At 40.0% G+C, this 245,789-nt stretch overlaps 11 protein-coding genes across 38 annotated transcripts; 2 read left to right on the top strand and 9 right to left on the bottom strand.

Moving 5' to 3' along the window:
• Positions 1-8,723: 8,723 nt before the first annotated feature.
• LOC122875293 (diacylglycerol O-acyltransferase 1-like) lies at positions 8,724-22,587 on the bottom strand. The gene is made up of 18 exons (XM_044194263.1): positions 22,425-22,587; positions 20,389-20,583; positions 18,867-18,954; positions 18,672-18,712; positions 18,163-18,248; positions 17,445-17,497; positions 17,114-17,219; positions 16,882-16,986; positions 16,727-16,786; positions 16,525-16,628; positions 15,397-15,435; positions 13,538-13,579; positions 13,392-13,436; positions 13,118-13,227; positions 12,970-13,035; positions 12,759-12,846; positions 11,267-11,329; positions 8,724-10,215 (listed from the first exon to the last, which is right to left on the bottom strand). The coding sequence occupies exons 2-18, from the start codon at positions 20,529-20,531 to the stop codon at positions 10,003-10,005; spliced, it is 1,452 nt and encodes a 483-aa protein (XP_044050198.1). The 5' UTR covers positions 20,532-20,583; positions 22,425-22,587; the 3' UTR covers positions 8,724-10,002.
• Positions 22,588-23,551: 964 nt separating this feature from the next.
• Positions 23,552-27,005, bottom strand: polr2c (RNA polymerase II subunit C). The gene is made up of 9 exons (XM_044192191.1): positions 26,802-27,005; positions 26,375-26,424; positions 26,089-26,157; positions 25,920-25,972; positions 25,128-25,256; positions 24,994-25,045; positions 24,657-24,825; positions 24,474-24,548; positions 23,552-24,189 (listed from the first exon to the last, which is right to left on the bottom strand). Exons 1-9 carry the CDS (start codon positions 26,885-26,887, stop codon positions 24,045-24,047), a joined length of 828 nt encoding a protein of 275 aa, XP_044048126.1. The 5' UTR covers positions 26,888-27,005; the 3' UTR covers positions 23,552-24,044.
• Positions 27,006-27,219: 214 nt separating this feature from the next.
• Positions 27,220-34,213, bottom strand: coq9 (coenzyme Q9 homolog (S. cerevisiae)). The gene is made up of 9 exons (XM_044192182.1): positions 34,058-34,213; positions 32,323-32,557; positions 31,467-31,602; positions 30,956-31,098; positions 30,635-30,719; positions 30,398-30,502; positions 28,511-28,666; positions 28,032-28,085; positions 27,220-27,699 (listed from the first exon to the last, which is right to left on the bottom strand). Exons 1-9 carry the CDS (start codon positions 34,113-34,115, stop codon positions 27,664-27,666), a joined length of 1,008 nt encoding a protein of 335 aa, XP_044048117.1. The 5' UTR covers positions 34,116-34,213; the 3' UTR covers positions 27,220-27,663.
• A 145-nt stretch (positions 34,214-34,358) lies between these two features.
• On the top strand, positions 34,359-38,289 carry ciapin1 (cytokine induced apoptosis inhibitor 1). 7 transcript variants are annotated; one of them, XM_044192187.1, is made up of 9 exons: positions 34,359-34,494; positions 35,279-35,441; positions 35,717-35,860; positions 36,169-36,248; positions 36,500-36,668; positions 36,946-37,016; positions 37,260-37,381; positions 37,551-37,632; positions 37,746-38,289. In XM_044192187.1, the coding sequence occupies exons 2-9, from the start codon at positions 35,285-35,287 to the stop codon at positions 37,854-37,856; spliced, it is 936 nt and encodes a 311-aa protein (XP_044048122.1). In that variant the 5' UTR covers positions 34,359-34,494; positions 35,279-35,284; the 3' UTR covers positions 37,857-38,289. The 7 variants fall into 7 exon arrangements, with proteins under 7 accessions (XP_044048122.1, XP_044048121.1, XP_044048123.1 ...); XM_044192186.1 differs by having other exon boundaries at positions 34,455-34,585; XM_044192188.1 differs by having other exon boundaries at positions 34,474-34,585; positions 35,283-35,441.
• Positions 38,290-38,533: 244 nt separating this feature from the next.
• prmt7 (protein arginine methyltransferase 7) lies at positions 38,534-49,672 on the bottom strand. 2 transcript variants are annotated; one of them, XR_006377599.1, is made up of 18 exons: positions 49,416-49,672; positions 48,304-48,340; positions 47,727-47,876; positions 46,889-46,997; positions 46,537-46,649; positions 46,100-46,329; positions 45,816-45,996; positions 45,609-45,736; positions 44,718-44,856; positions 44,550-44,633; positions 44,396-44,443; positions 44,148-44,237; positions 43,030-43,191; positions 42,665-42,739; positions 42,222-42,382; positions 41,086-41,944; positions 40,355-40,451; positions 39,461-39,490 (listed from the first exon to the last, which is right to left on the bottom strand). XR_006377599.1 is itself a non-coding variant. In XM_044192181.1 (17 exons), the coding sequence occupies exons 1-17, from the start codon at positions 49,508-49,510 to the stop codon at positions 39,332-39,334; spliced, it is 2,058 nt and encodes a 685-aa protein (XP_044048116.1). In that variant the 5' UTR covers positions 49,511-49,672; the 3' UTR covers positions 38,534-39,331. The 2 variants fall into 2 exon arrangements, 1 of the variants encoding a protein (XP_044048116.1); XM_044192181.1 differs by lacking the exon at positions 41,086-41,944 and having other exon boundaries at positions 38,534-39,490.
• A 146-nt stretch (positions 49,673-49,818) lies between these two features.
• exoc3l1 (exocyst complex component 3-like 1) lies at positions 49,819-64,775 on the bottom strand. The gene is made up of 15 exons (XM_044192180.1): positions 64,493-64,775; positions 61,281-61,456; positions 60,889-61,108; positions 59,778-59,981; positions 58,289-58,488; positions 57,955-58,173; positions 57,184-57,254; positions 56,273-56,390; positions 55,750-55,875; positions 55,007-55,107; positions 54,768-54,884; positions 53,488-53,758; positions 52,320-52,475; positions 51,944-52,077; positions 49,819-51,694 (listed from the first exon to the last, which is right to left on the bottom strand). Exons 1-15 carry the CDS (start codon positions 64,533-64,535, stop codon positions 51,508-51,510), a joined length of 2,343 nt encoding a protein of 780 aa, XP_044048115.1. The 5' UTR covers positions 64,536-64,775; the 3' UTR covers positions 49,819-51,507.
• Positions 64,776-68,245: 3,470 nt separating this feature from the next.
• Positions 68,246-85,754, bottom strand: si:dkey-30c15.10 (uncharacterized protein LOC559353 homolog). Of its 12 annotated transcripts, none has more exons than XM_044193771.1 (25): positions 85,597-85,754; positions 84,720-84,819; positions 84,406-84,573; positions 83,891-83,974; positions 82,595-82,779; positions 82,143-82,235; positions 81,720-81,812; positions 80,833-80,920; positions 78,625-79,908; positions 77,745-78,082; positions 77,510-77,604; positions 76,775-76,904; positions 76,341-76,476; positions 75,833-76,021; positions 75,544-75,670; positions 75,178-75,226; positions 73,032-73,085; positions 72,918-72,950; positions 72,797-72,818; positions 72,541-72,650; positions 71,911-71,964; positions 71,061-71,147; positions 70,598-70,705; positions 70,365-70,510; positions 68,246-69,693 (listed from the first exon to the last, which is right to left on the bottom strand). In XM_044193771.1, exons 2-25 carry the CDS (start codon positions 84,811-84,813, stop codon positions 69,528-69,530), a joined length of 3,933 nt encoding a protein of 1,310 aa, XP_044049706.1. In that variant the 5' UTR covers positions 84,814-84,819; positions 85,597-85,754; the 3' UTR covers positions 68,246-69,527. The 12 variants fall into 12 exon arrangements, with proteins under 12 accessions (XP_044049706.1, XP_044049714.1, XP_044049709.1 ...); XM_044193779.1 differs by having other exon boundaries at positions 79,660-79,908; XM_044193774.1 differs by having other exon boundaries at positions 80,833-80,917.
• A 3,660-nt stretch (positions 85,755-89,414) lies between these two features.
• LOC122874983 (C-C motif chemokine 4-like) lies at positions 89,415-90,335 on the top strand. The gene is made up of 3 exons (XM_044193623.1): positions 89,415-89,695; positions 89,788-89,914; positions 90,118-90,335. The coding sequence occupies exons 1-3, from the start codon at positions 89,632-89,634 to the stop codon at positions 90,224-90,226; spliced, it is 300 nt and encodes a 99-aa protein (XP_044049558.1). The 5' UTR covers positions 89,415-89,631; the 3' UTR covers positions 90,227-90,335.
• A 293-nt stretch (positions 90,336-90,628) lies between these two features.
• LOC122874839 (septin-7-like) lies at positions 90,629-144,349 on the bottom strand. Of its 7 annotated transcripts, none has more exons than XM_044193261.1 (14): positions 144,048-144,349; positions 137,522-137,618; positions 119,317-119,423; positions 114,229-114,329; positions 113,968-114,102; positions 109,083-109,200; positions 108,509-108,601; positions 107,598-107,694; positions 103,490-103,501; positions 96,043-96,094; positions 95,611-95,736; positions 95,214-95,352; positions 94,148-94,293; positions 90,629-93,283 (listed from the first exon to the last, which is right to left on the bottom strand). In XM_044193261.1, exons 1-14 carry the CDS (start codon positions 144,084-144,086, stop codon positions 93,244-93,246), a joined length of 1,302 nt encoding a protein of 433 aa, XP_044049196.1. In that variant the 5' UTR covers positions 144,087-144,349; the 3' UTR covers positions 90,629-93,243. The 7 variants fall into 7 exon arrangements, with proteins under 7 accessions (XP_044049196.1, XP_044049194.1, XP_044049195.1 ...); XM_044193259.1 differs by having other exon boundaries at positions 137,522-137,621; positions 144,048-144,348; XM_044193260.1 differs by having other exon boundaries at positions 95,214-95,349; positions 137,522-137,621; positions 144,048-144,344.
• A 2,163-nt stretch (positions 144,350-146,512) lies between these two features.
• LOC122875308 (monocyte chemotactic protein 1B-like) lies at positions 146,513-148,579 on the bottom strand. The gene is made up of 3 exons (XM_044194277.1): positions 148,357-148,579; positions 147,423-147,540; positions 146,513-147,327 (listed from the first exon to the last, which is right to left on the bottom strand). Exons 1-3 carry the CDS (start codon positions 148,421-148,423, stop codon positions 147,213-147,215), a joined length of 300 nt encoding a protein of 99 aa, XP_044050212.1. The 5' UTR covers positions 148,424-148,579; the 3' UTR covers positions 146,513-147,212.
• Positions 148,580-152,919: 4,340 nt separating this feature from the next.
• smpd3 (sphingomyelin phosphodiesterase 3) lies at positions 152,920-229,714 on the bottom strand. Of its 4 annotated transcripts, none has more exons than XM_044193851.1 (11): positions 229,460-229,714; positions 229,221-229,340; positions 194,343-195,050; positions 192,982-193,233; positions 191,883-192,840; positions 177,869-177,944; positions 169,810-169,971; positions 167,256-167,345; positions 165,060-165,123; positions 164,008-164,176; positions 152,920-159,545 (listed from the first exon to the last, which is right to left on the bottom strand). In XM_044193851.1, the coding sequence occupies exons 3-11, from the start codon at positions 194,642-194,644 to the stop codon at positions 159,444-159,446; spliced, it is 2,175 nt and encodes a 724-aa protein (XP_044049786.1). In that variant the 5' UTR covers positions 194,645-195,050; positions 229,221-229,340; positions 229,460-229,714; the 3' UTR covers positions 152,920-159,443. The 4 variants fall into 4 exon arrangements, with proteins under 4 accessions (XP_044049786.1, XP_044049787.1, XP_044049784.1 ...); XM_044193852.1 differs by having other exon boundaries at positions 229,221-229,285; XM_044193849.1 differs by lacking the exon at positions 229,221-229,340 and adding an exon at positions 225,736-225,812.
• Positions 229,715-245,789: the final 16,075 nt, after the last annotated feature.

Raw genomic sequence — 245,789 nt, 5'->3', positions numbered from 1 at the left:
ACAGACAGGTGCAGTAAACATGGAGTTAAACAACAGATTTTCATAACCAAAATTTAAGTTAATAAAGACTAATTATGGATGACTGTTGTCCCTGCTCAGCCTGCTGTAGGCCTAATTTAGTGTAGGCTATCGTTAGTCCATTGGTGTATTCCCCCATCCTCCATAGAACAAATTAATCCAAACAGGTTAATGAACTTTGTACATATCATGGTCCCTTTTTAAAACTTCATACTCCTCTCCTTCATGGTGGCAATCCTGCCAACCACTTTGTCTTTGTCAACACACAGCATTTTAGTGCCTAGGTAGATTAAAAAAACACCAACGGCAAACGGGAGCGGATCACTAAGCTTTCTGATTATTAGGCCGTAACTAACCAGACAGGTTGACAGGTCTGTCAGGTTGAAAGACACATTAATCTTACGAAACTGGTGCTTAACCAGACAGTTAGCTGCAACACTACAACCAGTTGCCTCCTTCAACCCTGCCTGTGTACCCATAGGACAGAACTGCGTCACTTGCTGTTGAGGCACGACACCACAACAGAATTTTCTAGGAAATAGTACCCGCATAAGTTACATACCCCCTTCATGCAGATACAATGAAAATGCCACCTCCCTTTGCACTACCTGTCCCAGTAGACAGGCATACTTTAATCTACTGAGAAACTCGACGTTGAAGTCTAATAATTCTCAATCTAGCCTCTTCTATACTTCTACACCTACAAAGACAGTACTGACAGCCAAGACCTTTCCCCACCCTCTGACTGGATACTCCCCTTTCCTGACAATAGTGTGGGAGAAAATGCATTTTTAAGGACTGCGCACACATTATGTACTATGTAACTGTAATTTTTCTCCATTTCTCAGTGTTGCTCTGTTGAGCCTTTGCTGTGTCTCAGTGACCCTGCATTCCACGTGTGTGTGTGTGTGTGTGTGTGTGTGTGGGTGTGTCTTATATCCCGGTGGGGACTTGTGTCACCTTGGGGGCAAAAATTGAGGTCCCTACGGGTAGAGACTACTTTTTGAGGGTTAAGACTTGGTTTTAGGGTACAAGTTACAATTAGGTTGAGGTTAGGGTTATGGTAAGAGTTAAGGTTAGGCATTTAGTTGTGATGGTAAGGGGCTAGTTAAAGCATTATGTCAATGACTGTCCCCCATGGAGATAGTGAAACAAACGTGTGTCACCCCAAAACTGTAAAAACTTATTTCCTTCTTGGAGACTATTGTGTATTTGTATGCTGCACTTTGCTAGACTAACTCTGACAAAAGAGAGCTTCAAGTGACAACTTGAGAATAGAGTCTTTAATGTATTCATCAAGGAGATAGAGAGAGAAGTGGGATGCTCTAAGGGATGTTATTTCTGATTTAGACTGAGCTAGAAGTGAAGCAGTCTCCCCTAACGTACCACCTGTGTCGCGCTGTATAATTCTTCTGAACCTGAAGCATCTTTTACCACTTCTTTCATTTCTTCTTTTTACCGGTAAGCCCCTGAAAACACAAAGATATTATTTTTTAAGCTAATTTTGAAGTAAAAATCAGAATACAACAAGCTATTGAAAGTAGAGTCCAACATTTTAGGGAAATATGCTTGTTTGCCATCAAATCCAGAGAAGTGATGAGACTGTCCTCCCTAGAAAAAATAGCATTGTTTGTTCAAATGCCTAAAACGTCCTTTCGTTTACCTGACAAGGACCTCTAGCAGCTGTGCAAATAACTGTTGTCTGTCATCCAAAACTCCCCTGGTTTTTGTTTATAGTAAGGACATTGCTCAAAACTGACTATACTACGAAGAGAGCACTTTGAGTGCAGTCTTGTCAGTCTTTTTTTTTTTTAAACTCTATCTCTAATAAACAAATTACAATATGTAAATAAGACAGATCTGGAGTGCCATACTATATTTATTTATTCTTTTTTTTAACTTTTTTGCAGAGTTAGATGAGAAGATTGATATCATTTTTGTACGTTAAGTACAGAGCTAGAGCCGCAAGGTGATTAGCTTAGCATAAAGACTGGAAGCAGGTAGAAACAGCTAACCTGGCTCTGTCTAAGGTTAAAAAAGTACACCTACCAGCAAAAATCACTAACCCTTTGTATCATGCTAAGCATTTGCGAGCCAAACTGTTTCCCCTGCTTCCAGTTTTTATGCTAAGCTAGGCTAATCGCCTCCTGGCTCTAGCTCCAAACTTAACACACAGCTATGACAGTGGTATCGATCTTATGATCTAACTCAAGAAAGTGAATAAGCGTATATACCAAACTCTTGAAATTTTTCTGTGCGTTAGGCAGTCTTTGTGCTTATTTATTAGTATATCTGTACCCAATGCAGAGATTTAACCAAAATCTATCTTCTTATCTTACTCGAGACGTCAAACAAAAAATATTTCCTTAAAATGTTGGACTATTTAATTTAATCCAAAGCAAAAAAGTCAGTAGAGACAGTTTACCTGAAGCTGGGTGTCCTCTTTGGTCAGACATTTGATCACCTCCTCCAGTGCACTGATCTATCTGTCTCTCTTTTTCTCGTTGGAGCCACATCTTCTCCAGCTTGTTCTTTCTCTCCATCTCTTGCACTCTTCTCTGCCATCTCTCCTCCTTTTTCAGTCAGATCCTTCCTGATGTTCTGCTCAGCAGCATTACATTTACTTTTGCCTTTCTTCTGACTGGTTCTGGCTCAACAGGATCATGGTCCTTCTGTGGTCCCCTGTGACGCCATCACTTTGTCAATCAAGCTGGAAACTAAGCTTCTCTTTTCCTTCATCTCCTCCTCGAACTGACTCACTTTCATATGCCACATTTCTAAGGATCCCCTTAGTTTTGTGGCAGCATTCTCCTCTCTGACCCTGATCACATCTCTCCAGTGATCTTCCATGGCAGAAAGCCTTGCAGCATTCTCCTCTCTGAATGCAAAGACTTTCTTCAAGAGGTGATTTCTCTCTCCACTTGTCGTCTGCCTTCCAAGAGCTCTGTCTTGGATTCTCTCACCACCTCCTCCATGTTGTGGCTGTGTGACTGAGCAACCAACAGCTTGATCCTAAAACTACTTATTTCTTCCAGCTGTTGTCTGCTGAGGTCTTGCCAGATTTTTTTTTCTCCTCTTGGAAGTTCTCCTCCATCTTCTTTATCCTGGCCTCCATCTCATGAGGTTTTGAGTGTACAACAGTAGTTCCCAAAATGGGTGCTGCGGCACCCCGAGGTGTCTTGAGGTTTGGCCAATGGTGCCGCAAGATTTATTTATTCACTGTACATATTTATAACGTTTCATCACACAAAACAGACACATTCAGGAGACATTTACATTAACAACATTTTTTAAGTTTTCAAATGTATCAGTTTATCAGCCCTCAACACAGTCTGAGGCGATCAAGGAATTTAAATCTGTTAATTGTCCCACAACTGTTACACCTTGAGACCAAACATCACTCTTTAGCCAGCAAAGATATTGAATGAAAAATGAAGTTAGTGCATACTGTAATGTGTGGTTTTTGTCCCTGAAAACCTAAAATGTAGGTTTTCAGTTTTACTTTTGAACAGAACAAAAGAAATGCATTTAACCAACAACCATACCTAACTTTTACTCGTTATTTAGTTTAAGTTCAATATTTATCTGCAAATCTGCATGGCAACATACACTAAAACTGCTAACTCTTTTCACATCAAGCTGAAAAGGGTACACATGTAAGCTCTATGTGTTGTCTGTGTGTGGGTGCCATGGGGAAAAAAAACACTAAAGGGGTGCCCTGGTTTAAAAAAAAACAAAAAACAAAAAAGTGTGGGAACCACTGGTCTAAAAAGATTGTTTGGCTGTGTAGAGCACATTAATACTAATGTTCTCTCAATAACAAGCACTGCTTGTTTAAAGTATTTCATGTTTCCCCTCTTTGTGTGAAATATTTGTCCCAAGAAGCAACTTGAGCTCATAGTTTTGCATTTTGTCCAAAGATGAAAAGCTTCTAGGTTTATATTAGATGTTGGAGATCCCACTTGTGTTGAAGTTGTATTCTTATGATATCAGAGGTGTCAAGGAAAATTAAGGTTTTTCAACAATGTTAATCTTCAGCTGTGGATTGATATAAACATATTGCTGAAATTTGGACCCTCAGAGAGCACACATGAATAGCAAATTCTTTCACAGTTTAATTATATAGATTTGTTTGGAAAGTCATCTCCTTTTATTAAAAGTTATTACTTAGTACTTGTTGGAGCTTTAAATAAATATTCTGTGCTGAATAAAGAGTCCAAAAAGTTCAAATTCTAAATTCTTACCTCTTGTATTCTTCGGTTGCTGCTTTCAATGTCTGAACGAATATATCGTACATCTGATATGTTGCTGATTTCTTTCTTGTGCAGAGAAACATGTGTCTCAGTTCATGTTGTGTTTGAGAGTGTGGTGGATTTGGTGAAACTCTGCTTCATGCTTCTGTACTTTTACTTGAGTAAACTTTTCAAAACAGTATTTTTACAGAGTGGTATTCTACTTTTAGTTAATACACAGGTTTACACAACAAGGTGCTGTAAAACCTGATCCGATCCGTTGCTCTGTGGGGAAAAGCTGTGGTGTAACTGTCCAGTTTTATTATTATACACCAATGAAAATATACTTGTGAATATTATATTCCATTTCTGCCAATAACTCCTCCTAAATGTTACACACTGGTAATGGATCTAAATACTTCTCCACCACTGATAGCTCACACAGTATCATCACTCGAAGTGCAGAAAAGGACATTACAATCAAAGTGAAACCACAGTGAGAACACATAACTTGTTACCTTGCCTCGGATACAATAACTGAGCTGATGCTTTGGCACTGCTGCTGGTCTGCTGTCATGGCACGGACCATTTGACCACAACATCCAGAATCATGCATTCATAGCCAATTACATACAGTATTATTTATGCTGTATTATTAGCTTATAAGAGATATTATAGTTGGGAGCAATGGTACCTGTATTACAGTATGTGAACTATAATGAATCTGACAAATGAAAGGAAGAAAGGAAGCCCCTGGCTTGTGTACAGTTATTTATTTTGTGGAATTGGAGCTTTAAAATGCAATGCACACAGTCACAGTTGTGAGGGATCACATCATTGCAGTTATAAGTTATGTTCATGTAGCCAGCTGGTTGAAAAAAAAAATAAATACGAGAGAGAGAATTGCAGACTTGCAGTTTAAAAAAAATACAAATAAGTAAAAACTATAAACACTGGAACGTGTGTGTGTGTGTGTGTAGGTCATTCACTGTCCCTCAGATTGTGGCATGTTGATTTATATTGGGCAGCAAAATATATCAATTTTGAGAGGTCATTAAATTCTTTGAAATCTGAGATAAGAGTTGAACTTATTTCATCGAATGTTGAACATTGTAGGAGGAAGTGCATCTCTGTCTCAGCCTCACCTGTCCAACAGCGACCACATATTCTGTTTTCTTTTGGTTGCCAGGATTTTTTGTGTTTTCCTCTTCCGACTGCCAGTTTGTGGTCACTGAGCCTGTACTTGGTTAGGATTTGTCTCTGCTTTCTGTCTCTGACAGCAGAGAGATATTCTGCCAGTTCATCATCTCTCCTTAGGGCCAGATAACTTTCTGATCTACTTTGGCTTTTAGTTTCTTCTTTCCAATGTTCCAGAAAGGTTTCTTTACATTGCATTATAATTTGATTTACTCTGATTGGTGTTTGGAAAGCAGTGTTGTTGTGAGACTGGTCAGAGTGTGTGTGTGTGTGGGGGCGGCTCAGCTCTTGGGTTTGGAGGGCTTTGGAATGGAGGTGTCTCGGGGTCTGGAGTTACGGTGATTAAAACATGTGAGCGCTCTCTTTTGAATGTTAATCATCAGTGGGTATCGGCCTAGTTCTGCTCTACATGCATTTGTTGGTGTTTTCTGTGTACGTGTAAAATGTAGCTGCAGAATTCTGCATGTAACGATTCTGTTGGATGTTTGTGTTCAATGAAATGATTATTTATGGTAAACTGGTATTTGTTCTCCTGACATCTGGGGCGTTTTGAAAAATCATTGCATTGGTTTTCTTCATGTTTACTGCCAGGGCCCAGTTCTTGCCTTGTTCCGGAGGAGACATTAGAACAAGGTCATCAGAGATTTCACCTCTGTATCTCGGAAGGAGAGGCCAGGAGCAGCACACTGATCCAGCTGTACAGCAAGTTCATTTATATATACATTAAATAAAGTCGGGCTTAAGTTGCAGCCCTGACGAACACCTCTTCTCTGGGATTCAGTTTGTTTGTCTCCAATTTTAACTGCATACCTATTTTCCAAATACACTGGTTAAATCAATCATACATTTTACCACCTATACCACAATGTAAAAGTCTGTAATAGAGCCCTTCATGCCAAATCGAGTTGAAAGCTTTCTTGAAATCAATAAAACAAGTCATCTTACCATTTTTTTTGTTTGGTGTATATGTTTGATAATTAAAGTGTGAAGGGTGTATACATGGTTGGTGGTGTGTTGATTTTTACTCAAGATGGAGTGTTCTTCAAGGAAATCTAGTATTATTTTATTTAGAATACTACAGAATAGTTTACCTAGACAACTGCTGACACAGATGCCACTGGCATTACCAGGGTCTGATTTGTCCCAACTCTTATGAATGGGGGGGGAATGAGCCATTTGCACCAGATGTCAGGAAAACAGCCTGACTATAGTACGATATTGAACAATTTCAACACTGCACCCCGCATCTCTGGGGTGCTGCATTAGAGCATTTCATGCTCATGCTTCATTTTAATGCTGTCCAGACCACAAGCTCTCCTTGGCCGGAGAGACTCTGTCTGTGTGGTCAATTCTTCCCACGTAATCGGGTCTTTAATTGTTTGGAGTTTTTCTTTTATAATACATTGATCTGGATTAATTAGATTTATTGGTATGTCTTGGTACAGATTTTTGCTCTCCAGATGTCACCATTTTGGATGGGCAGTGCTTGTGGTTGCTTTGTGTTGGAGTTGTTCCACATATCCCAGAATTGATTTTGACTAATGGCGTTCTCAATATCTTCAAGTTTCATGTGAGTATAAGTTTGTTTTTTGTTCCTAATTGTACATTTATGTTTGTTTAAAATTTCATTGTACCTAATGCGTAAGCCTGGGTTGTTTGGTTGCGATGTTTTTCATTTGCTATTTTTCTGTCTTGTCTTTTCTGATGGTCTTGTATTCTTGAGCAAACCATTTGTCAGCGTAACATATGTCTGTTCATTAGTCAGCCAATAACTAGTAGAGTATAGAATAGACTAGATCTTTACATGGCAACTTAAAAACAGCAGAAAATCTGTTTCTGCTGACCTCCTTTGCTAACTTCTCACTTTGCTGCGTGAAGTAAAAGCAGACTCCAGGGTGTGTCAGACAGTACACTGTGACACCACTGCTGGGTGTGGTTACAGGTACAACAGAGCACCCTTCTGACCACACACAGTGCTGGGTGATCAGTTTTTACTGATCACCCAGCATGCAGTGTTAGAGTTGCAACAGATTTGAAAACTTTAAACCAGAGACGGCAGCAACACATAGCTTTTCAACCTTGGTTTACAAACAACAGTTAAAATGGAGAATAAAATAGGAAGAATAGAAAACTAACAACAATACATACTCAATAAATAAGACACATAATGTACAATGCACCTTTTTTGTCATTATCATTGTTGCCACAATCACCTCAGAGAAATAACTGAAAACCTGGCGTCAGCCTCCTGTCACATTCACAACAGGTGACGGGCAAAATTACCATTAGTCATTGTTTAAACTTTGCCAGTAACTTTGTCTCAATTAACACTGAGGCCCCAGGCTTCCAGCAGCTCTGTTCACATTCAGACAATGACACGTATTCCTTCCTGGAAACTGCCCAACACAACTAGCTGCAACCACTGAGAAGCTCTGCTAGAGAAGCTCGGTACTTTGCTGAAGAGTACAACTGGGAGTTTATATGTTAGTTTTGTAATCTTGTAACTTTTAGTATGGACTAGAAACATTTCCTCTGGAGAGGTAATCTGCTTCTAGTTTCCAGCATCCTTCGTCAAGCTTTTGTTGAAGTTTTCAAACCTAGGAGTGGTGTCCCTGAGCACAGCCAGAGAGTCATGGGTCGATACGACACAAACACCTCAATGCAACTGCACATCAAACTGAGCCAGTTACTTGTACATTCTAAGGCCAAAATTGACATCAAGGAGAAAGTGTCATCATTTATGGGATCTATGATCTGTCCTCCAGTAAAATAGTAAAAGTTCTGTGTCTCTGTAAATGATAATGTTTCTTTAGCAGCCCCATTAATGTGTGTCATGTAGGCATTAGTTCTTGGTGTATATGCTCCTCCACATATAGGCCACATAAGGTACTGTTTTAACAATATCTCTTACCACTGATGTGCCAACAATATGCAGTTTTCTCTCTTTTGGTGAGATAAAATAATGAATGTCTTAACATTTTTATCAACTTAAAGCTGCATTAATTTAATTTTTTTGGCCACTTGGGGGCAGCATAACAAGCTGAGAATACAACATTGGCGCCACCCAATGAATGTAAACCAATGTTCTTGGAAAGATCTAGCTCTTTAAATGCTAAATGCTCTACTATGTTGTCCTTTGTCTGCCATTTGGTACTGGAAAAGTAGCGTGTACAGTCGGTTTATCAGAGCTTTTTCACTGAAAACAGCTGCCTGGAGAACTGTCTGCTGGAAACAAGGTTGATGAGAGTGGCGTGGGCTGGAAAACCAAAACAACTATAGACATTGCATTTTTATAGACACTGAAATTCGTTGCAGAGCTGAAAGGGAACTGTGGTCTTTCGATACATTGCTTATATATAAAAATCGATTACAGCAGTTTTAAATTTACCATATAATGAGGTGAGTAAGTTTAATGTATGTTTTCCATGTGACATAGTCCGTGGCAGATACTGTCGGTGACGTCTGCTTAAGGAGACCTCAGTACATACCTTCTACTCCAGCATAGTTTGTTTGTAGGGCTCTATGCAAATTATAATTATGCTGTCATGTACATGCATAAGCACTATACTTGATGAGTGCTTGAAAGCAACAGGCTACATACATACATACATAAATACATACCCTACCCTTGTACGGCCATGGCCATACAAAGACAATTTGGGCTCCTTGTGTTTCGCTGCTCCAGTGACAAGAAGAGCATTGACAGACTATGCACCATGTACTGATCATCACTTTTACCATTATAGACATTGAGACGAGACAAATCACTTTGTTAAAGGTCTAATGTGTTCTGTAACTAAGAGTTAACTAAAGATGTAAAATCAAGTGATCTTCTGAGCACAATAATAGTACACATCTTTTAGTGGTAGGCCTCTATAATTTATTATATGCTATAAAATAAAAATACAGCAGAGGAATTATGAGAACAAGCCAAAGCATTTCTAACTGTCGTTAAGGCCTACACAAACTTTACTTGGCTGGTAGACGTGCTTTAAATCATTCCACATTTGGACTCATTGAACCACGAGGTACAATCATTCCCTGTATTTCCTGATTAGACCACGTCCATGAAACTTACGGTAAACTTAGATGAACTAGGGCTCCTTAACCACATGTTGACACAGCAGTGTGTGAGCAGCAACCTTATCTTCTGTGCTGCTGACTCACATCATTATAACAGGAATGATCTTGACCTTTACTGACTAACACAGTGGCTCAGATTGCTGCAGTCTCGCCATGTTGCAATTCATTTTTTGGTTACATTCAACAAGCTTCAGAAGTACAAAATTAGACAAAAAAATTCTAAATCAGTTGTTTACTGCATAAATATTTGTAAGATGTGGAAGTATTGTAGCATAATTTGCTAGTATGGAATAGGTCCATTAATTAATCTACACAACATATATAAATATTACTGAACTGGGTAGAGCTCATGGATTGTAACTCCATCAAAATGTATCCTTTGCCTTCACTGAGCTTTGGATCACAGCCATATCCTCTTGGTTTACTTGTAAATACAGTACAATATGATAGAATTTCTCTCACTTCTCCTTGATCACTGAGGCTGCAGGAAAACTGCACTGGGAAGACGGTGGTCTGATGTCAGTGGTGAGGATGATGACTGATGATGATGGTGATGGAAGCTGATGTAGTGGTCATGAAAGTAAGTGACCACAGCCAGAAGAGGGCCCAGCAGCAGGCATAGCCACACTAAGCCGTTACCATAGTTTCCCTGGAAATAGTTTCCGAGGAATACTGCAACCAGAAGCTAGAAGGAGAAGACACAGTGTTAGCTAAAGAAATACACCAAGATTTATAGAAGCTGTAAGCGACATTCACTGCCACTAAATGTCGCACTAGAGCACCAGCATCTCAGACCAAAACAAATGGGCGCTACAGCGCACCAGACACCACTGAGAAAAACAGTAATTTTACCTCGCAGATCATCGTAAAACACACTTCATTCAAACTGGACAGAAACAAAATAAAACTCACCAAAACTGTCTTTGTTAGTGTTTCCACTGTTCCCAACAATCACCAATATTCTGGCTCTAAGCCTCAACTGGTAGCCGCAAAACGGGCAGCAATGGCTGCTGTGGCCAAATGCGCCTGTCAAAGTATGTCCACTAATAGTGCTTGTTTTTGCCACTGACAGGCTCAGATTGTTATTCTAAGTGTCTGACAACATTATGGAAATATAGAGATAGACCTTTTTGTTAAACAGTAAGATCCTTTTTGTTTAACCAGAAACAGCCGTTTTATCGCGCTCGCCCTGCCACCAGACTCTATTGGAAAAAAACAATAATTTTATCTCACAGACAGTCATTAAACACACTTAATTCAAACTCTACAGAAACAAAATAAAACTCACCAAAACCATCTTTGTTAGTCTTTCCACTGTTCCAACAATCACCAACTCTGGTTTGGTCAAAATAAAACCTTAATTCACCGAGTTAGATGAGGAAAAAACAGCTCTCCTCACAGACAAACAGTTTCACACGACGGACTCACATGCACTATACTCCACTATATCTTTATATGACAAATAGTTGTTTGCTGCAATATTAATGTTCAGAATCTCGTTTACAGAACCTTTAATAAAACATAGGTTCTGCTCTGTCGAATCTAAAGTACAGTACATGTTAAGTGTGGAGGGCCAGAAAAGACACAAGATGATTTATTTTTTCATGCAACAAAGTTTGTTTGTCATGATCGTGAAATAATTATATCTCAAAGTTTAAAAAGACACTGCAAACTTTTCCCACCATTAAACTCATCCAGGTAAATAATCACCAGCTGCACTGGTGTGACATGCTCACCTCAAATACCATCATGAGTAAGATCCACAGACGACAGCTATGCAGGGGCAGAGCAATCATATACTGTGTAGAAGAGAAAACAAAAACATCACAGTAGATTATTATTTCATTGTTTGTTTGGGCCAATAGCCCTCTAATCTCCATACAGTAAGATTCATGTTCTGCAAAAATGATTTCCTCAGACTGTCAGCCCCTGATCCTCTGGTTCACTGCTGTTATCTGTTTTTAATGCTGCTTTGTATAAGTGCAAACTAAAAATTTTATAAAAATTATTCCATGGTCTGACATAATGCAAATGATGCAATTGTACTGTTAAATATTTATGGTTATTGACACTGATTTGTCTATGGAAAGTCTGTAATTTGAATTGGTATAATGAGATCTTTTGACCACATTCTACAACCATGAGCATGTATCATTAGTTGTATATATTTTTAGCAGGCGTGGATTTCGGGATGGCGATGTCGGTCTGTCAGTCAGGCAGTACACTTCAATCCAGACTGCAATGTTTCAACAACAATTCGATGGATTGCCATGAAAGCTTGTACAGGCATTCATGGCCCCCAGAGAATGAATACTACTGACTTTAGTGATCCCCTGACTTTTCATCTAGCGCCACCAGCAGGTCAAAGGATTCAACTATCCACGGAAATATCTCCACATCTACACGATGGATTGGCACCAAATTTTGTAGACATTCATGGTTCCCAGACAAAAAATCATAATGACTTTGATAATACTCTGACTTTTCCTCTATCACCAACCATTTAGGGTATTGAGTGAAAAGTCTTGACAACTATTCGATGGATTAACATGAAATTTGGTTCATTCATATCCCCCTCAGGAGGAATTGTAATAACTTTGATGATCCCTTATCTAGCACCATAAGTGAACGTCATAGTTCCCTCAAAATGATGACATTCTCATCAGCCTTACTGTGTTCAGTGCTAATTAACTCTGATATGACATCAATGTGGCATAAGTACAGCTGCACGGAGCCCCTTTCATGAATGTTGACCAACATCAACACAAAATATTGGCTATCAAGATTATACTCAAAATACAGGAATTTGTATTCAGCTTAAAAACACAATGCATTAGTCTTGTTAGTCTTGTTATAATTTATGTTAGAATTTAACATATGTCTGAACACACTGTGGTGTAAGAGGATTTTTCTCGATAAACTTCAGCCATGTCAGTATATAATTAAGATACAGTATATATTGAGATTTATTGACTTTGTTGTAGCAGGAGAAAGTTTCTTACTTGCCACTATAGGTCCAAGATTACCATTGTCCCTTGTTGTTCAAACCTATTTCATAATCTACTTAGTGTAGGTAATAGTAGAGTTTTTGTTTTTGTGAAAATGAACAACTTTGCTTCTTGCTAGTTTGATAGAGGTACTGGTGTTCATCTTAAAAACCCAATTCATTCCCAATTTCCAATGTCTTATGTCCTCTGCTACCAAGCTTCATGCAGTATCAGACTGTACCTCACAAAGAGCAGCTGACATCAGGAAGACCATTAACTCTGCTCGTGATGGGGGCACATTCTTTTCCACCAGCCGTGTGTATACATGTCTTCATACGAGTGAAGACACGGAGCAAAGACATAAGAGATGAAAGCAAAAGTTAGGGGAAATGATTTGGTTTTCATGTCATCTGAGTGACACTTAAAGTTTTAGCTCTGTTATACTAAAATACCTGTGACACCATTTCTGAAAGGGAATATTCCAATTCTTCCAGAAAGTGATCAGAGTTGTAGCGTTCCTGTAAATGAAAGATGAACCGCCATGAGCCAGTGCTGAATGTGCAACAACACAATGTGCAGAAATTGTTTTGTAAAACTGACCACCAGTCGCCATAAAAATGACGATCACCAAAGCGCAGCAGTTCTGCACAGAAATTCAGGTAGGAGTGACTCAAGAAGAAGAAGAGGAGCCAGAGGAAATGGGTTGGTGCCTGACAAGAAAATATATAGCAATACCAATATGTCATTTAACAGCAGTCTCTACTATCTCTATTACTGTAATGAATGACAGTGTACAGACTTTTATCTCTAATTATCATGCCCAAACATACGAGGAGTATAGACATATCGAAAGTAATAAATAAAAATCACTCACCACCAGTCCCACCAGATGCTCCACTCTCATAGTGATGTCCATACTCTATGTATAAGAATAAACAAAAAAAAAAAGGTCATTCACACAGGTGTGGAAGCTGTGTTTGTTCTAATATTCACAATTATGCGGGATAATGTTTCACTCACAGAGAAGGAGTTTTCTGATCTCTGGAAGATGGGCTCAATCCACTGAGAGGAAAAGGAAAAAGAAAAGACTCAGTCACAGGGCAGTAATAGCATTCAGTGTAAATTTACATAGTTAACATATTCAGAAACAAGACTAAGACTGAGGCTTTCCTTTGGCACAGCGGTGCTTTGAGCTAAATACTAATGTCAGCATGCTAACATGCTCACACTGACAATGTTAACATGCTGATGTTGAGAAGGTAAAATGTTTACCATGTTCACCATCTTAGTTTAGTTTGTTAGCATGCTAACATTGCTAATCAGCACAATAACACAAAATACAGCTGAGGCTAATGGGAATGTCATTAGTTCTGCAGGTATCTGATCATGAACCAAAGTATTGGACAAATTGAAATTTTGATCTGATGTTGGCGCTAGATGAAAAGTCAAAGTCATTACGATACATCCTCTGGAAAACATGGATGTCTGTAACAAATTTTGTGCCAATTCATCCAGTAGATGTTGAGATATTTCACAGGATAAGTGAAAACTTTGACCTACTGGTGGCGCTAGAGGAAAAGTATGGGGACCACCAAAGTCAGCTCCATCTATGGGACACCTTGAAAATGTATACAAATTGTATGGCATCCATCCACAACAATAGTTGTCAAGATATTTCACTAAAAGCCAAAAATGTCAACTTGTTGGTGGCGCTACAGAAGAAGTCAGAGGATCACCAAATTCAGTAGGATTCATCCTCTGGGGACCATGAATGTCTGGTCAAAGTTACATGACAATCCATTTGATAGTTGCTGAGATAATCCAGTCCAACCGACTGACCGACTGACAGACCGACAGTGCCATCCCTACAGCCATGTCGCTAGCATGGCTAAAAATACTGACTCATAAAATGATTAGAAACAGCATTTCAGGGAACCAAGTCAAGGGAGAAAAAAAATTACAACACTATACTATCATACTGATATACAGTACTGTGGCAATATATACTATTACAGTTTGCACAATGATAAAAGACTTTTTTAGAAAAAGCACATATTGTTCCAAAATATGAATAAACAATTCTGATATTTTGATTTTGGCAACTGGTCAATAGCCATGCAGCTCATTATTCCTTAATATAGCGTAGTACAGTGTAACAAATTACACTATAGCGGAGCTAAGTCTACTTCCTCCTTTACATTAGCTTCTCTTCCACTAGCCTCTGTAACACAATGTACCAGTATTTTCTCATAGCGGGTTTCTTTCATCATTCTGTTTGAAAATCCTAAACATGATACCGCAGTTTTTCTGTCCATATTCTAAGCAAACTGAGTACAGTCTCTGCTACTGTACGGGACAGAAAACATTGACTACATCCTCATGTTAAAAATAAAAACATACTGTAATGTTTACTTTGTTAGCATTCAACAACTACAAGGCCCATGACAATGGGATTAAACACGTGATGTGAAGGTTTTCACATAAAAAATAGCTACATAGAAAAGGAACAAAGTTTTTCTACCTGTCTATCAAGGTTTACATCAGCTTGACCTTTATGCGTACGTTTTGATAGTTCATTTTTGTCAAAAAACTTGAACATTGCAGCTGATTAAACAGGACAATTTCAGGGGGCTGTCTAACAACACAAATTACTTATTTATGAGTTATAAATATCAGAAGTAGGTGAGCACGACCCCCAATCTACATAAAAGTGGGGAGGAAGTTAGTTTCATGGTATTATATGCTGCGTACTGCAACATTTCAGACACATCTTGTACTACACCATAACATATCACACATACATGACATCCTACGTCATGATACACAGTACACAGTAACGTACTGTACAATATAGGAAGTACTTTAACCAGCTGCTGTACCTGCTGCACAATTCCAACCATGATCTGGATAACGATGACCTAAAGATAGAAAATGACACAATTAACAAGCCGCAGTGTTTCCATCCATAAGACCTACAGTATATCTGGACAGGCCCGTTATAAGTAGATCCACTGCATCAATCGAAGATCATGTTGAAACTGCCAAAATAAATAGAACTTGTTAATTGTACATATGAACTATGGATGATTTATGCATACAGACATTAATATGGAAATACCAAGTAACTGCAGTTCATTTGGTCAAAGTGACAAAACAATTTTCTACCTGTGTAACAGCAATCATCCCCAACATTTTATACCAACATAAGGTGGTAAGTTACATTATTTTGGCAGTATAAACCATTTGTGAATTATGGAAGACTTAAAATGCCTAAATAAAAGCAAACCAATAAAGAAAAAAATGAAATACAACACACATTGTTATATGTATTTCCTTTTCATTTATGCATGTACTATCATAACTATGAATGAAAACCTATGTTAACAGGATTGATGACTGCATGAATTGATTTCCATTGTGACATGAAATTTCCATGCCACATTAAAATCATATCACAACACAGAAAACAGAGTGAAGAGGTGTATTGCATTTCAGTGTTATCCAGCAGAGAGCAGAGAGCAGCATTGATCCGACAACACTAAATACACTGTCATTAGTTTTTATGAGGAGGTGTTTTACAAGGGAGCTTCTTTTTTTAGATGTCCACGCCAAAATGAAAAACAATCAACTGTCCAATCACAACTTAGGGGCGGAACCCCAAGCTTAATAATTGTAGTTTTAACAAGTTTTTTCCATTTAATTATGACACAGTAAATGCATACATAAAAAGGAAATACAACAACATTGTGTATTGTATTTCACTTTATTTCTTTCTTTGATTTGTTTTATTTAGGCATTTTAAGTCTTCCACAATGAATACCCTCTTAGGCCAAAGGATAACTATTTTTGACTGCTTATTATTATTATACTAGCCACACTGCTGTAATATGGGATTTTTTTAGATTTTGGAAGGAGACGAGGTCCAAAAGAAGGTCCTTACGTGTCTCACTTTGCTGGAGCTAATAGTAGCTAACCATGAGTGATAATGGTGCCACTGTTCAGCTCACCATTTCCAGCAGCCTGTGCAGTAGCTTATTGATCCGGACCTTAGGAGTACAAGGGAAGTCTCTCTGGTAGCACAGAGTGGGGGCAAACAGGAAATAATACAGATCTGAGAAATCAAAGACAGAGTCACAGAGGACAACAGTTATCATAATAAGTTAATGTAAAGAGATTAAGTATCATCTTATGAATGACAAGCAGTTTCACCTTGGAAAGTTAGATGCTCATTGTGGGCTTTTTGCGCAACAGAGACATTCTTGTCTGTCTCTGAAAACACACAGATATAAAAAGCAGTAGTTGTTGGATTGGTTTATGTTTTTGTTGAAATGAAATCAGTGCAACTTCTGGTGTTGGAAAAATACCTGCATCAGTTAAATGAGCTTGTCTGTACCAGCGATTAGTTTCCTGGTATGAATAAAGCTTCATCCCCAGAGCAGTGTAGAACCAGAGAGAGAAGAATGCTCCACCTGGTGGACAAAAAACAAACAAAACAGAAACATCCCAGCAATGATGCAACATAATTTAGAGCATGATGAGCTAAACATTACAAATTGTATGTACAGTTAATATGATGCATATGTTTATAGTTGTTACCTGTTGATATTGTAGGCTCCCGTACAATGACTGCAGCAGGAAATAGCAGGAGCAACCCCAGATTTGTGAGATGTAAACGATGAGCGCTGGTGGGGGACAGCATATCCTGACAGAAATAAATGGAACAGAAGTGTTGACCTTTCAAAGACCTTCAGTTGACAAATCGCTTGATAGGATACTAGTACGACTGATATGTCTTCAGATGGCTTTTTAAAACGGTTCAAAAATAAAACCTGATATGGTGTGAATTTAAATTGTGGCATGGGGTTGATGCATTTTCTAAGTCAGAACAGCCTTGATCAAAATTAAAGAGAAAATGCACCAGTCTCACCTTTTCCTGAGACCTTTCAAGGAGCAAAGCTGAGATGGCAAACATGTTGGCAGCTAGAGGAAATACAAATATTTTGTTAATTCACAACAGCAGGCTAAGTGTGTTGTGTTTACTATTTGCTGCTGCAGCAACAATCCAATCCCACCCCAGAGCTCACATCAAAGTCTGTTTGCAGGTCTTGGACAGTAGCTACTACTCAAAGTGTTCAAAAAAGTTGCATAAAGCCTCTTGTGGCACCAGAGGGAGCTGCACGAAATCTGACAAACTGCCTTAAGTGATGTCACTTGAGTCAGCATCAGTTGGAGCTGAAGACTACAACTTTGAAAATGAAAAGTTAGAAAGTGTCCCAGACCTCTGTAGCCCGCCCCTCATCTCTGTCTGAGGCTAAAGGCTCGAGGCTACATTAGCCACTACTAGCATAACACACCTGAATCCCTGACCGAAATTTTTGGAGGCTGAGTTGCATTGTGGGTAATGTCGGCGCCAAGTTTTGACAAGGAAGAAGAATGTGTGGAATAAAGGAGATGACATCTCTGGCTCTGCTGCATCAATTGTGAGCGTTTTTTTTACCTGTCTATCGCGAGTCAGACAATGTTACAGGAGTGCAACGTTAAATAGGCGGAGTACTCTTTTAACTAAAGGCTGATCTAATGTAATTTTCTTTTTACCTATGGCTGTTGGTATTTTTGCCACAGTTCTATCTAAAAGAGTTTCTCACCCAGTATGAGGTTGACAGATGGCCAATTGCAGTTGTCCTCGATGAGATGCTCCAACACTTTTTTGACATCTATCAAAAAGCCATGTCTGTTAAGAGGAGGAAAACAAAGGACAAAAGTCTAATACAAATTATGTATATGGAACATTTTTAATTATATGGTTTGACCAAAACAAAAAAACCCCAAAGTCTTAACCCAAGGTCCACGTACTAGCTTTTTTCTGAGCTTATGACCGCACCAATTTAATTACAATTAAACTTGACAAATAAATCAAACATCTCCTCGCTGTTTTTAGTCATAATTACCAAAGGACCATTTAGTCCCCAACCCCATTAGAAGCTAATATTAAACTGTAATACTCTAATTTACACAAATCATGTGTGCGCACTTGTTAAATGAGGATGTGAAAATGTATCAAAAATCAAAATTCAATATCAGTAGAAAATGTACAATAGATAAGGGTTTTGCCTTTAGAATGTGTATATGCATGGGTGCATCTCTTTATACTCACTGTATGAAATTCTCCAAAAACAAGTGAGCATGAGTCAGGATCTGAAAGTCAGAATGACACACATACAGACAGGAAAACACCAGTCAGTTATTAAGTCATAAGTCAGAGGTTTAACCCCCTTAAATTTAAAGCACATGTTTGGTAACTAATAAATATCTATCTATACAATCAACAGGATGAAATGGGAAAAATGACCAGGAGAATGATGATCCAGTTGAGGATGCCTCTGTATCCGGTGAAGCTGCTGTTGGAGCTCAGCAAAGAGTCTTGGACACGATGACAACTGGACAAAGAGACTCGTTTTAGTCATCATCATGTGTGAGGCTTATCTTTCCCCAGTCTTTAAGTAATTGTCACCTTGCTAGTTCTGGTGTGACTGCACCTTCAATCACCTTTGACCACACATTCCCCCCTGTAGATAGATGCTACCTGCAGCAGATACTATACATGTTATCAGTGTAGATGTCTATACTGGTGTTACCAGCATGTTCTCATACTTAAGAGTTACAAAAAACCTTCATCCCTCCCTCTCCTCTTATTATCTCTGAAGTGTGATCTTGATCGCCTCGCGGATTCTTCTCTGAGAGAATAACAGCCTTGCACATTCACTGGAGTTCCCCGAGCAATACAAGGACAAATATAATCTGCACACAATGTAACAATGCTGTGGTCATGAGTTTCAGACAGAAGTGGAGCATTTTAGTGTTACTCAACTTCAGTGAGTCCTTATGTCTTATAGCATTTTTATCGTTAAGATGGTGTCAAAAACAAGCAAAACAGACAGAAGCCATATCTGAAGTAGGATACATGCAAAACTTTCCACTAAGCTGATAGCTTGGCGATTTACAGTACGTCTAATAATTCGTCAAAGTAGTTACGCTAAAATCACTATCAAGTATGGACAGGAAGAACTCTACACATTTAAGGGCGCTAGAAAAACTGCTGTAATGGATCTCAAGAGCTCTGCAGAGCTAATGTGCTAATGTACTAAAACGCAAAACTAAAACTGAACAACTCAAGATTTAGCAATCCAGCGGTCATATCAGCCTAACTCAGAGTCTGAGGCTGCAACTAAGGAGAATTTAATACTCTGGATTCACTAAATTTGCCCAAATGATGACGATCTTGCAGTGATGGAATGTAACTAAGTGTTTTTACTCAGGTGCTGTACGTAAGTACAAATGTGAGGTACCTGCACTTGAGGACTTTATACTTCGAATCCACTACACTTCACTACATTTTATATTACTCCATTTATTTGACAAGTTACTTTACAAATGAAGTTTTTACATACACAACATATAGTGAATTTATAAAATGATGCATTGTCATAGATTTAACTTCCCAACAGTATATAAAATGCTTAAAATTGGCTTTACCTCGACCAACTACATTATTAAAATGCTGCTTTCACAATAATGCATCAGTAATAATCCAAAAATATAATATACATATAGCAGTATCGCACTCACAGAGGCCATTTTTCAGCATTGATTACTTTGGATTTTATACTTTGAGTACATTTAGCATAATTACATAATTGTTTACCTACGTAACATTTTTAATGCAGGACTTTTACTTTTAATGGAGTATTTGACAATGTTGTATTGCTACTTTTACGTAAGTAAAAGATGTGAATACTTCCTCCTCTATCGAAGTCTTGTATCTGCCAGTTGACAGCTATGAAGAAGCGATGGAGGCAGCAGAGAAAGCTTACTCGAGCAGAGATGCATAGGGATGTTCTTGTTCACTGGGTGGATCAGTGGCAGAAACGGGAACGCTGTCATAGAGGCTTGCACTGTCTTCTTCAGCCGAGGAAGAGGAGCAGACAGAGGAGAACCTCTTCCTCATCACAGCCATCTCTGCGTCTCAGGGCTTGTCCACAGGGGTAAACTTGGGAAGTTGAATTCACCTTGAGGAAAAACAGGAATGAGCTTATCGTATACTTTGCTCTGAAACATCAAATCCTTATCACTGTCTTACCAGATCATGAAGATGAAATATTAAGATGCCCTTTATTTGAGAGAAAACAAAAATCACAACATTTGAATTGAAAGGGTTTTTTTTCCTCCACCCCTAGTGCCATGGCAGGATATAGTAAACCTCAGAGTGTGGTAAGATAATTATTTAAATGTAACAAAAAACGAAAAATGGTCAGAATAAAAATTCGAACAATATTTATAATTAATATGGTCTATCCCTTATGCTTTTCTAGGCAACGGGCATACGTTTTAATGTATATAACCATGTAAGCTACAAATGCATTTTGTGAGAGGGAAAAACATAAACAAAATGCTATCTCAACTAAATATTTCATTATTCAGCTTGTGATTAACCCGAGTAACCTGGATTTGTGCTTTATATGTCTACAGTAGGCTACAGAGTTGGGGCTTATATTTGTTAACATTTCTTGTCATTTTTCATTTTGTATGTGTTGTGAAACCATTATCATTCTTGAAACAGTGACCTATGGTGTGAACTGGACTGAGAGCAGAGCAGTAAATCAATGACATACCAGCTGCATCTTCATAAACCCAGATACTGTATGTCAGTTATTTACGGAGCCCTCTAAAGGTCACAGCCTTTAAAGGTCAGTAAAAAAATTTTGAGGACTACTTTTTATGTGTTGCGTTCCCTCGCAATACTTTTCTTCTTCCATTCCTTTACAGCCATATGTCTATTTCCGCTCAGTTGCTCCCAGCACAACGCAACAGTATGTCAGGTCACTGAACTTTACTTTGAACTGGGCATTAAGTAGGCTGATATAGTACTACTGCTCAATAGGCATGCATGTTATGTAACTAGTAAGAAAACTTAAACAAATTCTTAGATCATTTCTTAGATCTGCAGGATGCTGTCGGTTTCATCCGTGAACAGTTACTGGACTCTGGACTGGACTCTGGACTGGACCCCAGAGGGGTTTCACTGAGGAAAGGAGACGTCTCCAGAGGCGGAATTACAGATGTGCAGTTGAATCTACCTCATAAAGCTAATGTGCTGTAGTATGAGTCATAAAAAGCAACAAACAAGAAGGTGGCTGAAAAGCTGCAAACAGCATTGAACCACCTGCAGAGACACATCAGGAATGCAGACCAGCGCAGGTTGGAAAGTTCTCTGTCCTCTGTTCTTTGCACAAAACTAATTAAAGTAACTGGTTCAAAGGTTTTGGTAGAAGGCCTGTTGCTGTAAGTGTGGAGCTATAATTGATGTTCTTATACATACAGCTCCTAACCAGAAGTTTGATAATGTTCTATGTAATAACTTCTTTGCAATGGACATCATATAAAGTGAGGTGTCCATAAACAATGCTAAATGCATTAACTTCCTCCACACTGCCTTCCATTCCGAACAGACACATGGCTCAGGAGTGGAAGAAGAAAAGTATTGCGAGTTAATGCAAAAGTAGTCCTCAAAATGTTTTTCGCCATGACCTTTAGGAGGCTCCGTAGTTATTCCTGCGACCTTCTTCCCACAAATACACCAAGGTGGGCGGTATCTTGTAACATGCCAATTATAATTATATATATATATATATATACTGTAACATTATAATTACAAAAGTTGGGGTTTTTCTTGCTGCTTGGTAGAATACATGTATGCCGAATTAAATAACTGCTCCTAGCTAATTCAGGACCCATATTGTGTGATTTTAATATTTCATGTTACATTTGTTGCTAACAGATGAAACTTTAAATTGCCAGAAACCTGAATGCAGCTCGGCGTGACCTTCTCTAACGACAGAAAACGGCTTACCTTGTCATCCCCCCGCAAAAACTCAGCATCCTCTCTGGCATGTCGCAACACCCACAGCTCATTAGCCTGCTGTCCGGATGTGTGTGTCTGCACAGGGATATTTTTACCTCTGATTCCATCTGGGAGTGTGAGATGGCCGGTGTCGCACTTGAAGCCCACTGGAATAAATATATCGCCTCTTCTCATAACATTCAAAATAAAAGCCTCCTCGAGGAAAATTCTCGTGCAAAACCAGAATAAATGCGTCAAAGTTCACCACCATTTTATTTTTATTGTATCATGTTTTTCATCCATTTGCGTAAATGCACTTTTTAATGTTGATCATATTTTGGTGTTGTATATTATAGCAAATGCAAGTAAATAATGGGTTTATATTTATTTCATCATGTCATTTTAGTGAAATGATGTTAAAGCAATAGACTACTTGACAAAGCCATTACAGCAGAAGAATACCACACAACCCAAAAATGTTTATATTGGCTCTATAGCCTAAATGTATCGAATTAGGATCTTGAATGGATTTCTTAATAAGAGTGTGAAGATCAAGTAAAAACTTCTGGTTCATTGTCTAATAATTTATCATAAAGGCAAAACGACAAGATCATGTCAGTCATTTACTGGGCCCCACCTCTCCCAGGTAAAATACATAATGATGCAGTGGTTGTTTTTATAAGTTTAGGACATCTGAGCAGACAACAGTTTCAATCCAACAACTAAAAGCTCATTTGAATCCACAGCTGTGGGTTGATGTAAGCTTTTACTTTGAAGCTGCATTGCCTTCCTTCTGTAATACCCTGGCTGTCTCTGTCTGACTTGACAAAACCCACACTGGCTATGAAGATGCAAATTCCCACTTCACCAACCCAGAAACCTGGCACTGCACAGCTACAATTAGAAAGAAGACTTCTGACTAATAAACAAATGTCTTTTTCTCTTTTGCAAATCATTTAAAACATTATACTTATTGTTTCTCATGTCTTAATTTTTTTGGCCTTGAAAGGGAGTTTTTATGACTTATGCATTTTCCTATTTTCCAGGCGTTTGAGCATTTGTGGTTATAAAAACAGAAAACTAAAACTGAATTGAAAGTAATCTTAAACCCACTGAGAAATTACAAGATTACCAAGTTCCTCAAAACAGATTTATTTAAAAAGTAACATTTAACAAAATAATAATGTAATAGTTTAACAAAACAAAATTTGTATCATTCTGAAACAAACTCCCTCTCAGACACGGACCCTGCACTGGATGCTTTAGCACACACAGCTTACAATCACTGCTGGTGATCAAGAATACATGTCCAGATAAATGAAAATCATTTTCACATCATTTATAATTTTCACCATGGAGGTCTCATAATAATGAGCGTTGATTTCTAATAATAGTTTTTACAACTCTCAGGCCAAAAGAGTTCTCTTATTGCTTCAAACTGCCCACAGCTCAAGAATCACTGATTGGCCTTTGATAACAGACACATACAGATCCAAGGTCAGTATCGAGGGAGGATACACCTAATTCCATAAACAATATTTGAACGTGTGCCATGAACAGTGATCCGAAATCGGAACTCTGGTCATGACAGAGTGTAGATGCTGGTCCTGCTCTGCGAGGGCGTGGCCCTCAGTTGATGGTGAGCACGTCGCTCTGGATCTCGTGGCTCAGCTGAGTCTGCAGGTCACTCAGCTTCTTCTTGAGGACAGCCAGCGCTGACATGACAATAGTCTCTGGTCGCAGAGAGCCGCATGACTCCACGTTGTAAAAGAACCTGTGCAGGGAAATGTCACAGATGAGCTGCTGGACTACGGACACTTGCATTCTGCTTTATTTTTAGGCATTTATAAACTAATATTTTATTTGGTATCATTATACCGTTGCACCATATTCAACCACCTGACTATGCTTCCCATGCAGTTTATTATAATGGAGTAGTGACTATAATTTACAGGCTTACTGGTCATTTCAGTTCATAGAAACATGTCCCATTGGCTAACATTATAATAACAAAATGTACCCTCATCAACTCCAGTCTGAGGGAGATTCTCTCCTCACCTTTCTGGCTTTCCATTGGGGTCATAGGGAGCCTGAACCTCATCCTCCTCAATCTCTGAGTATTCACTCTTTGGCCTGGGAACCAGAGCGATACAGTACGTCAATTCATCTTTCAGTCATTTTTCAATATTATACATTTAACATTCATCCGTTATGATGAGCCATATTGAAATGAAAACATACCACTCCTCAGGTCGCGGGTAGACTGTGTGCCTCAGTGCGTTGTCTGGGTCGTACTCAAAGGAAACCCCCGCCGTTGGGTTCCACTTGGCGTGCTCCTTACCAAAGCCTTTCTTGGCGTATGCCCTGAGCCGCAGTTCCTGACCTTTACGAAGCTTCACCAGTAAAATGTCTGCGTTGTGTTAGTAAATGAGGAAGTGGAGAGAGTAAGGAAAAAGGTAAATGTTTCAAATGTAGGATAAAAATGATGGAAAAACAGACACCTGACAATAATATGGTTAAGGAAATGACAAGGAACTTAACAGCCAGTGTTTACCCGTCTAGAAAGCTTTAAGCTTACCATCCTGTTCAACATAGTCGTTGGGATCATTGTCTCGACTCCTGGACGTCACCTGGAAAACGAAACACTGTCAGCTTTTTCTTCTGCTTCCACTCCCCTCTAATGACTTCAATAAAAACGGAGAAAAGACTCACCGGGATGACTCTGGGGTTGTTGGACAAAAGGTCACGTGAGGTGACATGACGCGTCTGGTCCTCAGTACATCGAACATCCAGCGTCAACTCAACAGAACACTCTGGACAAAAATCATCACAGGTGCAGTCCTGCAGGAGGATCAGATGCAGGCAGACAGAGAGAAAATGATGTCTGTCCTCCAGTAAACAGTTACAACCGGGAACAAGTTCTGCCGGGACATTGGTATAATATCCCATTATTACACGCCATATTTTATATAAAACTAGTGTTCAGAGATAAGGTAAAAAAATAAAATTAAAATCTTGAGGATGCTGTTCCCATATCCCACACAGAGCACTCAAGCTGACGTCTATCACACTGGACTGCATGAGGATGGAGGGTGTTATCCAATGTAGTAGTTACTTTTTAGTGTTTAGACAAAACTGTCAAGATTTACGGTATTGGGAAGATACCATGAAACGATAACAATGATATGATAAATGATAGTACTAAATTTAAGGATTCAACTTAAGGAGAAGGCAAAACAGGAAACATTCACAAGAGAAAATCAGACAAACATAGCGTAAAAGTGTAAAAAAGTGGGGAAGATAAAAGCCAGTGAATATAAAAACACAGTAAGAATGTATTTAATTGACCTATTGGCAAAATCCCAATCATTCTGTAGTCTTGAGTTTAGCGTATAGAACAATCTAACTTGTGTTTCAGTACCAGCAGTGGTTCAGTATTAATGGTGTTGCATTTAAGGGTCACTGGGCTACCTCACCGATGACTGAAACGAAAGTATACTTAACCCTAGAATACTGCATTTTGTCCACGATGTCGTCACTTGTGAGAGGTATGAGACCTAACAACACAGGAAACATCAATGTTGTTACAGCAGCCTTTACAAGTATCCTCTCTGGTCATACTGAAACAATAATATTACATTACAAGCTTATCATAAAACACTGTGATACATACCAACTCTGTGTGCAACGAACTCATCATGCAGTACTGATGAATTGGCATCGATCTGGATCCAGTCAATCGCTGCAAATAAAGTAATGCAAGTTCAAGTTAGTCATTTACAGTTTTTGTGACGCATTACTGTGTAAGTGCTACGGAGATTACATTTTCCAATGTTGCTGATAAGACAGACCTTTATTTATCCCGAGGGAAATTGTTGTGCAGCAGTTGCAGTACAGAGTAGGAGTAAGTAAGAATGCAAATATAAACAAAATCTATGACTAACAAAAAGTTACTATACCTATAGTGGCAACCTCTGACATGAAGACACGGCGGATAGAGTTTGCAACCCTGAAAAGGAGACAGACGGGTGTTTTTAAGAGGTAAACGGTTATAACAAGCAACATAAATTACGCTCTACTAACCATTAATGTCGCTGACTGGGAAACTTAGATCACTGCTAAATAACAAAACGACTCTTTGTTCACCTCTTACGTTACCTAGATTTATCTTCAGTATACACACAAACACACACACACATTTAGGTTACGGAGATGCCCAGCTACAGAGAGCATTATTATTTCAGTGCGTGGTACCTTGGTACAGTTATTTGACGTGTAAGTTCTCTAATAACATCAGTTTTGGTGCTCAGAAGAAAAATGGCTGCTCTCTGTCTCACACACTGTCTCTCTCTCTCTCTCTGAATGTACAATTAAGTCAAAACTCACGCCAAATCAGTGTTTTCAATGACAAATTTGACATTTTCGTCTGTCAGCTCAGTGATCTTCACCGTCGGTTGGTTAGCATACGGCATTACTGGAGTTAAATAAGCCTAAAATTAAGGTTGTAAAATCGTCCACAGTCCACACACTCTACTACTTCGACTTGAAGACCTCCACGGAATTATTTACCACCCGCTGATTGGTCAGGAGATGGAAGTCCGCTTAATGATTGGTCTCATTGAGGCACGGGGCGGGTCTTCATTTAATATCCGGGTCATGGATGCGTGGGAATTCTTTTTCAAAATAAAAGTGATCATCGTTTTTTTTTTCTTAAGATACAGAATGTAATCGTTTTATATTTCATTGATTCTCATGGCACAAGTTTTTGTTTGTAAAGAAAATTTGACAATCCCAGTAAAAATGCTGCAGTTTACGCTTTATTGCCACACTATCTTTTTCAATACCAAGTCAAACATTTTGACTTGAGTTTGCTTGACTTCAGCCTTTATAGTTGATGACTGATTCCATTTTAATCAGATAATGAAAACACAAACAAAAATTTTAAATACATAATAATAACTACTTTACTAAAGTCTTGATTCAACAACAAAATTACAGATCTCTGTGAACTTTTATACAAAGGGAAAACTGATCTGAGCAGGAGAGTGAAGACAAAGTCACTGGTCCTGCAGATAAACAGATTCTTATGGCCTGTGACAAATAATAGCTTTCTCTTGCTGAATAAAAGCCACAATCCAATACTTTCAGACTCATACAGATAATCAGGGGTAAGATCTAAAAGAAAATTTATCTTCAGGTCATGACAAGCCAGACGGTCAGGATCAGTGTGAGTGAGAGATGTTTTACATCATCGCCTCTGGTTCATTCCTGTTAGGTTCTTCAGCTGGAAAACACAAGACAGACATCAGCCACATTTCTATCAATACATTTCAATGTCTTACATATTTTTTAAGCAATCCAAATTTTGTAAAATGCAGAGCTCCTGCAGCTTTACCTCGTTAAAACGCATTGAATGTATATATCACAAAAAATCTTCACGCAGAAATTCAGTTCATAAATCATGACTGATATCCGTGCAGTCACGAGGAAAGGTTTCAAATTAAGAGCATAGACTACTGGACTGTGTGTATAGGGTATAATATGATTGCTAATATAGGTGCAGAGGGTTTGAAAAGAAGAGTGCATCCAAATGATGAACAAGAGGCAAAGACTTACAGTAAAAGCTGCTCCCATGAGCCCCTGCACCACTGCTTCACCAGTCGACTGCACCTACAGAACAAAGTGGAACACACAACTTACAACATGTGATTGAGGAATAAGGTCAAATGTCATCGAAATACAGGTTAACATCTGAATCTATGTTTCACTGCCCACATTCTGAACTCTTTGTACTGAACCTGGGTTTTATGGATCAAAGCATCTTCATCTTTCAGTTTGACGTTTTCCTTTGCATTTGGCCCCATATTCAGGCCAATCCAGGTTGTGCAGTGGGAGGAGAATGACAGTTTCTAAGGACACTCAATCTGAGGTCAGTTATGTAATTATTCCACTGATAGGTAAAGTTAGGAAACATAGGAGAGGTGGGTATCCCTACATAAGTATCAAAAGGAGTCTTAAAACAACTCCTCAATGACCACACATCATGTGTTCACCCCTTTGTTAAACTCTTTAATGCTATATGCGGTGCACTCTACCTGTTTGGCGGTGGTGGCCATGTTGACTACATCCTGAATCCGGTTGTCGAGGAAGTTCCAGGTGTCCTGGAAGTCTGGAGAGGAATCCTGGACCATGACCAGCTCTGTGGTGTTATAGATGCCCGTCAGCGCTGCCCGTTTGGTGTACCAGTTCATCTACAAAAGGGATGGTACGGAAAGTTCATAAAATACATTTTTGACAGAGCAAAGGCAATGTAATTTTAAACTCAATGTGCCTTAGATTAAAACACGTTACATGTACAGAATCCAATAAATAAAAATACAAGAACGTGCAACAGCAACAAAAGATAAGAGAAGAAATATAGACACAGAGGAGAATTCAATTTCAACCCAAAAAACATACGTACACCTTCATCTGAGAAAGAATTTCAACCTGTTCAAGGAGGCACATCATTTTAAATCTGCAACAATTAGTCGATTAATTGATCGATTGAAAATTAATCTGTAACTTTTTTGATTATCAATTAATCTTTTAATAAAATTTTCAAGCACAAACACCAAAAATTCTCTGGTGTAAGTTTCTCAAATGTGAGGATTTGCAGCTTTTCTTTGTTTTATATCATAGTAAATTGAAAATCTTTGAATTTTTAACTGTTGGTCAACAACACAAGACATTTGAAGATGTCACCTGTCAATTTATGAACCAAACGATGAATCGATTAATTAAGTTACTAATCTGCAGATTAATCGATAAGGAAAATAAATTGTTGCAGCGCTACATCATTCAGAAGCACAGGGCTGAATGAGAAGACAGGGCAGCTGTGTAAATGGAAAAAGCAAAGCGTGGGCACTCAAAAGTAGCTGTAGCAAATGATGTTGCAAAGTTTTTGTTAAGGTACTGTGTCCACAGATTTTCCTTGTCTGCTACATATAAAGTTCAAAAACGTCTTTGATTTGACTAACAAACTACAGATATGTCAGATTCAGGAGACGTGCTCTCTCACAGTTGACCAGGTGCCATCTAACGAACCAACATCATTTCATTTTGAATATTGGCAGTCTAAAATAAAAACATGCTGCAGCACTGAGGCCACTTTGCTACCACATTTTTATTTTGGAGCGCTGCTTTATGAATTGATAAAACTGCAGCTGTGACAACACTTGCAGATGGTTACAGTTATTATCCATCCTACTGTAATTCATGCCAATATATTACCTTCCAAATGCACAACCTGGAGTTAGTAATGTTGTTCAATAGCTCTTAGTTTTATTTTGCATTGTTCATGAATCTGCACCATTTCGGCAATGTATATTAACAGGAAGTGTGTGTTAAGGTGTGCAACAGAATAGAAATAGAAAATCACTTTTTCCTTATTAAAATATGGTGGATAACAGGATTATTATTTTTCAAAATACAAGCAATTAAAATATGGCAATCATTTAGACTAAAGCCAGTGTCACACAAACCACTTCTAACGTTACTATTAGGCTGTAAAGGCAGCAGGAACAGATCTATGATGAGGTGTCCCAATATAAGATAATAATCGATGAAGCTGAGGTGAAGAACACTTAGTCCATTATTTCCCAATATTAAGACATTTCAGAATGCATTATCATGCTTAAACCATGGCACCTTACTAAAGGGAAAACAGGAGAACTGAAACTCATCAGTGATGATTCAACTTTTGATTGGAGCTATAAGATGTACAGATATACATTATTAAAAGTGGCACCTGCCAGCTAATCAATAACAAGTCATTTCTATGGCCATGGCATAAACAGGGACATAGTCAGGTGTTGGTGGGGGGGAGTAACCTGGGAGGTGGCAGGCCTGATATTGTGGGGGTGGTGATGAAAGGGGGACAGGAAGGTATGAGCAGCAGCAGAAGAAGAAGAAGGGGATCGAGGGTGATAACATCCACTCACGTCTGTGGATCGGTCTCCGGCGTAGTACCAGATGTCGTCCACCAGGGTGGAGAGGTGCTTCAGGCTGTCTGGGATGTTGTGAGGAAGGAGCAGGATGCTCATCGCCTGAGGACACACACACAAAGTCAAGTCCTGATCTCTGTCAGTAATGAGAGTAAACAAATGAGAGAAGACACAGAGGTCGACTGTTGCTTCTGCTCATCTCTGCTGTGACTCATCATCATGCACACACCATACCTGTGGCCATGATTCAATGTAGGGGATGTGCATCCTCAGTCTGGTCTCTACAGCATCTCTTAGAAAGTCAGCAGTCTTCTTTGGTCTGCAACACAGTTGTCAAAGCTGAAATCTGCAGTTTTCCCTTTGGGGCTCTAACTGTAACAGAGTTTTTACAGCTTATAAAAAGAGCAGACTGTAAATGACCAACTTCAGGTATTCATGAGTAAAAAACAGAATGCCTTTTTTGTGAAATGCCTGAGATTAGGCTGTAAAAAGTTAAGTGAATTTGCATTTTAAGTGTAGAATCATTAGACTGCAGGTGTGTGTGTATATACATACTCTGCCTGGCCCAGCTGGACCTGGTTGTGTTGTTCAGCCAGGATCTCTGTCAGCTGTGAGTTGCACTGGGCGATGAAATGTAGGACCAAGTCTCCAGCTCCGTTATGGAACATACCAGTGGAAGCAGAGGACAGGCCAAGTGTCTGGTACCAACACAACAACACACAGGCAACATTAGCCGAATAATAATCATCAGAGACGAACTCTAATCTCATTTCACAACTTAGTTTCCGTATAATTTATTTTCTATTCTTAGTTGGGTTATAGTTAAATACTTCTGGGTATTTTTATGTCTTTATCAGAGACTGGACAGTGGAGAGCTGACATGATATGAGAGATGGGGAACAACATGCAACAAAGGTCTCGGTGTAAGTGGAAGAAATAGTCTTGCTTTAAAAAGGTGCTAAAAGTGCGATAAAACCTTATATAACAATACCAATTTTGTGCTCTGACTGTTAGTTGTGTTTGTGCTAAAGCTACTTCACTTTTCCTTTTAACAGCAGCAGCTCACCTCAGCAGCGACCGCTATGGCTTCCATCGACCAGCCGTGCTGCGGGACAAACTCCAGAGCAGCGGTCAGGATTCGAGCTTGAAGCTGCTCCTCTGTTTCGTATTCCTCACCCTGCTCTCCGCCCTGGTCCTGGTAACTTTCCACAGACACATAAAAAGGGATGCTTCAGCATGAATGAACATGACATGAGTTGAGGTCAAGAATAGCTCTCTTGCATCAGGGGGGGTAACCGTTTGAACTTCAGTACTCAGAAGTCCTGTAAGGTGAGGTCAGTAAGCAAGGCAGTGACATCTGCAAAACCCGTGCCCTCTCGCAAACTGAAGATGTGTTACTTCACCCACATCATCCCTTGTTCAGTGAGCTTCAGGCTCTTTCATCAGTCTGACGTCTTCGGGTCCCCAGTTGCAAAAGTCACAAGGATTTCCTTTATCCCTTCAGCCAGTGCATTACATAACAAACACACGCAAGTTGCAGCACTGGGGAAAGGTGCGCACACACTTTTGCCAACATGAGTCTGGTGGATGAGATTCTTTTTGTTTTATATATTTCTGCGCTGCTGCGTCTTTGCACTCATACTAACAGGTCTGGTCAGCGCTGTGTAGCATTGTGTACTGTTTTCTGTGGGTGTCTGCCATGTGCGCATGAGGTCTCTGACTGCCCGCTGATTGTTTTTTTACTATGTTACTGCGTTATTGTGTATGTTAAATTATTTTGCGCACTGCAAAGCAATTTCCCTTTGGAATAATTAACTTAATCAATCAATCAGAACTGTACACCACAATCATATGTTTACCAACACATAGATCTTCAATTACACTGCCAACTCTTATATCTAAGGATGTTTGTGCTGACTGACCTGGTGTTTGGCCTGAAAGCCTCCTCAGCTGCTGGGTGACATGTTGAGTCCTCCTGGGAAGCTGCTGCTGTGTGCTGTTCGGCAGAGTGAACCGTGTGGTGCTCATGGTAGGTTGTGGATGAGGAGGAGGGGGGTTTGTCAGATTTGGATTCATCCTGAAGCCTCAGTGCTGCACGGTGGAAGCCTCTTCTCAGGCTGCTGCACTGGGGGGTTGTTGCTGTTGGTACAGCCACCACTGTAGGGAGAAATATTTTCATTAGCTTCTACATGAATTGGATTTAGACTCATTTCTGGCCACTTCAGAACAGTCCAATGCTTAGACTTGAATTACTAGGAGCTTTCAGGTCATTGTCCTGCTCAAAGACCCATGATCTCCTACAAGGACACAAAAATGTTCTAAATGTGCTCCACATTTCATGACGCCATTTCAAGGGAGTCTAGCCGGCACCAGAGGCAACACTGAGCGTGCTTGACTGTGTTTCCCGCTTTGTTTGTCTTTCTGTAAACGGAAATTATGTGTTTTACCAAAAAGTTCTAATTTAGTACATTCTTGTAGTACATGATTTTAGCTTGTTCAGCTGTCACAAAACTCATTTGGGCTTTTTTAGGTCTCACTCATAGCAGTGGTGTCCTTCCTGGACCACTTTTGCAGGGTGGGGAACTGATGCAAGTTTAAACTGGTGCCCCTTGTGCAAATGTGTCTGACTGTTGCTTCAGGCTCTTTCCCCTCCACTTATTTCCACTTCACCGTAATCTTTCATCAGCTTTTCTCTTGCAGCCACGTGCCTCAAGTTCTTGAAAACGTTGTGTAGAGTAGACATTTTTTGATTCTTTGCTGCAACCTTTTGTGTGCATTTCTTCTCTTTTTTTCCTCTTTGTGTTCAGCGTGGTACACAACAGTGACGTAAAACAGCAGATTGAGATTCAGCCCTTCTTCATTTAAAATGGTTGAATGATTTTTATATTGCCGACACAAGAACGAACATCCACACACTAAACCTGCACACTACGTTTTTGGTCATAGACCATCTTCAGGCATACAAGACAAAATGTCTGCCTTGCATATACAGTATAATATAATTAAATTAATATAATTATATAGAGTGTGCAGAAGTTATTTTTTGTACCACTTGATAAAATTTGTCCCTAGAGGACCTAGCATGGCGTTTCAGTCAGGTGAGCGGTGGACCCTTAAATCCTCTGAATAATGCAGACACCTGCAAGTACAAACTACAGAGGAATCACCTGCCTGATTTCCAGGTATTTCTTACAACTTCTAAAAAGGTGCCAATAATATTGTCCTGCGTATTGTATGATTTATGCCGTTTAGTTTTGTTCCACTGCAAACCAAATTAATATGTAAATACCAAAGTGCTTTTAAGTTGACCAAGCTATATATACTTTGACAGCTTGTATAACCAGAGAGAAGACGCCCCCCAGTTGCAGGAACTTGTTTACCATGAAATGCATGTTTAACTATTGAGGTCTAACAAATCTAAACACCTGTCAAATCACAATTATTAATTAATTGGGCAACATTAGGTTGCTCAATTCTGTCCTTTATGATCACCGTATGTAACAAGTGACTTTGGCACGGATAGCTAACGTCAACACTGGCTCGTATTCACTTCATGCAACAAATAACCGAAAGAATGGACATTACAGGAATAGTTTCCCAGGCTGTTCATTAATAACCCTAACCCAACGACAACACAGAAAGTTAGTCATGTCTTACCGCCGCCCAGCCCCCGAAGTGCCCTTCCAGCCCGAAAACCTCTCAGCAGCGCCGCCATGTTCAGCTGCACTGAGAGGTTTTTTTTTTAGACACAGCTGCGTCACTTTAGCGCGACTCAGATGTGAAATACAAACTAATCAAGCTAGCAAGAACAAAACCGGAAAACAAGAATGCTTCAATCTAAAACGCATGAAAATTACTTTTTCATACGAGTAAATGGAAACAAACAACAATAGAAATTGTGGTATGCGATTTTTTTTGTGTCTGAATTACTTCATTTTATTCCTAAAATATATAGCCTACGACATTTTCACCTGATACTTTGAATGGCCAAAACGTTAGACCAGAACACATTCACAGGGATTTTATTTTGAAAATTCAAACCGGAAACGTTATTTCTTACTTTGTGTACCTTGACAGTGAAACTTCCATATCTGGTGAGTAGATAACTGAGTTCATTCGATTGAATTGTTTTTTTCAGTAATTTCAGTAACCACCCAAAGTTTTTGAAAACAATCATACAAAAACGTGAGTATATTTAGTTTTTTTGGGTAGCCGTGTACCGGACTCTCCCAGTGTTAACAACGTGCTTATGAACTTGATAAGCACCGGCGTCTTCTGCGTCACGCTGTTTGCTTTATGTAAAGCTAACCTATGCTTTTCACCTGTGTCAACAGACAAGCTAATCCGCTAACTAGTAGATAGCCGCGTTAAACCCTTTTGTATTTTAAGACTAAAGCTGAAACAAACAACCACATTTCTTGACTATGTATTAACGTTATAGAGAAGTGACTTTGGGCTAATAACACTAGAGAGAAGCTTCCAGACCATCCCACCGTTTTCACATGCTAATACCAGTATTTTGTTAAAAATGTTGTAACACTATTAGTTATTACAGTGGGCTAGCAACGAACGGCTAGCTGTGCTGTTCTTATGATAACAACACAATAATCTCAAGGTCACCTAATTTTTTTCATGGGACCGACTGACTTCTGGTTTTATGGTATGTTTTTGGGTCGTGGCTAAAACGGGCTGTCGTAATCCATGTATTTATTAAACATGATGGTCGTCACGTTACTGTGATATCAATTTGGCCATTCCTGTTGGTCTGGTTGGATCATCTCCAGTAACAGACACGTGTCCTCACTTTCAGATGATCCACAAACAGGCAGAGAAGCATAACAAGTATAACAACTTCAAGAAATCTGTACTTTTCTCCAGGAAGTCATGGCAGACCTTGGCATCAAGGCAGGACACAATGTGCTGTTGGTTTGGACTCAGCCCTCAGCACCAGCAGCCCTGAAACAGTATGCAGAGGAACTGGGTGCCATTGTTGGTGCCGATGGCAAAGTCTCAATGGAGAACATGGACAGACTATTGCTGTGTGAGTGGCTCTTCACCTGATTTTAAGATACACTAGGCAAGATGTTTTTTAATGTAAAAACACTTACTTTATTAGCCTGAATCACAAAGTATGCAACTGAGAAGAGTGTTTTATCACCATGATTGTACAGAAGATGCTGTGATTTATCCTGTTATCAGAAATACAATTCTGGCAGAAGTGAGCGAATGGGTTCAGCACAGAGTGTGACATCTTTTATACACAGGAGGGCATGAATCGAAAGTCAGGAGTAAAATTGTCCTCTCCTCTCCTCTCAGCCTCCCATTCAGCGTCCACCTTTGACTGGGTGCTCTCTTGCCTTCTGGCTGACAGCTCCTCCATCCACAGTTCAGAGACTCTAGCAGAAATGGCCAGAGTGCTCAAACCTGGTGGGAAGCTGGTTCTGGATGAAGCAGTTACAGGTGAGAGAGAAAAGTGTTGTTCTAAATTCTTTTACATAGATGTTTAAAGACCGAAAAGGATATGATATGCACCTTTTTATGTTGGAATTTGAAGTCATAAGAGGAAAGAGCATTTTTGAACCTCACGTCTTCCAAGATGGAGTCACCTCATGTCACTAAAATGGTACACAGCATTATGTTTAACACTGATATAATCCCCTCAAATAATGAAATTGAATTGCTCATCCATAAATCTTTAATATAATTTATTTCATGTGTGTAGGATACGATTGTGTTAGTTTGTTTGACTTGTTTTTTTCTGTGTTCAGGAGCTGAGGCGCAGAGTGTGAGGACTGCTGAGAAGCTGATGTCAGCTCTGAAGTTGTCGGGCTTCATGTCAGTGACAGAGGTGAGTGGGTGGGTTCACACACAGAGCGTAAAACCTAAAAAAAAAAAAAAAAAGCACTACAATCTGCACTATTATACATGCATTAGAGGGAAGTGTTACACTTACCAAACCACAATGTACAGGCTAGAATATGTTTAAAACGTAATCCCGTGGTCCACCACATAAAATAAATCTTATATCCGAAAGGGTAAACATCTGCACCAGTTAAATCCTTTTTGACCTGTTGACTCTTTTGCTTCCTCTCCATCCAGCTCAGTCAAGCAGAACTGAGTCCCGAGGCGTTGAGCTCCCTCAGGACGGCAACTGGTTACCAAGGAAACACTCTGTCTAGAGTCCGCATATCTGCCTCCAAACCCAACTATGAGGTGGGATCATCCAGCCAGATTAAACTGTCATTCGGGAAAAAGACGCCCAAACCGGGTAGGTTTATAAGCCCAGTTTTCTTGTTTTTCTAAACGTATTTTTGTCCACATCGGTTAAATTCAAGGAGATCATTCTGTGTCTGTTGGGAGGTTTGTTCCTTCCTTCCTTGATGGCTTTTCCATCAGTTTAGGTTGTAGAGATAGTATGGAGAGAGTTGAGATTGTACTTTGCAGTCCAACATACCTAAAAATAGCAGCTCCAGTTAAACTTTGTGCAGCTGCTTGTGGAGATGAAAGTTGATGTGAAGCTAATATTTGCAAACGTCTGGTTTCAGCAGAGAAACCTGCTCTGGATCCCAACACTGTCAAAATGTGGACGCTGTCAGCCAATGACATGGATGATGTGGTGAGTTATGAATTTTGTATCTTTGTGTCCTATTGTAAAGACTCATTAAATACAGTTTGGCCAGCTCACTAAGGAGGGACACATTTTCCCTTGACCGCAGCGTACCACCTCACATGTTGTAGTCAAATGTTCTGTTAAGTCATGCTGATATATTTCTTTAGGAAATTCAGACTGTCATGCACACGTCTTTTTGTACACTGCTTCCTGAGTCTCTCTTGTCCCTTCTGTTCCCTTTCTCTCTAGGACCTGATAGACTCTGATGCTCTGCTGGATGAAGATGACTTGAAGAAGCCTGACCCAGTTTCTCTTAAAGCACCCAGCTGTGGAGAGGGAGCCGGCAAGAAGAAGAAAGCCTGCAAGAACTGGTGAGGTCACCACACAAATGTTTGTAAACCTGTAATATACCCACATTGTGGGTAGCTATAACAAGAGCTGGGCTTTCAAAAATGTTGTACAAAATGTTATTGTACATTTATCTGTGCTTTGAAAAGCATTTAAACATTACATTATACAATATGTTGTATGTTTGTGTAGCACATGTGGTCTTGCTGAGGAGTTGGAGCAGGAGAGTAAAGGAACGCAGAAGAATAACCTACCAAAATCTTCATGTGGAAGTGTAAGTATATTTTGGTTGTTACATATTCTCACATTTCCTCTCCTATCATACTAACCTGTTAACCTGTGTGAAGAAATAATCATTTCAATGATTTTCGTTTCCATCTGTGGCAGTGTTACCTTGGTGATGCGTTCCGATGTGCCAGCTGCCCGTACATGGGGATGCCAGCGTTCAAACCAGGGGAGAAGATTGTGCTGGACAACGACACACTGACAGACGCTTGAAACACTCGATTTCACACATCCTACAGCTCATGCTTCAAAACGTTACATTCCTTTCTTTTCCATCCATCCTGAGACACGATTCCCTCTGCAAAAACACTGAGTTTAAAGCTGCTTTTTCAGTGGACGTCATTGCAGATGTGATGAGGATTTCTGCCCGTTTGTCTGCTCAGTGAGATGGCTTCTGTTTGATGTGTTCAGTTCTTGAAATTACAACACACATCATTTTGTTTGATGTCCTTATGTACCAACAAAAGCAAGTCAGTTTCTTAATTTGAGTTTGGCAATGCAGCTTTGACAATGTGCAAGAGTGACAAAAATTCAATGGGAAAAAAATGCATGCAGTCATTAGTTTTACTCCTATTGTTAATTATGCAAACTGTGGTTTGAATTACCTGGAAGGTTTCTAGGAAATACATAAAAGCACTGAAATACATTTGTTCTTGTTCCTTCTTTTTGAAGTTCTATTTACATTACACTATAATAATTATAGTAATAATTAATTTTATTTATGACCAGTCAGTTACAGTATAAAGGAAAACCTACATCATGTTCACCAGTACATTTAAAGTATACAAACTGTCCAAGCTTATTAATGTATATAAAGGCAAACAGTTTAGCAAAAAGACGTGTTGTTGCCTTTTTGTGTTTCAATTTAATTCGATAAACTAAAGCCAGACTTATGTTTAGAGGCATTTATTTCACTGAATGTGGGTAATAGTCATCTGATGGTACATTCTCATATATATCGGCACATTACTCCATAACAGTTAAGATAATGGCACCGCAAACGACAATGGGCAGTTCTCAGAGAACACAGTATCGATCATTATAATTTATTTATTATTAATAGATTTGAAAAGCTCAGCAGTGATGTTGCGGTCCAGCTCGTCTCTGCTGTCTGTTCTTCAAAAAGAAGTAAACTTCCTTCATTAAAACTTGACAATGACACCAAACACTAGACAACCAATATAAAACTTTATAAAACATTTCTTGAACAACACATTTGGCTTTGCTAGACGAGTGACCTGTTAATTCACCCAAAATGTTGGCTGTCTCTGGCACGGTTGCTGTAACGACCCTAATAGGTTACTTTAGTATACTTGCGCATACTGTTGTGCATCCCTAATTGCACTGAACTGACTGAATATCCATCAGCCAGTTAGTGACATCCAGCTCTGATGTGATGGATTTGATGGGAAGCCGTTAAAATGAATTATTATAATTGTTAAGCTTACCATCGGTAACATTCTGAGATGTGGTGGACAGTCTACAAAATACTGAATTCTGGTTCAGTTTTGGGGATGATAATGGTCACATTACAATTTTTCAGATATTGAGTTATGGCTGCTTCAGTCAGAACAATAAAACCATATTGGCTGAGCCACAGATGTTAAATATGCACCCAGAATGCAAACAGTAGTGTGAGGTAAAAAGCACAGTATTAAGAATGCTCTTCAGTCAGTGATTGCTCCACATCACTGAGACTCGACGCGGAAGTCCATCTTAATGTTTCCTAAACTGGGTTCAAAGGTGAAGCTGTAAGACACTGCGGCTCTGCCATCATCTGCGCTCTCCCACGGTGACCTGAGGAAATACACTCCCTGTTTCCTGTGTCGACTCCACTCACACTCACCCTGTAAGGAAGGCACAGCAAATCTGTCAGAAAGTCGAACACCAACAATTCTACTGTGCATGTCCCTAAACTTAATGCTACCAACTGATGATTGCTCTTCATTTGACAAACACGGAGTGACTTGACAGTTACAGGCACAGACATGGGAAATTCAGCCAGTTGGACTATTTTGAAGCCCTCATGTCATTCTTTGTAGGTTCTGGTTCCTGAGCTTTTTCGCTTGGTTGTGATTTCAATTTTTGAATATATCACTGTTACACTTGGCTTCAAGTACATTCCTCTTGGTGATATTAGATTATCTGCCATCCATCTATCTCTATTATCTATCTTATCTACCATTTACAAAGACTACATGGACAACTATTGTCAAAGGTACTGACTCCAACTTCCAATGGGGTAGCTCAGTGAGCAGATAATGAACTACAGTGACAACCAATGACAACAAGTGCAAAGCAGAGCTTAGCTGGCACAGACTTCTGCACCATAACAAAATGTGAGAACAGTCAAAGTGAATGCTTTCTGAACGCACAGTATTCTGAAAATACACATAGCAATTAGTCGACTAATCGATTAGTCAATCGACAAAATTAATCAGCAACTACTTTGATAATCAGTGAATCATTTGAGTCTGGATGTTTTTGGGTTTTGGACTGCTGGTTGGACAAAGTGAGCAACAGACAACATGACTAATCGAGAAAATAGCTGTCAGATTATTTTATAGTGAAACGAATTGTTAGTTGCAGCCGTAATTGATTAGTAGAGTGAGATAAGTGCAACAGACAACAAGAAACAGCAAGTAAGAAAAGCTCAGGGTACAAAGATGATCAATATGTTAAGGAGAGGCTATAGGTGAAGGTGGTGATACCTGCTCACTGACTGGTCCAATCAGACCTGCGCTGACAGTGATGTCATCGGTTAGGTGATATTCCATCCACAACGCAACACCATGGCAACGACCAATCCTAAAACAGACATTTCAACAGACTGTTAACACCTCTGCAATAAGAATGTGTTGTCTACAATATGTGAAGGAAGAGTTCAGTACAAAAGCTCCTTATACACTGTGTCTATCTGTGGAACACTAAATGAGGTAGCTTGCTGCCGTTCAGACTTATAAAGGTCTAGCTGTTCAGATTCCTGAAACAAATTCTAAAATGTGTGAACAGATGTCACAGATTCAACCCAGTGCCACAGACTATAACAGCTACTGCTTCCTTTAGACTCCATAATACTGAATGAGGTCAATATGGACACAGAGTGCAGTCATTTGGCTACAAGCTAATCAGACCAGGCTACATTATTTATTTAGAAAATTCTGGTTTGGGTTCTTATCAATCAATCAAACAAGTTTGTTTGTAATCATGTAATCATCATTGTAATCATTTAAGGTACAATCACAGTGAAATGTAATCCCACCCGTTCCTTCAATATTGGCATTAAAAAGAGTTTCAATAGAATAGGAATAGTAATACATATATGTGTATGATTTGGGGGGGGGGGTTGCAGTCTTAGGCAGTGACCTCATTTAGGATCCTAGTGGCCTGAGAGCAGAAGCTCTTCCTTAGCCTCTCAGTGTTGGCCTGGTGTATCTGGTACCTTCTTCCCAACCTCAGCAGGGAGATGAGGCAGTTATCCGGGTGGTTGGGATCCTTAATGATTCTCCTAGCCTTATTCTTGCAGCGCCTGGTGTAAATATCCTTTAGGCAGGGTAGGGCACCACCTATTGTATGTTCAGCCGAACGTACCACTCTGGTGCTGTTTCCGCACCAGACAGTAACGTTCCCCTTCAGGATGCTCTCGATGTTGCAGGAGTAGAAATTCCTCAGTATTTGAGGGGATACCCAGAATTTCCTCAGGCGTCTGAGGTGAAACAGTCTCTGCCTTGCCTTTCTCACCGCAGAGTCAGTGTGCCGCGCCCAGGTCAGGCTGTCGGTGATGTGCACACCAAGGTACTAGAAGCTGTCCGCCCTCTCCACCGAGGACCCGCTGATGTAAAGGGGCGCGTAGTTCCTCCCTTGCTTCTTACCACAGTCCACTATCAGCTCCTTAGTCTTGCTGTCTGCTTGTAATCTGTCACTGTTCTTAGACCTTGCCACATGATCCTGGGATTGCCCTCCTGGAATTGTAGTTCCACTTTCTTCCCGTAATCCCTTTTTGCCTCCTTTAGTGCTCTTCTTACATTGTAAGCTGCTGCTTTATTATTGTCCATGTTTCCAGCCTGCAGCCCTAAGTTGTGGGATGTAATGTGTGTGTTTATGGCATCCCAGATGGTTCTGGTAATTCATGGTTTCTGGTTGTGGAATGATTTAACTGTGGTTTTGGGTCCAGTTGATTCTGTGGTGTTACAAATTAAATCCACCACCGACTCAGTGAATCCATTGATGTCATCAGGGACGTCGACGGTGGTGTCCTGGAACGTGCTCTGATTGGCCAGACCATTTCCTGACTTGCGTCACTGGGGGCATGCATTTGTTTACATACTTTGACATCAGCAAACCCAGCAAGTGTTTATGAGACAGGACAGATGATACTATATATGAATAATCATTTTGGGGTAAACAGTGTTAAATGATCACTTTACCCCAAAATGAATATTTAGTCACTATAAACTCACAATCTACGCTCTAGTCTTTTTTTTTTTATTTGTAAGTACTGTTTACCTTGGAATAAAACTGTTTTTATAATTTGGTATATTTTTCTTGATCTCATACTGAAAGAAGAACACTCAGTACCTTATAAAAGGCAGTGAGCCCTGACTGCTGATTGGCTGTTTAGGGACACACTGTGTGAAGTCAAAGGTCATGACGGCTGTGGACTGGGTCAGAGCACGGCACGGGTACTCCCAGAGAGGGTGGGGCTCCGCCTCATGGGACTCGTGGAAATCCAGAGATCGCTGAAGGTACAGATGTGGCGAGTTATTTTTTAAAAGAATTAGTTTTCAAAAAGTACATAATTTCAGAAAAACAGGAGAAAGTCAAAACAGACTTAAACTTGAACTCTAATACACAAGCAAAAACAAAATGAATGTAGCTGTCATGCATTTTCTTTTACAGATTGATTCTGTTTTCTGATTAAGACATTTCTTCTCCATAATGAAAATATCACACAGTAAGCTGGAGATTACACTGGATGTAAAAACTGACCACAATGAAAAATTAATACATAACAATTTTACCTGGACCATTTCATCCATGGGTGTGACATCAAAGCCCTCACATGTTCCAGACGGTGCTCTTATCCTCCACAAATCCTAACAAACATGGAAAAGACTAAATTAATTAAAACTGTTTACTTGTGTTTCTTTGACTAATATTTAAATTTGTTTGATGATCTGAAACATTTAAGTGTGACAAACATGCAAAAAAATAAGAAATCAGGAAACACTTTTTCACACCACTGTATATATCAGACCTACACAAAACAGAAATTACATCTTTTTGAAATACCACAAAAAACAATAATGGACGTCCCTTTATGCTTTCTTTTTCATTGTTACAACTAATTAAAAAACATGTATGAAAACATTCCCATCGGTCTCACCTGGAACTCTACAGCCACCATGTGAAGTGTGGCAGAGCAGGGCAGGATGGTGGCGTTGGGCCGGAGAAGGCCTGCCAGGGCGGTCCGACAGTACCAGAAGAACAGGGAATGCCAGGGTAAGAGGCTGGTGCTGAAGTACGGTTCACCCATCAGGACTGAAATCTGTAGGGGAGATGCTTTACACTCACTCCACTGAGATACACATCTCTGACCTTTTGTTAGATGACCAAATTGCACAAAATGCATTTGAGTGGTATTTTTGGCTTCAAATGTTATCAGATGTGTTAAATTCCAACAAATATACAGCTGGGTAACTGGAAAGCAAAGAGTTAAAGCAGTATTAACTGACTGGCCACTTGGGGGCAGTAGAACAAGCTGTAAACACAACATTGACATATTATCACTTTATAAAGTTGATATGGTGGACATGCTAGCAAACATGCTAGCTATTTACACATCCAGCAGACAAGGATGATGAATGTAAATTCAATATTCACTTTCCTTTTAGCTGTTTTTGGTCTCCACTAACCTGAGAAAATATTTGCTAAATGCTCACCTGTTTTCACCAGCTAGTCGCTAACTTTACCTATCTGCGGTTTGGTGCTGGGCAGGAAATATGCCCTGGGTTTATCAAAGCTTTTTCCACTGAACACAGCTGCCTGCTGCTGCTGGAAATGAGTTGATAAGAGCTGTGAGACTTAACCAAAACAGTAAAGTTGCGGGCCTTAAAAACAAAATAATGAGCTAAAAGAGAGCTTAGGGGAACGCCAGAGTTGGTGATGATTCTTAGTGGGTTCATCACTACAAGCGACAACTTTTTTCTCTACTTTCATTTGTATTTTATGGATTTTAACATAAACTTTTTAACAATGTTTTTTTTTTAATCAATTACTGATGTAAGTGTTTCAAATTTGCCTTCCACTTTTTCATTGATTGTTACAGCCTGTGGCTTTAGTATGAAGATGTGTTTTCACACTGTGAATTATAAAATATTGATTAGTGCAGCTCTAAGCCACTATATGTAGGCCATGGAATTTCCAACTTTGCCACCCAGTAATTGTAATATAAACAAAGACACTGTGGAAGACAACAATGCTAAAGGCTTGTTCCAAAGGTACCTGTTCACCTCCTAGATCATTACTGGTCAGCTGCTCAGGCCTGATCTCCAGCAGCTCAACACCTCCTTTCATCGAGTTGGCTTCCAACACCTGCAGAGAAAAATGCGTAGCATCAGCATTTCTTAAACAGCCTTTTTATTATATTGAGTTTTGTGTTTTTGTGTTGATATACCTAAAAGTGTAAAAATATCAAGGATCATCTGTCAGTTCTCAAAGATGAGGTAGTACATTAAATAGTTCTCATTTACCTGCTCAATAACCCTTTTAGACATTCTGGAGTTTTCCAAACTTCGGACCTAAGCAGAGGCCAAGAGAATAAAAATTCAAGTCAATAACAGAGTCCAAGTATGGTATTTGGGTTGTAAAGGTACAGTATGTGCCCACATGGTCAAAGCAGATTACCTTCTTGGCTCCAAGCATGTGAGCAAACACAGGAAGCAGACTTCCATCACTGATGCTAAGACACACACTGTCCTCCCTCAGGACCTGGAGTTAACACAGCAGGTAATCAGAGAACCATCAGATCCATTCATTCACTGACACTTCTGACTGTGGTTGGCCATCACTTACGCTGCGCAGCGCGCTGACGTAGCTCTCTGTACGCCGTCTGTCGTTGAGTTCACCGAAACGCGGGCGATTCCAAACCAGGTGCGCCTGGCAGGTACAACACGGCCGAGAGGGAAGAGCCTCAGTCTGAGAGTCCTGTTGGCTGAGGACATCCACATACAGACCATTTAGACCTCGTGCCGCTGAAATTAGCCTTTGACACCTGAACTACCAAAAAAGACCTGACTGTATTTGTAGTATTATGGTTAATGGTTTTTCAGCTCCAAAATATTTGTACTCAGATTACTGTACCCTATGTTTGAATGAGTTTTTTTTTATGTGTTAACCCTATTCTAAGTAAGATTTCCTTTTGCTCCTCAGGTAGGACTTCCATACAATCTGATTCCTAATGATTTTAGTGACCCCCTGACTTTTTGTCCAGTGACATCACTCCACCGACCAACACTTTGGCCCACGACAGAACATCCTGAAAAATACTGGCTAGATTTCCATGAATAAATATTCATTGTCCCCAGAGGAAAATATCAGTGAGTTTTGAACTTAAACAAAAAATGTGTGCTTTTCGAACGATCAAAGAGTCATATATTCTTGCTGTGACTTGGCAGAGAGACGTGGCAGACTACATGTCGAACCAGACAGCACCGACATCTGTCATCATTTTAGAATTTTGTTTTACACAATGGCTATTGTCTGGCTCAAAGAAATAAAAACAACCGATAGCTACAATTCCATGACTGTTTCCTCGTTCAGTAACACTTGGAGAGCTTGTCACAGTGGGTTTGCAAAACAAGTGTTGCTGTTTGTGAACTATTCAGTCCTGCCCGAGACACAGATTCAAAGAGTATTTCTAAAGTAAAGCAGGAAATATACAGTATGTTGTCTCTGAGCTGTTACCTGTGAGACTGCAGGCTGTACCACAGACTGTAGTCATCATGGCAGACAGTCAGACTCAGCTCCTCTCCTTTTGTCACCCTGCTCTCCGCAGGCAGGAAGTACACACTCTGCATCCAGTGGTCCCGCCACTGAAACACACCACAGCGATCAGCAGGGGCTGATGGGTGCCTGACTCAGAACATCATGACATCGTGTCCTGTAACTCACCGGAGCTGTCTTCGGCTGTGGGTATGTCCAGCTGGGAGCCATGGTGCAAACAATGCTTCTACTGGGATCCATGTCAAGGTCCCACCAGGACAGGACGACCTGGGCCCGACCACCAGACTGAGCCACAAACTGGGAAGAGTGGGACTGGAACGCGCTGCTTACTGGCTTACTGAAATCCACACTGAGAGGGAAGGACGGAGTGCAGAGGGACGGAAAGCAAGATGTGAAAAACAGTTGTTGAGAGAAAACAATCTAGAAGAAGAACATGTTTCTCACTTTCATACCTGAACATGGTACAGAGAGGACCCAGCGGGGTGAAGCTGTGAGGAGGCACCTGGCTCAGCTGGATGTCACACACTGAATGAGCTCCAGCACAGCGGCACACAGCGGATGGCGGGACCAGATGGGCCCCTTCCACCTGCACCGGCTGCAGCTGAGCCCAGTTCCACAGCAGCTCCGACTCCACCAGCTGGGCATAGACGGTGGCCCGGTGAGGGACCGCCTCGCAACCCTCCTGCAGGGTGGAGGGACACGAGGAGACAGATCAGACCTCCAACTGGGATTATACATTTTACCAACGCTGTCTGCACTTTATTTTAGCCAGACTGAATTTATCTTTTCTAGTATAAAACACATTTGAGAAAGTTCATGACCAGTGTAAAACCTACAGATTAATGTCACACACACACACACACACACACACACACACACACACACACACCTGGACCAGATTTTGGTGAGCATGTTCATAGCTGGGCAGGGCTCCTTCACCAATCAGCTCTGTATCAAACAGTTCTGTGATCAGAACATTGGCCTTTGTTTGCATATCTCCATCTGTATAAAATACAAACAGTATGTTCAAACACAACACATTTGTCATCAACACAGACATACTAACAAACATTGTGCTCTCGTCTGCAGACCTCTCTCAGCACACAAGTTCACAGAGAATCACATTTTTAATTGTAGAAAATCACAGATGCATGCAGCTTCCACCAGTGACAGAAACAACATATTCACCTTATTCATATAGTGCAGCTGTGTGTGTGTGTGTGTATGTGTTTCTCTCTGACCTGGCCCCACAGTGACATCAGTGGAGTGTCTGTTAATAATCTTGATCTTTTCAGAGAAGCCATTCTTCTCCACAATGCACTGTGCTGCCACAGCCATGGGCTTAAAAACCTGCAGACACAAAGGGAACAGAGACGTCACCTGGAGCCGCATCATTTCTGGGATTTAAGACTGACAGGTGTTTAGAGGAAGTTAGTGACAAGACAGAGAACTGTATAGTGAAAGGGAAAATAAAGTCTGTTAGTGCTGAAGCGATTAGTTGATTAATTGGCCACAAGTAGATCGACAATATCGATATGATGATTGAATCAACAACAATGTTGATAATTAACCATTTAAGTAATTTGTCAAGCAAAAATGCAGCCCTATTGTCCAATCATGGCACAGTCAAAAAACAAGCAAATTTAGCATGCATGCCAAAATTTCTAAGAGCTTCATTTTGTAATTTTTCCAGTGTGAACATACCTGTCATGGTGTTTTTCAGTAAATTATGGCGTAATATAAATTAAAGAGTAACTTAACACCGCCTGAAAATCTACATTTTGCTGACCTCCAGGTTTAACTTCTCACCTTGCTACAGTGGTGCACAGATGTACCATGACATCACTGTTGGGTGTACCCGAAAACTCAAACTTTCAACCAGGAAGGGCAGTAAAACATGGCGTTTCAGCCTGCTGTTAAGTTACTCGTTACAGAACTTTTACTTTCACAACTAAACTGTAGTATCTACTATCTTTTTGTAGATACCACATAGTGAAAATATGGGGGAAAGTGGGTGGGACCTATTCCCCTTGGTAATGTACAGTCCTCATCCAGTACATACAGGAGGAGCTTCTCTACCTCTACAGCATAGCAGAAGTCAGCTCCCGCAGTGACAGCCATCATGGACAGCAGGCCTGTTCCTGTCCCGATGTCCAGGACGATAACCTTCTCACCACGAGCCTTTACTCTGGCTACAGCTGCCCGGATGCCCTGGTAATACTTCTCATTCTGGAGGCAGAAAGTACATCAGATGCATCAATGCTGAAGAAGAGCGAGAATTTCCTAGAAAATATATTAATGAATGGAGTATAAACTGTATATACACTCGCCAGTTTCACAATGTGTTTTTTATGTATTCATTATTATCAGAGGTTTTGTTTTCACCGAGAAAGATTCTGCTTTAACGCCTTAAGCCAAAGGAAACTACATAATTTTTAAGCATGTGTAGATTTTTGATACCCTGTGAAAAAGCACACACACACACAATAAACAACAATTATATACAGAGGGCGTCCAATCGTGCAACTTTAATATTTCATCAGTAAAATACTTTTACTTTGAACTAACTACGTCACCACAGAAAACTCTGCTCCATTACAAACATCAGACTGTTGTGAATTAATTCTTTCAGCAGAGGTTGATGTCATGTTCTCACCCTGTCATGATCATGTAGCATATCCGCATAACAGGACCTGAAATATAAACAGATGACACAGTCATATATGTCCATTCTGAATCAAAACAGCAAGCGGCTTTAAAGCTCACAAGAGCTATGGAAAAAAAATAGCTGAATGGCTATTTCACTCATGTCTGTCTTTAAATGTGTCCAAGACTGTTGCTATGTTTTTCTCTATTAAAAAGGTCAACACTCCTAATCCTGAGATCTTAGTGAAAAGAGAAAAGGTAGAAGTTGTTACCCATTTGACGTATTTAGGCTTGTTTATCGATTCTAACTTAATTTTTTTTTTTAAAACATACCAAGTATATCTCAGGGAAAATCAAACATAGTTTAATACGTTTCAATGTATTCGTAATTATCTGTTATTGTGGCACCTCCTGGTCACAGGCCTTTAAAACAACTTTAAACTGTTTAAACGAGCTCTTAAAGCACTGAACAAAAAAACGAACTCATACCACTATTGCAGTATTATCTGAAAAATACCACATATTGAGCTTTGAATTTTTTTGTTTATGACCAATGTTTGTTTACTTTATAAGATACTGCATGGTTTAGCGCCCCCACCCCTTAAACAATTCATTCTAACTGCTAATGGTGAAATAAGACAAACGAGATCATCAACGAGGGGAGACTGTTATATAAAACATTGCTGACAAAATTTGCTCAAACTGCTTTTTCAATTACAGCAACAACACAGTGAAACGCTACAAATATTAGAAAATGTATTAGTTTGATTCAGTTTAACACTAATGTTAAAAAATGGTTGAAAGACAGACAGCCATGTTACCATTGAGGTCTGCTAATGCCTCTCTGAATGTATAGGCACTGGCCTGTCCTACAGGTGTATTTATTAGTGTTATGTGCAATTATCGTTTTAATATTGTTATATGTCTATTGTACACACGCCCAGGGACAAAAGATGGAAATTAGCATTGTGCTATATCTACACGTTTTAAATTTTGTTGTCAAGTGATTTTGTCGTGTTTTCAGAGGGCTGATAATGAATTTCAGTATTACAAATTTTTACCGACGACAAGAAAACATTAAATTATGTGCAGCTTGTGCTGTGATGCTAAACTCGGTGCTACCTGGCTATCTCCTGGTGGTAGTCGTACTCCTCACTCTCTTCCACCCAGTCTAAAGCTCCAGTGGTCGGGTTGGCTCTTCCACAGAAGGTCTTCATCTCTGCCAAAAGTGTTACAACACTCCGCTAAGACGTACGGCTAAATGAAAGCTGTTTTTTTACCAGAATATTCTACACAAATTCAAAAGTGAATTTGATTACAGAAGCAGCGTTGCCCCAACGGAAGCGGCCATCTTTCCCAGTGACATCACAAAGTCTTTGGGTCACGTGACTATCGTCGTTAATCTTTTGGATTATTTGCCTTTATTCAAGAGAAATAGTGACTAGCACCTCATTAACTTTTTTTTAATTATAATATCAACAGTATAAAATGTCATAAAATAATAATAATAATAAAAGATGAAACATTACATTATAAAGCATTTATTTACGCATTCACTTGAGAGTTTACGATGTGCTTTAGAGGTTGGCATTGAAGCAACAAGGGAAATATTCTCTGAAATAACAGGAAACTCCATTCAAGAGGAAATAGCAGAAAAATAATACATAAATACAATAAATACATTAAAAAAACAGATTAAAAACACTCAATATCAACAACAATATGAGATCAAATTGGACAAAATAACAAATACATGAAAACAAGTTAATGAAAATGTGACTTTAAAGGTGATTTAAAAGTAATGAATTAGCAGCCTAAAATCCTCAGGTAGGATGGTTCACAGTCCAGGAGCCCTCACTGAAAAACCATGTTTAGTCATAAGTCCAGGCTGTAATGTGACGGTGCTTTAACTCTCTTTATATTCTAAAAGTCATATACTGCATGTTGTAACTAATATATCTCCTTTCATCTGTTACATACTGCAGAACAACCATTCAGATGCTTCACGGACTGCATCTGCACTACAAGTACAGTCCATTTACCATCTTTTTAGTTTCCCATGTTGTGACCATTGTTTGACTTTTAATTGAATATACCAGTATTTTATTTGAAACCACTGACTCCTAGGCTCAGCATGAACATTGCATCATATGCACAAATTGATTTGCCAATTTAAAATCCAATAGTTTGTTTCTTCAGCAGGAACTATCAGACTTTGCAGCTGAATACATTCAGAAATAAGATAAATGAGTAGACCTTGCACATCTCACAGCTCTTCTATGGCTGCCATGTAGTGTTTTTCAATTATTTGTCAGCATTCAGAAAGGTTTCACAAGTTTCTGATTAATTATCTCCAATAGGTGATATTGTGTTATGTGACGGATGCACTTAACGTGTCTGTTCACCCAAGTCACAAAACCCCCCAAAACCTTTCAGTAGTAATATGTAGCCATGCGAATAGTTTTGTTTTTGTGTGTTAAGGTTTTGAGATATCTGCCTCTAAAATGTCTGCTGCCATCCAAACACAATGAAGGTGAAAGGAATTTTGCGTTGTGTTCGAAGTATTTGTCCAATAGAAAGTACTGTCAATGAAATCTGTTAACAGTGAACAGCTAATTGACCCTTTAAAGCTGCATCATCCGTTTGATCGCAGTTGGATCATATACACAAATTGATAGTTTGCTGACGTGTTGTTGTTTAAAGCTGCTTACTTGCTAGCTTCAATGTCCAAGTCCGGTTAAATCTGTAGCATAAGTCGCTGAGACACATGACAACAAGTTGAAATTAGAAAATGTTGTTTTACTGTTAATATTTTGAACACATTAAAGCAGTCCCTGTAACCAATTTAGCCACAGTGGCTCATAGATTCAGAATTTTAACAGTAAATAAGTTTCAACTGAAGTTAGACCCGGAGCAGCAAGTCACCAGCTCAAATCCCTGGTAAATTGTAGGTGAAAGAAATGAAAATGTGTCACTCTCCCCTCACTCAACTTGTAAAGGAGCCCTTGAGCCCTGAATCTTCATCCCACTTTGGTGGGCAACATAAAAAAGACTGTGATGCAGCCATCCATCAGCAGGAACAGACTCACCAGCATTTTGGTGTTTGGTCCTGCATGTTTTAGTGTAACGACAAGCTAAGAGCACCCGGCTTGATGATCTTTCTTAGAACCAGATCCACCCCGATTTTAATGTGAAAATCTGAGTTCAGTCCCTGTCATGCACACTTGGCAGTGGGCAGACAGAAGGCCATGGTGGAGGGAGGCAGCAGGATGTCAGTGAAGATGGGCCGGTATCCTGCAGGCAAAGGGGGGGCACTCTGCTCCAGCAAGTCAAGTACAGCCCCCCTGATGTCCCTGGAGACATCACCACGGATGTCCAGCAGTACAGACACATGCTCTTCACTGAGGGAACAGAAAAACATGGAGGTACAATCCCTGGCCTGGTCATAAAAAGCCTGTATGATCATTTTATCAACAAAATATTCATGTTTATATATATATATATATATATATATATATATATATATATATATATATATATATATATATATATATATATATATATATATATATATATACACTGTATATGGTAATTTAACAACTACACTACTATTAGCAGGTAGGGCTAAACAGCAGGTGAGGTCAGATTACCTGATGTCGGGGTATTTGGCTGCGAGTCCAGAGACTTCCAGAGTCAGCATGCCGGGGTCTTTCAGTCCAATGAAGTCAGCCAGGACGGGTAGTAAGGCCAAAGGATTCACTTCAGGTACTGACCCTTCAGCTTCCTACAGACAGGTACACACATAAGTTTGACTTTGAGCATAAGTAGCATAAAAATCACAGATTACACATTAGTGTATACTAATGTGTAATTTAGTAAAGCAGTTAGGTTCAGGGCCTCTTACAGACAACCGCTGTAGTACAGATTACTTCTACAAAATCTGTAGAACACCATGATATTGCAAAGTGTTAAAGTGCATCAATGAACTTTTCAAAATCACGACAGCAAGAGTCAGTTCCTGCTCACCGGGCCGTGGAAGATTTCTCTAAACTGCTGGTCGTCCTGGACCATCTGCTGGGCGAGCTGCTTCCTCTCCTCGGTGCTGCGACACACCAGCCTCTTCTGCATCAGAGCCCGGACGTACTCCACCACCATCAGCCACTGGGCCTCCTCCTGCAGACGCTGTAAACACAAAAATTAGATTCAGCAGGCATGTTGACCACACATGCAAGGTTCAGAGCAATGAAAGGACATGCATTCCATAAGCAGAGTGTAGCAGCTCCAGTGTAGATGTTTGGCTACAAAACATTATGCTGCACAAACTGGTTTCGAGAGATACGACTCAGGGTGCTACTGTATGTGACAGTGTGTTTAGTGGTCTTACAAATTCCAGTGGAGTTTTGACTGATATTTGGGTGAGTAGGTAAAGACTCTGTTTTAATTTGTGGGTGAGGCAGTTGATAAACCAGTAAGGTTTCATTGATAAGAGTTTCAGTGGAGCGACTGAGTCTTCATGATAACTTTCCAGAATTAACCAGAATTCCCCCAGTTTAATATACAACTCTAAATATACAACCTAATAGATTGATGAAATTGTGAACTGTGCCAAAAAATAAACATTAAACAATGATCAGGGTCACTTTCATCTGAAATTACAAATTTACTGTGGATTTGACTTAAACTCAGAAGCATGGAAATCAGATTCCACAAAAGCATTAATATTATACTTCTGTCAGGCAGAATTGTGTTGTCCCTTGCTTTAAAGGTTTTCTGGGGGGGAAAAAACACCTAATTCTTTTTAGCAATGAAAATAGTCAAATGTAAAGATATTGAATATTTACACAAAATATTGATTACTGCTGAAAATTCAAAAACTATTGGTTTGCCTTCCAAAATGATTTCAGCTGACACTGGGCCATAAGCAAATATGGGCATTTCCACAAATTCCTGGTTTGATAAATATTCATATACTTGCTGTTACAGCCATTTTGATGCTGGACTGTAGCAGGCATATTTGTTTCTTTGAGGTATCAAGAAAAAAATAATTTGTCTAAAAAATATAATTTGGACATTTACATCCCCACTGGGTTTTATCAATCAATAAATTCTTCAGAGCAGCTCTACCTCTGAGAAATGTCTGTATAACCAAACTACCATCTTCACAGTGGAGACAGAAACAGAGCAAAGCTGTGACCTGTCGGCAGGGTGGCCGAACACGGCCGTACAGCTCCAGGTGACGCTCCAGGACGGGGCAGAGTTTAGGGATGGGGTCTCCCTGGACCAGCCGGGGTCGGGTCAGCAGGCCTGGGAGGAAAGGCTGAAGGTCCAGTAGGAGCTGATCCATCACTAGGCGACACGCCCGTCTCACCGCCCGGTCCAGAGCTGCCAGAGGATTGGGAGGAGTCCGAGAGAACTGCCCCGCCGACCGGGACGACTGCTGCTGCTGCAGGCTCTCTGTGGACTTTCTGCATAAAACACAAGGACACAGTGGATTTTATTATATCGTTGTTGTTTTTTTAAATTTTCATTTCATTTATCTTTTATTTAGCTAATTCTTGTAATTGGTTGTGATGGGAGGACCACTAGATAGACAGCACCAGCTTGATGAGGCATGTGATCAAGGTACTGGAGGTTGGAGGTACTTAACTGTAAACCAATAACGTGTATGCACATTTGCACATTTCTGTTTAACAGAGAACAAACTGATTAGATGGTAACTTCATTATAGGGAGGAGAGTACAGGGAGGTAACAAGCTGCTCCCAGTCTTTCAGCAGTTCTCGCCATAGAAGTTGAGCAGTGCTGCATGTTCTTGGAGGTATAAAGGATACATATTGGTTATGTCTCGAGTAGCATTAAGAGAAGTACATAATGTATGCCCCTGCAGTAAACTCCCCTGCTCTCAGGTTGCAACTTAGAGCTGTTTTAAGCATTGCTTCAATATCAAAAGCACTATTAGTGGACATACAATGACGGTGCGCTATTGCCCGGAAGGATTATATTGCAGCCCGTTTCGCGGCTGCAGCTCTTGCTCAATACTGGACCAATTTTTTAAAAATTGTTGTACCCATTAGTCACAAAAAGACCATTCATTTGTGAGAGGCACAGTATGATTATAGATTGTAGAGTGTGGGATGGTAATTTGCCAAAATGAAAAAAGAATATCAGGTGTCTGTGATAAGTCCCTGTTGATGAAAAGCCTTTGAAAAGCACAGGCAAGAAACTGATCCTCTCTTTTTTTAGTTTTTCCGTTGTTTACAGTATGAAGAGGCTCTTTTTGAGCATGGAAATACAGTTGCCACAAACATTTCCACAACACTTGTGATGCTTGCCAACATGATATTAACTATGCTGAGTCCCCAAAGTGTCCAAAATAAGTATTTTGGACACATATATCACATACAAATTATTATTTGTGTAATAAAGCTTTGAAGCCTTTTCAGTGGCCATTCCCCACCATTCTGCCATTATCTTACTTGAGGATGATGCAGTTATTGATGGAGGCCAGCAGATAGTGGAGGTAGAACTTGTTTTTTTTGTTGCTCGGATCCCTGCGATGCTCCTTCCCAAATTCCACCAGAGCTTCTCGAAACCTGTGATGTGAAGGAAAGGAGATGAATGAAAAGATGGAAAGTGAAGACTTGCCCAAGCCTGTTTGATATACTGAAAATAAAATGGCTGATAGGCTGGCTGCGCAACTTGCATGAACACACACCTGTTTAGGAGGTTCTCCATCTCATACAGTCCCATCTGTATAGTCTGATCTCGTAGGGATTCTCCGATCATCAGAGCCACCCGGGCATTCTCCTCCAACATCTACCACAGTCCCACAAAGAAACAAAACAAGTCCACACAAAATACAAGGTATAATATGACATCACTACTGACAAAATCCACACCAGCACTGCACCAAAGTTTAGGTGTAAGGCAGATACTACGGTACTGTGATGCTGAAAGGTGATTAAAGTGCTTTAAGTGAGTTTAAAAGAAGAAGCGGGGAGACAGTTTTTTGCTAATTAAATTTAAATGACAATAAGCACATAATGTCATTACAAACAGTGTCTCCAGGGAGCGGAGACATCTTGGCCGCTTGTGTACGCTTGCTCTTTTGGTCACTACCCACAGCTGGTGACCAGAGACAACTCCAAAGCACACACTGGAGGTCATGTTCTGATAAAGCCAATAGGACATTATCATCAGCAAACAGCAGAGATGCCACGCAACATCACCAAACTGGACACTCCTTGTCTGGGCCTTGAGACATTGTGTACAAAGGAGGAGAAAAGCTGTGTTCTTGGTGTTCCTACTGGTTGTCAAAAGAGGTTGATGAGGTTCAGGTTTATCAAAGGCACTTTAAAAGACTTGAAATGTATGTTGGTGGCACCTTTCTGCCTGCAGATTCCCTTTGTGTGTACGTATATGGTTGTATTTTTTTGCGTGTTTGTATGGCATGTTTACCTGTGTGATGATAGTGGGCAGGCTGGTTCGGTAGAAACCTTCATGGTCTGTATCTGGCTCCTGGTCTCTCTGCCAGTCTTGCAGCTCCACCTGTAGAGCTTTGTGCATCCACTCTGATACACTCTTCTATAGCAGCATGGACACACACATTGAATGTACTCAGTATAACAACACAGGTACCAGCAGTACTGTAGTACTACAGTTTCAATTTCAATATTCCCAACTCTTCCAGGTATGAATTGAAATTATGTTTATATGTAGTCCACATGTCCCTTTGCAAAAAAGAGAATAGATATTCATTAACAAAATGCTGGAATATGTGATATGACTGATGTCTAACACAAAATGCGTAGTCCTATATGCATCCAGACGGCATAATGTCTTTTTTAATTCAGCTTCCAAACCTACGTGCTAAACTATGCAGGGACTCTCATTTCAAAGGCCTCTCTTCATGAGGATACAGGTCACAATTTGTGTATCTTTTGAAAAACAAAGAAAACAACTACTTTTGTTGTCAACTCACCCGAACGCTCTGCACATATTTGTTCTGCAGCTGCTCCAGTCCCTCGGTGGAGATGAGAGGTCCTAGTTCTTCTTTTTTTATCTCAGTCACCAGCTCTGGATGACCCATCATGTCTGGGCTGCCAAATCAAGACTGTCAGACTTGGAGCTTTTGATGACTAACAATGTCCAACAGGTTCATTGGCATCCAAAACGAGCTCTAAAGTTTTACTATGTGAAAGTTTAATAAAAAATCATAAGAATACCACATTAATAAACATTTTACTCGGACAGCACAAGGTGATGTCTTTATGACTCTTTATAGCCAAACACTGGCTTGGATATGTTTGACCTATGACCAGTTCAACCAAAGGATGATGTTCCCTTCTCATAGATCGTTTCATTTAAAGAGCTTTTAGAGGCCTGAAGAAGTAAAAATGTCCAGTATTTCACAAGAACAAAGCAAAGATTTGAAAGAAGTAAACAAATAATACATTTTGTGCTACAGAAATAATTTTCTTCCTATCTTTTTAATCATCTTGTGACACCTTGGGGGTCCCGACACCTACTGTAGGTTGGGAACCACTGATTTAGACTAACAATGACAAAACTCTTGCCTAGTGTAGCAATTCCACAACAGATGGTAGCTGTGATAGATGACATTATTTGAATTAGTTTTTTTTCAGCGTTTCCTCTTCATTAGATGGTAATTAAAGGAAAGTAACAGCCCAGCTGTTACTTTGCTTAGATGTGTTCAATGACCTCCATCATCCCTCAAGTTACCGCAAATCAAAACTTACATTATCCTTAATGTAAATATAGCTACACATTACACAAACCGCACCACGAACCACACATACACACACACACACACACACACACACAGAAAGACAAATAATGAAATACAGAATCTGTGCAGGTCATAGACCTCACCTGTTGTAGATGTGTAGCACCCAGTTGAGCACAGCAAAGATTTCACCACTCTCCAGGTCCCAGCTGCTAACCTAGGCCACAAGTATCACTTACATGTGCATAGTGAGGTTGTCACCAGTTTGAAAATAGTTTATTAAAATTATGATCTTATAACTCCACCAACTACAGTTGATGATTGCTATAGAGAAAATAACTATGAATTAAAAATATAATTAACTTAGTACAGTACATTAAAAAGACCATATTTAAGTCTTATGGCTCTTACTATATTACAGTGGTTTTCAGACTTTTTCTATCATGGCCACCCCCAGAAGCCGAAAAAAGTTCATGCCCCCCCACCACACATAAACAGATTGAATTCTTATCAATCATTAACAATATTGGGGGAGCAACAAATAAAAAAGGAGCCCAGTTGAATTCGATTAAAATAACAGAAATGTTTCAGGTCAGCATGATAGCATCAGCAAACTGTTGTTTTTTTATTTCCCTACATAAATCATGTTCATTCGACTTAGTTCCACTCCATATTTTTCCCCTGGTCATCCACACACGCCCAGCAGTGGCTCTATGCCCCTCCAGGGGGGACTACCCCCAGACTGAGAACCACTGCTATATTATTTGTAAACCATGATCATGCATAGCAGAAAATGATGAGAGAAACAATCGTCCCTGTAATTGTTTAGAGATATTTGTACATATGTCTACATAGTGAGAAGTTGTACAAAAGCTAAACATGGTGCAGCATTGCTTTATGTCTCTCACATCACTGACCTGTGCCAGGTGAGCATGTAAACAGCAGTGGCTGGCCCTCAGGTAAGCTCCTGTTAGTCGGTAGTGTGGCGGGACACAGTGCTCCAGCAGGTGGCGTACGGTGGCCAGGTCAGCCATAATACCATGCTGAAGTGCAGAGAGGTGCCCTGCTAGACCCGGCCCACGCGTGTGCAGGTAAGAAACGCTGCGAAACCGTGCAGAAACCGCCTCCTCTAGTACCTGAAAGGAAGTTATTGTGAGAAAGGACAGACTGTAACATACAATCAGAAATGTAAAAAAAAAGGAGAAACTTGGTAAAAGGTGAAGTGTTATGATTGTACCAGCTGGTGCTGACCTGGAAGAAGCAGGCTCTCCAGCAGCGAGGTCGTCCTGGGGGCAGGGGCCTGGCGTTGCCCCTGTTCCCCCCTCTCTCCTCCAGTAAAGCTCGGTCCAGGGCTTCCTCCCTCTCCACTATCCTCACCGCTGATACAAATGGTGTGGGGTTTTGTCGGGCCAGAGCCAGAGCACTGCTCACCACCGCCCACAGCTCCTTACCTGCAGTGACAGGGTGGATGTTGAAAATGGAGACATTAAGTTTCAACCACAGACTGTGTGCTTTCATCAGAAACATTGCAGCCTGGCACTGATCATTTTTATTAATGCTCCTGATACCCAATATCACTCTCTTACTGCTCTTATCTAGGCTGCACATCAAATATGGTCTAATGTTTTTTTGTCATTCAGAATTTTCTCTAAAGCTACATTAAAGTTTTCATTAGACAGGCACTGATATAAACAGTAAATTTGATCTTGAATAAAAAACATTTCAGGCCCACTTCTGTTGCTTTCCCATATTCCACCATGACAATTTTAAAGCTGCACTAACCAATATTTTTATATGAACCATGGATCAAATGTATACTGTGATATGTGTCGCTTGTAGTTACAAACCCACAGAGAATTATCACCAAAATGCATTTCCCCTCAACTCTGCAGACCTTTTTTTTTTGCCTCTTTCAGCTCATTGTTTTGGTTTTCCTGCTCGCTGCAGCTGCAAATGAGGTTAGCTTTTTAAACAAAAAAGATTTTTTTTTAGCAAAATAAACCAATAATGATAAACCAACTGTACACTACCTGCCCAGAACCAATCAGCAGACAGACAAAAGTAAGCAACTGCTGTAGCTGGTAGAGATATTAGAGATATTTTCCTCAGGAGTTGGTAAGTGACCTGAAACATGACTCTACATGAACACTAATGTTACTATGTGTCTGCTGGATGTGTAAACATAACTTTTTTTGCCAAAACAACTTAATAAGGTGAAAATATGTCAGTGTTGTTGTGTTCTGAACTTGTTACGCTGCCCCCATGTGGAAAGAAGAAATATCAACTGAAGTTAGTAGAACTATCCATATCTTAGCACAGGATTAGTCTGAATACTTTTTTCGATACCTTACCTAAGAAATTAAAGTATTTCTCTTTTGTACATTTAACCAAATTAGACAAACTTGTCAAATACATTTAATGTTGTCTTAATACAACTGTACATGAACTTGGCCGTAGTAAATTACAGTCTAAAATGAGCAGAATTCTAATTTAAATAAGGGAATGTCTAAACCAAAGAGTAAGAAAACAAAACTGATCAAACATTGAGTGCCAGGCTTTAGTACTTGATAGTTTTCAACATCATCACCATCATCTGCTTTGTAAATTATCTTACACCGTTATGGATACATAGGTTGCCATATATGGTATGTTTGCTTTTGAATGAGTAGGATTAATTAAACTGATATTACTGTGTAAACTGTAAGGCTGTCTATCCCCCGTGTCTATAAGATCTCCTTACCCAGGGCGTCCACCAGCTGCCTGACACCAGAGAAATATTTGGTCACCAGCTCCTGGTCTTCTGTGCTGAGCACACTTCCAGCCACTCCATGGAGCTGCCAGAGGATGTCGTCCTGCCAGCGCTCCAGATCCATCAGCCGGGCGTGGGCCTCCAGGAGCCGCCGGGACTCCACCAGACGCTCAGTCTCCAAAACCATGCTACGCACTACAAAGGTCAAGGAAGGGGTGGGGGGACGACGACTTTAATTCCTCAACAATTTATGCAATAACCTCTCGCTGCCACTTGGTTGCTGTTAAAGACTGAAGTTGCATATTTTAGTTTCCAGAAAAAAAATGTTGTATAATATGTATATATACCATAAAATAGATGCGGAAGCAGAAACGTTTCTGAGGAGATGAAAATCCCTGTAATATTCTATATTGGCACCACCAGTTATACACAGGACCAGGATGGGTGGGTAAAGGAAATCAAGAAGAAGAGCAGACTCTGTTTCAACTGTATAGTAGATGTAAGTACATTTAAAGAACCAAAATGGGCTGTTAGCCACCTTCCTCACATTATTATCATCAAGAGTAGCAATATTTTCTGATCAAAGTCGTTCTAATGTAATGTAAACATTCAGATGCTTGTTAGTAGGGAGACCAAAATGTCCTTTGCTTGTAGCAGGATGCTGGATATTGTTCAATATTAAAGACATTTACAGAGGGTGGACAAAAAACAGGAACATATGGCAATTTAAGATATACAATAGTATAACTTGATGCAACAAATTGACAGACTATGTATTTTATCTACCCCATGTACATTATGGATCATAGAAAGATCTATTGTATGTTACAATCATTTACTCATGGTAGAATTAAGGCAAATGCAATTATGTTAAAATGGAAGGCGAACTACACCCTTTAGCTCCTGATCATGGCAGGACATCGCCTACACTATTATAAAGAAGAATGAATTATAGTCCCAAAAAAGGAAACAGTTTATTTTCCCCAAAAGAACTTTTTGTCATCTGTGTACAACAAATGAAAAAATGAAAACTCATTTCTGTAAATTAAAAAGGAAACTGAATTCATTATGAATGAATGATTTCAGGCCTGTAGCACCTCACCAGAGTAAAGTCGTGGCAGGTTGCTAACGGCAGCGAGGAGCTGACAGTGGCTGACTGACACTTCTCTCAGCCTCTCCAGAGACTTCACCCCCTCTGTGTTTCGGTCGGACTCCAGTCCTGCTTTCTTCAAAGCATGTGACACCTCCTTCAGCTCGGCCCTGGCCTCCCGGAGCTGCTCCAGACCCCAGCCTACCCCCTCCAGGTACGACTGGACCATAGACTGGAAGGAAAGCAGCAGTAACATTCAGCAGCACAGTGGTTACGATTTGATGCACATTGATGACAAATAGCAACAATTCCTTCTTAAGTGTACAGCTGCACCATTTACGAGACCTGAGAAACTGAGGTCATATTGCATCATATTGTGCTTAGATGTGTACATGTTTTGTCACCTTGAGTCTGGTGTGTATGGAGGCGGTCCTCTGACTCTCTCGCTTCCTGTACTGGCTCAGGCGCTCCAGATGCTCAGGTCGACAGAAAACACCTGACGCCCACTTCAGGGCAGCACCGCGGGCCAAAGACTCGGCCCTCTCCACCTCTGGCCATACCTCAGCCTCTGGCACCGTGTCTGACAGAAAAATAGACAGAACACGAGGGAGGAATAAAGTTTTGAAGCAATCCAGAGGGGTAATTGATGATAAAGAACTTTACTGTTTGAAAATATTGAAAACATGTAATTGCACCACCCGGGGGTTTTCAAACGTTTTTATGTTACAGACACTGCAAAGAGGTAGACGTTTTGTCTAGAGATAGCCTGAACTAATAAGACACATTGTATATTTAATTTCACAAGACTTTCTTGGAGATAGAATTCCTCTGAAGACATAACTGCAGTTTGTGAGTAGTGTAATTTCTCTTTCTTAGTTGTATTTTGACCATAGTTCCTTCCTTAATACTGAGGTCTAGTACATATTTAAAAAAGCACACAGAAAAGTACTGCAGCAGCATCACATAGTACCTGGTGAATCAGTTAGAGTCTAAACATTAAGAACCAGAGACCACATTCATACTTGAGTAAATTGAACAGTCTGATCATACCTAGCATAACAAACATACACACACAACATATGCAACAAAGTGGGCTCAGTTCTTATTGGCTATTAAGGGTTTCTGCCTGAGAATCGACTAGTGATCCCTTCACACTGTGATACACAAGCCACTCTTGGTTTCCTGCAGTGCTTTATAGCGGAGGTGGTTTACACCAGTTGAAACAAAGCTCACCTAGCTAATGTCGTAAAAAATGCATACACTTTTATTAAATAAAACATGAACCATCGGTGGAAAAGACCAGAGGGGATATTTCTGACTGCAAATGCCATATATTTATTGGGTGTGACTATAGGTTAGGGCGCCATCTATTAACTAAATTGATCATGAGACGAGATACTTCAGGATCTGGGTGGCTTACCACCTCAGCTAAACAATTTTCTGAAACTGGTAACCAGAGGAAGAGGAAATTGACGACTTGCAACTGGGGCACATTCTTCCCTTTGACAGAAAAACTAGAAGTGGCCCGATTATCTTTAGGTAGGTAGGTTTAACTTACTCATCACTGTCATTATTTCTGTCTCCACAGCATCTCTGCCTCATGTCAATAGCGATTATATATTGCATTATTTAATGTTTTTTTTAAAAATCTGTTTCCCCACTTACCAGCTCGAGAAAAGTACACCCTGATTTTTGTTATAGCTCCCAATATTGTCCCCTCTCTGCTCTCTCCCAACCTTCACTGTTGAGCTACCAACCATATCACCCATAAAGAAGGACAATTTTGAGCATGCTAAGCAGCAGCAGTATTGATGTTTAGGGAATGGGATATGTTGTACAATCTGAGTCAAACATTTCTCTGCACCCTAATGGAGAGGCTCTTTTTATAGCAGAGAGAAGTGAGGCTCTGTTGTCAGTCGAACAGTCAGGTGAGCAGGATACCATTTCTCATCTGTTAGTCAGCTAGACAGGCAGCCATCAGAGTCGCATGACAATGCTTCCATTTGAATTACACATCCTAATTGGTCTTAATTGAATAATGTACTTGTTAGTGACTCAGCAGAGAGTAATGCTAGCAGTGAGCAGCCTTTCTGTGACTTTAGGGTTGAAAGCTTAGTTGACGTTGTTAAAATAACAATATTCTAACATCATAGAGTAGGCATGTATAACTGAAAGTTCAGGTTTTGTCACTGAGAGGTCCTGGTAAGTATAGTCATTCACAACTCTCTGTGTGTGTGAGAGTGTGTGCGTGTGTGTGTGTGTAGATGTTTGAGCTTCTCAATTACACAAACAGGGCTGTCTCTGTCTCAGAGGAGGTCATGGGACACTCTGCTATCTCCTACCAAGACTAAATCTGAGCGCTGAAACATCATCATCGGCAACTCTGCAAAACAATAAACCAGAGAGCTCACATTTAGGAAAGTGATGAGTGTCAGGGAAGCTGGTGCTGCAACAGCACAGTCAAAAACACAACCGTACAGAGGACAATACAGCCGTTACTCACTGATCACTGCACTATAATACTGCTTTAATGGCGGGTTGGTATGGAAACTAGCACACTCTCTGGTCATGATGGCACTTGGTGGAGAATTCCAGCCGGTCTGATGGCAACACAACAAACAGACCTACTCCTGATAGGCCTATGCAAAAAATGCTGTGCAGTTATTTTTTTAATGCAGATATTCAGTGTCTTTAAAGGGACATCGATTTTAATGTAAATATACTAGTCACAGGGAACACAAAAGATGCTATTGAGCTGCATTATGGAAAGTGTAGGTTTCATGTCTGACCCATACTAGGGACTAAAAGTCAGGATATCTCAACCTCTGCTGCACCAATTTTGACCATTCCATTCCCAAAGCCCCGACCTTTATGGAAGTCCAATACTAAAATGCAAGACTGTCTCTTTAAATTAGGCTATTTTCATTCCAAAATAAATAAATAAAATAACACGCACTCACTGTTTTCTTCTTTCTTGTCAATTTGAAATAGCTGACATTCAAATTTCATTCTTGACCTTGGAACCAGCATTTGAGAAAATCTCAACACAAGGTTCATTTAGCAGCTGTCCTCAACGTGTACATAAAAATGGAAATGCTACAATTCCATAACAACTCGGCAATCACCATCTGCTGATGAAGATCATGTGATATGATTAAAAGCTCCACAACAACTCCTAAATGGACCTTGTGGTGGAACTGTTTTATCGACTAATTGCATTTGGACCATCAGAGGACACTAAACTTTATACTGTATTCAAACAGACTGATGAACTTAGTAGTATTAGTAGCTCTTAAAAGCAAAATGTATCTTTTTTTCACAGCTACTGTCATCAGGGAGGAACCTTCATCACACTAAGGGTGGTTGACATTGACTGGCAGATGTTCAATATGTAATCAGAGGCAAGTGATGGCCCACAAATCACGTAGTCACACTAATTTTGAAGAGTTCACTCATTTATCTCATAGTTAAGCAACACTGTAGCCATGCACAGCGTTGTTTTGCCTCTAGCTATTGAGAGACTTTAGAAAGAGTGGGTGTTGGCCTTTCAGCAATGCTGTCAACAAAGGCAAACAGAGTGTGTCTGTGCATGTGTGTTCAGTATGTGTCCCGTTACCTTCTGGTTTGTCACCACCATTCTTCTGATCCCCTGCTGACATTGAAGTTCAGTTTTCAGCAGCCCGTCCACCCGACGAGTCTCCTTTTCCCCTGAGTGCCGGCACTGAGGGTGCCCAGGGTGCAACGCTGGCAGAGGAAGGTGAAGAAAGACAGAGATGAGACAGAGAAGAAGGAGCAGAGAAGGTGGAGGAGTGAGGGCACATATCCATTCTACTGACAGCTTTCCTCTTGTCCCTCACACACACACACACACTCTCTCTCTCCCAGACACATCCTCTGCTGAGAGGCCGGCAGGAAAGGGAGGGAGCTGGGGGGGAGGAGGAGAGGGAAGAGAATAATGCTGTAGGGTGGAGGGGGAGAGAGGGGCAGGGATAGGGAGGGTACAGAGAGATGTGCTGCATTCAGGGGCATGTTGAGAAGATGGTAAATACTATTGGAGAATCATTTTTACCTCAGCTTTCTGATTCCAAACCTTTCAGCCACACTCTCTTCATCAGGTGAAAAAAAATATAATGGATGAAATCTTAACAGCTACTGAGCTTACAGATCTATCTCCAAGACAACTGAGCAAAATCCACCCAATCATGAAGACCATGTGATGCGGTTGAAAGCCCTGGAAAAGGATAGTAAGTGGACCTTGAGTTGGGATTGTCTTGTCAAACTTCTGTTTCCAAGAAAAATAATAAGATTTCACGCTTATCTACATAGGTACATGTTGATTTTTAACATTCTTATTCGCTTTTATAGTTGGATGAGAAGACTGATACCACTCTCATGTCTGTACATTAAATATGAAGTTACTGCCAGCAGCCGGTTAGCTTAGCTTAGCACAGACTGAAAGCACTACTGCTCACTAATGAATGTGTGTATATATGTAATATATATGTTATATCTCATTTATTTAATTCGTACAAAAAACAAAGTGTAAAAACAACATGTTTAACATGTCCTCGTGTGTCTACAGTGAACTTGAGTCATGGCATCTTGAGAGTCTCAAAATAACTCAAACACATAAGCACTAAATTAAAATTGTTTTCATGTTCAAATAATTGATTTTTTTTGTCCCACAGGACTTTAAAAGCAGCAAGAGATGACGAGGGAAGGGGACCAGTAAAACAATCCAGATGGTGGCAGAAGGGGTGCGCGGGGTGGGGGGGTGGGTAAGTGGACCTGGTGTTCCACAAAACCTCTTGGGATTCTGAGAGTCTCCTTGACAAAACCAATTAAACACACAGTTACAGGAAGAAACAATGTATAATGCATAAGTCATTAGCCTACTACCCACCGTAAAAGAAGGGAACACAAAGGAGCCAAGAACTAATGGAGTCCATGTCTATTATTCTTCTATTGGAAGGCACTTTACAGGTGTCAGTAGATGATTTAAGCCGGACATCAGTCACGATTCTCATAACTTCATTAATGAGTCATTAGCCTTGTTTCAACACCAGGTAGGTAAACATTGTGTCTCTATTGTTTATGCTGAACAAAATGTGTTGAATTTTTCCACTGAAACAAAAACACTGTGTCATTGACCCTCTCTGATCCTCTGCAGCTGTTTGACCAGCACCAGCTACTACCACTGAGGGAAGTTTGTTTATTTGCAGCCCAGTCAAGTCCTCTGACCCAGCCGCCCTATTTACGCCTCCAAGCTTCCCGGACATCTTCAAAACACAGCAAGGAGTATGCCAAGTGGGCCTGTGGCTGGAGCCAGCACAAACATGCTAGCTGAAGGGAACATGGGACCGTCATCTTTCAATGCTGCACTTCAAATTTCCTCATGCAATTTTAAACTTTGTGTGTGGGTGCTCTGAGTTATCTTTGAATAACAAATTCACTCTGAACAAAAGGACAAAACTGTGAAAGAAGTGACTTTGAGAAAGCGACTAATATGGGTTGTTCAATGTTAGGGATTGTACGGAAATTATTTTGGTGGGGAGGGAACCTTATTTTTCACTTTAAAAAAAAAAAAAAGCAACACCCTCCCACAGTGGGTATTTAGAGCTTTTTCGCAGAAAATAGCTACATGCTGCTGCTGCTGGAAACGCCATGACAGCAGAGAGAGTGAAGTTGTAGGCCGTAAAACCAAAACAATGAGCTGAAAGACACTAAAACACTCCATAGAGCAGAGGGAAAGTGTAGACTTGGGTGATAATTCTGTGTTTGTCACTACGAGCATTTCACATTACAGTCATAATTAAAATAAAATATTGATCATAGCTGCTTTAAACATAAAGTGAAACACAAGCTATAATACATCTCATATAGAAAGGCTGAAATAAAATATGAATCTGGGATAAGAATATTTAAATTTCAGAATTCTTTTCTGCAAAAACAAAAATTACAATACAATTCCCCTTTTCTGACTACTGATAATTTTTATACAGTGCCTTATCATCTTCATTATGCATTATGTATCTTCAGGATGCAAAAATACTTGGTTGAATAAAGTTGGGTGGAATCAGACCAAAATGTCCATATTGGTATTGTATTGGTCTAATCCTGATTCTGTCAAGGCAGTTGCCTCTTTGTTAGTCACGCTAACAAGCCCACCCTTCTCAGTATCATCTCGTGTCTTTGCCACACAGGAACAATTTCCTCCAGAACCATCTAAGGAATAGAGCCAAGGCTGACACACCAGGATGTTGTGCAGAATGTATTCCTGTCAGGGTGGGACCACATTGCTAAGGACAACAAGGCCGCTGACCTGCTGTTCTTTAGTCACTCTGACAGCGAGGCTCACTGCAGTCGAGTTTCTCCCCATCTGTAATTCTGGCTGCTCAGTCACTCCCTCTGCTGTAGATCTAACAACAATCTGATTTGCACTCACAGCCCGTCCTGCAGGATGAAATCAAAGTTAAAGATGAAGTCTTGCGTCCAGATAAATTACATTAATGTTGTAACTTTTGTACTTTCAAACATGTTGCATTGGACTTGATCCAAAGCAAAATATCTCACCAACTACTGGTCACATGGACATGAAATTTACTGTGGATGTTCCTGGTACCCAGACAATGATGACATGCTGACCTTTCCTCTAGCGCCACCATAAGACCATCATTATCAATCATACATAAGAAAATCTAATCACCGAGAAACATATTTTGGCAATTAGTAAAATGTTCACATTTTTATGAGTTTTACATGGACAGATCTATAAATCAGTTGGGGAAAATATGTTTTCAAGCTTCCATTTGCATTAATCTTATGTGAACGGATCTTAATTACTGCCCCAAAATATGTCAAAGCTGTGGAAGGTGACAAACCCATAGAAATTCATTGTACTGACCACCACCCAGAATATAAGAATGTGGAAACAGCCAGTGTTATGTGTCCTGAAAGCAGAATCAAGTGCTCCCTCCCCTTGTTGTCATCACCTTGAGCTCCATAACACCCAGCAGCGCCTCCACCCATAGGAGCTATGGGACGAACAGGAAGTCTAATTCTAGACCACTTCCTGTATGACATTCCTGACCTGAGCTGCCTTCCTGCCAGACTCTCTCAGGCTCCATATGTATAGCAGATCTATGTTTCTACCAGTCAATGTAAAAGTATATACACAGGAGAAGAGTGTGGTGAAAAATAAAAAGGGACAGGAAGTATTTAAACCCATTAAATCTACTTGTCTGGGACATCTGTTTGAAATAAAACCGTGCACTGACTTTAACATGTTTTCTATTGGAAAGAAAATGGAAATATCAAAGTGATATTATATAATGTCGTTAGAATTAGTCAAGTCTATTGATTTAAACAGTTTTTGTATCAATTTCAATCCATTTATTTTATTGGTACCTTCAATTAAGTGCATAGAATGAGAGTTGACATGAATAACATAAAGTGACAGACAGATAGGTGGAAATACATGAAAAAGAACAGGACATCAGACAGAACAGACTACATTCATTGTAGCAGCATCACTACAGTCCCTTCTTACCTCATCAGAGCTCTCATCTACTGTATTTCACATATAATATGGGTTTAAATATGTAAATATATGGGTTTATGTATGTGCAGTAACACAAATCATGTACTTAGGAATGAGGAATGATAATGTCAGGCCACTGGGAAGTAGGTAAAACCCCAAGATGCCAGTGACACGTACTGACAAGAGGGATAGATACAGATTTCGACTGGTTATTTCTTTAGTTAAAAAAAAAAGAAAAAGAAAAAAAAAAGGCACCAAGTGTTGTTCAATCACAGTTCAGAGAAATAACAGCCAAATATCTGTTGGTTCAGTGGAACAAAAGCCTGCACTAACTTCCACCTAGAATGGATCAATTGTGCCATTATCAAAAACTAAGAAAAGCTCCCATTCCAACACAGCTTGCATTCCTTCTATATTTTAATATTTCGTAGGGTTTCCTGCCACTTCAAATACATTCTCAACCTAGATTAGTTTAGTAGAGTTTACAATTTCGTTCTTCAATATTTATTAGTGTATCTATACAAAATTGTTTATCATTCCAGTTTAAATGATACAAAAATACAGTATGAATCTAAATGTGTAAATTATTTTCAAAAATATATAAGCTACAAGAGAAGTTTCACCTTAGCTACTGAAAGTGACCAAATATTATTGCCAACAATGGCTAAAGCAGCTGATTGCCACAGAAAAACAAGTCAAAATAAAACCTAATTTCCACAAAATTATGATAAGGAAAACTAAAACTATTCAAATGGCAACTGTAATTTAGCAAATAAAAGTGAAAACCAACAGTAATGATTGGATTCAGATTAAAAGAAATAAACAACAGTATGAAAATCAAATAGATATCTCCCAAAGATAAATCAACATGAGATATATAACGTTTTGCCTTGCCATATGTTTGTAATTTGGCAGTTTGATTTCAACAGTGAAACATAGCCTTAAAATGAAGAAGCTCATCTCCTGCAGCTCTGAGATAAAGAATTTAAACCCTGATGTCAACTCATCTACCTGCCACATAAAAGCTGCTTCCAGGGTGTTGTCATGGATCCCAGGCAGCAGAAACAGTAAGAAATCACATCTGAGCAGGTATGTTGTCTAAATGATGTAGTTACAATATGCTCTCCCTCAAGTTCCCACAGCTGGACGTGTTTGGCTGCTGACTTTCTGTTTGGGTTGCTGATGTTCGGTTCCATGTGTGAAAGTCCAAAAGAGCCTGGTTGAGTTTCTCTATCCAGTCCAATCTTTCCTGTTTGGTGTCAGCTGAAAACCAACACCTGAACAAGAACAACATGCATCAGTTTGTGATCATAGGAGCATTGTAAGAACTGTTAAAGAAGCCAGACATGTCTGTTGTAGGTGCTATTGAGCCTGCTGAAACATCTATCAGAGTTAAAGTAATTGTTGTCCTTTGACAAACAACTACTGCTTTTCCCTCCAAATTAAGACCACATCAGTGGCACACAATGTGAAATGTATAAGAGTGTAGAGTCTGTAAGTCTTTTTTATAGTAATTATGCTGTTTCAAAAAACATTTCTAGGCACAACCCAATCACTGATGTCACAGAAGGTGTTTCCCATCAACTGTCAAAAGTAAAACACCACCTCTGTGACATCACTAGTTGGCTGCAGCCATGAGAGCAACATGCTTCATGCTGACTGTAAACAAAAGTGGCAATTATATTTAAACAGATTTTCATGATAAATGAAGAGTCTTATTCTATATTGGCCAAAATGTGCAATTTCATAGAGGATCAATCCCGGTCACACAATTTGTGCCTTAAAAGACGAGAGGTCTGGGATTCACACATTGAAAGGAGGTTGATTACAATCCATGAACACAAACAAAAAACAAATCCTGACATTTGTTTTGAAGCTCTCAATCATAACTAAAATAAAGTGTATTTACACTTCACTAACTCCCAAAGAGGATTAACCCCAAACTCACTTGGCTAAGGCATCCTGGCTGTCGTCCTGCTGCTGCGGGGTGTTGCTCACCAGCTCAAAGGTGAAAGGACGAGCACACGAGTCCCTCTTGACAGGCCTGACACACTGACTTGGAGAGCTGGACAGAGAAATGCTGCCCTCTGCTTCCTGGGATGTTAAAAACAAACAAAATAAAATCCATTAAAAGTAACTTGGTGACTTTGTCTGCAAGTCTGTCTGTTGGTCTTTCCATACCTTAGTTTCTTTGTCATTGGGGTGGTTCCAGTAGTACATGTTGCATCCCTCCAGAACAAAATATCGGCGATGCCACACCCCATATCCACTGATCAACTCAAACATTGTCTGGGAAAAAGAAACACAAAAAGAGAGAAGAGTGAATTTAATGCAAATAAATGCAACAAAAATGCAGTTTAAAACTGTAACATTTAAGGAAATGTACATTTTGTCTGTTTTGATTAGGTTAAAACTGTTAGAGTTTAGCAAAGACCAGAGTGTAGTGTAAATCTGCTTCTTCTCTGTGTGGTTTTAAGACTACACTAGACAGACACTAGTTTTTAAACAATTATAACAAAATGGAATTCTGTCACCCAATTTACTGTACCATAAAGACTGTATGACACTAAATTGCTTGTTAATATGGACATGTTTGCAATGTATCCAGAGAATTGTGGAAAATAAGCAACATCACATTACTGACCAGGAAGCCTTGGTGCTGTACATTAGAGTGACTTTCGCTGTCCAGCCGCAGGTATATGTTGCCCTCTAGAGGAGAGAGAAAAGGTACCTGCGGTCCGGGGAGGAAGAGGGAGGGGACACACTGTTAAACTGGTATAATGTGGAAGACATGTAGAGAAGCAAGAAACAGAAAAGGATATTTTGAAGAATTTCATTCCAACATGCTCTTCAACCACTTTTATAAAGAAAAGCTACCCGAGATCCAACTGTTTTGGCAAAACTGTGACCACATGTGGTCACAACTTGTGACTTTTAAGAGATTTCATTTATGCTTGTTGAAGTGTCATTATGAGTAGGTGTCACCATGGTGCATACTGCATTTGAGTGAAATTCTTCTTGTATATTTAGACGGTTAACACACACACACACACACATCCCTAAATGACACAGTGACTTGATTAAAAGTGTAGTTTCTATGCTACACAATATCTGTAATCCAAAATTAAATGATGCAAGAACATAGCAGAGAAATGTAACACTATGTGTACAAATACTTTTCACTATGAATACACAGCTAAGGTTTGTGTACCAGCAAGTAAATATCTCATATATATTTTTCTTAATTTTGGCCTTAAGCACTGTCATTTCACAACAATTGTACGAACATAATGGATATTGTCATTGATTTTTGAAATCAGAAGGGAAAGAGCTTGAATTAATAAAAGGAAATTCATTCACCACAAATAATACTATCAAGACTGAGGTGGCGGTTAATTTGTATGACTGATATCACGAGTCAGAGGTTAGGTTAGTTTTTGCAGAGGGAAACAGTGAGAGGCGAAAGGCTGACAGTGTTGTGAAAAGAGTGAAACCTTTTCCTGAAATTCATCTCCCAGCAGCCTCCTGATTTTGCCTTCAAATTTCATCTGAATGGAGGAAGCAAGACAGAGAGGGGGTAGGGAGGCAGACAGGGAGGGGCAGACATGTTACATCACCCACCAATGTGTAGAAACTAAGAGAATAATAAAAAGACCAAAGGTGATCAAAGGTGCCATTGTGCTTCTTCTCTGGTCAGTCAGTGCTGGAGGTAAAAAATGAAATGCACAGAGAGGTGCCAAACCTGCTGACAGTGAATGTGTTACTTGGGCCATGTTTTTCCCTTCTAAATGTTATCATTCAATTAATAATTATCACAAAAAATATTTACGAAACTTATTTTTTTACTTGCCAAACTGACAAAGATATCTAAGTTGATGTGGCTAGGGCCTGTTTTAAATCACTGAAATTCAAAGGTTCCCTGTAGATTATATTGGTTAGTTAGTTTTTAACTTTTAAAATTATTCAACTGACCAACTTTCACCAACACTGCTCAGTTTATATTTCAGCAGTAGACAGTCTTCTGGCCCGGAGTAAGACAGCCATGTATTAACCGTTCCTGGTTCCTGAAGATGCCAAAAACAGTGTGAGCAGTCCTTCCCAACAATATCATAACAGATTATTACCTTATCCAGAGGGAACTTGCTGTGTCCCAGTGAGGCCAAGGTGATCTTATGGGAGCCCACCAGACAAAAGTTACTGGAGCGACGAGTGTTGAGAGCAAGAGGAGCAGCAGCTGAAGGACAAAGCGCAGAATGAAAACTCACAACAAACATGAAATGGTCAGTCAACAATATGAGTACATGACTATTGTGACCAGTGATAATTTATTGCCTCCATATCAACTATAACAAATACTGACCAAAATAAAATTCAACTTACATGTCAGACTGTTACTGGATCTCTGTTAAAAACAAAAGAAAAGGTTTAGGTAATGCCTCCGTGAGAGGTGAAGATAACAAGACACTAATAGCTGGGCATGAAATAAAAACTGGATACTCACTGTGATAGTATTCAGAAGCTTTCTTGGCGTGACCTGAATATGTACAGACACCATAAATGAATTAGACTCATTGATAAATACACATCTGGCTCATTATCTGGCTCACCCACTTACCCGTGACTTGGTGGTGGTCCGTTCCATACTGCAGTTACTACCTGAAGTGTGGGACTAGATGGTACAAAAACAGGCACATTAAAAATCCACAAATTACATCAGATCTAACAGTGCTGTGCAGTTAACAACTTTCTTCAACAACAACAAAGTTATGTTAGTAAAAAAAGAAGAAAAAAGTTAACAAGTAAATAAAGTTAAAAAAAAGCCAGGGTCTTGGAAGTAAAAGGATTGCTGGACAGCGCTCATCGCAGTGGATGGCCACCAATCAAATCTTTTATTGTATCATCAATACAAAGTCAAATGTGCCAAACATCTGGTGAGCATTTCTATGGAAGCCCAGTATTCATCTTAAATTATGTTTTGACCTATCATTAGGCCCTGCAGTGGTGCTATCATAAATCTACTAGGCCCTCTGACAGGCGACATTATTCTCTAGCCCTGACCTAATGTACCTTTAAGCTGCCTTTAAATCCCACATTCACCCAAGCAAAGAGCAGATACTCGGCAGCATGACCCGGCCTTATGTCTACATTGTATATGCTCGGACTAGGCTACATTAGCTGTTGCTACTGGCTTGATAGGCAGTTTCATCTGAATGCCAAGACCTGCACAATAGTTTAGCCGTTATCCCTGCTTATTTAGCTCCACTAGTCATACAAATAGTAGATATATCAGAAAACTTGTCCACACCATTCTCTGACCTAATGTACCTTTAAGACATCCTTGAATCCTGTCCTCACCCAAGCAAAGAGCAGATACTTGGTGGCATGACACAGCCTTATATCTACATTGTATCTGCTTAGGCTAAAGTGCAGTGGCTGGCCCAACTGGCTTGAAAGGCAACTTCATCTGAATGTCACAGCCTGCTCAGTTGTCCAACCACCATCACTGTACAACTGGTTCCACTATACTTACCAACAGCCACTAGCTAGCAACCCCCTTGGTATGAGGAACCTTTTCTGAATTACATCCCTTGACCTGTCTTACCAAAGAAAAAATATGGTTTCAATGAGGCCTGTTGCAATAATTACATGATCACCTAATCACGATTATTTGAGCTGACTGCGATCATTTTGCACAATTGTTAGATTCCACAATCAAGGGACGTTTTGTTGATATGTAATTTGTTTATATTCTTAATATATTATTTTTAATGTAGGTCTATTTTGAATAATTACATTTAATTATATTTTATTTGTTTGTTACCTGTAATTTAACATCCTGTCTCAAGAAGATACATGCTGAAACGTGTACTGATAGGAACTAGGAAAAGAGATTGTATTTCTCTAATATTAGCCTCTCTGCACTGGCTCCCTGTAAAACACATAATCGAATTTAAAATCCTTCTACTCAGAATAATGCAGTTTTAGAACAAGCTATATATTGATTAATTAACAACATGGATTTAGGCCTAGTTGCAAAGCCAGATACAACAGCACCGCTGTGTGGCATAAAATTAACAGAAAAAGACAATTAAGTTGTTAATTGCAATTATTTGTATGATAATTAATCGTCAACTAAAATTTAATGATTGTGACAGCCCTAGTTTCAATATGAGGTTGTGTTTGAGTCAGTGTGGGCAAGTCTACAGGGTCATCAGGTGGGCACCCTCTCAATCACTGGTGTGTTGGACCCACAGCACAGATAAGGCTCAACAGTGTGTTCCAGCTTCCCAGAACAGCCCTCCTCTTTATCTGCACTCACACAATCAATACAGCCCTCCAAAGCAAGTTGTATTCACATTTGTCTACTATATTACCAGCTAACAACGTGTCAAGCTAAGTAGCATGTTGCTATCACCAAACAGGCCTACCAAACAGGCCTACCAAGCCCCTTAAGCTACCTCAACCTAGCAAGCAACACACCATACACTTCTGTCTATAACACCACCACTTTTAGCCAGAATAAACATGATTTCTCAGAAAGTTTAAATATTTATAATTCATGTCCATTACATAAGCATAGTCAATTATATAAAATACTCCCATGTGTCTGTGTTAAGGAACATAGAGGTTATAAGTAACAATAGTAAATTTGTAAATGTGAATTTACAATGGGGAAAAAAGAAATACTTCCAGAACCTGCGGCCCCAACCACTTCGCTCTTCTGTTCACTTCAAATCAAAATGTCAAATGTTTTGTCTCACCAGGCTGTAGACTTCCACATCAATCTCAAAGGATGAGCGAATATCCCTCCTGACATATCAAGGAGACAAAGCAAGCAACGCATTAATCTATATATTCCCACTAACATGATCACATTGATAATTCTCTACAAATGCAAGGGCAAGTGAGCAAAATCATATTTTAGAACCTCAACATGAAACATGTGCAAAAAGATCAAAGTACATAAAAAGGTGTCCCAATTTGGCAAATGTCTGGATGTGACCATTCATTAATCATTTGTTAAAGAAAAACAAGAAAAACGTAAACACAGCAAATTACTGCTAGAAGCAGTGCATAAGACTTGTCAAATGAAGTCATCACATTCCAGCTGGTGAACTGCAGCTTACAGAATGACAGAAGTAGGGAAGGAGATGGTGTCTCCATTCTGAGCATCAGCAGCCGTGGCCAGCGGGGTGGCGACGATGTTGCAGGGCCCGTAGCGGATGAGGATGAAGAAGTAGTGACTTGGCCGACCTAAACAAGTACATGAACAAATCGATCCTTTCAAAGTGATGTCAACCGCTACATTTGTGTTAATTAAGTCCTGAAGTCCTTTATATCAATAATGTTAAATATAAAACAATTAAAAATTAAACCTTATCAAAAAATAGTAGAAATGATTTCTTGCTGTGCTACCTGTGCGGGTGTATGAGGAGCAGACAAATTCAACTTTGAGAGGCAGCTGGATGTTTGTGATGCTGACAGTCCCTCTGCAGGGCTGCTGGGAAACATACTCCCGGTCCTCCCCTGCTGCCTCTCCTGACTCTGAGTTCCTCTCCTCCCTCAGTCTGGCCACCTCTGCCAACAGGGCAGAACGTTTCTCACCTGCAACAAGTAAATCACACGAATAATAAGCAACACGGGGGGTGGGGGGGAGAAGAAAATTAAGCAAAATGCTTTATTATCGCTTTGAATACAATTATTCAGGCTTTGGAACAAGAGGTGTGGATGTAATTAACATTAAATAAACAGAAATGTATGTCTGTATGTGTCTTTTGTTATTAATACTGTTTATATTATTTTATCAACTGTATGTAAAATGTAAAAAAAAAAAAATTAAACACTTTCTAAACAGAATAGTGTGAACATGGCTTCCTATCTATGGTACACAAAGATTGGACTATTAAATCAAAAATCTACATACAGGAGACCAGCAGTAGTTTCTCAGCTTCAGCCTCCTCCAGCGAGCCTCGTCCGTGCTCCTCATCAGTACAACAGCTCAGAGCCTGCAGGGTCTGGTTGATCACAGTCTGCAGCTTCCCTGCCTCTTCATTAAGAGCCTGGACAAACACAGGACAATATGCAAGATTGTGGGTTATTCAACACCTGTACTGGATTTAATTTGATTAAAAAAAGGAGAAACATTTCAGCAGTTTTAAAACACTTTACATTTACATTTACAATTGACTGAATGAATAGATTTATTGTGATAAAAATATGACGAGCACCAGAGGATATTACAGTGGGGGCTACTTAAATCTCATTCTGAATATTGACGGACCTACTGTGAAATGATTAACAACAACAGTTAATGGGTTAGCCTTCTTCAATTAGAAATATTTAAAAACAGTGCTGCACCGTGATTCTCTCCTTGGTGTTGACAGAGGGTTGAGGTTGGGACTTCTCTGGAGCTCGTCTCTGAACCCCAGGAGTGACACTCTGAACTGTAGGCAGCTTACTCTGTCTTTGTGTGCGGTAAGCATCAATACTGTCAATCACAGAACAAACCAACATCAAATTACAGACACGTGATAGTACCGATCAACTACACAGTCAAATTTAAGTATGTTAACAATATACCCACAAATTGAGGATTATTACGGACTCTACAGCTCTTATATTTAAAAGAAAAGCTTAAGAACGATAATGACGTGATATGACATGTTCATAGAATTGCATGATTGAAATATGATGCAGCCTTAAAGTAACAGAAATTCATTTATTTTGGCAACCAAAATCCTATTAATCCTATCTAGACCCATATAATGATGTTAAATTATAGCTTTAGTTAGGTCCATGGGCCTGCTGGTCTAACATTTGATTTGCATCTTTTAAAGTACCTTAAAGAACTACATAACACATTCATAAGTAAATTTTTATCTTAAACATCATTTAGCAGTTCTCTTGCCGTTATTGTTAAGTCACCAGTGTGAAGATTTCAATGGTAAAAAACTTAACAAATATAACATTGGGCTTGTAATTTCTTAGATGTGTCACAACAGTATAGTCTGGCAAAAGATAACACTGATGATTCAATCAGAGTTTATTCCAAACAGAATTTGTACAAATGGCTATGCTGCTACGGTTACATACCTGTATAGAGGAGCAGATTCAGCAGGAGGGGTGGTGGTCTCTTCTGGAGTCAGGAGCAGAGATGGAGTATTGGACCTCTGGCTCGCTGCCAGTCGCTGTTGGTGGAATATGGACACATAACAAAAATATTTTTTCCAGGTTCTAAATTTATAAGCTTTCCCACAAGTTATTAATCCAGAAAGCTCCCCTAATGGAACTCATGTATCGACAGAACAAAGTTATGACGTTAACTTACTAGGGGGGTGACCACAGCTTCTACAGACTTGCTGAGAGGAGAGAGGATGCCGCTGGGAGGAAAAGTCAGCAGCTCATCTCCGTTGCTTTCAAGCTTCTTGCTCTCATCACACTCTTCTTCTTTGGCTTCCCCCTCTTCTTCACTTTTCTCCTTCTCTGACTCTGTGTCCATCTTATCTTTGTCTCCAGAGCAAGCGCAAATGCCACTGTCGTGGTCCTCAGTGTAATCATCATCCGCCCTCTCTTCCTCTATCCTTCCAGCATATTCCAGCACCTCCTCAAACATCTGGTCGATTACTTCAGCAGTGTTGGTCTCATCATGAGAGCTCAGTTCAGCATCTTTTGATAGAAACATTCACCAATGTATCAACTCACTTTCTGAAGCAAATAAGGGTTACAATTTCAACAATAGGTAGATGGCTGGTGAGGAAGTATTATAATTAAAGAAAACCCATAACAAACAGGCACCATCCATCTTGTTTCAGGTTTACAGTGCACCTGTGCAATACCAATTGTGTGCTTGTGGCCCTATATTGGTCTCTCTACTTATTACTTGTGTGAAATATCGTGTCATTTCCCAGCACAATTCAGTAGAAAAGTTATAGTTAGCGTTTCTAGTAGCGTTTCTATTTACTTTCAAGTAAGACAAAAACAGCCATACAAATGTCTCCAAACGACACCTGTGCATATTTGGTGGTGTGCAGCGTGGAGAAGCATGGCCAAACCTTTAGTTACTCTGTGATTTGGAAAACATGCTGCTCTTAATAAAAACCCAGTGTATGCAGTTTACCAATGACCATTACTTCACCCATGTGCTCCACTTCTCCTAAGGTGTCCAGGTAGCCCAGGTGCTCATGCCTACATCTTCTTACTGTTCTCACCTGACATACTTGTCTCTGCCCTAGACTCCATGGAGGTATTGGTCTCAGACAGGGTTGAGTCATTGATTAGCTCAGGCTCGAGGATAAAGGTGACTTTCTTTGAGCTTTCTCCTCCCTCTGTGTTGTGAGTTTCTCCTGTCAGCCCATATACAACACCCTGCCTTTCATCTATTGCATCTTGCCCCATTTCCTCAGTCTCCAATAGGTGATCTGACGCATGGACCTCTGTCAAACACTGAGGTCCATCACTTCCATCCATGTCTGATGATTCGGTCTGAGTCTCTACCTTAGGTTTTGCTACATCTTCAATATTTCTAAGCTCTGTATACCCAGTCTGTGTTTCTTTCAGAGCCTGAGCTACACATGCAAAAGGAGTCATATTATTGTCCTCATGAGTACATCCTTCTGTGTATTTCTGGTCTTGTTTTATTGTAAAGATATTACTATCTCCTGTAACTGCTCCCTCATAACATCTTTCACAGGATTCTATGTTCCCTTGGTGTCTGTTTAAATTAGACTGGTCTTTCACAGAGTCATCTAACCAGCTTTCAGACTCTAAATCATGCTCCTCAGGTCTAGGTTTTTTATCTTCCTGCATTTCAGAGGAGCCAGCAATCTCAGCAGAGACATAACCCAAATGACATTCACCATCCTGGATGTCAGAGGGTTCACTGTGATCTGCAACACTGCCTCCTTTATCTTTTTCCACTCTGGATGATTCCAACTCCCCCTCATTAGCAAACACATCTTCCTCCTGTCCTTCAACTATGATAGACTCTTCCCCCTTGCACATCCTATCTTGAGGATATCTCCATGACCTTAACTCCTCATCTGTTGAAGGCTCAATCCCCTCTTCACTGTATGAAGAACCATCAATTTCTTCAACTTCTTCAAATGAAAACACCTCAGACCTGCCCTGTTCAGTTACTTTGGAAACCTCAGCTGTTTCCTTTATGTTTGACTCCTCTGGATGAGTTGATTCTAGCAAGCTCTGTTCATCACCTGTAGGCAACTCTGACACATTCTGGTCCTCACCGAAAGGTGCTCTGGAGAAACTCTGATCCTCGCTAAAAGACAACTTCAATACAGTCTGGGTCTGTGGTTGTTGGGACCCTAGCTGCATTTCTTCATTTCCAACTGAAGCCTTGTGCTCTTTCTCCTCCCTGACTTCTTCACCCTGATGAGTATTTTGCTCCTTCCATTCCATTTGCAGTTGCCCTTCATTAGAGTTTTCAAACTCTCCAGATGCTGCAGGAGCTTCGGAGTCACTGGGTGCCCTTTCACCTGTTGATAAAATAGTCTCACATCTTAACACTAGGCTACGTAAGCATCATACTTGAAATACCTTATAAATACTCAGTATCTGCTCTGTATATTCATTTATATAAAAAAAGTGTCAAAAGCTTAAAATCTTCAGTGTAGATATTGATTATGTTTGGAAAAACATAATGACACAATTTAACAAAGGAATTGTGCATGATGGAGAACACAAAGACTGATTGAATTTTAGAAATGTGGGCCAAATCTCTTTTTACTTGCTGCTATTAATGTGTCCCCACTTGCAGAAAACACAGTGTTGAAAATAGGGATGCACAAATCACAAATGTTCTATCCTGATATTGATTACAGACTTAAACTTAAGGCATTGGCTGGCTATTGATCTGATACCAGTGCTCGTTTTTGTTTTTAAAATTAAAGTCTGTATACCTCACTGTGGAAATGATTGGGACCATTACTCTACTTAGTCTACAATACACCAGCATTTTTTATTGTTGTACAAACTTAATATTATATTGTTCTAGGGGGGTTATAAAAGTGTTACTCCAATTTTAGTGACTGTATTTAATATGGACCAGTCACATCTACCTAATAATCGATCACTTTCATACTGTCAGTATTGGTGTTGATACAGATCCGATGTATGGTGTAATGGTGCATCACTGTTTGGGAATAGACACAGTGGTGTGCGGTTTCTCATACTCAAATGCAATGGGTTACAAAGGATCTGGACTGGAAAAAAGTACTGATGGGGCCACAACACTGGCCTTGCATGTCAGTTTAGGACATTCATACTTCTATTGCTATGGGCTGTCTGCTTAAGTCCTGGTGTGTATTAACCTTACTCTCTAAACCATAGAAACAAAATGTGTTTATTTCATTAATGAGGACAGTATGGGGGAAAAGTCACTTTGATGTCAAAAGTCTTACCTGTCCCATCTGAAGATTGCTTCTTTGCACTTGATGTTGAAGCTTCAGTGAAGCTGCCATCTTTCATGTCAGCATCACCATCAGCCTGCTGGAAGCAACAATGTCAGCACCAGGAAACAAAAATAAGAGGTAGTACGGTAAAGCATTGCTTTATTTGATGTTTATCAATGCAAGTAAATATACAAACTACATAAAAGAGAATACTGCATCTTGCAGTTATTATCGTGATTTAGGCCGTGTGCCCAACAAGCAGAGAAACAGTGTGAAGAATGCAACAGGAAAAGAAAAAACAAAAATGAAAAAAGGGACAGAAGACCTATAGCACACAAGCAAATAAAACAAAGTATCAAAACTCAAACAGCTATTGTAACCAGTGGAGTAGAGCAATTAATGACAAGGTGGAGTTATGCTGAATAGTCAAAAACACATGTTCACAAACCCCTTCATGTTGACTCTATGTACTGTACATTACAGGGATAATGATATAATTTCAATAAAATGTATGAAACATAACGTGAATTTGTGACGTTCATCTCTGTGAAGCAGTCTGTTACCATGACATCTCAAATGAGACAGTTACTGTTTGCTACTGTTCATTACATGTGAAGTGAAAAGATTTCCCCAAAACCACACCAGACTTAAATAAGTGCACTATTCAAGAAGTGAACTTCCTTCCTCTAAAATACAAAAAACTGGAGCCACGTAAATGGGTAATTCTGACAACAAAAGTAGTATACTTGTATGCTGATATTTTCATTGTTCTGTTATCCAAATCAATTCTTATCACTGTCCAAATCAATACTGCCCATTCTGTTGGCTCCAAGTATTGCTCATGTGTCAAAGCACAAAAGCGGCAAGAAAGTGAAGATATTTGGTTACAGACTCACATCCCAGGGCTGCATGGGCGGCCAATTAACTTTCCTTCTAGATCTAGGAACCCAGGAGGAGGGAGATGAGGGGCCAGGAGGGGTCCTTCCCTGCTAATGTTTACATAAGCTGGTGTGTAAAAAAAAAACCACTCAAACAAACCAGGGGAATGGCTCACTAAATATTAAAAAAAAAAACATCTACAAAAACAAGTTAAAATATGAGCTGTCATTGATCTGTAGCGTCTGTTACTGTTGGACATAGTAAATGTCAAATGGTTAAGAATTGCTTGAGTTTGCCCTGGTCTATCTATGGTTTATGAGCCAAATCAACCACATCTACTTCAATATAACAGTAAATTAAGTATGACAAGACATTACTGACAGCTGCAACTAAAACATTCTTGAATGTTTGAAAAGCAAATATTATGATCACAAACGCACCTCAGTTAAGGAGGGATCAGAGCTGCTCCTTTTCAGCCAGGCATTCTCACTGATTGGTTGGAAATGCAACAGGCTCAACTCCTGCTCCCGTTCCTAATAAGTGAAACCATATCAAATGTCAGACATAAACGCTACAGGTACTCTGACAAAAATGAATACAAACAATAGCGTGAACAGGATAAGTATAAATCAATTGATTCATTCTGAAGTTCATATAATTAAGGGTACTGCAGCTGCTAGCAGCTTTAGATTAGACAGATTTTAAAAGTTTAAAGATTCACAGAGAGCATAGAGGAATATTGATATTAGAAATAATTTATGTGTGTAAATGATTTAAATCACACAGGCTTTTGAGTTAATTTGCTCATCTAAGTAGAGCTAGATTGGTGTTGATCCAAGTAATAAAAAAGGTACTACTAATGCATTTCAGTAATAAAAGCCCCTGAACCAACCTGGCGTATGCGAGAAGCCTGTTTGGAGCTGGGTGTTGTAGTAACGTGGAGTCTCTGCTGAATGCCCGATACAAAGTTGGAGCGGGTCTGAGGGCAGGGGTTGGTAGGGCTCGGTGTGGGGGCGGGGCTAGCCTGGAAGATTGGCACTTTAAACCGCTCCATTCGCTGATTAAATTCTCCCTCACCTGGAGTGAAAACATTTATATATTCATTTTCAAACATAAATAGAATAGACAGGATATTTACGGATGTAGAGTTGTGTAGAGACACATATTCTGACTTTATGACTGTTTCAAAAGGTAGGCAGCCACCACTTCGTAAAATGACCTGAACGATTGGATTGTGGAGAATCTAACAATGTGTAGCATGTTGACAAAGGTTTAAACATTTATATGTTTATGCACGATCTAAGCAGCTTGGAACTAGCTCAAGCAAGCAACCTGGTGGGCTTTAAGAGGTTTTATATGTCCAAAGAAAAACCAGACCCGGCAGCTAATTGAGACCTGCGTTTATTTGTCAAAACATGTAGCCACACCCGGCCAGTAAAAGGGACTCTGCGTTTAATTGGGGCTTGGCTTTTTATTGAAGTTTAACTGTATGTCTCTGTCAACCCAGAAACCGTCAGTTTAACCCTGCCTGGAATAGCAAGCACTTATTTATTTTACTGCCAAACACCAAACTAATGTTTTTAATCTGCAATGAGTGCATTGCGGTAGTTAAAGAATATAATACCCCGCACCATACAGCTACAAAAAAGGTTTTAAATAGGTTGCTGAAAATATCTGGCCCATCTACATTTCCTGGTTTTAAAATCCAACCCATTTGAATTTGCAACTGAATAGCCCTGCTCTAAACAGCTTCCCCCAATGTTACAATGATTCTCTCTAGAAATTAGTTAATGGCTTCACTGTAGTTTTATTTTGTAAAGTTTTGTTTGTTTTGTAGCATGATGGCAATAAAGCCTATTTGGCTTTATTTTGGCCTTTTTGTTCATTATTTGGATGCTACAAATTATGTATGACTAATAGATCAATAAAATATCACATAACAATTACAATAAATCTACATACATATTCATGTAAAACTTAAACACACTAAAAATCTGGTTCTCTCACTTTCATTTTTTGTAGCACAATTGCACATTTCTTCAACCATCTTTTCTAACTTCTAAGGACTTGTCAGGTCTGAGCTGAAGGCCAAAGACCATTTTAGTCTATGCCTTTGATAGCTTATTGCATTGACTTCCATCTATTATAGTTTCCATTCCACAAGTCTGATGTTCATAAGCATCCTCACCGAGGAGATGCTCTCTGAAGCCCTTTTCGTGGATGATGACTGATCCAGGATCCGACAGGCACCGCTGGGCCAGAGGAGCTCCTCCTAAAACAACAAACACTTGCTGTTACAAAGTGCATTATTTATTTAACACCCACACTGTCACAATGGCTCAACACAGATTGCTCAACACCTTGAAAACAGTTCTTATCTTGCATGCAGGTAATCCAGCTTGACTTCTGACCTTGGCTGTCATGACTGCAATAGATACAGATATGTAGACATATACACTCGGTTGCCAGTTTATTAGGTTAGCTAAAATGAATGCAGTCTAATATAACAGCCCTGCAGTGAATCCTCCCTTCATAAAAAGGTTTTTGTTGAATCCATTTTAGAGAGGTGTTGATGTAACTTTAAGGTCATTTTTGAGGCTGTATTTTCTGAGAGGTGTTTCCAATATTTAGTCTACGCTCAATGCTAAAAATTGGCAGGACAAAATATTAGCATGCCTGCGTCGACAATAAAGGTAGGATTACCCTCTCGTCTCTGTGTGAGTTGCTGGACTCGGGACCGGACTGAGGGAACCATCGGTGTGTCTGGCTTTGTCTCTAGCTCAGCTAGGCATCCAGCGGAGGACGATTTAGGACTACGGTTCTCCTCCCCAGCTGCCTCCAGACGCCGACGCTTCTGGCCATCATTCACCTCTGAGACATTTGATAGAAAGATGCATAAGGACAAAAGTCACAAATGTACATAACTGCAAAGACTGCTGTGAATATGTAGACACACTGTATTAATAAAGATATACCTATAAACCTTCACTTTCTTGTTAATACAGGTACAAACAAACCTGATAGTGAAAGGACATTGTCTTCAGAATCTGACAGAGGTGCTCTCTGTCTTTTCAAGTTGAAGTTGCCACCATTTTCCTCACCAGCTTCCATTCTGAGCTGCAAACACAGTGACATTACAGACTGGATTTGTATTTTAAGATGTCAGGTGTCATTGAACAGAAACCTTTAAGCACAGCAGCATTACTACAAACAAGAATCAAACCATTGCAGTTTCTATAGGAAACTATACGTTACTCCTTTCTCAAAACACCTGCTTATAATTACTTAAATTGCCCCGTGAGAGTTATAGATCAGATAAAAAGGAGATTTCAAGACCATGTACGTAATAATCATGGGCTAAGTTAATATAGTTTAAAACTCTAACTATGCCATGAAAGATATTAGTCTAAAATTACTACAGCTAGCTTTTATACAGACAGAAGAAACACTGATATTGGATAACAACGCTTCAGCATTTTCCCAGATAAAATGAAACGTGACAACGCCCAGCGTTTCAGTTTCAGCTCAGGTCATTTTAAAAATGATACACATATTCATAATCAGCTATGCTAGCCAGCCAGCTAAATACAATACGTTATCTTGATAATACTGCCAATACAGCAATAACCTTGTTAGCTGAATTTAATTACTTTTCTATCTTCGAGCATTGACAGCCTGTAAGTTGACAACTAGCGTTAAATGAGCTACGTTAGCTTGCTAATGTTAGCAACACTGTCTTTTGAGTCAACTCTGGCTAGCTCATTTCAAGCTAACTTATCTAAATGGAACAGTATAACGTTAGCCTAGCTTAGAATAACATGCTAACTTTAGCAGGAACAAACTGTTTTGTTAGCAGTAGTAGTACTGAGCAAGTCGTTTGTTGTCTTAACTTACCTGAAAAAGAAGTCTGTATGAAACTACAGTCTGTATTAAACAGGTCAACGCTAACTGACAGAAAATAAGAAACAACCTTCGTGTTGTTTTATGCTTTCAGTCTCCTCCTCCAACTTTGAATTTCAGCGGGTCTTCTGACGTTGGCGGAGCATACGACTGGAGTCCCGTAAATACTCTTGATGAGCGCTGATCTAGAATCAGGCCTAATATAGCAGGCCTGTTTAGCTCAGCGGACTGCAGAATTCTGTAATCTGATTCCACGTCTGTACCTGCTGAATAGCTCGAAGGCAGGCCGTTTTACCGTAATACACGGAGTAAACACGCAAATAGCTTTAATTTGGATAATAACAAAATGATAAGATGTTATCATAGACTGTGTTATACATTAAATGAAATCTGTTGAATGGTATGTTTATTACACTTTTTGTGTTATGTGTCAAAACTATAACGTTAGATCAGAAACACAGTAAATAGGCTGTTAAATTGTGAGAATTAGCCATACTATTGTAACACCTCTAACCTTTTAGTGGATGTAAGATGCTGTTTGTGTCATATTATGTACAAAGATTTGTCTGCTCCCTGCAGTATATGATGCCTGTAATGCAATTTCTATTCACACAACCATTCTCTTGTTACTTTTTATTTATTTTTTACATCAGATCTGTCATTTAAAGCTGCACGGAACGAGTTAACATCAGAGTGTCATATTGACTTATTTTGTCTTACTGAAACCTGGCTGGGTCAATCCACTCCGCCCAGTCATATTAATACTTATTATATTCCTTGAGGCACCGGCCGAGGAGGTGGAGTTGCAGCCATCTTCGACTCAAGCCTATTACTCAGCCCTAAACTAACTAAACTAATTTATAACTCATTCGAAAGCCTTGTTCTTAGTCTTTCACACCCAACCTGGAAAACACAACAGCCAATTCTATTTGTTATAGTGTATCGCGCTCCTGGTCCTTACTCTGAATTTTTATCTGAATTCTCAGAGTTTCTATCAAGTTTAGTTCTTAAAACAAATAAATTAATTATTGTAGGTGATTTCAATATTCATGTGGACGTTGAAAATGATAGCCTTAGTACTGCGTTTATCTCTTTATTAAATTCGATTGGCTTCTGTCAGAGTGTACATAAACCCACTCACTGTTTTAACCACACCCTCGACCTTGTTCTGGTTTATGGCATTGAAACTGAACATTTAATAGTCTTTCCACAGAATCCTTCTTTATCGGACCATTATTTAATAACTTTTGAACTGCTATTACTGGACTACACACCATTAGGCAAATACTCCTACACTACACACTGCTACTGTCTATCAGACAGTGCTGTAGCTAAATTTAAGGAAGTGATTCCATCTGCATTTAATTCAATGCCATGTCTCAATATAACAGACTATGCTAATTGCAGTCCCTCCCAAATTGATCATCTAGTTGATAGTGCTGCAGGCTCACTGCGAACAACACTCAACTCTATTGCTCCTCTAAAAAAGAAGATAATAAAACAAAGAAGGTTAGCTCCATGGTATAACCCCCAAACCCACAAATTAAAGCAAACATTGCGAAAACTTGAAAGAAAATGGCGTTCCAACAACCTGGAAGTTTCATGTGAGCAGTTTCATGTAGGAACTATCGGTAGAAAGCAAATAGTCCCTACATGAAACTGCTCACAGCAAGGTCTGTGGATTATCTTTAGTAATGATTTCTGGAAAGAGACATTGCTGTTGAGTTTTTCAAATGTATTTTTTTGGCGCTTTGAGCACCACAAGCCCAGTGCCATTTAGTTCCATTATATTCAAAAAAGGCAGACATCTCTGCAGCCGATATCCTCAAAACACGGCAACTCACACCAAAACAATCTAGATGGATCAATAGCACTACAGGTAAGAGGAGAAATATGTATTTTTTATTGTGAACTGTCCCTTTAATGGTACCACAGTGATATTTCCTTGAATATTTTGTCAAAGTCTAGTTTTACTTTAGTATGTTCTGACATATCAGTAGTTTAACTGTAACACATGCTTCTCAAATTCATCTTTGAATAAAAAGAAATTATGCACATGCAGCAAGCACAGAAGTGATCTAAATAGGTCACAGATGCATTGCTAAACCTGGGTTTGTGTACACGTCTGAAAACCTCTGCGATAAGATCTTGTGAACATCATGCTGTCTCCATCACTTCAGTCTGCACCACACATGAGTCACTTCACCACATAAAGGGGGGAAGTGACTCATGATAAACTAGTAATGTAGTTTACCCTGGAGGAGGCAGAAACCAACACATTTTGGTGGTTGGTATTTTGTGTTGTATTAATAATCCCTCTCTCCCACCTCTGATTAAAGACATTACAAACTGACTTTTTATGTCAAAAAAGTATATGCATGATTTAATTTTCCTGTGTGTGTTTTTCAAAATGCCAGACAGAGAGCCCGATAACACATAATCCTGCAACTCTAAACAAATCTACATAGGCCAACCCTTTAACAACAAACAATTCGACTGGCTAGAATGTCACTTTTTGCCCAAATTTTAAATTGGCTCTGAGATATCGGCTTGGTCAGTCCTCTGATGCATCTAAAAATCAACCATCCTCTAAACTGGTGAGGTGAGGTACAGGTCATGCACATGTCACGCTTGGGGTCACTTGCAAACCTAGAAATGAAACGTGCTCTGTGTCTCTAGCATTAGTTCATTTCGCGGTCTCCTGCAGTAGACCCATGATGACAGCTGCGTAGATCCGTTGCTTCGACACTCAAGGACAGTCGATTGCATTCTCTAACTGTCTCCCCTTAAAATGTAATACATGTGATCTCCTAATTCCAGCGTGACTTAGGTAAGAATTAGAATTCACATATTTAGGCTAGAAAAGCATAACCTAGTAGGGAGAACATGTTAGACTCTGTAGGGCTAGTAAGGGATACATATTGTGGACCAGGAAGAGAAACGACAGACTAGGTTTTGGAGCTTCAGTTGACTAGCTCACAAAGAATTCCCCTCACATGAGGAGTCAGGGCAAAAATATGCTGTCGGGCCACCATTTACACCACATTCCTCCCACTCTCTGTTCGATTTGTGCAGTATTTCTATGCTTTCTTGTCTAGAAACCTGGCCCCTAGATTTTCTGTGAGAGAATTTGATTAAATGCATTAATTTATGAGTATGCAACATATAAGCACTATAAGCATTAAACTCAGATAATGAACTAGATTTTGACACAGGTACCTTCTTATAGAGCCTGAGATCAAGTACTAAGCAGGACCCACCGTAAGGCCCTGGTCATATAAATCAGTCTTTTATAAATCATTCTTAGATACAGGTGTTTCTACTTCAGTAATAACCATATTAGTCGCAGCAAAATGAGGAAATGCACAAAGTTACTGTGCATTCTCTAGAATCCATAAAATGTTTTGATCAGCAAATATTGTGCATGTCTGGACATGGACATGTGTGTGCATTTGGGTTGGTTTTGACGCCTTACTGCCATCTGCTCTGGAAATGTAAAAGGTGAAATGTTAAAACCTCATTTCATGAGAAAACTAAGAACAAAATGACCCTTAAACTTGAGTATAATCTAAATAAAAATGTGTTTCTGGTCTTTGTGTGTTCTTTGTACTTCTGTTGAAAGTTACAGTACAAGTGTATCACGAACTTGAATGCCTTTGATGACCTTTCTACTAACTAAATATACACCTAGATGTAAAGATAAATGCTGAACAGACTATTTCCTCTTCTGTGGTACAGGAGATTATTTCAATCTTTACAACAAAACTGTGGCCTGTCCCTTTACTGTATTTTCCACCCCTAACTAGACAGCTGCAGACATTTGAGTTATGTCTTCAAGGTGGAAAGCTGAGGAGGTGTGGGGAAATTTCGCCTTGATGTCTCATGTAGGATTCATTTTGGAGGGGAAGGCTGACATCATACACATTTCAGTTCCACAATGGACAGTATTTATATCGGACGTAGTGCTGAGAGTCGATCACAACAAAGAGAGAAGAACATCGTCATCATCAGCATTTTACCGACAGCATCATGAAGACTCTCTGCTTCACTCTGGGGCTGCTGCTGCTCACCGCCTGCTGCTGCAACGCCATGCGTGAGTGATCTCTGTTCGAGCCTCCTCGTGTTTGTTTGAAGGTTTCTCACCAACATGTTTATAGTGATTTTATCCATTTACCTTCCTCACAGCTAAAGCTCTGCAGTTCAGCATGGCACCTGGAAACTGCTGCTTCAACTTATGCAAGCGCACGTTACCATCAAAGCTTGTATCTAGCATAACCAAGACCCACAGCTCCTGTCTAAAGCAGGCATTCATGTAAGTTTGTTTCATTCTTTTGCTATTTTTGTCTTGTAACTGGTGAAAAATTATGAAATGAGTAGAAAGACGGAGGGCCTTTGACCTCCAGACAGGCATCATCAAAAGGTCACAGCATCCATAATAATGAATTACACTTCCATTAAAACATGAAGAAAAGGTGGATTAAGTTTATTGAGTTTTCTCTTCTGTATGTTTTGCAGAGTCCAGACTATCAGAGGAAGACAGATCTGCTACAGTCGTACTTTCCAGTGGGCTCTGGATGTCTACAATCAGCGCCACAACACTGAGGGCAGCGGTCAGCAGCACTGAAGATGTATTATTGTATTATACTTTATTAAATGAATGCCTGGTTTTGCAAACTCAAAGGTGTGAAGACTTGTTCTTTGTATTTTAATAAAACTTTTATTGCTGTAATGGACTTTATTGCTGGCTGTGTGTTTTCTGAGTAGGTAATTACTGGGGTTCAATTCATGTCTTTTATGAATTATCAGATATGGATTAGTCAGTGGCTGACTACAACACAGTCTGGATAACGATGGGAATTCATTTCACCAACACGAGCAACTCACTTAGGTATTTTAAGATCTGCAAGGTCTATGGTTAAGGAGGGGGTGACTAATAACATCAATGATCCATTCAAATGCCCCCCCAGTCCCCATAGACACACCATTTCATGAGTGGGCTAAAAAGAATACTTGCACACTTTGGGAGTTAAACCATAACTTTGTCAACTTTAATATTAACCATGTACAGTTAGAGACAGAACACATAATAAAACAAAGAGAAGCAGAAAAACAGTGTACATATAAAAAAAAAGAAAATATTACAAAAGAAAAATCCACCTAAACTTCTTGTCTATCTCAGCTTGGTGTTACTGGAAGGTGACTGGTTCACAAGCATTTCAGAGAAACATTCAGTCACTTCTTTTAACTTGTAGGACCACAAAATTGCTTTTCTCTGGACTTAAAGATTAAATATAGCTTAACAGAGCGGTCCTGAGAAGGTATACTCATTGGCATAGATGTATACAGTATATATGTGTGTGTATAAAATGTATGGAGATGTATTCATGGATTCTTAAGACAAGTTTTACATAATAGGTTCTGTTCTGAGTTCTGTTGTTATTCCTGGTATATAATAGTCCGGAAAAAAACAAAAAAACTCAACAAAAAAAGGCCACTGAGCAGCCTCCAGTATGTACACAATATATGCATTTCCATCATGAACAAATCCATACAGGTGATATTTTATGTGCTGAAGATGTAAGGTTTGTCACTTTAGCATTTTGCTTTAAATGGATCATGAAGACTGCGGGCTTTCTGAAAAACTATACTTAAAATAACAGATTAATCTATGAGTCATTTAAGAAAACTACATGGGATTTAAGGAGTCGTTCTTTAACCATACATATAGTATTAATATCATCATCATATGAAAATAAAACATGACAACTCTCTGAAAGGTATATTAACGGTTTAATGTGTCACAGCTCACTGATTTCTGACTCGGAACTGACTCAGACCTGGACCTAACATGTTCTGTTTGAGAGAATAGCAGAGGAGCTATGTTTTGTTGTGTGGAAGCCTTTATTTATGTATGACTAAGTGAATTCAGAGACAAAGCTATGGCTGAATTGGCAAACGTCTCCAAACACTTGTCTTTCTGGGGAGTCCTGGAAGAAAGGAAGGTTAAAGGAATATTTCAGCTTTTTGATGAACTGTCCCTGTGGTTTTCCACAACGGGAAAGTATCACAAAAAGCTGGACATCGGGGTTCAGATCTATGACAACATCCATCACTTACATCACAATATAAAAACATCTGTAATCACTGTTACCTGTAAAGTTGTAGACACCAATGAGGCTTTTGCATAATGTCTTCTATTTAAATAGGAAACACACACTGCCATGATAATATCCTGGCTGCTGTTACACACAAGGTTTCTTATCTCCTTCTGTCTGGTTCAGATCAGACAGCATCTACGACCTCAAACACAGCATTTAATAAAACACACCTGCCACTGCACTGTAAATCCTGTTTAAAGGCCCAGTCACACCAACATTCAAAGAGGCAAAATTTGGATCAGTGTATTGGGTTGCGAGGGCATATTTTTTTACATAGAGTCTGGTGAACTTTAAAGCCTGAATTCATGCTGTCGCCCAACAGCAAGTCGTCTTGACAGTGCTGACCTCTGAGGGAACAGAGCAGAGGAAGCTATTGCAGCTTATTAGCTGTGTTGCTCCATCCACTCTTATTTAATCTCCTCCGCCGGAGTACAAAGTGCTCCACAAAAGAGGAATGGTTTGTAAACAGTTATGTGACAGGAGTCGACGTTACAAATACGTTTTTCAAACGGATGAGAAAATATGTTCTGTTAGCGATCCTCATTGTCTTATTCAAAAGCCGTATTTGTACCATCGACTGAGCTAACGAGTTTGCTAACTAACACTTAGCAAGCTTCTTCTCAGAGTGTTTTTCCACCTCAGTAACTCTTTATTGAATGAAATGATGTACAATCCTGAGAATGAAACGTGAGCTGGGAGTAAACGGCCCAGTACTTAGAAAACGGAAAGTTCAAAAAGCTACTAAATAGCATTAGCGGTTAGCTTGCCAGTTACAGCAGTTTAACTGGCCCTACGAGTAGTTACTATGTCACCAACCTGGTAGAACCACATATTTTGCACAGACTCATGAAATATGACCCTTCGCTGTGCCACTTTCTGGTGTGACTGGGCCTTTATCCCACCTGACGTCTCCCTCCTCAGCTGCCACCTGATTCAGTTACCTTCACTCACATACACTTTCCCTACTCCTAACACACTCTCAGTCAGGTCTTTATGACTGAGTGTTGTAATGTGTATACACTTTGTTACATTTTTGAGAACAACAAAAGAAAGAGCGTCGAGGAGAGGGATAATACGTCTATCTGCAGACCTATGGAATAGCTAGAGAACAAACAACTACTACATGTGTACAAATGGCTATGCATGGTCCCTGCCATGTGTTAACTCCGTACTGTAGCTCAGAGGAACTCTGGCTTCTCCTCTTTGTCAGGAAATATAGGAAAATAGAATTTCACAAAAACATGCATTCCCCATGAAAAGAAAAGGTTTCACCAGATACAGTGAAACCCTGCAGAGAGACCAGCATGTGTGTGTGTGTGTGTGTGTGTGTGTGTGTGTGTGTGTGTGTAAATGGCGTGGTGTGTGGTTAATTTAACACAGAGGAATGTTGTGGAATTTAATGAATGTTATATCTGTTTATGTTCGGAAAGGATGAAGAAACAATTAGTTTGCGTAAAACTCAAGGAACAGGTCGTGTCTCTCTTCAAAAGATTTTTCCTTTCTTCTTGTTCTTTTCCATCGTCCTGTGTGAGAAACAAGAAGAGTGAGCAGATTACTTCGCTATCTTGTACAATAACATGGAAAAATCATTACTGGGCTTTACAGGCACCTTACAGTCTCCAAAACTGTCCAATCAATGAGTTACCTGTCAGTCCATGACTTCATATTTACTCCATATTTACTTTGTTGGTTTGTAAAAAGTCAGTGTGAACATGAACTGGACCAGAGCTTAAGGAAACTATGAATCTTTTTTTCCCTCCATAGTCTGAACCAAATGACCCAGTAATGTGTTATGGTGCGTCACGCTGCCTTTCAGGTATTTTTAATAGCCTATTAAACATAAAAAAACCCAACAACAATAAAATAAGTAATATGTACTGATTAGAATTTAACAATAAACTCAAATACTTGACATGTGAATGATGTCAGGTACTCTGGTGCAGACATATTTAATGTTGCATTCAAAGAGCAAGAAGTAGTCACAACTTAACTGACAGCATTACTTTGTAAAGTTTCACCCACCCATGTGTGTGTTGGATATATTAACTGTGAATACATAGCAGAAATGGTCATTTATTTATAATTACTTTTAGATTTTGTGCTAAATGAGGTGAGGTTGTAAAGATTTTGTTGCTGTTTGTACTGGGAACCTTTAGAAGTCAGTGAAGGCAACAGATTATATAATTCCATGTCCTAAACAGGTAAGAAAATGTGCTGAAAATGAAATGTGTCACAGCAGTAACAATATACAGTTAATGTCTTATTTTAGAAGAATCATGGCAACAATATTGTCAAAGGACATTTTGTCATATGTATCAGTACTGCAGACTGAAACATATGATAAATAGCTTGTCAGTCAGCTGTTCAAAAGTTTGAGTGTTACTGACTTGGAGGCGTCCAGTTTCTGCTGTTCGAGGATTCTCTGCTGAGCCTCCCAGTTGGCCTTCTCATCCTCAAACACTCGTCTCTTCTCCTCGAGCTCTTTGTATTGCGCCTCCAAGTTCCTTTTCATCTGTTCGTGACGTCGCTCCAGCTGAGGGTCAAAACATCCGATAGACTCACTCTCAAACACAAAGACTGAAAGAAACTCAAATCTACTCAAATAAACTGTAAATATAAACTCAGCAAAACTAGAGCTGGAGTAATTATGTAAGATAATTACCCGACAAGTTGTACGTTCCCTTTAATAGCACATGTAATCACTATCAGTTGTTTATTTTCTTTCATTTTCTCGTTTTTCTGTTATCCTGAAATATACTTCTTGTACCAATTCTTGTTTCACAAGGCTGGGCTAGGACTTTGAAAAATCCTGACAAGTTCTGTCCCGCTCGCAGAAAAAACAAAACAAAAAAACACGTCAGCTCTTTATCGCTGTCTCTTTCGTTTTCACACTGTTCCTTGCGAGTCCTCCCCTTTCCCCTCCAGCTACTCAGACCTGTAGGCTGCAGCTTCACTGTCGCTAACGTTAATTCAAAAAATTCTACTGTTAATCGATTTGAACGTCCAGATTCACGCAAATAACAAAAGTGTGAAATACATTTATAAAAAAATCAGACAAACAGAATTTAACTCAAGGTCTACTTACTGTACTAGCTTTTCCCAGAGCTTACAACCACATCTCACTGTCTTCATCTGCGGATGGAGTTTGTTCAGTTGTCATAGGAGTGTGTTCATGGTTATTTTCCATGACAACTGAGCAACTTCCTCTGATGAAGATGGAGATAGTGTTTAAAGCTCCAGAAAAAGACAGTAAGTTGACCTTGAGTTAAGATTATTTTTGTCAAACTACTATTTCAAGGTAATGGACTCCTGGCAGCCAATCAAGAAAAATGCTCAGTGACCATGATATAAAGAATTTATTAGCAAGCGAATAAAACTGAATGAAAATAATAATCTTCATGATTATAATATCTTCCACAGTACACACACACACACACACACACACACACACACCTCAGCCTCTGAGTCCTTCAGTTTCTGCTTCTTCTCCTTAACCTTCATTTCAAACACCTGCTCCATTTCAGCCTCCATTTTCTTCATTTTCATGACGTGCTCTCTGCGCTCCTCCTCCATCTGTGCCAGGGGACTCCTGCTGACCATGGCAAAGGCTAACTGTTAGTAATTTGTTTTGTTCACCTTTAATATTCAATAGAGAAACCTTTTAAAGAAAGACAGGTGCTAAATGAATAACATACTTTTTTGTGAGCATGCCTAAGGTTGCCAAAAAATAAATAAAAACACAAAAGGAAAGCTGTGACAACAAGCTGCCTTTGTAGTTTTTCCACATCTAAAGTAGTGTGTTCTCTGTCATTAAAATTAGAGAAGTAGTAGCTTAGTAACTGAGGCGTACTTAGTGAGCTGTCCCTTGGTCTTGGAAGTGTCCACTCCATTACAGGTGACGGCAGCGAGTTTCTTACTGCGGTAATTCTCGTAGTGGACATTGTTGGTGACGTCCTTTAGATCCTGCATATGGGTCCTAAGGAAGGCGAGGAAAAAGAAAAACAAATCAGGTAAGGAACAAAAAAAGGGAATAAATAAGGGACTAAGCTAAGGCTACAAATGAATTTTACATATATTAAACTTTGACTATTGCTACATTAGCATCTGAGGCAATATACTGCATGTATTGTAAACTAATGTGGCCATTCGAAGAAATGTGTCAGCCTCTAGTGGCCTCTCTGGGTTATGTTTGACAGGAATTACAGTTTCATTCATCAGAGGGTTAGGGTTGCAGAGGGTTGCATTCATGAGAATAATCGTGGGAAATAACGCTGTGTGTCACCTGATCAGCATGTTGCGTAGCACAGTGAAGTCGCAGTGTTCCCCATTCTCCACTGAAACACACAGGGAGAGAGAGGAAAACAGAGAGGGAGGTAGAGACACACACACATATCAAAATTACTATACATGAACACATAGTAATAATCATTATCTGGGAAACTGAGCTAGAAATACATTGCGAGCATGAATATCTAAGCTTCTACAGATATTTGCACATACAGTACAACTGTCTTACAGGTGCTAAATAACTGCAATGAACTTTTTTTACTGCGTAGATAACTGTCAGCTGCTGTGGTCTATCTCTGGCTATGTGTTCACATTGAGAGGCAGTCCCAGCAGAAACACACGTTACTGTGTTTTTGGTGAGTAAGAGCAACGCAACTGTAGTCTGTGTTATTTACATTATAAAAACATATACAGTGTAGCGGTGATATAGAAGAAAAGGTTAAAAAAATACAAGCAAAACAACACCAAGTTAAAATAATGTTATTAATATCAGTGGAGACCTCATGGTACAAACACACACATATCACAATATGTAAAGTGCATTCATTCGTCAGTTATAAAGGGAGGGTACATTGAGAGAAAGGCATTTTCAGGTGTAGACAGTGTTTGAAGTGAAAGGAGGCATTGTACAATGTCAGCTGTAGTAGCACATTAACAGAAAACAAAAGGGCAGAGGGACATCAGGCCATGATCACATAGGACGGTTTTTATATATGAGCAAATGGCTTTCATTCTCTGCAGGTTGCTCCTATAGCTAACTGTGCCTTAGAGATTCAGACAAACATGTCTTAGCTGAGTAACAACTGAGACAGCTGAGATGTTAGGGTCCACATTCAACAGCAAACGATGCTTGTGCAGTTTAATATCAGAATCATTTCTTTTGTATGATTAGACAAGTTTGCAAATTTTCTGTACTGTAGAACAGAGTGTAGAAAACACTGATTTAGTGTATGTGAAATCATCTAAAAAGGTTTGTGAAGGCAGTAGGGATTTAAGAGATGGCTATTTTGTGGAAAACCAGATGCAGTTCATTAATTCAGTAGTTTAGTTTTATTATTGTTAGTTGCAAATGTAGCTATAGGCCTGCATTATTTGATTGTGTGTGTAGTTTAGATTTTATTGTTACATATAATAATTAGACATTATATATAATATATATAATAAAAATATATAACAACTTTGATAAATGTATAACACATCCTGTGATAGCTGCTACCTTATCTATCAAAACCCACAGAGACAGTTTGGACTGTGCACTGACCACTTTGAAATATTTCTAACACTTTAAAAAAAGGCAAAAAGTGCACCAGGTAAGTATTCTTTAGTGGTGGCTGGTGGTGTGTATGCAAATGCAGAGGAGAGGGCACATGCTCTACATGAAGTATGTTTGAGCCTAGGTTTTTATTGGAAGTTATGGATTGTATTGCGCCCCTTTTGCTAATTATATTTAACAGCTTGCTGTCTACTGGCTGCGTCCCAGATTTCTTTAAAACTGCTTGTGTCCAGTCCGTCCTAAAAAAAACTTGGGCTTGATCCCAGCCTCCTGGACAACTATCGCCCAATCTCAAAACTGCCTTTTATTTCGAAGATTCTCGAAAAACTTGTATCTAAGCAGCTTCTTGCTGCTATGGAAAACAATAATACCTTTGAAAAGTTCCAATTTGTCTTTCCTCAGCACCACAGCACTGAGGCAGCCCTATCTCAAAGTCACTAATGACCTTTTAGTGAATGCAGACGCAGGCATGTGCTCAATTCTTGTGCTGCTGGACTTATATGTTGCCTTTGACACAATTGATCATGGCATTCTTTTAGATAGACTGAGGCACTGGGTCTGTGTATCTGGCACTGCACTAGACTGGTTCTCATCTTATCTGTCCAATAAGAAATTCTGTGTCACCAAAAATAACTACGTCATCCTTCTCCCATATCAAGTATGGTGTGCCTCAAGGTTCAATTCTGGGTCCAATACTGTTCTCCTTATACATGCTTCCCTTGGGTGATGTCATCCGCAGAGATGGGATTTCTTTTCATTGTTATGCGGATGACACTCAGTTGTACCTGCCTGTCAAGCCCACTGACCTTAGTATGCAGAGTTCTCTGCAGGACTGCCTGTCTGACATAAAAAATTGGATGTCGATAAATTTTCTTCAGCTCAACTCAAATAAAACTGAAATCCTTGTTATTGGACCCCAACATATCACTAAACAAATACTGCCATCTACTGGTAATCTGTCACAACATATCAAGCCTGTTGCAAGAAATCTTGGTGTGCTGTATGATAGAAATGTATGTTTTGAGCAATATATCACTAAGCTTGTCCAATCAAGTTTTTATCACCTCAGAAACATTGCAAAAATCCGATCTATTTAAAATTTTAGTGATGCAGAAACTGTTGTACATGCTTTTATCTCCTCACACCTTGATTATTGTAACAGCCTGTTCACTTGTCTTAATCAAAAAACTTTGAAACGACTGCAGACTGTACAAAACTCAGCTGCTAGACTGTTAACCAGGACCAAGAGGTACGATCGCATCACACCTGTTTTAGCCTCTTTACATTGGCTCCCTGTTTGTTTTAGGATTGATTTTAAGATCTTGTTGATTATTTTTAAAGGCTCTTCGTGGCCTGGCTCCAGACTATATTTTAGACCTTTTAATCCCTTATGAACCTTCACGTAGTTTGAGATCTTCAGGGAGGGGTCTTCTGTTCCTGAATCCAGGATGAAAACTAAGGGGGACAGAGCTTTTGCCACCAGGGCCCAGAGGCTCTGGAAGAACCTGCCTGAAGTAATGAGGTTGTCTGAGTCAGTGTCTTCTTTTAAGTCTCTTCTCAAAATGCATTTTTATCAGAAAGCATATCCTGATTTTACCTGAGCTGTCTGTTTATTTTATTGTTTTTATGTAACTTATTTATTTTATATTTTATCATTCACTGTGGTATTTTATTTCTCTCTCTGTGAAGTACTTTGTACTTTGTTTTGATAAGTGCTCTATAAATAAAGTTTTATTATTATTTTTATTGGGCTGGCCGAACAGTTGCAGCAGACACAGAGCAACATTACATTCATTAGGATTTGTGTTTGTGTCCACCTGATGAATGCAAGTTCATTATTCACTCTCCTTTTAGCTCTGTTTTGGTCTCCACCAACTCCTAGAAAGATATCTGTCTCTTTAGCTGCTAAATGCTCCACTATGTTCACCAGCTAGTCCCTAACTCTGTCTGTCTGCTGTTTGGTGCTGGGCAGGTACAGTGGGTTTTTAAGAGTTTTTTGCTGAAACAGCTGCCTGCTGCTGCTGAAAACAATATTGCAAAATCAGTGAGACTGAACAGTAAAGTTGTGGCCATAAAACCAAAACAATGAGGTGAAAGACACTAAAACGCTGAATAGAGCCGAGGGGGACTGCAAAGTTTGGTGAGAATTCTCTGTGGGTTCATAACTACAAGTGAGCCCTTTCACATTACACATTTTAATATCTAATATAGATCTAATATAGCTTTAATATCTTCTTAATAATACAAAAAAGAAGGAAAATAGCAGACCTGCATCTTAGAGCACTTTTGCATGAGCTACAATATGTAGCCCTGGCACTTGCCACTTAACTGCATAGAAATACGAAAGATGTTCAGTACTTGATTTGACCTCCTGCTCTGTTTTAATAGTGATGCTCACAGCTAAGTTTTGTGTTTCAGCACAAGTAAAAAGCCTCCTATCTGATCACAGCCCTTCACTGCTGGACCCCAAAGATGCCACATACTGTAGTTAGAACGAACAAGAGTTCTTGGTCAGACGACAGTGAACAGAACTGGTCTCATTTCAACATGGTACAGTTAGATGACTGTGAGTTTTATCTCAACAACAAGACAAGGTTACACGATCAGACGGGATTCTGGAAAAGGACTGCAGATAAACTGCTGCTGTGGATGTATGTAGTGGATCTCCGGCCTCCTCTTCATCAAATACGCTGCTCCTTATTGGTTAGCCTCCACCCCACTGGCAATCAATCATCATCAGGGGAGCAAATAAGGAGGACACCTTACCATTGATGAAACTTAAGCAGTCCTGCCCCTTGGCCTCCAAAGCCAGCCATTGACCTCCTGTCTCTTCTAGAGGAGGGAGCTCTGGCGGAGGGGAGGGGTACGGTTTTTCAGTTACTGTCTGCGCCCAGCGGGGGCTAAATCTGGGTCTGGAGCAGCTGGGTTTATTATGGCTCAGACTTGGCCCGGTTCGGCCTATGTTTGGCCCAGATTCAGCCCAGATTTGGCCCGGATCAACACCATAACCTGCATGTGTCAAGGCTGACTGGCTAAAGAGCACAGGGCTTGTAGAGGGAGTGTGGTGGTTGGAGGGGGTGTTATATGAGGATCTATGCATGACCAGCCAGGAGTGTCTCAATGAGGGAATAAGTGGAGAAGCTAAGTGGGATCAGGGGTCATAGGAAAAAAAAAAAAGGTTGTAACTTATAGTATACAGATCTTATTTGTGGATGAATGGCAGAAAATACCTGATGCATACTCCAGTTTTTTTATTTGTCAAATATGGACTTTAATAGAAAATTGTCTCAGTCCATCAGGTGTTTTGAGCCTGAGTCTATTAGCAGTGTGTATTTAGGCCATGATGGTGAACTGCATTGGTTTAATGAGTCAAGAGCACACCACTGTTTATTTGAAACATGCATAAGTGTGCGTGTGTGCGGGATGTTTTGCACACAGCGTGTTTCAACATTAAAAGTCTTACATTAAAATTCCAAGTATGCTAATGAGTGAGAATTCATGATACCGAGTCACATGTTACCCTGATGACTTAAATGAGCTGCTACATGCCCTTTTGGAAAACACTAACTCATCATTAACTGCTCATGAACCTATAAGCAATGCGTTAGGATGGTGTATTCCCAGTCCTTGGTCCAGTGATACAGCGAGGCCTGTACGCCGTTCTCCCCCCTACACCAACACAGCCAATTCAACTCTAGCATAATACAGTGAGTTGACTCATGTGGTGAAGCAGGGCTGAAATGAAACGGTACAACAGTGTGGAATACCATAGGAGCAAAGAAGGGAACCACAGCGTTAGAGTGATGTTTCTATTGCAGCTGTAGCTTCAGCACCAAACAGCCTCTAGTTTCTCCATGACTATTCACAGCATCAGACCTGGGACAAAACAAGTGAGCATGTGAAAGCTTTAAAAGCTGCTAAGAACCCCAGACAGATACGATTTAAAATTTTCAGATGTGTGTCAAGTAAACCTCATCAAATGCACCTTGCAGGATAATTCCTGTTTATTAAAACCTTGGTCTTACTTTTGTAATTTTTGCCACCATTCTTATCAGTAATAATAACATCACACTCTCCAAGTTAATTGCTGAGATCTGGGAACACAGTGACATCACTAAAAAGAAGTCTGATGGAGCAAAAAATACAGGCAGTCACAAACAATCAGGCGGGTGTTAAACAAACCCCGGGGTTAGCCAAACTTGTTTGGAAGAGAAAATAAAGACAAATGGTAAAACTATTACCCCAACTATTTGACCTACTGTACTTGCTGTAGTTGTGTACACACAGTTTCCTGTGCAATGAGGGATTATTAGCTAGATTTCAGGTGCGCTCCCTTTCAGTTTTACCTCCAAATGAAGTGGTTTAGATAATCTGGCTACACTGCTGGCTCGTTTACAAGCTGTCTGACTTTCTTGTGTTTCTTGCCCCATCAGACTTCGTTGTAGCGATGTCACCCTGTTCCCAGATCTCAGTAATTATTGTGCTGAGTACAATATTGTCGTAACTGATAGAAATGAGAGTCAAAGCTATCAAAATAAGTTATAATAAACTGGAATAATCCTTTAAAAACATACAGCGAGGTTTTAAAAGATTGTCAAATGAAGTGATAAGAACAAAGACAACAAAATTATTATTCATGTGTCAACCTTGTAGATCATCGGCCCTTTTGCCCCATGGTAACACCTAGCATACACTATGATGACTGACAATAAGACCAGAGACTAAATATTCCTGAGGTATAAGGAATATCTTAAAAATGACTTATGGAGTGAGACGGTGAAGCATCTTGGTTTATGTAGTGGGTTTTTCTCTGGTGCAGCGTGGTTCGTCTTTCCCTTTGGTGGGGATGGATCAATGAGGATTTTTGTGTGTGTGATGTACTGCACACTGTCACACTTAGTGTTGCAACTAGCAATATCTAAAAAGTGTGAAAAAGAAAAACCTTTGCAGCTCTAAAGCTTAGCGCAGTAATTTAAAGTGATAGTTGACAGTTTTGTTCGACAGATTGGTAAGATTTACATTAGAGCCCAACAGATACTGGATTTTTAAGGCTGACACTGAGATTTGAGAGTAAAACAAATCTAATTCTGACATATCTGCTGATATTTACTATTTAACATTAATACATTAAATATTTTTGATATGGATCCCTTAAATTTGTGATTTATGATCAAGACATGTAGAGAGCGAGCCATTTTACCATTTTAACATTTTCTAAAAACTTGTCAGTGCTCTCTGGTGGACAAACTATGTAATGACAACAAGGTTTCAAAATTACCTCAACATACAGTATATTTGGGATTTCTCTACCACAATTTCTTATTACTTATCGGCTAACATATACGCCATTACCAATGTATCTGTGAGAAACTAAAATCAGCCGATATCAGTCATGCTAATATGTAAGTAAGGCTCTAATTTACAACAGGTGATATAAGGATGAAAACTGTGTACTTCGAAATGCCAAGTTGTAGATAGTGAACAACATGGAGAATAGGAGATTGTATAATGACACTGCTGTTCAGTGAATGGATTTGTGGTTGCTTTCTTTAAGTATTTGTTAAAATAAACCAAGGCTATTGAGACACTACCATACCAAACATAATTTATGTGCAGAATCACATGTGGTGTGTATAGTCCAAGTATCATTCAAGAGCAAACCTAAAAAATAAAAATCAGCTACATTGAGTTATTGATATTTAATCTGTAAAATATAAGAATCTCAATTATATACTATAGTAACAATTGCCACTAGAATCTTTTTATAAAAGTGAAGTCTTCTTACTGTGGCCAGTGCTCACTGTAGAGGCCTATTCAGCATGGTGTCTGATAAGTGTTAGCAAAGAGCGCTGGGACCTACATGCTACTGAGAACACATGAATGATTTTGGTGTCTCTTGTATTTCAAAATATAATATGAAGTCCATGTTCTTCATTGTTTTCAAATGTTTCCAAAATATGGTGTATTTCAGTACTTAGAAAAGTTTGATAAGTATTCAGCCCAAGTCTGATTAGAGCATTGGTTTGACCATCAGCCTAATGATGAGACAGCACAGCAACAGAAAAGTGGAGGGAAAGGAGGGATGGAGAGTTTGGGGGACACTCTGAGGGAGGAGGAGGAGTAGGGGAAAAAATGAGGCTGAAATAAAGTGAAAGATGGTTTGGTTTACCAAAAATGCCCTCTGTCAGTCATGGAAAAGAATAGACCAAGAAAAAAGAAAAAAAGAGAGAAAAAGAATGGAAAAAGTGAAAGACTGATAAACGGTCAACCACAGAGCAACAAATGACTTTATATAAAGATATATACAGTAAATCATCTTTCAGAGGAAAACCAACACACCAGTAGTAAAAGAGAGCAACAACACTTCATCGTGGCTAATGGTGAGAGAGTGGCAGTCTCTCATGTTGGTTGGGTCAGTCAGTCGGTGCTTGCTGCCATACTGAAACAACATATCCCATAATACACTATCCTCCTTTTCCAGAATCCCTATCAGGGTCAAGACCAACACTACCAAAAGGACTGTGTGCATGTGAGTTTGTTTGCATTGAGGGGAAGACGGTTGGGTGTATAAGGAAACAATGTAATAACTGTCAGATAACTTCACACTTGTCAAAATGTAACAATATCTTTATGAACATGTTGCACTCATTAATTTCCCAATTCCAAGACAAAAAAAGATAGTAAACCCTTGAGAAGGAGCTGCCGAACCAAACAACATACAGTGCGAGGGATCAGCAGTTACGTGTGCAGCAAGCATTTTGTCACTGGTCAAATATCCAGATGGCAGTTTTAGGCTAACTATATTTCTGTAAGTTAAGCTAAAGCATTTTGACAGTATGCAACTTGTGTTATAGTGGACTATGGATAAACCAGAAAGCTATGCAGTATTATGTTTGCAAGTGCTTTAGCTAACTACAGTAGCATTTCTCCAAGAAAACCAATGTAAGGACAGGGGACACTGAGATACACCGACAAAATTGAGTTGGTCAATATACCTTTTCCTCTCTGGTAGACATAGAGTGCTAAAATAATCCTTTGATATGCTGAAATCTAATGTTTATAGCTAGCTACAGGCATTTTGTTGCGTTTCAGCCCTGGGTTGCATATTGTGGCGCCGATTGTTTTCCCCTCCGGTGGGCGTGGTTTTCAGAGTATGACGCGTTGTGCTCTGGTCTCCATCTAATTTAATGTGGAGGTTCTTTCTATGTATGTGTAATGTGTGTATGTATGTGTAATACATAAATAATTATATAATCAAATTGAATTCAGAATTGAATGAACACATCTCAGACTGAAAATCAGCAACAACTGAGCATTGTAAGCTTCCTACAGGGAGATCTTATGGCAGGGCTGTTGGTAGTTTAGGTTGGCTGTTGTCATAATAACATTTTCTTTTTTAACATTTTGTTTCGGTTCTGAAACAGGTCTACAGGAAACTTTGGATACTGCTACAAAGGAGAGGGAGGACCTGCAGCTGTGGAGGCCAGCCATTATTAACCACCTGTACTGGACTGCAGCTTCTACTCTATGTGATCGTGAACCATGTTCAGAACATCCATGAACACGGCACGCTGGAACCAGGTACAACATACCTTGTACACTATGTGGCTGAAAATAATTAGTGGTCCAATCATTAGTGGTGCTGGTTGGTGTTTGGTCTATTTTGCTACCAGTGCACTCCAGCCATAAAATATTGTGGTGGTTAATGTCCCAGATTGTGCTTGCGTTGTTATTTTATAAAGAGATGCAACACACCAAATCTTGGACTGCAGTAAATTACAAGTAATTTTGTAGAGTAAAAATGATGTTTTGAAAAATGTGTTAAATTCTCCAGCTCGATCATGTATGAAGAATAATTTTTTAACCGCCATTTTCAGGATAAATGTTGTGTTATACAAATCACAAAACATTATAACCCTCGTGAAGATAGAATTTATTGCTGGGCTGTTGTATTGGACTGCATTAGTTTTAGCTTGGTGTACCTAAGAAACTGCAACTAAGCATTTGAATATTCTGTTCCGTCAACAGCTAATGGTACTATTTAACCACAGGGTGGCAGCGTTGTCTCATCACGTCACACAATACAAGAAAAATGTTACAAATTATTTATATGTTGTCTCTACTTCTGGGTTTATTCACATATGTACAATGTGTGAACGGCAGCCCTTCATTTCAACCATGATTGCAGCTGAGAGGTTGCTGTGATGGTGAGGTGTGTTATATTATATAAATATTTTTTCCTTTCCCCGGCATATGCATCGGCCCTCATGGTGTCTGACAGAGAGATTCTCCAGGTCACCAAGGCTCTACAAGAGAGAAGTGCTGTCGTGTCCTCCACTGCACCTGCCCAGGATACCAAGGAGGAGGCAGTTGGCCTGAATCTCGCACGGCGTTCACGATTTAACGCAGGACATCAATGTGAAACCAGCACAGATGTTTTGGTTCCCAGTTTTCAGGTTGAGATTATTATAAGACAAGACAAAGTCAGATCAGTCCTACAATTCATATTCATATTATCCTCGGCCAAAGACATACTCAGTCACATTGGTTTATTTTTATTTAAAAACCTGGTAAGAGAGATTTAATGAAATCTGTTAAACAATTAGGCCATGGCCAAGGATCGAGTGACTCGTTTTCAAGTTTTCTCAACATTGCAAGAGAGCATTTTGAACATTTTCAGTCTTTACTTTTCTTATTGTACAAAAATGGTCTGTGTGTATTCTGATGTAGAGCCAAATGCTAATTAAAACATTTTCTATTAATAGAATATTGTGGATTGTACAGATTTAGTTGGAAGTATGCTCTCTGAGTGCTTTCTTATTTTAAATGGGTCAATTGGTATATTTTTCTTTTGACCATATACATTTGGTACATCCACATACATATTTTAAAAAGTTCTAATCTTGTGTTTTGGTGTTAGTTTAACTGCCAGTTATGTTCCCCGTGTTCAACAGTCCTCGTCACTGCCAACCCTCCTTTCAGGCATACAGACTCAAAAACTGAAAAAGGGACAGCTGCCAGTCATTGCGAACTGATCCTCGAAAATGGAGACTCAACGACTCAAAAGGCGTTCAGCAGCACGACGTGGGAAAGTTTGAAAAAGTTCGACTTTATGCAAACATCCACTGTCAGGTGTACAACTGCACTCATTTTCCCCCTGGAAACAGTAGTATAAAGGTTTAAACAAGCTCTTAGTCATGGTCCTCAGCTTCTAAATTGTCTTGTATAGCTCTAACACTGTACCTGGACTTCAACAAGAAAACGAAAAATGGCAGCCTGACTGACCAGTAGGAGTTTCTATTGTAATAACAAGGGCATGATAACTCACTGGCTTCCCAGCTGTCAACACTGCCAATTGTTATTTCATGGGGCCAAGCCTGAGGCACCGTGTGGGATCTTAAACCACGGCCCCTGTGGTGGGTGAGGGGTTTGTCTTCTGTGGATGCTTCTTAAATGAGATGGAATTAAATCCATTAACATTTATTGTCCCCCATAAATCAAGTTCTCTAAGCTAGCAGAGCAAAAGACGGCCAATGCAGAAGCATCTTGAATAAATATTTCTTGGACAAAGGTTACCAGAATTTCAAGACAGGGAGTGTAGAGCTAACTATTTGTTAAAATATACAAAACTACCCTTCAACTATTGCCTGAATTTTCATGGTCACACTTTGCTTGTGATTCAAAAACAAAAATGAGGCCAAGCTGAGACTTGGCATTACCTATTTAACGTGATGGTTCTAAAATTAATCTATTTTAAGACGAATTCTATGAAGCTCCAGCAGGAGTTTTACAATCATGCTGTGCTATGTGGCAGTAAAGCACTTATTTTTTACTTTAAAAGGTTGCATTTGTTTATCAACTAATTTCCAGCCGAGAATACATTTTGACAAGTCATTGTATTACCTGGTAGTTAATACATTCAGTGGATACAGGGGGTCACTGTGGAAAACATGCACTATGTCCCACACTCCGAGGGATATCATGCCTCATTCATCATGATAGAGATAATACTGTGACTGCAGGACATTCTCAAACACGTCAACCTTCAAACGCCAGCATTCTTCAGCCTCTCTCACACATCTGTTATTGTCTGACCATGGCGCAATGATGGATCAAATGTCTTTCTTGAAAACTGACCAAAAATAAAAAATGCTTAATCGTTGCCCCTCGTGAAGTGTGCACACTTCTTTTCTAGTTCATTTTCTAGACTCTTGCAGTTTGGACACAAAATGGAAGCCGTGTCCTTCCTCTCTGGCAGTGGACCTGAGTGAACCTACCTTCTGCCACGCCCCATGGGTACTGGCGACCTCTGACCTTCTTGCCGTTCACCTCGATTACCACATTGCTGCCGACCACCGCCAGTGGCATCTTCTCCTGGAGTGGAAAGACAAACTTTTCTTTTACTGCGAACAAACTGCTGCATCCAGCTCTTTCTGAACATCTGCTCCCTGCTGTTTGAAAGACTGTTCTTCGACGTTTGATTGGTCACTTCCTGTGGCAACTGCCCATGCCTGACGTCACAGGGTTTGGGTTAGGACACTCATGTCTGCTGACATGTTTATTAATATTTTATTTTACATTAAAACTCCCGTCTTGTCTAAGTGCAGTGGACTGACAGTGAGAGAAATGTCTTAGACTCAGATTTACATATTTTTAAAGGCTCGGTCACACCAAAAAGTGGCACAGTAAAATGTATCCACGTGTCCTCGCAAAATAGGTGGGGCTATAGGTGGTAATGTAGGGACTACTTGCAAGGCTAGTTAATTAACTACTGTGGCTGGCAAGCTAACCGCTAACACACTAGCAAGCCGGGAACATGCTAGTACTAGTCATAGTTAGCATTTTGTTCTCAGGATTGTACACCACTCCATTCAATAAAGAGTTATTGAAGAGGTAGTTGAAGTGTTGACGAGAGGTTGAAGTGTCAGTTACTGGGGCAGAGTTACATGGACCACAATCCTTAGTGAAAGTTCTTCACTGAGCTTGTCTATAAAGCTGGTGATCAGTTATGCAATTAGGCTGCCAGGCATGCAGGAATGGGATGGAGGCAGCTGCAGGGGTTGGATACTGACCAAAGGACATACTGACCGTTGGCTGTCTGCGAATATTCATCTGTCTTCCTGCTGAGATCAATCAGAAGTCCTTAAATCAAGTTTTAAATGACTAAAAAGACTGTGTGGTCCTTTACCTTGATCTTTCGGATGAGCTTGTTGTCCTCGTCATCCTCTGTGTCTGGGAATTCATATATTTTGATTTTGTGCTCCTGTATCTCTTTCATTATCTGACGAAGGGAGAAAGTAATCAGAATAAAGGTAACGTGTACACACTATGAGCCTGCATACATATGTAGCTCAAAAAGGATTTTAATTTCTCTTTTGGGTTTACAATCCTTGTACACTTAAGTGAATAAGCATAAAAAATCTAATTATTCCCTGTTTTTCTGGGAGTTAGAATGATACCACTTTCATGTCTATGTGAAGTATAGAGCCAGGCTAGCTGTTTTCACCTGCTTCCAGTCTTTATGCTGAGCTAGGCTAATTGCCTCTTAGCTCCAGCTCCATACGTGATGCACAGAAATAAGAGTGATATCGATCTTCTCATCTAAGTCATAAGTAATAAGCATACTTCCCAAAATGTCTACTATTGCTTTATATGTATATTCTGCTTGTAGTAAGTACATTAAAACACACATGTGACAAATTGTTTATCTGTTCACTTGTATCATCACATCCCACTGATGTGACACATATATACACAAATACCTGTTTTTTAAAAAGCTGGCACTCCTCGGGGGTCAGAGTGTCGGCTTTTGCAATAAGAGGGATGACGTTGACTTTGTCATGGAGTCTCTTCATGAACTCGATGTCCAGCGGCTTCAGACTGAAGGACAGATAGAAAGAAAACCGTAAGAACTACAAGCACCTGTTTGTTCAAAATTTGACCAAAATCAACAAAAAGTCAACAGAAGTCTATTCATTTTCTTTACAGCTGAGCAACACCTGACCATATACTCAACAGGTTTATCATAATACAACAGCACACAGCTAAACCAGCCCTGTCAGGCAGGGTGACACATAATGTCACAATGTCTGTGAATGAAGAATTCATTTACAAAAATTAATCTATAGAAAATGCCACGGTGGGCTTCCTCAGCGCATGGCTTTTCAAATGAAATGCAGTTCAGAGGGTCACCAGCAGAGGGACAACCAAAACCATACTTGACATGTAGCCCACAGCAAAGACACAATGAAGCCAGTTGAGTGTGACTGACTTTTTGTCTTATGTGTTCTTCTTCTGTGGTGACAACTGATGGTTTTGTCTTGCTGGGCTGATGAGGGATTGTCTTTGTAATACTCCCATAGGCTCCATCTCTGTCTGAATGACAAGTGGGACTCGTATTCAGTTGTGTGGCCAGAAACAGAGCTCTGGTCCGGCATGAAGTTGGTGGGCTGTCTGCAAGTGTGGGCAGTATATGTGGAAAGTGAGTATGTACTGCATAATGGGAGAAAATTATGTAAAAAAGTAACTGTACATGGTTGAATACTTTTATCCAGTTGTTCCCACATGAATGAAATTATCATTATTTATGTACATTCAAATGATGATGTGTGTAATGAGTAAAGGGGATGTTGAGGTACTCATTCCAGGAATGCAGAAATACAAAAAGGGCAACAAAACAGCTGTTGAGTGGTTCACTAGTTCACAGAGGGACACAGAGGCAGAGTGTGTGTATGAACTATTTGGTAAGAACGGGGTCAGGCTTGTGTTTAATGCAGCATCAGAGGAGTCCTGGAGTGAATGTGGTCCCAGTAGAAACAGGAGTCAGAGTGTCTGGTCTAAGCAGGGGGAGACTTGAGGACTGCAGGAGATACTGACTGTCAAGGCACTGTGATGTTATTCCTTTCAGTGTTTCAGTAAATCATAAATCATCTCTACACACTGACAATGATTTATAAAAGTAGCAGCACTCACTGCTGGTTGTACTCACTGTTCTCCCTTTGGTAACTTGGGTTATAAAACATCACCGACAGGCTAAGCTCGGAAACATGAGCCTGCAGTTTACTTCTAACGCAGGATTTATAGGTTTTAAAATTTTACAACCACTTCAGTGACATTTGGAAGCTGTTGCAGAAGACTTGAAGGTGTAAACAGTCTGCTTAGAAACTATATTCTGGCAAATTCCTATAGAGTGACAGGAAAAGCACAATTACCTGATAATATAACTAACATTTAGTGACTTGTCAGTGTTTGAATTTATATCAACAATCCTGGAATACAAGAGTGGAGCATGCCACAGCCATTTATTGACATTTACAGAGAAGCATAATAAACTGACTTTCAAACTCTATTGCACACTTACTAAACTTATCGCACTGTGTAAAGCTGGGCAGAAACTTAACAGTTTTATTAAATGGACAGCATGGTCTGTTTGTTTGTTTCAGCCTAGTTCAGTTTTAGGTCCCTTTAAGACACGCACCTCCTTATGTAAATGTGATGGCACTTTAATATGTTGGTCTCATGTCTGAATAAGTGCTGAGTCACTTCCAACATGGTACAAGTCTGAATTGAATGCTGTCAAATAAACAAAGACTGCAGCAGCACACGGTTAAACAGAAAAATTAAAGGGATGTCTAAATTCACAGTATCATCTTCTATGTTCACAGAAAATTATGATTTTAAGTTGTTAAAATTCATATTAGTCTATAAAAATCTTTTCTCCCTTTGCGGAGCGGGGCAAAAGTGGTTAAAACAAGTCTAAGAGCCATGCTACAGCCATGCTAGCTAGTCTCTGTGAGGCTACACAGCAGTGCTTTGAGCTAAACGGTAACATCAGCATGCCAACATGCCCATAATGGCAATGCTAACATGCTAATGTTTGCTAATTAGCACTAAACACAAAGTACAGCTGAGGCTGATGGGAATGTCATTAGTAAAGAATAAAAAAATTTGACCTGATGATGGTGCTGGATGAAACATTAAGGAATCATTAAAGTTATTACAATTCATTCTGAGTGGGCGTGAATATCGGCACCTCATTTCATGTCAATCCATCCAATAGGACGGTGTAGTCCCTCATTCGTCCAGGAATGTTCCATCGTAGAAAAGGTTTCAGTCGTAGTCATCTGGACAATGTTTTCAGAATCAAGACGTTTCAGCTCCCATCTGGAAGTCATTCTCAATTTTGAAAAATGGTCTGAGAACTCAGAAAGTTAAGCTAAAATGTAGCTTGTTGTGTCCAGATGACTACGACTGAAACCTTTTCTACAATCCATCCAATAGTTATCAAGATATTTCAGTCTGGACCAAAATAGTGGGCAGACCAAACCGACCGACCAGCATTACCATCCCTTGAGCCAAGCAGCTAGCGTGGCTAAAAATCCCTCCTCAAACACTTACAATACTCTAGAAATGTAAAGTGTATTAACTATAAATGCTTTTTTAGACACATTTTCTCTCAGGTATTGTTCCTATTCTTGTACCTGGCTAAATGTGACATTGAATATCAGATTTCATACACTTTTCTGGCTGGTACTATTAAAAGTTTGCACACCGCACATACGACTCATCTCTGCAGATTTAAACAACCCAGGGAAGATATAGATCCATGTAGATCAAATTTAGCCATCACTAAGCCTGAGTGGATGGATGGATTTTGGGTTATGTGCAAACAGAGCTCCACATTTAAAACCAGGCTGGTGCTGTAGCTATATTGAGAAACAGGGAATGTTTCAGTGATGCCAAGTGAACACACACACACCATCTGAGACACTGCAAGATGAGAGAAGACAGAGTGTGTTTGTCTGAGATGAGAGGCCTGCCTCAGTGAGCTGCTCCGAGCCTCCTCTCTGATTGGGTGATTCAGTGATGGAGAGCAGAACTCTACTGAGCATGAGCAGAACTGGGTTATATAACCTTTGTGGGTCACAAACACTAGCTGGCACAGACACACACACTCTCTTTTGCTTGAGCTTCAGCTTGCATAGCCGGTAGCAGATAGGAAGCAGGATGGAAAGGTAGACTTTCCCTCAAAGTAGGGGTTTCCAGGGCAAAGAAAGGTCACAGGTTTTCATCTCACTTAACAAAGCATCTATTGATTTCACTGATTGGCACAGCACTGTCATTTGGACCAGTACAGAAGAATGTTGGTTAGTGTTAGTTAATAACACCTTTGAATACAAATAGACTCGCAAAGGGAGCATCTTGACCAGAACAAAACCATCCTCCCACTTACCAACTGCTGCTTCTAAAATGCTGGCTTCAGATTATCTTACTTCACCTGGTTGGAACTATGATACTGTGTGAAATTATAGCCTTGGAAGAAACTTAAAGCTGCTATGAGCAATATTTTATTTTAACAATGGATCAAATGACTGTTCTAATGTGAAAGGGGTCACTCATAGTGACTGACCCACAGAGAATTATCACCCGACTCTGCAGTTAACCCCAGCATTTTAGTGTCTTTCAGTTGATTGTTTTGGTTTTTTACTGCCCATTACAAATAAGCGCTAACAAACGCACTGTGCACTACCTGCTAGTGCTGTCAAAATTGGCCAAAAATGACATTCGAATATCTATTTTTGCACATTATGTCCATAAGATGGCAATACAACGAGAGACATAACTACTTATAGGTATATTTGTTTCAACATAAACATGTCTTTTAAAAAGATGTACATACCTACACTTTACAAAATAAAGAAATAATGTTTGGGTCGAGTTCTGGACATCAGGCGATGCTCATTTGGGTGCTTATTTTCGAGATGTGCCCTCGGATTGGTAGTGCTCAAATAGTAGGCTAACTGTAGCTTGCATACAACTTTAAGGTTTCAAGGTTCCACAATTTTGCCGTCTATTAACCAAAATCCGAATCTCAACTAGACGCCGGGTCATGTTTTTCTAGAAGTTATTTGAATGTATAAAACAACTTAAAGCCCACCGGGTCACCAGCTTGAGCTAGTTCAAAGCTGCTTAGAACTCGCATACAAATAAAATAGTTTAAACTTTTGTCAAAATTGACATGCTACACATCGTGAGATCAGTTAGATTCGCCAATGTCTAAATACTCGAGATTGATTCCTCACTGTTATGTTTCAACAGGAAATACATCACATCAAGGAGACATTGATACAAGTCATGGGACTTGAGACCACCTGCAAATTTTTTAATATCGATTTTTAATGGCAATATTTTTTTAATCTGTCTTCAAGGCAGCCACGAAATTCCAGGTATTTACCGAACTCCTCTCAACATGATTCATCCTGAGGTGTTCAGTGAGGTATTGATTGGGTATTAGCATTAGCCACAGTGCACCACATTTATTAAAAAGGTATCATGGATGAAACACTATTGATTGCTGAAGCCCTCCTACGTGAAGACCCTGCCATTTAATATACAATGTCTAATGCAATTGTGTACTTTTTTTGTATTTGGCAAGTGTCATTCTATTCCTTCTGAAAAGGAGCAATTTTGTTTGAAATCAGCTTGAATAGGCATTTGGCACAAAAGGTATACGAAGGGGAATGCAACCATAGGAACACTGACAGCATTAGTGTCATGTCTATAGCATTTTATCTCATTATTGCCTCTCACCTTACTTCATGTTTCATCTACCTCATCTTTTTAAAGCTTCATCTCATGCAGACCTACCCATGTCCAGAGGGCGCGATAAAGTATAGGCAGCAGTGGACTCTGTTGTCTGGCATGGATCTGCGGTTCACCCTCGACTCTGCATTCAGGAAGTCCTCGCACTTACTGTCAATGTAGTTTATGACAGGCTGCCAACTGGGAAGATGGAGAAAAGTCATCAGCCAGAGAAATTGGATAATAAAGAACATGTGATCATTTGGGAGGATCTAACTATGCACAAGTTTATGTGGGAAAAACCCCGATTCTGCCAGCACTCCTCACCAATTACTGTTGTCCACTGCATCTCCAAACCCTGGTGTATCAACAATGGTGAGTGTCAGTTGGACCCCTCCTTCCTTAATCAGCACTTTGGACTGCTCCACCTGAAACACACCAACATTCACACCATTTAGTACACTAATGGTTGGAATCAAACCTATGCCTTACATTTAAATCCTAGTTGTTGCAGCGTTCCAATAATCTGTGATAATATGTATTTGTATGGATTCAACATTTTGTAAATGCAATTCAGACTACAATTTGGCAACACCAATGTGCCCACACACACTGGCCTACATGTTTAATAATGTGACACTATCTTCTCCCACTCAGGGCACTGAGATACATCATCGCACTATAAGTGCACCCACACAGCCTGCTGGGAGATTCAGAGATACCAGTATCTGCTGTTTGTATGTGTGAGGAATCTCAAACTGTAGGTAAGGGATGGACTATTACCACTTCCTCACTATACAGAGTACTGATTCCATCCTAAACTTTAACTCCTGAATGAAACTAATCCTGGAACTGACATAAGGCGGCAAAGTCGAACTTCTTAAAGAGCAGCTTCACGCTAAATCTTGTATGGAGGGAAAGCACTGCTGCACTGACCTCTATGGGTCGAAAGCTTAAAAATTGGTCACACCCAGCTGCGATCACACACAGTTAACACAAACAAAGTATTAGGTTTACACGATGTGCCGGTTCAACACAAGTGAGTGCGAGGTATTCAAAATTATGATAGTGATGACGTGGTAATATTAATTCAGTTGTCTTATGTTAAAGAATTTTCAAATCAGTGTGCAATCATCTCTATTAACACGCAACAATACTGTAAAAAAAAAAAAGAGTAAAGATGACATGACACTCACAGTGATGGAATACCTCTCAAGCTAGTTTAAAGAGTAACATAACACTAAATCCACTTTTGTTTTAGTAAGTTATACTGTATGTACAGTCACTTTATTACACTATCAATTGATACCAGTCCAAAGCTTATATTGCATATCAATGTTAAGAAAATAACTGTCTAATTGTTTCTGCATTTAGTTTGAAACAGAAAAAGCAGACAAACCATACCATCTCACTCTTCAGTCCCATATATTCACATTCAGTCCCACAGAGCCATCATTTCCTGCAGCTCGTCTGCTGTTCCAGCGCTTCCCCGCATACTTTCACAAGGCCATCTAGTTATTTTAGGATCACCCCTTTAACTCAAACTACAGTCCTATCGCTCTAACACAAACATTCTTCAGCTTCCACAAACCTTCAGATAATCTGTCTGACTGAGCATAAATATTACCCACTGCAGTCATTTGACATATCAGAGCTTAATTGAGCATCCAGCATGTGTGTTAAAATGTGTGTTTGTACTGTATGTGTTTGTGCGTGACATGTCAGCCATCTCAAAACCAGATCTGCTATTTCCAACGTTTCTGCGAAGAAAAACAGATTGGGAGAAAACCTCAAAAATGCCGTCAGTCTCAACACCATAATTTAAAAGAAATCTGATCTGGGGGAATGTGAGTGAGCGACAAAGCATGAGAGATTGTTCTGGAATATAAATACTCTGACCCCGTCTCTTCCCCTCAGTCTCAGACCACAGCACCCACAGCAAACACACACTAACTGCTACTTGCAGGAGAGCATGTATGCCCACGGAACGGAGTAAATTTAGCACTATGCTGGTGCGTAGACTGGAACATAGCAGAGCTGCTGTCATGTGGAGATGCCAAAGATACAACATCATCACCTGATTTGCTTCTACAATCCATAATTTATGACACACTGCATGAGGGCAAGGATACAGTATCTAAAATCACAAAAAGAAGGTAGAAAAACATGACTTTCACTGTTCAGGAGCACAAAATGACCATTTATGAATGGGTGCAGTGGCAAAAGTTATGGTGAATGAGGAAATGTGTGCGTGTGTGTGAATGCTTAATTAGTTTCTTTCAACTGATGAGCAGTTGGCACCTGCCATCAGTGTATGAATGTGTGTGAATGTGTGTGAATGTGATATGTAGTGTGTGAAGCGCTTTGAGTAGTCGGAAGACTAGAAAGGCGCTATACAAGTACAGTTCATTTACCAAATGGATGAATTAAAAATTCTAAGAGAACATTTTGGGAATTTTTGTAATGCCCTTTGATTGAATGATTACAAGATATTCTGTGTCGGGAAACTCTGTAGAGCTGAGTATAGTTTCAGTACCGATACTAAAATTATGTTTTTTTTCCCGATTTGTTACTTTGAATTTGTTACTACAAAACCCTTTTTTCATTTAACAATATAAGTTGTCAAATGTTAACTTTCCTCTAAACACAAGCAGCTGTACAAGAACTGCCAATCTAATACTGGCAACATTCTAAATGAAATCAGGAACTATCCAAGTGTCCAAGTTCATTCTTGAACTTGGGAACAGTATTTTGACAAAATAATCTTAACTCTAGATCCACTTACAAGCTTTCTCTGGAACCTCCTTCTGCATCTCATGGCCTCCATCAACAAATGGAATTGGCTCAGTTGCTCATGGAGTTGGTTTTGCCAGAAGTTCCATACTTAGTTCACGTGATGACGACTAGCATACATTACAACATAGCAGACATTCAATGCCATGGTGCTACGGACATGTTTCAATGAGTAGCCTACCAAAAGTGGTGTTCAATACTCAGCCCTAGTAATCTGGACTTCTATTAGCTGACCTCAAAAATGTATGGTCATGTTAAAATTGTCCTATAATGTCATAAACAGCTGACTTAAGAGATACAAAATGATAGATGTGATAGAATGACTAAACTGTCATGACGGTACACAGGACTCCATTCTAATCTAATGTTTACAATACAAGGTTTTACTGTTTCTGGGAGCAGTGTCATCAAGTTGTCTCTGTTCACAACTGACCACTTAAAGGGTTGGTTCACCCAAGTTACAAAAACAAACATTTTCTTGATTACCTCTCGTAGGGCTGGGTGTTGAACCGCAATACTTTTTTGGTACAGGCCAAAACGTGTACGTAGCACAAAGTATCAAACTCTGTCAAGTACCAAAAGCTGGTCCGATTTATTATTGTGTGATCAGCTAGCTCCTGATTTACATCAGTAAGTAAGTTTTTGACTGCTAGCAACAGTTAACATTTAAGAAGTTCTTTTGAAAGAAAGAAGGGGTTTTGTACAGAAACATGTGAAGTATGTTTTTTTACAGAAACAGTTTGTGATGTTGACAGTGACCCAGTTACTCTACATAATCGATAAGCCTCACTGTATACTCTTTTCACAGGGACTATTTATTCAGCAGAAAGTAGTTCCAATGAAAACTGCTGACAGTAATATGGACAGTTTCTTGAAAGACACATTTCTGTTCACTTCCATTGTGTTGGGGTGGACACAGAAATCTGTGGGCAGTTGTGTGTTCCGTGGATGTGTGAGTGATGCTTGTTTGTGTTAATGCGCAAAGACGACAGTGTACAGCGTAAGTGGAGCCAAATCCTGCTGCAAAGGGATCTGACAAATGTGTTTTAAGTATGTGTGTGGGAGCAGCTTTCATGATTAGGCAAACAATTTATTAATCAGGTAAAGGATTATTTTTTCAGCTTTTTAGCTGTGTGTGTGTGTGTGTGTGTGTGTGTGTGTGTGAGAGAGGGTGGGTGTTATGTTTCATGAGAACATTCTTGCCCTGCTACTGACCCTATCAGGCCCCAGGGGAAATTCAAGGACTCTCACCCTGTTTTTCGGGTCTCTCCCCTGTCACCTCTTACTAACCCATCACTGCCTCAGTCCTGAGATACACTCGTAAGTTTTACCCTGCTCTGTCTTTATCCTCCTCCCTCACACTGCTTCTCTGTCCCTCTTCTCCTGCTGCCTGCATCCCTTCTCTTTCCTCCTGGCTGCATCGCTCCTGTCCACAACGCTTCTCCTCCACCTTATAGTAGCTGTGCTCACCATCTTCTTTTCCCACCTCCTTCACAACCCTTCTCCCTTTTCCAAAACTGCTTCTCCTCCCCCCCCTCCCTCTGTCCTCTGCTCCCCACTGCTGCTCCAGAGGCAGCATCTCTCCTCCTCCTTAGTTTGTCATGACCATAAAAGGACAAAACCAGGCCAGGCCCTGTGGCCTTGCAGTTTCCTTCTTAGTTCCTCCATCCTTCTTTCTTGCTCTCCTTTTCCACAATACTTCATCTTCTCTCTTCCTCCTCTCCAGAATGCTCCATTTCTTGCTCCATCTCTCCTTTATTCTCTTATGTGCTTAGCCTTTTACCCTCACTGGCAGCATGACAACTAGGACTGGTTCAACCAATGTGGCTGTGAGGCCTACTCATATTTTGTGTTGAATATCTAAGCAGCTTTCTTCTGAAATTAAATGTTTCATATTCATACTAATTTAACTGTTTTATATTAATGAGCTCCTTTTCAGCGTATGGAAATGTATTGGGTGACTGGTCCATTGATCAACTTACCTTTTAAGTAATGAGGTCAGATCTAAGTAACACATTGCAGACACTGGTTCTCAATGCTAGCATTAAATCATACACAGCTTAGGGATAGTAGGCAACTAGCATCATCAACTAGCGTCGTGAGTCAAGTATCCATCTGCCCAACATCGTTTTCAGTTGACACACAAGTGGCAGTAGCAGAGCTATACAGCTCCGTCTCATCAAAAGGATGTGGCCATTTTGTGGCTCTATTTTTCATGGATGTAGCTATTTTCCTGCCGTTGGCACAGATCGATGACGTTCCCATTTATAATCCTGCCTACAGAACTCTGAGTGACTCGTTTGACTTGTTTTCCAACCAGGACAAACTGCTGTAAATGAGCACGACACTAGACCTGAATTGCTGTGAGGTCATCGGTGCGTCATCAACTACTTAGCTACTCAATCTGCATGTGCTGTGTTCCTAGTACTTCCTATTATTACAGCTGCTGCATGAAAGCTTATTTGGAGGAAGTAGAGGAGAGAAAAGTCACGTGTCTGGTATAATATCTGAACACTTGACCTACTTAGAGCCTACCCTTTATTGCGATACATAAACTAAACTTGAAAATCAGGTGTGATGCCAAATGAGTCTGTATTTGGCCCTGAAGTTGAATAACCTCACCTGCACAGTCTTCTTGATGCGGAGGGAGGGCCCAGGGTAGTCCTTGGAGTACAGGTCAGTCAGGAACAGAGAGTTGATGAGCGTCGATTTCCCGAGACCAGATTCACCTGAGGACACACACACAAGCAGACACACAAGCATTAATAACCATACACAAAAGCATGTTCATGCATTGCGTGCACGTGCACACACACACACACACACACACACACACACACACACACACACACACAGGGCCTGGGGGGAAGGGGCTGGAGCAGAGAAAATAAAGTAGATTCATTGTCTGTGAGGGAAAAGGTCAGGAGTCTGCCAGCAAGTGAAGCTTTCAGATAGAGGGAATAAAACATTTCCTCTCCACCTCCTGCTCACTCTCTACCTCACTATCCCCATTCATCCACTCTTCCTCCGTCCCTTTCACTCAATGCTTCCCTTACATATAAATCTTCCTATTTCTCTCCTTACGGTGCCAACTTTCCATTCTCTGCTCCCATAGTGCTGTTAGGGGCAGCAGTTGCACAAACACACAGTTAACATTTACTTGACAAAGAGCACAGCCAGTCCAAACATACACATAGCATATGCTCTCACACACACAATGCTGTGATTAATGGCTGAGCATCTGGCTCGTGTCTCATGAAAAGGCGTTGGAGGAGTGTTTGGTTGGTGGGAAGGATGACTGCTTGTCCTAGCAAGACCTCTGACTGACTCCCACTACACCATCACGCTGCTTTGAAAATTTAAGAAATGTACGTGACTGTGATGATGAGTCCCTGGAAATGCAGTGATATCACCCAAACTTGTCTATCACTGGGCTTGAGCATTGCTGCAATGTTCCAGGAATTATCCACTGCCCCAGTAGTCACTCCAACTACCGATGGATGGACCTCCAGGGCCACAGAGAGCTACGTAACTGTATAAATAGAGTGAGTCTTGACGGAGTATGACTTTAATGTTTAAAAACGTTGAGTTACCATATGCCAAAGTTTCAGTGGCTTAATTTAACAGTAAGAACTATGACCAATTTTTTCCAAAATAAAAGGCATAAATATCATCTCCGGTTTCTTTCGTTTTCCTTGCAGTATAGAAAACGTACCAAACTGTAATCTCAAAACCTTGGTACATACCGAACTGTGGATTTTGTAAACCATTACACCCCTATTGTTTTATTTGGATTCATTGTTAAAGTCTAAAAAGCTTTAAAAAAAAGTGAGTCAAAAGTTCCCAGAACCCAAAGTTTCTTCATAATCCAATCCAAATAATTAAAGTTGAACGAGGAAGGCTAACTGGGACGAACTTGCCCTCAGGCGGGTTTAGACAACTGCAGCAACAGACTGAAGCATCCGTAAAACTGTGGGCCTCTCAGCAGATAAACTAACCTGTCATTATCAGCTACAAATTCTCCACCTGAGTTGTATAACAATTAATAACCAACTATTCTGCATAGACAATCCTAATCCACAATCCAGAGTTTCCCATTGCAGGAAATTCTCACATTTGACAAACTGCAACGAGCAAATGTTTGCCATTTTTGCTTGATAAATAACAAAAAAAAAAGAGCAACTTGATTATCAAAATAGTTAATGACTAATTTTCTGACAATCAACAGATTGCTTTGGCACTAACTTTTAGTATTGCTAGGGCACAGAACCCACATTTCTTTTATCAAGCGTTTACTCTTTGTTCCAGCCTTTTATTAAGAGTTTCGCTGTGATATGTATGTCTTTTATGCAGCAGTTCCTTTGTTCATAAACAATGTTCTTTTACAGGAGGATAGAATAGATTTTTTTACTTTGAATATCTGTGTTGCAAACAGGCAGACATTGCTGCATTCAGTCAAAGAAGTCAAGCTGCTCTCGACAGCTAAGAAGAATGTGTGTCGTGTTGCGAAGCTGTATTACTCTTACCATACAGCATCTGTGTGCAGCCTAAAAAGCACAAAGCTGGAAGTTTTCCATTTCAAAATGATGATCAGATGTTGCTCCAGTTATTCTGGATTGATGAGGGAGATCCAGAGATCCAACAGCTGACAAAGTCTGGTGTGCCATATCGGGGGCTTCTAAAAGTTCTTAAGGTGCTCCAGATTGAGTGGTTTTACCGTGAGGTTGGCATGAAATATAATGCCAATTCAAAGAAACACACTTGCTGCAAGGTTTTGAAAGGCTACATAATTATTTGGCAGATGTCAGAAGCACAAAAAAACCCGACTACTGTACTAAAGAAGGGTCAGTCAGCTCAAAATTTGCTGTAAAATGATTTTTCCTTTAAGCTAGAGATGTCCCCATCAAGTTGTTTTGGCCCTGATCTGAGTCCATTAATATTAGGTATCTACTGATACTGAGTCCAATCCGATACATATTTAATCAACATTTAAATTAATATAAGTATCAGACACATTAAAATAACAGCTGTAGCCTACTTAACCTGACACCTTATTTTTCATGAGCTGCTTGATCCAAATACTGAGGGTATACTCTCAGAGCTTAGCGAATTTTGCCAACGCGGGCGTCAGAACAGAGTCAATCACTTTGACTGATGCTGACTCACTTAGCTGATACATATCCACTAAAATATGCCCGGATTGGCTCAGGACATCTCTACATTGAGCACTATTTCACAGTAATATTCATTCTATGGATGGAAATAATGACTCTTTTATCCCCTTCAAATCTGCAGGGAGAACGGTTTCATTCATACCTTCCACAGGACATCTGTGTATTCTTCAGTCCATGTCGACATGGTGTGAAGACCCGGTGGATTTCAGTCTTTACCCCTTCTTGACCCCTGGTCTGGCCCCTGTGTGTGTTTGCTTAGTTATGGATTACATTCTGGCCCTGTGTCAGTTACGAACACACTTTGTCTCAGTGTCTCCTGCAGCCTCTACAACCAGATGGCGGCCGACTGACCCTTTTGATGGACTGTTTGGAGTTATAGGTCAAGCACGCACACACACACACACACACGTGTACACAAGAGCATTTCATGATGAGATAGCACAGATGTATGAAACCCTCCTCTTCAGTGCTGGGTAAATTGCTCCCAGCCCTGCAAAGGTTATCTAAATGTGGAGAGGAGGGGCTAAGTGAGTGTGTCCTTCAGTACTGAACCATATGTCTGCTTCTCCTGTTAGCTTTGCTCTGTTGGTAGGTTAGTGTCACTACTGATGCAAACTCAACAAAACAAACCGCAGGAAATGAATTGAAAAGCATAACAATAGCCCTTTTTAAAACAGCGATTCTGCAATACTGCCGTAAAGAAGATCCGTCATTACGCCGGCTTTGCTTGTTTACACTGAACCAAACAACACAATGCTGCCCCAGTGTGTGATTTAGATAGCATGCCGGCATTCCAGAAGCAAAAGAGGCAACCTCGGGCTGAAAAATGAAGCCAACGCGGAAGTGCCAAAATCTGCAGTTCCTCGAAGGGCCACTTGAGGCTGGCTCCAAAAGAGTCAGTCCCCATAGATCCTCATGTTAAAATGCCCAACTGTACAGCAGAAATAAACATGTTTACAGCCTGGTACAAAAAACGGTTTTGGTCTCTATATCTAATTTCCCCGTTCATGACAACTGTGAGGGGGCTGAATTTTATATAACTCACCCGTTTAAATTATATTAAGGCTTAAACTTATGCACAATTAAGGGCATGGCCGCTTTGAGTGACAGGCGGGTCCCTCTCAGGTGGCTAGCTTAGGTGGTTTCATCAACAGGCTTCATTCAGCACGCCTCAGCTCCACCTCTTTGCCCATTTTTGGATTAGCCGGAGTAGGGGACTGCCAAGATGGCGACAGCCAACTCCTGAGAAAAATATCTGGGTCTTTAGCCGCTAAATGCTTCACTATGATCACCAGCTAATCGCTAACTTTGTCCGTCTGCTGTTTGGTGCTGGGCAGGTAGAGTACAGTGGATTTGTCAGAGTTTTTTCACTAAAAACTGCTGCCTGCTGCTGGATATAAGGTTAATGGGAGCGGTGACACTGAACCAAAGAAGTTAAGTGGTAGACTGTAAATTAAACAAAACAATGGACTGAAAGACACTAAAATGCTCCACATAGCTGAGGTGAAGTGCAGAGTCGGGTGATAATTCTCTGTAGGTTTGTCACTCGAGCAACACCTCTCACATTGTACATAGAATTTTATCAATTGTTATTATAAAAATGTTCATAAGTGAACAACAACAACAACAACAGAGCGTTTTGGAGTGCAGAGGACTAAAGGAAAGACATCATTACTGTCCTAAAATGACACAGATGCATCATGAGCTATTTTACTTTAGAGTAACTATGGGTTGTCTATTCATTCAGTGTCTAAAACAGACACTGAATGAATTGCAACTCCTACTTGAAAAATATATTTTTCAATACAAAGTTGAAAAAAAATTGATTTTATGACTCATCTTATTCTACTTTGCCTCAAGATACTGACATTTGTTTACAATAATCTGATGTATTTTCACATACATTTATAGGACATATTTAACTTGTTAATTTATGTCACACCACCTGTATTAGGGCAGATTGCCCCACATCCTGACAGTGTTGCCCTATATCTTCCTGACATTTTTAAGTATCTTCTGTGTGAACCTCACCAGATTACTTTACCCATGTGAAAGCAGGGTCCTAATGCCATTTCAGGACAGAAAGTCATGGTCAAGTCAAAGATTTCAGTTTCTGTTCCTGACAGGCTCTGTCTGTGGTCTTGCTGAACCAGCCTTGTCTGTGGAGCAGCTGTGATACTGAGATCTGTCATCCTAAAATTCCAGACAGAGGCCTAAAACAGCCTAAACACCCTCAGCTACAGGACCTGGGTCCTGATCAAACACTGGACAGAGCTCACCTAAACATCCCACTGACCAAACATCTCAGTGGATCCTCGGCAAACATCATACTGGCTGTCCTAACTTAACTCAACAGGTTTCACAAACAGTGTAATATTTGGCACAAACAGGAGTGAGGAGGTGTAAGCTAATCTCTGTATCTCTTTCTACCCACTATGTCAAGGGTTCTATTGGTACTGGCTTTTAAGGCCAATGGCAATATGTTTAGATCGAAATTGCAGATAGCTGACATTTGGGGCCGCAGTTCAGTGGCAATTGTATGGGGAAGATGTCACACCAAACCCCATTCCAAAAAAATGTATTGTTTGCTTGTTGACTAAGGTTTATCCCTGGTAGAACATACTTGACTCAAGTTAGGAATGGTCAGGATGCATTCTTCAACAGGGCACAAAGACCCTAAGCAGCCTTCTGATCTCATTTGTGGGAATATGAAGTAAACCAATTCTAAAAGTTTACATTTTACCAAGAGCTGTCAAAAACATGTGAGTGGTTGGTTATACATGGCTGTACTTAAGTGGAGGATTTGTAGATAAAAATAACAGATTAGTTTATCTGACTGAGAGCCCAGTGTGATGGATGCTTCACTCAGTCACTGCAGTAGTCTAAACACCCCTGAGGGCAAGTCCGTCCCAATTAGCCTCTTTAGTTCAGCTTTAATTAAATATTGGTTCCACATGACAAGTGGAAGTGGAGTGCCAGCTCTCTGTAAATAGACGAATGACCTGGACGTAAGTGATGGATGGCTGACCCTCCCAGCACATCCCCGCTGTTTCTCTTCCTCTCTCAGTGAGCCATCACTCCATCTCTCCACAGCTCTGTCTCTGATGATGTTTTCCCTGTTGTCCATTTTTGCCATTTCAGTATAATTAAACCATGATGCACAACAGAAAAAACAGAAAACAAACATTCAAAGAGCCCATGTAAGTCAGTAGATCCACTGCATAGACAATCGTTATTAACTTTAGATTTCCCTCAATTTCTGTCTGTCATTAAGAAAAGGATACATACAGTATCTCCTTATCCATCTAGCCTAAATGTTTGTCTACCAGATAATAATGTATCAAAGATTCAGTCACTGACACAGCTGGAAGCCTTTATAAAATATTTAACACATGCCTTTGACTGCATGAATATATTTCAATATTAAACCCCAAATTTAAAACAGTCACTTATACCACTTTTGGGTTTTGATTAGCATCTTTGTTTAAGTAAGAGACACTCCACATATTACACACATATGAACAGAAAACCCGTTGAACTACATTAAAAACCAAATCAATAAATTCGACTCCGTCTGGTAACCACTCATCAACTCGATGCAGTCCTGACTGATTTATCATAATTATAGGAAATGTAAGAATTTGTAATTTTTTCTCCCCAATTTTCCCTCTCACACTTACATACACACACCTTTACAAAGGCCCTGTTTACACCTGGCGTAACATGCGTCCTGGGTTATCCGATCACAAGTGGACAGCTCTAAGTACAGGTGTGAATGCACCCAAGACGCATCAAAGACGCATTGAGATCCGATTGCTCAGACCACATTCGGAGGTGGTCTGAGCTGCACATGGCCACATTCTTTTAGCAGCGTGTGCGCAAATGTGTCCTGGGCCACACTGAAGGACCGCCTACTCAAGAGGAAGTACGTACTCATTTGCGCACCAACGCCGTCATATTAAAGAGCGAAACAACAAGAAGAAGCCACAACAACAGGCAAAATGGATTCTTGTGGATGGAGTACACACAAAACACGCTGTCTGATGTCCTCTGGCTGCTCTGCCTCAACTCTCAGTGATTTACGGAGTTTCCTGATGGCCAGATAGCTTTTCTTGTTGCTTGAGTAACTGTCGTAGACTAGTAACCGCTAGGGCTGGGATGATTCATCGACGTAATTGATTACGGAAATACGTCGATTTGCATATTGTGCGTTGAAGAATTGCAAAGAAGTATGGCTGCACCTGGTCAAAGCATGGATTCCCCCGGAGAACAAGCTGCAGCATTAAAACCTCGCCTCCCCTCGATCTACCCCTCCTGTGTGGTCTGCTGACAGTCGCACATGCTCTAGAGAAACACACACAGAGTCTTAGAGTCTACTTATGCCGTTGTTTTGTAAAAGCTTGTAAGCGCATCTGTTGGTGCAGATGTCATTCTGTGCCGCGTTGGTTGCGATAGGCGACGTCATTAACAACAAGCCTCCACCACACGCGGCTTACCTGCTCCTGTAAAATGGAACTTTATAAAAACATAGTGCTGATGAAGACTGTCAACAGTGCAGACACATACGGGGAGAGAGAAACAGAAAGGAGGCGGGGCAAACCGGTGTGTGTGTGTGTGTGTGTGTGTGTGTGTGTGTGTGCGTGCGTGCGCAGAGACCAGAGGTGTAGGTGTGTGCGTGGGGAAAAGAGAACTGAAGGGAAAAGCAAGGTGAGCTGATTTAAGTAGTTTGTGAATAAATACAAAAAAAAGGTGGTGAATTAAGCAGAATTAAAATGGTAACATAAGAAATAACCTACTAGAAATAGTGTAATATAGTCATTTATTCTTTCAGATATTCAAATATCTACAATAGACAAATGTATTTTTGTTGCAGAACAATGCCCTGCAGTACATACTTTGTTTCTTGTTACATTTGTTTGTTTTTAAGAGAAAATGATTGAATAAAATATTGAAATATTAAGGAGACAAGTTTTTGATATTTATTTTGGGTAAATCAATTGTTATATTAATCAAATAATAAAAGAAAATCTTTAGAATAATCAATAACTTAGTGGTTAGGTTAATCAACTAATCGAATAAATTATCGCTAGATTATTTGATGAAAAAATAATGGTTAGCTCAAAGCAAATAACTATGACACCAGATCACAGGATATGTGATAAGCTTTAGAAATTCTCACTAAGTAGACTACTTTCTGCTGAACTGGGGAACAGTGGTTTCCGGTACTGCTTTGCTATGTTATTGTGGTAAGTTAAGAGCAACCAACGTAAGCAGAAATGAACTTAACGGACAGGACAGTAGAACTGGTGCACCAGGAGTCTGACTTGTTTATTGATGCTTACTCATTGTTGTGCAGTAGCACATTGCAGGATTAATGTACAGACTGAAAACCTTGCATATTAAATATGAACATGCTGAAAGAACTATTGCAAGCTGGACTGTGAGACAGAAAAACAAACATACAAATGGTCACAGTGGGTTTCCCATGGGATTCCTGACATTCCTCCCTCTCTTTCACTCATTCTGTCTCTCCCTCTCTCTCTCAGCTCTGAGGCAGCAGCTGGCCCCCTCAAATCCTGACAGGCCGACTAGCACCCAGCACAAACACACACACATATATATCAACAGGCATGTGTGAGGCCTGAACCAGAGAGTGTGAAATGAGACATCTGGGGAACATACAGGCATCAAGGAGGGAACAGCAGAGTCACAGACAGACGGTGGATGTGAGAGAAGTTGAGTTTGCTGAACATCAGACTGTTGGAAAAGATAATTGTCCATTGTTGAGGCTAAACGGGAGTGGCTGAAACCAGGGGCAAAGGTCAGTGTTTTGGCAAAGATAAGGATCTGCAAGTCCAGCAGAGTCTTTGGACAAGTCAGAATCCAACCTAAACTGTGTCAGCACTCCGTCTAACAGTAGTGGTCCACATGGGCTGGCTACGGAAGCCTTGGAGGGACACAACACACTTCCCTCAGGTTTTTTAAATTTAGAGACTGAGTGTTCCGCTGCGATCCGCCGAGCCTGAGACTAAATCTGACAGAATCGGCACGTGCTGGGTCACAGCAGACATGTGCATCTCAAAATAGAGACGGAGAGAACCGGAGCAGAGAGAAACAAAGAGAAAGGAGAGGGAGACACTTTCCTCTTGCCTTAAGTGGTTTGACTGAGCACGCATGAACATGCACATGTGCACGACCCCATCCACACACGCACGTACACAGTGACAGAGTAGCCTGTGCTGTGTTTTATGCCCACAGGCGATGAAAAATCTTTATGAAGTAAGTTTGTAAACAGCACTGTCCAGCTGTAACATGGACGGCTTAATAAATACTAAACTGACCGCAGATCTAGGGCGGAGATCAGACTGGAAAATACTGAACTAGAGACTTTGACATCATTCTGTAACTTTCAGCTGGCTTGCTTAGAGACCAGAAACTGAGATAGCATAATGTATTTTTGGAGCCCTGAGACTTTTCTCAGTACATGTTTCTGTGTCCTCTATGATAAATACCGAACAGCCGACGAATGACTGATAAAGATCCGAGTTTCTAGCTAATTGGGGATGTATCCGATGATGAAAATTATAGAGAAGACCGCAAATTAAGTGCATAAATGTTGCATCATGTGTTAAAGGAAATTGTGCACTGCACTACAACACATGTCCAAGTGCAGGAGTGGGTAACTGAGCAGATGTGAGTGTGAAATGATGGCACGAAGCCGCAAGTGTTCAAGTTTGGGAATTTGGTTGTCCGGAAGGTGACATAGGAACGTCTGTCTGCCAAAGGACACAAGTACTAACTTGTCATTCTTGGATTTGACACTCCTGGAGTATGGCAGTTGAGAAACTGTGCACAGCCTGCAAGGGTAACCAGCCATGATGTTTTTTATGGCCATGAAGCACAGCTGTGTGTAGCCCATAATGCATTATACAGGGTGTGGGCACAATAAAAGCAACACCTGTACAATGTAACACAGTAGAATAGCTGATTTTCAGCTGCTAAACCAAGCTCCTCCTGGATGTCTGACCTCCTCATCCTGTCCCCAACTGTGAGCCCGGGAACCCAGCAAAGGAAACTCATTTTGGCCGCTTGTATCTGTGATCTCGGTCACTACCCAAGCTCATGACCTCTACCAAGGGTTGAAATTGAAGTGCAACACACTTTGGCTGCATCATTTGACCTGCATGAATTGACTCCTGTAGCACACACCAAACGCATCATCAGACAGAGGAAGAAGTCAGGGCACAGTAGTCGGGGTGTGCCGATCCGGGGAGCGAATATGATAAAACTGCTCCTTATGATGAGTGACAACACCCTGAAATAATATAGTGGCGTATCAGACACTGGTGGCGTGTGTTGGCCTTTAGGCTCAGCTCTTTCCTCACCACTTTACAATGCCCGTATCACTGCCAGTGCTGCACCAAACTGCCAGATGATCTCACACTCTTACGCTCCATCTCACTCATGCCCCAAGACATTAGGCCTCCTTCACTCAGGGCAACCACTCTTGAGGAGTAAACGTGGCAATAATTGGAATATCCCTACCACAAATAAAAAGGTACTACCATTGTTGAGTTTCATTCATGTGATAAGAGGTTCTGGTTCAAAGCAATAGACATTTTTAGGCCATACTTTGTGATATTGGGTTAGATTGCATTCTAAGTTATTAAAAGAAAAAAACTTTTTCGATTTTAGGTAAGAAATATTCCAGATACCTGATCAGACTGGTTAGTGCAGTGGTTCTTTAATGGGCCCGTTTCACAGCCGACACTTTGACTTGTCATAGCAGCAAAAGCACAGGTGGAAGTAATAACATTAACGATGGCTCTGTTCCATTGAACTGTCCCAGTAAACCATGCTAGTGAGTCAGCATACAAAATACCACGGCACTACAGCTGAATGAAATGCAGACAATATTAATGTTACCAAGTGCACTTGTGTCTTTCCTGCAATGACACCTGAAAAAGAGCCAATTTGGGCACGAAACGTACTTTTCCAAATGTAATAAAAAATAAACTCTTTAAAGGGGGCAGATGACAGTGCTGTGAGTCCTCTGGGTGACAAAAACACATCACAATCCATGCCATGGAAATTACCTTTTGCGGTGCTGGGAGAGGATCATGGGGAGGGGTGTTATATAGCAAAATAAGGAATAGTGTCTTTTTTTTCATGATGTCCATCAGACTGTAACTGTATCTACTGTTAACTATGCAATTTTGTGCAAACTCATATCGAATAACAACATTTTCAGTTCATTAGGTAGAACTGTTGCTGTGGAAGAAATGTTTAAATGGAAGTGTATAGTGGAGGTTAACAGTGTAAACCCCATTTGGGGCCATCAAAGAGTGTGGAATTCTCCCTATTTTACCTTCTGAGGTTACCCACTGTGGTTCTCTTTTCTACTTGCTACATTTGCACTTTCACATAATCTCCAAGACAGAACGTTTTAAAAAATGAGCTGTCATTACCCTACTGTAACACCTTGGACTCTGGTTTGACATGAACAATGATTTAGTGGCAAAAGCCAATGGGGGAAGCCAGCTCTCAAGAATATTTGAGGATAGCTCATCATCTCTTAAAGCTATTGATTGCGCCACTTGAATTCAATTTGCAGACGGCAAATGGACTGTTTCCTGAGATAAAATGTGCGAAAAACTGTGATGTTTTACATAATCTGCTGTATCATTTTAAAGACTTTATTCCTGTTCTATGAGCAGTTCAAACGGAAGTGGCTTTCCCAAAATCACATATTTCTGCGAGCACCATAATCCTTGAACTTTAACCATCAGATATAAAGTGTCAAGTAGGGCACTGTTCAGCAACACAAGGACAGCTAGATATTGGTGTATGTAGTTTGAGAGAACTGAAATTCTAAAGGAGGAATTACAATTAGAAACACCAATTGCCACATGCCAGTACATTCTGACTGTGGCTGGTGTGTTTAAGAGCTTCACCAGCTTCTTCGTCAAGTTAACAACCACAGTTTGTTCTTTTCTTTGTTACAGATCACTCTGAATGGTCAAACAGTGACAGTAGCTGAGTGAAGCTGAAAGCCTTCATTCTTTATGATAAAGAGAGAGTTGGGGATAAGAGTGATTAAGTAGATGGAAGGAAAAGGAATGAGGTACACATGGGTCAACAAATTGAAACAGTGTGTGTGAGCTAATGTGTGCGCTTGGTGTGTATTAACATATCTGGTTAAGCCAGCAGATTAACTAGACCAAAGCCTTCCTTCACTCACTCACTCCCTTCTGCAAGGTCAGTAGGCAAGGCGGTCAATCCTAAGCCTGTCAGACAGTCTTATCTAGAGACACACACACACAAAACACACACACACACACACACACACACACACACACACACACACACACACACACACAAGCTTAGAGAACTACAACAGAATAGACAGCAGGACTACTATTGACTTAATAGGCAGACTACAACTGGACTGTAAAAGAGATTCAAGCTCATCCAGCACTTTACTTCATTCACAGGCCTTGACTAGTGAATCACCGCCCCGTTGTGTGTATTGGCCCCTTAAACACCAACTAGACTGGAGATTTAATAAAAAAAAATGAACACACTACAGAAAGCCGACATGCTTGCGTAAAATGAGGCTGTACTTATGTACATTGGTGCTTTGAACTAAATGCTAACATGCTGATGGTTAGGTATGTTTATCACCTTCAGCGTCTTAGTTTACCGTGTTAGAATGTAAACATTGATAATTAGCACTAAACACAAAGTGCTGAGGCTGATGGGAATGTCATTAGTTTTGCAGGTATTTGGTCATAAACCAAAGTATTGGACAAATAAAAATGTTGGCCTGATGGTGGCACTAAATGACAAGTTATTACAATTAATCCTGATGTGTGAACAAAATTTCATGGCCATCCATCCCATAGTTGTTGAGATATTTCAGTCTGGACTGAAGTGGTGGACTGCCAGGCCGACCACCCCTAGATCCATGCCGCTAGTGTGGCTAAAAATACCACACATCTGTTTGTTCCAGATTCTCAGATATGGGTGTGTTGCTTTTCTCTTTAATATCAGTTTTTGAAGTGTTTGTCAGACAAAATAAGCAGTTCTAAGACTGATCACTTAGAGCTATAGAAACCTGTGAATGTGTTTCAACATTTACTGATTAGACTAAACTGATTTACTGAGAGTGAAAGTAATTCTTAGTTGCAGTTGTAGTAGTGGCCATTGTTTGAATTTTTTTGATACGTAAGCAATACCCGATTATCACTATCAATACCAAAATTCTACTTTTTTCAATACCTTACATTGAGAAATAATATGTTTTTCATTTAAAAAAAAAAAAAGTGAAATTCAATACGAGAAGCCAAAGCCAAAGAAATGTGAAATGTACAAGAACTTTGCTAAAATAAATTAAGTCTACAATTTGTAAGGTTTTGATCTAAATCAGGAACTATTTGATAAAAAAAAAAAAAAAAGTAAACAACATTATGGGTTTGACCAGATATTCAATGCCAGCGTTCGGTACTTGGCAGTTCGACACTCAGTTCTACGGACACATTTTGGTCGGTACCAAAAAAGGATTGTCTGATACCCAGCACTTGTTAGTTGTAGTCTTACTTTGATCCAAATGTTGTGTCAGAGGATAAAAGCCAGTGAAACTTTAAAAGAACTTGTATCAGTTCAACTCGAATGCAGTGTCCCACATGCAACTCACAGCTCTGCTTGCAAGGTCAGACTCATAAAAAGCTTCTGATGTGCTCGCCTCCTGAGTTGCATTAGGAAAGCAGAGGCAGCGGGGCTGTTAAGTACTGGCCTTGTTACACATCAGAAGCAGCATGAAGCAGGCATCACATCCCCTCTCCTCCCAGCTCCCTCCAGTTCTGATCTGACTCTCAGCTCTGTTCAGCTCTCTGCACTGGCGCTGGATCTCGCTAATCTTTCCAGGAGTTTCTATTCAATCTGCCAGCTGGACAAAGGAGCAGGAAGCAGCCTTTTCCCCCTCAGAGAGAGGCGGATTGAGAGGGAAAAGACAGAGTTGGACAGAGGGGAGGAAGAAAAGAGAGGCTAAAGAAGAACAGTTTCTGGTGGCGTTCCTTCTCAGGGAGTGACTGACTGACAGCAGAACAACGAGAGCTGCTTCTTGGTTAGCCCAGAGCTCCACATGGGCATGACAAGCATACATACACACAATGTGGTCACAATACCATCATTCAGACTTCAATGGCAATAATAGATTTAATATATAAAACCTAAAAGGACACCACTACATACCACAATATCACAAAGCCACAACGCAGCCAGTGGTGTAGTGTCTGTTCATCATTATCTGTGTTGGCACAAACACATGGTCTTCTAGAAAAAAACCTTTGCTGAAATGTGATGCTAACGAGAACAGGGGAATTCTACTATTTATCTCAGGATACAATGATTATCGTTGGCCTTCCTAAACTGTACTCACTGTGTCAAAACACTGTGCAGCTGGATGCCATTAAAATCTGTTAATCTGAAATGTTACCTGCAGGCATAAGCCCAGTCATCTCATACTTCATCTATCTGTTCCAAAACTACAACAGAACAATACTGGGCCTCTGAGTCGAGCCGAGCTTTTACACTTCACTACAATACCAAGTGCAGCAGTGCTGAGGCCATCCTTCAGTCTTTACTTTCACAGGCTGCCTTATACTGTTGGTCCAGCTGGCTGCTTCTCAAATAAAAAAGCAAAAGAATCAGCTCTTCTGTCTCTTTTATTATAACACTGATACTTCCTTTTTTCTCTGTCACTTCTCCATTACATTGGTTTGTGATCATGGTCATATTTATGAACTTTGAAGGCCTTATTTTTGGTTGATTCTACGTTTTATGACGCAGGAACTGGACTTTATTCTACCATTTTCTTAAGTTACACAGGATAAGGTATGTAAGGATGGTAAATGCCTAACATCACCATACAAACTGTATACAGAATTTACATGACTTCAACTAGATGCATTGGACACGTTGCTGCATATATTGCTAAAGCTGCACAAGCCCACTTCACACAAGTAGCTCTCCAAATTGTATTGCACTCATTAACCTTTTAACCTCCCTCTCTGGCTGGACACACACTTGCTGCTGCTTCAGAGACAGTTTGGATTATGCTCAAGTTTCAATTAGTCATTTCCTGTATGTGCATTCAGACACCACAACTTCATTTCAGCAGGTTTACAGCTTTTTCCCCCCAAACAATCTTTCTGAAACCAGCTCACTCATAATTCTCTGCCTCAAAAGTCAGGTTGTCTAGACTTGCCGAAATCAGTTTCATCAAGTGTTCCAGCTATTTTTAGATTTAGTCGTAAGGTCTGGTCACACTAGCGTTATAAACGGCAAATTCATACGCAGGGGTGGAGTAAATCTTTTTTGTGTCGAGTTCAACTTTGACCAATAGCAAGTTGTTTTGACAGTGCTGACCTTTGCAGCACTGTCCAACAGAGGAGGCTTTAATAAAGGAAGATGGTGCAACACAGCTAACAAGCTATGTATAAACTGTTCCACAAAAAGAGGAATAGTTTGTAGATAGTTCTGAGACAGGAGTCAAAGGTTATTGTCCTGTTAGTGACAGAGCTTGCTAACTGACATTTAGCAAGCTTGTTAGCTTGGAGAGCTTCTTTCCCCCCCTTCAGGAACTCTTTAAAGCAAAATGCCAGGGAGGAGTAAAGGGCCAGTGCAGAGAAAACAAAGAAGTTTGAAAAGCTATTGTGGCTGAAAAGCGCTAGCATGTTTCCTGCTGGCTAGCTCGCACGCTACAGTAGCTTACGCACAGATTACTTTTGCTCTGTCACTTTAGGGTGTGACCAGGCCTTAAGGCCTGAGAATAAAAGTCCATGTATGTCCATGTTGTAATCATATTTAGTTACTTTTAAAAACCTGCAAACAGGAACATTTTAGTCTAGTTTTAGTTGACAAAACACTTAACGTATTAGACTTGTTTAAAGTCAGCTGACAAAAACTATGTAATTTTGTCTCTATATTCGTCAACAAAAATATATCGCAATTTACTTTAAAGGGTAACTTAAAATGTTTAGTCAACTCTTTTTGTCAGTGCTAATATATAGAGATTAAATCACAGTTTTAGTTTCACAAAGTCTGTTTATATCAATCATCAATATATCGTCTACATCATGGAAAAAAAACAATCATTAACCAATATATTTTGTCACAACTTAACATAGCATAATAGCTGTCAGAAAGCATCTGGTGGAGGGACAAACAAACCCCAGCAGAGAACTCTCCCACAGATCCTCTTCTTTAAAACTGTATCGAATGGTCAACACACTGCTATGCTCCTCACATTTGCTGTGTGAAATTTGGATCAGCTGGGGTATGCGGGGCTGGGAGCCAAGCAAACTGGGAAGAGAGACAGAGGGTCCCATGTGTGAGAGGGCCTGAAACAGGATCTAGATGATTGTGGATCTCTCGGATTCTCTCCCAAGCCATCACTCTGCTGTCTTTGTGTCCCTCCTGCTACTCTTCCACAGTCGCTGTTTACTAAACAGGAAGCTAAAACCACAGGTTGTACGCCTCTTTGTGTTCATGTCTTTTTCCTTTCACTGAACTGATCAGGGTCACCACAAGATATATTGAGTTAGATTTATGACCTTTTAAAACATTTTAATGGTAGCTGGAACTGAGTTTAAGACCAACGTAAAAACCTGCCAGAAAACAGCCAAATCCACTGTCTTTTTCTTGGGGGTGGGTGGGCGGGGCGGGCCCAGGGGAAAATTGGGTGAAAAAAATGGAAGACTTCTTGTTTGCTCTGTGATTTGTATGTTTTGTGATGTTCTTCAAATAAAAAATGTTTTAAGATGTTGGTAAGCGTATTTTTGAACTTTGGACAGAGCCAGGCTAGCTGTTTCCACCTGCTTATTATGCTAAGCTAGGCTAACCATTTCCAGCAGCTGTATTTAACGCGCAGACATAGATGAGCAAAGATCTTTGCATCGCTCCTAAAGAAAGCAACCGATTGTATTTCCCAAAATGTTGAACTTTTGTCTAAATGTCTTATGGTATATGATTTTTTATTCCCTGTTGTTGCTGATGGCAGGGAGGAATATCTGGCAGACGTGGCAGTCATACCCAGAGCCAAGATCTAATTTAAAGGCTGTTTGGTGATATTTTGCTTATCAATAAAAATCCAATGAAAAGACCAAATCCGACAATGAATTTATCCTACTAACAAATATGTGTTTTTAAAGATTTACGTCTTCAGTAGGAGCCAATGGGCTTGAGACTGAGTGCAGCCTTATGCTTTAAGTGGAAAATACAGCAATAATTGCAGAATTACAAAAGAGATGTCTTGATCAAATTCAATTTTTGCCATTTAATATGAAGTATCTGCCAACAGAGTCTCAATTCAATATTTCACTTTTTGTTAATAATACAGCTGCACTGTGCACATCTTATACCCTACACAAAGTGTGCAAAGAAAGTGTGAAGATCAATTTAGACAAGATATATTTGACAGCTGAAGAGCTCTGCAGGGCTTCCATAGCACAATCCATATCTGTTCTCAAAATCAGTGACATTTGACTATGTTAATATATAAAAATCCAGCCTTGGAACAGAATCTGTCTCAATCCTTCACAGGGTAAACGTCATGGCTCGACAAAAGAGTCGAGTCCATGGACGAGTTGAGGGGTCACACCTGTCGCTACAGCAGGACAGAGAGGACTGAACATAGTACAACAGCACAGCAGAGATTACTGCTAAAAAGTTAAAACAAACGCATTAGAAGAGAGTGTTGGTGATTTGTATGGATATAGGCAAAACAAAGGTACGATGACGAAAGTACCTGTGCTTGTATTTTTTTTCATGGGAGCTGCAGTTTTTTCTGTGCTCACAAAGTAATCGTTGATTAAGGTTGTTAAAATCACACAAGGTTTAAATTTCTTATAGCAAGTGCTGTAGTGGATGCTAATTTGTCTTAGAATATGAAAAGTAAACCCCAGGAACATCCTATATTTTTCAGAAATACTGAATGAGAGATTGCATTAAGTTACAGAAGCAAGTGGAACTAGACAGGAAGTGAAGTCATGACTTCCGCTCCTTATACCACACTGCTTATGTGTGTGTTTGTGCGTGTGTCCATATAGACAGCCAAAACCAGGGTTCCTCCACTCCTCTGTCCAATTCCATCCCTCTGTAATGCTGTTAGCCGCATTTTGTAACCAAGTTCATTCATTCTTGAACCAACATCCTGCAGCTCACTTTCCAAATCAAATCATCCAAAACACACATGTGTCATTGTGTGTCCTGGGGCTACAGTGGAAACTCCCCCTGGGAAACTGTGGGAATCCAGCTTTCACAAGCACACATCCTCCGTCACTGAACAAAACAGTAGATGTTCTAAAATGCAGGGCCACCACTGCTGTGCAGAAACTGCTTTTTAAATTGTCAACTCGTCATCCTGAGCAGCTGAGTGCGCTGGATGCCATACATGGTTTACCTCCTTCAACCTGCACTGACGAACCACATTCACACAAAAATTAAAAACACACTCAGACCAACAGGTGCAGATAGATGGGCAGGTGTGCATACACACACGCACACACACACACTCTCTCTCAGATAAACAGAAGCAAATGCACACATTCACATTCTCACTCATGGGTCAGATGTAGACGTTTCCAACTTACCTACAACCATTAATGTAAACTCAAACCCTCTTTTGACCGACTTCCGATACACCTGGTTGGGGAGATTAGCGAAGCCCACATAGCCCTCCAGGTTCCGCTGCTGAAAGAAAACACACACACACACACACACACACACACTTTCTGTTAATGCAGGCATCACAGCATGAATGAACAATAAAAACACACACACACGCTCTCAAACTTGTATCTTTCACATAGAATATGGACCTGTAACAGCACGAACAACCTTTTAGCAAAAGATGAGCTCTTATCAACACACAGAAACTCTGTTACTATAGTATTTTTAAAAAAAAAACATTGGCACTGCACACAGACACACACAGTCATAATTTGCGCACAAAGTGCTGAAATTGGTATTTCTGTGTCCTGCAGCAACAGAGTCCATTTGAAGTGAAGCACAGCTGGGATAAATACAAGAACGGGAAAAGGCTGTTTGAAGGGGAAGAGATGTAAGGGGGGGCAGACTCACAGAAAGAAATAACAGGCTTTCCCCGAGGAAGATTGAAAGAGAAGTGGAGTCAACACCTGCCAGTCCATCAAACAAGTTAACTAAAACAGAAAAGTAATATAAGCCATTAAAAAGGAAGCCAATCAGTTCCTCAAAGCAGAAATGCAGAAATGTAACGCTAAGTGGATAAAGACAAGGCAACACAAACAAACAAATGCAATCTCCCTACATGCTGAATCATGTCCATCCTGTCCCTCATGTAGGACAGGTCGTGGTGAAGGCAGTGGCTCGCAGACCAGATCACAGCCAGGCCAGGCTCTCCAGCTCCTCTTTCTCTTTACCACTGAGGATTCTCTTCATCTCTTCCCCATCTCCCTCTGCCTCCCTCTAACTCCCAGCGTGCTGTCAGATAACACCCCCCTCCAATCACTGTGCACTGTCCTGCACGCTACGTGAGGCAAACACAATCGATTGCAGGGCTGCCTGCCTGTGAGTGGCCTCTCGGGCTTTGTCATGCATGGCGCTGATGGAAAACTGCAGCTCTGCGCTGATAGGTCTGCTGAAAGAGGGGGTTTAAAAGCAAATGCAGCTGGACTTAGGACTAATTCAAACTCCCAAATGAAGACACAGAATGAACCTATCCTTGGTTGTCAAAACATGAGACCGTACTTGGACTACTTCTTCTGTATGATGTATCTTTTGTGCCCTATGGGTGTCACATGATACAACACTCTGAAACGTGGTCAGTTTATGTTGCACTTAATCATTACTGCTGAGTGTGAGTACAGTGACATTGTACCACCATTTGTCACATCAGAATCATACATTAGCGTTTTCCAAAACTTTTGTTTTTCCTCAAACACACAACAGTGCGAGACTGCCATTATCATGTATCCAGTTAGGAACAGTGATGGGCAAGTTACCTGAAAAATGGAATCGATTGATCCATTAAAGGTATCTTCCAACAACTCCAAAGCCTCAAAGACACGTCACATATTCTGTATTTAATGTGTAGAAATAGAAATTTTGTGGTTTCAGCAACCAGCCTGCGTTTTGGAGTTATTTACTGACCATAAACAGCTAGCTTAGCCCCGGTGGCAGTAACAAATAACTCCAGAACCTCCAGCTCTGAACAAAAGTTAGGTGATTTGTGAATGTAGGTTTACCGGTGGCTAATGTTAGCAAGCCTGCTAAGAAGAAATCACAGGTAAGTAAGACAACTTTAGAGTTATCATAAGGTGTATTCCTCTTGTTCTGGCTGAGACTAGCCACCTCCCTACACCTCCAGCCCCCGTGCCAAGCTAATACATCCCGGTTCAGCCTCTCCTCTCTGATCTCAACCTCCCATCCAACTCTCGGTAAGGAGGCTTTACTGGGATTAGTATCTGTAATGTAAATACTAAATTTCATATTGTAATCCCATACACTACTCATTTCTGAAAAAGTTAAATCACATGACTGTAACTTGTTACTCACTAATGTGTTACTGACCAACACTGCTTTGGAGAGCGTTTTATAAAAATGAATTAACAGTGATCAACATCGCTGACTTGGTGTAAATGGAAACTCAAAATAGAAACAGTTGCATTTTCAAATTTAGCACATTTGTATGGGCGCTAAGAAAAAGTCCAAAGTGAGTTACATTTTTCTCAGGCATATAGACATCGGGAGAAATTTGAGGTTCTGTATTTTGCTTTGACATGTTGACAGGAGGCGCCACAGAGCCAACTGCCAATCTTTCACTGCCTAAACCAGAATTCTCACAATAACCTGGTACCTTGTATGAATGTATACTAGAGATGTCCCGAGCCAATCCTAAGAATCAGTATCGCGCCGATCCGGGCAGATCATATTGGCATTAATTAATGTTAATTCTGTGAGTAACTTGATGGCAGGCAAAAATGAAAGTTGTCTGTTGTCTGATTAAAGTGCTCTCTGCCGGCCAGTGTGTCCGCGTTGGCCAAGGATCATTTGTGTAGGAAGAACCTCCACTCTGTAACACCCCTGTACAATTGTGAGTGAACTAAGCGTATTTGTAGTTGCAACAAATCCAACAGAGTGATAGGCCTACGTCCTCTCTCTAGGGGATCGCGTCATGTCAACACCATGAATCGCATTCTCTCAGTTAAACATTCATTCATATCGTATCAATAATTTAAGATGATCAGCTTAATAGTTTTGAACCAGGACCCTCAGTATTTGGATCAAGTAGCTCATGAAAAATAAGGTGTGTCAAATTTAAAGGGCTACAGCTGTTATTTTAATGTGTCAGATACATATTTGATCAACATTTAAGCAAATGTAAGTATCGGACTGGACTCGGTATCACTAGATACCTAATATTAAAAAGGACTCGGCTCGCGGTCAAAAGAAAACTTGATCGGGACATCCCTAATGTATACTTAATGTAGCTACTGATAATAACAACTTGAGGCCTTGTATGGACAAGAATGTGAAGTCATTAGATAAGAGGAAGTTATATTCTGTAGGCTAATTGTGAAGCTTTACAACAGCAGGGCTTTAAAACAGATTCAACGGTGGGAGTCTTGAATGTTTCCAGCCAAGGACCTACCCGCCAGAAACATGCCATTGGCCCAGTTCCAGTCCAAATCCATACTTCAGGAAAATGTCAGACTAATTTGCACTGCAAGACATCTCAACATGTCATTTAATTTGGCGCTTAAATTCTTAAACTCTTAAATCTTCATATAAAGAAGTGGAAAAACAGAGCTTCCGATGAACTGACAACTCCACATTTCAAATGTAAATTAACCTCAATGAAGAACTTTCATCAGAAAGCATTACTTTTCTTGATATTATTGAAGCAAGCTGCCTTATTCTCCCTTGTTTCATGGCCTAACTAAGGCCAAGCACCCATAGATGGCAGGGGAAAGCATACAAAATGATGTGGACAGACACCCCTATTGACACACTTTTGTGAGCTTTGGGCCCCTTAGTTCCAATTAAGGTATACCTTACAACAGCGTACAATAACATTTTAGAGAATAGTGTTCTTCCAGCTTTGTGGCAACAGTTTCGAGAAGACCCTTCCCTTTTTCAACATGACAATGCCCTTGTGCACAAAGCAATACAAAAAAAATGGTTTTCCCAGTTTCTTGTGGAAGAACTTGACTGGCCTGCACAGAGCCCTGACCTCAACCCCAGCCAACACCTTTGGGATGAACTGGAACCTTATCGCCCAAAATCAGTGTTGGACCTCAGTAATGCTCTCGTGGCTGAATGGGAGCAAATCCCTGCAGCCGGGTTCTGAAATCTTATGAAAAGCCTTCCCAGAAGAGTCGGAGATGTGAGATGTTCAATAGTCACATATAGCTGGGCTGTAATGTTTAGGTGTCAGCATACTTTTGGCCATACTGTATGTCTTTTGCAAGTCTGTGTATCAGCGTTGACTCATCATTCCTAACAAGGGTTTGTCCAATGTCTTTCACAATTACAAACACAAAACAGCATTGGAAGATGTTTCCTAGCAACATAAAAATAAAATGGTCTATAGGTCCTTGAAGGCTTAACACTGAACTTTTGCAAGGCTACAATTAATGTTAGTTTTTAAAAAATAGGATATTCTGGACTATTTGGAGGTTGTCAAAATTACAAGTATTCCGTGTCATCCAGGTTAACCACCACATCTATGTAGTGGTAGGAGGACTCCTTCCATTACCATACATTCCTAACATTGGACAATTAAATTAAATTGTTGAAAGACAATAAAATGTCATGTCAGGATGTCAGGACTGTGTTGCTATAGCTGTAATCAATAAAGAACTTCTGTCACACCAGTGGTGGAAGACAGTAACTAACTTACCAATATTGATATTTAGTAAATGTCCATTACTAGCCTGAAGGCCCTTTCAGACACAACGTGATTCACGCTGCGCTCCCCACTGTGTTCAATCTAGTTGAACTTTGGTGCTATCGTGGCGCAGCACAAGCCATTGGAAATTAGGAGTTTCAGAGCGCAGTGGTGCCGTTGTCGCGTTGCAAGGGCATTCAACATTCTACTGCATAGTCCACATTTCCCAGTGTTGAGTGAACTGTAGGTTGCGCACCAACATCACCAGTGAATGACACGCAGAATGTGGGAAAAGAAAAGGAAACAATCTATTCGCCTCATCAATACTCTGTGATGCATGCACCTCGACTACTACTACTCTGAACAAGCCTGAAGCACTTTCCACCATTTCCATGTTTGATCCACCCACATACAAGTTTTGTGTGTGCGAGTATGCATGTGTTACATAAAAGGTGCCACCTCATTTCCCTGTAGCTGCACTGTGGGTAGCACAGGTAATGTAACACACTGGGTTGGTTATTTATTGGGAAGAAATTATTAGTGCAGACTGGCAGCTACAAAAAAAAGCTCTGTGAGTGTGCGTGTGTAGGTGGGAGTCTGTAGATCAAATGGTGCACTACATGAGTAAAACAGTGTGTGAATACATCAAAATACAGTATGCATGGTGATGTGCGCATGAATGAAAAACCCTTTTATTTACAGGGACCTTGTGTCTGTAGAACACAATGGGGGTTACAAGAAACACACAACACGTTTGAAACATCACATTTCCAGCTTAATAATAATTGTATCCATCATAGTATCACTATAATAATCGAAATGCTGCAATGGCACTAGAACCTTATGAAATGCATTATGATTAATATGGTTCTTCTTCATAAGAAAGTGACTAATGGAGAGAAAAACAGGCATGAGACTTAAAAGAGGGAAGTAATGGGGGATGAGACAGAGGAAGGCTAGTCAGTCCACACGGTTAATGTTAACCCCTCCCCCAGTCCACCCAGTGGTGATAGTAGCTGCCTGGTTCACTGAGATCATCTGTATTATATAAGTCCACCCCCCTCAGCAGCTGATGCTGAGGCCCTCTCACTGCTTCTATAAGCTGTTTTAAACTTTAATTTATTACATATTGAATATTAATTATGTAATAAATATTGCAACACTGCAGACATACTTGAAAACAGTGCTGGTGTAATTTCTTTCTTTTGTTATTTTATCCGCACATTGCACCCACTGCTCCTTCACCAGCTCTCTCTCTCTAGGTGCACATTGTGCAGTTGTGTGGACAGTCATACCAAACTCCATTTAACAAGCAGTTTGATGAAGACTTGCTATCTGGTAAAAGGTACATAAGTGTAATATGGGGAACAGGGTTTAATGTCTCTAGTAGTGAGTGAGTGGTTCAGCAATTATTGTCATATATACATTACAGTTCACCAAGCAATGTTTTAAGATTTCTTAAGGGAATTTGGCACAGGGGAGCAAATCTCATCTGGGCTCTGATACTCAGGCCATCAGAGCTGGCTAGGGCTGTTGCCTGGATCTTTGTCAATTACATTCTTTCACTAGGGACATTTTCAAGATCGGTGTGAAAACACGTCTAAACAGGAATGTATTGTTGCCCATTTCTTTCCCAAGTGCAACGAGATATAATTGAGACCAGACCACCACGTACCCCTGAAACATGCTGTACCGGATAACGTTCAGGGAACCCTCAAGCCCTCCGTTGGAATAACTGCTACATTATAGTGTTACCTCTTTGGAAGTTAGGTCCAAACGGTAAAACAAGCAAACACAGTATCAACCACACATAATCTGTTGCAACAAAAATACAAATGATGTTATAGTTTCGCCACCCACAACCTCGCTTCAACAGAACACGGCTCCACAGAGGCGTGATTCGTTTCTTAAAACGATGGCATTTAGCGTTACTGAAATACATGTTGTTGGGTCAGTGGCATTACGTCGAAGTTATCAGTAGGCTATATACATTTGTCAGAAGGTGCGAGTGATGTTTTATTCAATTATATGTCTTTGTAGATATGCAAAATATCCTAAAACGGGCAGATTGTTAAATGATAGTAGTGTACCGTTCTCTCCATATATGAAAGGTCAGTACCAGCAGAAACTAAAACGGTTAAATAGGGTATTCCTATGGGGATTTCAAATATTAATGTTAGCTTACTGAAAACAGTAGTAGTGTCAACACTTGCACATTGTTGTATTTCGAAGACAAATGGACTTACAGCGATGCTGGGAACCGCAGTCTCTGGTCGCTCGATCATTGTACTGTGCTGTCACCACCCAGCCTGCAACGGACAGTCACCGAGGCATAAACTGATAAACGTCCAAAGGAATGACGGAGCGGAGAGAAACACGCAGCTTTCCACCCTAAAAACCTTAGTTTGGTGTAAACAAAAACAAGCAAAGTGCGTCTAAAGATGAATGAATGAGGTTAAATTACATATGGCCGCTGACGGATACTACTACCAGATGCAGCACAGTGAGGAAAAATGCTCCAACGGCCGGTTTTTCCCGACGAGGGAAAAAGACAAAGATACAAAACATCCGGTTGAGAATTTCAGAATGAGAGCCATTTGCCAAAAATGTACAATAAGGCCAAGTGTGAAAAGATGAAGAGAACAATTCTGCTGTATTTGATTTTAGTACGTAAGACCTAATTTATTTTAAAAGGTAAGCCCCCCCCCCTTTCAAGCTAGCTTTCCCACTAGCATTGGCCAGACAATTTATTTCCCCCTATATTTCTGTATTTCTAAAAAGCTACAACATGATACTCGGGTCTTCTGCCCATATTGTTGAGTTAAATTGTTAACCCCATTATTCTGGACATTACAATGTTAATAGCTTGTCATTTTAACCAAGATAAAATAATGTTTATTTTGTTAGCACTGAACAACTAGCTAAACACCTGGGAGTTCTAGCTGTAATGCTACAATAAAGATGTGCTCACATCTTCGGGTTAGTAAATATATCAGTTCAGCTTCTTGACAAAAAGATATATATATATATATATATATATATATATATATGTATAAATAAGAAACATAGGGTTTGGGCTCTTATTTTGAGAGTGAATACACCTAACTTCCGGCTGTGTCTGGCACGCTTGATCCACCCGTAGGGGGACCTGGATCCCTCTTCCGATTGGTCAAACACGAGTGTGCTCGGCCTCTGATCGTGTGTGAGGTCTTCGTGTGCTAGAGACGAAAATTTGCTGCTTTCAAAGACTGTTGTGAATAGCGCTTCTAAACAATTACCAACAACCGACAACGTGGTAAATGACTTGACATTAATTTGGCCATACCAAAGTATCAAGTATCAAGTGAGACAGATGTTATGTAATTTCTTTAACAGCCACCAAATAAAGGAAATAAACTGTAGGCCTTCTATGAAGCGTATGTTTATCAAAAACATATTAGGGGAGCATTTAGGACCAGCATTGGCTCTGCCTACAGCAATGTCTTTATCACACATAATAGCCTAATGGCCCTATAATATTATACTTGTGGACAACACATGATTTGTTGCTAGATAGTCAGAATATAGGCAGTACTGGTGGTTTGGTGGTGCTGTCATAAAATGCAGGAATTCTCATTCTTAGAGTGCTTCTGCTATCCAGTAAATAAATGGGATCAGATGACTGGAATGAAAAGCAGCAGGGCTGAGTTATGAGGACCAGTCTGTCTGTAAGACATGTGTCAAGACGTCATATCCTTCAACCAAAGGTGGTAGCTTGTGCAATTATTTATTTCAGTTAATTTACTTCCACCTCTTTCCTGGAGTATATCAACAAGTCATCATTGGAAGCAACATTAAAGGCACCATGTGTCTCATCAGTGAAGCTTCTGATGGGAATCTTTCTTGTTGTTTAGCCCACTTTTAACTGAACAATCCCAAAGATTTGCTTGCACTTGTGATCAGGTCTTTGCTGTGGCATGGATATGATACTAAATGGTCCATTGGCGCACTCCAGTGGCAAGAAAAGCAACTGCTATCAGATGTCCCAGCAAATTTCCAGTCCAAAATACCTAAGAAACACACGTTCTTAACTCAGTTCAGTTATATCTACATAACTCCTGCGCTGTAGTCCAAATGTGACTGTAGTTGACTTTGCAAAGAACATTTTTATTGGGACAATAAATATTTCGGAAGAGATCCTTATCAAATATTTACAGAATTGAACTTGCTGTACTGTCCAGTACACGGTATCATGTTCAAATATGTTCACATGTATGTAAAAAGTGCTTTAAAAATTGAACAAATTGAATCTTTACATATAGACATCATATATTTTAAAATATATGTAATAATAATAAAGTATATAAAATGTGTTTGTTTTTCAATGTTAATTTCAAACACATACAACATGACTTGACCATAGTAAAACTACTGAGTCACATGCTCTGTATTTGGCCAGCACACAAACCAATGATGAGGCACAAAAAAGTGAACTTTAAGATCAAGACTATCTGCTGAAAAGGAGCCACTGTGGCAATTACAGAATCATTTTAAGAGAGAAGAGACGAGTCGTAAAGTCAGCAAACTGACACAGTAATTACACAGATATATGTATCTAAAGTTAGCTAGAACATCGGAATACATTAACCTCCATAAGCTACTGGAAAGTGTTAAATAAATACCAGTATATGTGGAAACTAGACCCTGCCAAGAAGAGAGAGAACCACAGAGCCAAACTTTGACATACTGTCTTGCTTTAATTCAAGAGAATCAAATTAGTAGCATAAGCATACAGAAATAAATTATTTTTTTTTGTCACATTGCATTACTTATCCCTACAAGTAACTGAGTTCAAAACATGACTGTAAATAGAAAAAAAACATCATCGCTTCAGTTTATATAGAAACAAGACAAAGAGCTTACAGTGTGTCAGGTAACCCATAGCTTATACTCTACTGATGACACCAAGTGGAGTTGGGAGACATTGCTCTTTTACAGTGAATGTAGTTTCTGTAAGTCAATTCAAATTACAACGCAGCAGTAGTTCACAGTGTTGACGGTCAGACATAAATGTAGAAAATGCAAAACATGTGGTGTAAATGTCAATATTAAAAGAATGCATACATTTTTACTTGTGTATGGCAGGAAAATAATTTAACATGGCGTGTATGAAAATGTGTCTCATCCCAGCAAATTTTATCCATGAATATGTTACAAAATATCACAAAGTGTGGCATATATTTTGCATATAGATAGACAGAGCGCTGCTGTTTAGCTTATGATCGCCCCCTGCAGACCTTATGCTGGAGTAACATATTTGTAGTCAACGCTTCTTTGAAAGTTATAGTTTGAAAAGTTGAAGCGTCACGGCACATTAACTGGCCCGATTTTGTTCATTGGAGGCTCTGACAGTGGATACGCTGTTGCCACGGTTACAGGTTGGACGTCTCTCCTGGGACAGATTTGCCGTCCAGGTAGCTGATGAGCTCCTTTACCCAAGCGTCTGAAGGTCTGGCACACAGCTGACGACCTGCCACTGTCTTCAGCCTGAACACACACATAAATGAGACAGTCAGGTTCAGTGCTTTCGTGAGTAGATACAGTGATGTTGGTGATGTATTTCTCTAAGGCTGTATACTTACAAGACGGCAGGGTTGGAGCACCGCTGGCTGGTCTTGATGTAGCCCAAAACTCTGCCCTTAGGTATCGGTTTCTCATTGAAACCAAAACAGCATCTCTTTGGTCCAGGACCACGCAGACCTACCAGCAAACACGTACAAATTAACAACTTGCAACAAACACAGACTCATAGACTCATGTTCTGTTCAAACACGGAGCAACAATAGCATTCTGTCATATTTACGGCCACATGGTGAGTCCAATATTCATACTTGTTTTAGCTCTGTTTTGGTCCGTTATGTTAGACAGGTGGTCACTAACTTTGTCTGTCTGCTATTTGGTAGTGTACACTAATAACTTTCACTTAAAACAGCTGTTTGCTGCTGCTGGAAATGAGGCTGATGAGAGCAGCGAGATTCAACCAAAATAGTGGCCTGTAAAACCAAAACAATGAGCTAAAAGAGGCTAAAAAAGCTCTGTAGGGCTGACAGGAAATGCAGAGTTGATGATGGATCTCTGTGCATTTGAGTGACCCCCTTTGACATAGTCATTTGATCCATGGTTTCTATAAAAAGGGTCAGAAATACTTGTGACCCCAGCCATTAGAGAGTCGTCAGGTTGTCATGTGAATTTGAGTATGGTACAGAGTGTGGAGGGAGCTCCAAAATGATTATACAGAAATCATATTACGTACGGTATATAAAACTTTAAAAAAAAAAGTAAGTGTGTGGGATCCCTAAATCCATGTGGGGATACTATTGTTTGTTTCCCATTTCATTTGCTCCACTGAAAATAAGACAAAAATGTTTTTCGAGTTACTGCCGGCAGGTTAACCTCTTCCTATACAGTACACGTTGATCAATTCTACAAAATGTAGATCAGACTGAATCATATCCATTATATCAAATGTATGAATGGAATGATAAACATTTTGATTGTTGTAAAGCTTCTTCTTACCTTCACTCAGAGTGATGACAGCCAGCATCAGCAGAAACACAGACAGAGCGAGACGAGGAGCAGCCATCCTGAAGTGTGTGTGTGTGTGTGTTCCCTTCGTGGTGTAGCAGTCGAGCTGTATCAGCCTGTTCTCTCTGCTGTGTGACCCTGTACTCCATCTGCCTCCACATTTATACAGTTCAAGAGCAGCCAGGGGAAGATCCCGAGCTCCATTTTGGGACTTAACTATGACGTGTCAGTATCTCTCACCTTTATCTGGCTGTGGGGGTTTACCAGGAGTGGGAGTTTCTTGTGTGGGCCTTTATGTCTGTGTTTTTTTATGAAGTCCATTTCACTTCCCTAAACAAACTGACGTTCACTAATAAACCCTGTGATCAACATGAGAAATGAGGAAGCACATTTTCCTTCTAAATGTGGTTTCCCTGCGAATTATATCTCGCTTGTGACTAAAACTGTCACTGCTTCTGTACAAGGGGTTTTATTTTTTCTGACATCACTGACCTTTTATAGTTCAGTGAGCTGTTGTGAATGCAGTAGCATTAACTGCATGAATAAACCAACTAAATGGATAAAAAGAAGCCAGGAAACCCACTTATAGTTAGTGTACAATAATGTGTATGTGCAGACAGATAGAACAGAATAGACTACAACAGATATTTGACAGCAGGTATATGAGTCTAATCTAATTAATTTAAAAAGAGGCAGCAAACAGCATCTCTTCCCCTTCAAGTCAAGTAAATTTTATTTATACAGCCCCATATCACAAATCACAATTTGCCTCAAGGGGCTTTACAATCTGCATAGCATAAGACGCCCTCTTTCCTTAGACCCTTGATTTGAATGAGGAACCCCCCCAAACCCCCCAAACCCCCCTTTTTTATACAGTTATGATGACAAAATGTAGATTGTAAAACATGAAGAGTGAAGTGAAGAGGATGGGTCCAGGAGGACGATCCCTCTAAGGATCCGAGCCACACCAGCTCCTCTCCACCACAGAGACCTGGAAAGAGGACAGGCCACACAAACAGAAAAGGACAAAATTCCAGTTTCTAATTATATTAATGACCTATGAGAAACAGTCTGAGTCATTGTGGCAGTGGGCCAGATTGGTTTTCAATCGAACCTTCATTACGATGGAAGTTAAACTGCACAGCAGTAAAACCAGTCTGGGGATTCTCAAGGTTTTTTTGGGATTACTGCATAACAATAACAATTATATCATCAACACGAAGATGAAGATTTCATTTTCACAGTTTGGACTGAATCAGTGGTTCCCAACCTGGGGGCCGGAACCCCCAATGGGGTTTCTGGGGTTTTTACAGAATGTGTATGAGTACTACTCCCATGACGAGTAAACTGTCCTTCATGGTGTGTCCCTTTAAAGGGACCAGAAAGACAATAGGAAAAATTAAGACGGTGTAGTCCCTCATTCGTCCAGGAGTGTTCTATTGTAGAAAAGGTTTCAGTCGTAGTCATCTGGACACTGTTTTCAGAATCAAGACGTTTCGGCTCCCATCTGGAAGTCATTCTCACATTCCACAATTGAGAATGACTTCCGGATGGGAGCCGAAACGTTTTGATTCTGAAAACAGTGTCCAGATGACTACGACTGAAATCTTTTCTACAATAGGAAAAATTATATAATTACTTTTACTGCTTTTCTCAAATTTTTGTTTTTTTTTCTTGTAACATACAGGATATGTTCACCTCCTCAGGCCAATGAAAATCCTTACATCAAATAATAAGGAAAAAATTATTTTTTGGTTGAACTGCTCATAACTCATGTCCACACTAAGGCAATAACCTGTGAAGCCAAAAAAGTTCATAAAAAAGAATAACTGGGCTTACTGTATGGCTGACTCATATTGCTGCTCTATATTTTTAACATGATTTAGTCATAGTAATCCTCTTGCCAGGCTTTAACCAGTCATATGTGAACACACCTTGCAGCTGCCTGAGGAGCTGGATGTGATGAAATGATCTAGACTGTACAATTAGACTAACTGTACAGTTAGTTTCATGTACAAAGATTAAGCCATCCTAATGTCTCCTTCTTCCACTTCCATGAGCTGAGGTGAACTGCAGAGTTGGGTGATAATTCTCTCTGGGGTAGGCTATGTCTTAACTGGTTGAAATTAGAAAAAAGAACCACTTATATTAAGATGCTGCTCACATACAAAATTATTAAAAATATAATAATAATAATACCAAAGTACTTCATTAAATTATTTCTCACTACTAGGAGACAATCATAGCTACTTTACAAGAGGTATGTGACAGACTTCCTACCTTTTCGATTTAAGAGCCTTATAGGCAAAAACATTTTTCTCTACAGTGCAGCAGTACAGTGGAATAATCTGCCCACAAATCTGAAACTGAGGGTTTCACAGAGCATGTGGCCTTAAAGAAATGGTTACCTACCATTAACATAATTCAGCTTCAGTTTGAACTTTTCATAACTAATAGCTGCCTGCTATTTTTATTTATATGTTGATTGTATTGTCTTTGCTTGGTGTCTTGTTGTTGCTTTGCTTTTATTTTGTGGTGTGTTACACTAGAGGACCGCAATGGAAATAAGCCTCCGGGCTTTATTGTGTTTTCATCCTAGGCCTATGTAATGGCTGCAGTTCAGTATTATAGCTTATGCATTTTTTAGTCATCAAATAAATTCATTCACCCCGCCCAATTATAGCTATATAGGCCTACACTCGATATGAGAGGGGAAGAGAGGAGGAGGTCTAGTTGCTATATTTTCAGACACTTTTTAAATGCAAGCATTTGCATCTGGGTAGCAGACGGTGGGCTTCGTCTTTTGAATATCAGGCTATTATATTGGAAAATCAAACTACAACCTTTCTCTGATGAAATGATATCGATTCGTGAAAAAGTAAATCACTTCAACTCCAAATTAAGATCAGCTCTCGACATAGTGGCACCTGAGAAAACAAAAAAGAAATTGCAGATTAAGGTAAAGCCTTGGAAAAATGAACAGACATGTCTGCTAAAGAGGAAACGCTGCAGTGCTGAGCGTATGTGGAGGAAAAACAAATTAACAATCCACGAGAGGTCCTTACAAGGTCGCTATATGTCTATATCAAAGCTGCAGCCTGTGTTGTGAGAGACAGGCATAGGCCTACTTCTCTTAAAGCAGGAACAATCTTAGAATTTTGTTTTCTACCATAGATCGAAAAAACCTGGGTGTGATTCTTGATTCTGAGTTAGATTTGAATTCACACATAAAGATTTCCTTTTATCATCTAAGTAATATTGTTAGAATTAGACCCTGCCTTACACTGGAAGATGCCAAAAAAGATGACTCCTTGTGATGCTTTTGTACTTTCTCTCCTGGATTATTGTAATGCAATAATGCAGTGATACAGATAAAAACATAGACAGGCTGCAGCTCATTCAGCAGCCACAGGGTTTAAACAAGAACCAGGAAAATAGATCACATTACTCCAGTTTTAGCATCATTACGCTAGCTGCCTGTGTCACTGAGGGCTGATTTTAAAATTATTTTACTTGTTTATAAGGCTTAATGGTTCAGCACCTTCATACATTTCTGATTGCTCATCCGAGTATGTTCCAAACCGTCCTCTTAGGTCTTGTACTGCAGGCCAAAGGTTTGGAACATACTCTCACAAATTAAACCAGCAACCTCTGCTGAATGTTTTAAAAAACAGTTCAAGACCTGTTTTTATGATCTTGCTTTCAATTAATTTGATCTTTTTTAACATTACTGTTTTTATTTGGTACTTCTTTTATACCTTTATACCTGTTTTATGCTTTGATCCTAAGATTGTTTTTATTACTACTAACTTGTTATTATTACCTTGTATTATTTTATATTTTTGTGTCTTTGATTTTATTTTCTCCTGTAAAGAACTTTGAGCTGCATTTTATGTATGTAAGGTGCTGTATAAATAAAGTTTATTATTATTATTCTTATTGCTACCTCACAACTGATTAAATGTTCTTTAACTGTACGGGGAATTATTTGGAAACTAAACAAAACCCTTTGACATGTTTTCAGTCTAATGATTTTGTGTGTGTCATATATGGCTGATCTGACTTTCGTTTCAGTGTGAGGGGAGTTTTTCAGAGTTGACGGAGTACCCTATGTAAATTTGTAGTGCTAGCTTTCTCCCTCTGTTAATCAAAAGCAGAAGGACTCCTTAAAAGCTTCTTTCACTTCTTCATTCTTTGTCCTTTAAGAGAGACAAACAAAAGTTTCTTTTTGGTCTGATCTCAGTGTTGTATTCAAATAGCAGCCTCACTTGAGTGCCTTAGACCCAGTGATACATATTGTGAATATGACCGCATTTCATGTTGAAAAAAAAAAAGAGACAGTAAACTTATACACAACCCACTCTATGGTGCCGTTTCACGCAAGTGAAACTTAGGGTCAACCAGTGCTTCCACTGACTACAAGTCAGTAACACTAGTTTTAAAGTCACTGTTGGTTGTTATATTGACTGGTTATTTCCGTACAAGCTTTGACTCCAGCCCGGTGATTGACCCCTGAATGCCCAGAGCTCAAATAACGACACAAAAACACAGATGAAAAGGGAAAACTCCTTTGTTTTTTAAAAAAGCAGAACAAAATAATAATTTGTTGAAGAAGCTTAGAAAGAGAAAAGCTATTGATTCCCCAGCAACATTACAGAGACCAAGCTAGATGACCCCGTCGAGAAACACCCCCCATACAAAGACAAAAATCAATTTAAAAAAACATGAACAGAGACAAATAATAGAAAATCAAACCAGAAAAGGATAGCAAATTGAGGCATCATTTCTACCGAAACTACAAGCCCGAAGCATTATTATAGTACATACAGCTACAAAAGTTTTGAGCTCAACTGGGACTTGCTGAGCCCTGGCTAACTGCAGAATAATTCTGTCCTGAACTTGACGTGGACACAAGGGGACAGTGATTGGTGATCAGAAATGCTACAAAATACTCTAATTATTTGAGGAATTCTCAAAACAGATTTGTCAACAATTGACCCATTGCTTAGCTTGCTTTAGACTATAGACACCAAAATAATGCAGGAGTCCTGGCTGATCATTAGTTGTGAATTATCCAGAGAAGAGCTGTTGGTTTAATTATGTGTGAGTGCTCATGTTGGATATAGATTTTCCTTAGTCTTTATTATCCTGAATATCAATCAACATAATATTTGCTGAAGTGTTTGCATTTAGCACTGGGGATACACAGTTATTTTGGTGTCTACGTTCTCATCACATAACAAGTTAGATGACCATCAGGACAATCTAATTTTCTTATGCATTCCGTTAATGACACTGTTTGTTTTGACAATAATTTGAGGAAAAAGAGGCCTGGTTGGGGTGTGATGTCCACTCCATGGCAGTTCTCTCCTGCTTGTCTCCTTCTGGTCAACCTGTGCTGTGTTTGCTCATGGTGTTGGCAGTGCAGGTGGTGTGTGTGGTGAGTGTGTAGCTCCACAGAGGGCCTGTGAAGGCTCAGATATAATTCAGAGACCATGACTGGTTCATTGTGGTTGCTTGATTGTTAACATTAGCAACAGTATCATGAGGCAGAGGAGATTTCTTCAAACATTGTGATCCCCCATTTACCAAGAAACACTGTCCCTCTGTGGAGATACTGGGCACACCTAGCCCTGATCCACGGCCGTCATACTATGTATCATGGTCTTAAATGGCTACAAGATAGAAACCAAATATTTCAGTCACTCAGGCGATCATAATATTTGTTATGGTGATAGGCAATCCTCTCAGCAACTGCTAAGGTGAAAAATAATGATAGGCAAGTCTAAAGTAACAAAAAACGGGATTTACTTCGACAGCGAGAAATGTCCTTCATTCCATGCTAGAAAGTATATATATTAGACTGCTGTTTTGATCATTAGTGTTACTGTAATATAGCGTCCAGACACCAGTGGCAGCACTAAGCGCACTGCTGCTGAGCAGCACCCCAGTTGGTGAGCGAGGAAAAGGTAAATAGACTGTACTTATACAGCGCCTTTCTAGTCTTTTCCGACTATTCACTACTCTTCAACTACATATCACATTCACCCCATTGACACACATTCATCCACTGATGGCTTTCAAAGACACACTCACAGCCCTCTGGAGCAATTTGGGGTTCAGTGTCTTACCCAGGACACTTTGACATGTGGGCTGGAAGCTGGGATCAAACCGCCGCCCTTCTGATTAGTGAACGACCCGCTCTACCACTAAGCCACAGTCGCCCCTGAAGAAATCCTGCTTTCATTTCACATAATTTGTATTGACTTTAAAGCTGCAACAGACAGCTGTTTTCAGTGAAAAAGCACTGATAAACCCACTGTACACTTGCCCAGCGCAAAACAAGACAGACAAAGTTAGCGACTAGCTAGTGGAGCATTTATCAGCTAAAGGCAGATATTTTTCCCTCAAGTGGCCAAAAAAAAAAGTAATTAATGCAGCTTTAATGGAAGAATCTCACTTGTGTTTTGATACTCTACATTCACCTATAGTTTTTTTTTCACCTTAGATATCGTTAAGAAGATTGCCTACCATCTGGTGAGTTCCTACTTCCTCCCATAATTAATTTAATAAGCGCCTAAGGGCCAAAATACATGGGACACGGATGCGGCGCAACACATCTGACGCAGCAAAGCAACCTTGTGGGTGTTTTTACATTTCACATTAAAATAAATCAATCAATGTGTATCCATGATCCTGTAGTTAAAACAATCCAGTTAATTAATTCAGTACCAGTTAATATAGCCTACACTTCCAAACCCTGCATAACCAACTGCATTATCACTTGGCAAAACTCAATATGCACACAGTGAAGCTGGCACGCAACCACACGCTACAAAGACGTAGTCTCTGTAGCAGGTAAAAAACCTTGCTCCGCTCCGCCTACATGACGCGTTGCATCCATGCGCCAAGTACGTTGGCCGTTAAGTGACTGAAATGTCAGGGCCCCACCACATAGCCTTCCTGTATTAGGGATAGGGATCACCATTAACATACAACACCAACACAAACCAAAAATTTGCCTTTACACCTTCACCTTTAATCAACCAATCAGCTTCTTTGCCCACCAATGTCTTCAGTCCGTTATTAAAAATATACAAAAATACAAACACGGAACAATTAAACAAAATAGACTACAAATGATAAAATGAATTACCTCCACATTCCAACTTTTAAAAACAGCACAAAAGTGTAGAATCATCATGAAGATGTAGCATTACATAAGTCCCACTGTTTGGATTCTTGCTGCACTGTCTCTCCACGCTTATTGATGAATTGTTCGGCAGTATTCGGGTGTTGTGTAATAGAATAGGACAGTTGAACAGTAAAGGTTATCAAATACATTTTTACATCGGCTACCACTGTGCTGCCCCCAAACCGTAACTTATTTACCCAAAGAGCAGATTTTCAGGGAAACTGTGGCACCTTTCTGTAACTCACTATAAACATGGTAAAACTTGAATTGAAAAAAGCGCAGATACAAACCTTAGTAATATGAAGAATACATTAGTCATAATTTTCCTAATAATGTGAGTCATAAAGAGACATAGAGTGTCAGAGCAGCCAGGTGACTTGTGGACTCATACTATATGTAAATATGACAGAACAAAACAGAACAACCTTTTTCCTGCTTTCACTCACCCATATCGCACACACCCACACACACACACACAGTCGCACACTCACAGCAGTAGGATGTATACTCCTGAAACCACATCTGTAAACGCATTCTGTGCTGTCCATCCTATGTTACCTTTCAGCACAGTGTGTTCAGAGAAACACCAATTAGTACAGTTGTATTAAAAAAACAGAACACGATGAGCTGCCCAAACACGCACGCACACACGCATCTGTGCTGAAACTGACACTTGAAAAGCTCCTCTCTAGTGCAGAAACAGGCAGGCAGGTCAAAAAACTGTTGTAAACATTGTTCACCGTGCAGACCATGGAAATCAAACAGTATCTGAAAACCTAAACTGTTACTGTAATACATGTTTTATTCAGAGAAACAGGCTTCTACATGAGTGATTTTTACACACATCTCTAAAAGAAATACACAGCATGATTTTAGTAGCTGTCCCATGTTGACTGATGACAACATGGACACCAGTATGATCCATGTGTTCCCAGTACGGTAGATCACTGATCTGGAGTTTTCTGCTAACATGTTAGCATACATAGAGCTGAGTGATAGGGAAGCCACCATTAAAACCAACTCATCTTTTAAAGCATGAATGTGTACATTTTTTGAAAGAAGAAATAACACAGACTTTAAAAATAAAAAATAAAAGTTGAATTCAAAAGTAATAAAACACACCCTTGCTCAATTCAGTTCACTCAGAGGATTTGCTGCAACAGCCTCACCTGGTCTGGTGTGACCACTAGCTAAGGGTGGCTAATGTTAGCAAACTTACGTATGTTAAGTTTGCGCTGTACAAAGTCAGTTTGCTTACTTTTCTAAACAGAACTGTTAGATCTGGCTGCATCTCATTTAAGATTACTGATCAGTTAGGTTTAGACTTGCTTCCATGTTGTTTTCTAAAGTTTGAGGTAATGGTAGTGGCCTATCACTCAACATAGCATATGTTCACAGGGAGCACCATGGCTAGCAGGTCTACAGTCTACAGGGGACACAAGGACCGTTTTAGTATCTACAGGTCTTTTAACAGTTACACTGACTGAACACTGCTCTTTACAAAGTTCCAGGTCCTGTTTGACACCATGGTCTGTTACAGATTGGGAGTTGAATGCTAATGTGAGTGCTATATAAAATAGCATTTTTATGTATTACAATATTCCAAAGGTTGTAATCTCTGCATTGGTGTGCATCTGCAGTATATTGTTGCCCAACCAGCAGCAGAAGCAGCGTGTCAATGCTGTAACATATAAACAGGTGAGGGGAGCAGAATTCTGAAGGTGTGTTTAGACTGAATGCGAAACAAATCTTTGTCTTGTACTAATTTGACTGCTGGACTGTTTGTGCAGTTGGCGTTAATTTGCTTCAAACAGCCACTTTACACACTGTGCAGACGTCAGCTGTCGCTAGCTTACAACATACAAGATATGACTTATCTAAAAACTTCATTTTCTTACAGATCTGTCTCCTTTTCTTCTTATCTCTGTTTGTTCTTGGATAAAGCCTTGGGATAAATGCAAAGTTTTCACTTAAGTTGCAGCATTTATAACTTTGGCGGATGCGTCGTGCCTCATTTTGCGCCCTCCAGAGCGAAATGAAATTCACTTGCGTAAATGCAAGTTTGTTTTGCTGTCAGTCTGAACACACCTTACGTTGTGTTGCATTGTAGTATTACACTACTTCATGGTATGCTGTGCGTCTGTATTCATTAGCCTTTGCACTTCTTGGATTCTGTATATTTGTGGGTGGGCTGTCGTAATCTTTGGGACCGTTTAGAACTTCATAAAAAGTGTTTACGTATACTTGGCATATTGTACAGGGTGTGTGCAGCCTGTAGGTCTTCAAAATGTTTCTGTATTAAGAGGTTTTGCAGTTGCGTCACAATATGGCTGTTATCATGGTGATCCGTTGGACAACTGACTGTGCTCAAACCAAAAACTGGGCTGTGTATTGTATGTTACAGCTAGTGCACAAATCAGACGTGCTCACAAGACAGTGACGGCTCGCTAACCAGATAGCTACAGTGGTTTGTTAGCTAACAAGCTCACAATATCTACTCTTTCAAAGACAGCCAAGTCACGTGTTGTCGTTTGAGGACCTCCAATATGGCCACCAAAGGGTATGTTACGTCACCTGAAATCCCCCTGTACATGATGTGTATAGTTTGTCTGCTTTATGTAAATCCTCAGTATGTTTCTGTGCATACCTTTATTTGTGTTAAGTGTCATCAGCAGTGTCTCACATGCACAAATGTCCCACCGGCATACAGTAAGTGTGTGTTTCAGGGAAAAATGCTTCTTGACTCGTCAAGCAGCCAGACTCAAGCAAGCAAGTGTATCGAGCCTCTATATTAATGTTGTAAACTGGTACCGTTTCCCATCATGCATCAGCAAAGCCTCAGTTTCCACTATTACACCAAAAATGTCCTGTCTAATTTTCACCAGTCATGGCTGAAAAACATGCTATAAGCATTGCATTGCATCAAACAAACAACTTTTTTCTCCAATGCCATATCCCTTTATACAATACCTTTTTTTAGAAACATACCATATAGTATTAAACAGGCAATTAAGCTCCCTATAAAAGTGGTGTGGCGACAATAGAAATTGTATCATATTATTTTTCTCCTTTTAGAAAGACTAGCTTTGTTTTTGTTTTTTTTAGAAAAAAAGACACTTGTTGAGGTTCCTGGGACTGACGTGGGAGTAGTAAGGTGAATGACTGACAGCTGAACTGACCAATAGCCTTTCAGGAAGGAGCACGACACAAGGACACAGACGGTCAGTGTAAAGGCCAGTCAGTAGCTGTACGCTTCACTCTCATCACTTCATTATGTGTTTTCCTTTTATACAGAGTCACTAAAGAATGAGGATCCAACTTTCCCTGAAGGTAGAATAATAAAAAAAATCATAGACTACAGCTAAAACAGATCCAATAAAAGGAGTGTGTGTAAATTGGCTACATGAAACAATTCACTGTAAATAAAACCCTCTGGATTCAGTTCAACAGGGAGTGTTGGAGGAGAAGACTGGAGAGGCCTGGCGATATTCAACAGTCAAAATGTCGAACAGTTGTGTTTGTGTGTTAGGTACTGTATTTAGTGTGTGTTTGTGTGTGTGTGTGGGTGGTTTACCCAGGAAGATGAATATCTTTCTGGCTTTCTAAACTGAATTTTCCTGCTTATCTCTCCCCTCCAGAGTCTTTCTCTTTCATAGCACTCCTCTCCTGCCACTCTTCTCTACCTTCTTTTTATCCATTCATCCACTGAACGCTCCTCCAGTGATTCATCCGTCCATTTTACTGTCCCATCAATCCTCTCGCAGAACTGCATTTTGTCTCTCTCAAGCAGCTCCATATCTGTAAACTCTTAATCTCTTCTTCTTCTTCCTGCTTGTCTGTCATTCCTCCATGGCAGTATTTTCAAAAAGCTCAGGTGGTCAATCTAAGGCTCCTCTTCCCCAGTGGAAACAGCCAATCGCATGGCCACAGACAGGTGGTCGGTGAGGCCAGCCAACTGGGTGACGAAGCTGAACTCCTCAATTTCCTGCAGGAGGAGGAGAAGAGAACTGTCATCACATCATCATGAGCTCACTTTTATTCTGTAGAACAGAATTCTTAAAGCTGCATTTATTGATTTTTGGCCACTTGAGGGCAGTGTAACTAGCTGAAAACATCTCACGCCATATAAAGTTGTTATAGTGAACTTGCTGTCACCTATTGTCTCATTCAGCAGACACCGAGCAACATTAGCATTTATTTGGAGTTGTGTATCTGGCCATTTAAGTCCAACATTCACTCTCCTGTTAGCTGTTTGGTCTCCACCAACTCCTGAGAAAAAACATCAGGCTCTTTAGCTGCTAAATGCTCAACTTTCTTGACCAGCTAGTTGCTAACTTTGTCTGTCTGCTGTTTGGTGCCTGGCAGGTAGTGAATGGTGGGTTAATCGGAGCCTTTTCACTGAAAAGGTGAGGGTGATGACAGCAGGAAATTGTATTCTGCAGAATCTATTTTATATCTTAAGATGTGTTTATTTATGCATAATCTAGTTTACTTCCTAGATGTATTTATTTCATTCAAGGCAACCATATTATTTTCAAAACCAAGACGTGCGGTCATTTTAATCAAAGAAGCATTGAATTTATGATTAGCAACACTGATTCACAAGCAACACACAAACATTGGTGGGAACCAAGGTTGGTGCAAAACCTGGGAAATTTGGTGAACTTCCTCTGTCTCGCCTCTGTTTTTACAGCAGTAGTCTACTGTAACAAAGAGAGCCTTATTGTGTGCGAGGGGCACAAAAACATCCTTTTACTTATCCAAGGACGAAGTACAGCTACAGAAAGGCCGCCGTTCCCTCTGTGTAAACAGCTGAAGTAACCATGTTTTCGTGTCTCTAACCAGAAAGTTTCCTTGTGTAATGGTGCCTGAAGTGGGTAAAAGTGTAATGGCATACGATCAGGCGATTGGTTCATAACCAATCAATAGCCTGTCTTCTCAGCAGGAGCCTAGTAAGGTTTAAAAGATGATGTTGGGGAAATTATTGCTGTCTGAATTCACACCCTTTGTATTCCAGATTTGTATGTACTTTTCTGCAAGCTGAAGATTAAAACTACTTTGTATGAAGAGTTTTGCTCTTTGTGTCTCAGTGCTTGGCTCCTATGCAGCTGATTGTGGTTATTTATTCAAAGTTATTGAAGGCTGAACAAGGAAAAGAAAATCAACCACAACAAGGGTTTGGGGGTGGAAACCCAAAACAATGAGCTAGAAAGCTTTGTGGAATTGAGGGGAACTGCAGTGTTGGATGATAATTCTCTGCAAGTTCGTCAGTACGAGTAACATCTTTCACATCACACATAATATATCTGATTCATTGATAATGTTAAAAATATGGCAACAATTTACTTTAGGTACCCCTATTTAGCATTCATAAACAGTATATAAACATTTAATAAATGGTGTATAATACACTATAATGTAGTTGTCGGCAGATTTAAGTCTTTATTAATGTATTTGTCAACAACTATAACTCCTCCTGTGTGGCTTTGTGCACAGGGGCATTGTCATGTTGAAACAGGAAAGGGCCTTCTCCCAACTGTTGCCACAAAGTTAGAAGCACACTATTGTTTAAAATGTCGCTGTGTGCTGTAGCATTGACATTTCCCTTCGTTGGAACTAAGGGGACTTGTCCAGATCATGAAAAACAAACCCAGACCAAATGGTATGTGGACAGGAGTATCTACATACTTTTGGCTGCACAGGGTACTTTACTACTACTTACTGCTACCACTGCCACAATTGTTACCTCCAAAAATACCACTGTTACTATTGCTACTAGTTGGCCTTACTATAAAATACTTGTACTACTAGGACTTGTCATCACTGCTACCACTATTTGATAATTAATGTTTGATAATTTCTCAGACATATACAAACACCAGTGGAACTAGTTTACTCAAGTGACAAAACCAGATTTGCTGGTTGCTGAGTGCTCTCACGTGTTCTCCAAAAGTGAACATAAGGCATAACTGAATGGACATGAAACAACGCATGATGAAATAGCACGCGTAAAGAAATGTCACAATGGTTTCAAGGGGTTCGAGGTTATGAGGAAGCAAAACAACAATGTATTTGATCAGTTTCACTTGGCAGTCAATGTCAAGTGAAGTGATGTTACAGTAGCTACATTCTGGCACAGGGTGGCATCGGGTGGCTGTGATTTGAGAGACACAGAGCGAGTCACACAGAGAGAGGGAAGGAGAGAGAGATGTTCTATGTAAATGACGTGATTTGGTTTTCCAGTCCTCTCCAATCCCTCACACAGACAGACAGCCATGGCAGTATTGCCCTCATTCGTTTCCTTCCCAGCGTGGGTTGTTGTGTTTCCTTGTTCTCCTCTCTCTCTCTCTTTTATGTCTTGTTTAAATGTTTTTATCCTTTTAACAAGTCAAACATTCTCCTGTGGTAACGTTGACAAGTGTCTTCTTGCTAGGAAATGAATCAGAGTAGAATAAGGCAGATCACTTCCCTGCTGAAGTGAAAGTGGCACACACTTCAACAGAGTTCTTGCACTAAGCTTCTGTGAATGGAAACACAATCATTTCACCCTTTTAGCAGACTTCTTGGGGTTTGATACACAAAAGATTGCAAAATTTGTTGGAAAATGTGAAACGTGAATTCTGTTGCAATGTTAGAATCACTTGTTTACTGCTCTTGGCTTGTTGCATGCTGTGTGTCTCATACTGCACAACCTTGCTTCTAATCCACAAATCAAGCCCTTCAACACACAGGTTTGACAGCTGGCTGCTGCACAGAGCTCCATGTTGGGTTTGAAGAACTGATTCTAAATCCATTTTGCTGTCTTCATGTATTCTATGTACTGGAAGACTTGTAGGCCTGCTGGAACTTCTGTCAGTTATCGTCAGTGGAAATGCAGGTCTGGTTTAATACAGTTGCAAAAATGACAAATAGAAATAAACCTGTTTTTGGTTTAGAATAGTGGTTCTCAACCAGGGGTTTGGGACCCCACAAGGGGTCATGAGATAAATCTGAAGGCTCTTGAGATGATTAAAATGTGAGAACAGCAGAAAAAACATGTCTGACATTATGCTTATTTTTCAGACTTTCCTTAAATGTTGGCTTTTTTCTTGTTAAATGATTGAAATAGAGCAAGGTAAATCACTTGGTTGAACTGGTAGACACATGCAACCTGTGACGACAGTTTGCAAGTAGACGTTGCTTTGTTTTAAGGGGCATACATATGTTAATTACCAAAATACAACTTGTTTAAAGTTCACATTTAATCATTTTTTTCTATCTGATTCACTTGTGGAATTAAAAAATAAACCTCTTAAAGCTAATAAACACCTTAACAGGCACTTATTACCAAATGTAGTTTGTCTAAAGTTTATTCAAACCTACAGAATTCTATTTCAACTTCTAGTGGAGAGTTTCCAAAGAAACATGTCAGGCTACATTTTGGAGAAATGGGTCTAAAATGATGCACACATCTAAAATATTTTCAGAAGCTTTGATTTGAATGTTTCACTTAGTTTCACTCATCATACAGCTTCAGTCAAGAATTGGAACAAGATTATACAGAATCTATATGAAATAAAGTCTGGGAGACAGTGTGGAATAAGATAAAGTAGTAGTTTAACATTTTGGAAAATACACTTATTTGCGTTCATGCCGAGAGTTACATGAGAAGATGGAAAGACAGTTAGCTTAGCTTAGTTTAGCTTAGAAAGACTGGAAGCAGGGGGAGATGCCCTGCTCAAAGGTAAAAAATCTGCCTACCAGCACCTACTAATGAACACGTTATATCTTGTTTGTTGAAGCTGTACAAAAGCTGAAAAACATAACTGTTTGTAAAACAACAAATTGATGTTTTTTAAAAAAAAAATTACATTTTGTTTTTTGTATGGCTAAAGCAAACAAGCTAACCAGCTGCTGGCTGTAACTACATATTTATTTAGAGTGGTATCGATCTTCTCTCTCAGCAGGTAAGCGAATAAACAAATTTCCCCAAATGTCGAAGTATTTCTTTAAAGCTACTTTAAAGGTCCAGTATGTGACATTTAGGAGGAGCTATTGGCAGAAATGGAATATAATATTCATAAGTATGTTTTCATTAGTGTATGATCACCTGAAAATAACAATTGTTGTTTCATAACCTTGGAATAAGCAGTTTTTATCTTCAGAGGGGTCGCTACAGTAGCCCAGAATGGACAAACCAAACACTGGCTCTAGATAGGGCGAGGGAGTTTTGTGGCTACCGTAGTTTCTCCTACACGCTTGAAAGGGGAGGTTGAGGCGAGCGGTATTCAAATGGTTGCAAACTGCAAATTCAATGCTAGATGCCACTAAATCCTACACACTGGACAAAAGGGGGAAATTGGATGTTAAGGGGTTCATAGATTTACATTTTTGGTCTTAATTTGAGAAAATTTAAGACGGGTCAATGCTTTTATTTAATTTTCCTGTAATCCTCTACTAAACCATACCAGTTTCCAGTCCTGCTGCAGGCCCTCGTCGCTGCAGAGGATGTAGTCGATCCGGCGTCCGTTACCCTTCAGTGGGATCTTCCTCCCCTTCTGACTGCTGGCGGGACACTGGCTTTTACTGGGAGGAAACACCAGGTACTCCTTCCTCCCCTCCTCGTTCTCCATCACTCTGACAGAGACACACAGTGACGGGAAAGGCTCAGTAGACTGAAGTTTAGACAGAGAGGCAGACAGATACACAGGAGGACAAAGGATGCAGCCCCGGAGTCCAAACACAGTCAATAAAAAGTAATAAATCAACAAGAATTCAGAAATAATGTGTAAAATGAAGAGAGTGCACAGGACCATGAATCAATCAAGTGTAGTGCTTTGGTCAAAGGTCAGCTTCTGACTAGGACTTAAGAGTTACAAAATAATAGTGTAAATCAGTGTTTTTCCCCACTGAAGTTAATACCTATGAAGTCTTAACCTGCTACTGTATTTCCAATCAGAGAGCTGCTACTGACTGTACTACTGCCTGTTGTTCCATTAGGGTGCACTGTTACATTCTAGTGGCATCTTATGCTAAATAGTGGACGGCACTGAGTCAAAATGATCCATACACATTCAGTTCTGGCAGAATGCAACAACTGCAATGCCTCTGTCATAAACAGTTAGGCAAACATGCAGTGGAACAGATAAAAGCAGCTTCTGACTGACAAATAATTAATTTAGAGATAATACAATTAAGATAGTTCATTAATATAATGAATATAATTCAGTTAGAAATGTTACTGTTGATGTAAAATTAGGCAAGTTAAGTTAGTTGGGACTGTTGTATCTTTGTAAGGACCAACTTAGGACAAATGTGTGTGTATATTGTGGTGACAAATAGTTAATCAAACAGTTACATTATCGGGACTCCATAAGGTAGACCTCTATATTTTAGGGTTACAACTGTTGATTAAGACAAGGGTTGGTCTTCAGCATGTAGTGAATGTGTAAATGCATTGTCCTGACAAAAACAAGTTAGTGTGTGTGTATGTGTGTGTGTGTGTGTGTGTGTGACTTACTTTTGTAAACTTTCAGGTGAACCGACCTCGTCGTCATAAAGGCCACTGGGATCCAGTAAAGTACCTGTTGAATGACACATTAAAATGCATCACAAAGGTGTGTCAGTTTGAAGTGACAAGTCCACTCTACTTGAAAGTAATAGTGTAGAGAAAATAAGAGAAGAGCCTTTCTTATTCTTTCTCTCACTTTGCTAATACCTTGTGGATAAAGTACCAGTTACATCCCACTAGTGTCTAGTGATAACTTTCATGAGTCCAGTGAAGGATCCCTAAAGATAGAAGTGCTATTTTGACAGTTTGAAAGTGGCAGGTGGGGGTCCGGGTCGTCACATTTTTGAAACCTTCTCAAACTGACTGTCCAAGCTTCAAAAGGGCTGCAATTTCTTTCCTTCACATTCCTCACGTTCCTACTTTACCCACTGCCTGTACTTGAAATCTGGGTCATGTTTTGAGCAATTGTCAGGACAAATATTCAGATACATGAACTGACCCTTCATCTCCACTCCATGTTTTTCATTCGCAGCAACATACCTGCAGATATGGCCACCATTATTTTCTGTACACTGTTTATTGATCAAGTGCATGCGTTTCAATCCTCCCCTCACCATGACGACCAGATACTCCCTTCGAGTATCGCTATTCTGGCAAAGTGGGAGTCATTAACCAGGGAAATATAACAGCCAGAGAGAAACGGGCATGCAGAGATCCTTTTGACAATGAGGATGTGAGTCCGTGGGCTGGATAATGTGTTTAAAATGCCCCATATGAAGAGAGCAGCACTCTGAAGTTACTCTAGTCAATTCACAAGTGCTGGGAACTAGGCGTCTGATGCACAGCCGGCAATTTTCACAAGTCTAAGAGCATGTTTTAGATCACTGAAACAAAGATGGTGAGGTGTTAGGCAGGCACACTCAGCTACACAGACTGCTGCCTGTCTTCTGTGCTACTTTCAGCTCGTTTGGGAAAGTGTAGCTATACATGAGGGCCCTTCTTTCAGGTGGTTAAAACAACCTCAGTTTCTCTGTCCTCATAAATTCTGGCATCACCAACAAGCTGCAGAATGCAGTATGTGTTCTTCCACACCAATTTTGACCACAACTCCTAAAATACATGGGAAGCCACAGTTACTGTACTTGTTGGGTTTTTGGTTTGTGGTTGACATGTTTAATCTGCCATCAAACATGAACTCAAACGCATCACCAAAAGAACCATGGCAGTTATGAGTGGAGAAGATGATCAACGGCGAGAGATTTTTACTGAAACCTTTAATTTTCACAGCTTCAACCGCGTGATTTTACTTCCATGTCACTGCTTTTTAACTGATCACAGGCTAGCTGCAATTCCCACGTGATTTGAATGCAGCACCAGTCCTGCAGGTTGTCTGTCCATTTGGGTGACTGGGTGGTCGGCACCAGAGGATTCTTGGAGCTCTCAGAGATCAGCACATTTCATGAAATCTATCGACACACCGTAAGTACAACATCTGACAATAGCTGGCAGCCTGGCTCTCTGCCTGCCTTTTTTGGCTCGCTGTTGTAGTCATTTAGGTCTAATCTTCTTTGGATAAGCTTTATGAAATGGGATAATCTTTCTTCCCTTTCTTTCACTGATTCATTGATTCATTCTTCTTTTCTTGCTTCCCTCTTCCCCTCCTGTCTAATAGCGACCAAATGGGAGGCGCAGATATGTTCCCCTGGATCGCCGAGCAAAATGTTCCTCTCCAAATAAATAAGCCCTTCTTTAAACGAGCCCTTTCACTCTGTCCTGCCCACACTGTCCCCGAAATACCGCTGGCCTAAATAACACTTCACATTCAGACCAAAACCCTCCAGTCTTTACGTCACTAATTCCCATGTATCAGCACGCTGTACTGGGTGTATTTTAATTTAAACAGTGGGTGCATCCTGATTTAGCCAGACAGAGCCAGATTAGAGTCTGCTTTGCTCTGCATGCACTGTATGGATCACCAGATTTCCTGAGCTACTGTGTGAATAGCAACACCTGCATTTCATAATGTAATGTAACATCACTTTGTGAGGATTAGTTTATGGTGTTAATATGGTGTTATTTTTTTGTGTGAATGCATGCATGTATTAGGTAGTCTATGTGCATAAAGTATTACAGTATACGTGGTGTCCGACTGTGTTCCTAGAGGACCATGTGACTGTGCTGGTGTGGATTTGTGTGTGTTACTACCGAGAGCCCATGGTTTGTCCTCCCCTGGCCCCAGGCGACATGGGTCCTTGTATTGAGTAAAAAGTGCATGCTGCTGCTCCAGCTTGTCCTCTGGAAAAACACAAGAGCACACATTCAGTACAGTTTTACACACACACACGCACACAGTCACAATTTTAGTATAAACATTACAAAAGAGTAACACATTCCTGATTCTTCTTTTGAAGATGTTACATGGTTTTTTCAGTAATTACTGCCTGGGAACAGGGGGTTATAAGTAAGTAAGCATTAATGATTAGGAAACCAAATAACATGGAGCATTCTTGTCTGAATAAAATTAATATATACTTCCACCTCCACCATTGTTCTTACAAAATTCTTCATTCATACCTCAACACAAAGCAAATCTTAAGATTGTTTTGCTTTTTGATGTGGAAATAATTATGAAATGTATGATGATTTTTCTGAATGTGGTATTTTAATATTGACAATCCAACATAATACTTTTTGATTGTATTAGAAGTACACCATAAACCTCTGGCTTTTCTAAAATGTATTGCGTATTGTATTCATTTTAGTGTCGTGTTAAATAAACTGTAAGTAAGGTCAGAAACAGTGACGCTTAGCTTAAAGGTTCAGTGTGTAGGTTTTAGTGGCATCTAGCGGTGAAATTGCAGTTTGCAAACATTTGCATATCACTCGCCTCACCTTCCCCTTCCAAGCATGTATGAGAAACTACGGTGGCTGTGAAACTCGTGAAAAACGCGAAAGGCCCAATCTAGAGCCAGTGTTTGGTTTGTCCTTTCTGGGCTACTGTAGAAACATGGCGGTTCAACATGGCGGCCTCCGTGGAAGAGGACCAACTCCCTCTGTAGATAAAAATTACTTATTCTAAGGTAATGACAACACAACGATTCTTATTTTCAGGTGATTACATACTAATGAAAATTATATTCCACTATATTATATTCTACATATAGTGGACTATATCCCATTACCAATAGCTCCTCCAAAATGTTACACACTGAACCTTTAAGAGCTTTGAGCTTGTGTCATTGTGTAACCACCATCACCAACAACAAAAAAGATTAAATATAGCTGTCTCCTTATCCCTTATGTATGGAAGTGTGATTGTATGTGACTGGTTGTTGCTTTGTTTGAATGAGCAAACAGCCAATCACATAACAGGCTCTGTCCTGTTTGTCTTGATTGACAGGCAGACTTTATGATGAACAGTGGCAGTGTGAAATAACTTGGTCAGTGGCTGTGGAATAAAAAGTTTGGAAATAAAAATGACCTGCAATAAACTTCAATCACAAGTGTAACTAAATCTCCAGTCAATAGTAGTGTCCCTCCAGCTGGCTGGTGCAAAGGAAATCATTTTGCTGTCTGTCATGGCTGCCATCAGCTCTGTCAGTGTTCCGCCTCCAAAACTGTGATTAGGCAGTTTCCATCTTAAAAAAGAGAGCGCTCCCCTCCACCTCCTAATGAAAACTAATGACAGTGCTTTGCATTTAGTGTGCTCGCTGCTCTCAACACTGACAACACTGAAATGCAATACACTTCTTAATTTTGTTTTCTGTAATGTGATAATATTTTAACGTCACATGGAAAATTCATGTCTCAACGAAAGACAATTCAATCAGTTATTAAAGTAATAATCTCGAAAATTTTAATTTAAATAAATGTCTGTTAAGTCATTATTTATCTCTGAATGAGTTAACACAATGGTGACTGAGCCTATGGCCCACTGATTATGGCCCTTGCATTTGCAGTATTATGAACCGGGTGTCGGTAGGGACGTTCCTAGAAAAAAAACGGTTGTTCACAGAATGATGGAAAAAGGTCAATTATTGCCTGACTTCTTTATTAAAATGGCAAGTGTATTGTATTTCATTTTATTTTTTTGTTTGATTTGTTTTTATTTATGCATTCATCTTCCATACAAACAGCAAGTTGCAGACCATTAAAACATGTGACACAACTCTTCAAGATTGCCAGATACATTTGGTGAATAAAGCATGGTGTACTGGAGAAGAGTTAAAGAGTTAAAGCATGAAACATGCTTTGATTTTGATTGACTGAGAGAATCTTGACAATGGTGAAGCCAGTTGTGTCATGTACTTTTCAGTAAATTAACATCAATCATGTTTCGAGGAGGAAGCTTACTATTTAGTAACTGTCATATTCATTTTGTAACTGAAAAAAAAGTATTCCATAAAAGCAAGAATCTTACTGTAATGTGTTACTGATGAGTTATGTGTTTCTACATTGTAGTTCATATTCAACCTTTTACATTAATGGTAAATTCATTAATTTTTTATTAGTTTCCACTGTAAAAACCCTGGAACCATGCAGCTATCTTATGTCAGAGCTATATGAGGTCTTACATACACTTCTATGAATTATACATTATGCACTAGTATTCAGTGCGTCTTGGGTTTTATACATTATCAGGGTGGAAGAGATATTGAGAGACGAACCTCTATCATACTGGTGTGTGAACTGATATGAACTGGCATAAAATAAAATGCACAATTTATAATATATTGATTTAGCCCTCACAGCTGCTTACCTGATGAGCAGTTATCAAAGTTGAGGTCTCCCAGGATGACATCAAAGGCCACCAGGTCTTCCAGCACCTTCTCTCCTGCAGGTGTTTGGGATGAGGATTGGCGAAACTCAGCCCCCCATTGGAGCAACAGGTCCAGCTGCTCACAACGCACAGATGCATCACCTGGTAGACAGTGCAGTGTGTGTTTGTAGTAGAGAGAGGGAGGAAGCAGGGAAAAAGGGAGAGAGGAAGCAAACTGATACAAAATGTTTGCCATAAAGTCACCCAAGCATGTCTGAATGAAACTGACCTGAACTGATCTAGAAAAGAGGGAACACGAGAGGGGCAGTCAAAGATGGAGAGCAGGCCTGGGTATTATCAAAGACCACCAACAACTGTAAATTGACAGTACTGATATTTCAGTATGAGTACTATGAGTGAAAAATTGTGAAATTAGCATACAATATATTACAATACAATATGACACCTCTGGATATGTTACACTATGGTATGATGCAATATAGAATAATAATACAACACAACAGGACACAATATGACGCAACGGAGCACAACAATCCAGCAAAATGATACAGTCCAATCCGCACTGATCTGAAAGCATAGGAGAGGGGTCACTTGTAGTAACAAACCCACAGAGAATTATCACCCAACTCTGCAGATCCCCTCAACTCTACAGGGCGTTTTAACGTCTTTCAGCTCTTTGTTTTGGTTTTATGGCTTTACTCTTTTGGGTCATTATCACTCCTCTCATCAATCTTGTTTCCAGTGAAAAGGTTCTGATAAACCTCTGTACGCAGACAAAGTTAGCGACTTGCCTCAGAAGTTGGTAGAGACAAAAGAAGAGCTAAAAGGAGAATGAATATCGGACTTACATTTGCCATATGGCCAGAAACACGACTACAAATAAATGCTCATGTTACTTTGTGTCTGCTGGATGTGTAAAAGGAAACTGTTTGCTAACATAATAGCCAACTTTATAAGGTTATAATATGTCCATATTTTGTGCCCCCAAGTGGCCCAAAAAAAATAAAAATCGATTAATGTAGGTTTACTATGCATTACAGTGACATCACTTATAGGAAAGGAGGTTTCTGTGGTATAGGAATATGAAAGTTTTTATTGGACTTCATTATTTGTATCCCACAGAAGACAATCGACAAATGTGTACCATGACACACAAATATCTCACTACCCACAACATGTATGTTATGTGTAAAGTCATATCCACAAAAATATAGAGCGATTTGCAAATACACGTAACTTACTCTGTAAAAGCGTAATTTCACGTAAAAGTGATTTTGAGGTTTTACAAATGTAAATAATTTCACCACAACAAATACATGTAAAGTGATATTTACACATTTGTGGATCTATTTTTACATGTGCTGTGCTGTGCTTGCTTACTTACTGGCATTACCTACAGTTTGCTAACGTTAGTGTTAGCTAGCTGTGGCAGTGGTCTACAAGCTAGTTTATGTTAAATTAATATACATATTTACAAAGTGAGTTATGCATTTTTGCAAATCGCTCTGTATTTTTGTGGATATGACGTTATACATTACAAATAAAAAAATACATGTTTGTGGGTAGTGAGATATTTGTGTGTCATGGTACACATTTGTGGATTGTCTTCTGTGGGTTACAAATAATAAAGGCCAATAAAAACTTCCATATAGGAATCAGCATTCATTTTCTAAAGACTCAATAAAAAAACTGGGATGTACTGGTTTATCATGTCTTTTTCAACTAGAACTAATTGTTAAGTTTTACAATATGCTGTCTGTCATCCTTCTACTGCACATAGTTTGTATGTATAAATGGTGTACTGTCATATGTTATGTACAAACTGCACAAAACTGTCCCTGATCACTGACTGACAGTTTTCATTTATTTCCTTACTTTATGACATTTATTAACTAAGTTATTAAGTTTCTTTATTATGTTTCTAATATTAAGTCATTTTTGGTGCTATTTTGCTTTGGCAGTGTTTTCTTTTGTCCGCTCCTGCCAGAAAATTTGATAAATTGGAGTTAGAGAGAGAAGGGAGGAGGTGAATAGAGGGAGGCGGTAGGTGAGAGAGTGTGAAAGAGAAATAACAGCTGAATAGTGGAGAGTGTGAGAAACAAAGAGGTGTCAAGATATTGGTGGGTGAGTAGGTGGCTTTGGCTTTGGCTTTGATTACTCTCAGCTCCAGCTCAAGTACGTGTGAAAAGTAATGTTGTTGTTTTTTTTGTCTGTGTATGGCTCACTTAGAGATAGATGAAGCTGGGGGTTGCGAGGGCGTGTTTGCTGTACATTTGCATGTGTGTGTGTGTGTGTGTGTGTATGTGTGCGCACACTTGTTTGTTTCAGCTTGGCTTTCAGTGTGTGAAAACTTATGTGTGAGGAAAACTTGCCTGAAATTAATAATAATAATAATTGGTATAATTCTAACTGAATAAAAATCCTGTTCTAATAGAATGCCAAAGTAATGAGTATGATTAATTATTCCATCCAACCCCTTACTATCTACATCGAATATGGCACAACAGTCATGTTCCAAAGGCTCCTCCAGATCCAGATGAGCAATACTGCATTCTTTTGTCCGACTTTGGAAGATGCTACCTGTGTATCCGTTGCTCTCAGCACTGTAAAATGTGTTAAATGTTGCATTAAGGTCGTCTTTGTCAATTAAAAAAATTTGGGAATTTCCGAATTTACAACTAGGAAGTCGTCCCTGAATGGCTGACAAAGTGGTAAATACCAGTGGGGTAAATACCAGTGGGGAATTTGGCCAAGTTCACACGAATTGTGATGTTTCACTTCAACACATGATGGACAACTTGCAAACTGGGTTTCATGTTAGTGGTAAATATATTAATATAACTGCCCATTGTGTTAATATCTATATCACACTGTACTGATGAGAGACATGATCAAGATTCTTGCAGTGTTGTTTCATTGGTCCACATTATGTGATGTGAACATTCACCATTTAACTACATTTTTGACTTTACAAGTTGTAGAGTACTATTTGCACTATTAGTTTTGGTCTGTCCGAGGTAAAGGAGTGAAACTTGCAACAACACTGTGTTTAATCCTCTGTAGACTGTCTCACTTTAGCGAGGAGGTGCAGTTTTATATAGCTTGGTTGCAGTCTTCTGAATTGCTGCCTACATCTCAGATTCTTTCAGCAATTCAAATAGGTCTGGTGCTGTGCTCATTGACGACTGTTTTCCCAGTTGTAAAAGAACCGGCCAGTCAGAGCTTTGAAGGCCGGATTAAGAATGGGGACGTCATCTTACTGCGCCAGAGATAGAAAAATAACTACATTCGTAAAAAATAGTACCAACAACTGCCACAAATATGGATAGGTGTTTATGACAACAGCATTCAAATTAAAGAAGTAACAGCTCTTATATCTGCATGTTTAGATGACAAACGTTAAGTTAACTGCTCCTAGCAACCGCTACTGCAGCTTCCGTGATGATCGAATATGGCGTCACTGAGACACATATGACGCTCTCTTCGGATTGGTCAGGACCAAACAAAACAAACGGCCCTAACGTCCCTCTCCAGACTGACGACTCCCCCTTCCCCCGCCTGTAACCTCTGCTGTGTGCCTGATTGCTGACCAGGTGAGAGGACAGCTGATGAAACTCCACTCAAACAAGGCTGCAGGCCCTGATGGAGTTAGCCCCGGGTGCTAAAAGCCTGTGCCCCCCAGCTATGTGGAGTCCTTCAACATGTCTTCAATCTGAGCCTGAGTCTTCACAGGGTCCCTGTTATGTGGAAGACATCTTGCCTCGTTCCTGTGCCAAAGACGCCGCATCCCAGTGGCTCCAAGGACTACAGACCGGTGGCACTGACCTCCTACATAATGGAGACCCTGGAGAGACTGGTGCTGGAACAGCTGCGGCCATGGTCAGACCTCTCCTGGACCTCCTTCAGTTTGCCTACCAACCCCGGCTGGGAGTTGAGGACGCCATCATCTTCCTGCTGAACCGCATCTACACCCACCTGGACAAGCCGGTAAGCACGGTGAGGATCATGTTTTTTGACTTCTCTACCTTCAACACCATCTGGCCTGCCCTGCTGGGTGAGAAGCTGGCAGTGATGCAGGTGGATGCTCCCCTTGTGTCCTGGATTGTTGACTACCTGAATGGCAGACCACAGCATGTGTGTCTGCAGCACTGTGTGTCGGACAGCGTGGTCAGCAACACTGGGGCCCTCAGGGGACTGTCCGCTCTCCCTTCCTCTTCACCATCTACACCACAGACTTCAGCTGCCACACAGAGTCCTACCACCTTCAGAAGTTTTCTGATGACTCTGCTGTGGTGGGATGTATCAGCGGTGGTGATGAGACGGAGTACAGGGCTGTGGTGGGGAACTTTGTCTCATGGTGTGAGCAGAACCATCTGCAGCTCAATGCGACAAAGTTTAAGGAGCTGGTTGTAGACCTACGAAGGGCCAAGGCACCAATGACCCCGATTTCCATCCAGGGGGTCAGTTTAGACATTGTACAGAATTACAAGTACCTGGGAGTACACATGGACAATAAACTGAACTGAGCTAAGAACACTCAAGCTCTTTACAGGAAGGGCCAGAGCCGCCTCTATTTTCTGAGGAGGCTGAGGTCCTTCAACATCTGCCGGACAATGCTGAGGATGTTTTATGAGTCTGCGGTGGCCAGTGCTATCCTGTATGCTGTTGCATGCTGGGGCAGCAGGTTGAGGGTAGCGGACGCTAACAGACTCAACAAACTGATCCGTAAGGCCAGTGACAGTGTGGGGGTGGAGCTGGACTCTCTGGCGGTGGTGTCAGAGAGGAGGATGCTGGCCAAACTACATGCCATGCTGGCTAAACAAAGGAGCACCTTCAGTGGAAGACTCATCCCGCCAAAAAGCACCACAGAGCGCCACAGGAAGTCATTCCTGCCTGTGGCCATCAAACTCTTTAACTCCTCCCTCTAAGTGTCTGTATGACCCTAGGTCACTAAACTAGACATTGGATCATTAACATCACTGCAATACTTGAAATATTGTGCAATATTCTCTGTTTAATACTCCTGTGCAATATACCCTGTTTTCAGTTTAAATTCCCTATTTATTGATATTTATTCATACTTCTATTACTACTGTTCAATATCCACCGTATCATAATCTGGTTAATCTGCTACACTTAACTTGACAGTACTCATTATTGCACTATTACTTATTACTTATATTATTACATTGTATTATACTGTACATACTTGTCAACCTCTAAATCCACTTTGGTACTTACACTTATTTGAGCTTTTATACCTATATCCACTTTATACTTAATTTATCTTACCTGTATTATAGTGTATTATATTTTGATTTGCTTAGTAGTTCTATTCGTTCTATTCTCAAGTGTGCATTGACATGATAGTGAGCAGCTGTAACGAAAGAGTTTCCCCTCTGGGATCAATAAAGTATTTCTGATTCTGATTCTGAAAATAACATGATTAGATGTCAGCATGAATAATGAGGTGAAATGAAATGGCAAAGCAATCTGATTATCAGGTCTCTAAAGAACTCAGCTTCATCGCCTCAGACACCATTAATGGGAAAATAAAACTCTTCAAATCAGATTTTCTTGAATCAAGCTTCATTACACATTATACATTACTTACTGTGTGGAAGTATGGGGAAATACAAAAAATACAAATCCAATTTTATACTTCAAAAGAAGAGTTGTAAACAAAAGTACTAAAGTAAGAAATCCACAGACCCAATCAAAATAAAGACAAAGACTTGGTAGATTTTAAAACAGTACAGATGATGTGTAGTGTTAAAAACAAATTACTACCTGAAAGATAAAATGGGAGACAGTTGAAATAACTTGAGTGGAAAAGATAATTGTATTTCAGTTAAAGGGGTGAATTTACAGTTGTTGGTGGGCAATGTATCCTCTAACAACGGTTCGTAGATATCTTATGAAAAGTAATGCACCATTTTTTGTGCATAATCCTACAAATGTCCAACAACCACCACCAGGTGTACTGGACCTTTGTCGTCATGGTAACAATAAACACGTGGTTAACGTTGTGAAACGGTTGTAGTTTGGTTTGGTTTAGGCACCAAAACTACTTGGTTAGGTTTAGGAAAAGCTCACGGTTACGGATAAAATAAGTAAGTTACGTTAGTAACTCACAGCAAGTCACGTGACGGAAACACGTAGGTATTTGACCCATCCATTCACCCTGCCCACTTCCCTACATGGACTTTGACACTCTTTATACTTCCTCATCTGACTTCCTCCTTTGATCCTGTCATATTTACTGAGGCCACTAGAGGTCGCCACCTAATGATAAACTGCCTACTTTTTGTAGGTATAACTACGAAAAGTGAATGAGAACAGCCTCTGGTGGGACAGCTGTAGTGAGGACCTGAAAATGTGTCAAACACACCGAGTTTAAAGATATGTTGAAAATAATTTAATGAACAAATATGAAATTGTGACAGTGACATTTTCACATGAGTGTGTTAGGGCTAGTGTAAAAATGTTGTCCTTTTTTTGTAACTTTGTGACATCAAAGGGGTTGTGTATTGTAAAAAGGGTAGACGCAACACCCTGTAGCTTCAGCCTGGAACTTTTTGGTCTTTAGAAAATGCTATGTTGTATTGTTTTCTGCTATACAGTTGGGAGTAATTGCTTTCTGTGTAATTAGCTACAGACCGAAATAAATTCTGCTACTACTGGCAGCAGTTGTAAGTTGTAAATATTATCACTTTTTAAATCTACACACACTGTACATACTGTATATACTGTCATATCCACCACCTCATGTATATAAAGCAACCTGTTACATTGATCATATTTATTTCAGCACGATTTGCACTCTGCACCATTGCACTAATTGTCTTACTGTTTACAAATGTTACTGTTGTCGTTTCTTAATATATATATATATATATATATATATATATATATATATATATATATATATATATATATATATATATATATAATAGTAGCTTAATGTTTGTCTACCTTACCTACCTTTGTTATCCTTGTTTTATCCATATTTATGCCTATTTCTGTGTGTGTACATCTAGAGCAATGAAAAACCGGAGTCAAATTCCTTGTATCTGTACACATACCTGGCCAATAAAGCTCTGATTCTGATTCTACTACTGATGCTAATACAAGCACAGGCTTTTACACACCTGAGAAGCTGTCATGACAGGTGTGTAGGAGACGAACAGCATACAAAAATATAGAAACCCACGACACACTGCAGTTGCACATCAAAACTACTCTGAAATTGAACTAATACTAGAGACAAATCAGAGTAATATGAGATTAAGGGTTATCATTGACAGTTAGTGTAGTATTAAGTTCAGTATATGTTCTGTATATGTAGTCAGTCACACTGCATCATGCATCTTGCACTCAAGCAGGAAAGATTACTCATATACAACTCCTTCCTCTCAGAAAGGAACGAGGTCTCCGTGCTCCTCCCCCTTTTTTCCTCCCTGTTCTCCATGCCTTTCCCCCACATCCCACTTCCCTACCCCCCAAAGGCTTTATGTTTGATGTATCTTTAGAAACAGCCCTGGCACTGCTATATTTAGGCATGTGAGAAGCGTAGGAGGAGCCCAGAATAGCAGGCAAAGGGGGGGGGGGAAGCTGTGTCTTTCGTAAAAAATGAGGGAGGCATCAACAGAAGGCTTTAAATAGGTCTGTGACGCCTTAAACAGCTTGAGCCAGTCTCCATGGGAACAGCAGGAGGAGGCACACAGGGGTTTGATGCAGCCATTTATCTAGCTATCTGGACATACAAACACACACATACACAAACATACAGGGATGTGTGTGTGGTTGTACCTATCTGGCTGGTCTAGAGAGAGACAATCACAAAGACACATACACAAACAGCTAAGACATTCTCCACTCTTAGTACAAAACAGCCTTGAAATGCAATGTCATGGAAATCACATGAACACATTTATCTGTGCGTGTGCATTTACTTGTGTGTATGTGTGTGTTTGAGAGACAGAAAGAGAGCGACAGAGAGAGAGAGTTTGGACAGCTGTAGAACATGTAATTGTACCTTCTATGGCATGGAGGTGCGTACATGTGAGGTATCCCACAATCCTTTGCTCCTGATGGGAAGTGCCCACGTGAACCTGCAGGAGACCAGAGATAAACATGACATGATGTCACTCTGTCGTGTTCAAACAAGCAACATCATATGTCGTATGTAAGGCATGCAGGTAACAACACCGCCAATTAGATCATAGGTGAAACTTTATTGATCCCTGTGGGAGTCATTACAGCAGTAATTTCATTACAGCAGTCTGGGTGTGCTACATAACAGCAGTGGGGCATCCTGGGAGAAAGAAAATGAATGAAAAATATGTACCATATGAAAATATAGAAGCAAATTGCATCCACCAAAGAAGGAAATTGAGAAGTAATTATGTAATGCAATTGTGACTTTTGTATCTTGTAATTAAGAATGACTCTTCTGACATACTTCTGACATCCCTATATTGTAATAATAATGTAATATTAAGTTACCTCATAATTACAACATAAGGATCACAAGTTATTTGTAATTATGAAATTTGTATTAGATCATTTTCATAATTATGAGATCCTCATCTGATCAACATTAAGCAATAATTATACTAATTATGAGGTTAGAATTTTGGAATTACGCAATCCATATCCCATAATGGGATTATGCCATTATGTAATGGCATAATTATGAGATAAGATTCCCGTAATTATGAGATCCTTATCTCATGATTATAAGGTTATTTCTTTTAATTATGGGATATGTAACTCGTAATTATGGGTGTTGTAATTATGATACCTTTTTTCACAATTATGACATACGGAAGATCTTGTAATTATGAGATATTGTCTCCAGTATGTTTTTCTTTGTTGAATGCAGTGTGCTTACGTAAAGCATATACAGTATCATAATAGGAAAAAAAAATCAAATATCAGATCAGAAGGATATGAGAAAATGAAGAAAACAACACATGGAGTGTGTACAAAGTCGCATTATATGTATAAAAAAGTGTATACCATATATGTATCAGAAAAAACAATACAAGTATTTTAAAATTACAGATATACACATGACTAAAAACAAAAATTGGATTGCAAATTTTAGAATGTAGCCTGTGAAAAAATTGTATAAATGTGACATCAAGTCGAAATAAAGTCTCTTATACTGGATATAATATTCATGTGGCACCTTGTACATATTTAAAATGTACGTGTCATTTAAAACAAATCTATTTGGATGTGCTCCTCTTCCTCTACACTGATTGTGCTCTGATAGCTGACTGCAGGCTGCTGCAGCTGGAACATTAGCATGTATTTTGCTGCAGTTGACTGATGTTGCTAAAAAAAGGCAAGATGCAGCGAGCATTGCTGGAAACCTGCTGTCAACAGTGAGCCCTGTTGTCTCTACTGATCAGCATCCAACATCCAGACACAGAATTTGCCTCTTGTGTTCAGATTCAGACATACAGTAGCACTTAGAGCAAACATTTGTGGTATGAATTATAAATATCTGTTATGAAACAATTGTCAGATGGGCTACAGAAATACCCTATCTAATTTAAAATATTATTCCTTGGTTTATAATTATGCCTCCATTTTTGCTGTATCCTGTACTCAAACAGTATCCAATTTGGTCTTTTTCTTTGGATTTCCTGTTGATTTAGTTTGGATTTATTCAGTCGATTTTGGTCCAGACTGAAATATGAGGTTGTGGTTATGGTTCTGAGCATGTCCCAACAAGTATTGGATGGGTTTCCATGAAATTTGGCACAGAAAGTCATGTATCCCTCAAGATGAATAGCAATATTTATAATTAGTGCTGTATATGAAATGTTTGCATTGCTAAGCCACTAAATTAACATGGTGAACATGGTAAATATTTCACCTGCTTAGCATCAGCATGTTAGCATTGTCATTGTGAGCATGTTAGCATGTTGAGATTAGCATTTAGCTTGATGCACCACTGTGTCACAGCCTCACAGAGCTGCTAATGACTCTTAGTCTTGTTGCACAACACAGGATTTTAGACAGTAAAGAGCTAGCATACCCTGTGATTAGAACAAAAAATGTAAAGGCTTTTATCCAGAATCGCTGGTATATATTATTGTACCAATAGGAAATAACGAATAGCAAAAACAAAACGTGTCATAGTTAGCAACACCGGCTCTCTGCCTCGCTGTGTGCTGCTTTTGGGTCCTTAGATCGTGCACTACAACAAAACGTGGTGTTGATTATTATTTAAAAGAAGAAACATTTTTAGATTTTCCTCCCTGACATTTGCAGCCTTGACATTTTACGCTGCATTATGTATGGTCTGCCATGGCCCCAGGGGCATGGAAGATTTTTGTATCAGCAGGAAAAAAATGTTAGCTATTGATCACGGTAAACAAAAGGCAAAATGGAGGTACACGTCTTCAAATTGCGGTCCATCAAAATACTTAAAGATGATGTATTTGCATTGGAGGGCGTTAGTGAAAACTAAGTGATGAGAGAGTAGATGAAACAATACAATTTGTTCGGAGTGTGAATTCTTTAGCTGTGTTGTGTGAAATGTCCAATTGCACAATTCAAATGATTGAGTGGTGTTCTGTACAACAGGTAGGCTGACTAAATCAGCGTGAGCTAAACACAGAGCTGAAGATATTATTTTTTCAACATGTCCTCATACACTTTATACATTTTTCAGTACTTCTTTCCGACCTCAATTTCTCCATTCCCCAAGCAGCAGAGTGTGAGCAAAGCTGCAATAAATTGAACATCACTCGAGATTTAATCAGACACCTTTATCATCAGTGTTGAGAAGTCCTTCAGCAGCACAAAAACAAGACGCGGTGCGAAGCTGAGGCTGGCGGCTCTGAAGTGCCGGTGGGTGGATGCAGACTGATGAGGAGGAGGAGGAGGAATAAAGGGTTGCAAAGAAAGGGAGATGGTGATTGTGGGGTGGTTAGTTTGAAGTGGGAAGGCATCTGGGTGGAGTATACAGAATACACCCTGTTAGCAGCCAGCTTAGAGACAGCCTTGGACAGGAGTATCGTACAAGGTAAACTGCTCCTAATATAGCTCCATCTATATATATATATATATATATATATATATACAGTATATATATATATTGCAGTGTAGATTGTTACTTGCAAATGACAATTGCTATTTGCAACACAATAGTAATTTAACATGCTGTTTATCCATTTAATGAAAGCTTTTACATTTGCTGTTCTAAAAGCTTGTGGTCTGATGAGGTTTTTTGTCAGGAATAATCCTCTGACAAACACAAAAACAGGACTTTCACCTTTCTGTTTTATTTATTTAGTTTTTCTATTTAACAGAAGAACGGCCTGCCTTTTAATGTGAGGATTGCATGTTCTCCCTGTGCCTGCATGGGTGTTCCAGTTTGGTTAACCCTAATGCAGTAAAGTTGTGGTCTGTAAAAACCAAAACAATGAGCTGAAGGACGCTACAAAAAGCTCTGTACAGTTGAGGGAAACTGCAGTGGGGTGACGATTCTCTGTTCGTCACTACAAGTGACACCTTTCACATTACACATAGTGATTTTATCCATTGTTAATATGATAATATTAATTAGTGCAGCTTTAAAGTGTGGACTTGTTTAACCTATCTGAGCACTATGGTTAAACTCTGCTGTAAAGCTGTGTCTTCATGGTCAAGCTTGCCCACATTACAGTGATGAAGAAGTAGAAAATGTCAAAACTGATCTGGTCTGGTCAAAAATACAAAAATAAGAACAAGGCTGTAAAAAAACAGAAATTCTCCTTACAATATGAATACTCTCTAAAGGTAGAGTAAATGTATCTAACTACTATGATTTTTGGCTACTCATTAGTCCTTAACTTCCATTTTACCTCCAGTGACTCGCAGTGACTTGCTTGAAAACATGCTTGTTGTGTGACAGTCTCATTCAGTCAAATTAATGTGCATAATTTAAGATCAATTCATGTCTACTATAATGAAGAAAGAACTCATTTATCTCTGCAGTGAATTAGCACGATATTAAAGCACCCCACTGAGGAGAGGACTTTTATTTAGACAAAAACTGATTGCCAGTAATGGGATGGCTGTTTTGGCATGGTATCTGTGCGGAGCTCCTAATGAAAAATCCTAAAAGCCACAATAAAGCATTAGCCTAATTAGTTTGACTTTATTGCCAAACACAAAGCTCACATTGTTGACTGAAGTACAGTAAACACACCTTACAGCAAAGGCCATACATTTCCTTCAGAGGATTTGAGCCACTAATTCAATTACTCTTATTGGAATGAGTGTTTTGTGAGAATGGGTGGGTTAGAAGAGCAGAAAAAATGTGTCCAATTTTGTTAAATGCACTATCAGATGGTACATTAACTTTTCAAATAATGTGATTTCTAAGATGTGATTCAATGAAAATTTGGGAGACTGTGTAGGGTTTGCTGATAACAGCTGACCCAGGCAGACACCAAAACCTGTAGTGTATACTTTATTTTCCCTATTTCCATACATAATAAATATCACATCTTTAGTAATTCCATTTTGGGTAATACACTTATTGCATTCTTGCAGAGAGTTAGATGAGAAGATTGATACCATTCTCATGTTTGTCTGTAAACATGAAGCTACAACGGTTAGGTTAGCTTAGCGTAAAGACTGGAAGCAGGGAGAAATGGCGAACATGGCTCTGTTCAAAGCTCACTAATTAACACGTTATATTTCATCTGTACAAGAACTTAAGTGTAAATACTACGTCACTGTGCCCACCAAGAAAGAGTCCAGCACATAACCCGCCTCAAAACTGCAACTTTTTTTTTTACACTTCGTCTTTTGTATGGATCAAACACATGAGATATAACGTGTTAATTGGTGAACTTTAGAGGTGCTGGTAGGCAGAATTTTTTTACTTTTGGACAGAACCAGGCTAGCTGTTTTATGCTAACCTAAGCTAACCGGCTGCTGGCTGTAGCTCCATATTTAGTGTACAGATAAAAGAGTGGTATCTAACTCTCAGCAAGAAAGCGAATAAGTGTATTTTCCAAAATGTCAAACTATTCCTTCAAGTACTAATATGCCAACTGTAATTAAATCCATAAATGTTAGCAGGAGTCTTCCCAAATAGTCTGCTATTATGTGTTAAAACCGTAAAAGTAATATTAAAGCCCATATTTGTTTCTATGACTTTTATTCCTTCATTGATTTGTACTTCTCAGTTTGAGTGAATCTCACCACAGGGAACATTAAAGTTTCATCTAATCCTCTCATCTGACTCTGTTCTCATTCTTTCCCTTTGTGTTGCCCCTTCTCTTCCTCTTCCTTCTCCTCTGCTCTTCTCTCTACCTTCATACTGTGCTTTGTATTAATATTTCAGGGGGTTATCTATGCTTCAATAAGTGTGTGTGTGCACTCTGAAACTGACAAGAGGCTTGAGGAGATTCTAATGTGTGTGTGTGTGTGTGTGTGTGCATATGTGTGTGTGTGTATGTGTGTGTATGCACTCATACATAGAAGAAAGAGTGGACTTTCAGTGTATTGTCTGTGGTCTATGCAGAAGATGAAGTTCAGATAATGCCAATGCTAATTAGAGTTCTGCGTAGTGACAAAGGAAAGCCTTGACTGGAAGCAGTTTATGATGAACTGAGTTGAAAGTGTTTTCCTTTCTGCTCTGTATGAGTAAATATAATATGAAATTAAATTAACTGCATTTGTTTAAAAATAAAACAGCAAATGAGTCAGAATGTAGGATATGAGATGCTAAAATGTCCTAAGACTTCCTCTTATTACAGGCCATTGAGACAGAACTGAGCGGAACTCAAATGAGCTGTGAGAGGCGATTTCACACTGGAAGCCAACCAAACCAAGTTATAAAAGCCTAATTATGAAACCTCCAGGGCTGCTGTAACTAATTGCCTTAACTTTACCATCAGACGAGGAGTGAGCCGAGATTTCACCTCGCATTACACGCATGAGTTTGATCGCTTAACTTAAAAACCAAGAAGCCAAATTGTCATGACAGACAGGTGGCAGAAAGCAGCAGTTGTGGTTTTGTTCGTCAGTCTTACCAGATGAACAAAATGCTGTAAATCCTATGCTGTGCTAAAGATTTACTGGTGTCTGTGTAGAATCCTGCCTGTAGCAGAATGGCTTTCATTTTACTGTCAGACAATTTGTTACTTAACTTATTCAAGTTCGTCAGTTGAGACTCAAGAAAAGTCTTGGGTCAGTTGATACATGCCCAAGTCTTTAATCATTCAAGACAGATTCAAGACAAATCTTGTCCAAGTCAAGTCTTGAGTAAATCGAGACATGTCCATATCAAGTCTCAAGGCAAACAAAACAAGTCCATTTCAGGTCTTAAGTCATCAGGTCTTACAAACTGATCTGAAAGACAAGTTGCAAGCCTTTCAGGTTTTTGAATGCTGAACATTAAAATGTTAATAACTTTGAAAGTTTGTTAACAGCAAGTCCGTCAATTCCAGTGAGCAGTCAACTCCGATTCAAGTCTCAAGTTCTCATTTTTGTTACTTAAGTCAGACCTCAAGTTGAGTTCTATAGCTCTGGTATACCATGCAGTTAGTATTAGAGAAGTAACCAGAAATTGGACCTTTTAACTTGGACATCCACCTCAAAAGAACTGTTTGAACACAACTAATTATGAGCCATGGTTCCTAAGTCTTTATTATCCAAAAGACATAAGCATTTTGAGGTAAATATAAAAGAATAGATGCTCCGACAGAGATGACCCCTGCTGCTAAAAGGGAAAAGAGACTGTATTTCAGTGCTGACATCTGTGTCATGTACTGTTACCTTGGCCAATGTTTGATTAAGTTTTACATTGAGAGACAAGTTGAAATCTGTTTGGCCCTGAATAGGAAATAAATTGAGCTGACCTCAATAGTGAATAGAGGTGATTTTGGTCATTAAAGGCCAAGGGTGGATTTATGGAACTCTCCCACTGATTTCCATCCATCCATTAGCTATACCCGCTTATCCTTTAGAGGGTCGCAGGGGGCTGGATTCCGATCCCAGCTGACAATGGGTGAGAGGCGGGGACAGACCATGCACACTCACAGTCACACCTACGGACAATTAACCTAACCTGCGTGTCTTTGGACTGTGGGAGGAAGCCGTGGCAGGCACGGGGAGAATACAAACTCCCCACAGAAAGGCCCCATTGATTTCCATTCTATCCAACCTAGATTTGAGTGTGCCTCTGATTTGAAGCCTAATCCATAGTAATGCATTCAAACTGTGCGCTGTGTGTGCATTCAAACACACACACACACACACACACACACACACACACACACACACACACACAACTCTTCAACCATGCACTTAGTAGTTTGAAATAATTATACGAGGGGAGATAAATGTTGAGACTGAAAAGCTTTAATTACGGAGCCAGCGCTGGCTCCCTCTTTAGGGAAACATTTTTTAATTAATATTCTATCTCTGCCTCTCTCTCCCTTTCGCTCTCTCTAGTGCATCATTTCCCCACAAGAGACAATTCAGATTTATGTTGCTGACCGGCTGCTACTCTCCAGGTAAACACATCCATGGGGAAATTATGAGAATGTGTGTGTGCCTCAAGTTATATTTGTTAGAGACTGAATTCATATAAGAAGAACAGCATTCAAATAGCTTATAATTGAAAAACACCAGTCTGGGAACAATAGCAGAGGATGGCTGGAGGTAGATTTTTGACATCATGGGCTTATTTAGTATAAAATTCTGTTCATTGTAATAATAAACATAAATCATGTGCTAGATACTTTAACCCAAAGTAACCCAAACTGAAATAAAGTAATAAAGAAAAAGATAAAAAAAGACCAGTCTGGCAGACCAATCCTACTGCCAGACAAAAACCTCAGTAGTTATTGATAATGCAAAACCCTGAATAACATTCAGTAATGTAATAACAATGCAAAATTTTCACTTTCTACATATCTGTCCATGGTAACTTACATATGATTTAGGTTATGGAAAGGTTAAGGTTAAGGTATGGTTATGGTTAGGTAACTAAAACACTTGGGTAAGATCAGGGAAACCTCATTAACAGAAAATCCATGGAAGATGGTGTTACAGTACTGCCCACAATGTTTTGACTGGAAGGGGATGTCTCGGAAATAAAGTGCAAAAGGAGCACAATAGTGAGTGCTTAGTATCAAACAACACAAAAGTGAAAAAGGAAGAATTTTAAGGATCATCACTTTAACAGTGACTTCTGACTGAGCATCCTTGTTTGTGTTTGATATGAAAGAACAAACACAGTATCTGTTAGCTGCGAAGACAAACGCAGCGTGAACATCAGGTACATCAAATGAACTGCATCTAATGAGATGCACCCCAGCTGGCGGCGAAGCGAGCCAGAGTGTCGAGTAGTAATGAGCAAGAATGACCAAAGGTTCACAGAGGGGAAACGAGGGTTCACAACAAGATGCTGCCTTGGAAGGCTGCCAAGAAATCTGGAGGATGGAGAGAGATGAGGAACATCAAAGCCGGCAGCTGGCTGGGCAACATAGGTTATAAGGAAGGACTTGCAAAAGCCAATGCTGAACGCTGTTCCATTGATGAGAACAACAACACGCGGTCGGGCCCAAGCATACAGTACTAAGAAATAAACAGCGTGGCTCTAAAAGCTTGGTCAATATTGATGGTTGAGCGCATGGCACACAAAATGGCTCTTAACAGCATCTCAAATGTCCATTTGAACTCAATGGAGTTTGATTAACTTACTTAGATATTTGATGCAATTCAAACTCAGAAAACACTGACCCGTGAAGACATTTCCCAATCTGTGTCAGCTTGTGGTGGCATCAGGGCTGGACAGGGAACTTATGGAATTACTGACATAAGTAATTTGCCAACCTTAAATTGCTCTTACACCAATCTTCAATAAATATGTTGTTTGAATATCATATAATTCAAGTGACAGTAGCTACAAAAACCTGGCAACCAACCAATCAGCCCACAGTCCAATGTAGAACTTGAGGATCTATAACTGGTCATATCATTATCTAGGTAAATGTGACAGTTTATTAGGATGTAGGTCATCCTTTTAGGTCATACTATATCGTTCAGCCATTCGTGTTGGTGAATACAACATCACATGGACAAGGAGGAAGAAACCATCATACCTGAACAGCAAATTGGTTATGTAATGCCATTCAAAATCACCCAATGAGCATTTCAGTCTGCAACAACAACATGTATGTAACAACACACACTTGCAACAACTGTGGGAAACTGCAAGGACTCTGAACAAGAGACTGAGTGAACACTGGAAACAGACAACATCAGCTATCTGTGAACACCAGACCAAAACCAGGAGTCAGTGGACGATGAGAGAAAGATCAGGGGAGGACAGGAGGTTACCATCTCCCCCACTATATGACCACTTGTTGTCATGTTCAGTACTTGATGTTGACGTGATGACAACTGAACCATCTCTATGACAACTGAGTAAACTCAATCCACTAATGGAGACCATGAGATCTGTTATTAAGTTGACCTTTAGTTACGATTCTTTTATCAAACTACTATTCCCAAGGTCGAGAATAAACTTTCACACTCACAGTGGGTTGCTTCTAGATGTTCGATAATTATTTTTCTTGTAATGGTACAGGGTTAAGGTGTGCAGTTTTAAAAAACTGAAAAATCCAAAGCAGCCCAAGCAAGCAAACAATTCTTACCAATGAATCCCATCAAAATGCTACTTAGTGATACTAGCCTCAGCTTATCATTTTGTTGCAGCTCATTTGGAATAAAAATCCAGAGAGTGTGAAAACCAGCTAAGAAAGATTTTACAGCAAAGGGGCAGACATGCAATGGTGGAAGAAGTATTCAGATCCTTTGCTTAAGTAAAAGTATGTATACCACCAATACCATACTGTGCACTACAAGTAAGTCCTACATTCCAAACCTTACTTAAGTAAAAGTATTTAAGTATTATCTGCAAAATTTACTTAAAGTATCAAAAGTTAAAGTTCTCATTAGGCAGTAAAATGACCCCGGCCAGTGTTTTACTATTATACATTATGATTTTGGATTAATATTACTGCTGCATTAATTTGCATGTTGAATTTTACTGCTGTAGATGTTTAAGGTTGTGCTAATTCTAACTACTTTATATACTGTTGGGTAGCGTAATCTACAGTGCATTGCATGCATGCATACAACTTGCAGTCAGACAAATGTAGTGGTGGAGCAACAATATTTGCCTCTGAGATGTAGTGAAGTAGAAGGATGGAATGGAAATACCCAAGTAAAGTACAAGTACCTCAAATTTGTACTTAAGTACAGTACTTGTCAATAATTCTGGATTGGGAGACATGTGGGTCTAGCTTCAGTCTAAATAACCATTTCTTGGCAGTTAGGAGAATAATTTTGTTTAACATTGTTTGGTTTCCGTCTCTGTCAGTTAGGGGAGTGTAAGCAGCTTGCATTGAGACATGTACCTGCCAGATGGCTGACAGCCAGCTTGTCAGGGGACCTGGAGTGACCTCACATACAGGGAGGTGGTGAAACAGGGATGTAAGGCCAGCTTGTAAGCTGCAGTGACAGTCAGCATGCAAGCTGTGATGGAGTGTGTCTTTATTAGATCTGCTTTATGTAAGGGCATGTATGGACACAAACAAATAGATGCCCACACACATACACACATACAGATACCCGTCATCAGCATCAGGTCACATAAAGCGGATCCGTCCCAGCAGCAACTGGATCAGATCCAGATTCACATCCTCACATCCTCACATTACATCACTGATTAATGAACTCACAGACTGTCAACGCTCATCACAGGGGCATACACACATGCAGGTACACAAACACACACAAACAATGAGACAAACACGCACAACTGCTGCTGATTCATTGCTCGTTGTCTTTACACTGTGCACCACTGCTTTTTCTCTCCAAGGAGAACTCTGTGTGTTTTCTCATTATACAGAATAAAAAGGACTATAGTTGCAAGAAGCATGAATCAAACTCAAACAGGAAAAAGTACACTGGTAGCCACTGTAGAAATACCATAACTCTGCATGTAGCCCACATTAGTTTACTGGTAGCCATGTCAACCCATTCTGCATCCTAGGCTTGTGCAGTGTAACCACTGTGAAAGTACCTCCACTATGCATTAAGACTACATGTCTTGTCATATCTACATGGTATCTGTCTTCCTGCTGAAAGTGCCTAATGGACTCCATAACTTAGACGTCAGAGGACTCTCCCACATTGCTTCTAATTGTACTGAGAAACATGACAGCATGTCCCTCAGTTAACGTTGGGAAGTGGAGCAACTGGAACAACTCTTAAGTCAGCCATAAATAATAACTTTGTGTGCAAGCTTTTGCAGTTTCTCCATTTATAAAGACAGTCATCACTGGTACAACAAATATTAACAAAAGGTCTTAAACATCACGTTTTTTTAAAAAGAAATTAGCTTATTTACAAATATGTTTTTAGCCACCAACAGCAATGTCAGTCTGTCGGTCCACCACTTTGGTCCAGACTGAAATATCTCAACAACTATTACATGGATTGCCACCAAATTTGGTATGAATATTCATGATCCCCAGAGGATGAATCTGACTGGCTTTGTTGATCCCCTGACTTTTCACCTAGTGCCCTTACCAGGTAAAATTTGTAAGTTGTCCATTACCCACAAAACTAATGACATTCCCATCAGTCTCAGCTGTACTTTGTGTTTTGTGCTAATTAGCAAACCATAGCACGCTAACCTACTAAAATAAGATGATTAACGTAGTAAACATTTTATTTGTTGAAAATCAACTTGTTCACATTGTCATTGTGAGCAGGCTGCCATGCTGACATTAGAATTTAGCTAAAAGCACCACCGTGTGCCAACATTCCTGCTGCTATATAGTAATGACTGTTGAAATGTATTCAGATGCAACTGTAAGGTTGATTAATCGTTTACTGCATTTATCAAGTCATATATCAAGCAAAAACTTCTTTTGCTGTTTCCAGCTTCTCAGATATGAGGATTTGCTCCTTGTAAATTGAACATCTTTGGGTTTTGGACTGTAGGTCAGACAAAATAAGGCAATTTGAAGGCATCACCTTGGGCTCTGGGAAGTTGTGATGGGCATTTTTCACTATTTTTGGCCATTTTATCAACTTATCTGACTGACTAATTTTAGGTGGCCCAATCACCTCTAGTAGCACAACTGTGAAAATATGCAAGAGAATGGAGAATCTGGAAAGAGCCATTTAATGGATATAAATGTGTGTTATGTCCATACCCAACAGTCTTTTGGTAGCTGTGTTTAAAAAAAATTGTAATTACATCGGAATAAATTTAACCAGTAAACTGTAAAAAGAAATTTTCAATTGCAAATTATCATATGAGCCATGTTATCACTGTGTGTTCAGTACAAAATATAAACACATGGAATTATGGTAATTTCTTAAACATGTAATGCTGAAGACCTTGAAAACACATGACGACATGTATTTTTTTTGCTTTTTCCACACAGCAGCGGGAGATGTGGAAAGTGTTCTGTAATTACTATGGTGCGTGCACTCACCACAATGACAGATGCATTATATGTGAATGGATGTGGGTGTAAGTAAGTGTATTTACTAAGAACTGTCTGCAATCTGCAGATTCTCCATCACTGCAACATTGTGGCAATAGAGTGCTGAGTGGTATTATTTACAAGAGGGCATCAAATGGGTTATAAAATAAAGCAGATTGATATTGGTGCATCAAAGTTTTTACAGTAGGAAGAAAATGTTTTACAATGTGATGCCTATGCCATACTACGGAGATCTAATTAATGCAGACAGCTGGCAGGTCATTTTAACTCTGACACTCAGTCCGTCTTTCACACTCTCTTTCACACTCACACACTCTCTCACAAATGTATATCAAGTTAATTTAGTATAAAAAGACTTAATGGGCAGATTCAATTACCGCCTTGCCAAAGTTACAGATAGCGGTGTCAGAGATGACAAGATTAGCTTTTGGCTGAAATGGCACCAAGCAGCGATCAGAGCATAGACACATTTCTGCTGCAGGAAAAGCATAAAATTAGGGCCACACTGACATTTAGTTCTAATTCAGCTCAGTTTGAATGAAATGAGATGAGGAAAAAAGGATATTTTCCCTGTTACATCCGCAAGTGAAAGTAGTCTCATTCTTTTGACTAAAAAATCACTGTCCTGCAGTCTGGTCAAAAAAATATCCCTGTCTAAAAATAGGCTAGGATATTAGTTATGACATTTCTTAAACTGGTCTCTACAATGACCTTTCAGCGAGAACAACTCTGAAACTAATTTGTGAAACCATGGTAAATTGACGAAAAGGCTATCTGTCCCAACACTTTACAATGTAGTTGTTGGAACATTAATTATATTTTTTTTCACGTAGGTAGAATTTGAGTAATATTACAGAGCTTTAGGGCACCTGTAGGAAAAAAATCTTCTTTAAAGGAATAGTTCAAAATTTGGGGAAATGTGTTCGCTTTCTTGCCGAGAGTTAGATGAGAAGATCAATATCATTTCATGTCTGTCTGTTCAATATGAGAATGGATCCAGGAGATGGTTAGCTTATCTTAGCATAAAGACTGGAAGCAGGGGGAAACAGCTAGCATGGCTCTTTCCAAAGGTAAACAAATCTGCCTACTAGCACCTCTAAAGGTCATTTATTAACACGTTATATCTGGTTTGTTTAATTTGCACAAAAAGGGTTTAAACGACAAGTTAGTGGTAGATGCACTGTGTGTGGTTTTAGTTGGGGTTATGTGCTGCACTATTTCTTGGCTGGGCACAGTGACTTCCTGGAGTTTTGTCGTCACTGTGAGGTTGCTTTAATACTAAGCTAAGCTAACCATCTTCTAGCTCTAGTTCCATAATGAATGGGCAGATATGAGAGTGGTATCAATATTTGCATCCAACTCTTGGCAAGAAGGCAAATAAGCAATTTCCGATAATGTTGAACTATTCCTTTAAATATGACTAGAATTTGCATTGTGCAACAGTACAGTTAAAACAAGCAAAAGAGTAGGTAGAGAAAGTAAAGTAAAATTTCTGACCTTGGCAAACAGTGCCCCCTTAGCTGCCAGTGCGTCCTCTCCTTTCCCGTTGGGGTAGCACTCGTACCGTGCGTCCAGAATTGGGTAGCGGCTGGCCAGCATCAGCCCACTGTTCAGGAATTTGAACCTTGAACAGCAGCCTTTCCAGCCGTACCGCCCAACATCACTCAGCACGTAGGGGAAGTAGCGATGCAACTGTCGCCGCAGTCTTGTCGTTGCTCCATGGTCAAACACTTCCTGTAGAGCCAGGAAATCCAAATTGGCTGGGAAAAAGGCAGAGATCTCGTGGTCGAACGTCTCATCTCCGTGGCGGCGTTTTCGTGCAGGGCGCTTAAAGATTGATGTGCGAGGGACGTGAGAGAGAGTATTGTTGGAGGATATCCCTACGCCGCCGTCACTTCCATGGTAACGAGCGAGGGATTCTCTGGAGGCAGTCATGCTGCCTGTGTCTCCCCCTGCCTGCTCCCCAGGCCGATGGTTCCCTGTTTCGGCCTCCTCCTCCTGGGGGTCCGGCTCTGGGGCACTGATGCTGATTTGAACCCCTGAGGTGTGAAGTGGGCAGTCTGGGGATGGTTTTGGCTGGGTCCCTTCCCCATGCATGGGGCAATCATGATGGCCTTGGCCACTCTGAGCCCCTGTGGAATGCATGGGGCAGTCTGGAGCCTCCCCTGAGGTGTGAACAGGACAGTCTGAGCTGCTGTTAGTCCCTGCAGAATGGAGGGGGCAGTCTCCTGTCTTGTCTGCTCCATCTGGGTGAAGGGGGCATTCAGAGGAGCCCTGGTCTCCTGCAGAGGGGTGAACGGGGCAGTCGGTGGCACCTGAGGGGTGAATTGGGCACTCTGTGAGGGGTTCTGTTTCGGTGTCGGCTGGGCCGTTGATGGTGTGTGTTTGGTCTGGACGCTGGTCCAGAGAGGAGGTACGGCGGAAACCTGTGGCCAGGCTGCTGAAGGACGCCGCACTGATGAATGGGACAGAATGAAAGAAAGAAAGATAGAAGAATTCAAAATGTATTTGTTTGATTGATATTTATGACAAGAATAAATGTTTGTACTACTGCTAAGACATAAGCAGATGGAGCCCAGGAGCAAGCTCTCCTCACCTAATAGAAGTGTTGGTAGGTGAGTCGATGTAGATTTTAATCTGAGGCCGACTGGCACCATTGCGGATTCTCTTCCCCAGCTCCCGGGCTCTCCTGTGGGTGTCTGACAGGTTGTTGAACCTGGCCAGGGAGTCGGGCAGCAGGCATACGTTGGCACTACAGAAACAGAAGCTTCTGCCCTGTGGCCTCCATTCCCCAATCCCAACACCTCCTGGCCCGGCCTGGCCCTGCTCAGCCTGATGTTTGTCTGGTCTGCACAAGGTAAGAAACAAAGTACTATATCAAGTCAAACAGAAACTCTAGAGCACCCAAATACACCTCCATAATGCATTAAAAGAATAGTATGACATTTTAGGAAATAGGCTTATTCACTTGAGGGTAAGATGACAAGATTGGTACCATTCTCATGTTTGTATGCTAAATATGAAGGTTAAACCAGCATACTGGCATAATAGCATAAACTAGCATAATGCAGGGAGAAACAGCTAGCCTGGCTCTGTCCAAAGGTAAAAATATTTGCCTAACTGCATCTCTAAAGCTTACTAATTAACATGTTATATCACATTTCTTTAATCTGTACAACAATTACAGTGTTAAGACAACAATTTGTGGCTTAAGGTAGGTAAGGTAGGTTTTAGGTAGTTATGTACTGAAAATATCTCTTTGCTGGGCCACTGACTTCCTGGAGTCTCAGCTTGTTGCCTGGCAACCTCACAAAATAGTTCCTCAAGAAATAATTTCAGAGCCAGGATGGCCAAGAAACTCACGAAAAATGCGAAAGGCCCTATCTAGAGCAAGTGATTGGTTTGTCCTTTCTGGGCTACTGTAGAAACATGGTGGTGCAACATGTCAACCTCTGTGGAAGGGGACCCACGGTAAAAGAACATCTTTCTTCTTGCAATGGAAAAAACATTGCCACTGAACATAATCCTGGCAGCAGTTAGGTTTCCCATAAAACGTATTTGGGAAAACAAATTAGTAGTATATGAACTACTATAAAATTTCTAAGAGACAAGATTGTCTATTAAGAACAGAGACTTTTACTTCTGGAGCCCTGGACTGAAATAACTCCTCCTGCTTTGCAACTCTATTGAGCCTTACTACACAATGAAAAAAGCACAATTTTTATATTTGAGAGGGATTAGATATATGTTACTCCTTTTCACTCTGGCAAAACCATGGAAGATGAGTCAGTAACAGAATAGGGAAGTCAGAGGGTTTAATGGCCATGTGGTCTAAATTTTGAGAAAATTAGCACTAGCAACACCACAGGCATGAGATAGAGGTCACTATGTCTCATTTGTTTGAAAACAATTAGTATTTAAAAAACCCTGTGCCACTTCACCAAGGTCCACACTAACCTGCGGTAGGTGTACAGGTAAGGCTTGCGAATGGCCTGCAGGGGAGCCCAGATGATGAAGCCCAGCAGGGCGAAGGGCAGGGAGGCGAGGAGGAGGAGCAGGTAAAGGGGTGCGGAAATCAGGACACACAGAGTGAGGAAAGAGCAGGGGTCTTGGGAGCGTTGGCGCTTCTCCAGTGAGGTGGCCACACAGGAGGCCAGGAGTCGGTCCAGGAGCCAGTAGCAGGGGAACACCAGGCTCCACGACAAGCCATCCAGGAAGTGCAGACAGGCACTGGAGTAAGGGGTGGTGTGGAGGACCATCTCTTTCCTTCTTTCTCTCTCTTCCTTCCTCTCTGTCGCTTTCTCCTCACCTTGCACGCTCTGTCCACACCCACTCTTTAATGAAGCTAACACAAATCTGCTCTAGAGATTACATAAACAGAAATAAATAAAAAATAAATCAGACTCGAATGTAGACCCTCCCCCCTCCTTGGAGAGAGGTACACTACATGGTTTGGGTGATTTTTATCTTCACGGGCAATCTTGTCTCAGTCTCACTACCCGTCCCTCAGCAATTACACCCTCTACAGGAGGGTTCATGGAGCGCTGTCTGGAGGTAGGGGGTTTCCATGATAAGAGCTTTTCCGTTGATGATGGATCTATAATTGAGAGGACTCCAGCAACCTCGGTAGGGGGAGGCCATTAAACATCACCGTTTCCTCAGGACCTGGAGAAAGTGAGCAAATCAATAGAACAATAGAGGAAGGAAATGGGAGGGGGAGAAAGAGGGGAAAAAAAAGAGGCAGGAGATCAGTGATTGACTTGATGTAAGCATGCTGGGAGCACAATGAACCTTGTTAATTTGTGAATGCATAATAAACATATGTTTCCACAGGTGCTCATATGTGCATGGGCTAAAATTAGAGCTGTTTCTGGATAAGAGAATTCTGTTACAGTGTGTTTTATTTTTTAATATTTTTGAAGGTTTTCAACACTACTATTGCCTATCCAATCTTTAATGGATCGAATAAAATCTTATACAAATGAAGAAAAATTAAATATATTACATTGGAACTCCGTAGTAAAGATATATATGTATGCCTAACAACGCACTGAATTAGATGGCTAAATCTGCCTGCTAACTACTTCAAAATAAAATGTCAGAGACTTAACATATGTGGGCCATTACCAAGCGGTAATGCAGTTCCTCCAATGGCCACTTGAGGCTGGCTCAAAAAGCAAGTCAATCCCCATAGAGCTCCATGTTAAAATGCCCAACTTTACAGCAGAAATAAACATGTTTACAGCCTGGTACAAAAAACAGTTTTGGTCTCTATAGCTGATTTTCCCCTTCATGACACTGTGAGGGGGGTGAATATTTTTCTCACCCATTTAAATTATATTAAGGCTTAAAGTTATGCATAATTAAGGAAGTGGCCACTTTGAGTGACAGGTGGGTGCCCAATCAGGTGGCTTTGCCGTTAGGTGGTACAGCAACCAGGCTTCATTTGGCTCCACCTCTTTGCCCAAATTTGGATTAGCCGCAGTCGGAGACTGCCAAGTATACAGTATATGTCTGGCTAAATTACTTTATTTACTAACAAACATGCATAAAACCTTCATGGTACACATTTTCTCCTTGGGTATGTTTTCTGCTATTTGGTCTTCAAGCATAAAAACAACAGACGAAATATGTTGACATTATAAACTTTTAGTGGCTAAAGGACTGGAAGGAGTACCAAAAGAGCCTCAAGTTCTGTAATCTTGCTTTGACTTTATAGGAAAGAGAATTTACTTAGTACAAACACGCTAATTTAAAATAACCTCAGAGCAGCTAGCTGAGATTCCCTTACATTTTCAGACATTACTTTACACATTATGTTAAAAAATTCTAAAACTTACCCCTGATATTCATGTCAGCTTTCAGTTTTTGTTGTCTTTATTATATAGTAAAATTATTGCAGTACACTAACTTTTCTAGTAAAACTAGCTAGCAGGACCAGTAAACTAGCTACACAACAACCAGGCTAATACAAAACTGTTGCCTACCTGGGTGGAAGGTTTCATTAATAATATGAACTAAGCTACTGTCTTAGAGTATAGCATTTAAAGTTAGATTAACTGAATGTCTTGGTCACAAATGGTCACAAAAAGGATGACAATCAATATGACACTAACTGCTACTATTTAAAAGATCTTATTTTCTTCCTGGCCACAGATGACTTACCAGAAATTACAGTCCTTGAATGCTTTTCAACCAACTATAATACAGGCCAGAGAGGGAAGAGAATCAATTCCACCAGTATGAATAAATAATGAATAGATTAATTCATTCATGTCAACAGCCTGAAGTTTAGGAAGAGAGAGAGAGAGAGCTTTGACCTCATTGTAACCTCATATACCACACAGGGACCACCAGAGCAACAATACAACAACCTCAAGCTTTTAAGTTAACACAGTGTCACATCTACAGCATGACAAAGTAACTCCATAATCCATCAAACCACACTGCTGAAATTCACTATATGTTGTACATGCACATACCCTATTAAAACAAAACTCCAACTACACTGCAACTGCACTAATATAACAACTGTCAATTAATATCATTGCTTGTAATAAGTCTTCATCCATTTAAAATAAATATATAGATAAATAATAATAAAGCCTGTAAAATTAAAAGAGCAAGATAATGCTGTTTCACCTGTTTTATTTTTAATAATTAGCTGGCAATTTCACCCTCAATTTTAACTGTATAACTACACCTACACATTGTTCCAATTAAAAAAAACACAGGACAAGGACGACACGTTGTCTGTCAAACATTCATTTTGCATCCTGGGTTCTTTTATCTTTTCAAGATAGAACACTTTTCAACAAAACACCACTGTGTGAGCCATTTGTCATAACAATCTACAATTTCTCCCAAAATGAGACTCTTTTGTTAGACAGGCTCATCCTCTGAATAACAAATCTATATCAGAATAACAATCATCTCTGTCTCCTCCATCCTAGTAATCTTCTTCTGTACAGTCAAAACCTTTGTGTACAGTAATGATTCATGTTATGACAGAACAGCTGCCTGTTTTGTTAGATGACTGACTTGCCGCCTGCTACTGATCGACTTCTTGGTGTGCTGGTTGACTGGGTGAGAGATGAAGAGATGACCTGCTGACTCACCAGTAGGCCTGACTGGCATGATTGATGTGCTTCCAGCTGACTGACTGATTGTTTTACTGTCTGAATGGCTGTCTGACTCAATGTGTCATTGTCTTGACACAGTAAATTCACCCTCCTGACAGTCTGTGACATTGTACTTAGGACTGAGGTTACTAAGGTGACCTGTGGTTAATGTATATTTAAGATTGTGAATATGACAGTGATGGTAATTGGTTAAAACACTGTTTAACCCACTTAATGATGAAACTCTGGTATCCATTTAGCTTAAACAGAGGACTGAGCAGGCAGAGAGAAAGTCAGTGAATTAATGAAAGGAAGCAACCAGAAGCTTACCTCCCTACATAAACTCTAATCCAGACAAATTCACTTATTTCACTGCTGCCTGGCATTTTAGCTCCAATTTGCAGCCTGTCCTCATTAAAATGCTGTATTTATGGCTCACTGTTTTAGGTTTCACAAAAAATTCATGGATAATTCAAAAGAAATAGATCAGTTTAAAGTAATTTTATTTGTTTTTATTTGTTCGTGATATTCAAAAATCTTTTTTACTGTTGCTAAAGGACACTGTTCACCACAATATACTGTAAACAAGGTCATCTGATGGTGAGTACAGCTCAGAAAATGTTTAATTAAGAGATAATGAAGAAAAAAATGGAAAACACCGGAGAGAGCTGCATATTATGCTGCAGATCAGTATCTCAAAGTAATAAACAAAGAAAATGAATAAACATTCTTTGTGTGGATTGAGATGTAATATGTTATTAATTTAGAGGTGCTGGTAAGTAGATTGATTTTTGATTGATTTTGACAGAGCCAGGCTAGCTGTTTTCAGTTTTTACAAAGAAGAAAAGCAGAAAAAAAGAGGAAACAGTTTAGTTAACTAAAATATCAGCACTGCTTTGATTATTGTAGACTGGCTGCATTTCCCATCTTCCTTGGATGGCATTTCAAGGCAGGCAGCTCACCAAAATGATTGACAAGTGGTGGACGGTGAAGCTGGCCAACTGAGAGGGGAGAGAACCTTTAATTGCAGTACAGGCTTTGTTCATTTTATGCTTCTTTTATTGTGCTGCGTTTAATCCAATAACCCACAATGTTGAAAATCGTTCACTTTCAACAAGACTGTTTTCCTCAGATTCTGTGAAGAATTTTCCTTTATTGCAGACGCCATCAACAACCAAACCCAGAAAAAGACCCATCAATCACAGCTGATATATCAGCGAGCACAAACTGTCACACTTAGCCTTATCAGGGGAAATGCAGCAGTACATAATTCATATCCAAACACACAGACTTATGGGGAGAGACTGAAATACACAGCGACGGCAAAAGATCTAAGAGAACGTCAGCAGACATTTTAGTGGCAAAAACACGCATATATATTCAGGCACAGACACACAAAACAAAAAACAGTCCAAGACATGCATGAATTTAGACACATACATGTTTACAGTGAGTCAGTTCTGTGCCACAGAGAAATCCTTTGTTGTGCTACATTATGCTGAGGAAGTCTGCTAATTAGAGCAACTGTTTCTGAAATCCTGCTGCCACCAAGGTTTCACCAGACGAACAATGTCGACTAATGGAAACAAACATTGTGTCTGTATTTCTATCTCCTGTTCCGGACGACTAGAATTTAAACTGTCTCCCCTGAGTTTACAGTGCTCTACTTTTATGGGATGAATATCATGTTATATCTCGAAACTGAAAAAAAAGCTTTGAAAGGTTGAAATCTAATAAAAAAGGTTTTGCAAGATTGAAACTAAGTTTTGAAGGCTTGCGTAGTCTTTTGATAGGCTGAGAAAAAATGCAATTAAAATAAACGCTTTTGGTCACGGTTACGCCTGTGAAACACAACTGGGGTGTGCGCCTGCACCATAGACTGTATATAAAGATGAATGACATGACAGCTCCCCAAAAGTGAAGCCAAAACATCTCGATTGCCCCCTGGTGGCTGGCTGCAGTATAGGTCATAAACCCCGCCCCCTCCACGTTAGCAGATGGGACGTGAGCCAAACTAAAAAGTCAAACTACACGTCAAATACATTTTTCCCAAAGATGCTTTCTGTCATCTTAGGTAGTTCTTATCATGCTGATTATTTTTCTGATAAGGTTTGGTTTTAGTTAGTTATTTGATGCTATAAAAAGGCGGTTTCACATCGTGATTGACAACTGAGCCCTGCTTGCGATTGATGCCGATCACTACTACACCACTCCAAATGACGTCACCAGCACAAGATAGCAGCTCCCATATCCAGAATTAATTTTCTTACTGTGGAAGGAAGTGGAGACGCGTCCTCCATCTTTATATGTAGTCTATGGCGTACACGGAGCTGCAGACAATGGGTGGACAGCAATGATTGAAACGTCTTTTCTGTTCAAGAGCAAGTTGCTAACTTTTCTGTCTGCCGTTCGGTACTGGGCAGGTAGTGAACAATAGTTTTAACAGAGCCTTTTGACTAAAAACTGCTGCCTACTGCTGCTCGAAATGAGGCTGACGAGAGCCGAGTTTGTGGGTCGCAAAACCAAAACAATGAGCTAAGAGAGGCTAAAAAGCTCTGTAGAACTTAATTAATTCTCTGTAGATTATTACTACTAGCAACCCCTTTCATGTTACACATAGTCATTTAATCTGTTGTTTATATAAAAAATAGTGATTGGCGCAACTTTAAGGGTGGAGAGAGGTAAAAGATTTCATTTGTGTGGCTAACTGGTAACACTTGATCGGCTTTAGTGTCTGGTTCAGGCTGGCTTGTGCTGAAATTTCAGGCAACACCTTGCCATTCCCAGTAACTTGTGATCAACAGAAACACTATCAAACTATTAAAATAATAATTATATCAAACTTTGGCAAACCAACAGCAGTGTTCATGTGCAGCGTATTTTTACAATCACACATTTAATAGACCTTTAACCAAAATTACTCTGTTAAGTTCTCAGAGATGCCAAAGGACAAATTAAGTAAATGTGAATATTTTTGCTGAAGTGGCTTTTTAAAATAGTTAATATTTCGTTAGCTATGTGCCTCCTACTATTAATGAATCCCGAGAGAGTGCCCTGTTTTACATTACAGAGTGATGAAAACTTGCAGTTAGTGTCCAATATGAATTCAATATGAGTGGTGCTTAAATCAAACAGCAGTGTGGGAGTTTGTCTCCTAATTAGACAAAAAACAATGACAACTCAAAATTACCTATCCCTCATTTACATACATAATGAACAATGTGAACAGAATGAAACAAAATATAATACATGTGGGGGATAAAAGCTGCTGGTAACAATATATAGGCCAAATTTCCTTCTTTTCTTTGTCCTTCCCTTTCTTTCATTCTATACTATTTGTGGAAAAGGAGAGCTATCAATACATATCTCATATTTTGGCTTGTATTTCATGAAGCAAGAATGCATTAACAGTCTATACGGAGACATACTAAATAGCAGCATATCATTAAAGTACAGCATGGACTAACAATAACACTTTCACATCTCTAATCACACACCCAAACTCATCTCCTAATATGACGCACACCTCAATGTACTGGGAAGCTTGTTAGGACGCACAAATCAACAAGCAGGAAGTGAGTGATGAATGACTGTCAGCTTGCAAACTGTAGTTTGTTAAAGTTTTCCCACAGATCTACTTCAGAGAATTCCCCCCTCAGCTCCAGTCAATACTGCCTGTCTGGATAAACAGGAGAAAAACTGTGTGAGTGCTGGCTGCTTCAGAGTGTGTGTGCATGCGAGTATAGAAAGTCACAAGGGTCATATTCACTTGTGATGTGAGCCCATCAATAGCATGTGTGTTTATTCTGTAAGCGTATTTGAGTGTGTGCATGATGACAGTGTACATACTGTGCATGTGTACATGTATGCTGGGTGAGGCATACACCATTGTGTGTGTTCATGTATATGTACTGTATATGAGTGTGTTTGTCAGTGCAATGTGGCTGAATGGAGTAGACAGTGATCAATGCCCTCCTTTTGTTATGTAGGAGAGAGAATAGAGCATTGAGTGACACACACACACACACACAGCGCAGAAATCTATGATGAGGGAATAGTGATAAGACAAATAAGACCATCTGCCAGAAACTAAAATAGTGCTGGAGTGCACATCAGAGTAATTACACCCTCTCTGCATCTAATGCATCTTTTAATTTTCCTCACTGTCAGTCTTTTGTCTCCTCTTGTCTTTCTGCTTTAGTTATTCTCTCGCCCTCCCATTCTTCTTCTTCTGTTTTCATTTCCTGGGTCTGTTTCTGGCACACAGCGTTACAGTAGCTTCTGCAGGACCAACAGTTAATTCAGCAAGTGCCACATGTACTGTACACACACACACACACACACACACACACACACACACACACACACACACACACACACGTAAAGGCCAGTGACGTCACTCTGCTCTCAGCATGCTCCAGGGAGTTCTGTTGTCATGGTGACCTACTCACATGCACTTAGTAACTCTACTAGTGTGGCTGCCTGTCAGTGTACAGAGAACACACATGGGCACGCTCAGGACACATCTTTGGCTCTCACATACAGTACATGCTGAAGTGTTTGCAGGATATCTATATAATGTGGTGAGACACCGACACTCACAAGCAGTGCATGTATGCTGCTACAATGAAGCATATCAGGTGTTTAGTTCATGTTTTATGGTCCAACGGGGGCCATACTTGAAACAAGTGATACTCGTGTCACATGTTTTCCCCTGGATGGTTATTTTCCAATCAATTAAGATTTGTGGCTCTTACAATGGCTACACATTTCCATCAGCAACAAAGCAATCTGGGTTGAGATCAGGCCTGTGGGAACAGCGGGGCGGAACAACAATTCCCATGAGCGCTCTGGCTTCTCAACTGGACTGGATAAACTGTCAAATTATTTATCATCAGCCAGAGGAGAGCCTGCAGCTAATTACCCTCAATATTTCACAGCCATATTATAGCTCATCTCTGGAGGTTGTATGACCATGTATGTGTTTGTATGCTGCACATATACAGTATGCTTATAGTATATGTTTGTGTATGGTAAGACTGGAAACCACAAGCAAACAAAATGTATTACTGTCGGAGAAACGTGTATGTGTGTACATGTTGCTGTGTTTTGCAACATGTTCAGTGTGTGTTTTCCTGGTTGTGTCCAGCTCTTTAATTGATCAGTCATTGTGCATGCAGTAACACAAATAACACAAGACTCCACAGCCAGTAAGTTTACGCAAAAATGCAGTTGCAATGTCACTTTTAATTATTTCCTGGCAATAAAGGAACCTCTTTACACTGAGGAGGATGAAGTGGCACAGCTAATATTGTGTTTATGCAGATCAGGTTGTGCATTGAATTGAATATGTTGCTTAATTTGTTGCTAGTTGCTTTTTAGAAATAAAGTTACTTAGAGGGTCTGAAAAGTCACTGAATCTAGTGACAAAGTCACCAAGTTGGCAACACTGCTAGCAGCTCTGTGAGGCCGTACTTATAGGCACAGTGTGTTGGCTAACATCAGCACGATAACATGGTCACGATAACAATGTTGATGTTTGATCAACATTTGCTACTTAGCACAAAACATAAACTACAGCTGGTCAGGAGATCACCAGAGTTATTACAATTCATCCTGGGGATTTAATGTTTGTACCAAATCTAACGACAATCCATCCAATAGTTATTGAGATATTTGAATAAAAACCAAAAATGTCCAGTTATGGTGGCGCTGGAGAAAAAGTCGGGGGATCACCAAAGTCATTAGAACACATGCTCTGGACACCATGGATGTCTGTACAAAATTTGATGCCAATCCATGTAGTAGTTATTGATATATTTTACTGAATAAGTGAAAAAGTTGATCTGCTGGTGGTGCCAGAGGAAAAGTTGGGGATCAAAGTAAAGTCATTAGAATTACATATTCAAGGGGCCTTGATTATCTGAAGCAAATTTCATGGAAATCCATCTAACAATTGTTAAGATGTTTTTACTCTGAACCACAAATGTCAACCTGTTGGTGGCGCTAGAGGAAAATGCAGGGGATCATCAAATTCTTTAGGATTCATCCTCTGGGGACCATAAATGTCTAAAATGTATGCAATTTCATAGCAATCCATCGAATAGTTGTTGAGATAATTTAGTCTAAACCAAAGTAGCGGACCCACCGACCAACATTGCCATCACTAGAGCCGCTAGCATGGCTAAAAATATAGCAAAGAAACATTAACAATATAAACACATTTATTGTAATTTAAGTTAATTAGCTGAAGTGTAATTGCACAGACACCATTAACGTTTAAAATACCTTTGTGTGCTTCTTAACACACAGGAAATTCAACGTCTCTGTAGCTTACAAGTGATAAGAAAATAGAGTGAAAACTCTGCTGCTGGTCCGAAACTTATTGCATTGAAAAGGCAATAAAAATGAGATTTGAGGAAAAAATTATTACTGATTCATACAAAAGCACATGAAAGCACACATCCTCCCAATTAAACTCTTAATCCTAAGCTCTTTCGACAATAGACACTTTCAACTGCCTTAAAACACAAAAAACGACATCATGATGTTCATTGTGATGGATGATCTATCTCAAACATTTTCTCATCACATAGAAATTAACATATACCAACAACTACCTGGATGGTAGGAAAAACAGTCAGCAGTAACATGAAATATATAATATATATAATTAAGTAGAAAAGGGTTAAAACATCACTGCAATGGTCCTTTAACTGAGTGACATTATAGCTTTGATTCTAACCCATGACCTTTTGTTTCATGTTGTCCTCTCCTTCATGTCTCAGTCTGGCTCTCTGTCTCTCTCTCCTACATTTACCGTCTCTCTTTCCTGTACATGACCTAATAAATCGCTCTGCAGAGCATCACCTCTGCACTTTTACATAACACAAAGGCTGCTGTTACAGCCTTTCTACCATTAATCTGCTTTTGATTTAGGGCCCACTATGTCATCAGCCGCGTATGACTGCCACTGTGACTTGTCTGTGATATTTCTATGCAGCCCAGTATCCCTAGGAGTTACATCCTTATCCTTAATCCTCCAATGCTGACATTCTTGTCTGACAATAGGGTTGTTCTATGATGATGACTGGGGCATACATAGACTTATTGGCCCACTTTGCTATCCATAATGTCCCAGTTACCAATATCCATCTCTGTGCCAGGCAATATCTTAAAGGTCATCTCTACCTCCTCAAAATGGTTCCTGTTTTTCATGACCTTACAATCACATACAGTATGAAGAGCTCCAGGGCCTGACCAGGCTGCAAACTTCTTGTAATCTCAGCTGAAGTACTGCAACATCCTTAATTGTCCAGTGGAATTTTACCTCCCTGTTTTAGGATGTCATGACCAATAAAATACAGTTTATAACCTATTCTATGTTCACATATCAACTGGTTCTACAATATAACAACTCACAAAATAATCTACTCACAGATTAAATGTTTCATTTTAACCTGTATGGCCCTTTTTTCTATTAGTCTCAGTTCTTTCCCCAATTTTCTTTTTTGTCTTTTCTCTCTCAACAAGAAAATCCTAGAAGATGCCCTCATCCTCCACCTGCCTTTGTTTTTTCACAAGTGGCTTGGTACATTTTTTACATAGACACAATCTTGTGAGGACAAGGAGAAAGTAAAGCCAAGTCAATAATTAGCTTGCCTTGTGAGATGCTTCTTCTGTTCTCTACGTACCAAATGTTCACCACTAATTGGAGTCACTTTCGAACAGGGAAATACACAATGAAGCCACTCAATTACACTAACAAGAGTTACTAATGTCTTCCTTCCTTGCTTTCTACAAATCATTATCTCGCTCATCATAACTGCTGCGTGACCACTTGACAGCCATTGTAAGACAAATACATTCAGACCTGCCCACTGCAAAGCACAGTCTTACTTGCTACATTCACATTTAGCAGATTATAATCATGACTCACAATTACCCAACAGCCCTTTGGGGAGCCATCCATATGGGCTCAGACGAACAATGTCTGTATGTGTTCTTGTGCGCATGCCCTTTGCCTGTATGTACATTTGCATGAATGTGTGCAGAGCTGCTGCTGTGTTTGCTCTGTGTAATCCAGAGCACCCAGTTTGTAGTGGATCAATACCTCAGAATGATGGACGTCAGTGTAGCACAGTTGTAGTAGTGCATGGTTTCCATGTATTATGAGAATTGGATACTGGACTCCAAGTTCGCCCATTCAGTTGAAGGTAAATTGCTCAACTAACACATAAGGTTTTCTGTCCCCACTCAGACTTTACATTGGGATGATGTCATGCACATAAAAATGGCTCTGAGAAATGTTTTACAAATATATAACCTTCATAGTTTAGAAATTCATAACACATGAGTAATAATTGACCTTGTTTGCAGTTCCAGGTGTCCTGTTAACAGTTTTACATATGTCTCTTTTATAATGGTGGTCTATGGGGAAAGTACTTTTTGAGCCACAGGGGATTTTTTTAGTTGCAGCACTGCAGTTGACCACTGGGGCAAATTCACAGCAAGGCTGAGTAGCTGCGCTGTACAGCTCTCTTAATACATCCATGTGTCTCTGGTATGTAAGTAACCAGATTTTGCAGTATATTGTGCAGACACTGTTATGTCTTTGATTTCTCCACAAGTCCGCCACCTCAGCAGTGGAGGATGGACCCAGTTTAGGTCATTTACCAGAGCATTTACCTCTCTGCTTTGTTTCCCTTCATCATACGGTCAGCAGTAATGGAAGACGAGAGCAACAATGAAATGTATCCTCTGCATTACCGGTGTCAGACTTTCTCTCTTTCAGCGTGCAGATAACTAACTACTCATGTAACTCAAGCTGAGGAAGCACCTGCTACTGGAGAAACCTGGATAAAGTATTACATGCCACAGTATCAAGGTTTCTATTGGAGTACTACAGGTAGCGTATTCATTCAGGTTTCTCAAAACCAGGATAAAGGCTTATCCAGGTTTCTGAAACCACAATATGGTGTTTACATGTGTAAACACATACTTCAAAAAGCCCTGGAATGCTAATTTCCATGTAAATGCACTTATAGACAACGTGGAACCAAACACATTAGAAGAAATTAAAATTTAGCTACTTAAACCATAAAATCTTATAAAAATAGTATTTGACTTTGCGTATCTTGGAAGACTTTTCTCTACCACTTCCATGCAGTCACAGATTCTTGGAACGTGCATCTAGTGATAATTAGAACAACTGCAGTTTAAGACGATTCCACGATCAGCTCCACCTATAAACTACAACTTGCAAAACTAATCATCATTAGCATACGTGCAGATATTTGAGGCTGAAATGCACAGCAAATCTGCAAGTCAAAGCATTCACTTGAATTCGAAAAATAACACCTGGGATTGGCCAGCCACGTTGCTGCTCTCTCTGTGTGCCTTGGTTGCTATATATCTATGGTATTTGTAGATTCCCTGTCAGATGGTTCCACAGATTTGTGAAGTGCAAATCCTCTATACCAGTTGTATGCACGAGCAAATGACGAGGACATATACATATAGACAAGAATCATGTAGTCAAATAAATAGTACTGCCGGGGGAACAGCAGATGGACAAATATGTGAAGAAACAACCACAAACGTGAGCCTCAACTCACATTATATACTTTCTCTTGTTTTTTCCTTTTTCCTCTTATCCGTCTGCCCTCCTCATCCTTTCTCTTCTCTATTTTTTCCCATCTGTTTTCAATATCATGCTTCTCTGTCCTACTGAACTCTGACCTTTGTCCCCTCCCCCAATATCAATCTAACACCCTTTATACACACACACACACACACACACACCCACACACATACAGACACATGCACCAACACATATAGACAACCAGTAACAGGCATGGAGACATGAAGGCAGACAGACATGAGTTTACACTCTCAGTACATTAAGTCATCAATACTTGACCAGGGCATGAGAATGCACATTATCTGTGCACACAGGTACAAACATAAACACACACTATGCCAGCCCAGAAACACACACTCACATATACATCAGTCACAGTCACACTCCCGTGCTGTACTCTGCTCTCTGGCCTGGCTGCAGATAGAGCAGTATAGATTGTTCAGCATTGATTTATTCTACATTTGTTACAGCTAACAGCTGCATGCTGATCCACTGTCAAAACACAATCACACAAGAACAAGTTTCACTCTCAGTCAGACCAAGGAAATGTATTTTATATCCACTTGCCACATGGGCTGCAGCACTCTAATATTCACAAGCTGCTTTCACTATTTTACCAACACGCTTGACGTTTCTGATGACATGGCACTTTAATTATGTTTGTCTTCCTTCCCAAACAGCCACAAAACAGAGAAACCTACCATCATGTGGCCTAAATTAGAAAACATATCGCCTGTGGTCATTTCCCAACATGCTTCCAGTAGCAAGGTCATATTTTCTGATGTCAGATGAAAACCCTGTACATCAGCTTTGCTACAAAACAAAACATTGTGGGAAATCACACTGACGACCAGGCATTTTTTCAAACTTCACAACAGGTTGTGAATGTTGAAGAAGCTGAAAATGAGTACCCACATGGCACGACTACACTGCGAGGGGAAATTTGCTAAAGCCAAACCAGCAAGAAAAGTGGTTGTCTTGGAACTCAAATTAGAAAGGCAGACAGACTAAAACAGAACAAGAAAAAGAAGTACTAACAGTAAAGATCTGCATTAGCAGAAATTTTGAGACTAGAGCAAGTCTGTCATTTGTCATTACTTAGAAAGCAGTTTGTGACCAGTTTTGTGGCCATTGCCATGGGTCATGCTAATTTTCACTCACCACCACAAAACAATTATACCAGGGCAAGCTGCGTGAGCTTCCTAAAGCTTTCCATATAAACTTCAACTTTACATAAATCATTTTAAACGCTTGTCCGACCAAAATTTGCTATATAGAAAGTAGGCCCCTTGATTAGCTGTTGTTTTGAGTTATCAAATATTTACATGGTAAGTAAAAATATGGAATGACCCATAATCAGAATGCCCACAATTATGACAATAAGACTCGGGTTATAAAATACTAGTATTTTCCTTTAACTAAATTTAATTTTCTCAAGTCCCAACATCTTCAACACTTTTTGCTGCTTCTTTGTACAGAATTTTATTCTCACAATTATTATTTTTTTTAATTATTTAACAGTAAAGTTGAGTATCCCTTTGACATTAGAGGGGTGAACCACACCTGCTGAGTTTTCACTAACATAGAAGTGAGGAAGTTGAGCAAAGGTGCAGTATTTCTATCCCCAAAGCTTCTTAAACCAGTGCATGGGTCACTGAGTGGGAGTGTTGCCTTTTCTAAACACTTCTCAATTTCCTACACAGTATGCGCACACATGGACACATGGATACAGAAATAGATTTTTAAAAAGCAGAACCAAAACAAAGATTAACGTCACTTCTTTAAACTCTTAGGTAGGAAACTGTAAGCCCACACCATGTCTCCTTGGGGCCATATCAAGAGGATATCCGCTAATGTGTGTACGCATTAAAGGCAAAGACATCAAACTGTATGAACCTAAGTTGGAAATATATAGTAACCTTAAAAGTTAGAGAAATAATAGACCTCATAATCCCCAAAAGTTAACTTCAGTAACTAAATGAGAATGAGCTATTTGGATGTAGATGAGGTGGCTGTGGATGTAGCTGTGGTAAGCTTGAGAAGACCAGCGGCCAAGATTTTTTTATGGTGTGGTCTGGGATTCCTTGTCTGGAAACGGTTGAAGCGGCTCTGATGCAGAAGAAGTGGCCAGAGTATAGTTCCGGAGAAATCCCTGACTTGAGCAGAATTTGATGGAGATTAGGGTAGGGGTAGGGGGTTTGGGAATGATGGGAGGTGAAAGGACAGCCAGACTAAGCCTTGAAAAGATGGAAGGAATACATGTGGGTGGGGCAAAATGGCGGGGTAAAGGAGCAGCGATGGGGCCCCGGACAAGGCGCAAGCCAGGGAAGAGTGTGCCGCAAATACGTAGCAGTAGATCTCTGAGCCAAGGCACCCCAGAAAGTGCCCTGGTTGAATTGGTGGAGGTGGCCTGTAGCCTGGGATGTGAAAAGGACGTGGTATGTGAAGAAACCGGTGCTGCCGAACCGTAGGGTCAAATTCAAGATGATAGTTGTCCAGCTCAGCACTGCGGTCGGGTAAGTACAAATGGTGTCATAATACAGGGAAAAAGTGTGGGCAAATTCTACTGCTGTGAGTTTCCTGGAACATAAAGGTGAGGGGTGTCTGAGCTGGGTCGCACTGTGGGGTGTTGAGAGCTCCCTAGGACTGGCAGTAGTGCAAGCAGATGGCTGGAAGAGCAAGTCGATGTAATTACCTGACAGGATTTGCTGCCTGAGGGAAGGTGAAACGTGGGAGGGTCGTACGGCCGAAAGTGGACGGACAGGGGGAACGGCAGAGGCCAAGGGGAATTTGATGGTGGTCATGGGATTAATGATGGGTGGAGCGAGAGGACCAGTGAGGGCGCGCTGGAGGAGGGCGACAGTCCAGTCAGAGATGGTTGTGGCATGGGAAGGTGCCGAATCTGGGGGCTGCAAGTTGGCCGCTGAGCGGCTGTGGGTTGGGCATCAAGGGTCCGGCTGGTCTGAAGTCAGGCGTCAGGAAGAGTGGGTTTCTCCTAAAGGTCAGCGAACCAGCAGAGAATTATCACCTAACTTTGCAGTTCCCCTCAGCTATATGGAATGTTTTAGCGTCTTTCAGCTCATAGTTTTGGTTTTACGGCTTACAACTTTACTATTTTGATTCAGTCTCACTGCTCTCTTCAAAGTTCTTTCCAGAAGCAAGCAGCTGTTTTCAATGAAAAAAGCTCTGATAAACCCACTGTACACTACCTGCACAACACCAAACAGCAGACAGCCAAGTTAGCAACTATCTGGTGAACATACATGTAATGGAGAATTTAGCAACTGAAGGGCCAGATACTTTCCTCTGGAGTTGCTAGAGACCAAAACAGAACTAAACAAAGAGCGAATGTGGAACTTACATTCACCAGAAACACAATGAATGAATGCTAATGTTGCTCCATGTCTGCTGGGTGTGTAAATAGGCAATAACTTTACAACATCATAGGAAATTTATGTGATAATAATATGCGAATGTTGTGACCAAAAAATCTATTAATGCAAGTTTAAAAGTGCATTTATACAGCTTTTTACAGTTTTAGAAATATATATTTTTAATTAAACAACTAAACTAAAACCAAGGTTACTTTCTCCTCTTAAAACCCAGAAGTAGGATCATGTAATAAAAGTAGCACTTTAAAAAGACAGACTGAGTCCAAACTGTGTAATCTTGATGAGTCACAGAAAAAGTGCAGTTGGACCATAGTGACTCTGCGGTTAGCACTGTTGCCTCACAAGAAGGTCCTGGGTTTGACTTCACTCATGGTGTATAGCGCCTTAATTTATGGACTTTGCAAGTTCTCTTCATGTTCCTTTGGGTTTCCTCCTATCCCAAAAGATACATGCATCTTATGTTTTAGGGATACCCCTGCCATTGCCCTTGAACAAGGTTCTGGCCTCAGAACTGGAGGACCAAGCACTACAATGCTGCTTCCTCCTCCCTACATGTTGCTGTTACTGCTTGTGTTGATCTCTCCCTTTATGACCAAAGCCTCTTCCTGTTGTAGTTATTATTTGTCATACTTTTGACAGCACTTCCTGTCATGTGCATAATGTGTGCTTCATACCTCAATTATACAGATCTGCACGATTGTGCTCTGTTACACCTGGAGGGGATTCAGGTTCCTTCCTCACTGAACCTTTAGCACGTGCTTGGATCCTTCTGGACAGCACCTAAAGCTATCAGCTCAGAGGGAACTCTCAGTCCTGAATATTGCCTAATGTGTTTTGGCATTTTAGGTTTACCAAAAACAATCTTCATTTTTTTCTCTTCATCATCATGAAAAACCCTAACCCAGACAAATTTAGAATCACTTAAGCTGCAGTATGGAGACTTTCTCACCTTGTCAAACTTTATAGATGCTCAGGGGAATGGTGATGGAAAGAACAAATGGAAAAGGAGGGATAGAGATGAGGACATAATCAGTAAATGTAGAGGGAAGTCACCTGTGTGGTGAATGTTGCTATGGAAACGGCCCAAAGTTCAGCTCCTGGCAAACACAGTAAGTGTTTGGGTGAGAGAGAGAGACTGAAAAAGAGATGTCCTTTTACATCTTCATACAGTACAAATCATTTGGAAATGATCATTGTTGCCATTGTTTATAGTTTAAGACAAGATTAAACTGCAATGTTTCTTGTGTGAATACTGAATAGAAATGTACATGAAATAAAGTATGGATTAAAGACAACAACAGAACCATCTAAGTTAGAAATGTAGCATACAGTATCTCACAGAAGTGAGTACCACATTTTTGTAAACATTTTATTATATCTTTTCATGTGACAAAACTGAAGAAATGACACTTTGCTGCAATGTAAAGTAGTGAGTGTACGGCTTGTATAACAGTGTAAATTTGCAGTCCCCTCAAAATAACTCAACACACAGCCATTAATGTCTAAACCGCTGGCCACAAAAGTGAGTACACCCCTAAGTGAAAATGTCCAAATTGAGCCCAATTAGCCATTTTCTCTCCCCGGTGTCATGTGACTCGTTAGTGTTACAAGGTCTCAGGTGTGAATGGGGAGCAGGTGTGTCAAATTTGGTGTTATCGCTCTCACTCTCTCATACTGGTCACTGGAAATTCAACATGGCACCTCATGGCAAATAACTCTCTAATGGTCTGAAAAAAAGAATTGTTGCCCAAATTGGGCCCAATTTCTATAAATCTAGCTGTCTCTTGCTAGTTTCACCAATGCTAACATAAGCAGCTGAGGTGCATCATTGACGTGAACGAGCATCAGTGGCGTTTTAAAGGCTCTGTAATGTATATGTACTTTATTTCATATATAACTCACCAGACTGCTTCAGATTCTAGCCTTGTCCTAAAATCATACTGATTTACATACTGTATTGAATATTACAAGTTAGTGGCTGGCTAAGCTGCTGATTAATGGTTGGTATTATCTCTTGAGCAGGTTCATCTACTTCTTCAGTTCACACTATTCAGAGTGATGACAAGCTGTAGAATTTTTGTAGCAGCATGCAGTTTTTTTAATATTATTTAATACAGGAAGAGACACCACTGAAATGATCTTAATGTGGTATGACTGCCACCAGATACAGAACGCCTGCTGCCTTAACGTAAATAACTGCTAAAACACACAGTAAAGACATAAAATTTGGATTTAAAGTGTATCTGTATTTTTTTTGTTATTTTTGTTATAGCACTAAAGCTGTTTTATTTTTATGTGCTTGCTTTATGTCCAATACAAATTTCCCTGTGGGACCAATAAAGTCATCTTGAATTATGAATCTTGGGATGCTGTGCAATCCTTCCTTTCTTCTTAAATTACTGAGATGTTAAGAACAAAGGATATGGCAGGGAAAAAGCAATGGCCTTAAAATCACCAATAGATAGGCTTACTGTACATATAATTAAGAAATAAATGTGTTTATTTAGACAAGCTTAATCATCTTTTTTTATTAGTAATACTCTAATGTACACTCAGTATTAATACTACAACTACTACTCACTCACTCATTACTCATTTGGAAATCCGACAAAATTATGGAAAATGGCCAATGTGCTACATCTGGGACTTATTTCTACCTACTTTTCACTGAGAATACAGTTCTTGATGCAATAAAGTGACATTTAATTATAGATTATATAATATTACAAATGCTAATTTGTTGAAGAACACATACTGTATTCAGCCTCTAGTGACTCATTTATACAAAGAGTTAAAAAAGCAATAACCTTTTTATGGTACAATTTGTTAAGGAAGTAGCGGCAAGCACTAATGGAAACCTTCTGGATCCCAGACTTTTATTGTTAGTTAGTAAAAATAGCACTTCAACTAATGAATGTTTTAAATGTAACTTTTCTTACTGACTACATTTATGATATTTGCAAAACAGGCTGTTATCACTGCCTAAATGAGACATACTGTCATCAGTAATCCAATAAATACAATAACTATGTAAATTTAGTGTAAAATACTTACACAGTCAAATTCACTTCTTTTGGCTGATGACTTATTTTAAGTTCCCATCAATCTGGTCCAAGACCTTGATACAGAACACTGATAAAAGTCTGTAAAATGGTGAGCATCAATATTTGCTTTGAATATAAAGAAGTACAACGGTGTATTAGTGCCATTGTAGGTAAAAAAAAAAAAATGTACGAGAAAAAGCTTGAATATTCTCGGACATTATAAAGTCATAAATTTAGGAGAATAAATAAATTCTCTCTCACGTCCCCTTCCAGCATGGTCAAGTGGAATACAAGTTGCAATGCACTAATTGGCCCAAAGAGTTAGCTTGAGCCCAATGTCTGTGTTCAATTCATCCACTAACTAACAAACCTTTTTCTCGCAATTGTATGACTTTATAATCTCAGAGAATATTGAAGTTTTTTTCTCGTAAATTTGTGAGATTTTTCTTGTAAATTTACCACTTTAATCTCAGAGAATATCCAAGTTATTTCCCCCATGAATTTATGACTTCACCTGGCTCCATAATTATTATTTAATTTTTTTTTTTTTTTTTTACATACAATGGCCTCTGTATGCCGTCATAAGGAAGAGCTGAATTCCTGTCTTGACTTAAATTCTTTTTTAATTTTCTTCATTTTCCACAGCTGATATACTACTGTATTTCTTTAGAAACACTTGAAACATGGCTTGTTAACAATACATATAATTGCTTAAAAATGAACTGGTTGGGCAATCTCAGACTATGGTTGCTGATGTGTGATGTGTGTATCAGGCAGATTTCCTTGCTGTTACAGGTGTACCACAGGGTTCAATACTAGATTCTCTGTTATTCACTTAGAAGCTACTGTAGGTTCCCTGGTTAATAAAAATACTATTGTGCTGATGAAAGTGATCTATTCATCACACCCTTTACACATGACTATCAAAACTTTAAAAGATGACCAATTAAAAAGTGTTTCATACTAAAAGTACCTTGGGGTCTGATTGGATAAAAAACTATGATTTAAAATGAATTACTTAACTTCCTTATATTCTTCATATAAACTAGGGTTCTTTAACAAAAGAGTGTCGGTACCTTGAACAACGGGCAACTTGTTAGACTCCACACTGTTAGATTATGCTGACTGACTATTTACAGCCTATATACTGTAAACACTATGTAACATAGCAGATAGATTTATACTGTAGCTGCTGACTAACTGAGAACTCATCATTGTCATCTCTGAGAAGGCAGGGCTCACAGCAACACTGTCTAGTTTGGTTGGTAGTTTGGTTCTTTTTAATAAGCTATCTGTTTGCATTTCATCATTGTTCTCATTTGTTGTGTTGTCTGCTTAGATGTTTTTATGCACCAGATAGTTGGTCCTCTATTATTTGGTAGCTACATGCTATATTTGATTGTTATGGATCACTTATCATGTATAAACCTATTGCAAACACATTGACAACATATCAATAAACACATCATATATATCAGCACGGGCAATCCCTCACATATATATCAACGATACCTATGATGTAAAATATTCATATATATCAGTATGTAAAATTAAAAATTAATAATTGGGTTGATGTATACATGTCAGCCTCCTCAATGAAAAAGCTGAAACCTTTGAGAGATGGAGTGGAGAGCTGTGAGTCCTTTAATCCACTTTGCTGTTTTGTCAATGGAACAAAATGTGATGCATTCAAGATAACAGTAAATGCTGATTTCTGAAGCACACATTTGGTACTATTCCATGCTTTGCCTAGATCTTTGTTAAGCTGCTGACAGCTTGATTAGACTGACAGACTACCACACGGCTTTAAGTCAAGATGGAGCTCTCATTATCAATGACTGGAGGCTCAGCAGTATGTGATGTTTTTATAGTAAAGACAAAGGTAGGAGATAAACATTTTGAAATACCAGATTTATAATAATTCAACCATAAAGCAATGTTGCTCAAATAAGTATTGTCTATTTGCATATTTGCTCTGTGTATGAAATTGCCCTATTTGAGTTCATTGCTAAATCTATAATGAAATTAAATGTTAAAGAAAAGGGAACCCTTGTAGCACACACCCACAGTACTAGTCTTACCTTGAAATGAATTTTAAATAAAGTTTATTTTTGTGCTTTAGAGAAGATGAATGTGTTAATGTGGCTTGAAATGGGTTTTGGTTTTGCTGACTTTAGTTCAGTGGTTTGGATGAAAGGCTGAGATTGTCAGAGTTTATGTAACATATAATCCTGCTGGTTCTGCCTGGGATTTACTTCAAGATGCCCTGTATTTATCTTGTTCCCACATGATTGTTTACATTTGTGTGATATTAGGTGCTTGTTTCAGCTGAGAGTGAGGCAGGGAGCTGGTGCAGTTCACATTTGTAATCACTTAGCATTAGAACTATGGTACAGTAGTTGACTACTAACATTTGCAAACACGGCTGCAATGGAAGATATTTTTTCTTCTGGTCTTTTGCAACAGTTGCCTATTTACACATCCAGCTGACATGGAGCAATCTTTCTCATTTTAGCTCTCTTTCTCGTTTCTTTAGCTGCTAAATGCTCCACTATGTTCACCAGCTAGTCTCTGCAAGGCTTTGTCTGTCTGGGGAAATAGTGTATAGTGGGTTTATCAGAGCTTTTTTGCTAACAACAGCTGTCTGCTGCTGCTGGAAACAATGCTGATAAGAGCGGTGAGAGTGAACCCAAACAATGAAGTTGCGGGCCACAAAACCATAACAATGAGCTGAACGCGGCTAAAACGCTACATAAAGGTGAGGGGAACAGCAGAGATGGGTGTTGATTCTCTGTGGGTTAGGCACTACAAGCGACACCTTTCAAATTACACATTTGATCCATTGTTCTTACAGCACTATTGATTAGTGCAGCTTTAAAAGTGTGTCAAAGCTTTAACAATTTACCATCTGCATAGCCTGAATACCCTTGTTTTGTCTGTAAGTTGTATTCACTTAGGTTCACAGGGTGCATCTGCAAGCCCCAACAAAGCAGCGTCTGTAGCCTGACAGACTGAGCAACAGGCAGGCTGTGGCCAAACGACCAGGTCCTGTTCCAAACCGTCTCTGTTCCTTCCGTTGGTTGCAACAAAATCTGTGCGTACCCAACCTAATTAATGCTGCCAGCTGCAGTATTTGAATCTGTAACTCTGCATTTTGAATCTATTGAGCCATACAAACCCTTTGAATTACCCTCATGGGAGGCTGAGAATAGAAAGAAAATGAGGAGGAAGTCTAAAATCAGGTTAACATGCAGCACAGAGCCGCAGCCCACCCTGCCTCGATGTCATCTTTAACCTCAGCACCTCACTAATTACCGTACAGGGCTGCCTCTCAGCCTCTCTCCCCAGCCCTCCCCTCTCTCTCACACACACACGCACGCACACACACACACACACACACACACACACACACACACACACACACACACACACACACACACACACACACACACACACTCACTGAGGTCAGAACATGGCCTATAGTCCATGCAGGTAATGAGAGACCATGTGTGTAGCTTCAGACGGATATTGTGCGGTCTTCACATGTACTCGTTTGTTTGACTTTCATACCCGTTATCAGTGTGTGGCTGGTTCTCCATGAAATTATAAAGCCATATGGTTCAATTACATTGACCACATCTGACACACACACACGACTCCACCCAAAGCACCTCTTTCTGACCTCACACAAGAAGTAGATTAGGGCCTTTGGGAGCTAGAACAGGAGGGCACCTCTAGGGCAGACAGAGCGGCAACACAACCACAACTGCAGCTCACGTGTGTTCCATAGAAACAATTGTTTTAGTTGCAGAATACATAAGAATTGCAAAGGAATAGAGCCAAATATCAGTCTACATTGTCAGTAGTCTGAATGATATGGGTGTCTATGATTTAATCAGTTAACGGGTAGATGACTGACAGCACACACACACACACACACAGTTTCCAAATATAAACCTTTGACTGAAAGATTAACTCAACCAAACCCAAATCCTCCTCTCTGCATCCTCTCAGCAGAGGTAAAGACAGGACCAGCGGTAAAAATATAATCTCTCCATGTTCACACAGTCGGTTTACACTGACCTGCCAACAGCAGCAGGCAGCCAACCAACCCCCTCTTCAACCTCAAACACACACACATACACTCACTATCCACTGCACAGCTGTCCGCCCTAAATGTAGCTTTAGTGAGATGCACATATTTCAACAAAATGAGTATAATCCAGAGTAAATATCGTTCAACCAATCTCATTCAGATGGATTACAAAGAGGAACCATTCCCTTTCCAAATCATCTCGCAAAAAACCCCAATTTGAACATGTTGATGCTATAATCTTCAGTTTACATAGCAAACATAAAGTAGTCACTTACCAAAGCCAGTGGTTCAGTCAGTTCAGGTGGGCACTTGTGTATTTACATGGTGAGTTATTTAGATCTAATTTCAACATTTACATTTACATTTCATATTTTGGAACACTGGTGAATTGAAAGCAATTATAGTTTTTAGTTTTTTCCCAAGGACAAGCAGTTTTTTACAGAACATCTTGTTTCTACTTAGAGACAGTACAAAAATTATTTGGGTGGGGAGAGGGGCTGAATCTTATGTTCCCCCTTTTAAAAAAGTGAGACCCCCCCCCCCGCATTACTAATATTTTCTTTGGATTCTCCTCTTGGAAAAAACTGCAACACGATCCTTCATTATATCGCAAAATAACATGACTGTACTGAACTGGTACAACTCCTTTAACCAAATAAGTAAAAGAAGAAAAGCATAAAGGATTTAAGATAATGTGCCCTGATTTCATCATTTGATATCTTAATTGAACTAACTAAACATTAATTAAACATAAATTTTCACAATGTGCACCACCATTACGCATATTAGATGTGAAATTACCAATCAGCAGTTAGCTACTTGTTTGAATGTTATGATCAAACAAGTAGCTAATGATAAAAAGACATGATTGTTGGCCTCTGCATATGGCAAAATGCACATTTATGACTAGGGGTGTAACGTGTATTTGTCCCGAACCTTTTGGTACAGGTTTGGCCCTGTGACTCAAACAATTACTGTCAAAATAGTATGTTTATGTCGACTACTCGCACGCGCGGAAAAGAAATTCTAGAGCGAGAGTTTTACCTGGAAAGTTTTGGCAGCGCACCAGTTGCTGTCTATCGAACAGCTGTAGCATGCTATTCAGCTTAGCCCGGTTAGCCAGGTTGGAGGATCCTCCCGTGACATTTAGATTCACTGTATGGGAGCATTAGTGTTTACCAGTTAGTTACAGCCTAAATGGGCAACAATCAGTGTCAAACTGTTTGCCTACATTGCTCAACTGAAGTTGGGTATGTATGTGGAAACACTTCGAACATGTAATTTACGACAGCATCACCCAAATGTGTCGATTAGCGGAACGAGACAAAAACAGACTGGAAGGCGAGTCCCTCTCCCCACAGGGTTCAGGTAGCCTCTCACTGCAGCTTCGGACCGTGCCAAAGCAATAACTAATGCTACAAGAGTGTTTATCACAGCAGATAGGTGACCATACTCTGTCGTAGAGAATACAGAATTTAAGCATATGGTCAAAGTGCTTGAGGTCTGCTGCAATGTGACTTCCCGTGACAGGGTAAAAATATAAATCACAATACTACCCTCCCCTCTTTTCAGAACCCCCAAATACTTTTCATATGGTACATCGGTGTTGCCTCACAAGACAGTGAGACATTCAATACAAGTCTGGTTTATGACATTGCTGTACACTTTTCACTGCCATGGTATCTACTGTAAACTGTCATCTGCAGTCCTCAGTAACAGCTAGGAATATCACATTTTAAAATGTCAAGAGATTTTGGTATGGGAGCTGTTTCTGTTTTTGTACAATCAATTGCATTGATCTGTCTTGTATTTTAATACTGTCTCTGTCTGTGATTTTATCAGTAGACTTTGGAGATCCTCCATCAGCAGTGAACAAGACACACTGTTGATTTATGGCACACGCATCTTCTATGAGAATGTGGCAAAAGTTTTTGGATGTTGTTCAAAAAGCCGGCCGCAGCGGAGTAGCTCCAGCGCTTCTCAGCAATAAATCAGAGATGAAAGCTGTCATGTTTTTAGATTCAAGACTCATTTGTCTTCACTCTTTTGACAGTCTAAGAATTAAATATTTAAAACAAATTTACGGGATAACTCCCTTGTAATATTTTGGATAGCTTCAGGGACTGCATGGCACAGTACCTCCTCTGCATCTCAGTTGGATTTAAAATTATAACAACAGAACGATTTGTAATACAGGCTGAAGAGGAGGGACTGTGTGTGTGTGTGTGTGCAATTGTGTGCTATGTATGACGCATGAGATGATTTATGTAATCTCCGCTATGTGTCACAGAGCACAAGTGAGGTTAATGTGTATCCACTATGTTAGTGTGTGTGTGTCTGTGTCTGTGCTAAATCATAGTCACTGCAGCGGACAGTTGACCTTCTACTCCTGTTACTGTAACTCCAAACTTTTGTTTATGCTACTGGATGGTTATATGCATATGGAAGTGCTTTGCAGACTGGGAGTGCTCTTGTCCAGACTGCTTTGAGTTTTCACATATACTGTTCTATGTGATTTTCACATCATTACATTTTGAGAGTTGTTTTGCAGCTACCGCCCACTGTCATCCTGGACATCTGATGAAACCCCTGTCATGTTTAGATCTACAAATCAGTGAAAACCCAAGAGACATGGTTCAGGTGGGATATGATTCTGTGCCAGCAGCTTTAGTGAAAGTATGATTTTTATACTACTTATGTTGTATATTTGTGAAACACCTGACAATGTGTTTTTAAAGCCCTCTGAGACAAATTTATGATTTTGGGCTAAATAAATAAAACAGATTTTTAGAAAGATCTGAGTTATTCATTTTCGTGATTAAGCATAATTTAAAGCTGCAGCAACCAATATTTTTTTATTAACAATGAGTCAAATGACTGTGTGTAATGCTAACCCACAGAAAATTAGCACCCAACTTTGCAGTTCCCCTCAGATCGTACAGAGTATTTAAGTGTCCTTTTTTGGCTTTACACTTCGCATCCCATCAACTTTAATAAACCAAGATCTGATAAACCTACTTTACTCTACCTGCCCAGCACCAAACAGCAGACAGACAAAGTTAGCGACTAGCTGGTGAACATAGTGGAACATTTAGCAGCTAAAGAGCTAGCAGAGCTTAAAGGAGTGAGAATATTGGACTTACATTCATCAAGTGGCCAGAAACAGGACTCAAAATGAATGTATTCTGTATTCTGAAATCTGCAACATGTTCAAAGATGTCAGCAAAGATGACAGAGTGTGGCATTTGTGTAATTCACCTTGTTATTGTTACCCTGCAGTGAAAATGTCATGGATCGATCAGGTAACATGAACGTAAATATATTATTTACTGGAGTAATGAAGTGAGACAGCACTAGCATTGTCAGCTGAAAAGGTGCCACCCGACAAAATCAATTACCTTTTCTCAAAAGCAGACCGTTTCCCAACGTAGTAAGTGTGCCATTTTAATTTCTTAACCACCTACTATCCAGATGAATGTAATAATGATACATTACAATAAAAGCAAGTGCTTATAAGCAGAATGTTCACAAATCAAGTAAACCTGCTGAGTGGAGATTTTCTATTTGTTATAAACTGGTTAATTAATTAATGCACTAGTAACAAAAAAAACAATATCATGTCTGCATATAAATAGGCTACAGTAGTGAGAAATGTAACAGGGTTGCTTTTCTATTTCTCATTCCTGGAATGAACTGGACCAGTGTCAGGTTCAAATCTAGTAGGGAACGTCCATTTTCTTTGAGGCATTTGACCAAATTACAGCAAAACAGCATCTCAAGAGAACAGGTTTCTGGCTGTCTCTGTCTCTTGGTATTAGATCATTACTCTTCTTTGGACAAGGCACAACCAAAAGCAATAGAGTTTAGCAGACATGCTGGCACGTGGACCTGCCAGCATGGCAGCATGGGTGGATGTACAGTAGAGAACGAGATGGACAGATGGAGGATACAGACATACAAGAGTGATGGGGGAAAGAGAGAGAGAGAGAGAGAGAGAGAGAGAGAGAGAGAGAGAGAGAGAGAGAGAGAGATGTAAAGACACATGCCCACATAAAGGCAGGATGAAAAGATGAAACCCATACAGTCTGAGTAGAAATGAAAGAGAGAAGGAGAGTAAAGAGGGTGGAGGAGAGATTGGTAAGTGAATGTTGATACACAGTCTGGTCTCTAATCAGCTTTACAGGGTCTAATTAGGGCTAAAGTACTCACATGCTATAATCATATAGCCCATCTACATGTGTATACATATATATGCTGCCTGTTAAACACAGCCTACATATTCTGGCTTAGGGCGGATACACTCCCTGAACCAGAGGTGCATCTTATTTGTTATCTTGTTTCTTATTTTTAGTGAGACAGGTGATGGGGTGAGTTCTTTCTACATCAGTGCAAAGCAGTTTTACTTTTACTACTTTGCAAGGCTTGAGTATCAACTGGGAAAAGCAGGCAACTTTCCCGGTGCCCCAGAACTCCAGCGGCCCCAAAGGCTCCAATCATTCTGTGCATCAACTGGTTTGTGCTAATTTAATTCTATTGAATCTGTTTTTAAGACATCATTATTTCAGTGTTGTGCTTATATAAATAGCATAGTCCTAAATTAATGTTTTATCTTGTTACCATATAGCACATCAGGTAGTACTCCAACCCTGTCATTTCTAAACTGTACAGCTGACATTGAGAGGAATGGGGGGTTTGCCCAAGGGGCCCACTAGCAGGTTGATTCATGTATGCTACCTTGGAAGCGGAATTACAGTAACAGATATCTAGTAAGAAGAAAGAAGAAGAAAATTATACACACATGATACAGAAAATGCTCAAAACAAGTCGGAAGTGATAGTCGTATACCAGTATCAGCATATGTGTAACCACAGTATAGAAATGCTAAAGATACTGCATACTTGAGCTAAGACAAGTTCAACACTTTGAGAAATACATTTATTTGCTTTAATCGCAGAGAGCATGTCGATATCAATCTCATGTCTCTGTGTTACGTAAGTACAGAGCTGGAGTCAGGACCTAGCTTAGCATAAAGACTGGAAGCAGGGGGAATGGTTTTAGATAAACGTATGTGTTGGAGCTATTTTTGACAAACAACAGTTTATCTATCTGTGCAGTATTTGTGGCTAGAGTGAGTTGCCAGATACAGTCAGTTAGCAAAGGTTCTGGTTTTGGACAAGATTGCTCACAGTCACTGCACACAGCTGTTGTTTGCCAAGAAATACTGTATGTAACTCTTCTTAGAACCACAATCTGTCATTTTTAAATTACATATATATATATATTATATACATTTATGTTAAAAAACAAATATTGGACAATACGTCATGTTTAATTTCTCAAATATTAATATGGGCCTCAACAAAAGGGGTCAACATAAAAAGCAGCATTTATGGTGCTTTAAAAGAAAAATGATCTATAGCACTTTTTTAAAATGTGGAGTTAGTGCAGCTTTATTTATAACTTCTATCCTGACCAAATAGACATTAAGAACCCTTCATTTTATACAGATTCAATAATGCAGTGCGTACACAGCAACATGCTGACCAGATGTGGCCTTAAGTAGGCCGTCCTAACAAAACGTAGAGGATCACGGTGACAATCCTATGAAATAGCTAATCCTAAAGGCTTTCAGTGAGTGGCTGCCTGTCTGAGCTGCTCCGTGCTGGAGCTGACAGATGCCATACCACCAATCCATGTGTGGTGTGTTGAACAGGCAGTGAAAAACTGTCCTCTGAGAGCCTGCAACTTGAAAAATAAGGTGTCTTCTGGGAAGCAGTCACACCTGACTTCAGAAGAATTTTTGTCTCTTATGCACTCCTAACTTCTGTCATTATGTGTGAATATGAGACAGATGAAATTTTTCTTAGATTTGAGGCTAAAAGACTAAAATAAATAAAACACTATTCTATTCTATGTCTGTCAGTAATGGACATTCAAGCACTGCAGTGGTTTCTGCACACATTGGTTGCTTGCATATGCGCATGTGTGTCTTGGTGTGCGTTTGTGTGTTTGTGTGTGTGCATGCCTATTGTTCTGCTAAAAGCTTTAGTTCAACAAAGAGCCAGAGCCGGCTCTACAGGCAAGGTCACACTGGATGATTTTTATGCTGATGCCAACCTTGAATCGACTGTCTAAACCATCTGAAACCTGACAGTGATCCCAGTGTCAGCCAATGGGATGTTATCTTGGGAGGGGAGAAAAAGAGACTGAGCCAGAAGAGCTAAACATTGCTTATAAATTGTATTCATAACTGTTGTGAATGTTTTTTCAAGTGACGGAATCACGCAGTTCTGATTATTCTGATGTTCATAAAATATGGCATCCATCTTTGTTCCTAACTTTGTCATACAACAGAAGGAATACATTGAAGACCAGTTTCATGAAGTCATGTTCAAACAAGCAGCTCAAACGAAATTTTCTCATCTATCCAGACAGACATTTTCTTTTGTCTGGCCTGAAGATTTTTTTTAAATCACAATTTTAGGTGATACATAGTTGATGGCACATGTTACAAGAAGAACAAAGAAAAACAAATGGTAGACACCAGATTCCTCCATTATTAATGCTATCTTATGTGGCAAATGTATAATTTGACAGCAACCATTTTTTTTAAAGGCCCCATGTCTAAACATACAAATCCAACAACCATTGGTGAGATTGATGCAGCTGTACAGGTTGTTGTAAGTTGACATACAGAAACAACAACTCTTAGATCGACATGTTTCTTTGATCAATGTGAAAAATATTACATTACCTGCTATTAGGATCCGCTAACAGTGAGGCTGAATGAATGAAGTGAAATTAAGTGGCAAATTAGTCTTATTAACAGGCTAACATGAACCTGTCAGAAGTTCAGCTTTGAAACCCTTTTTAAATACCTTTTCATCAAATTATCATTAACACAGTATTATTATTTTCAGTACAATATGGCCTGCTATTGAGAAAGTACATGTCCTGGTGCCAATACAGTCTGAATAGAGAGTCAGCCATGGAATTCACACCCTGTTTGTATCTTCATGGTTTGAAATTAACAGCATAAACCCACAGGTCTCACACATCCTTCAAGGTTTGCAGTTATTGATTCAAAAGACAGCACAGCTCCACAACAACTCTCTCATCTCTGCTGTAGATCACTCACTGCTGCACAGGGCAACAACTTGAGGACAGATATAGATTTCAGATTTAAAATGAGATTTGAAAAGAAAAGTGTATTTGCTCTGAACTACCTTTGTGTGGTTACTTTGGATCAGGCATTTTGTTTTACCATGGATCTAAGCAGGAAACCCAGCCGTCCCATGCTGCCGGTGGTTGTGACAATATACTCTATTCAAGCCCATATGAGAGCACCTAGTGGAGGAGGGCAGAGGAAATAATAGAGATGCACTAGAGTGTGAAGTCTCAGCACACATATAAAGAAAAATCTCATCTTTGTAGCCATGTTGAAGACAGGCATGATGAAGAAGCAGAGGAGTGGTAGGGGATTTGCCCATAACATGGTTTGACATGTTTACACTATCAGCTAATCTGCAGCAGAGGTTCGAAAATGTGGGGTAAGAGGACACCAAAGAGTCGTTTAGGAGCTACAGGAGTCCTTGAGGGAGCTCAGAGGAGTTCCCAGCCAATGGACAAATGTTTTAATTTGACTGAAATGTAATTCACTACATATTAACCATAGATACAGAATAAAATGCAGAATAAAAATGATAACTGTGATCTGACTTGTCGCTGTTATCACCATGTATGTGTAGTAGATTAGCAATACTTAATCAGTTCCATCTATATAACAGCAACGTCAAGTCCATCCTAATGTATGGTGCTGAAAGCTGGCAGGAAACCAAAGCTGATATGAAAAGGATTGAGGCATTCCACAATGGATACCTGAGAAGGCTATGTGGCATCTTTGGCCAAACAAGATCCCAACCTTGGACTTATACAGAAAAACCAAAAGCAATTACATCATCACTGAAATAAAGCAGAGGCGACTGGGCTATGAATGGAAACAGATCCCAAAGGTTGAGCTGGGATGGACTCAAACCTTGGAGACCAAAAATTACCTGGTGCAGAACTGTGATGGATGAGCTGGCCAAGATCAGCTTAACTTGAGGTGAGGCTAGGGAACAATGGAGAGAGCCTTCAAGGGATGAAAAGGATTAAGTAAATTAGCAAAAACTTAGTGGCAATGCATTTTAAAACCACACTAGTGGCATGACTCTAAGGATGGCAATGTTAGTCGGTATGTCGGTCCACAACTGTGGTCCAGGTTGAAATGTCTTAGCAACTATTGGGCTGACTGCCATGACATTTTATACAGACATTCATGGTGCCCAGAGGATGAATCCTATTGACTTTGGTGATCCCCTGACTTTTTCTCTAACGCCACCATGAGGTTCACATTTGTGGTTTTAAGTGAAATGTCTTGCCAACTATTGGATAGATTGCCATGAAATTGTAATAACTTTGGTGATCCCCTGAGTTTTCAGAGAGGCTTCAATACACCAAATTTGGAATCAAAATGTTCCCTAAGAGTTGTCACTTAAAGGGCATTGGACTGTTGATATTGGCATTAAATCATCTATCAAATATATGGCCCAAGTACAAGCCCTGTTGATGACAAACATCCATCTTGCTGAAGTGTCCAACACAAGTGCTTTTGTGTAGTGGTCTCTGACCTCTGACCTTCCTGTGGAGATGGACAGAAGAAAGTCCCTTTTAGGAATGGATACAATAAGAAAAACTAAAATTGTCATCTCACCACAAATAGTGTCAGTAACCTCCGGGCTAATAAATACAAGTTAACAAACTTTGTATAAAAATTGAGAATTGATCATGGCATTTACCACAGATGCTCCATCGTATCTAATACTGTACATAGATAAGTATTAACGAGTATTCCTGCACCTGCACAGAGGTAGAGAAACCAGATCCTGCACTATCAGGTATCACTGGACTCCAGGACTTGTTGGAGAGCCCCACCCAACCCCCCACCTGCCTGCCCTATCCAGCTCCACTCAACCACCTGCCTGCTCTGTCATGAACAGAAACCTGCTGGACACCCAGAGGCCCGTTTGGACCATGTGGATAGAGAGGAGGGTTGGGGGTTGACCTTTTCACCCTTGCTGACTTTTTTTTCCAACAACAGAGAGGCCATCGGATGTGGGGGAGTGGGGGCATGAAGAAGCCATCAGTTCATCATCAGAAAAATGTCCTTGTGTAATTTTGAAAATACAGCACAAACAGAAGCAAAATCAATCAATCCATCAGTTAACGTGTTCTGAGCTTGAATTAAAACGTTTCTCTGCCTTCAGGGTCGTTCTGAGATATTGAGCATCAAAGCTCTCAGCATCCACTGAGTTTAATAAAGACATCAGGCCTGATATTTGAGAAATTACAGATCTAAAACCCACAATTCAAAAAACACACCGAAACAGGCACAGGTTTATATGACATTTTAAATTTCAAAAATATCAAACAGAAGGTGATGATTTAACCAATCAAACTGGCAAACAAGGAGACATCATGCAAGCCAGACTGAAAAGGTTAGTCTCAAGATTATGTTTAAAGATGTGGACATATTGTGAAGCCTTCTGCTCTATTGGTAAGCTGGTCTAAAGCCAATAACCATATTAAATAACTCACAGAATCAAAGGCAAACATTGTCTATTAACTAAAGGCACATGCTTACTCTAATACAGGGATAATTGGTGAATGGTAAATCTGAGAAGAGTTGGGCTACAGGCCCAGATCTAAATCCACAGGGAGAGGAATGAAACTCACTATAGATAAAAAGAGAAAATTGTGCTGGTCTCCATCCACCTATAATTAGATCCTGTGTGAACACTCTAAATGTACATTATATACTTTTGCAGCCCTGTCATGATGTCAGCAATATCACCTTTCACATATCTGCCTGTGTGCTAAAATGTCAAGTTGTGCACACTTCAGGAAGCACAGAGAGCTCGAGCTGCACCCTGCCAGCACCCAGATGGCCCGTGTGCATCTTGGGGAAGCAGTGGAGTGGAAAGTTCCAAAAGACTTTGAACATAACGTTGAGCTTCACAAACACTGGATTGTATAGTGATAAAAGCTGAGTTGGTGGAGGTTTTCAAATGTCAGGAAGAAAAAGTAAGGGGTTTTTAACATCTGATGTACAAGAAAATCTGTGTTTTTGACACTTAAAGGGCACTTCACAGATTACTACTCAGCCCATGAAAATAGGTGTGTAATGTCTTTTGTGGCCTTGAAGGGAGCTTTACAAAGCTGAAAAAATAACCCTGATGATATGGTTTTAACAGAAGGCTTACATTGTAAACTGGAGGTGTGGAGTTTGAAAGAAGTGGACATTTAAGAGGCAAGGAGAGAGGGTCTAATGAAAGATGGCATTGAGTTGCATTATGGGAAATGTAGGATCGAGCTTTTTTGGAGTCTGACCCATGCTAGGAACTAAAAGTCGGGATATACCTTGGCCTCTGCTACTTCAATTTTGACCATTCTTTTTGTGAGTCCCCAACCTTATAGAACTGCAATACAAATTGCTGGAGTACCCCTTTAATGTCTGAAAATGACACTTAATGGTATGGTGTGATATGAAAAATGAACAAACTGGATGGAAAAAAGTAATTTTAAAATATGACTTAATAGAAAAAGAAGGTTTCAAACACTGGCTTGCACTATATTCTAATGCCACATTACTTGGCTTATGTTCGGAGGAAAGCAAAATCAAAGAAACAATTAAATTGATTGCCAGTCCCTTCCCTTTCAGTGTATGAATATGTGTAGATGAAGGAAAGAGACAGTTTTACAGCAACTGCTTGACTCCTTTTCATCACATCAGCCAAGGCAATAAAACTGAGACAAGAAAAGGAGAGGAGAGAGGAGAAGAGAGGAGAGGAGTAAACATAAAAGGAAAAGAGAGAAGGGAGGAAAGGGGAGGAGAAAAGAGAAGAGGAGGAAACAAGCAAGAAAAAGAGCAAGGAGAGGAGAGGCCAGCTGGGCCACACCTAAATGTACTCTGGAATCAAAAAAGCAACACCTCTCAACAGATTCACTGGCTCCTGTACTTTCTCACACTAGCTGTCAGCTACCAAGAAACACAGTAGCAGCCTGACCACTAATTGGCCAGTCAGTATGTCTCCTGTTGTAAACCAGTAAAACCATAAAGCCAGCACATGTTGGCAGTGGGTCAGTAAACTGGACAAAATCACAAATGAATTTAATTCATTTGAGGTTACAATTAGAATAATGGTGTTCCTGTGTAACCAGTATGTGTTGACTGACACACACACACACAGATAGAGATAGCCTATAGGAATAAAGAGAGAGATAAAGAGACTGGGGTGGGGGGGTAGGGGGAGTATTGCCATGCTTTATATTAATATTTTTTGTTCAGTTGCATTTAGTTGCTTTTCTGATCTCAGGCATTCATTACAAAGAAAACAGAGTGTGTGTATGTGTGTGCGTGAGTATATGAGAGAGAGAGAGAGGGAGAGAGAGAGAGCATCTCTGACCATTGGATCATGCAAATATGAGTCAAATGTTTTACCCCAGGCAGGCACAGGGTACGATTTAGGCGCGGCTGGAAGACTTGCCTCAGTGGACACACACGGGCTGATGATTACAGACAGCAGGGATATATCTGTACCATTACACAACCAAGATCCCGCTGAAAAGAGATCACTTATGATTTATTAGCGTTTCTAACCCAGTTAAGGTGTAAAGTATCCATCCCTGCTGCTTTCCGACATGTTAGACAGAGAAATACACAGAAAAGAGGCGACTTACTTGTTGGAAATCTCTCCCACATGGGCTTCAGTTGATGTGTAAACGGTTTATTTTTTGTCTTCTTTGTCCTCCTGTAATGTTCGAGCGCTAATTAACGATCTTTGAGGCGGTGAAATCCAGCGTTCACGGACCAGCTGATGGCTGCAGACCAACCGAGCGACCGAGCAAGTGACTGGCTGGCTGACTGAGCGAAGAGGAGAGGCGAGGAGAGTTGTCTCTTCAGCACCACACCACTTTGAACAGCTCCCGCTGACGTCACTGCCCAGCTACGGCGCCACGCCCACTTCCCTAGCGACCGCCTCCGGAGAAAGAGAGAGAGAGAGAGAGAGAGAGAGAGAGAGAGAGAGAGATAGCTGTATATGAACTTGCTGTACAGCTGGATCAGTGTGCTGCTCCTGGCCTCTCCTTCCGAGATACAGAGGTGAAATCTCTGATGACCTTGTTCTAATGTCTCCTCCGGAACAAGGACTACAGCCACAGCTGGACATAGTAGAACAGTACTGTCAGAACTGGGCCCTGGCAGTAAACATGAAGAAAACCAATGCAATGATTTTTCAAAACGCCCCAGATGTCAGGAGAACAAATACCAGTTTACCATAAATAATCATTTCATTGAACACAAACATCCAACAGAATCGTTACATGCAGAATTCTGCAGCTACATTTTACACGTACACAGAAAACACCAACAAATGCATGTAGAGCAGAACTAGGCCGATACCCACTGATGATTAACATTCAAAAGAGAGCGCTCACATGTTTTAATCACCGTAACTCCAGACCCCGAGACACCCTCCATTCCAAAGCCCTCCAAACCCAAGAGCTGAGCCGCCCCCGACACACTCTGACCAGTCTCACAACAACACTGCTTTCCAAACACCAATCAGAGTAAATCAAATTATAATGCAATGTAAAGAAACCTTTCTGGAACATTGGAAAGAAGAAACTAAAAGCTAAAGTAGATCAGAAAGTTATCTGGCCCTAAGGAGAGATGATGAACTGGCAGAATATCTCTCTGCTGGCTCAGTGACCACAAACTGGCAGTTGGAAAAGGAAGACAAAAGACAAAAAAATCTTCAAAAATCCTGGCAACCAAAAGAAAACAGAATTTGTGGTCACTGTTGGACAGGTGAGGCTGAGACAGAGATGCACTTCCTCCTACAATGTTCAACATTCGATGAAATAAGGAACGTTTACTTTAACAAGTTCAACTCTGTAATCTCAGATTTCAAAGAATTTAATGACCTCTCAAAATTTAAATATCTTGCTGCCCAATATAAATCAACATGTCACAACCTGAGGGACAGTGAATGACACACACACACACACACACACACTCATTAAAAAAATGTTGCAGTGTTTCTTTATTTCTATTTTTTAACTGCAAGTCTACAATCATTATTATTATTATTATTATTATTATTATCTTATCTTACTCAGGTATATCTGTATATATTTTAATAGCACATTTCTCCTGTTTATGTATATGTTTTTATTTCACACCTACTTTGCAATGATAACGTCTGTTTCCCATGCGAATAAAGCCCCACTGAATTGAATTGAGAGAGAGAGAGAGAGAGAGAGAGAGAGAGAGAGAGAGAGAGAGAGAGAGAGAATGAACAATTCCACGGTCAATATAAAAAACAATACATTTATCATTAGGCTACTACCAGAACCACAACTTCTACTGTACTATGTAAAAACCAAAAGGGTCTGGAAATTATTACTGTGAAGTGATATTTGATTCTCCTATGGCAGATAGTACAAGAGGAAAAGAAAACTAGTGACATTAGGAATGTACTGTATACTGAGTAACATAATAACCAACAGTATGTTATTTCCTAAGGAAAAAATGGTCAACTGTTTTATTAGCACTGGAGTAAAAAATGTAACCAGGTCAAGCCTAAAAGGTCAAATTCCATTTGTGCCCCCATTTGTCTTGATAACCCACAGAGCTCGCTGTCAGTGGCTTTCCTTGGGACTATTCAGTAAGTAGTTCCATTAAGTTCCAGAGTGAGGTCCATGAATTACTCAGAGGAACAGGGACACTGAGACAATCTCAAGGTCCATTTAGTAGTCTGCATCACATGGTCCTCATCAGCAGATTGAATTGGCTCAATTGCCATGGGGCTGTAGATGTTCAAACCTTCCATGATTCTGAGCACCACTAGGGCTGTGTCTGAAATGACTCCCTCGTTCACTCATTCACTGCTCCCTTAATGATAGACTCTTAATAGTTCACTCTACTGTGTATTGAGCAGTAAATTGAGATTTCGGACACTTTGCTCATTGGGGGGCCTCCTGGTGGCCATAACAGCCCCTCAGCTTGCTTATGCCTCAGGACAGCTATGAGGAAAACTGTTGTTTTGGAAAGTTGTTAGATGGGACGTTGTGGGTATGTTTGACTGAGTCTAAAATTTGATCAAACAAAACATTTCCAGTCTCTTTGGAAGCTGAAAAAACACTTCCCATCAGCGGAGTTTCAGGCCTGCTGTTCCCTGTAAGCTGATGTCTTAATGATCTGCGTCTCAACAGTGATACCAGTAATGAGATGTTGGCTGTTATCGGTCATGGCTCCCCTTTGTCTCAAGAGATTTTGTCAGTTTACATAAGCAGGTTTTGACTGTTTTAATGAAATCCGACACAAAGCAGTTACAAAGTGATGTTGACTCATCTAAGTGATGTATTAAATCTTATGACAGACACTTCAACAGATGCTTCACTCCCTCAGAGAGCGAATATATAATTTTCTTTATGCAAAATAGCTGTTTCTGAACTAACATATGTCAGGGATAGATAAACATCTTGTCAGTCATAGCTACGACTCCTATTTGCTCCTCAAATGTAGTCTATTTATGTAAGTGGATTTAGAGGGTTTGGTGGCAAATGATATTAAATACATAGACAGAGACATGGCTTAGGATTTAGTGAACTGAAAAACCTGCAGTGAAATACTGAATTTAAGTAAAATATTTGTCACTTGCTCATAGAAATAAAATGTAAACCCTTCACTTGTCGACTATAGGCCGAGGAAAAAAGATGATGCAGCAGAAAATGTTGTCTCAGCAAAAGACACAACTCGACAAAGTAACAAAGAGAAAACTTTGGCCCTTCAATCAGAGATGCAGCACTGGTACCTAAAAAGCCCTCTGAATAAAATCACAAGAGCAATAGAATAGAGCTTTATTGTTCACCTGAGTGGAAAATTATCTTTAGCAGAAGAAAACATGCAGGTACCACCAGCAGGCCAACATTTCCACACATCCAGCTAAATAACTCCAAATGGATTGGCACAAAAGTTTGTACAGACATTCCCAGATGATGAATCCTACTGACGTTGGTGACCAAATACCTGCAAAACTAATGACAATCCCATCAGCCTCAGCTCCACTGTGTGTTTTGTACTAATTAGCAAATGTTAGTACTGTATGCTAACATGCTAAACTAAAATGGTGAACATGGTAAACATTATACCTGCTAAAGATCAGCATGTTAGCATGCTGACGTTAGCATTAGCTGAAAGTGCTGCTGTGCTTAAGCACAGCCTCAAAGAGCCGCTAGCATAGTTCAAAAAAGACCCTGCTTCTTAGTCATAACATAATTTGTGTACAAGGAGAATATAGTACAGGAGAAAGAATACATTCTTGAGGAGCACTTGTACTTAAGGTGGACAAGTCAGATATTGTTTTACTTTCGCAGACTCTCTGTGGTCGACTAGAAAGAAAATTTTTTATACAAAGACTGAAGTCACCATTAACCCCAAGATCAATGATGCTTTATGAGAGGAAGTGTGTTTTCATGGAGTTAAAAGCTGAACTAAAATCTACAAATAAAAGATAGCTGTAAGATAGATAATGGTGCTATATCTCATATGACTGGATTACTAAACAAAGAACTGAAAATGACAAAATGTGACCGAATCATGGGCGTCTACAGAAAACATGAACATTGTACTGATGTAAACATCCCTGAAATACATATTTATTGTTCAAGTTGTAGTCTAAAAGCAACATAAATAAGTATTGAGTAATCAGACAGAAAACCACTGAAAAGCCTTCCTGAAAAGTGTCTATTTGTCCCGTAGGATACATTGTTTTCCTTTCATTCTGTTCAGCATCATTCTGTTCATCGTTCTTCTTCAGCCATTCAGAGGAACAAAATGAAGACTTTGGAGTGGCCTACTCAAAGTCCTGACCTGAATCCTATTGAGATGCTGTGGCATAACCTTAAAAAGGCAGTTCATGCTCGAAAACCCTCCAATGTGGCTGAATTACAACAATTCTGCAAAGATGAGTGGGCCAAAATTCCTCCACAGCGCTGTAAAAGACTCATTGCAAGTTACCGCAAACGCTTGATTGCAGTTGTTGCTGCTAAGGGTGGCGGATTCTGATTCTGATTCTGAACCAGTTATTAGGTTTAGGGGGCAATCACTATTTACGATTACGATTTACGTAATTTTGCTTTCCCTTAATAGTAATAACCTTCATTTAAAAACTGCATGTTGTGTTTACTTGTGTTATCTTTGACTAATATTTAAATTTGTTTGATGATCTGAAATATTTAAGTGTGACAAACATGCAAAAAAAAAAGAAATCAGGAAGGGGGCAAACACTTTTTCACACCACTGTATATTTGCAGGCATTTCAGAAGCAGCCTGGAAGACAAAGAGGTGCAGGTTTTAGCCCTTATGGCTGATTCACATATCAAATGCTGCATTCACGTCATATCAGATGAAGCAACATTTTGTTTCTGCATCATATATGATGTATAACCAAAAATATTTTTTATCAACTCATTGAAAATCTTACAGATGTAGGAGCAGATAATCCTCAGCTTTTGCAATTAGTTATGTGTGTTTAATTATTCTAGACAGGCTGATGTGAACTGCTTTTCCAGTTTTCACATTTGCATTAAATCTAATGTGACATGAATGTGGCATAATTACATTCGCCATGGAGTGGCTATGGAAATGAGTAAACATTAATCAAAATGTTCTGATTGACTGATTCTGCAGCAAACCTCATATTCACATCTACATCCTTCAAACCTAAATGATCTAAACTCAGACTGGAGCGTCCTTGCATCATTAGTTTGAAAAGGCAGCACACCATCTGAATGAAGTGAGGATTTATGTTAGGGTTAGATAGAGAGGAGAGGACAGAGGCCTTGACAGTTGTTGTTGCTATGGGATATTTGAGCTGCAAGCCCAGAGGGTGGCCTCTGGAGTCTTCAGCAACCCTGCAGACAGAAATCGGGGAGATTAGAGAAGGTGGAGAGGCAGAGGAAGAGAGCTGTAACAATGAATTTGGGACATGAGGGATTGTGGGGGCTTACATCATGGTGGTTGGGTGATCTGTGAGTCAGATAGTGTCTAAGGTGATTTGCCATGCAGTATGTGAGCAGCACCTGGCTTCAGTGAATGGCTAAGGGGATAATCCAGAATCTACTGTCAATGAAAATCCTGTGAATTCTCATAACTCTGAATTATGAAACTTTTAAGTAAAGGGTGGGAACAACATATTAGAACACTATGCGATGTGTGAAGTGTATAACAGCCAAACTGTGCACCAATGTCACTATATTTAGGAAAATGAAAATTGCAGATGACCCACAGTTGTACATAATTATATTTGAATGATACATTTTCTCTTCAATGCTGCATGGAAGAACCCAGTCTTCTGATCAGCTTAAGGTGGAGTTAAGGCCCATCTCCACTCCTTGAATCACTGTAGACAGTATGAAACTCTGTGGTGTAGCAAGGGTAGTGTTCCATTCAGAGGAAGTGCAGAATCAAACTGTCTCCTCACAGCAGTCCACAGACAGCTGGATATAGCACTAGATGTTTTTCAAATCGAATAAGCTTTATAGTCATAATACTGAGGTCAATGCTAAAACAATAAACAATTGTAATCTATTAAAATCAAATCAAATGTAATAATAAATTATATACAAAATAAATTGGGTGATAAAATATTTTAAAAATATTACTGATTTGAAGAAAACCTCAACTGAAGAAAACATGAGTAAAATTCAGTATCGTAAATTAATGAAACTTACGAAATAAGTTCTTCCAATTAACATACAGCGACCCCCCTCATAATCTTTGTTTTCTTCCTTTAACATATTTGTACCACTGTAACTTTATTTTATCTGTTCCATCTGTTGTGTTTACTTTTTATGTCACCTCTTGTACTTTTCTTGTACTTTTCAGCATAAAACATGAACATTCTGTGTGCAGGTTTAATGTTTTTCCCTCACAGGATTTCTGAGTGAGTTCAGGAACATTTGCAGCTACTGCTAAAACAAGACACACACAATTAGCAACCTAATTTTCACGAGGATAAAACAGTGTCACCTGAATGACACAGCAGTGTTGCATGCTGGGTGGTTCACCATCAACCTGGTGTATAGTGGAGAGTTCCACGTAATTTGCGGGGGCGGGGGGATTTGTAAATGTCAGACTGTGCAGCGTGATGACTGGGAACTACTTTTAAGTGGTGAGAGGTGGGAGGTCAACATCAGCCACCTGTCCACTCCTACTCAGCTCTGGCTAGTAAGGGTGCAGTTATTATATAACAGGACGTTCTTTATTATCAAAGGGATCCATCTAGCTGGGAGTCAAATTGAAGCTTCTTGTTCATTTTTGAATCCACCACCCAGCGTGAGAGTGAGCTGAGAACAGCATTCTGTGGCTTTGTTTATGTGGCATACTGACTCGGGAAGCACTGTGAAGTGCTTTTAGATGCTTTTTGATGGTTTGTCAAGTGCAAACACCCTTTGAGGAGGCTGCAATACACACACACACACACACACACATGCACACACATGCACAGATACAGCCGGAATGATGATGAACTCCTCTTACAGGCATTCAGATGAATTATACAAAGTAGTCCAAAAGCAGCATCTTGTTCTGTGAGTCCATAAACCATGACAGTAATTCCTGCTTCTGCCAAGATGAAGTGGTGGTCCACGGTGTGTGTGTTGTGTGTTGTGTGTGTGTATCCACAGTGTGTGTGTGTATGCGGAGAGAAAGACCATTGGCAAAGTTGGCAAGGACATATTTGCTGAGTAGCTCATATTCAAGCCACAGAATACAGCCCTGTTACTCTCTGATTGATCATCAGAAGAAGTGCAGTGCAGAATCAAGATTGGAGAGTCAAATTCAGTTGTGTACATCGTTGTGTGTGTGTGTGTGTGTTTTAATGGTTATAGGGGTGCAGCTTTTCTTGAGCCTAGAGACAGGAGCAGAAATCCTACCATCTCAAATCATTTGACTTACAACTCAGTGCTGCAGAGGCTGAAATAAAAATGAACATCAATACTGGCTGCAGCAGAGATGAGGTACATCACTATAAATCAGTGATGGGCTGATTAAAAGAAGTATTGGAGAGAACTGTTGGAAACATTTATTACTTCACTCCCAAACCTGAGCCCTGCAGACATTTCCCTACCAGGGTGAGGTGCAGGAATGTCTTTTTAATTCACTGACTGCTGTGGTCAGATTTTGGTCCGTCAACAGGAATGAGTAGAGAGATAGAACAGTTGGATAGAACAATAATAGAACAGTTGGGAATTTTATTTGACACTGATTCATAGTATATGTCATATGTCATTTTTTGTAATCTATTGAACCAGTGTTGAGCTTGGAGACACAATAAATGGCTCATCACCTTGTGAGCCAATTTTTTCATTTCATAATATACACCCTGTTAAATGTACACTTCCCAATTTGACTAAAAGTTAAGTCCATCTAGTGGATTCTAGAATGTGAGTTTTTAAAACACTTCACGGTATGAAAGTTTTGGATGGAACAAACAACAAAATAATTATTTTTCTGTCTCATTTTTGTGGGGGGTCTTTAAAACATTACCATTCATCCTCTGGGGATCATGAATATCTACAGCAATTTCATGGAAACTAGGCCAGTAGATCTTCCAATATGTCACTCTGGGCCAAAGTGTTGAACAGAAAGGCCGGCTGGCTGACCATCTTTAGGCCTTACTATCTCTACTTTTCCCACAGTGGATCCAACCACTCTCCACAAATCATTTATAAGATGTTCATTTATGTAACAATTCATAAAGCTGTAATTGACTTGTTGTCTACATTACACTTGCAAGCAGGAGCCTGTTCCAAGAAGTATTTATCTGGATGACAGATTGCAGGTTTGCAGAGTAAAGGACACAGCATGCTTGGTTTACAGATGCACATGTGAGATTGTGCAAGCCAGCAGAAGAACCATGCAGCAGGCCTAAAACCTGAAAGCCCCCTCTGGAACATGGACTAATATAAAGCTGTTCCAGGTTTTACTCAGAAAAGTTTTTTAGATAACTCAGTAACCTTGAATCTTGGAGCAGGCCCCTGGACCACAGAACTACTATTAAGGAAATTAAATCACACTGGTGGGAAACCAAGTAAGTGAAGAAGTCTATTTGGCAGGTGACAGTTAATTAAAATGTAAGGTTCAGCTGCTGACCAGCTTGTTCAGCGTCAACAGCTCTTCAGGACATGGATAAACTTCCTGCCACTTGTTCATTATGTCTCATACAGTATGAAAACTGAAAACACATGCAGAACCAACGCAGAGCCACCGTAGCCCAAAACTATTTATTCCACAGCATAGTGACAGATTGGCATCAGTCTGTGCTTTGAAACATAGATATCTGGACTTTTACTCATATCCTGCAGGCTTTCACAGCCAGTAACCAATTACACGGAGACTACAATTTTAATGAACACCTTGTCTGATAAGCTCTGACATTCATTTTCATTAGGCCTTTATGTTCATTCTGTGTTCATCTCCACCTCCATGACATTCCTGCGAGACACAAACACAAAGACATGCTCATGAATAACACACACACAAACATACACACATATTCTCTTATTGTCTCGTCTCGTCTGGTATCCATAGCTGAGGGTTTGGTTGTCCTATTTGATGTAGCAAGCTGGAGCCTACACCACACTTACTGTATTATCTATCTCATTTCACTTCTAATTGCTGGTAACACTTAGCCTGGGAACCAGACGAATCTGCTGAGCTCATGTTTCATTTGCTCTGGCAGGTACATCTGGTCCCCCTCCCATTCAGACAGATTTCAACCCATCCTGGATTTGGTCGGGCCAATCACAGCTGTTTATCTAATATGGGGCGGGTTTGGACACGTTTCGCTGGTTGATACAGCACAAGGCACCAGGCTCACGAAACTCAGATCAAACTGTCAAACTTTGCGAATTAGTCTGGCGATCCCAGGTTAGGTAACACTGACTGCTCTGCATCCTTTTGTTTCCGCTTCCCTCTTGTCTATCTCTCTACTTCCCCCCACACCCTCTTTCACACTGTCACTCCCTCTTTCCTTCCTTCTTTCCCTCCCTCTGACCTTGATTCCTAGGTATAAATGCAGTTTCAACTGACCGTTCGCTAAGCCTCACCCCAGTGAAGGCCAGTGTTCATTTTGTCAACGAAAACTATGACGATTTTTCACGCCAAAAACAAGACTAAAACTTAATAAAAAGTAACCATTGAAAACACTGTGACAAGGGAATAAAAACTAAACGATAATGTGAACGACGGACAAATGAACAATTGCTTTTTTAACGCAAAGTCATATTCAAGGACCTGCATTCATCTGCCGAATCACACACTGATTAGTAAACCGGTTCCTCCACTGTCCCAAATATCTCTTATTCAGAAGTTGATTTAGATGCTTGACCTGTTGCACTACCATTAATAAGAAGCATCTTACATTCAGTAGTGTTCTGTCTCTGTCAGTAATGTTATCTGACGTGACTGGTTCTTGGAAGAAACTGATTTATGAACTAAATTAATCTTCATTCCACTGAGAATTTGAAAAGAAGCAGCAAAAAAACAGCTGGGAAAAGCCACAAAAACATGCAGGCAGCACACCGACATTTATAAAAAGGTAAGCTAATGTAACATTATCAAGTGCTGTGGATGTAACTGTAACGTTACTTTCAGTCGGCTATCCTTCATGTTGCTATCGGAAGGAATGCGTAAATTCCAGGATTAATGTTGATGGTCTACCATCTAAATCTTCCTCTAGATGTTCGCTAAAGAAATATCACAATGTTATCTGACATTTTAGCTTCTTCTCTCAAGCTAAAGCCAGACAGTAAACAGTATTTTAGTGAACAAGCTTCTGAATGAAGAGAGCACAGGTAGCTGCGGTAATGCTAGCTGAGCAGGAACGACAGAGAACTAGCAGTACTATTCAAACAGCCAGAGTCTGAAAGTGACAACTGGACCTACTGAGTATAAGACCCACTGCAAAATGGCATGATGCAAAGTTCACCCTATTCATTTTCTATGGGATATTTGCAAATCGCCTTGGAAGGCATTGTGGGATTCCCAGCCATGCGGGTACTGTCCAGCGATGCGAAAACAGGGAGGCGTTAAACAATCTGTTATACTAGCATCTTGGCTCCTACATGTAGTAAGTTAATGACATGCCCTTTGACTTCGGAAACAACACTAGGTTACTACTATAGGTAATAAGCTAGTTGGCCAGGCAGGCTGACGTTTGCAGCTCACCTTAGAGCAGATAAACATGCTGTTTAATCCATTCTTTACACTTTTGATCGAGTGTTTTTGGTTTTGGAACATTGATAAAATAAAGACATCACCCACCAAACTCTAAAATGCCAAGAATCATTCTTACTACAATCCTAATTACACCACTTCAACATGCGGAGAAATCCAAAGCTTACAGTTGCTAAACTACGATTGGGCAATCGCTGTTTGGGGGCAGGCTCTAGCGAGCAGTCAGTTGCTTTTCCACCAAATTATCACTACTGTGATTAGATTAAAACTGATTTCAAAATTTCTCAGCCACAAGCCTGGAAAAATGTGATGCGAAGAAGGCCTAGTGTCTCACCTATCTGAGTTGGAAGAACCAGAGTGAAAGGCAGTTATCCCCCCGGTACCATTTCAGCAGTTTAGACTTACAGCAGCTCTCTATCGTAGTGTGCTTATCTGCAGAAGAGCCTGAGCTGCTGTTGCAGAGGAGTTTGTCGAGGTGAAGCCTGTCTACCCGATGTGCTCTTATCTCTCCAGCAGTCATTTGGGCCACAAAGCTGTTATCAGTGGCTGGCTGCAGGCTGGCCTCCTTAATGAGGCCACTCTTACACACAGCCTCGACTACACACACCCACTACTCAGCAACCTGCAGAGGTCAGGGGATTATGAATGAAGGAAATGACCAGGAGTGTGAGTAAAGTGAAGTCAAGTCAACTTTGTTTACATAGATCTTAAAAACACAAAACTGGTCTGAATCTGTTATGCACAGACAGGCTGGAGGCACCGAGATGGAGAAAGCAAGGTTTATTTTACGACACAGCAATGAGGCAAACAGCAGGCAAACTAGTAGACACACCAAAGTGTGGATACTGTCCTTAATAGGCTGAGAATACAGTTCAGTACAGTTCAGTTCTCACACTGGAGTACAGGCTAAGCGGGTCTAAGAGACAGGGAGTCTTGAAAAATGAAGATCGTGGGGTTGTAATCGGGAGTCCAACGTTGTCTTGTCTGACTGGAGTCTGAATCCATGTATTAAAGAGACCGGACACTGACTGAGGTGAGTGTGGAGTCTTTATACTGCTGGGGAGGTGATGGGTTTCAGGTGTGGGATTGAGACCAGGTGTGTTATTAGAACTCAGGTGAAGGCGTGCATTGTGTCTGGGTGAGAGTGGAGCCTGGCGTATCCGTGACAGAATCAAAGTCAAATCTGTAACTTTTACAATATTGTTGTGTAAAGTGTGGGGAATAGTGTTGCCAGGTCTCAACATATGGAGGGCCTCAAGAAGCCTGGAATGAAAGGTTTTTTATTTGCAATTTAAATATCTTATTAGGATCAAAATTAAATTATCATTGTTGGCTGAATGAATAGTTTGACACACTATTATTTGTGTGTGTAAAACAATACTGGAGCATCTGCGGGCCCTCAGCCCTCCGAAAGGGCACACGGTTTACTCCACTCATGCAACCAGTTCCAGTTATTTGTACACATGTGAAAACTGATTCATTGAGAGGGGACCCATGGAAACTGCATATGAACAGGGCTCAGAATTTCCTGCTATGCCCCTTATTGTTGCCCACTCCAGCACTGGGAGGTAACTGAACAAAAATTACAGAGCTGTTGTACAAGTTTGTGTCGGAGCCTGTTGTTTATTTGAATCAGCCATTGCAAAAGTTGAAAAATGTCATAGCTAGCAAATTGAAGACAGAAGAGTGGGCTCATGCTGTTGATTTCATTGCATCGTAACACAAAAATGGTGAAATGTGTCACTTCCAATGTGTTGGCTCTAGTCTGATCAGACTTTATTGGCACTGTCAACCCTGATTTGAGATTTGCCCGCTGTGACTCCTTCCTATCCCTTGCCTCCTGTAATCTTATCGTGTTCTGTGCAAGAGACTTTCTTCTCTTCATAGAAAATGAAAGGAAGGAAGCAGACTCTCCTGGCTCACTGTCTTCAGTCTGACTTTACTGTTGTGGAAGCAAGAGTTTTATTTGACAGTTAAAAAATATGTGATGGTTTTATTGGTTGGAGTTTTCCAAGAATTTAAAGTTCCCATTTATGGAAACTTTCAAAACAAAATGTCAAAATATTTGTTGTGTAAAAATATAAAACAAAAACAGTTGCTCTAGTAGTATGACAGGACTTTTTTTAAATCCACTTCTCCCCTGAATCTGACATAGAAATGCAGCTCTGTACAAATGATAACCAATTAACCAAACAGAATAAAGAAAACAACAATAGATTTACCAGTTTGTATCATCAGAATGCCCTCTTCTAATAGAACTCATCTGGACTCTCCACCTCACTGAGAGACAACTTAGTCTATGAATGAATAATGCATCTGTGGTAATGTGTGGAGCAGCCTCCAGCTATTGGCTGATGGAAGTCCTCGTCAGAGAGATGAATGATATGGCGCTGACCCCAGGGGAGCTGCAGACATTAAACAGGACTGAAGGATGACTGTGTTTAGATGATAGGATGGGCAGATGTAGAAGGATGGAAAGATGGGATTGTATTTAACTAGTTTTTAGAAAGCAGAGCCAGTGATTAACAGTAATGAAGCAAGAGAGAAACCTGTTATCTGTGTTAGCTGCATAAATGATTCAATTCAGTCAAACATTTGTCATTTTAGATCTAGTATGCAACTGGAGTTTGTTATATGGTATTTGTCTCATTTTATCAGCCTCTAGCATTAGTATGTGTAAAGTGTAAATGTGTGTGTGTATTGCTATCAATAGACTGTGCCTGTGCATGTTGATGTGATGCTAATAGGCAGGAACAGAGGAGCAGGGGCAGCGTGGAGTTTGCCTCTAGGGCCAAAACCAGCTAACAAGAGCTACTCTGTACAGATTATGAGATTAAAGAGGCTTTGAGCCGATCCTCTCCCCAAGAGCTTTCACTCTTCTGCCCGCTTCAGCTCATTACACATAACTGACCCTCACTCGTTTGAAAAGCCTTTGGTAAAGTCTGTGTGGTCAACAGTAATTTGGATGCTGACTGCACTGCGTATTTAGTACAGTGTGTATGGTTACTCCCCTGCCTAATTCCTCTGCACTTTATACCAAAAGTATTTTCAGGTGGGGCTTGCTGCGCTGAACATTTCTGATTAGTCGAGCTCTGACCGATCAGCAGCAAGTGGTCTGTCCGTCCGGATCGATGTGTTGCTGGGTCAAAGGCCGGCCTCCTCTGGCGCAGTGGCTCAGCTACTGCGCTGTTGGAAACCATAGCGGAAGACACGGAAATGGATGACCAGTCGGCTAAAGGTAAATCACATACGGCCCACATGCTGCTTGCTAAAAGCTACAACGCTAATTGTTGTCACACTATTGCTACCCTAGCCAAAAGCTAATGTTAGCTACATGCTAATGCCAACCGCTAATGGTGTAGAATGGTGGTGTTCGTTAAGGCAAGGGTTGGATAAATCGATCGAACAAAATGATGTCTTGTTAATGTCGTCGCAGTGAGGCACAACGTTTTTTGTATTTTTTTTTCAACGTGTTTTTCAGTTGAAACGGACGGGTAAAGTGAACTGCAGGCTGCAGACCAGTGTGTTTACTCCTGCGACAAACAGCAGCCCTCGTCCCATGCCTCCTGCTGAAGCGCACAAATGCTGTATTTTGCACATTTATATTTCTGCAGATAAATAGATAGTTGTGGAACTAAATGTATGTATAGTGACTTTTCTTGTATCTGAAAACAAGTATATACCGCTATATATGTGAAAAAAGACGTAATGCTTATGCTTGTGTTACCATATTCTAATATTTACAACGCTCTCAATTTCACCATTATACACCCGTAAGCTCAGTATTTAAAACAGGTGAGAGTGCAGAGGTTAAAATAAGCAAAGGTCCTTATGCTGAATTGCAGGCGATGTGTTTAATACGTTAAAACAATAGTGATGCAGCTGTGTGATGGGTGTAATTTGCCTAATCTTTGCGGGTCTTTAGACTGCGGTAGAAACTCACACAACAGTGGGCTGAAGGAATGTTGTAGTTCCTGGGGTTAAAAGTTCCAGATACTTTGGAACAGTCAGATAATGAAGACGTGATTGCACAAACCTATGACCAAAAACACGTTGCCTCTTTGTGCTAAGCAGTTTATTTATTTATTTATTCCATTAATAACTGCGAGCACATGTAAAAAAGGGCTCCTGGTCTTCAATATGTTCTTCCCAAGCGTGAATAAAGGCTGAATGAATAAAACTGCGTTAGGTATGAATGAGTGCTTATCATACCTTAGCTAAGCAAACACCGAAACTTGTACTAGAGGGTAAAAGCTGAGAGAATATGAAATGGGTAGGACACTGTTCTTTTCACCTGTCTTATTGCACACTGGTCATTAAGTGTCTTTACAGATGGATAATCTTTCACCTCAACAAGCTTTAATTTCAGACTGCACAAGATGAACAAAGTGAGAGTTTAGTTATGCCATCAAATTGCAGTATACCATTCCTTTATCCCCATTCTCAGTATACTTTTAGTAGTGTAGACCTTTTTTAACACAAGAAACCCTAAGTCAACATTAAATATTAATTAACTGACGCAACCTACAACTAAGATTTTCAACATGGGTTCTGGAGACTTCCGGGTGATGCTCAACTGCGATGCATGTGTAGCTCAGTAGCTCGTCCTCAACAACCCCTTAAAACTCTTCATTTACTCCACCGACCAACTTGAATAATGCAGAAATAAGAAAAAAACCCATGGTGACAATGCCTAAAGATAAGCTGGACAACGCCATCGCTAAGGCTAATGATCTTCAACGTCAAGTGGGGGAACTCACCTCAAAGATGACTCAGATGGAAGACCGTAGCTGGACGTCCAACGTGAGACTGGTCAGGCTAAAGGAAGGCGTGGAAGAATCGGATGCGATTGGTTTTCTTAACACAAACTTTCCAAAGTGGATCCCTTCATTGGAAGATCAGGTTAACCGCATGAGGGGAGATTTAGACTTTATAGTAACGTTACTACAGAAAAGGATGCTAACCGCCCCCGCACTCTGATCGTCAGGCAATTTTGAGGGGAGCCAGGGCTCTGTCCAATAAGCATGACAAAGAGGAGGGATATCACCCCAGTCCACAGAAAGATGACTTCACTTCGGCTCCAGCCGTTCCTGCTCTACGAGGCCCACTTGAAAATCACCATCAACTTCAGGACACCACATGAAGCAGAGGACTTTCTCCAGAACATCATTCAGCCTCCACCTGGCCTGCGACACCTAGATTTCACCACTCTGCACCAGGAACTGGACAACAACAAGATGCCTCATCATCACCACCACTGTGAGTTAAGCTGTCCACAGCTAGATGGCCTTTCAACATTAGGCTGTCTCCAGCACGCTGTAGTCCATTGACTGTTTACTGAGTTTATTTTACTGTACATAAACTAAACAGAGATATTATTATGATGGCGACCATCCGAGTAGACTATTAGCCCTTTGGTTAGCAGTGATTAATGCTATCTGTACAATAGAGGGTGACGTTGTTACAGACCCCAGCGCGATTACTGATGTCTTCAAAAAATTCTACAGCAGTCTCCATACATCAGAGTATCCTGTAGATATAGGAAAGTGCACCTTGTTTCTTCAAAATTTAACTTTACGTAGTCTGGACCATTTAGACAGCTTAAAATTAGAAAATCCTATTTCATTAGAAGAGCTTGAAACGGCAGTCAAAGCTCTCCAGAAAGGCAAGTCAGCTGGTTTGGATGGCCTACCTCCCGAGCTATATTTAGCTTTTTGGGATCAGGTAGGACCTCTGATAATACGCTCAATAAATTTTGGGATCTTT

The sequence above is a fragment of the Siniperca chuatsi genome, linkage group LG4 (assembly GCF_020085105.1).
Source record: "Siniperca chuatsi isolate FFG_IHB_CAS linkage group LG4, ASM2008510v1, whole genome shotgun sequence".
In the NCBI taxonomy this organism is placed as follows: domain Eukaryota; kingdom Metazoa; phylum Chordata; class Actinopteri; order Centrarchiformes; family Sinipercidae; genus Siniperca; species Siniperca chuatsi.
The sequence above is the reverse complement of the archived record's forward strand: the minus strand, read 5'-3'. Positions and strand labels throughout refer to the sequence as shown.

Coding starts and splice junctions, on each gene's coding strand:
- smpd3 (XM_044193851.1), bottom strand. CDS start 194,644: ATGGTCCTCCACACCACCCCTTACTCCAGTGCCTGTCTGCACTTCCTG. Junction 192,841..192,981: donor CCTACCAACACTTCTATTAG/GTGAGGAGAGCT, acceptor CCCATTCATCAG/TGCGGCGTCCTTCAGCAGCC. Junction 165,124..167,255: donor GGACAAACCATGGGCTCTCG/GTAGTAACACAC, acceptor GTCATTCAACAG/GTACTTTACTGGATCCCAGT.
- coq9 (XM_044192182.1), bottom strand. CDS start 34,115: ATGGCGGCGCTGCTGAGAGGTTTTCGGGCTGGAAGGGCACTTCGGGGG. Junction 31,603..32,322: donor GCTTTCAGGCCAAACACCAG/GTCAGTCAGCAC, acceptor GTCTGTGGAAAG/TTACCAGGACCAGGGCGGAG. Junction 28,086..28,510: donor TGGCCACCACCGCCAAACAG/GTAGAGTGCACC, acceptor TTTGTTCTGTAG/GTGCAGTCGACTGGTGAAGC.
- ciapin1 (XM_044192185.1), top strand. Junction 37,017..37,259: donor CCAATGACATGGATGATGTG/GTGAGTTATGAA, acceptor CTTTCTCTCTAG/GACCTGATAGACTCTGATGC. Junction 37,633..37,745: donor CAAAATCTTCATGTGGAAGT/GTAAGTATATTT, acceptor CATCTGTGGCAG/TGTTACCTTGGTGATGCGTT.
- LOC122874839 (XM_044193259.1), bottom strand. CDS start 144,086: ATGATCGAGCGACCAGAGACTGCGGTTCCCAGCATCGCT. Junction 114,103..114,228: donor GCAGTGGACAACAGTAATTG/GTGAGGAGTGCT, acceptor CCATCTTCCCAG/TTGGCAGCCTGTCATAAACT. Junction 109,201..113,967: donor ATCGCGCCCTCTGGACATGG/GTAGGTCTGCAT, acceptor TCTGTCCTTCAG/TCTGAAGCCGCTGGACATCG.
- LOC122874983 (XM_044193623.1), top strand. CDS start 89,632: ATGAAGACTCTCTGCTTCACTCTGGGGCTGCTGCTGCTCACCGCCTGC. Junction 89,696..89,787: donor CTGCTGCTGCAACGCCATGC/GTGAGTGATCTC, acceptor CCTTCCTCACAG/CTAAAGCTCTGCAGTTCAGC. Junction 89,915..90,117: donor TGTCTAAAGCAGGCATTCAT/GTAAGTTTGTTT, acceptor TATGTTTTGCAG/AGTCCAGACTATCAGAGGAA.
- polr2c (XM_044192191.1), bottom strand. CDS start 26,887: ATGCCGTATGCTAACCAACCGACGGTGAAGATCACTGAGCTGACAGAC. Junction 26,158..26,374: donor GTCAGAGGTTGCCACTATAG/GTATAGTAACTT, acceptor CTTTATTTGCAG/CGATTGACTGGATCCAGATC. Junction 24,549..24,656: donor TACCCGCGACCTGAGGAGTG/GTATGTTTTCAT, acceptor TCTGGTTCCCAG/GCCAAAGAGTGAATACTCAG.
- LOC122875308 (XM_044194277.1), bottom strand. CDS start 148,423: ATGGCTGCTCCTCGTCTCGCTCTGTCTGTGTTTCTGCTGATGCTGGCT. Junction 147,541..148,356: donor TGTCATCACTCTGAGTGAAG/GTAAGAAGAAGC, acceptor GTTTGCTGGTAG/GTCTGCGTGGTCCTGGACCA. Junction 147,328..147,422: donor TGCTCCAACCCTGCCGTCTT/GTAAGTATACAG, acceptor GTGTGTGTTCAG/GCTGAAGACAGTGGCAGGTC.
- prmt7 (XM_044192181.1), bottom strand. CDS start 49,510: ATGAAGACCTTCTGTGGAAGAGCCAACCCGACCACTGGAGCTTTAGAC. Junction 46,330..46,536: donor CTCACCAAAATCTGGTCCAG/GTGTGTGTGTGT, acceptor TCCACCCTGCAG/GAGGGTTGCGAGGCGGTCCC. Junction 45,997..46,099: donor CCTCTCTGTACCATGTTCAG/GTATGAAAGTGA, acceptor CTTCCCTCTCAG/TGTGGATTTCAGTAAGCCAG.
- si:dkey-30c15.10 (XM_044193771.1), bottom strand. CDS start 84,813: ATGGAAGCTGGTGAGGAAAATGGTGGCAACTTCAACTTGAAAAGACAG. Junction 71,965..72,540: donor GCAAGTTCCCTCTGGATAAG/GTAATAATCTGT, acceptor TCCTCCATTCAG/ATGAAATTTGAAGGCAAAAT. Junction 70,511..70,597: donor CCAATGACAAAGAAACTAAG/GTATGGAAAGAC, acceptor TTAACATCCCAG/GAAGCAGAGGGCAGCATTTC.
- LOC122875293 (XM_044194263.1), bottom strand. CDS start 20,531: ATGGCTGTGATGAGGAAGAGGTTCTCCTCTGTCTGCTCCTCTTCCTCG. Junction 13,437..13,537: donor GATCAGAAAACTCCTTCTCT/GTGAGTGAAACA, acceptor TCTTATACATAG/AGTATGGACATCACTATGAG. Junction 13,228..13,391: donor AGCATCTGGTGGGACTGGTG/GTGAGTGATTTT, acceptor TTTTCTTGTCAG/GCACCAACCCATTTCCTCTG.
- exoc3l1 (XM_044192180.1), bottom strand. CDS start 64,535: ATGTCAGCAGGGGATCAGAAGAATGGTGGTGACAAACCAGAAG. Junction 53,759..54,767: donor AATAACTGCATCATCCTCAA/GTAAGATAATGG, acceptor TGTTTTATGCAG/AAAGTCCACAGAGAGCCTGC. Junction 52,078..52,319: donor GAGAAATCTTCCACGGCCCG/GTGAGCAGGAAC, acceptor ACCTGTCTGTAG/GAAGCTGAAGGGTCAGTACC.